This window comes from Epinephelus fuscoguttatus, linkage group LG16 (genome assembly GCF_011397635.1).
Source record: "Epinephelus fuscoguttatus linkage group LG16, E.fuscoguttatus.final_Chr_v1".
NCBI lineage: Eukaryota > Metazoa > Chordata > Actinopteri > Perciformes > Serranidae > Epinephelus > Epinephelus fuscoguttatus.
This window is the reverse complement of record NC_064767.1, coordinates 22,358,189-22,632,290: the sequence shown is the minus strand read 5'-3', so window position 1 is coordinate 22,632,290 and position 274,102 is coordinate 22,358,189. Positions and strand designations below refer to the sequence as shown.

Sequence of the window (274,102 nt, the reverse complement as noted above, 5' to 3'; positions counted from 1 at the left end):
TGGATGCATTTCCCTCCTTTGCATTGTGTGAGTATAGAAAATGTTTTGAATGGACACGCTTGTCTTGTGTTTTGAAATATGATTCTAGTTATTGGATGTAAATGTCTTCTTCCCCTGTATGGACAATATAGAGCTGCAATGATTAGTTCATGAATCGATTAGTCAATTGAAAAGAGATTAATCGCCAACTATTTTGATAATCGATTAATCTTTTCAGTCATTTTTAATATTAAAAATGTCAAAAATGTGCTCTTTCCAGCCTCCTAAAAGTTACAATTTGCTGTTTTTCTTTGCCATTTCTTTGGGTGCTGGAATGTTGGTTGGACAAAAGCAGCAATGTCACCTTGGGCTCTGTGAAATTTTCACAATTTTTGACATTTTACAGACTAAACGATTAATCGCCAAATCGTGAAATGATTGGCAGATTAATCCATGATGAAAATAGTCATTAGTTGCAGCTCTAATGGATAAAAAGGTGCAGGATTTGATTGGCCCTTCTCCCCAGCCGACACATGACTGACCTTCAATGTTAAACTTATGTCAGTTGTTAATGTTTCAACATTAAAACAACGTTGAAACAACTTTTAATTCTAATAGTTGTACAAAGGTTAACAAAATCAACATTAAAATGTCAGAAAGATTGTTTCAACTTTGAAAACAACATTTGAAGTTTATGAAACAACACTGAATCAACATCTGTCTCAAAATCTATATTGATTTATCTTTCAAAATTAAATCATAATTCAACAGTGATTCAACCATGGTGAATGGCATTGATTTGACATTGAATAAACATTAGAATGCCAGCTGGGCTTTGTTGTTTTATAATATGTGTGTGCTACATTATGTGGTTTGACAGATTCAAATCAAAGCCATTGCATAAACAATGATACAATAAACCAGTTATCTTCATTCTTTTTTTCTGTCTTTGCATATGCAGTGATAAGAAAACTGAACTCCGTTTACCTCTACAGTACCTATCCTGTTTTTTCCAGCTCAGCACTGAAGGAAGAAGTCTCTGTGACCTGTAAAGATTTATTTCCCCCATCCTGTTTTTGCGCCTGGATCTGCCATCTAGGAAACTATTGTAGGGTGGAAACAAAAACTGTAGGAAGTCTCCCTCTCTCTCTGTCTGAATAGGATTTATGATTTAACGTGCAAAGAGGAAGTAAGTTGTTCCAGCAGCTGAATAACTTCCCCTAAAGAGAACAGCTCAGTCTAAAGGATGTGGCAGACTCGATGGAAGCAGACTGGAAATACTGACGCTCTCTTCCTCTCCAGTGTTGGGTCACTCAGTTCCTAATTGACCAGAGATCATTGTGAAGATGATAATACAGCCCTGATTATCTGCCTCAGCAAACTCTGGACAAAGACTTTCTGTTCTCACCACAAAACACCAGAACATCTCATCCCTCCTGACTGCACTCACATGTCATGGCTTTGATATATTGTGAAAAAGAGACCTGTTTAAAATGCTGAAAGAATGTATGACACTGTGTAGCTGCTGGGCATGTAATCTGTGTCAGAAATAGAGAATAGCCCAGTTCTTTAACCAGCAATGCGTTTTCACGCGTCTGCTGCCTGCTGGCCCCCATTCTCAGTGAGGTGCTTTCTGATGAATGAGCCTCTCTGCTTTTATTGATTCTCTCCTTAGCTTTGATGCTGTGGAGAGATTGCCTCTTAAAGCTACATCGAGTTATATATCTACAATTCAGTGAACAAAAGACTGAGGAATACAGTGTGTGTACAGTGTGTGTGTGTGTGTGTGTGTGTGTGTTGACAGAACAAAACAGTATTGATTTATGACCTGAACAAAAGAGGAACGTCTGAATGGAGAATTGTATCATTTTTAGTGTGATAAAACAAAACAAAAACAAATACAGGCTTTTCATACCCGCTTTTGTATCAGAAATATGCTAATTTCAGAGTGATTTATAGAGTCTGATTCACACACCCTGTTCATAGCATCAATGTGCAGCGTACGACATTATCAATGCATGAATAATACTTGTAATTATGTTTGGTTGGTGTGATGTTTGGGTGAAACGTGGGTCTATGGCTATGGTGGCGCTCTGGTGGGTGATCTGATGGTTTTCTCATCACCATAATAACGTGAGTACTCCTCCCAGAGCTCCGTCTCCATGGTCACCGCTTGCACATGACAAACACACAATAAGGAGACTTGAATGTGACTAACACACGCACCTGCACAGGCTCTAACGCTCGCTACTCCCTTTCACATTTTCTCTGACGTTGAGTGAATATAACAGTTGATCTAATTTATTACCTCATGAATAATGCATGCTGCAGTAACTGGATTGGATTGCCTTAATGTCTTCTCTTCAATCCGTGCTGGCTTTGCAAAAATCAGACTAAAAGCCACCCACATGCTCGTGTAGGTACAAATGGTTTAATTTTGAATTTGTGCATCTGCAGATCAAAGTGCTTAAAAATTAAATGTTTGAAATAAAAAATATACAAATTAGTGGAACATTTAATAAAAAAATCTAATAATCTTCATATTTTAGTTGTCTAATTACATAAATTACACATTGAACACTCCAAAATGCTCAAAAGCAATTTTAAAATGTTATTGTCAGCTAACAGTGTAGCACCAGCTCATTGCACTCAGTCAGTATGAATACAATACACATACTTTCCTTTGTGTGATATCAGGAAGGAGCTCAGTCTGAGAGCAGAGGGACATTCAGTCAGTAATCATAGGCGCAGTGTCTGAGGTGGTGTCTGGCTCTGGCTCACTGTAGCCCTCCATCTCCTCCATCTCTCTCTCCACAGGCTCCTCCCTATTTCTCAAGCTTATCAGTCTCCTTTCTTTCCACCTCCTCCTCTCCCTGTCTGTGCCTTTAGGTGCTGCTGTCTGCTCCAGCTCCAGCATGGCCTGGACGCTCTCTCCTCTCTCTCCCGGGCTGAGGCAGCGGTCTCTGGATGTTAGAGCCAGTCCCCCACCTCTCCTTCCCATTGTCATGTGGAAGAATGAGGCGGTGCTGTTTGAGGCTGTCCCTTCTGTCACACAGACAGTGGTCGGGCCTTGGTCGCTGTGGCTCTCCTGCGGCCTTTTGAGCGATTTGATCTTTGTTTTCTTGCTTAGTATGAAGTTGAAAACGGCCGTCACCAGAAGCATGATCCCTGCAAACAGAAAATATATTTGTTTCTTTCCAGAGAAGACATTTCGACATTTTACAGTAGGAAATGTCTGAATTCCATTTAGCTGCTTCAGTTTCAGGGTCCTCATATTGTACATGCTGGCTCACTGTCACACTGACATGACTTACTGGGGCACTTAAATCAAGGTTAATGTTATTAAATCTTCACAGCCCTGTCTCCCAGAATATTTTGGAATAAATCTGTCTTGAGAGAAATGTAATGCTGAAAACCTGCCTATCAAATCACAAATATGTTGATACTGAACGTATCAGCAAAAGGTTCAGTGATATATTTTGGTTGTTTTCTGCCAAAACTATCCACACTTAGTGGCAACAGCATTCTTTTTTACTCTCCTTCTTTATTAACATTTTAAATCAATCCAAAATCACAATCTTTCCCTAACCTTAAACTTTTGTTGCACAAACTAAAGACAGGAGTCTGGATGCAACCCCAAGTTCCTGCTATCAAGGTCTCTGAAGCCTTGACATGAATGCGATGCTTTGTTTCCTGAAAGAAACATTGTCTCTGAACATAATCCATGCAGCAATTACGTTGCCACAACAACATAATTAAAAAGTAGTAATTTCTAGGAGACAAGGCTGCAGCTACATGTACGTGTTTCCTATTCTGTAACAAGTGAAAATGTCTGCTGCTAAAAAGCCTCATTATGTAGCTAACGGTGCAATAAACTACTGTAATTACCAGTGTAAGCATGGCACTTGCCAGGGTTATGTTACCTGGGATAATTGCATGCCACACCAACACAGGGTGCAGGAAGCAGACCACTGACATAATGGAGTAATAGAGGAACTTATGGAAGCCTCCGATGCGAGCCATCTTCCCCCACAGCACAAACAGCTGCCAGTCTGGAGGACAGCTACAGAGAAAGAAAGATCAGGAGAAGAGGACCGAGGCAACGAGGACGGAAAAGTCACATTCTTACAATTTTAAATTCTTTTGACAGTAATTATGTGAATGCTGATATGGCAGACATATAGTATGTCACAGTATCTCTGGCAAGCTCATGAATGGTGTTCTCTTTTATCTCAGAGGTGACAAATATAACGGGGTCAAAGTTCAGTGCCAATGTTAACAAAATAGCATGTCCCGGTTGGATGCATACTGCACGCAACAGTACGTACTTTGTAAGGGCAGGTGCAGTACTTACTAAAAGTGGAAAAGTATGCAATCCAGAACACAGCTATGATAACATAAACTAATAAAACTGACAATCCATGTTCAGATTTAGGACTTTTTCACCTGCTTTGCAAACTTTATAGTTGGTTAAATCACCTTAGAGAATTTAACTTGATGTCTTTTTCCTCTCTGCAGTCATGCTATCTATGCAAAACATAGATGATGCAAATAAAGGTTGTGTACTCACGGCAGACACATGATCAGAAGCATGTCCAGGAAATAGGCCAGCTCAAACATCATGATGCCAATAGATGAAACCCTGGGAGGAGAAATGTGTTCAGAGCCAGATGATACTGATACAGTGACAGTGATGACATCAGTAAACAAATTCTCAACTAGATCTAAATATGTCATTTTATGTGTATTATGCCTAGCATTTTCTAAACTGATGCTTCAAGTGAAGAGATATCATCTTCATGTGCTGTAAAGGACTTGGCATTTGTGTTTTTTTTTTTTTTTTTTTTACTGTTTGTTGCTACAGTATAGGCCCTGTCTCAGTTGTGCGTTTTAATTGTCTGATAACCCTTCAATCCAGTCATCCAGAAAAATGCCCGCAGACTAACCATCATCAAACACTGCCCTCTCTTTAAAGAGTTATCGCTGAGTTGTGTGTTTCTCTGTGTGTGAGTGCAGCATTCATCTGCATTTGTGTGTACTGAAAGAATAAACAGTTGTGCATTTCTGGTCTCCCCTGGGAGATGTGTTCCTGCAGCTCTGTGGGAGTTTGGCTGCGAGCCACAGAGATAATACCCTCTGCACCTCGCTTCATCCCTCTGACTCCTTCCCAGCATCTCCATGCATGTGTGTGTGTATTCACTGTTTGTGTGATTATATAAGCAGGTACAGTGTTGTAATTGTCTTTACAAGCTGTAAAGTCACACATTTTTTGCCATATTAAAATCCAGGCAGTGTATTTGTAACTCGGGAATGCCACCAGTTTGGTCTCAAGAAAGCCAGTGTCAGAAGTGCTGTGGTAGGTTTAAATTCATAGTGTATTATGAGGTGTACTGCAAATACTAAGCACTTACACCAGGTAGATGCCGAGGCTGTTGAATTCTCCCTGTTGTAGGGTCTCCGCGCCCACAGCACACAGCACTGAAAAAGAAACAGGAAGATAATGTCCCTTTTTTAAATTCAGAGAGTTAATGGTGAGCAGGTTCTCTCCACCAGATGTCAGACTAAGTTCATGATTTTCTCCTTATAGTTGCATGCAGAGTTGCACCAGCAGGTCAATTGGTTTAAACCTGGGTGTTTAAATGTCACTGTTTTAATTTCCACTGCGATGCAGCTTTGTATTCTGCTGCTTCTCCTCTTCTCTCTCATTGTTTTAATGTTACTTTGTCATATTGCTTTCAAGGTAGTCTTTACTGTGTTCTTGCAGCCATGATGTTTGAAGCAGTTGTGACTAATTTGTGTCCTGGCTGAAAACCATTTCTCCCCTCGTCAGACTTTTAAGACTGACTTGAGTTGCCCTGAAGTGATCCAGCTTGAACTCATAGTCCAAGCCCCAGCGGGCAGTACTGAAATGATATTATATAGTCTACGTTATGTGAAGATTTTTGAAGAGCACTTAATGTTGGTAATTGTTGCAATAGTTTCCGTCATGGTCACAAAATGTTGATAATCGCTTACTCATGCTTGTAATTACCATATCACTGCTGGCGGCTGGGCAATTTTATATGAGTGCACTTAATACATCACAGATCCTCTGCCGGGGAATCACAACATTTTAAAAAGACTTGCCACTTGCAGGTGAAGAGGTAATCAGACGTCATGGTATGTTGATAGGCCTTCCGTGACATCTTTGGTTTATGTGTAAATTAATGTACAGATTTATTGTAAAAACTTTGTCTGCAAGATCAACCTTAGCAGGATGCTGAATCTCCTCTACAGACGTCCTTAACCTCAGTCTTCACTGTGCCAAGAGAATTTTTTCTGAAGAGAACAATAAAGTGATTTTATCTGATTTTATACTTCTGCTACCACTACATTCCTAGTATTTTAAAGGAATGGTTCAACATTTAGGGAAATACTTATTCGCTTTATTCTCAAAAATTGGATGAGCAGATTGGAATCAGTCCTCTTATCTAACTCTCTGCAAGAAACCCAAAATGTCAAACTATTTCTTTGTTGTGAAGATTCCCAAATCTGTGTGATGACACTAAAACACACTTGAACACACATGGAAAGATATAAAATCAGATGACAACAAAGTCTTTAAAACTATAAAGAAAAGCCTGTTTAGTGGATCAATCTTTTCCCTGTGAGGTATAAAAGGTGGTTGAGTGGTGATCACCACTAAACACATGGAAACAATTTCTCTGGCTTACCAGAAATTCAGAGATAGAATCTGCACCAAAGGGGAAATCGGGGGAATGCGTCTGAATAGTTTCTGGTAGTTTATAGAGTGTGAGAGGAATTAGCGCTGCATATAGACCAGCTGGGTATTAACATGTATGTGCTCCCGGCACATGTATCTGCCTACAGAACACACACAGTGGCAGACAGGCAAACACAGGCATGTAGACATGTGAACACACAGACAGAGAGACAGAGGCACATGTAGACAGACCATAAAGATACACACATACAGAGAAAGCACAGACAGCTCATATAGGTGTGAATGTATACCAGCTTGTGATCATGCAAGCCCTGTAAGCCAGCTGGATGCAGAGGCCTGGTTTTGGTGTGATTTGAGGCACATGTCTCTCAGTAAATGTTCAGTGTCTGCAGCTGTTTGGATTTAAGTGGAGGGGGTCCCATATTTTTTGATGGAAGCAGCAACCAGAGAGCTATTTCCCCCATGATGATTTAATGTGGCTGAGAAAGCTGCGTGCAATCTGTCCCTGTGTGCCTGAAGAAAACAGAGGAGGGACCGTAATACTGAGTTTATGTATGATCAAGTATATTTTCATATGCTCTACATATCATGCGAGACATGGTGTGGTGTTCTTGGAGGTCAAGAGTACAGTTGGCCAACATTACCACCTGACCTCCTAACTATTTGAGTTCATGAAATCCTTAAAGGGCCAATTCACCCTAAAGTTAAAAACAAATATTTTTTCTCGTACCTGTAGAGCTGTTTATCAGTCTAGATTGTTTTTGGTGTGAGCTTGGAGGTATTGGCCGTGGAGATGTCTGCCTTCTTTCAAATATAATGGGACTAGATGGCACTCAGCTTGTGGAGCTCAAAGCGCCAAAAAATATATCTGAAAAACTAAACAGCAATGTCTCTTGCCGGAAATCATGATGTGGTTACTCAAGATAATCCACCGACCTTGAACTATTTTCTTTCTACTGATCTGCACCCACCAACCCTATCACTGTGCAGAAGGAAGTGTGCATTGACCCATGGGTGAGACGCTCGTACTCAGCATGAGATGTAAACATTAATGGTGTAATGTTAGCTAGCTCAATAGTGCTAGGTGAGCTAGAAGCACACCTTCCTCTGCGCAGTGGTATGGTTGGTGGGTGTAGTTCTGTCGAAAGAAAATAGTTCCTACATGAAACTGCTCACAATAACATCTGTGGATTATCTTGAGTAACCGGGTCATGATTTCTGGAAAGAGACATTGCTGTTTAGTTTTTCAGATGTATTTTTTGGTGCTTTGAGCACCACAAGCTGTGTCATCTAGTTTCATTAGATTTGAGGCAAGACAGACATTACTACACCCGATATCGTCAACCCTTGGCAACTCACACCAACACAATCTAGATTGATAAATAGCACGAAAGGTAAGAGGAAAAGTATCTGTTTTTGATTTTGGGGGAAACTGTCCCTTTAAGCATTTTATAACCCCAAACATTGCCCTTATTTGTATTTTTAAAATAGCATGACTGCGGAACGTATCAGAGAGAGGACATGGAGTCTGTTATGCATCTGTTAGTGTATCCAAAGATCAAAATGATGCCCATACTGAAACAATAAGAGATACACAAGAGTCAGATTTTAATCTTGTTATAGATTTCTGTTTGCTTTTATATTCATATCTTACCTGTTGCTGTGGAAACACCAAGGATCCTGCAGGCGCACTCCACCACAATCCACCAAACACTCTCTGAGTTCCCCATGACCTCAAATACTCCACTGTATAAAAATGCAACCTTCACACTTTTCACACACTATCTGAAATAGCTGGTGGCCTTGTAGTTACTAAAGTAGCATTCTAGACGCATAGCTGTCCGTTAGCTAGATGGATGATCGTTGGTCAAAAGAAAAAGCCAAAGTTGGGTAATCCATGAGTGCCATGATGTGACGCTCAGAAAGGTTTGCGAGTCAGTGCCCCTGTTGCTCCAATAACTGCTAATCAGCCACACACACACACACACACACACACACACACACACACACGAACAATGCCACTCTCAGCTGGTTTAGCATTCCACCCTGTATGTCAAGGTGAAAACTGTTCAGCTTGGGGTCATTTGTTCAGTGAGTCACATTTACTATTAAGGCTAGTTAAACATTATTTTTTTAAAGAATTAATACAAAACTAACTTTCTCGCACACATACACATTCTTAGAATTAGCAGTAATTTGTGTGCACCCTTGAACCGCAGAGGAGATCGGTGACCCCGCTTTCCAGAATTACTTGTCCCCTACACATCTTCCTCTTGTTTTCCTCTGTGTAATTTAACTTTGTTGTGAGGATCTGTGTGATTCAGTTCCTTCAAAAGATCAGAAACATGTTTCATTTCCAAGGCCAAAGTCACACAGCATCCATTTATTAGAACACTGTGTCAACAAGTGTGAGGGTTGACGAAATAGGCTGCAGCTTGCGTCAGTAAACAAAAAGCAGTGTTAGAAATTGTCATAAACAAGTTCCACTTAGTTTGCAGTTTAATGCAACACTGACTCTAGTCTCACCATTCGATGGATGTGTGATAAAACACCACAAGAACCAACAGAGACCCTTTGACACACTTACACATGTGTAAATGTAAGCCAGCATAATCAGTTGACGCAGGTTTGGCTGAGGTGTAAGCTTGTTTGGGCACAGTAGAGGCCTACTGGAACAAGCATTAAGAGTCACGGAGCTCACGCACACACCCCCTGACTCCTCGTAGGGGCCAAAGTAAGCTACATAAATCTCCTTAAATCTCCAACAAAGACACTTTTGTGTATTTGTTCCACTTGTTTCCGGCTTAGCATCCAGGTTATTTGTGGCATTTATGGTATAGAATAAGTGAGAGTGTCTGAGCAGTGCTGCAGAAACTGCAGATGTAAGACATGTAATGACAAATGTAATATGCAATGGATAATGTACAGCAAGCGGGTCATTACTGCTAAATGAACCTCGACAGAGTGATGCTAGACCTCGAAGTGAAGCAGAGTGGTCCTGAGGAGTGTTTCAAGGGTGATGAAGGGGGTTCATTTTGCAATAATGACCTGCCTGCTGTACACTACCCTGCTAGTTACATAGCTACTTACTAAAGAAATAAATATTCTGGCACAAAATTTCGATTTAAAAATGATTTTACTGCTTCCGCTACGTGTCTATGATCAGAACTGCTTCCACAATGTTGGTCTGTTATCTATTGCAACGGTCTATTATTCATGAATAATAGACCGTAGAATGCCATAATTGACCAATTGGAATCAAGTATTCAACTAAGCCGTGTAATAATATAATTTAACGGGTATCACTTAATATGTCAACGATTTTGGTCCAGACTAAAATAGTTTAACCAATACTAGACAAATTGCCACAAAATTTTTAACAGACAGTCATGGCACCGCAGGATGAAACCTACTGACATTGGTGATCCTCAGACCTTTTATCCTGTGCCACCACGAGGTCGACATTTGTTTTTAGTGAAATGTTTCCACATCTACTGGATTGCCGTGAAATTTGGTACACACATTCATACCCCCCTCAGGATGAATTGTAGTAATTTTGGTGCTGGCTTAACTTTTGTTGGTGTCATCGTCGAGTCAAAATTTTGATTGTTTTTGACCAAATACCTGCAAAACATTCTCTGACTCACCAGTTAACACAAACATGGTGAACACCATGTTAGCATTGTCACTGCAAACACAGCAGCATTATTGATGGTTTATTATCAATTTGATTGCTTAATCATTCATTTTGGTGAATGGACTGCATTTTAATATTGGCAGATAGAGGACAAATTAAAGGAAGAACCAACATTAATTATGTAAGTATGAGTCAGGCCACCATGGGCCTCCAGAACAGCTAAAGTGCTCCTTGCCAAATCTGTGAAACTTTATTGGAAGGATGAACACCATTTCTCCACAAGGTATTCCCTCATTTATATACATTACATACGCTTCCGTAACCGGTCGCAGGGGTGCTGTAGTCTATCCCAGCTGACATTGGGCGAGAAGCAGGGTACACCCTGGACATGGTGCCAGACTATAGCAGGGCTGATACATAGAGACAGACCATCATTCACACTCACATTCACATTCACATTCACCAATCAACCTAACCTGCATGTCTTTGGATTGTGGAAGGAAGCCGGAGTATACGGAGAAAACCCATGCTGACACACAAAGAAAAAAAAACAAATGACATATAGCCTCAGAGACATTCACACACATAGCTGAATCATTTAAAATGAAAGTTTATCTTATATGATTAGGTGTTATGTTGATTTTGGTGTAGGTGATTTTCTTATAGGTTGGTTCAAAATCTTCCATAGGTGTGAAATTAGGTTGTTGTCTGGTGAATGTAAAGGCTGTAGCATTTTATTCACATCATTTTCATAATTCCCAAATGATTCAGTGAGCTCTGGTGCATGGAAGCATCTGCATTTAATGCTTTCCTTTTACTCAGGTTTTTCCTTTAATTTGTCCCCCATCTTTTGTGCTTCAGAATGTGCCTCTTATGAACCCATGTATACACACTTACACACCGATGGGGTTCAGTGTCTTGCTCAGGGACACTTCAATATATGGACAGAATGAGTCAGAGTTTAACCCACAAATCATGCAGTGGTTTCTTAACCACACATACACAATGTTCATGCCTGTACACATGCGCAATGCCGATACACATACTGTAAGAAAAAAGAAATGCAAGGAACAAACAGAACTGTTTGGCCACCCACTTCATGTGATTGAATCGATAAAAGAGAAAAAGACTCTAAAGCAATCTAAATTAAATCCTATGTATATTTAGACTGCAGTTCACGATTGAACATAAACCTGACATGCATGAGATAGGAATGTGTATGTTAACTGAGCCTAGCCACAGCAGGCTGTTTGTTTATGTTTATATGACATCCTCGGCCCCCAAAACAGCCTTATAAAAACATAATTTATGGTAATAAATCATTGTTTATTGTTAGGGGATCGCTGCTGACATTTACTGTACATTGTGAGTTTTATGGCTGTTGTCAGGATATGCCAAGGGGTGGAGTAGTTAAGTAATTGTGAGCGATTGTCATCTAGTGAGACTGTAAATCTTATGTTACAGTATAAATACAGTCTTATGTTTTCATATGATCTGTGCAGCTTTACAGACGTGCCTCCTCTTAGTGCTCAGCTTCACCCAGCCTGACCTACGACCCCTCCCCATCTTCCCAAACTTTCACTCGCCTGCTCACATGTTCTCTCACCCTGTAATCATCCCGGTGTTACGCCTCCTCACCCTCCTCATCACGGCTTCACATCCTTCTCCCCCACACTCTGTGCCCATGGGCATGAGACTGTAGAGATTAGCCATGCCTCTCTTTCTCTCAACTTTCTCCCCTCCCTGCCTTCCTCCACATTTTCTTACCCAGTCCGGCGTGGGTGTCTGGTGCCTGTCAGAACCAGTGAAAACAGCTCTAATCTTAATTACACCAGCAGCTTTATTACCCCGCTCTGTTGCTTTGCTCAGGTAATATCTCCATAATCACTTCTTGCAGGCTGTTTCATCTTGAGGCCGAGGGAGGGCCTTGAAAGATCCCTGAAAGACTAATTTCAGCAGAATACTTGAATATTTCTTAAAATATGAAGACATAAACCTAACTGGCCACACTGTGACTATTACGCCTCACTGCAGTCTGTAGGTAACGCTGGAGCCTAATTACTATATTTGCAAATGCAGGGAGCCACCTAGTGGTTAAAATGTGTTCATACATTGAAGTGACATAAGATACTCATATGCTGACACTCATCAGGAAAAAAAGACCCTCTTTTCTTGCTCTTTTTTCTCAAATATCATTTATTACAATACCAAGAGGTCAGGAGCATCCCCCAGACAGAAGAAGCGCAGACATGGGAAGGAGCAAGACAAATATGCGGTTGTGAAACAGATATGAATCATGGAGGAGTTTTTGGGAAGACAGAGAGGATGTTTAATGTCTGCCTGTTGAGTGTCTAATAGTCAGCACAGATTAAGTACATCATCACAGAGTGGTGAAGTGTATTTCTCTGTGTTCAGACCCCCCACAGATTTAACGAATAATCATAATGTTTGTGGGAAACTATATAAATGAAATCAGGTTTACATGATCATGTTGCATATTTGCTATGCTTTAAAGTCTCTGTAGCAACAACCTGGTGCAGTACTAAGGCGTGTGTAACGTTTTTAAGCACACAATTTATGCACAACTTGAAATTACAACAACTTGTTTGGCCACTTGAGGACCGCAGACAAAAGCAGTAAATACAACACTTGTCTTAAGTGCTACAGTATATCGTAAGCATCTGGACTTGCTTGAGTTGCCTATGATATGGCACTTAAGATTACCATGACCTAGATGTCCTGGATGACTGAGAATATTCACCAACACACAACACTTATTGTTTAAGTTGATATACTGTATTAAAATAATGGACGTATTCACCATAATGTCACCCATTGGTTCGTGAGCTCCTGTTTTGGCAGTCGAAAGCTTGGATTTTTGGAGCCAGAAGTGACCCAAGGTGACCATACTTGGTTAAGGCGGAGTCTCGACCCAAAAAGTTGCACTTGAACACACCGCAAAGACTACAGCTGATGAACTGGTCTGCTGTTTTTGGCCGTTGAATTGGTCAAAAAAAAAAAGCTAATGGGGGCTGATGAGTTGCAGTGGTGTGGGACACACTACACTGACAAGGATGCTCACCAGCGGCCCAGCTTTCACCAGTGGCTGACCATCAGCTTGGTGTGTCAAGGCCTTCAACATGGAGGTCTGTGAGGACTGACTCACTTTTGAAGTCAGCCTCAAGCATGATTTTTCAACCCCAGAGGTTGCCAAACCTAGCAAGTAGCTGACTATTTACGTTTGTTCAGAAAATGTCAGAACTGTTCTTCGGGTGCTGAAATAACTTTGTAAAACCCCCTCCCTTCACACCTCTCTGAAAGTCCAATACGTTCTCATCCCAACTTGTTAAATAACGTCCCCTTATCAGACCTAAATGTCAAAATATGACAGGCTAGATACCCCCCTGTGTCAGTTTAGGATGTTCTGTGAAGGCATGTCAGTTGTCTTTTGGTAAAATGGTACATGGACTGCACTTGTATAGAGCTTTTATAGTCTTCCAATCGCTCAAAGTGCTTTTACACTACATGCCACATTCACACATTCACACGCACAGTCACACACTGATGGCCGAGGCTACTATACATGGTGCCATCTGCTACTCACACACCAATGGAACAGCCATCGGGAGCAATTTGGAGTTTGGTATCTTGTTCAAGGATATTTTGACATACAGACTGGAGAAGCCGGGGTTCGAACCACCTGCTCTACATCTGAGCCACAATCACAGGAAGTGAACAGTTTCTTCTTGTAACATACAATCTGTTAAAAAAATAAACTTAGTATGCACATAAAGCACCTCGTTTTTACTTTTTTTTTTCGTTTTCAGAACAGTGAGAGTGAACCAAAACAGTTAAGTCACGGGTCAGAAAACAAAACAAAACAAAAAAATTGCTGAAAGACAGTAAAACACTGTAACATTGAGTTACGTGATGACTTTTGATTGTTTCATCACTACGAGCGACAGCTGTCACATCCATGTGGTCAGTGACCCACTTGGTATTGGCCGTCAGACTGCTAGTTTAGGCACAGTGAGCAGAAGGCGAGCAGCAGCATGGTAAGGTACTACCATGTGCTCACATATGTGCTTAATTTTGATTGGCAGAGCGTGACTGGGCTGTGAAGTGTGAGAAATCTTGATTCCCATTCACACAGGATGCAAATGAGCTGGCTAAAGACAACATGGAAACGTCCATCCAACAAATCCACATTCTCACATACCAGTATGTAAGCATGTTCTGCTGTGAGTGCTAATCTCTGGCATCTCAGTTATGAATCTGAGGCCAGCTTTACTAACGCATGGTCAAATAAATAATTACCCCCAGTCTCTCTTCCAAAGCTAATGTTAAACTGTCATGTCTTTTCTGTGTCAGGTTTTGATTTAGGCGGCGCTGAGTCAGGAGATTTACATCGTCAGCAATAAGAGAATGTGACTTTGATCTGCTGTGTGTATTCATCACATACCACTGAGGTCATCGGCTGCTTTTTGTGGTGATTATGTTGGCGGATCACTCTCTGTCCTTTCACTTTACATGACAGCATATTATGATGAGCCAAAACAGTGTTTCCTCATTTTCCCAGAAACCCGTGGCTCATGACCTCCCTCCTCCTTAATGTAAAGCCTCTCACTCTGAGGTTTGTCTTCTCACCAGCTCTCAGACAAACCTAATTAACAGAAACGACTTCACTCTTTTCTGACAAATGCCTTCGGATGAGCTGCCGAGATGAGTGAAGAATTTCTTTGCAGCCAATGAGAGGATGATAAACAGCAACCTGTCAGACCAGTCTGATGTTTATATACCAGGCCATAATCTTGAGCACTTACAGGGATGTACTGTTCTTATACATTGTCTAGCAGATGCAAGGTTAAGGAATGCAGTACAAAGTGCAAGGGCAATCCCTCTCGATTGTTCCCACAAACACACACATGTGCACACACAGTTAGATTTACTGATAGTGAACAGAAAAGAGAACTGTAAGCAATTCAGAGTTGGCCTTGGTACTGAGGGGTTCTGATATTTTTTTTCTTTAATTTTTCTTTCTGTATGAAACAACATTTCTGTCCCCTGAGTACTTATTCTGTGGTTTGTGCAAAGTTTTTAAAGATGGAGTATTTGCCCTGTAACCAAGAGGTTGCAGCACAGTCCCAGGCCCCACTGTTCCCTCCAGACTGATGGCAGCCTCCCATATGGCCCTCTTGGCCCATACTGACTTAGCTACACATGCCTTCCTCAGCGATTCAAATACGACAGAAGGAAGTGGATCTAAAATGATTTAACAATATGAATAAAACATTCAACAAAACCCACAGTCTCTTTAACATATAGCTGTGTAGCATCATCTCCTTCCTGATAATATCTGAGATGGTGCAATGTTTCATTTTAAACAGAAAGAAGGATTCATACTGTAACATAGTTCAGCATCATTTTAATGACATCCAAACCTTAGTCATAAAAAAATCTGCTCTTCATTTCTTCCTGGTTCTAACTCAGGAGTGGAAGAAAAGCTTTCATGGTAATCTGGCCTGGCTGTAAAGATTTTCTGAAGAGGTCCTCAGAGACAGAAGTCCAACTTTGAAGAACGTAGAAAAGAGAGAAGAAGAGAAGCTGAAGTTAACAATCCCAAATACACCACTGAGTGCGGTAGACTTTAAGAGCATGACAGTGGATATGGGAGGTTTTTCCTTCCTGAGGAAGTGCTGTCGTATATCATAATGTAGTGTGTGCATGTACGGTGATGGACAAAGCTAAACGCCAGGTTTTGGATGACCTCCTGTCACTGCGCATACTGAGGATCTGTTTGAAATTAAGTGGAAAATCCTGTTACTGTATCGTCCATTTGGGAGCAATAAAATACAGTCATGGTCCATATATATCATGACCAAATAAGGTAAATTTAGTAAAAATAAAGGCCACAGTTACACTGCAAAAACCCTCTTGAATAACCCAATATATAACTGGTTGCATGTGCATGTGTTTTACCTATAACACTGTGTGCACTATTACTTGCAGCCAGACCAGTTATTGAAACTTTAATTTCAATGCTACAAACATTTCTGGAGGCATCAAGGACCACAGCTTAAAGCTACTGTTACTACTTTTATTAGATTTGCTGAAACTGTCACTATATCCTCACAGCGGTGCATGAGACAGATAGTTTGTAAAAAAAAAACAACAACAACAAAAATCGTATTCCTTTGCCTTCTGTTAGTGCTCTAATGGAATTACTGCTCATGAACAAAAACAACCAATCAGTGCTGAGAAGTCTGTGATGCAGCTGTCAATCAATCTCTGCTTGTGAGCTGCGGTCACGCTGTTAAACAAGGCAGCGCTTATCAAATATGAATCAAGATTCTTTAACTACATTGCGTGTTTCTCTCCTAAAATGTTTTCAGAAACATATTTTAGTGTACTGTTGAGCTGTAAAATGAGAAACTTTGCTCCAACTGGATGGCAGCGCTCAACTATTTTCTACATGACAGCTAAACAGTACACTAAAATATGTTTCTGAAAACATTTGAGGAGAGAAATGACCAGCGCTGCCTTGTTTGACAGCTGACCGAAGTTTACAAGCAGTGATTGACATGATTGACAACTGTGTCAAAGACTCCTTGGTTCTGATTGGTTGTTTTCAGTGTGCCACAATCTGATTCTAGCTAATGCCATTAGAGGCAGTAGGAGGAGAAGGGACATCATTTCTCCATAAACTATCTGACTTAAATAATACTTTGTGGATGCAAGGACAGTTTGAGCAAACAAAAAGTTGTTTTCACAGAGTAAGGAGTTTTAAGGTTGCACACATACACTCTATGTTTGTGTGTATTTCTGTGCATGAGTGTGTGTGTGTGGATGAGTAAGACAGAAAGAATACAAATATGAGGAACATCAACCAAATTGAGGACCTCACCTTGCCCCTCCTGTCTCTTTTCTTTAAGGGTTTATTTAGAGTTCAGAGTTGAGTTTAGGGTTGAGGTTAGACATGAAAAAAAGAGTTTTGGGGGGGTTAAAGGAATGAATGTTGTTACTGAAGCTCCTCGCAGATGTGTAGTACAGATGTCAGGACATAGACCAAATAATATAGCAACTTTCTTGAGAGAGATTTGGGTTGCAGTTAACAACTTTTTTAGAAATAACATTGCACAGGCCGAAATTGCAAGTGTGTTGGTCAAAATAAATGTAATAAAATGAAGGTAAAAACCAAGGAAATCATGAATATTATGAGAGAGACGGAGACAGAGACAAAGTCTTTCCAGAAACAGTAGGATGTTGAACTTAACCATCAGGGATACAATAAACACATACAGAACACAATACAAATATAAGAAACTGGCATGCAACCCATCGATTGTTACTGTACAATGATGTTTTTATGTATGTTTGTCTATCCCCTCTGTGTGTTTGTCAAGGCTACAAATCTTGACTGAGTTTCATATCCTCTGAAGCCCACACACATGCTGATTGGTCTGCGTTGCTACATTTCTTGGCCGCTGGAAATCAGACCAAGAAAGTACAGCTCCTGTTTGACTGGTCAGCAGGGATTTGGACGGACGCATGCTTGGAAAAGTTACGGAATCCAGACAATTCTTGATGACCGTATAGTCTTCTCTGAAAGCGCATCCCCGGATCCTGTGGCTGACTTTTACAGTTGCCCAGTTCTGCCCAGAGACAGCTGGTAAATTGGATGATTAAGTTCAAGATCCAGGTCAAGAGAGTGGTATTATGTCTTATTATACGCCACATTATAAACACCATGTCATTAGTCATGCCAACTGCCCTCATACTTAATGTCAGAAGAGAACCCATCATCCTCCCAATCCCTTACATATGGCTGTGTTTTACGAGTGTGCGGTGGTCAGGGTGACGGCCATCCTTCAGCATGGTTAAATGTTTCCATGCTGCCGTGTTTTGCTAACCGCAGCTGCTTGCCCAATTGTACCAATAAGTGGAGGCCTCGATCAAGGACAGCCTGCCAGGAAGATCGCTCCGGCTGATAGTTCGCAGTTTGCATGCACATGCTTCATGCATACGTGCAAACGGATGCATTTATGCGCACATGGGTACATGTCCTGAAAGAAAGAAGGCTGATTGTTAGAATAACATCCAGAGAGCAAATTCAATGTTTTTACTCAATTTGTGAGGTAGCGGGAGCGAAGTCAAATATCATAATGAGACAGATTTGTTAACTTTATTATCAAATCAGGGTTTTTTTTTAGCAAAACTGAATAAACATCATGCGGCCAACGAACTACAGTTCAACTGAATCCTCTCAGGGTCCTCTAAATATTGGCCAACATTTTTATTCCCGCAACATGAATTTAAATAACTTCATAACAAAAGTAACTCTCTGCAGTGTTATGAGAATAGACAGATCTGATGACAGAAAATCAGAATTTGTTTATTTTGGCCTCCACAAACTTGTTGACCTAATGAGAGGGGAGCAAAGGTTTTTCTTGGTATGAATAAGAGTTGGCGTTTACGGTAATAACAGCTAAAGCATGTCCAGAGTGTGTGTGTGTATGTGTGTGTGAACACCTGTCACATACATAAATCACATATGACTCATGAGAGGACGCACAGGAAGAATGCTCCCTAATTATTCTGTTTCCATAGTTAGGTGTGTTAACACGCTATGAGTGACAACAGATGGGCTCTAAAATTGAGAAAACATTATGATCTTAGTAACAGAAAAGAGGTAAATGTAAAGTATCTTCAATCTGTGTCTAATCTATCCAAACTGCTTTTCAAAGATCCAATTCCACAAGACAAGAAAAATGCTTCTTAAGATGTTTCATGTGTCTTGATGCAGCCACTGAGCGTCACATAGAGAGGCAAAGGAAGTGGTGAATAAGGGGAACCATAAAGAGGAGAGATTAACTGGGCCATTGTGACAAGACGGATGAGAACGTGACCGCTGTCAGAGTGACATATTTTGCTCTGAAGTTGGAAAGATGTGCTGCCAGCGTGCTGGTCTCCTGTCACTCCTGCCCAACCCCTCTTTGCTCTTCTGTGAACCTGTGACCCCCGTTTGACCACACAGAAGCTCTCCATCAGCAGGGTCACGGCCGCACTTTAACCCTCTCTGCTGCTCTGGCCTCAGTGCTGGAAGACATACATGGAAGTGCAAGGATGCCCTTAACACTCAACAGTCTCCTTGTGACCCTGACATCATGGGTCATCCTCGCTCTGGCCCGTTGCTTGGGCAACAAGAGTTCATGAAAAGGGGCAATGATTTAAACAGCCAGATGACTCTAATATTGTATACTTTAATGTCAAAGCACAGGCGTGGGGAGACATGATTGGATATAGAAAAGTGGAAGAGGAAAAGATCAATTTAAGTGATTTAAGTGATTGGTGAAAGGCTAACTGCAAGGTCAATGGAATTTAATAATGCAGAGTGAAAAGTATGAAAATGCAAAGCTCTCATTTCTAGGTTTTAGTGGAAGTGGTGAATATGAGGTGCGAGATCCCAAGGGTCTCTTTCAGGCCAGGGTCATTTGTTTAAATGGAGAAACTCAGCACAGTAATAAGTCATGCATGAAATGTGTGTATAAACTTAACAAGACACAGCAACAAAACACAAGTTTAACACGTCCTTTATGCAAACGGTTACATAAATATAAAGAAACACGATTCTGTTACTGTAACAACATGAGTGTTAATGATGATAATTGTTTCCCAAGAAATCGAAATTGGGTAGGCGTTATTCACTGGGGGTTGATGACATTTCCTGAAACCGAAAGTAGATTTAGTTGGAACGAAGTAGAAAAATATAATCATTTGTTCAGCTTCAATATGAATCTGTGGCGCAACTCTTCAGTATTGAAATTATCAGCTTCTGATTAAAGCAGCTCTGGTTTTCATCCAGACAAAGAGTCATGATTTCCCAAAAATTACAAATTTCATCACCTCTGGGATCCACCTACACTCACCAAAGTCCTCACTGCCAGAAATCAAAAGGCAGTTTTTCAAGCGGCATGAACACCTGATGACTTTATAGTTTGTCCTCTTCCCAACCTGCTCTTCCAAGGGTAAGGGTTGGGGCAGGTTAGGGTGATTCAGTAGAGCCGTTAACCCTTGCATCTGCTCCACAACATGTCAACCTGACTAAAAGCTGAGAGCAATAACAGAGTACAGGCCAACAGGTATATAAAGACTCACATTCTAATTAGAGTCCATGTGTCAGCATCTTCCAGGAGTACAGTGAGATGTGCAGCCCAGTTGCCAGAAGAAAATGTTGGTATATGTTTCTGTAAACCACAAATACATTACATTTCTACATTTCACATCAGCATCTCTAAAGTGACATAGTATGAGCTGATTTAATCATCTGGAGGTGGAGGACATGGTGGATGGTCTCACACCTAAGTAAGAAGTCTTCCAAACTGCAGACTGCTTTTTGAGACCCACAAACAACAATAACACCGACAAGGGCCATTTTGCATTATGAGTAATTTTACTTCTGATACTAAAAGTAAATTGTGTTGCTATTACTTCTGTACAGGACTTCTACTTGTAAAGAAATATATATTCATAGTGTTTTATTGCTACTTTTTCTTAAGAACATTTTTTGAATACTGTCTTCTATCTGTGCATCCAACTACTTTTCAGTATGTGTATTTCATTCTGCAGTCTACACATCTATAATCATATGAATCTCTGGGTTGCAGCATAAACATAATTCAAATCTTCAATCTAAACACCAAAGATTTCCTCGAAATGCTCAGGAGAATACTTCCCATGACCTCAGGGAGATCCAGCTCGCTTCATTCAATCTCCACATACCACACTCTGCGAAAAAATTTGTCGACTAGCTGGCCGGTGATGCCTGACACTGCATCTTGTCCAGATTTCACGGTCACTTTATTTGATGGAGGTCACAGTGTGATATATACCTACAGTCCTGACCTCTCACACTGTGGCCTCTGTCGACCGCACACAATCTGTGAAAGAGTGATCCAAACATGATGTGGGATTACAGTGGGAGGTTTGCTGTCGACACATTGTGACTCAATGCTGTCGCTCTTGTGTGTGTCACGACAGGAGGCTTGGCTTTAAATTGGAATAATGCAATATATATCTTACTTCATACATTTACAATTGCAATACAAACACCACAATATATGTTCACAGTTGAATAAGCACAATGATACAGACATTATTGTTAATCATAGGCAGACCTGGAGGGGAAAAGAAAGCAAAGAGAGAACAAATGACACCTTTCACAAATTTCATCATAGTCGTATACATCATATTCAACATGTAGACACATGCATAAGGCTGAATACGCACATATAGACACACAAAGAGCCCCTCCTCTCCTCCTACACACACCAACATGTGCCAGACCTGTGCGAACTGATGCAGAGGTCATAATTTCTTGTAAAAACACATGTACTAATTGGTATATGCATCATACCATTTGTCACATGTGGGGAAAAAAAAGCAAAAAAAGCAATGATTAAAATAAACCAAGGTTTTCAGTCAGTTAAAGTTTCTGACCTGTTTTTTGTTCCAAGAGGAAAATCAGTTGTGTTATCTGTATCATTACACAAACAAATGATGCAAGCTTGAAAACGGTTCACTGTTTTACGTCAGCATTATAAACAGTGCTTGTCTTTGTTAATGCTGACATATGAGTGTTTATATTTTCTGTTGAACAAATAAAAAAATTGGTTCGTAATAGTTCTAATGGGAGTTTTGTTAAAATAGATGTTTGTTTTCTTTTGAATATACGTCAGTATAGTTTGAGTACTTACTGCAGCTGGCATGAGGGCGTGTGGAGGGGAAGTTTTGACTGAAAAGTAAAAGACAAGTGAACAGCACGAGTGCTTATGAAAAACACCTATTTAATTTTCAATCTGCTCCTGGTTTATTCATCGATGCACCGAGCAACTGTTTACACCCATGTTTTCTTTGTAAGTCTGCATGCTTGATGTAGACCATTACCCATGCTTGACAAAGACCAAATGCACAGAGAGGCAAACAATTCTCTTTTATGTGAAAAAGACCAGAATTGCTTCACAAATTGAGTCTGCGTTTGAGATGTTTCCCTGCGGACCCCATGAAACAAGCCTGACCACAGTCTAAACAAATGCCAGACAGATAAACCTGCAGTGAGCATCTCTCGCTGTCACAAATGCAACTGCAGACACACTGTACACACACAAACACATGCGTTAGCTGCACAAAAATACACAAAAACAACACACAATTGTACAAATGAGCAGCACAATGAACACAAGGAAAGTTATTAGCTGTACAACTGATCATATAATTAATTAAAACAAACCAAATGATGTATAATACAGGCATTGTGACTTTCACAGTAAATTAAAGAGACAGTAACAGTCCTCTTTTAGTTCCTGAAATAAAAGGCTAATTTCTATCTTTTATCAAAACCATATTGTATCTTTATTTACAATATTGCACTTGTTTCAAAATGTCTTTCTAAACAGTGTTACAGTGGATGGAAATAAATAATATTCATTATCTTAACCAGTATACAAATAACACTGATTACAAAATCATCATAGCATCACTGATTTTTTGGCATTTATCTCTGACATAAGTTGTTTTTCCTGTGTTAGAAAAACAGTTTAACTGTCTATATAAACAATTTTCAACTGTTTATCTGTATTGTTCAGACCACCACGTGGAGCCATGTTTATTTCCAGAGAGGCTACATCCAAAGGATCAAGGTGACACAAGTGTTTGTTGTAAACTTACTCTGGCAGAACATAGTTACATGAGAGGGATCTTACTTTTTATTTAGGAGGCTCACCATAAATCAGACATCAGGGGACTGAGCCCATTTAATCACCGCCCAGCCCTGAGCTGTAGTCGTGAGGCCGGAGTGTGATCCCAGTAGCCCGAGACTGCTGCACGTGTGTGAAAGCTGCATTTGATGGTGTTTGCCCAAAAGCACACGTTGGATTATGGCTGGAGAAAATGGCCTCGGGCTGTCTTTACAAGTCATAACTGCTGGAACACTTACCAGTGTATGTGTTTAGGGGGGCAGGGGAGGACAGGAAACCTGCCTAATCCATCAGGATCAGTCCATTAAGCCCCAGACAGATTCAATTAAAGGAAAAAATAATTACCTCTGCCACAAAAACATAACACAGCAAAAACACACAATACTGTCTCGGACACTAAACCACTCGCAGCTTGACATGCAAGCAAATATCTGAGCATGACAGAACAAACTGAAGTTTGATTGTTGTTTTCTTCTTCTTTTCTCTTTTCCTCTTCCTAAGGACCATGCGGTAGGGTCCTACATGGTGATTTTGATTTCACGGATGAAAATGTAAAGCAAGTCTCTTCGACAGAAAACAAATGCTGCCCTACGTGCTTGTTAAGTGTTGAAAATATCTTCCTCAACCTGAACTGAAGTAGAATGTTAATAGGTTTCAAATTAACATTGTTTAGTTGTCCAAACACTTCTAAGTCTTTCCACGCAGCCTCCACCAGCTGAGCAAATATGAACGATTTACCCACAGAGAGTATAAGTTTCATTTCATACAAGAGCCCTGTGGCAGACACCAACAGACAAGCCAATGCAGATAGAGTTCAAACCTTAGAAATAAAATATGTAGAGGGGGACACCTAATATATCAGGACAATAGAAACTGCCAAGTAGAGCCTCGACCACAGACATGGAACCAGCAGAAGCTCTATAATCTCTTCCAGAGGTAGCTGTCAGGGCTTCAAATCGACATTTGTTGCTTATTTTGGAGTGAGATGAGAGAGATGTGGATATGGTAACAGCCTTTCTGTCTTCAAGGTTTTGAATGTAAAGATAACTGCATTTCTTTACCAAATGTCCCGAAGACTGGAGGGTAACCACTTTTTTGCTTTATTGAAGCACTTTAAAGGAAGAACTTTACATTACACAAAAAACGCTTATTGCTGAGAGTTAGACCAGAAGATTGGTACCATTCATATATGTGAAGGTGGTATCAATCTTCTCCTCTGACTCTTTGCAAGAATGAAAATAAGCCAATTCCTCAGTCATGCGTTTTAAAATCAAACCAAATGCCAGAAAAAAAAAATGTTCGAAATAAACGTTTCTGCAAACCACAAATATATTAGACTGAATTATTCTGTAGCGGATACACTGAAACTTTACCTTTCTCAACAATGCTGTGGTGAAGGTGTGGTTAGGTTTAGGCAAAAAAAATACTTAGTTATGGTTAGGAAAAGATCATGTTTTGGCATAAAAAAATCCCACATTTGGTGGCACAAAAGCCACTGGAAAAGCAGGAACGTGGAGCACGCTCTCACTCCGAAGTCGCTGAAATCCGGTGCTTGGGAAGTGACTTGCAGCGTCAGAAACCAATGAAAAAAGAGTCATTCTTTAAAGGCATAGTGCACCCAAAAATGAAAATTCAGCCATTATCTACTCACTCATATGCCAAGGGAGGCTCAGGTGAAGTTTTAGAGTCCTCACAACACTTGCGGAGATCCACGGGGAGAGGGGGCAGCAACACAACTCCACCTAATGCAGGCTTATGGTGCCCCAGATTGAAACCTCCAAAAACACATAATTGAAACCACAAAATATCTCCATACTACTTGTCCGTAGTGATCCAAGTGTCCTGAAGCCCCGACGTAAAAGGTTGTTTGGCAAAATGTCATTTGAACTCTGTTTTAGCCTCATTGTACCCTGTAGCTTTAACTGCCTCTCCGTGTGGCATGATATGCAGCCAGTTGCCGTTATAGTTTAACGGTGCCTGGCAGCATCAGGGGAAAACGTGGCAGGACAGGGATGAAAGGTAAGGCAGCGAGAGTCTGACTGGGATAGGTTGGTGGATGGGTCCACCAACCTATCCACCACCAATATCTACTTTCACCGGAGAGAGCGGTGTTTGCATCCTGTAAGATTCCAAAGCCAAACCCTTATCTGTTTTCCTAAACCTAACCACTTCCTTTTGTGGCCTAAACCCAACCATGTGTGTTTGTTGTTGAAGGAAAAACAACGTGAATTTATAGCGTTGTACCGACATACTGTGTTTATTTTGAAAGACACTGTATGTAAACGTTAAATTTCTTGTGAAAGCCGAAGTGTATCTTGAAAGAAGAGAACTTGAAATGGTGTCCCAGAACGTCAACCACAAACGCACCTTGCACGTTGTATGTGGATGTGGAAAGTCCATGACCAAAACGTCAAAATGTGACGAGATTGAAGTGAGAATGTGTTGGAAAGGGTCAGCGATGTACTGTACACCTAGGCATGGTGGTTCAATGCCGCTAAGAAATACTGTGATGTATCAGAAAAAACACCAAGGTTCTGTGGCCCAAACGCCACAGGGAAATGCTGTAATGACTTGGTCTCTGTGGCTCAAAAGCTGCCAGGATCCTACAAGATGTGTTGGTAAAAAAAACTCACGTTTAGTGCCACAAACTCTGCTGGGAACTCTGTGAAGGGTGGCCGAGAGACAAGCGGTGTTGCTGTTTGTTGGTTTCGAACATGGTAAACCTCACCTAGGTGATGTGCAATCCATCATCCTCTTCACCTCTCAATGACAAAGTTAGGTCATATGGTGCCTTCCCAGATGATATGATATGAAGTGTGCAAATGTTATGTATTCATGGTTTGCAGAAATGTACAATGTGAACATTTTCTTCTGGTGACTAGGCTGATTAAAATTTTAACTTTTTACCCCTGAAAGAGTCGTAATTCAAATCTGATTAAGATGAATAATCATCACAGACTTCAGCAAATAGCAGACATCCCTTAATCGTCCCTTGCTCTGTTTTAAAAAGCCACAGCAGACAGTATAGCCAACAAACCGTTCAGCCATGCAGCCACGGTTCCTCTGTATCCTCTTGTGACCAGTCACACAGAGGGTCACAGAGTCAGCCCCGTTCCACAATGCAAATTCAAGTCCTTTTATCTACTTTTAACCCCTTTATAGCTGCTATAAGTGGTAAAATGTGACTGGAAGAAATGTGTTCCTCTCCCCTCCTTCCTCTGGCCTTTCTCTCATGTTATCAGGTTTTAAAAGGTCCGAGATAACGCCTTAAAGCTCAGATGCTTTCCAGAAGCCCCCTGTGGGTCCTGAGGTCTGGTCAGGCAGATTGACAGCAGGCAGCCAATTGGGGGTTACCTAGCATTGCCCTGTGCAGGCCTGGGAACAAAACATCTCTTATCAAATATCACAGCGCGACACAGACCTGCTAACCACCCTCACCTGATAACAGGGATGCAGAACAAGCAGAGGAAGAGGGTATAAAAAGGAGATGCAAGGAACAGTAAAATATGGAGAGGAAGGGGTACATCAAAGAGGGAGATTACCACAGAGGGTTTTATCTTGGTGCTTAATTCTGACCACAATTTCATTAATTACCAGGTGTTAACGATGCAAGTAAAGGCTTTCAACTGTCACCACAGCTTGTCCGATGAAACAAGCTGAATACTGCTCTTGTTTCTTAAAATGAAAACATGGCATATGGAGGCCTGCTGTGATTGTTAGGGATGTCTGGAAGGCAGACGGTTTTAATGTGTGTATGCTCACCGCAGGGTTCCTTGTAGTAAACCCTCAATATCATCACTGGCCCACACTATTACAGCCCACTTAAGATTTACACAGAAACCTTACTGATGTGACGTCCATGTAGCTCTGTACCTCAAAAAGTGTCTGTGCGTCATGAAAATTCAGAAAATATGCAGTTCTCCAGTTCTCTGCAGTTGTCACACACTAAATGCAGGAATGGCGGTTGCCTGTTTGACTGTTATTAAGTGTTATGACCAAGAAAAACAAAGGGAATGAGCTTTCTGAAAGAGGGAGAGGTTGATGGAAAAGCAATGGTTTGCTTCTCTGATTGGTCTCTGTACTTTTATTCTGCATGTCCTCTTTAATGGGATTCAAGTGAAAGCCACAGTAGCTGAATAGCCGCCACACAGACCCACAGACAGACATACAGTTCCAGTTAAAGCCAGCTCAGATTTCAACGGCCAGCCAACATCTGAACAGCAGATTATCACAGCTTCTTGACCATTATACACCTCCTGAATGGTCTTGATTCCCTGTTAATGGCATCCATGCATTTGTAAAGCAAGGAAGTGAAAGAAATGGTTGCAAAGGAAGAAAAGAGAAAACCTGATTTCACATTCACCTCCTGAAACCTTTTCACTGCGCACACAGCTCTCAGACACAAAGATGCTTTTGTCTGCGGAGTCTGGGGTTAAAAAAAAGTCCAGTTAAGGTCCAGAGACAAGGCCACTGGGAACCTCCATGACTTCTCCCACACACACTGAGACAGATACCTACACAGAAATGCTTACATTAAATGTATAAACTATTGCAAGGGCGTCGGCTTTGTTTCAAAATGGAGCGTGACACATATGTAACGAGGGGTTTAGGGGTCCTCCCTCAGGAAATTTTAAGCATCAAACACTTATTTCCTGCATTCTGGTGACTTTAATGTACCAATTTATGCCTTTTCTGCATCAATTTATGGAAGAGGTCTAGCCCTTGCCAAGGAGCTAGGGGCTAAACACCCTTTTGGTTGTGGACCCCCTGTTGAAGACCAAAGATTTATGGTGCAAATGTCTTTAACTCTGTCAAAATAAAACTCCGCTGCTAGTTTCATGTTGTTATTGGCCGGGGGGACAATTGCACATGTTCAAACTATTGAGGGAGATGTGTACCCCATACCCACCTTGAAATTTACACCTGTGAACTACTGTAAAATAGCCTGATTAAAAACTATGGTGTGTTGTATTCCAACTAACTATAACATAAAACACTAGTCCTTCACCGTTATAGCTAATCTTGTTTGGTTACATTCACCTAACACTTATCAGTAAGGGATCTTAAACTGTTAACTACAGGCCATGTCAATATTAATGTAGATAAATATGAAAAATAAAGTGTAAATGTGTTAGAGGTTTTGTGTCTGCACTAGCCTTTTCAGATTGTTTCCTAACCGTTTTCCATCCACACACACTCAAAAGCATGCGGTAAAGTCTCTTCTTTTTCCTATTCTTTTGGTTCATTTGCGGTTGGAAAATGCTGGGATGAGGCATTATCACTAACAAATGGTGAGGACCACGGCTAAACAGATTGGGCGCTGTGACAAACATAAACAGATACTCGCATTTTGCTTTGGTAAAACTCTGCTCTTCCTCTCTTTCTGTCAGCGAGTATGAAATACAGATTTATTAAATAGTGCCTGTACCTCAAGGCTAACGACAACTTTGGCAACGCTGCATGGCCGCTCTTGATCAAATCATTCATATGTGTGTTGTTGTCTCACAACAGAAGCAGCAGAATATGTCAATAGAAACAACTTTTGAAAGAAATACCCTGAAGCAACATAAAGTTATCTACATTATTTCGACATGGTCTACAACTAATTTTAATTTTAAACTTAACCGCAAACCCGAATTACAACTCTGTATTAGATTAGAATAAAACAGGTTTCATTTTCAGACCCACATCAGGATGAAAAATACAGCATTGCACCCAGATATGAGTACGCACTGAATGTTTTTTCTCTTACAAATAGACACTTTCGTGAGTCCTTTTGCAATGAGCACAGCCGTCCCCCAGCTCTGTGTGGTGAAAAGCACATGACAGCAGTGTGAAGTCATTGTTGCACGAGAAAAGTGTAGAGAAGATCGATGGGAAGAAGAGAGGAGAGGAGAAGAGAGGGGTGGAGGTAAACTTGTGAGCATGCTAAATCCTGTAAACCTCACTACAATGGTCCTATTTCGTCCCCCCCCCCCGTGAAAAATAGTCCAGTTTGGCTAAGAGTGAGCAGAACACCAAAGAAGTTAGAGCCCTTTGGAATGACCCACTGTGGGTTTGGAGAGTCACAAGCATAAATTTGATGATTTTTCATCTGTCATTTTTGTCCTCTGAAGTATAGGACAAACAGATCTCGTTTCACTACCACTTTAGAGTCATTTATTTCTGTTTTCATTCAAGAGTGGTGTAGGATCCTGCAAGTATGCACTCAATCTTGCAGCTATTTTTGCTACAGCAGTAACAAATTTGCTCCCTACGAAGGTTCAGTGGTTTCTGTTGCATTTCATTACAGTGTTTAGCAACACCTGCCTATATGAACAGAACTCTGACTCCTTGGTGTGTCAGCCAAGGCAGGTGTGTGTGTGTGTGTGTGTGTGCGTGTGTGTGTGCGTGTGTGTGTGTGTGTGTATGTGTGTGTGTGTGTGTGTGACTTGTTGGAGGTTTATGACCTTTAAAGCATAAACCCTTGGTCAGACTTGCACAGGCGGTCAGACCACATATAGAGAAAGTTGAAAAGAGCACTTGTAGTGGTTCATGTGGTTTCTTCAAAGACCACCCATAATTGGACTTCATGTATGTAGCCTAATGTATTGGCCCGAACATAAGGCGTCTTGTCCTTAAGTTACATGTCACATTGTGACATTCAGTAACACTGGTGATTCTTGGCTGCTGGATGGATGACTCGGTTCCCGGTCCTTTGGGAGATACTTTTGACTAATTTTCGGTTGAAAGTCTCAGTTTTTAACATTGTGAAACTGTTGCAGATGCACCAAAACTCCATGGTTAGGTTTGGAAAAAGAATCATGGTTTAGCTTAAAACAAGTATGTTTGTTATGAGGGTAACATACTGTATCTCATGTGAGAAATGGCATATGAAATCATTGTGACATCTGTCACATGAGACTATGTCACACTGGTAAACTAACTCAACGTTGACTTTTGGATCACATGGGACATGAACATCGGCCTTCTGGATAAAAGTCTGGTGCTTGTCTGACTCCCCTCCCACCTACCTACCCTAAGTGGACTTTCTCATGCTTTATACTATGTCACCTGACTTCCTCCTTTGCCCTCATAATAATTACTATGGCCACTAGAGGTTACTGCCTAACAAAAAAACCTTAACGTTGGTTGTAATTTCTTCTCATGAAAGTGTTGAGGAGGAAAGTCTTGGTTTGTATCAGGCACATCTTGACAATGGCTAGTGTGCTTCTCTCATTCTGCCAACACTTCCCCTGTGTGTTGCAATTTGCCAACTGTTAATTTTTGAGGATGTGCACAACCATTGTTCCAAACGGATGCAGGATACACAAGGCATCCATCATGCACCAAAGACTGCATAGTATATCTCTGGCCTGAGAGTCAGCCATGCTAGCAGCTGTAGGAAGCACAGCATATCACTGCTTTAAGCTAATAACATCAACATTGTCATTGTTTTGTGTGTAAGTATGATAACATTTGAAAATGGATCAAAATGATTTTAATTCATCCTCTGGGGAACAATGTCTGCACCAAATTTAATGGCAATCAGTCCAGTAACTCATGAGACATTTCACTCAGAACCACAATGTCTCCTTGTGGAGCTACAAGTCATTGGGATTCATCCTCTGGGGACCATGAATGTCTTTACAAGATTTATTGGCAATCACCTAATAGTTATTTCAGTTTGGACCAAAGTGGTGAACTAACCCACAGAGCAACATTGCCATGCAGCTAACAAGACAAAAACAATGTAAATGTTTCCATGCAGAAAAACTTGTCGAGCGCTGAGCAGAGACAATAAAGATTTCTCCCCTCTCCTCCTGCAGCTTTGCCTCATTGATGAAGATACTATCACATTTTATGGCAGGTGAGACCTTTTGCTCTCCTGTGAAGATCACTTTATTCTAACACACATATTTTACACCAGTAAATGGCGTGAATCCCAGAGAGGAAGCACCAATAAGATCAGAAGCTGTTGTTGAATTATGGTAACCTTAGTTTGAAGGGGGGTATATGCAGAGGATGAATTTAGAGTGGGACGGGTCTTTGACTCACTCGTCATAGTCTAAACTCCCAGAGAGAGTTAGCTCTCCTTCTCTGCTACACCTCCACGCTGTTGTGAGTTAATGAGGAACAGAGCATGGTTACAGTCACTAATCAAAGCCAGCTCTGGAAACAGACCTTTAGCTGGCTGCTCATTTCTCTCCCTCACCTCTTGTTACTTTGTCTTTCCCCTACATCATCCCTCCTCCTGTCCTCTCCACGTACCTGTCAGTGATTCTGCTTCCTGTTTTCTCCGTGCCCCTCCAGTCTTTCCCTTAATGTCCTCTGCTCATTTGTCATCCACTGTGCTCCTCAGAGAACACTGGTGACGTACGTATGTTGCCAATAGCGAGCCTACGGGAGACCTCTAGGATCACACGGCCCATTTAGAATAGCAGAGCAGAGGCAAATAACTCGAGGCCAACCAACCACCATGTCAACACACGTCGCACACATACACACACACGCATCCATGTACTTCTTTCTTTTTAAACACCCTCATTGGCATAATGCATTCCCTAGCCTCACGCCCTAACCGAAACCATCACAACTAAATGCCTAACCCCAACCCCCACCATAACCCTTATTCTAATCTGAACCTTAAAATCAAGTCTTAACACTAACATAAGCTTTTAAAGAAGTGAGGACCAGCCAAAACGTCCTCACTTTCCAAAAGTGTCCTTGCTATGTTGGTTAAAAACTTGTTGTGGTCCTCACTATGTAGCAAGTATACACACACACACACACACACACACACACACATTTACAATTTCCAAACTTTTCAACTTAGTTTCCATACAACAAAGCAATATTTTAATGCCCCATGAAATACATTTTTATGACTTTGAAATCCATGTTTATTTTTGTGTCTGTGTGTGTTTGTATGAATATGCACGTGTTAGTGTGTGTCGGTGCACATGCGAGTGGGTCTATATGCACATAATCCCCTTCATGTTCATTTATGCCGTGGTGAAAAATCACCCTCTGTGTCCCAGCTGGGGAATTACTTCAAAGGCGCCATGCAGGATGAATAGCATGTAACAATATCTCGTATTTGTTCATGTGAAACAGGACAAGATACTCTGTCTTCGCTTCTCTGCTGGTGCTGTTTCCTCGCTCTGATTAATAGGCCTTTGATTGCAGCTACAGACCTGTGCCCAAGTGCACCATAGCTGCATGGCCGCCTACGATCATAGCCTGCTAAGTTACAAAGAGGGCACATAAAAGTGACAGTCACGTTAAGCCGCTCTATCATTCTGACTGACAGCTGTAGCTTTAACTCTCTCTTTAAATGCTCCTTAAGTGTTTTATGTAGTGACCTGGGCATGGAAAAGCAGTAAAGAGACGGCAGCTGTGGTGTTACGGCTCAGTGGAGGACTGAGAATAGAAAGACCTGGGGGGTTGTCCTAAAAAGGGGGTGGTGGGGTGGCAAAGGCAAAGGGGCAAGATGTGGCTAAATTGGGGGAAAGTGCTTTCTGTACAATTACGCCATGTTTTCACGATAACTGATCAGTCTAAGAAACATGATACGTCCAGTGCACTTAGCAAATTCATGCACCAGAGACTGGACGCTGTAATGATGGCTCCATGTTAAGCTTTTACTGCAATTATTTTCAGGCTAGACAATATGCAGGTTTGGCTGGATTTTCAACACACATCAGCAGAAGTATGTTTTCTTTTTCTCAGCAAATATCATTTTTCTCAGCCTTTCTCATTAGCCTTTGATGAGTCTCTGATATGAACTCCAAAATGAAAACACATCTCTCTGAGAGCCTGAGCATGAGCCTAGTAGATGGCTTTATACTGTCACAGGAACATTAGAATACTGATAAATTAAATTAACTGGATGTTTTAACGGCTTGGGACAGTTCATATATTATTATGATTGTATTACTGAATATTAACTGCTCGTTATTTCTGCCAGAAATAAGAGGGGAAAAAAACTGTGGATAGAGAACTGACGCCTTATCAGTTCAATCTAAAGGTCCAATATATTGGCAGAAATGGAATATAATATAATGTTTTCATTAGTATATAATCACCTGAAAACAAGAATCTTTGTGTCTTCATTACCTTAGATTGAGCCGTTTATATCTACATGGGGAACAGGTCCTCGTCCATGGAGATGGTTGCACCACTATGTTTCTACAGTCACCAAGAATGGACAAACCAAACACTGGTTTTGATTTTGTTACATGAAACTGCTTTACTTAGCAATCATCAGGTCTGTCTGCTTTGCACCTCTGTGGATTCAGAGAATAAAGGTGACCACACATTAGCAGGTGCTGGGCTTGTGGCGATGTGCTGAACAGCAAAGGAGAAACACTGGTTTGTAATGTGCAATTGCTTTATTCAGGGTTTTTACTGTTTTGGAAATAAAGAGACCTCTGTGGATAATTTGTCTCTCAGTAAAAACCTCCTGAACAATGAACACCGAAGGAATTCTAACCAGGAGAAGTTTCAGCTGGTTGCAATCTGCAGTCCTCGCTGTTGATGCCACTAAATCCCCCTAAATGTAGACTGCTACTTTCAAGTGCTACAATTACTCAGGAGCATTTACATTAAAAAGACAGTTACCTATATCTCTGAAACAAATCAGTTCTATATTCAATGATAATTCCATCAGGCAGCAGGGTTGTTTTTTGCTGTGGCTCAACCTAAACTAGACACACTACATAGTGATTTATGTCTGAGTGGCTTTCAGCTGTTTCTGGCACTTCCTCACCTGCTTTCAGCATCTCTTACAGCACTCCAAAACGTGGCCACATACCAGCTTGATGACAGACAGAATCAGTGTAGTGGATAACACTTGTGCTGTCTGACACACAGGAATGAATGAATAATGAAATATTAACAGCCTCCATGTGCCTTTGGAGCTTTTTATCACACAAATGGATCAGGTTTAAGGGATAGCCAAAAACATCAACTGTGTGAGGACGCTCTGACTAATGTAAGAGCCAACGAGGCTAAAAGAAATAGGAAAAAGAAAGGGGGGGGGGGGCATAAATGGAGAGGGATTGTGTGTCAGAGCCTTTGTCAAGGATTAAACATGTGGTTGGGACTAAAGCATGAGGCATATTGTTTGTGTTGTGGTTTTCATTTCCAGTGACAAAATAAACAGCAGGAATTTTTGCTTGTGAGAAATATTGTGTTTGCATATGTGTGTCTGTCCTGGTATTTACTGTGTGTTTATGTACAGTTGCAAAATAGTAATACACACACACTCGCGGTGAAACATGTATACACACAGGTTCATGGTTCACTGCTTCCAGCTTATGCAGAATTGAGAAACTGCAAAAATAGAACAAATCCAAATCAATCTTTTACAGATCAGACTGAAATCAGGATGTTTTCTGCAAACTTCTGCTCCAATTTTTCAGTTTAATAACTTATATATCACAAATATTGTGAGAGTAGCTATCTGTGACCCATTGAAAAACCTACTGAACGGGGCTTTCGGGAAAGAACCAAGATGATATCCCACTTAGCATTCCTTCGATTTACAAAACCGTAACTGCATGACAACAGTATATCATCAGTCTTGACATCAAAAAGCCGATTCAGCAGAGTTACTATGAACTTTAATGCGTCTCTGAGCTGCTTCTGGGCTCCTCCTGGGCAACATCACAGAAGCAGCTGAAGAGTTTTTGTTCCCTTGGCCAGACAGTGCCAGGTGTCAAACTCTATAGATCCACAACCAACCTTACCAGCACCAGCAGCTGCACTTCATGTGGCTCATTCTGGCATAAACTCACAGCTGACACCATAAAAACTAGCACAAGTGTCGTTCACTTTGAATTGACTTTATGGTGCAATGTAAGTTTCTTGCCTGCAGTAATATGTTTTGTGAGCTGCATCTACAAGAAAGAGAATCTTCAGTCATGTGCAATTTGTTGCAGAAATTAAATCTGACGAAAGCATCGATGTGATGACAGTATTGTGGCACAAGGAGGATGCTGTGTGGTTCACAAACCTTTTGAAGGTTGATGAAGATGAAAACATGATGCTGATTGCATCTTAGTGAATATAAGAAAAGAGAGAGCGCTAATTATTAAGGACAGTGAGGGAAATCTGTTAACAGTGCTTGCTAGAAAGAACTGCAACAAATATGGGGACCAGAAAAATGTGAAAATGTGCCATTTTATCTGACTTGGAAGTTTTGGTAGAAGTAATAAATTAAGGCAGACAATCTTCTTGAAACCTACAAGTGATTATGAAGCCATTGTTTAGCATTGTTTCTCCTTTGATTCAACATCTATGGCTAAAGACTTTGTTGACAGGCCATTGAGGTGGTCCATATGGCGGTGTGAAGGCGCAGGGCTCGTGACTCTCTGGAGGATGTAGGGAAAAGCAGACAAAGGCTCAGCCAGCAGGCCCTCAGCCTCTCAGAGCCTCAATGGAGCTGCAGCAGATCCCCCACTGGGGCCAGTTGCCTGTACGTTCTCAAACCAAAGTCTGATCTATGGAAACTGGCCACTTCGACATAATACGTTCAGCCATCCATACTCCTGCCTCCTGGGTCACGTGCTCTCTCTTTATAGGTGAATAGTAGCTGAGGAATGTTTAACACTCTATTGGCATGTGACTCATCGACGACAGCATGAAGACTCATTTACGATTTATGCTTATTGTGGTCATTAAGTTTCTGGAAATCCTGTTTTAGATTGTAAGGCTTTTCCTGGCAGTCTATTCCAGGGTTCAGCTTCCTTAACTTGCAGGAGACTTTCACATACACCTTATCATTGCAGGTCGCTGTTCCTAATTCCGTTTCATCCTCAGCATAAATGCTCAATAGGGCTTGGACCTGGACTAGGCCTGCCTTTGAAATGGTGGTTGATGTTGTCATATGAACCAGTCAGAAACATTCAGCACCAAGTTCCTGTATTTTCGGAAAGTATTATCTCTTCATCAGGGACTTTCTGGGGGGTAAGACAATGTCGCCAGAAGTTTATTTAGACCCTGGTCCCTGTGGTTGAGATGCACTGAGTTCCTCAAAAGGTTCCTAGTTCTTGGGGAATGTCCCTGTGGTTGAAGAGGGACATTATTGAGCAGCATGATGTAAAGTGCGCTTCGTAAATATTTAGATAGAAAACAGAAAAACAGATTTATTAAAGTGTTACTATGATGAGAAAGCTTGAAGTGTGTAGATTTTGCCTGTCGGGATCTGCCTGATTTTATTTGTGTGTATGCACGTGTAAGACAGAAATATGAAAATTATAGAGCAGAATCCACTAGAAAGACAATGCCACATTCTGACATGGCTTGGAAACATAACACCAGAAGACAGCATACACAGAATGTATTCGAATTTTTTTGTATAACCTACTCTGTATCACATTAGCTTTACTGACCATTTTCTTCCTCTAATTGCTTTGACAACACAATTGAATTTAAATGTGGTGCCAATAAAACAGAAAAACAAAAGTGTAAAAAAAAGGTGAAATCGAAAGAAAGACGGATAACACAACAACAATAAAAAAAAGTCGATCAAACTTGGCAGCCGTAAATGTTCTCACGGTTGTCAAAGTTCTTGAAAAACCCCTCAGGACACCTGCTATGCCTTTGGACCATCAGAGAACAACCTGACGTGATTTACGGTTGCAGTCAAAAAAGCACTTACCATGTTCTTTGAGAGTACAGTTAGAAATGACTCATGCAGAGAGCAGGAGATGGACCCCTGGAGTGAAGACCTCCGAGACACACAGATGGGCCACAGAACACCACCAACTCTTGTCAGGTCAGACATATATACTGCACAGGTGTAAGAAGAGCAGGTAGCATTAATGTCCAGTACTCTAAATCCCCCATAACGCATCATGCAAACACACATGTTCATCACAAAACTATTACCATCTGACCCTAAAACCCCCTAAAATGTGTGCGTGGGTGTCAACGCTTTCTTCCAGTTTCTGTTTTATGGAAGATAAACCATTTATATAAACAATTCCCTGTGGGAAAAGAGCTGAGTGTTATTTTCGGGAAGATGCAGACCCTGAACTTGTTAATGCAAGAAAGAGTGAAACAATTGGGCAAGAGGATGTGCTGCCAAGTCTGCTTATGTAACCTTACTACTACAGTCCATTCACCTCGGCAGAAGAAAGTAAATCTCTTGGATGTGGCAGAAATGTTGAAATATCTGGATGTGCTTTGACTTCTCTCCCATGATATGTCACAGATTGGCCCCTATTTATGACTTTCGTGTGTGCGTGTGTGTGTGTGTGTGTGTGTGTGTGTGTGTGTGTATGTTCAAGACAAATTACTTCCATTTGTATTTGTGCTTGCGTAAACCACACTGCACACGGTTGGTGTTTGTGCAGGCTCACACAGGTTTGGGAAGTAGCAGAGCAGCAAGTGTAAAGTGTGTATTGTAATGACATGTCAGGTATCCTGTGTGAGGGCGAGCAGGTTGGTGAGCTGTTGTGATCGGGGCACTTTGATGTGAGACCCTCTGATGTCACCTTTCACTCCAAGCTGAGAGAACCTTACTCAAATACTCTGGCTTTCATAATGCGCTCTTTTTACTCTCTGCTTGTTCTGTCTTTTTATTTCTCTCTCTGTCTCTCTGTCTCTCTGTCACACACACGCACACACACACACACACACACACACACACACACATGAAGTTAGCCTTTGTGGCTTGTGAGATAAGTCAATATGTGTCCTTTCAGCTGTCAGCTGATTCCGCCCTGTGCATCTCCTCTTGACTGTCTGGTCTCCATGGCATCATCTATAACGACTGTTTGAGATCCAAAACACAGACAGTCTGCACAGTCTGACAGTCTGTGTGGAGCAAAACGGCCCTGACAGACGCAAAATGATAAACATGCATAGATTTACATATAAGTAAGCACAAGCAAGAGGCTGTGAAAACACTTTGCAGTCATTATTTTCTTACATTCAATACTTAATATAGATATTTCCCACAGGATTTGCTCTTTGCTTATGATGAAGGCTCGACGCAGTAAATCACAAGCTTAAAACACTGTTATTCACCTTGAGCTGGCCTTTTCTATTCCTTGCTCATTTTCATGATAAAGTGTGTTGTCAGCAGATGGTTTGCTTTCCCACAGCTGTGTGATGAGAGGATATGTCTCTAATAAATGGAAAAGAAAGAATAGAAAATACAAAACCAGCCACTTATTCATGTTATTCATGTTTCTGTGAGAAGGAAAATGACAAAATACATCTTCAGTCTGTGTGTATAAGCTTTTTGTTTGCAGAGTAATGGATTTCCGGATATATTTATACTGTGGAGTTGCATTTAGTTCAGTTGTGTGTATTTGGATTAAACATGTCTGTTTAAGTAGTTCAGGTATTAAAGCATTAAAGTAGCAGTGTGTGATCAGAGCAAGAGACAAGGCTCATTTATGTTATCATCTCAAAGCTCTAAGAATACACCTCAAATACACACACACGCCAAAAATACACATTTACTCACACATGCACACTTACCCACTGGGGTGTTTTCTCTGTAAGATGAAAGCCAAATGTCTGGCAACTGACTTCACATCTGCATCCCGTTAAACACGCTAATAATACCAAACACAACAGAAAGTGTGTGTGTATGAGCACATACAAACAGATCTGACATTTTTAGCGGGTTGTATATAGTGAATTGTTTAGGGAGTCACTAACACTGAGAGTAGTGCTACTCCTTTCCAAACACAAGCTGGGAGGTGTGTGTGTGCGTTGTTTCTATACCCCTCCTGTCTATTTATTAAAACCATCAATGTAACACAAAACTTTTCGCTCAACTGAACCCTCTCCAGTTACACTTTTTGGCTTTTAATTAATTTGGGCCAATGAAGTCCCCGAGAAGACAAACCGTGACTAAAAACAAACACGTGCGCAAAATTGTCCCCTGTTTCTTTTCGTAGCCTCAGTAACAGCTAGAAGGAGCTGAGGAGAGTGTATCAAGTGTTTGCCTGGTGGGCACATTTTGTGTTTCTTATTAGATGACTAAACGGGAACCAAATTAACTTCTTATGAAGTTTGCAGAGCATGCCAAAAAATCTTCCATAACACACTACTGCTAAATTACAGAGTGTAATCTGACTTTTTAAATGTTGGGTTAAAGGAGGAGGTAGTTGTGTGTGTGCGTGTGGTGGGGGGTCGTGATGCGTCTCTATTGAGCTCCGTGCGTAATTTGGCTGTCAACCCTGATCATCCCACTGACACAGAAAACGATATACAAAATAAAAGCATAAAAAACAAACCTAAAAGCATAAAACAAACATTGTGAGTTCTCAATCACTTACATATTGCGAAATGGCTATTTTTTTAGAAATACAAATCTTACTTTATTGGTTCGTTTGTAATTTGGTACATGATATCACTTGTTAAATAGTCGTTGAAAAGAAGCATGTGCCCTTTATCGCTTTTATTTTGCTACCCATGACCGGAAGTATCTAGGTTTTTTCTTGCTGGCTTGACACTGGTGCGCAATTTAATACTCCGGCGCGGTCCCGTCTGTCACAGATTCTCTGGCCTTTCTCAGAGCAGGATCAAAAGATCTTTGTGGCATTATCGTACAATGGATATGAAGCTGCTGGCAGTCGTGGCTGCGCTCATGGTGGTGACATATATGCCTCCAGCACAAGGTATGAAACTATTTTGTGGTTTACTGTGTGTTGTTGATTCAGTTTAACTAGAATTTTTTTAATTCCCTGCAGCGATCTGTGTAAAATTGAGTAATTATCTGCAAGTTATAAGAGCTTTTTAATTGCCAGGATGCATCATATTGTTATCTAGAAAGTTTCATTTTAAAAGTGCATCAGGAGAGAAGAATGTTTAAATAAGCGTCTTTCCATTCCACAATTAGCCTATCTTTTCGCAATATAATACATAATAGTAGACCGCAGATATAACCCTGGTAAATGCTTGCATTTATTATGTCATGTTTATACTAATCATTCCTGAAATGTCATAGTTAAGTCTAATTTTTCACAACAAATCTAATTAAACTGAAATAATTTCAAGTGCAAAATTCCAATTACATACAATTAACGTGCAAATGTTGCCTAAATTAAGTGCCACCCTCTTAATTCTTATAAAAAATATAATTTTCATTGCACAAATGTAGTTTATTGGATGCATGGGCTTGATTTGGAGTTGGGGAAAACATTTCCGCCGTGCGTAAAGCACCAACAGGCAACACATGTGGCTCCAGCAGTAGACATTCCCAGTCGGATCACCGTTCAGAGTGTGTATTTGTTCTGCTCTTTTGTTTTCGTTTAATTACGCCCAAATGAGGCAGCTATAAGACAAAGCCACAGCTAGTCTACATGGCGACATCAGTCACCCAACTTGAAGGTGTTGCGCCCTTTATCATGGTAATACCGCGGGATCATGTGTAAAAAATAATTAGCATAGAGTTTAATCTATAGCGGTGTTTCTCACCATCTGTTTGTGTGACCTCAGTTTCCCTTTTTAAAAAGCAATTATTTTGTTTTGCTCATGTCCTTATTTATTCTGAGTGCACTTCCACCTTAAGATAATAACTCCATGCATTTTTTCAACACTGCTGGAAGCCTGATTAACTCTGAGTTATGTCATGTAGCTTTCATGATAAAAAAGCAAACACAGTCCTATTTATTTTTCCTCATTTATCTACTGCAAAAATCTTCTGAAAGCTGAGGCTGTAATGGAAAGTAGCTATGCACATCCATCATGAAGTTTAAGGACCACACAGTACACGTGTGTATGACTGAAAGAGCTTAGTGTTGGTGGGTGTAGAAGTCCTGATGTAAATGTCTCCAACCTCTGTGTGTGTTCTGTGGGACAAGCAAGAAAAACATGTAAAGCTTAAACATGAAATCTTGATTTAATGTTGGTAATTTTTTGCTCCATCCTCCTGCAACCCTGCAAAAGATGAATGATATTGGAGGATGTACAGTACACTGCATAGGCGTTTTGCAGATTTCAGAAGCTTTAGCTGCTTTGCATGCTGCTTTAACTTGTTGAACTGTCAAAGAGGATGTTATACATGGATTTATGAGTTTCCCATCATTTTCAGCTCATTTGACTGTTATGATGATGTTTAATTTTCTTTATATTCAAAAAATATATCTAGCAGCACCCCAGCTTCCACAGGAGATCAACACCTTTATCTAATCTTTTTTTTTATTGCTCTTTTTAAACATGCATTGCTGGGTTGGTAAGTGATACTCATCTCTCCTTCTCTTCCTCAGCAAAGCCCATCAGTCTGGTGGAGAGATGCCACTGCCGCTCAACAGTCAACAGCCTCCCTCGAAGCTACATCAGGGAGCTCAGATTCATCCACACGCCCAACTGCCCCTTCCAAGTGATGTGAGTATTCTCTTTTTCAGTGCACACCCTCACAACCTCAGAGAATCACATGTTTTCCACCCTGTCCTTAAAACGTCAGACAGGTTTCCTCCTTGTTGGACATTTCTCACCATCAATCTCAGAGAGGTGGCAGGCCAGAGAAAAGAGTTGTGCATGCGTGTGTACACACACGCCCCTCTGCCACTCGCTTTCACACACATGCACAGAAAAGCATTTACCACAGGCCTCGCTGACGCATCCACAGGAAATGCTCCAGTTGAGTATGAGTGAACGTGAAAGCAAGGTGGAAATTGGATGCAGTTTTGTTTTCGACAGGAAAGCAATAATTGTGGGTTTTGTAAATGGGTTTGCTTCTCATTTGCTTGTCACGCAGCAGTTCCTCCTTGTGCTGCGCGTACAACCTTTTGGGTTTGATCTCATTCATTCTTACGGCCTCGTGTGGAGTGAATTTACGAGTTAAAGTGAGGAGAAACACAAGCACGGTGCAGTTGGTTACAATAGACAGGAAAACTTCAGGAACAATTAAATGCAGGGGAATTATAATTGGCAGGTTCAAAAAAATCCACAACAGGAAGAGAGAAAAACAGATTTCTGTTACATAAAAACAGGACGTGCGCGCCAAAGGAGGCATGATCTCCCACATAGAGACATATGATCCAGTCTTGACCCATTCTGTAAATAACCACAAGGTTATGCTGGATTTAGAACGTAGCCACATGTTGACGGATTGACTGCTCCACTCTTATGTACTCAAATTTTTACGACACATTAATTAGGCAGTTCAGTCAAGGGTGAAACACAAAACTCAACTTTGGGCTGCATGAATGCACATGTTCTTAAGCTGTAGCAGCATAACATATGAGGCTGATTGGTCACCACTGTGAAAAAGCGACAAAGCCGTGTTAATTCATTCTGTTTAATGAGAATGTGTGAAGACACCTGATGTCACTGGCTTTGCATAATTCAAGCTTTCATCTTCAACTGAGGCATAACTGACACGTGCTGAAATCTCCCTTTTTCTATCAGTGCCAAGCTGAAGACAAACAAAGAGGTGTGTGTGAACCCGGAGATCCGGTGGCTGCAGCAGTACCTGAAGAATGCCATTAACAAGTAAGCTGCATCAAATCAGACTGATTTTGGTTGTGGATTGTGTGTTTGCTGCAATATGTGGGTCTGTCAGCTGCTGTCAGTTGTCAAACTTTAACAAATAACTCATTGGCAGCACCATAAAATCAGTTCCACACTATTGAAATTGAAAGTAGGGAGGCAAAAGGCCCATTTGGACATCGATCAATGGACTATTGTGAAAGTGATAGCTTTTAATTGCTCAATTTATACTGGAGCGCAAACTTGAGACATGCTGAAACATGACAAAGTGCGAGTACAAACTGTTTCTACTTTCACACACAAACTGCGGGTTTGATGTCAGATACAACACAAACTTCAAAACCATGTTTAATCTGCTCTAACAAGACCGTTGTTATGGGTTAATCCCTGGTCATTACTGTTTATGCAAGACACAGTTTTAATGTGTTTTCAGCTCAGTATGGGTTTAATATAATAGAAGTGCTTTCTGGTCACTTAATGTGACTTTAATGCAATAAACATGCATAGTTTGTCTCAGACTGAGAGGGCTAAAAATCACTGCCAACATCAACTGTCTGCTTCCTGCCCAGAAGAAGGAGACACTTCTCTGAAAAACGTTGGTACCATAGAGTTTGTAGAAGGGATCAAGTTGCCATCCTGAACTCTGTGCAGTCATATGCTACTAAGGATGAAGCACCCCTGTAGAGGTTGCATGAAACAAACTCTTCTGCACTATGGAGACGGATAAAGAGTTTGGGGATGCAAAAGAAAAGTGAATTTCTTTTCTTTCCCCATGAAGAAAACTAAATAGGATGTTGATGCTCCATCCTGTGACATACACACTCAATACCCTCCCACACCCCAGCAGACTGTCTGTCTCGAGCATGACTGCAGAGCTCTTGACTCGTCAAGGTGTGAACGGTCCTCTGCATAACAAAACATCCCAATGTAAAGAGTAGACAGCGGTCGTTTAAAATGGATCAGACCTAATGTGTTTCCAATTACACATAGAGGGACAAACCTATTTACAATGTGTCTAAAGACACACCATTGTAAGTCATGCATTATGCTACTCTTTAGTCAAGTAAATGAGACCGTGATTACTGTTTTCACCAGTTGAAATGTGGCTCAGTATTTACAGAATGTTATTCCAATGTCAATAATTAAACTGCCCACCCAAGTTCAAGTGTTTATCTTGGTAATATACAGTACGTGCAGGGGTATGTGTTTATCACTCTGTAGCTGCTGCAAATTAATGATCTGCAAAAATTACATCTTTAGATGAACGATGACAGGGTTATGTTTCTCATTTACTAGCAATGAAGTCAAAAATTACAAAACAATTTTCTTGGAAAGAAAAACTCAACCTGTCAACAAGTAATTGACTCAAAGGTTTGGAGTCAGAGATTTCCAACTGACTTATGGGCTTAAAGGGGGCTGATTAACCAGCTGAAACTGAACGCAGGATTAATTCAAGTTGTTAAGTTCTTGATTAGAGGTCAAAAAACATTTTGGCCCAGTAAAGTTGAAGCAGCTGTTTTTGTTTTTGCTGAGAATGCTGGGACCAAATGTGTCCTGAATTTGGCACCTTCTCTTTATAATCCTGACATCTAATCATGGCTGAACAAATACTCATTCATTTTCAACATGGTGTTAACTAGTTATGTCTTCACAGCCAAATGTTTGTCCAAATGAACGTAAATTTTGGTGGGAAAATGTTGTGGTATAAAACTCACAATGAATTTGCTTTTTTCCCACCAGGATGAAGAAATCCAAACAGAGCAACTAAAATCTCCTGCAGATATCCCCCTGAGCCATCACTGAGGGTTTGAACCATCACAGTTATGTAACATGTGATATGAGATCATCTGGTATGTTGAACAGCACTTATCCCGGCCGCCACGCTGCGGCCTTTTGCATGGAATGAATCTACAACTCTTCACCGTGAACACCAGCTCACCAGCCCTGTCGCAGTCTTCACCGTCACCGCTCTCATCACTTATAGAGATGTAGACGTTATTAGTGCAAAGTGCAATTATATCTGTGAGTGTATGTTTTTCTAACTATAATGTATATACTTTTTTTTGTTAATGGACATCAACAGTAAAGAGCTATTTTTGGAGATTCTCTCGTCCCTCTGGCCTCTCTGTCATTTAGGAGAAAGGATCGACCCCGGGGTCAAAGTGTTTAAGGGGGGATGTAGGTCAGCGAGTGGATTTTCTTCACAACAAACAGGAGTTAACATCCCACTTGCGAGTCGCAGAGTTGTGTTTTCTGCTAAGACAGCAGAATACAGATTCATTACATCTAATCCCAATCATGGGATCTGCATATCCTCACCATCTCTGATTTTAAATTGTATAAAATGAACAACAGTGTGTCGCCTCTCCTCTCAAAAACGAGCCGAGTCGCAGACTTTGCCAGGTCGTAACTCATGTTTCAAGTTAATTGGCACCGTGGAATTTCAATGGCTGCCAGCTACCCCCAGACTGAATATAAGATGTATAAAAGATCCTAGTAAAAATGGCTATTACAATGTTTTTGTGATGGAAATTAGGATGCCAGAAGAGCTCGAGCATTTCCTGAGCTGTTCTGTGGCTGTGATTATGCGACCGTGTGTTACCAAACATGCCTGCTTTTTTCCGTTCGTAGAGAAAAAGCTGAACATCTGGATACCAAACTGTTTTAATTGAGCGACCAATGAGACGAAATTTACTGGAATCATAAAGCTGTGACACTTAGCAAGAGATGTTAGGAACTAAATGGTGGCACTCACAAATTACAGTTAGATGTCTTTTCGAACTGAAAAAAAGAACTTATGTCAGCGGGATTTTGATTAAAATAAACCCGTAGTATGAATGTCCATTTCAATGAAGGGTGTATTGCAGTTTGTTACCACACTATGTTAAACTGAGAGCCACAGTAGAAAATGTAGAAGTAGTATTACTGACAATAAATAGATGTACATAGATGGGACTACCTACAACTGTCATGCAGATAGCAATGCACTTTATATCTGATGTATTTTAACGACATTTACTATTACTCACTAAGTCTGATCATTAAATTCTGTCTTTTGCCTTTTCTATATTAATCATGCTGTTTCCATTCTGTTATCTCTGATCATTGAATGTGTAACTGCATTTAACGCCTGGGAAATCTCTCCACCTATCCATTTAAATCTCCTTGTTACGTGTAAAATTAATATTATACAAATGTTTTATTTTTGTACTCTTGTATGCATTTATATATTAAATCTAAGCATTTAAATGAAGGAACTGTACTCTCACAATTGGGTCATCCAGCCAGTGTTTTATTGTGAAGCTGGTCAGTAAAAAAGGAAATCTTTAAAATGTTATGGTTATTATTTTTAATATATGCTTTCCTCAACATGTTACAAGCCTTTATCATCGTAAATATGCAGCCACAGATGCACATGTACACACGGTTCAGTTGAGTGACTCTTTGTATTTGGTGTAAATCAAGGTTTTCCAGAGCCAACACACACAGCTGCTGTAATCTTACTGTATGAGCAGGTCAGAAGGTCTGTCTAAAGACTTTGATGTATGAACATGTGTTTAGCTTTACTCACAAGGGCAAATAAAAGGCAGGGACAATGATTCTGCCTGTTATTTAACTATTAACTCAACAAGCGACCATTAGGAAAACATTAGGGCTAAAAGGGATGAACTTTTCACTTCCCTCTGAGGGCATTATGTGAGGCGGAGCACAGTAGTTTCTGTGATGAGAGTGGTCGGCTGATTGAAACATCAGGGAGAGATAAAGGCGTGTGAGTGGCAGTCCTCGACCCTTTTCGCTGTGTTTGCTGATTAGCTTTGAACTCCAGTTAAAGCGGGATTAAAGCGGAATCAGCAGCACTGCTTGTGTGAGATAAAGCTATAAAGATAAAGATAAAGTGTGATTTAGCTCTGGTGTGCAAATTCGGAGTGGAAATTACTAAGATTAAATCACTGTATGGACTGACTGTGTTAACCTGATATCACTGCAGGCATCAGCAGGTAGCGACAAGTATTTTCCTCCCGTGCAATGTGAAGATTGGGCAGCTTGTCTCATGTGACATTTTTATCACACAGAGGACACATCCTCATATGAGTGTGAACTATTTGTACTCTGAGTAAACCATTTGTGCACTGAGCATATTTCAATTAAACTTAAAATTGCTCACAAGTCATTTGCCTTTAATCATCAATATTTTATCATGTACTTATCAGTGTGATCTCACAGATATATTTGAAATGACGACTTCTGAACACTGCATTATGTGGTTATGGTGCGTATTGTAAGCACCAATACTGCTTGGTTAGGTTTAGAAAGAGACTGTTTTTGATTATAATAATGTGCTTTGTTACATATGGGATGTAAGAACGCCATTAATGTATGTCACGTGCATGACATAACTACATAAAGAATGTCAAGTTACAAGAAGTCAACTGACTTTTAGTTTCACAAGGGAAACAAGCAACAGTCTCCCAGGTGAATGTTGGGTGTTTCTTTCATCCATCCGAAACCACCCATCCTGACCCCCTCCCTATGTGGACTTTCTTGCTCTTGGAGTCATAATATTAACCATGTCGTTGAACCTGGGGATTTCTGTCGTTGAATTTCTGGGAAGGATCCTCCTCGACTTTCCAGTGGCATTGTTTCCATGGTGCCGCATGTAATTTCAACACAATATGTGCCACCACTACATAAAGTAGTGTTCAGAGGTCATGGTCGTTTCACATAGTTCTATAAGACCAGGTTAGTAATTATCTACATTGTCATTGCTCTGTGTGGGTTGTTCAAAAACATACAAGTGTGACATGTCCTCTAATGAAAAGCAGTTGTTTGTTATAGTTAAGTCAATGTGTTCTTGGGATCACTGCCAACATCCACCAGTTAAACCATGCAGGGACTGTAACTGGTGCCATGAAGCCTGAGGTGTAGTTTAAGTTGTGTTTTATGTGCATATTACATTTACCTGTAAAAGGAAAACGTGGGGTAAAAATGCAAGAAATGTCTGAAAACATTACACTGCTTATAAGATTAGCTCATTCATGTAAAATGTGTCTGAGAATCACAACAGCTCATTTAAATATATAGAGAGAACAAAGTGTAGATTAAACAAGAGGCCTTGGAAAGTAAATGAGGTGTGTAAAAGCACTAATGGCGCTGCACTTCAAGTTTACTGGAGTGTAACAGAACAACATGATTAAATGAATTATTAGCACATATACATGACAGATCTTCCTCAGTGTCATGTTGGTACTTGAGGCAAGCTGGGCACTGAGCCTAAATCAACACACCACACATCTGCTCCCCTAAAGTGTTTCACATATTCATCACCAAACCTAAGAGAACTAAATGGCTGTGACTCACTGTCCCTCTGGAGGAGAAGAAAATCCCTGAAAGAGCAACTTTTAGTTCAAGAACTGAGTTTAAAAGGTTGATTCAGGTCTGTGTTTTGTGATATTGTGAAATATTCAGAAAAAAAAAAATTAAACCAGAAGGCTACTCAGCACCTTGGTATGAACTGTACAGCCAGCGCTGGACTGATTCATTCAGAGGCCGGGGAATGTACAAAACACAAGAGGACATATGAAAATCATATGCAGCATCGCCTTCAAAACCCTGCTGGGGTTTGGAGTTCAACCACAATGTCAGACAAAAAACTGACACCTTGACAGATGAATAAAGAATTGTCATGTGAAATGCAAAAAGTGACATCGAAATAAGGGACGCGCAGGACGTATGTGCTCATTTAACTTACAGTATGTTCCCTCCATCTTTAGCTGTAAGGGCTCCCAGATGTGCAGCCAGTGAAACTCCACTTAGTGGTTATTCATCATGAAATGCTGATCATGAAAATATGATTTTTTTGTGTCTCTGTGTGCATACACGTGTGCATGAGAAGGTAACAGGGGTCATGTAAAGCCACTTCAAGAAGGTCCCAGCGGACATTCCTCTCCCCGGTCAGGCCAGTTTTTAATAAAAACTACAAGGTGGTAAAGTTAACCTAGGGTCAGTTTTAATGTTAGTCAGTGTGTATATGTGTGTGTGTATCAGTGAGTATGTACACATGTGTGATGTCACTTCCTAACTCTGCTCCAAGACTATTAACTTGGCTCAGTACCTCCAGCCATGCTGGCAGCTGAACACAGCAATTTAAAGGCCCATATAGTTTGTCACCACCCGCAATGTCAAGGGATCATGAAAATTGCCCTGCGGAGCATTTTAGGTGGTCAAAACGCAGACACTCCTTTGTCAGTGTGGTTTTGACCACAGAGGAGTAAAATCTTACAAAACAACAATAATCTCCTTGATGGAAATGAAAACTATCAGGTCTGTTACTGAGCAGTTGTGATCTGAAATTTTGGAATTGTTTGAACTGGCAGGGTGACGATGTGAGTGCACACAGATCTGGTGTTCCTCAGTGCTTTGTGATCCACTGGAGGTCTGATTATATTTGCTTGTGAACCATGAGAATGCTCTCTGGTTTGTATGTCTTACTTGGCCGAGGTGGGACCAAGCCAGCATTTTGCAAGCCACATGTTAGTATCAAGTCTTTGCATTCAAGTCCTGAGTCAAGACAAGCTTTCCTGAGTGAAGTCCAAACACAACACTGACAAGTACGAAGTCCTAAATTTTGAGTTTCAAGTCTTAAACAAGTCATAATTCCCTATTCACAGAATGAATGCTTTTTAAAATTTGTACTTATATGTTAAAAGGTTTTGTTGGAAGTTGTTGTGCGTCTGCCTGTAATTTTAAATACTGCAATTCATTTTTCAACCACCAATCACAGTTTTTGTCATTATCTTCGGTATCAGTTTTTCCAATTGCACTCAGTAACGTAACTAAGCTCTTCATGGTTCTCTCCTGCAACTCAGCTGGATGCTGTTGGATTGGTTCAACCAAAGTGGATCATGTGGGGAATTAAGTGTCACCTTGCTTGGAATGAATAGCTTTAATGTTTGTTGATTCAAGAAATAAAGGGAAATGAATTGATTTGCGGCAAACTTTTTAAATAATATACTTCTTAATCTTTGGGCTTTGGAGAAGGTATCAAGTATTTCAAGTCAAAAGGCTTAAGTCCATGTGAAGTCACAAATCATTGGTGTTAGAATCCTCTTGAGTTGTTAGTCTTTTTTGATTTTGTCAGATCAAGTCTAAAGTCATCAAGTCATGTGACTCATGTCCACACCTTTGTTATCTGGTCGAATGTGCATCCACACTTGAGAAAAAGCATGTTTATTGTTGTGGTAAACTCTCTGACATCCATGTATCTTTTTAAAGCTTACTGATAACAGGGAATGGACTAGTTTTGCATCCACTTTTAATCCCCTAAAGGAAAACTTTACATCTTCTGTTTTGCCCTCTCAGCAATTAGCTCTGAGCACAGGGTCAGCTACTGCAGGGCAGACACTTGGTTGTCATGTGGGATTGATCTTCAGTTTTTCCGGTCGAAGGGTTGTCCCAATTTCCTTGGCACCCAGCTTTAGACTGTGAAGCGAGTCAAGAAAATAAAGATGGGAAAAAAGATGGTTTGAAATGTGCGTGTGTGTGTGTGTGTGTGTGTGTGTGTGTGTGTGTGTGTGTGTGTGTGTGTGTGTGTGTGTATCCACAGCTCCTGCTCTCCGTCAACCACAGCTCCCCTCTTGCTGCTTATTTACCCCCCTGTCCCGGACCAGGCCACTGCCCTGGGGCATCGTGTGGACCAAAATCACACTCCCCAGGGGAGACATTAGCAGAGTCGTAGCTGTTCTTGTATCAGATGACCTGTAGCACATTTCCACGAGTGCACACTCTCGCTTCGAAAAATCCCAAGTAATGATTTGCAAATGACTTGTTGATTGTGTGAAGGGGGGCACTGAGTGTTGTTAATTGCCTTAACACTGCCAGTGACCCGCCAGAACATTAATCACAATTATGACAAAATTACTCAGCCGATTGTCTCGGAAGAGTTAGTCACTGCGACGGATGTTGAAAGTGACCAACATGCAGTGTGTAATAACAGCGGCATGCGTGTGTCTGTTTGAGAGTGAATGGGAGGCTAATAGAGGGGCCCATATGAGCGGTTAAAATAGCCCTCCTGCAGTCTCTCTACCTTTCATGTGCTAATTTTGCCAAGGTTATGAGTCCCAACACCATCCATCTTCACACAGATGTTTACATGGACATAGGGGCCCTCATCCACACGATAATACCAGCTATGGTCCAAATTCCTTTAGTGTGATTCTGTTTTCAAGCTCAGGAGAACTGCAGCAGACTCTGGATCTTAGGTATGGCTGAGACACAAAGGAGTCACACTCTCAGGGGACAGTAGGAGGCCTCGGTCTGTGGGGCCCAGAGAAGCTGAAACTCCACCATCTTTAAACCTCACCCGCATATCACACACTGTTTCCCTTCATCTCTGTTCCTCTCAGGATTATCACCCACATCCTAATTGGTTGATCCACCCGGGTGTCCCCATGAAGGCTGTGTTTAATGTCTCCCCATATGTAGCTCTGAGTGCCATGTGACACCCAAAGAGAGGGAAAAAAGACCTTCCATTAAGGATGTGACTAACCATAAGAAGAAAGAGACAATTACACCATTATCTGGAGATGAAACTGATATACTGTACTCGCCTCATCTCCAGTACCACAGAGTGTGTTTTTTTTTTTACCATGAGGCCGATCACTATAGAGACCCTTCTGTGGTGCTGCAGCGTGACTCAGTGCCTGAGCACACTGTCCAGATGCGACTGACATGGAGGTCTGATGCCTAATACCATCCACAAACATTGTTCATCCTCAAACATTTAAACAAAGCGTAGAAACGGTCATTTCACCCACAATACATCTGAGTAGCATTTTAATGTAACTGATACACAAATATTTGGGATTGTGTGTTTTTGATCAGGTAGTTAGTCATGTTGCTTTGACCTTATTTCAAATTTGACAAAGATTTTAATCTTAAAAGAACTTAACCATGTGAAAAGTACATTTTCCCAACATAGTGCTATGGTACAGGCACAAATTCAATTTACACAAAACCTATGGTATTATAAAGAAAGCTCAGTATGTAATCCAAAAGACATGATTCTCTGGTGAATATATTTGACCTGTGCATGTGTAGATTGGCAACGTATCCATATACAGCAGTTTGTATGACATCCTACAAATTAGTGCCCCACGAATGATATTAAGTACTTAACATAAAGTTACGTAGGTTAGGTTTAGAAACATGGTGACAACGTACCTTAAAATGAGTCACAGTTTACTCACAGTTTACACAGTTCCTAACACAGGTCTCCTGGGTAAAGTCCTGTGTTTTGTGACCCATCCACCACCCCAGCCTGGCTCCTTGGGGACCACTTCCTTCTTTACTCCTATTAGCGCATTGGTCACGTGATCGCAGCCTTCCCAGATATGTAGGTTATACACACATTACTGGTTCATGATTATATTGGATATGTACAAATTTTGGGGCATTACTTTCCCTAAGAAAGCATACGCCCAGTGCATTAGAACAGCCTGAGATTGGACTAAATCAGGTGTGGCCAGACTTCTTTGATTGTGGGCCATATACATAAAATTATCACGGACCAAACAACAGTAAATGCATAGTTTTCAACCACTTACATGGCAAGAAAATCAGTGTTTCTGGACCAGAAAAGCCAATTTGCCAGAGACCATTCACTTTCTTATTATGCAACACTACTAAACAGTTTATGGTTAGACATTACAGTAGTTTAATGGTGAGTCCACATATTACATTTCAGGTCTGCTGCCATGGTTACTGAGGTAAATGTTTTTCATTTCTTTTTAGATGACCGCAACATCTTGTTTAAATTAGGCTGTACAATGTACATACAGTGCTGCCTGTTTTTAAATTGCCCTCAGCAAATTTTTAAAAATAAACTTGAATATGGCTTTAGCATATTTCTAATACACCGCACTGTACATAATTTGGCCAGCCCTGGTCCAAATAAAGGTTTGTTTTGGCGAGATTTTAAATATGTGATTTATCTGTCATATCTATCATAAAATGATCCTTTAATATGACAAGTGTGGTTAGTTATGACCATGAAAATTATTTTCTGAGAGGAGAAAGGCAGCTTTTAATATATTTAACAGTTGTGAAGAAACAATAAATCCAACCTTAAGTACTGATAAGAGGACATCAGTAAATAATAGAGCATAATATTTACATTTCACAACTTTCTTCACAGTACATCTATGCCAGAAGTTCAGTATTTCTATTGCCATTTACATCTCATGCCTTGCCAGTGCTTATCCTCGCCCACTCTGGCTGAAGGACCAGAGGTGCAACATCCAAACATGATCTCACATCAAATGGATCCCAGCTCCAGCTTCTCTCTGGTGTTTCACAATGTGCCCTGGAGTGCCCTCCGCTCAGTTTGTCGGAAATCCAATTACACCAAGGAAGTGAAGTAAAGCTGTGAAGCTGAAGTCATGAGCACTGAGGACTGTTTAAACACCATCCACCTTGCAGTCTGCCCGGTGCATTTGTTTCCCTCCATCTGGCCAACTTAACAAAGCCTTCCTGGAATCCCATCTATTGTTACAGGAGAGTGCAACCTCGCAGACAAACCAGTTGTCTGCTGCAGTTTACATAAAACACATCAAAGCCACTAGAACAAAGGCTTTCTAATACTCAGACTGAAAGGAATTCTCTATCAATCTGGTATGAATTGTGCAATACATAAAGGAGGTCTTGTAAGTCAGCCGTTTACAGTTGGCTCCAGTACAGAGGAATAGTGTTTGGCTACTGCCTGTTAATAGCAGAATAAAAAAATTACTGTCATGACCATAACAAATTTAATTTTGTCCAATCACAAAAATAAAACAAACAAACTGAACCGAGAACATAACCTCCCTGGTGGAGGTTAATAGAAGGGCACTTGGAGAGCGCCACCTTCGCCAAGGCCAAATGCCCTATCTTACAATGTTAACAAACGCGAAAAAAAATTGTTTATTTCTGTTCTGTGGTTCAGTTCCACTTCAAAATGTAATGGTTTCTTTCTTGGCCTAGGCTACACCCTTTATCCAAGTTTCATGAAAGTTTTGCCAATAGTTTTTCCGTAATCCTGCTGAAAGACAGACAGACAAACAAACTGAGGCGAAAACATAACCTCCTCGGCTTAGGTAATAATATTCCACTGGGCGTCTTTGTGACAAGTCCAGGTTGTACAGCTCATGAAAACTGCGTCCAAGTTTAGTTGAGAGTCTGAACTTTAATATTACAACACTGCCGTGCAGGCCAGCGAAAAGAAGCTGGATACGACAGAGACTAATCTGCTATGGCTCTTGTCTTAAAGAGGCTGCAGAGGAGTGTTTTTCTTCCTTTGGCCTCTTTATAGAAAGCTCACAAATCAGCCTGCAGTTTTTCACTGTTTCTACGGGACTAATCTTAAATGTACGGAACATCACTGCCTCCTCAAAATAAATATTTCCATTTTTGTCCCCATGTATCAAGATTGTGTACATTGGCACAGAGACCAAACAAAAACCATACATGCAGTGATACCAAAAAAAGAGGAAAGAAACAAGCTGGGAGATAATGCAAAACCCATAAAATGAAAAATCTGTGACATCTGACAGCTGCAGCTGGAGCTTTGCTAACAAGCAACAGACACTTGACACATTTAGAGCTGAAAAAAATCCTCTCTTGGACTTTAATAATTAGTTAAGAGACTATTAATATAGATATAACCAAGACTATGTCACTACAACAATTGGTTTGGATACACTTAATCAGTTTTAACTTGAAGTTTAAAGGAGCTACAGTTCTCTTTGTCTAGAGGTTACTTTCTGGTTTGTGTGTTTGTGTCTCTTACTCACACATGGTTTGAATTAATGCTGGTTCTCTAAATACTTTATTCAGCATGAAATATGCTGGAAAGGTAGTTTAGGTTAAATGCAACAATATTTTTTATCACTCAAGGCACTTCTCATTGTATTTACACAGTTTTGGTTTCCTTTGTCCTGGTTTTGAGATGATTGTCTCTGAGATTTCTCTGTTCCAGTCGAATGGAATCTATTTTGTGGTGATTACGGCACTGAGAAATAATGTTAGAAAAATTCAGCAGCAGCATGTCTTCCAGAATTAGTGTTTCTGTTACTCTGAATGATCCACAAAGCACAGTAGGAGAAGTTTTCAATGGGCGAACTTTCTACCAAGGAAAAAGGTCCCATAAAAATATTATTGTTTTAAAATAAATAAAATGTAACAAAGCACAGCGGGGGAACATAGGTCACATAAAATTATTGTTTTGTTATAAATGAAAATTAATTTTTGATTGATTTGAACCAAACCTCGAAGGGTAAATTTCGATCTTCAGCTTCCATAAAGTGGTTCACATATAACAGTCATAAAGTCTGTTTTAATGCTGGCATCAGATAACCCTCGTAGATCATAGTGCTTTTGTTTTTACTACATTTACTCCCCCACACACACTCACGCAGTGACCCCATGTTTTCTAGCCTGAAACTTGAACATAGCTGACAAAGCAGCCAACATGTGAATCCCATTCAGTGAATCCTGACTCTCTGTAACTGAAGATGTCTCTGCACCTGCAACATAAGGTTGAATTGTGATGTTTCTGTTCCCTCTCAAACTCAAACTGTCACATGTATTTAAAATGAGCTGCACTGTCCTTTCTTTAGTGTCCTTTTCTCTACAAACCACAGCTGAAGAAGCCACAGTGGTGCTGAGTGTTTCATGTGATGTGAGCCTGGAGTGTTGGCCTAATTTGGAGACTCAGTTGCAAAAATTGCACAGTAGACGCAAAGTACAAGTGGTGGGACCCAAGATCTAAACAACTGAAGAACCTCTGGAGAAATACCAAAATATTTCACAGCATGTAACAATTTTACTCATGAGTCACAGAGCACTTTGCTGTTGTTCACACTAGTCTCTTACAGGAATAGTTTTACATAGTTTAACAGGAATCATCAGTGCGCGACATCCACACGAAAATATCATAACTTCAGCAGTGACTTTTGGTTTCCCAAGTGTTACGCCCCACCCTTAGGCGGTCCTATGGGGTTAACAAAACTCCATCACTGACCCAATAATAACCACATAAACACCTTTAAAACAATCAAATCCATGGGATTTATTTCAATGAAAACAAGCAGACAAGACAACAAAAATCCTATGGTGAGAGGCAGCAGGACCAGCAGTCCACACCAAGGAACACAAACTGTAGTGGTCTTGGTGAAAGTCCTGTTTTCTTTAACCCATCCAGTCCAACTCCCTCCTGCTCTACATGGACTTTCTTACATCCATCCTAAGCTGACTTTCTTACTCTATACTATGTCCATTGCTCTTATCATCAAGGACTGCTGTGGATGGGTTTACATATGTGTCAGCTGAAAGCCTGGTGTGTCTCATAAAGACGCCAAATGGTGCCTTTGGCTTTGATATCAGCGTCAGTATTTGATGCCCTGGTAATGAGAACAAGCTGGAAGTTACTAGTTCTGGCCCAAAAAAATGTCAGACACATTACCTCCTATAAAACTTGTAATTTTTGCACTTCAGTTTTTGTACAGAGTTAATAAAAGATACAGTCTTAACTAGTGAGCTCAAAGGGGCTTAGTCAGAGGATTTTGCTACCTTTGGACACAGCAGTGGCATAAGGTAGTTACCACGGGCCCCAGGGCATGCTATTGTGATGGGCCCTAGTGTACACTAGTTACTAAGGTGCACACACACACACCACTGGCAACTGTTTATAAAAACGCCAAAGGAATTTAATTAAGGGCGCTTTGCTGCTTTTTCCCTCCTGTTCATTTCTCTCTTTTCCTTTCTCACTGCTGCTTTTATGTTTAAAAGGCATGACTGCTTGCTGGACTGCTTGCTGCTCAGCTTGTCAGTCTTGACAGATTTTGCACCTAAAATAGCTATTGTATTGTATCGTCACATAATCAAATTGAGACTAGACGTTAGGCAACATCAACATCATCAACATGCATGTGTTGTTCTGAGGTGGCAATCTGAATCATTCGCAAGGGCCCCTGCCAATCCCATGGACCCCAGTGCAACTGCACTGCCTGTGTGTCTATATTTATGCCCCCCGGACATGGCCCTGCCAGCTGTTTTGCCCTGTTTCCAGCCTTTATATTAAGCTAAGCTAATTGGCTTCTGACTCTAGCTTCTACGCAGATCATTGCTATAAATACATTTTGCAAATGACAGAAAACAACATTTCTTGTTGAGCTAAATCTGCAGCTTCCCTCTGTCCAAGTGAAGCAATGTCCTGTTTGTATCTCTGTCAAAACTACCACCATGCTTCTGCAAACTCACTGCCCGCTTTCCAAGGTCATTTACAAAAACAATCATGCCAGCAATGACAATCTTCTTTCCTGACATACACACATACACCCACATGCATGCTAACAGAGACCTCCCACCATCAGATGGTCTGTAGTTTTCACAGTTGTGTACAAATCTCTCTGTTCTCGCAGAGCAGTAGGAGTTCCATTGAGCCTTGTAAAAAGCACTGCTGTGACATACATCTCTGCACCCGTGTTTGATGGTTAGCTCAATACACAATCGCTCATCTGAGCCACCGACCCCCCCTGTAGGGTTTTTATTACTTGCATCCAACCATCAAGAGTTAATAAGAAAATGTCTGTTGTCAATATGCCATGAATGAAATTTCAAACACAATAACCCTGACACAACAGAGAAAGCTGTGGTTAATATTTATCAAAACATAACTGAAAACAAAAGAGCCAAAAGCGACAAAAACTCTTTTTATGTGCATATAAAAAAATGAGCTGACAGATTTTATTGCATATCTTTGTCGCCACCCCTGTCCTGCAAAGTTAAAGAGCATAGCTGCTGAGAAAAGATGGGTTCATTTACAATGTGGATCAGGGCAGCTCATCACATGATTCACATGCTCGTCCTTCACACAAGAATCACCTCCAACATTTTTTAATGGATATAAAAGAACATTGAGTTCTCAGGCGAAACATACCTCCTTTAACATTAATGTTAAAAGACATTGAAAAGATGTCAGTGTCAGTAATGAAAACAGAGAAAACCAGCCTAATAATTTAAAGATGTAGGGCAGAAGTATGTGAGACGTGGAGGAAGGCAAGGAGCGAGCATCTGTCCTTCTTTTCATCATATATGACAGACAGAATTAGACTTTAAAGGAAAGAGAGAATAAATGAGAGAAAAGAGGAAAAAGAATCAGGGAATGAAACAATGCAGCCGACAGACTTAGAGCTACAAGGACAGTGACAGAGAAGAAGAATCATGCTTCCTTTTCCTACACAGTATATGGAAAATACAGTGTAACTAATGGTGTGTGCATGTGTGTGTGTGTGTGTGTCAGAGAGCGATGAGTGGCTGCATTGTGTGTAATTTCCTCTGGGGTGAAAGAGCATCTCACACCTTCTCAGGTCTGTTAATTTCACTCCAGAGATTGAAGCAGTTATTGCAGTCCCATTCAGTAATTACACTGCGGTCCAGAAAAATGCTTAAGGTTACATCCACGTTATTCTGCCCGTCCAGCCCCTGGGATGGACCTGAAAATTGCTCTCAGCGCTATTTCTTACAAACTCATTACTCAGGCTCTCAGTGTACATACGGTAGTGCTTATGAATGTGAAACCAATTCCAATTGGTGTTGCACAAACAGGAACTGTAAACAGACCAAATCCACAAGTTTACCTAAATTCTGATGGCTCATCAGGGACATGTGTCTGATTGCACCACTAAGACTGATTTTGTCTGGATTCTTTTTGCTCATAAATCTTTTTAGCTCTGGAAAAAAAAGTTGTATTAGTAGACCCGTGTGAAAGCCAATACAAGTCTTACTGTTATGGATTTTTTCCCAGCACTTTGTGCCCAGTAAAGCATGGCATTTCTCACATAGCTTAGAGAAAGTCATCAGAGTTCTCAGGCTGGTGCATTTTGAAAATGTTTGTTGCTGATTTAGAGATAAAAATGCACAATAATTAGCATGTTGTGTCTCAAACTACATGGAGAGGCCTATGTCTATAGATATCCTAGCAGCTCTGTGAGGCTGCAGGCACAGAGATGCTTTGAGCTAAATGCTAACGTCAGCATGCAGACATGCTCAAAACAACAATGCTAATATGCTGATGTTTAGCAGGTATACTGTTTGTTATGTTCACCATCTTAGTGTTAGCACGTTAACATTTGGCACTAGACACACAGCCCTGTCGCCACAATGATAAAACACAACTTTATTGTCAGTTTGCACTGAAATTCATTTTGCAGACAGGAGCTCAAGAAGTTCACACACAGATAGACATACAATTACACAAACAGCACATACCCACAAAATACATCGTATAATATCCTCACATTCAGATCTTAATTAGTAGTACACTTTTGGTTTAGCAACAGGATAGACTGATCTATATATGATTTTTTCAGCCCGTTGCAAATAGTTAGTATTTTCCATTTAAAACATGCAAGGGGTCAGCAGAAATTATGTTTGCAAGTCTGAGCATGCTCTTTTTGCGAGTTGCCTGTAAGAAGTGTGTCACAGGCTGACCAATAATCTTAGTGCAAAAATGTTGCTGTTGTTAATTCCTGCTTACCATAGAAATATCACATCTGTATGTTTAATAAGTATCATATCAATGTTTCAAAAGTGATGGAGTTAAGATTACACAAGCTGAGTTTCTCACCAGGAGGAGGAGGGGATGGTGGATGGCGTGACACAGCAGCAGACCACTGATCAAGGTCAACAAACAACAAAAAAGGGTAATTTTTAACAACATGTCGGGACATTTCCAGCCTTGTTTGCCGCAGCCAAACTGGTATTTTTAGCAACATGATGTTTTCCTAACCCCTACCCAAGTATTTTTTGTGCCTGAACCTAACTATGCATCAACCATAGTCACAACTGAAACTAAAACTGAAAATTGAAACATTAAGAAACGCAAAGTTTCAATATATCCACCACATATGAAAAGTACAAATGTAACATATCCATGGTTTGCACTTATAATGCCTACATTTGTTCTGCTGACTGGGTTGAAACACAAAGTACAGCAGGGGCTGAGGGGAATGTTAAAATTTGTGCAAGTATTTGGTCATAAACCAAGGTGCTGGATGAACTTTGCCTGCATGATGGAAAGAGATGAAGAGGCTAGGGTGCACCAAAGCTTTTTTTTTTATTCATACTGATGCAAACATGTATGCGTGTAATACATTTCACGGTAATCAATCCAACAGTTGTGGGGATATTTCACTTAAAATAGCAGGTGTGAACATCATGTTGGCGTGTGAGGAAAATTCAGAGGATCACCAAAGTCACTACTAGGATTCATCCTCTGGACCAGAGAGGACTGACAGATGAGCACTGCCATTATAGAGCAGCGTGCATGGCTGAAAATAAGATGCAGCCATCTTATTTCCGTATTCATATGTAAATATTAGGATTCTATCAAACAACATGAACATGTATACATAAGCAAAGGAAATGAGGATCATATGTGTGACTAAGGATACTTTCATCACAGAACATTACTATAGAGTAAATGTTTACAGAAACACAAATGGTGTAATTGGCTCTCAGGCAAATTTTATCAGGGATGCTCCTCAAACTGAATTCCAGCTACTTTCTGTTTGGTCTTCTGCTCAAGATGATTAGATTGCAAAATATTTTTAGTATGACCTCTATCTTTTACACGAACAAATGTAGTTTCTGAAATACAGTACTTGGGAAATTTAGCCGTATCAGAAATGTAGATACAGTGTGTTATCATGTTCAAAATTGATGCGGATAAGAGATGCTGTGAATGAAAACATTGTCAGTGTTACTGGAAATTGAGAGCAGTGTTAAAGGATGAGTATTTGGCAGACTTTTTCAGAATTGTCCTTGTTTCATTTTGTGCTGGAAATACCCAGCACCCATCCACCCACCACCCACACACACAGCAGTGGGCCAGTAGACAACCACAGACCATGAGATCTGGAAATGTTTCACTGTTTGGTTTGCACTGATGCTTCAAAATGATGCAGCTGCTACTCAAACCTGCCACCACAGGCACTGAGGATTAAGGCACACCGTGAAAAAGGAATGCATTTACACCACAGTCAGCATGAAAACAAAAGTCTTGGAGGAAGTGCAAGTGAAAGACTGAACTGCAGAGGCTTACGCCCAAGGGATAGGAACCTGTTTAGGTTTCTCATGTTCTGGGAAAATATTTGTACCTCCACCAGAGAGGTTATGTTTTTGTTTCACTTAATCAGTTTGTCGGCATTGATCAGCAGATATCTCTTACACCTACAAACAGATTTACATTATGTTTTGCCAACTGAATATTGCAGGTCTGTTGACACAACATAATATTTTGTCAACAGAACTGAATATTAGCAGAAAAATCAATTAGTTTTTTGTGGTGAGATCTTTAGAAAATTAGCAATTATTAGTCGTAATTATGAAACAGACAGATATTTATATTACGTGACCGAAGTTGTATACTTATTATGTGATGGTGCCTGAGCTGAGCCGGTGCCTTGCACTGAAGAATTCTGTGAGATGAGGGTTGAAATCTAGATAGATAGATAGATAGATATCATTAGTGACGTCTTTAGGCATAAAAGCATATTGAGCTCAATGGCTAACACTGAGCTCCATATTCCTCAACACACACCAGTGTTGATTTCATTATAAAAACTTAAAAAAATGTATGTAAAATGGCAACCATATTCTGCAGTTGAAAGAGATATAAAAAATGAATCCCTGAAAACATAACTATAGCCATATTTATCTGGGGACCAGTAATAATTCGTAACAATGGTAGAGGTCATCTGTGCTCCCAATCCTGAGCGAATCTGTCATGTCCGTAACTGGTCACCAATTACCTACCATGTTTTACCAAACAAAGAAGTCATATGATAATATTAATTCTCAGTGCAAGTTTTTTTGTTGTTGTTTTCTCCACATCTTTTTTCTGCTCAAATCTATCTGATGAGTCTCCAATCTCCAAAGATGATGAGATGGATGACATGTGACAATGTGTGCCAGAATAATTTCTGTTTATTTGAGAAAGAAGAAAGAAAAAAAGGGTTAACACTGTGCACCAGTAAGTAAAATGACTGTGTGCATCATATCTGAGGGATAATATCTGTAAATTTGAGTAAGATACAGACTTCTTGTATCTCATGTGAATGTACCCACACAAAATACAGGGGGGTGTAATTTCGAAATCACATGAGCTCCCTCGGTAAAACAAGTCCTATGCAAATAGGAATATATGACTAAAGGTATTACATATTTCCATTCTTTCAAAATGGACAAAGTAGCGTATAGTACAGGTTTATGGACAAAATTTCTCTGTAATCCCATAGACAATTAGACAAGTAGCAGCAACAAAACAGCTGGGACAAACCATGAATGCATTCAGACCAGAGCACCAGCATTTATAAAAATGTAGGCTGATGTTAACTGATAATGTTAAGGACTGTGGATGTTTAAATTATATTATCGTTACTTTTATTTGACTGTCTTTTCAGGACCTTGGTTTGAATAAGTGTAGGATTAATGTGATGTTAGGCTGTTAGACTGTTCACCAAAGGCTGTGATGCATGTTCACTATGGACCTAGATGTTCACTAAAGGAATACTGTTGCATTAATTGCCATCAGATGTTTTCATTGCTTGTCTCAAGCTTCATTCAGACAGTGAGACTCAAACTAAATGAAAATCAGGTGCCAAAATTGATGCTGACAGATCTCTGAAACATATATGTTCCTGCTCCGCAAATGACCTGCACAACTTCAAAGTGTAACATGCTGTCGCCCATTAAAGCCACATTACAAAGCCACATGTCCATATGTGTTGTATTGTGCTAACTCCTCATGTAGTCTGTGATATCTGCAGTTATGACTGTGGAGAACACGGGAACAGGACTCACCGTTCCTCCAGAGGAATGAGCTCTCGGGGGGAAGCGCGGTATCTGTTAAAACAGATATTGAGTTTGTTATTTTAGCTCCGGGTGGGAGAGAGGATCTGTTTTTAGATGCACCCGCGGGGCTGCTGGGGTGGATGTTTATTTGTCTTTCTCAATGACAGAAGCTGTTATCAGTCACTAAAGTCTCATTCTTGAAGAATCACCAGCAGTCACTGATCATAACTCAATTGAACATCACCTGCAGATGGTGGTCAGTCACTGATGCTGATGAAACAAATATGAACTGTGATCATATCAAGACAACCAGTAAACACCTATGAGAAGTGATAACTACCAGTCACAGTGGATCACATGGCACTGCGGGAGCTATGGTTTGACCAACAATACTTTTGAAGGTCAATTTCATAACTGTGCCAGTTAAAATAACACTTAACATACATCATCTTGCTCCTTAAGGAAAATCTGAAGCATTTAGATCACACAAAAATGCTCCACTTAGACTAAATTTAATTTGCTTGATGTGTCGACAGCTCATGCATGCAGAGTGACCGACCACTCCGGAGGAAGGGAAACTAGATTTGCATTGAAAATAGATTTCATTGCAGGGTTTGGGAACTGTTTAAAAAAAGCATGTAGCTGTGGTCTGAGACTTATATTGGCAGGGTCCTGCTACATCTGGTTTTTAGAAGATGATTTCAGCTCAATAAATTGCAGAATCAATATATTGTGGGATATGGGGTGCTAGTGAAACCCATCATAAAAAGTAAAGAGTTGTGTCATGATAACAAATGAATTGCCAGAATAAATGTTGGCATTGTCCGTTTCTGCGAATCACTGATATATTTATACTTTACTATGTTTATGTTTCTTTATGTTTCAACAACACTATAGTTCATGTGTGGTTATGTTTAGGCACAAAAAACACTTGGTTATGGTTAGGAAAAGATTACGTTTTGACTTAAAACACTTGGTTTTGGTGCCAAAATCATGGCTGACAATGATGCCAATGTGTCGCTAAAACACAATGAGGAGAGGTCTACAGCTTGGTAGCCATCTTGCCTAGGTGTCACACCATCCACCATTCCTTCAACCTCCTGGTGACAAAGTCAGCTCATATCAAGTGTGGATATGATATGTAGCCTACTTAACCTACGATGGCAACGTATCTGTGGTTTGCAGAAACACACATTGCCAAAATTTTCCTCTGACAACTGGACTGCATGGTACATTGCAAACTTATTAGCATTATGCCTGGCTTGTTATAATGAACACAAACACTACTTGAACCTTGAGGCTGGTACAAGCTGTTTACATTAGAGAGGATGTTTAGATGTTTAGTCTCAGGACCATCAGCCCCTTCGGGGAAACCTGGCAAAGCAGGACCCTGAAAACCCCACTGACCTCTAACCTCTCAGAGGGGCTCTGAAATCACAGACACTTGTGCATTCAAGCAAAAAAGATAGACTTTATATATTTGAAGAGAGAAAAAGAGAAGAAGGGAAGCTGAGAAGGAGACGCAGCAGGAGCCCGAGGGAGAGGGCATTGGAGGGGAAGAGGGAGCAAGACAGGAAGGCACAATGTGGCCTTCAGTGAGTGTTAAGGATAATAAAACAGGGTTTAAGAGGGTTTCAAAGCTGTTGGTGGATAACAGCAGGACAAATGAGAGGGCCTTTCTAACAGCAGCACTTGACTGACCCCAGCTGAGTCAACAACATTGCCACGAGAAATCTGAATACCTGGAGGGGAGGGGAGCGAGAGGAGGTTGTTGCTGCCCCACAAGTGTGAAAATTCCTCATTATAGATAACGTTAATCCTTTAAGAGGGAGGTATTAATGAGAAGACACTGTCACTGATGCCATTTCATATATTATCCTTATCTATGTTTATTATACATGAATGTGAGCGATGATTTAACAGTGATATGTCAGTGATGCTATATTTTAATTTGAGAGATCATGATGTAGTTTTTGTATCCCACATTTCAGAGTACCGACACTTTTAAAATGGTGCTGAAGTTTTTCTTAAAGGGAGCGTGTCAGACTATTTTTGGCTGAAAGCAGTAACTTTCTGAAGTCTCAGGCACATTACCCACCATAAAGTGGTGAATTGTTATTTTTACACTTTGGTTTTTGTGCAGATTAGACAAACCGTGTTAATTTCAGAGCCTGTGAGGTCCTGGTAGGCAGGCCAGTCATTTCCCCTGTTTTCAAGTCTTTGTGCTAAGCTAAGCTAACTGGCTGCTGTAGCCTCGTGGTGCATTCAATTGCACTGGGAAGCTGGAATTTCTGAGATCCCTGTCAGAAATTTCAACTAGAATGCCCCCTGGAGTCGGATTTCCAACTCGAAGTTGAAGAGTCCTCACTGATCCCAACCTCAAAATCCAAAATGGCTGCTCAGTGCATCAACAGTAGTGAAAGCTGCAGTGATTTACTGTTTATTAGCACTTCTGTCTCATTTGTGCCCCATTAAATACAGCCTTGATCCATCTTTGGACATGTTGCAACGGTGTTTATATGCTCAGAATACAGCATAATGCATTGTTATCAACTGGTATTGCTAGCTATGGCTAACCTAGTATTGCTAACAGCATCTTGGTTTTCTGACTTGGTGTACTGGAATGCAATCAACTTGGGTGTGACATCATGCAACCTCTGACTTATAAGAGGTAAATGTAATGCAGAATTATCTTTAACAGACAGCTGTGAGGGCCTTCTCATCTAACTCTCTGCCAGAAAGCAAATAAGTGCCGGCTATTTTCTAAAAAGCTGAACTATTCTTTAAAAAGTTTTGATTCAAACTGCGTTCTACTGAAGAAATACGTTTTTCAGAGGATAACATGCTTATCCCACACAGTCTTTTTTTCCCAGGCCTAATTGCACTCTATCCCAAATGGCAAATTTCCAACTTATTTGACATGTCACTAATTCAGCATTAGCATTTTTTATTATGACATGTTTTCGGGTGTGGTTTTTCAATGGGCATCAAGCAGTGGCAGTGTTTCCCTTGTGGGAGGAAGTTGATGTTGGACGACACCATGAAGTCTTTGTGCCAGCTCTCTGAAGCAATGCGCCAGTAGGGGATTGCTTTCTGTTATTAACTGACAAACACAATGAAAAGGATGTGTTAGATCATACTGTACAAAAACACAAAGTAGAAATGAAACATCTGTGTTTCATTTCTCTGGGAGCCAAAAAGTGGTTATCTTTACTAAAATGTTTTGCATCCAAACAACAGATGTTAGTAATGTTAAATCAGCTGCTTTTTACTGGTGATGGTCAGTTAAGCACATTTCCATGTGAAGCAAAGCATCCGAGCTGATGAGCAGGTGAGACCTCACACAGTTATGTTGATGCAGGGCAACTGTGAGTAACACAGATCAAGTAATGATAATAAATGTTTTCTGAAAGTGGGCTGCATGAGCACTGACTTAATGGAATTGGTAGCCATTTATTTATTAATTTATTGTATGATTGCTACCTAACTGAGCTACAAATAGAAACGTGCTTGAAGTATTCCTTATTTGAGGCAGTTTGTTTGAACACTCTGGCATGTGCCCTCTATGAAGACATAGAAAACAACAACAAATGACATTGACAGAGTACTCTCAAACTGTGCCATCCTTCTTGAATATCAGATTCTCTGTTTGCAGATGTTGAAGGCATCAACAAGAGGATATAGAAAAATAAATAAAGCAACACAGCCTCCCTACAAAGCCCCCCCCCCCCCCTCCCGCAATGCTTCGTTTTTTGATGACAGCGCCTTTGACTCTTGCTGTGTGACTACAGACTTTTTAAATCTTTTAACAAAAAGAACATGATCTGTTGGGAACAGCAAGGAAACATCTGTGACTTGAGTTTTTAGGCTGACACAACTGTTATCATTAATTATTTAGATAAAAGGGTTCATATGATCAAGAGGAAAATACTGACAAATTGTTAAAAAATTAGAAATTGAGCTAAATAAAATACAATTTTATAAACTCACATGTTAAATGAACATTGTCCTGAGTCATTTTAATTGATGTACCAACATTTTATAACATAAACAAACTTAATGGTAATTGAAGATTATGCTGAATAAGTATCCAGTCATTTTTAGGTGAGGTGAAGGGTGATTTCTGTTTCTAATTCTGAACCTGATTCTTTATAATTTGTATCAGTGTTGATGAAACCAAACTTGTACGACTTAAGGATGGTTACCAAAATAGCCAAAAGTTTAACTATTGTCGTCAAGCATCAGCCTAGAGGAATTGATGCATTCTGTATGTGTGTGTGTAGCTGTCTGTCCGCAGCAAATCTCACACACTACTGGACCCAACAGCCTAATATTTTTGGTATTCATTCATGACTGTATGCTCAAGGACCTCTCGTGGTTGCCGGGATTTACAATTATTTTAAAAAGATCTGTTTGATTGACTGCTGACACCTGACTCCTCTCAACCAGCCGATAGGGGCCAAAAGTGATCAACAAAGTCACATAGCGAGAAGCATTTCCAGCAATCAGTTAGACTGAAAATAAGCCATACCTTGTCTGTTGCAGGCCACATTTTGGCTTTTGTCCTGGCTCAAAAACTGACAACCGAAGCAAAATTTGGTCTCTTATGAACCCGAGCATCTGCATCTGATATGTTTTGATCCACTTAAGTTAGGCAATATACCATGGATGTATAAACAACTGGATAGAGTTGTAGAGGGTCCCTGGTTATTCCTGTGAAAGTTGCTCAGTGGCCTGAGGAGCCATAGCAGTTAAACTTCCAGGGTGTAAAATTGCCCGGATATTAGGCATCACTGGAGCCATAGAGCTAGCACAGTAGGGACTTCCCTTGGCCGAGCATCTAACCTCCCATTCAGCTCTCTTCTAACCTGTTTGGGAATAAAGTGATTTAATAATGCCAGACTTTCGAAATATTGTCTGATTCAATGGATCAAATCCAGATAGTGAAACGAATTATTTTGTGGGGTTTGTGCCCTTTGAAATAAGAAATATCCACTGCAGACATCTCTTACAATGTGAGTCTATGTGGGGAAAAAAACTTTTTGGGCCCAGTTACATCACAGGAGGGACTCAGAAGTTGTAATTCCACGGTTTAACCACCATGCCAAATTGGCTTCAAAACCCGGTGCTGTTCCTGGGGGCTTAAACAATTCAAGATAAATAAATCCCTGTTTTTGTTTATCCTAACCGCCATCTTGACTGTAAGGGAGCTGGGAGTGACAAGAGTGAAATTTAGGTCTTCATTGTTTGGGAGAGGAGAGGGAGTTGGAAAGGGTTTTATTGGACAATACATCCATCTCCATATAGCCAGTCTACTCTGGTTACACCTCGATAATGTAACCTGCATGTTGTCTCCCCTTCATACCACTCTCATGCATACGTGCAGGACACACAGTCTTACCTGCACTCCCTGCTCCCCAGCCACATGCCCCCAGAAACACCTGGTGGAGACCTGCATTAAGTGCACTTTTCTAGTTTTCGGATTGTGTCCAAAACTATTTTAGTTCTTGGCTTCACTCTCACTTTAAGCTTGACGAGCTTGTTCCTCTCTGTTTCCTTCTATGGAAGTCTGCACTCTCGTTTACATCCACCTGACAGTGCAGGGAACATTTGGATGACATGAGACCATTTATTTGTAATGAAATAAGCTGACTTTGCTGAATGAAAATGCCTAGAACATTTCCTCTTCTCAGTATCACCCTCACTGTTTCCTTTTATCAAATTCACATCAGCAGGTAAACCACAGTGATTGAGACCAGGAGGTCTGTAAAGTTCATCACTGTGGGCTATCCGAATATCTGCCATGATAGAAATATCAAAGAAAATGCATTAAAGATGAAGGAAGTGTTACCTTCAATACCAAAGCTACGTTTCACAAAAAGCAAAAACAGTTTCCCAATGTATCAAAACACAAAACACAAGTCATTAGTCATTCAGTTCCTGAAGGATTGAAATGCAGCAGAAATCTTGCCAACATCTTCCAATAATCACTTTGTTTACAGTTTATGAAGACGTGTTGCATTCTTCCTTTGGGCCCAAATTTCCTGTTTTTCGAGACACCATGTATGGCTGTCCTCGGCGAGGAGTTCCCCTACATGTCCACTCTGAACAGACCCCAGGTCATCACAAACATGTGGCAAGATAACAAGATCTCCATTTAACCTGGATCATTGCTCCCCTCAGGATATTACACAGCGAGGCAAACCTCGCTCTAGACAATAAAAAAAAGCCCTGACAGGAAACACAATGCCCTGTGCTGAAAAGTGACAATAAAAATGGACTGACCTTAAGCACTCGCCACTAAACTTAGACTTCAGTCGAATAGTGAGTGGGTGCTGGAGTCGTGGAGTCTGACATGAGAAAGTTCAGCACTCTCTTAAAAACTGAGATTAAAGATAACTAAGATGACAGAAAACAACTAAATAACATCATTAATCTCAACAGAGGCAAAAAATAATGATTCCTTACAGAACAATAAACAAGCAGGGTTCTTCTGATGATGAACAATGGAGGAGCTTACATGTGACCCTAAGGCTCTTGTTGACGTCAAGTTAAAAGAGAAGACTGATACCACTCTCTGTGTGTTAAAGGCATGTGTGGGATTTTCCTAAAAAAAAAACAATGTATAAGCTTTTACAGCAAAAGTATTCCCTCTCAGTCATCACTTATTTCCCACTTGGGGCTCTGTTTAAATGATCTATATCACATGGTTTGAAGTGCATAGCGCAAGTGCATTTAGGGTGTGCTCAACTCCACTTTTGGTAGTTAAACAGCGTATAATGTGAATGCAAAGTCAAGCAAAAAGGGCAAAGGGGTTGTATTTAGTCCCTTATTTAATCACAAGGGTGTTTTGGGCATAACATGAATTCAGTACACTGCCAGATTTTCGGCGAATGTTGGGCCATTTTGCCGGCAAGTTGCGAGCGTTTAGACACACAGAGCCGGATTGGTGAGTTGATCCAAGGTGCCCATATTGGCGGGACCTTTTGGTTTAAACAGACCGAGGCGGCCCTCCACAACGGGAGGGGCTGTTGATGACTTGTGGGAGGAGCTGTTGATGACGCCGCACGTGCGACCCAATGGCGATGGATAAACAGGAAACGGTTGATAGCAGGAATGAGCAGCTAGTACTAGTAGCAAGAGGGAAACACAAACCTGACAGACACTGTAAAGATGAGCAACTGGGGAGACAAAGAACTGCGCACCCTCCTTGTCCTCGCAAACAAAGAGGCCATTAATTGTCAAATAACGGGGACGGTGAAGGACCGGCCAACTTATGAGAGAATCGCTGAAGGATTAACTAGCCGCGGCTTCCCTTGGATCAAGGCTGTTTACGTCACATGCTGAGCTACATTGCCCCGAAAAAGACGCTTTCTGTATCAAAAGTAGGCAAGCGGCATTTCGCTGCACTCCCCAATTTTGTTTTTATACTGCCAATGCTGAAAAAAGACTGATTGGGCTTCCTGCAAATTTGCACAATTCCTGTCTAAAAAGGGCTATAGCGTCATCTCCCATATTCCTTCCTGCTATTTACATGGCATATTCGGTAAACTGGAGAGGCTAGCAGTTTTCTGTTGAGAGTAATGCAGTAAGAGCAGTAATGTCACTGCACAAATACTATCTCACTACCTCACACAAGGTATGCTAATATTAGTTATTTTCTTTGCTTAAATTATTGTTAGGTCAAGGTGAGGTCACTCTATAAGCCTTTCAGGTTTCTAACCTCACCTGCACATTTCCTTATCTTCCTCTCTACCAAGAGAGATATGTAAATGTATTTGTTTTGTTTTATATTTATCTGTGCAAATAAATAAATACACAAAGGTCATGCGGGGTGTCGGTGGCTTAGTGGATAGAGCTGGCGCCCCATGTACAAGGCTGTTGCTGCAGCGATCTGGGTTCGAGTCCAGCCCATGGCCCTTTGCTGCATGTCATCCTCTTTCTCTCTCTCTCTCCCCCTTTCACACTTTAAGACCGACACACCCATAGGCACACAGATGGGTGCAAGGACATTTGCTACTTACACAATGTGGGTGCTGGCTGTGAAAATTACTGTGGCTGCTGAGGTGGTCAGTTTATGTATCGAAACAGACATTACTGATGAGTATTAAGTAATGTCATAGAACACTTTCTTTAGTCTGACACACACATGATGAACACACACATATATTAGCATACACACGCTCAGATTAACCCCTCTGATCCAGCTCTAAAATTTACACAATCTTACAGCAATCTTATTTACACATAAATGTAAAGATGAAACAATAATGAATGACAAAAATCCAGTTTACAATCAAATACAGACTGCCACAAGTCTACATGTAAATCAACATCATATTCATTTTTGTCAAGAGTCAGCACTCAGAGATAGCCTAAATATCTTATGCAGACAAAGACAGGTGTGCAGAGCCATGCACGTACACACTTGAGACAAGCACACTGAGATCAAAAGTCAGTGGGAGTCAGCAACCAACATCGTTTAGCTCATTTCGAGTACAAGTTTTGAGAAAAAAATGCAGTTATATGATTCAGGTTTTTATTCAGAAAAATATCATACTCCAAAAGTCACCCAGGCCGCAGCGCCCTGGGTCCCCAGCTTCTGCAGTCAATGAGCTGCCCACTTTTTCAATTAATCCTTCTCTGTTACAGGAAGCCAACAGAGCTGAGTGAAAGGATCCAGGAAGGAAGGACAGTTGTGGGTAAAGAGAGGAAGGGGACATGGCTGGCAGCAGCAGGGAACTGTATTTTCCATGGTTGGATCACTTCTTTGTATTTAAGTGTGAACTGGCGGTACAGAGGATGTGGTGGAAGAAAGAGGATGCACAAAGACACAATAAGATGGAGAAGAATAGTAGGCATTTAATGGTTTCTATATTTGTTCATTCCCTTTCTCTCCTCCAGGTCTGAATGCTCCCTACTGACCTGTAAAACACAGAAATCATTTATTTCTCCTCACTGACACGACTCCTCTGCTGATATGTCGGCCCAGAGCTGATATCAGATTGGGTTGCAGGGCGGCTAATAGACTCTTGGCTCTCAGGCATGGCACTTTATCTATTCCAGAGTTGGCCTTTCACTTTCCCAGCAATACCGCTCATTTATCTGGATACGTCTTTGGTGTATATACATAAATCTGCTGTGCTGAAGTCATGTGCAAACCTGGCAAGAGGTGTGCAGTTGCCTCAGTCTCTTCAATAAAGGGTCATGTGATGGTCACAACCTCAACTCCTCTCAATCTTAAAACAGCAGCAGACTGATCCAATGTACTTTTTATGCATTGATGAGACACATAACATTTGTAATGAGAGCCTGGTGTGCAGTAGATATGCCAAGTCTCTGTCGAAAGTCTAGAAACCACAACTAGCATGCCAGAGGAAGGACTTCATAAGAAACTGAGAGAAAATACTCATTAACAACCCAAGTAAGTCACCACTGAGCTGGGATTTGATGTTCTGTGAAAAAGGATTTGGAGTAGCACTTCATGTATTCTTCTACGCGCTGGGTTGTTTAACAAGATTGGTCATTGCCTCCCACACATGATATCTTTGTTCAGCTGGAAATACTTCTGACTGCTCGATTAAAAATGGGTCTCAGAAGACGTCAGCATGTTTGATTTGGTCCACTAAAGAAATCAGATAATCTTGTTCTTGCATTTTGTTTCCCTGGTCAGTTTTTTCATCAGATCGCTCTAACAGCAGATTAAAAAATGGATTAATCACATACAATTATATATGTTTTAGAGATTAAATTGAAGGTATCTGGAATCCATTATTTTAAACTCGAGCTGCGTGCTCCAAGTGTGAAGAGTGATGCAGTTTCTCTGCTTTTCAGTCCACTGGGAACAGCCAGGAAGCCGGTTAGACCTTCCTGTTATCGCCCTGAGTGCAGCCACTGCTACAGTACATACCCTGTAGTTCTGTTTGCTCCTGGCTGCGTGGCGTGCACTGTGTTTCTAATCATACTGAGTGAGGACAGGGGCCAAGCCAATAGGGATAAAGGATAAGTGTGGCACAAGGGCGGGAGCAGCAGAATGAGCGGTTAACAAAGCTTTTGGCTAATTTATGACTCCCAGTGCAGAGCAGATGGGGGCCTGGTCGCAGCTCCTCGACCATGAGGGGCGCCCTGCCGGGGCTCAACACCCTGTGATCCTACCCTGGAGTAAATCAACCGCTCAAAACTCTGACTGCCCAAGCAGCCTATCATCCCCGTACCACACTCCATAGGTCTGTGGTAAATCAGCCGGGTGTCAAAGAGAGGCAGAGGCAGACGGAGGGAGTGGTGGACAAAGGGTTCCCTTGGGGCCAAGGTCCCGAGACACACAAAGCCCTCTGCCTCTTATCAGTGTGTGGCTTTAGTTGAGTTTTCTTCGGCAGACACACTGGCAGACATAAAAATGTACTGCACGCCCACAGATCATTTTACAACTGGACAATGAAATTAAAATACCAGTTTCTACTAGATTAAAATAATCATGACATCTGACATTCTTCATGTCCAATAACTGTCTGTCTTTTTGTCTAATCGCAGGGTTTGTGGTTTGATCCCCAGCTCCTTCAGTCCACATGTTCTTGAGAAAGACACTGAATTTCAAATTGCATCTACCAAATAAATGTAATGTTATATATTGCTCTTGTTATTGCTTAAGTGTGCATCCCCTGTTATCCCTTGAATTCTGATCTGGTGAAACCCATTAAAGCCACAGTGTGTAGAAATTTCTTCCATGTAACGTTGAAATCATATATTGCATTTAAATGGTAGCTGCTGTGTACCAAAAAGCGATGACAACATTGATGAAACCATGTCATCTGATACTTCATGGAGTATTCATTCAGGCTCCTACACAGACACAAGCGATGTGAGCTGACAAACCCCCTCCTCACCATACTGGCTGTGTTTATAACGTAGGACTGTTGGGGCGGCTGTAAATCTAAACAAACCAATCACATCTTGTCTTTTGACAACTGACATGTGGCTCAACCTCACACACCTCATCCCTCACCTCACATCACTGCACCGCTGACAGCGGCTAACAGCTGTTAGCAGCCAGCGACGCTAACAGTGCTGGCCTGTGATTGTATTACCTTTAGCAGCAAAACACCTCTTGCTCCTCTCCTTTGGCTTCTCAGTCACACAGTGCTGGCCTGGCGCTCAACGAAAACGTATGTCCCTTGCTGGTGGGTGTATTCTCAAGATGGCGAAACGTTATGGAGCCCCCCCAGCTGACTACGTCTCCTTTTACGAGAATAAGTCAGATTATTGGTGGAGGTAATAGTGCACCAATGATTACATATTTATGAATGCAGACATCAATTTTTGCCAATAAACAACTGAAAATGTTACGCAGTGTCCCTTTAAATATGATTAAACAAACACACATGCATGATCTTCACTGTTTTACAACAATAAACAAGATCGGGCCATCTTATGTAGCTCATAAAGAGTGAGTATTTGGGCATGTTTTCACCAAACAGCATCATCAACAACTAAATTTTCAACTGAGAGCTTTGTCCACGCTGCAGCAGCTGCGGGTTCAACTACGGCCCTTTGCTGCATGTCATTCTTCCTTCTTTCTCCCCCTTTTGCACTAAAACAACTGTTCTATCAATTAAAGGCAAAAAAGCTGTAAAAATAACTTAAAAAATTCAAGTGAACTGCATGAAAGCTCCCTAAACGTGTTGGTAAAATAAAAGACAAATGTTTGGCAGCGGGATACTCAAAATGTATTAGCTGTAAAATACCACATTCCTGTGAAATGGCCATTTTTTTCTGTAAGTGATTTATTTATGTCGTCGGCAACATCCTTTTACTTACCCACTTTACTTGACACCATCATTAAACACTGCAGGGGTTCAACCTTCTGTACATCATGTAAGTGTAGAGTTGGCAAGAAGTGTTGAGTTGCTTCCTGTTCCCAGAACATCCAAAGTATTTCTCAATATTCTGACAGGAAGAGAGAGTTTTGAACTTAGATCTTGACATAACCTTTAACACCCGGCTTTGTGTTACTCGCTGACTCTCTCGGCCTTGACCCTCTTGTCTAAACTTTGATTCACTCTATAAATCATAATCTTTTCATCCTCTTCCCTGAAATAAGCTTTGACACACCAGATTTTAAATAACAAGTTTATCTCTCCGCATTATTGTCTGTCCCCTTTTGAGCCTTAGTATGATTACTTAAGCAATTTATTTCAGCACGTCATCACCACTGATTCCTTCTCTACTACTTGAGTTTACTGCAAATCTGTGATATGCCCATAAAGCTAATTGCCCAGTGGGCAAGGTCCCTGGTGTGCAGAGGTCCCCTGGTTAAAGTTTTGTGTGTTCAGCGCACATTTCCGAAGATGGTACACATGTTTCTAATTATATGGAAAGAACAAACACACAACAAACAATAGAGCTGTTCAAATGTTCTCTAAAGATCTAACCCATGTGGGCCAAAAAAGCATCAAACCTATATAGCTCTACAGGGTAGCGGCACAGAGAAATGTGAGGAATCTGACTCTGACTGCTAGCGTTGAAAGGCATGGAAAATCACTGCTTACAGCCAAATAAGTCAGAGAAACTGAGCACTATTGCATTTGACATTTGGAAACATTTTAGCTGTGGCAGTGAATAAGTGAATATTATAGGTCCAAACTCGGATGATGGAAGTTGTCAGTATTCATTTACCTTGAGTCTTGATTTTTGTGTGGTTTAAGGGAAAGCCCTTCACACACTTCTACAATTTATTGTCAGAATGAAGATATCAAACAGTGTAACAACAGAAAAAGGCCTCTAGAGAAGTGGGATGAGAGGTGGAGAGGGAGAGGATGATAACTTCACTGTGTTTGCAGACAAACATCGGAGGGAAGCACAGCAAGTGGTCATACACCAGTTTGAGTGTGATTACACACACACAAACACACTCACACTCACACATTCAAACACACAAAACTGGAAACATGTTTGAGTACTACGTTGATTCCCTTACAGAATGAAACTTCTTTTTTTTTTTTTAGTTCTTCAGTTTTGTCAGTGTTTAATTCCGTTTTTCAGTTCAGTTTTTGTTTCAGATAGTTTCCAGAGTTTGCTTGTTACAGTTATTTATTTATTAATTAATTCAATAATATGGGTGGTATACTACAGAAGCCCTAAGAGGCCATGTGAATTTTTATTTATTTATTTATATGTATTTATTCTTAACAATATAGGTTTTATACTACGGAAGTGATTTTTTAAAATGTATTTATTTATTTATTTATTTGGGTGTATACTACAGAGGCGAATGTGAATTTTTATTTATTAATATATTTATTTATTTTTGTGGGCAATCCTGGCCAAAACCTAGGTTTAAGCATATATTATCTCCCAGTCATTTCTACATCTAGGGGATATTATCTCCTACATAGGAGAATTTGTTTACATAAGAGATAGTAACTCCCAGAAAAATATCTCCTACATAGGAGATAATAGGAGATAGGAGATATCTGTATCTTGTCTGAGCCTGCAGTTTTACCTGAATTTAATTTTATTCTATTATTTTTCACATCCATTTTTTTTATCATCTTTTCCCCTTTTTTGTCACAGATGTTTTGATTCTTCAGTTTAGTTTTGGTGAACTATCATAACCTTGATCCAGAGTGCATCTATCGTCATCTTGGCAACTGCATATTTAGTGTTCTAACAATTTATGAACCAACACTGGAAAACAGATCCCATTAAAAGTGGAAAAAAAAACTGGGACTTTGGATGGAAAGTCACCAATGTCGCCATTTGTACATCTGTTGCACTGTATTCTCTTTGCCTGTGTCAGCTCGTGTTTCAGGCTGTGCTCTGTGTCAAGGCACTGCTGCCACTGTGTATCTCCCAAACAGTCCTGATCCCATTGTTGTGGTCTACAGCTATCACTGGCTGGAGTCCTCCAAGCCACATCTTAGAAAAGACTATATTTATCACTGGAGGCTGGCTCTCACACACTGAAACACAAACACACACACACATAAACACGCATGTGCACATACAGTAAACTGAATCCACATTGTGGTTCTGGTGGTTTCATGTGACGTGTCACTGTACCACACAGGCCTCGTCCTGATTCTGTCTGATGGGGTTTGTTCAAGCTGTGTTTGAGGGCTGCTAAATACACAGTTCTGTGTGAACCCAGTAATGTGTCGACAAAACCTGACCTGGAGGAGGTAGATGTGTGAAAAACAAGCTCCATCCTGGTCAACACCGGGTTGCACGCAGGTGTTTTCCTGTGCACTCTAAGAATCGCTTTAAAACCTTTTATAGAAGGATAACGATTAAAACTCATTTCCTTGCCCTCCACATTTTGGACGGTCCACCTCGGAAGCTAATTTACGTCAAGATGTTTATACGAGCACAGTAGTAAACGGTTGCTGTGTGGTTATGTGCGCACAAACGTACATAAACACACACCTGCTGCTGAGTGAAATCACAAACAGATGCATTACGCATCTACTAGCATGTCAGAGGTCTCGTGCACCCGGATGAGAACCCAGCCCACCCCTAATTACTATCAGATACACACACACAAATCACACACACACAGCCGTATACTAAATGGGACAGGGGGAGCACATGGGAGACATTAGCACTGTCACTATGGCCACACACATGTAAATTACAACATGGCTTGAATTTACATAATATAGACATAATGGTGCTTTACTCATGTTAATTTATTAACCAGTCTGCGGCTTATGAAAAACTTCTTGTCTCTTCCCACTTAAACCCTGAAGGCTTTCACTCAACCCAATATAAAAACCAAGTGTTCTACTTAACTGCACAGAATTGCAGACATCACAGGTAGAGATGCAATGATTAAACAATGTGTTTACTATTACATGTGGCAGCAGGGTATACAGTACCCCCTCCTCTCTGCGGCCCATAACGTATGCATGCATGTTTGCATACCCACAATACTGTATTCCACAAAGTCATGCATTCCCTCTCCAGCTTTCCATCTAATTATATATTTGGAAAAAACACATTTTTGCATGTGAAAAGAAGTTCCTTGAGAATGTGACACCCGACGAAAGTGTCAAAGTGCCATAATAAGCTGGTTTATGACACTAAAGGTCACTAGCAGCAGTTCTATAAAAGTAGTTAAATGTTGAAGCCTCTTGCTGCAAGGGTGTGGTGCACCAATCAGCAGGCTCATGCACTGCAAGTGGCACTAAACACAAGACAAACATTTTTTTTTCCTCCAATAGAAAAACACCCAAACTACTATCAGTGCAACAGTAAAAATTAAATGACATCACCAAACCTCAACAGGTGAACTCCCACTGCACCAATCGCTCACATGACCCGAGACCAACACCAGCTGCAGCACTAAAAAAGGAAAAACTATTTTTAATCTACTAAAACACAGGTAGAACAGTGTAAAGTAAACAGCAACCAACACTTAACCTGTGAATTGAAAACAGCTTATGGTAATTTCAGTCTAACCACAGGCAAAAACAATTTAATATTAATAAGACACTCATACCTTTCCACTGCTGCTAGACCTGGACTGTTATGATCCGTTACAAAAGAAACAATAAGTTGTTGGCGAACCACATTTTGTAATTCAATCATTTTGTAATGAAAAAAATCCAACAAATTTAATATTTCAAAAACAAGAAGAAAACCCCAGCTCAATAACAACTTTCTTTAATTTGCTTGTGTGTGAACTGTGAGGGAAACAAAATGCCCGTCAGCGGTGGAATTTTACTGGAGTGGAGTTAAAAGCCAGAAAAACATCAAATCCATGCAACTGCTCTGAAAAGAATCAAATTGCATGTCTAAATTTTGAGGCGGAAAATGACCACATAAGAAATACTTATGTTTCACTTTTCACTGGGGCACACACCACAAAACACAGGAGATTTCAGAACAGAAAAAAATAGTTGCAATGTTTAAAATGTATAAGTGCAAGGATGAGGTCCAAATGAGATTCAACAGTGCTGTTAACAAGGGCAGAATAGAGCCTGAAGACCATCCTCAAACAATTTATCATAATTCATTTCAGTAACAAGGCGAATCATGTTTTGAGAAACATCCAAGACCTAATAAGTAACTGGCACATCTGAGGCGAAAAAAAGAACAACCCTGTCGTAGACCATGGATGTAAGAAATAAAACTCCTCTCTTACAAAATTCCTAGTAAAATGATTTCATCCTTGAGACATTTGTCATGTTCAAGGCATCTGCTGAAGGCCACTCAGACTAAAACACCCTTTATCATAACATGGAGATAATGGATAATAAAACAACTTCCCACTCCATCACCACACAGAGAAGTCTACAGCATGTACCTGTGGACGTGTGCTACTATGTCTTGTGTTACCTCACTTCCCCCTCTATGCACATAAACACTCAGCCTGTTGTAGGTCCATAACTCTACAGAAAGTCTCTGAAAAGAACCCACCACGCTTTGCACATGCTAACTAAACACATCATGTTCTCTCTTTAAATCTCGCTCCACTTGTTATTCCACTGTCAGGATGCTAAGCAGCACAGAGCAGCAGTGTTAACATCACACCACGGCACCCACTGTGATTTGCAATCTGCCCTCCTACACCCCGTAAATCTACTCACCCCTTGCATACAAAGAAGCAGGATTTGTCTCATATGAGCGCGTGAATGCCTGCTCACACATTAAGTTAAGATGAACAGCTTTGCCACCCACTAAATCCCGTGAACCTGGTGTGGTCCAACAACTACTTTTCTTTAAATTATGATGTGCAGAAAACACAGCCTTATACATGCATATTATCTCCTCCTCCTCTCCTGTGATAAAAGTTGTCAAGAATTGCTTGAATAAGCAAAAGATGGAGGGCGAAGACAGACGAGAGGTTTACATTCCTCTCTGCAGCTCAACCTCACAGTCACAACATCATGTGAATGTATCAGTTTATTTCCCACCATAGGTGATTCGTCAACAGCTTGATATAGTTTATTTGACTTATTTTAACTCCTATCTGTGGGCCTTTGTATCTGCTCGCCAGACCAAAACCAACAAAGAAAACATTGTGTGTGTTGGCTACCTGATCAGAGCTCTGCACACTGCGGGTTTTGATTAAACCATAGTCAGGGCCTACTTTTTACAGTGACACACTTTCCTTTTAGTTCAGTACTTTTTAAATTCGAATCCTCTTCAGTGTCTCCGGAGACATTACACTGAAGGTGACCCACATTTACTAGTTAAGCAAATAAAATAGACCAGTGTCTCCATCTTCCTACACTTTCTGAGCCAAGACTGACAGCAGTATCTGCCCCAATATAGATATGTCTGCTTATACAAATAGCAGTGTTTGGAAAAATTGCCGGCCTTTGCTCAGGCACAGCAGTGCAAGATGGGGGAGATATTTTAATTAAGCCCTTCGTTTATTGTTGCAAGACACTGGAAACAAACTTCCTCTGAGATGCAAAGAGTTGGCACTGCTAATGTTTGTGACATCCATGAAGTGCTGGCTTTCCTGTCTGAACCAAACTCCATTAAAAAGGGATTCATGTCTTGCTGTGGAATAGACGCTTTTTGAAGTGGCTTATTGGATGTTGCCATTATGCAAGGTCTGGCTAGACTGCACACTGATTGCAACATAGAAACTCTCTTGCTCCCTCTTTAACACATAACATCTAAGTGGTTCCCCAACTGATTATGCAAAACACAAACACACAGTGTTGGGGAAACAACATTAAAAGCTAGTTTGCCAATGTACTAAAATGTAGTTAAACCACAATCAAATTACAAAATGGGAAGTGATTATAATGACATCCTGACTTCTCATATTGTCATGGGTAGAACTGAACTGGCACTGAATAAAGCGTAGGTGTTTGATTTAGGAATGAGAGCAGGCCAGTCCTCACCTAGGCAGCACAGGGATGTGTTTAAAGAACAGAGTAAGGGGGGATTGTTAGGGTGGAATAAGGAAAATGCTAAACTTTAAGGGAAATTCATAGTATTCAATTAGACATATAGGTTGCAAACCAGAGGTGGCTTTAGTGAAATTGCTGGTGACTGTCATTAAATGATAACCATGGCCAGTGAGCTGTGGCATTGTGCCACACTGCATGAAAAAAAAAAGAAAACCACATCGTGAGAATAACATGAATATGTAGTTTGTAATTAACTACAAAAAACTACAAGTCCCAAAGTACGTATCTCCTGAAAAAGCTCCTGAGATTTGAATGTGGTGTAACTGCAGCCCGACTACTGCAAATTGTAGCCAAACTAGTGATTGAACTACTCCCTTACACTGCAAACACAGTAGGTTACATGCAAGGGCATAGGTTCACATATGGACAGTGTATGTCCCTATCAATATTTTGGGAGGACATACTTGTCCCTACCAATAACTGAGCAAACTACTTTCCATTATTGTCATTCTAACAGTTCTGTGCACAAAATAACGGGACAAATGGCATCTGTTATTGATTCACTTGGGAAAGTGCATTTTATACTTGAATGCAGAATGATCACATATGATATCTGATCAGTAGTATTTTCAGTAAGTATCAGTATCCCACCTCTGATGAAGAGCAACGCAGTGCTGCTTAAACTTTGCCTCATCCAGAGAGAGTCCCAAACAGGGTTCTGTGTCTTTCAGACGGTTTGAAAGGAATACTGCCAAAGCTGCAGACCAATAACACAATGCACCGTGGACTATGGGGCATTACAACTTTTTCTTAAATAGCCTACTGTAACTGAATTCTCAACTTCTCAGAGCACAGATATGTGGGATGTGTTTTGTGCAGAAAGTTTTGAACATGATGCTGAAATATATATTTGAACAATACAGAAAGCCTTACTGCATCATATTCCATTATAGCCTAGTATTGAATTGCCACCTATCACCTGAATGTTGTGATTTCCTTTCCATAAATGAAGACATTTGGTGCATAACACTTCACCAGAATGCAGGAAATGGAGTGTGTGACGCTGAGAGGACCCCAGCTTCATGTGTTCCTACCAATGTTTGAAAGAAACCTATGCCTTTGGTTACATGTCAAATTGTTCCTGTGGACTGGAGGGTGGCTCAGTGAGCTCCTCTAGTCTCCACTGAAATAAGTGGTGTTATGGCGCCACCTAGAGGACCAGAGCAGTGTGCAGCTATGCACCAGCAGAGGGCGCTGTCCAACAAGGTAGCCATTGATCAAACAGCACAAAGCCTTCTCGGGCACCGGAAACCAGGAAGCTTTCACAGCAACATGACATAAACCAAGGCAGTTGTGTTGTGTAACTGCACGTTTTGTAAGTAATGTCTGTCAATATCTCTTCTACTCACGGTTTAATATACCAGACAGCCAACAACGTAGTAGCGTTAACTTCGTCGTGTGAATGTGTATTTGTTGGTGTTTTAACTGATACCGACTCGCTGCCGGTTGCCAACACAGCTGATGATGTTCGGCTCACTGTTAGCTTAGCATGCTAGCCTAGCCACGTAAACAATGGACAGCTGTGGGAGACTTTAAATGTCCCCAATTCACCTTTATGTGAATGTTATAACGGTTTGCCTTACTTCATGTAGTATATTCTTCATATAGACCAGGGATTATAAATATTAATTTCCCCTTTCTAAACCTAAGTTAACTCTTACAGGATAATTAGCTTGAGGTCATATAACCGTTAAGGTAACGACATAGTTAAATTAGTTTAACAGTGAACGAGATTTCTTTGGATTCAGTATTAAGATAACCCACAACAATTAAAGTACAGCCAGGGTTTAGAAGAGACATACATCAGCTGATTGACATTTGAATGACACACTTGACTGACTCTGTTTACAGCTGTATCGCTATGCCTGTAGACGGTTCAGAGGACCAGGTGCCCTCCTCTCTCTCCAGCCCTGCCAGTGCTGCCCTCACCCCGGGAGGGTCTGAGGAAGATGGGGCCACAGGGGGCTCAGCTGTCAACTCTTTCCCTGATAACAGTCAGGGCTCCGAGGCTGCTTCGGCCTATCCTGTCAACACTGGACCTGGGGAGGGCAGCAGTGGTAAGCAATGCAATTCTTGCCCCAAAAGAGACTCATGCTGAACTTCATGAAAAGGTTTGAGCTGTCAAACTGATTCCTGATTAACATAACATTGTATTGTTGTCCATGGTGTGGTGCAGGTGGTAAGAGGTCTGGAGCCTTGCTGCAGATTGACCGACAGCGTATCCAAGCAGCATCTGCCAGTTCTGGGGCTGATGAACTCCAGGGCCTTGGTGTGGCTGTGTATGACCAGGACGTCCTTGAGCAAGGTGTCTTGCAGCAAGTGGACGAGGCAATCCAGGAGGCCAGTCATGCTGCTGCTAAAGCAGAGGCAGAGAAAGAGTACCAGTCTGTGCTCGATGATGTCAGGTAAAGGACAATAACTGCATTAATATAAAGCCCTAAGATGGTTTCCCTTTTAGCAAATATGTGTGCTGTGTTGGAGTATTCCTTTAAATGTCTTACAATTTAAGACTACACAGTCTGAATGATATAAGTATCATTTAGTTTTGTGTTTGATAAAATGTTAAAATCATACTGAGATGCGTGTTTTTCTTTTGGCTTTAAAAATAATTTTTGCTTAGTAGCGGGACTTACCAGTTGTAGCACTTTTGACTTCTGATCAGATGCCAATTAATCATTAAGCTCTGATAAAGAAACTATAAAACAAAGCATATAAAGTTTAACAAGCACATTCAAATCTACAGTATCTTCACAAATGTCTTTTGATTTCAAAATAACAACAAACCTTGAAGGGGTTGATTGATCTTCCTTTTTTTTGTGGTTTGTGTTTCAGGTCCGTCACAGCATCTCTGAAACAAATAAACAAGATTATTGAGCAGCTGTCTCCCTATGCTGCCTCCAGCAAAGATATCAGTAGGAAGATTGAATCTGTCAAACGACAGAAAGAAAATAAGGTAAAATGCTAAATATGACAAACTTTTTGATTAAACTTGTAGATTTACATGATAATGTCACATTAACATAACATTGATAGTTACTGTTGAAATGATGACAACACCTTTTAATTCAGGAGAAACAGCTGAAGAAAGTCAAAGCCAAACAAAAGCGACTTCAGGCCATTCTGGGAGGAGAGGATGTTGCAAGGGTGGAGGCTGAGCTTCTGGCAGAGGGTGATGATGAAGAGGAAGGTAAGGTGTCTTTTAACCTGTGACTCCCTTCAGTGTACATACAGAAAGCAGTTTCCACTCATTAATGAGGGGATTTAATACGTAAAGTCACATGAGGCGTAAATGTGGCGGTCCCCTGCTTTTTATAGATGATGTGAAACCAGGGTCATGTTCATCACTGCCCAAAGTGTAACAAAACAAAGCAGAAATGGAAACAATGCAAAGCATTCATACCAGTTGCAGTTACGGTGGCCAAGAAGGCTATTCTGTGGCATTTCTTATTTAAGGAATTGTCAGAGATGATTGTAAGCAAAGGCTTGAATAAATATCGGGTGTTTAAAAATAAACTCTACAGTGCCGTGATGACTGACGATGTTCATATATGTTATATCTTCAGCAGATATCACCCTGACACACCCACCAATTTATATGTCAAACATTTTGAAAGATGAGCTGTAATTGGAAGACTGTCACAAATTTGTGCAAAAATATTTTTTCACTTAACTCTCCTTGGGTGTTTTTCTTGCAACAGCTGCTGGCTCCTCATCAATGGGTGTGTCAGAAGTGACAACCAGTACACCTACTGTCTAGGAGACCCATAATATACAACACTAATCTCTCCCAAACAGCTGTCAATAGACATTTGACATTTGTGTAATATTGTCTAAAAAAAGGACACAGAACTGCATTAATTTGTTACTGTAATAATTTTTACTCACACTTTGCTTCATGATGTCTAACACATAACCAGTTCTGTTTGACACGGACATTATGCTGTGTTTTGGTAGAGCTGAACATGTACTGCATAGAAACCAACTCGACAACAAACATGGTTGTGGCTATGTAGCTGAAAAGCAGTTTTGCAGCCAAATGCCATTCAGTGCTGATTTAACCTTCTTAAGAAAATTCCTGATCAGTTCATTGTTCATCAAACAAATGTTGATATAGCTGCACACATGAAGTAAACTCCACACTGTGGAGTTTTCGTGTAAACAAAAGCAGTTAGGTTTTACATGTAGTGTTTTTTTTTTAACAAAGTGTATTGTGTGCATTCTTAAGGCCTAATAAATGTGATCATTATATTTCCTTCCTTTCAGCTCAAACACTTGAAACAAAAAACAAAACAAAAAAAGACAAAAAAAAAAGTCTGTTCAAACTTGATTGCACATATGCGTCTTCATACACGTGTGTGCACAAGACACAAACAAAACAGGGACCTGCTGATAAAAGCACCGCTCCATAATGCTGCTAGTGGTTATCTCAACAGTTCTAACCCTGCCTGATGTGTGTGTTGTACCAGAAGCCGGGCCGTCCACACTGGGCAGCATGCTCATGCCCGCTCAGGAGACTGAATGGGAGGAGTTAATCCGGAAAGGTCACATGACTCCTTTTGGAACCCGAATCCCGCAGAAGGAGGAAAAAAAGGAGCCTCGAAAAGTTATGCTTGCTGAGAACTCTGCCTTCGACCTGTACTTGGCGGACCAGGCCAAGATTGCTACTGAGAGGAAGAGACTCCCTCTTCTTAAGAAGAAGATGAGCTCCGGACTCAGCCCTGGTGTAGAGGCCAGGGGGAAAACCAACAAAAAAGTTTCCTCTTCCAAGGATAAAAAAATGAAGAAGCGTATGCGAAAACTCCAGATAACTGCTCTAAAGGCCCATCCTAAGGCTCGGCCCAAGATTGAGCCACAGCTCCCTAAGCCAAAGAAGAAGTGTCACATTGAGGGAGAGGAGACGGACAGCGAGGAGTCAGAATACCTGCCCAGTGACGAAGGCATAGATCCTGACCAGGAGGAAAGAGAAGCCATGGAGGAGGGCTTTGGGGAGGATGATGATGAGGAATATGAGTTGAAACCATACAAGCAAAAAAGTGAGAAGAAAGCGAGGAAGAAAATAAAGAAAAGAGAGGAGAGCGAGGAAGAATACTACCCTGAGAGTTCAGATGGAGAGGAGGGCGTGAAGGGCAAAAACAAGAAAAACAAAGATGACGGAGATGTGAAATACTACAGACAGAGAATAAGGTATGATCATCTACTTCCTGCTGTAAACTTATATAAATGATTGGTTATGTTGCCCCCCAGTTTTGTTATTTATTTACAGTCTGTGAACAGTAGATTTTTTCTTGGAGTTATGGTTGGATGCAAAGGTGCCGAAAGTTTTCATCAGCAAGTCTTCTTCTAAAGAGAATGCATACATCGGCGCCTGTAAATGACATGCTCAACAAACACCAGATTTAGCCTTTAACTTTGCATCACATTTGCAATGGCAGTGGTGCAAATGTGCTATTGTTATTCCCTTTAGTTAAGGAGAAAAGCAGTCGCTTTCTGCTGGCTCCATAGTGCAGAAGGAGAGTTAATCCCAGATGAGATTGGCAGCTGTTTCTTGACTAAGCAAATTCACTCCCTGCTCTTCTTCTCTCTCTGCTCTCACACTGGCCTAATTATCCTCCTGCACATGGTTTTATACACTCACTCACTCTAATGCTCAAATTAATGGAAGAGCAGCCCTAATGAGATTTCATATTTATAGCTGCCAAATAAATTGTGTTGGCATGTGTCCTTTTTCTACACTACAGTGATTGAATGTCAATTCAACAGCATAGACACAGCATGGATGGTGAGGCTAGCTTATATGAGGAATGATATTATTAGAGCAGGCGGTATTTGTAGTTGGGTGGGGGGGTTGGAGTGGGGGCAGAAAAGTGTAATTAACTGAACCAATGCTTAGTCTTGACTTAATTAGAGAGTGTGGTCTCCCAGGCCCAGCTAAAGGACCAGTTTCATGGCAGGGTGACAGGACCAGGCCCAAATGAAGATGGATTCTTATCCTCTCCACCTCACACCTTTCTGGGGAACTCGCACTACTAATTGTCTGTATCAATCTTCATTTGCTGCGCGACGACTGTGCCTCTAACTGCCCTCTCTCCTGCACCATTAAAATTGTTCTCCTTTACATTTCCCTTTTTGCTGTAGATGTTTCACTGCTCAAGGGAAATACCCACAACTCAAAACATTTGCTATCCATACACCTTTGTAGGCAAGTCTTAAAATAAATCAGTGGGTGCAAGAAGTGCAAATGGCATATCCATACATTCGGTATACCTGCTCACCCTGTTTCTGGGTTCGAGCTGTGGGGTACACAGGTCACTAGTCTATCACAGAGCTAATGCCAGAGACAGATCCATCATGAAACTGAATTCATTTGAAATATCTCTCACTTTATCAAGCTTGGATTACCAAATAATGTCAATGTTCGCACGTATAGCACAATGTCAATCACTTGAAGTTAAGACTAAAATATTGTCACTCAACGCTGAAGAACTGACAGCGAACGATGTCAGCTTGAAGATGAGGCAGGTCTTTGTTCTTTGACTTCTCCTTCAGCGAGTTGTGTTCACTAGTATTGACTGAAGTCCACCCAAGAGCTTCACAGTAAAATAGAGAACCATTTTTTAACCGCTGGTTTTACTCTATTATTATGTACTCATTCTCCCGCCAGGAGGTGGAAGCGACAGCGTCTTCGAGAAAGAGAGGAGAAGAGAGAAAGAGGCGAGTTTACAGACGACAGTGATGAAGAATTTGATGAAGGCTTCAAAGTGCCTGGTTTCCTCTGGAAAAAACTTTACAAGTAAGTTCAATGTCCAACATTGGGAATTATCTAATATCCTCACTGTCGGTCACAGATGTTTATAACTGCCAATTAACAAAGTGATAGGATGTGACTAATAGCTAAACAGTTTGTGTATGAAAAATATCTGTGTACTTTCTCTGGTGTCTTGGTCTATGACGCACCCTCTGCTTCCAGGAACCTTTGCCCAGAAATGTAATGATTAATCAGAGATTATTTGATCAAGACATTATAAAAGTGAGTCACTTAATGCTGCTATAGCTCAAAAGCTTTCATTAGAAAGTCATTTGTTGTTTCAAAAGACTTTTAAGCTTTAACTAGCAGGGACTGACACTTACTGGCAAGCATAATTGTACCAGATTTCAATTGAAATACAGCGTAAATACCAGACCACCCTGTCATGTGAGCACTTCAGTGTCCACAGTTGCCATCATGCACAGGTGTTGTTAGTTTTTACATATGTGTATATCACATCGTCAGGTACCAGCAGACAGGTGTGCGGTGGATGTGGGAACTCCACTGTCAGCAGGCAGGTGGCATCCTGGGAGATGAGATGGGATTGGGCAAAACCATCCAGATCATCAGCTTCCTGGCTGGACTGAGCTACAGCAAACTGAGGACGAGAGGATCCAACTACAGGTAAACACACACACACACACACACACACACACACACACACACACACACACACACACACACAACAACAACAACAACAAACTGTGACCAGAGACTGTGTGTCTGTATGGTATGAATATTTGATTAGGGGGATTTCTGCTTGAGAGTGTTCATCTGAATTATTAAACATGTTTCAATTATCAGACTCTTCACTTTCTTACTGCAGACATCAGAGAAAACACTGACACTCTGTTTGTGTGTGTGTTTGCGTGCTTGAGAGAGAGAGTGTGTTAGAGTAAAGTGAGCATTTTCATGAACTCTTATAATGAATTTCAGACTCATGAGCAGCAGTGTCACAACAAATCAACCGTGGAAAATGTGACGCAGTGGAAGTGATAATCTGGTTTTACTGCACAAACGACACACATGCATTTAGGAGGTGGATGGTCAATACTCTGTCTACTATAGACGCCCACAAATTGATTGCTTGCAAACTCAATTATGGCCAAGTATCAATAGCTTCCACCAGGCAGAGGTTCATACCAGCCCATTAGTGTATCTTTATGCGTGCGTGTGTGCGTCTGTGTTTGACAAAGCACTTGTAAATCTTCACAAAGAAGCTGAGCGTGTGTCCATGCACCTTCTTAGATTCATTCACAGAGAGTTTATGGGGCAGTGGAGGTAAATGTACATTATTGTACACAGGCACTCGGCTCTCTCTGTTTACCTTATTCTTGAATGCATGACACATTTGACACATCCATGACACATTTGACAATGTTCCAAAATTTGGTGTAGAAATGATGACTTTAATTTGCTAATGAAATTTGCTGAGGTTATCCAAATTTAAATGAACCCTGAATTCCCTTGTTACCTATCTTTATCACAGGTTTGCAGTTAAACACCTCTGTACTGTGTGTTTGGTTGTAGGTATGTTGGTCTGGGTCCGACAGTCATCGTGTGCCCGGCCACAGTCATGCACCAGTGGGTAAAGGAGTTCCACACCTGGTGGCCTCCTTTCAGAGTGGCTGTTCTGCATGAAACCGGCTCGTTCACCAGCAACAAGGTAATTATGTGTTCGTGTGTGTTTGATTTTCATATTCCTAATTTAGTTAGAAAGTTTTCTACAGGGTCTATTTTTCCTCTGGGGGGCACTAGAGGTCTGTTTATGCAGCATTATCTCCTAACCTTCTCCCCTCTTCACCTCTCTCCTCAAACCATATTAAAGTAGATGCCCTACTTCGACACTCAAGCTACCAGAGATGGTAAGGAATTGCACTGACAAAAACCTGTACTGATCATGTTTTTTTGTCCTCTGTTGCAGCAAAAGCTTATTCCAGAGATAGCGGCGTGTCATGGGATCTTGATAACCTCATATTCAGCTGTGAGGAATATGCAAGACATCTTGCAGCGCTATGATTGGCACTATATTATACTGGATGAGGGCCATAAGATCAGGAATCCAAATGCTGGAGTTACCACTGCCTGCAAACAGGTATTGTTTCAAACACAGACACATTCATGAGCACACACATTTGTACCACAACACTTAGAGCATGCAAACAGTAACGACCTTTACATGTAAATACATTTAAAGTTGAAAAAGTAATACATGCCTTTTCATCTGTGTCAGTTATCAAGGTTCCTCCCTTTCCACACTCCTACCATTAGAATATGTCGTTTACACCATTTATACTTAGAACAATAATAAGTATGCTAGGACATCATTAGGAATATATATAACATACATTCTTTCCTCCTCCTCTCTAGTTTCGCACTCCCCACAGGTTCATCCTGTCAGGCTCTCCCATGCAGAACAACTTGAAGGAGCTGTGGTCTCTGTTTGACTTTGTCTTCCCCGGTAAACTGGGGACATTACCCGTCTTTATGGAGCAGTTCTCTGTGCCGATCACCATGGGAGGATACAGTAACGCCTCGCCTGTACAGGTACTGGAACACACGCAAATGCACAGTCAGGATTTGTTAGGCTCTGCATCTCATTTTTGAACGACAAAGACTAGTTGTATGATAAATCCATTAAGAAATGTCCCCCTATTTTAGACTTGGGACACATTTTTAGAAGTTAAGAGCAAAGCAGAAGCAGGTGCAAAGACTGAGCATGAAGTTGTCATTGTGCTTTATCTTGTACTTTGGGTTTTATAATTCTATAATTGATCATTTTCATTTCAAATTAAAACAAAGTAGATTAACAATGTTTAAAAAATAGAATAGGATAACACAAAAGGTTATAATGCTTATTTCATTTATGGATTGAAGTTAATGAAAAGAGAAGACAAGGATGCATAGCATACATACAACAACCCGATAAGCAAACCTATAACTGTAGCATAGTGAGGGAGTGATGGAGGGCTAAAGTGTCACTTGACAGCACTAGCAACACACACACATGTAGGCCCAATTTTGGAGAGCTAGATGGAGGCAAGTCAGAAGGAGAGATTGTAGAGCAACAGAGCCATTAAGTGCAGAGCAGGATAATGTAGGTCCATGCAAAGGAACTTCAGTACATCCCTAGTGTGTGTGAGAGAGAGGGAAGGGCTAAAGTGGAGAGCCAGTGAGCTAAATTGTAGCCCTTTGTCATTAGTGCTCAATCGTTAATAACCCACTGACTGTATGGATTTAATTATTTAAGCTGGCTATTGATGCTTCTTCCGCTGTCGATAATAAAAACCTTTACTAATTATTAATGTTATTAAATGGTCAGAGAGGGCTAAGCTCTGCTGCCTTATCCTCCTCTCGAAATTCTCAGAACAGCAGATCAGGCCCTCGGCTGATGTTCATGTGCATGCACAACTAGATGTATGTAAGAACATATACAGAATGGGGTGGGGCTGGATGTGGATGCAGGATCCATTACTGAAGCATGCGTTTGCATCCCCATGTGAATCCACTCAGCAGCTTGTGCAGAGATCACTGGATCATCTGCTGCCCTGCTCTTCTTCTTTTCCACTCTGACCTCCATTGAGCCTTAAATCTCTCCATGATATTGTCCCCTCCGGCTTTGCCGAGGGTGTCTTTGATCCCTCTGCGGACCCCCACTGAGTTAATGTTTAAAAGGCTAAATGGCCTTTAGCACTGACTCTGGATGAGGTGTAGCAGGGCATTTTGCAGCGGGGCTTGTAGTGCAGGGTGGGACCGAAGCTCCCCCTCCGCTTCCAATGGAGCTGGCGAGTAGTACTGATGAAAGAAGAGGGCTCTGTCCCTCGAGACCAACAGCACTCTGATCAATGCTTAATGGCTCGTGCTACTGAAAGGGACAGCAACACAAGGGAGGTGATGAGAGAGCGCTAAAACAACAATCATGCCTCAGGAAACATCCACAGTGACAGGTGGGATCGTGGATGCGGTTGCTTGACACTCTGTTACTATTGTTTTAAAGCAGTTTGTTTGTGTTGTTTTTCAGGTCCAAACAGCATTTAAGTGCGCATGCGTGCTGAGAGACACTATAAATCCTTACCTGCTCAGAAGAATGAAAGCAGACGTCAAGGCCAACCTCTCCTTACCTGACAAAAATGAACAGGTATTCATCATACTAAGACATTTGACCCTGTTCTGTCTAAGTATTGAACAGCCTCTCACGCCTGCTTCTCTTAACTGGGGAGGTGTTTATCTGATTGGATGTGACTGTATGTGCCACGTCTAAGGAGTATTTGATGAATGTGCATGGCCCTTGTCAGGTGAAGCCAGCTAATAAAGTCCTGGTAAAGTAAAAGGAGCAGGTATTCATTAAGGTGGCTGGTCCCTGGTCTGTCCATGCGGCTGACGCTGGTTGACTCCTCAGTCCACTTCAGCTCATTAAGTCAGTCCCTGGGGACAGCAGTGGCTCCAAAAACACGTTGCTTCCCTCTAATTTCTCTTCACACACACTGCACTTCATCAAGGGGCTTTAAAGCAGATGTTCACTGCTTAGTACACACTCTTACACTTGTCTGTGTGTGTGTGTTTTTGTATGTTTGTGTGTGTGTGTAGGTTCTGTTTTGCAGATTAACAGAGGACCAGCGGCAGGTTTATCAGACCTTCCTAGATTCCAAAGAGGTCTACCAGATACTTAACGGGGACATGCAGGTAAGCCTCCCTTTCATAGTTGAAGTGGGTTCACGGTGTTTGTTTTATGCTTCCTCCATTTGGGCTCTTTGCGTTGACCCACGCTACATTATGAGGAAAAGAAGAGCAAAACTCTCAGTCAAGGAGAAGACTTCCAGGAACCGGACTTGCCTTATTCATTATTTAACCTCCTAATTGATGAATATCAGTTCACCTCTCTCACTCACAGGCATTTGTGTGTATTTTTATGCACTCCTTTACACTTAAAGAACAACACCTTGAAGTAGCATCGGTGGAATTAAATGTAAATTTTGTTAAACCCCTAATAGCTTGACTTTAGTATTCTTTAAGATGCTCTCTTTAAGGAAGCTGTGCAGTGTCTTCTCACATTAGCTAGACCCTTGAGAGAGAGACTCGACCATTTATCACCACTGACCAAATGGACGTGGTTGGAGAGCCAGGGGTGACCACAGCAGATTGTGCGCGCGTACACACACAAACACACACACACACACACATGCTCTTATAGACATATTCAGTGGTCACTCTTGGTCCATTAACCACCATTACTAATGCAGTGACCATTGGGCCTTCATCAAGAAACACGGCCTTTATTGTCCGTAAATAAATTATGTAACTAATTCTTGTAGACTAAAGTAAATTTGTTTATTTGTTTAAAGGGGCACCGCTGTAAAATGCTGTAAATATACCAAGCTTTGTGTTTTTTTTTACCAGGTTTGTCACCTGGCACCAACTCTTCGTTCATGAAACTAACGGTATTTAAAAATGTTCCTTTTTTGTGCTGTTTAGGTGTTCTCTGGTTTGATAGCTCTACGCAAGATCTGTAACCACCCCGACCTTTTCTCGGGCGGCCCTCGGATACTGAGGGGAATCCCAGAGGACCAGCTAACTAAGGAGGAACACTTTGGCTATTGGAAACGCTCGGGCAAGCTGATCGTGGTGGAGTCTCTGCTGCGACTCTGGTTCAAACAGGGCCACAGAGTCCTGCTCTTCACTCAGTCAAGACAGGTGAGGAACAAGTTGTTCTGGCTTTTTTGTTTGCCCATCAATCCCTTTGCTAAAATAGCTGTTAATATGTAGACTGTTTCAAACCTGACAACATAAACAAAGTCCCTTTGTATTTTCTATTGGAGTGTTTGTTAAGGCAGCAGCTGACAGCAAGTAAACAGGGACAAATGCTGTTGTCCAAGCAACAGATAGCAATGAAATGGATATTTTTTGAGAATGGCTTGTATAGCTTCTTTACAGTCGCGTAACTGTAATTACCCACAAAATTCAGATGGGGGACAGGAACTGATGAATCTATATACTGTGTGAACTAGATATACAGGAAAGGGACTACATAAAAGGTCTGGATGACCTCGTCTTCTAGACCTCCTGACGTTACTAACATTACACAGTGAGCCGATGAAATGTACAAGAGTCAAGTAGACTGTAACTAAATAGTGTGCCACAACTGAAACAACTGCTCTCTTTTTGGCTGGTTTAGTAATTGCTTGAGTATACCTGTCTTTTATATCTTAACCTGTGCATGGATGCACTGCTGTCAGACTAATGTTACAAGCTAATGTTAGCTAACTTTTCTGTGCTATTTTCTACCTAACGGATCAACCGTTTCCAGTGGTCCGGTGAAATGCTGTTAAAAATCTGGGTTGTGGCTAAAAACACGGGGAAGTTGTCACAGTACATTGTAACAGCATCTCACTCGAGGCATGTTTAACACAACACTTCATGTTTATGTTTGAGATTAGTTTACTCTGCTCCTCTAGACCGAAGATGGGGGTTTTTGAACGTCATCTGCCGCTGTTTTTCAGTGACATGTTTTTTCCTTCTCCCCTTTACCCCTACTATTTTTTGGAATCAAAGTAGCCTTTGTTTTTCCCCAGTTTAATCGGTAGGAACAGCCATAAAGAGCACAAATCATAGGCATTTGTGCAGTGTTGGTGGTCCTTGCCTCCAGTTGCCTACCCACTATTTGGACAGCACACCTGTGTCTGACATCATATGCAAAAAAGCTATAAATGCACTCTGATTAATTTTTGTTTAGGCTACACATGCCATTTCTTTCCTGCTTTAAATTGGGGCTGGGCAATATATCAATATTAAATAGACTGCGTGATATGAGACTAGATATTGTATTAGATTTTGTACACCATTATATCGTTACTGCTGTTCCTGCTTTTAAAACCTGCATTAAAGTGATGTCATTTACTGAACTTAGCGGACTGTTCTAGCTGCTTTGCTGTTTTGCCTTTACTTATTTAGTTTTAATATCCACATTACTGTTGTGTAAATATTTGGTGGAAGCACAAATAGTAAACTAAATATATTCACAGTATTGATAAAAGTATTTGGTCAGAAATATTGTAATTACTGATTTTCACCCACTCCTACTTCAAATTAATATCCTAAATTGTCATGCCACTTGTAAATGTTGTCTCTTTATTTGCTGCTGGCTAGCGGTGTGTGTGTGTGTGTGTGTGTGTATATGTGTGTGAGAGAGAGAGAGAGAGAGAGAGAGAGAGAGAGAGAGAGTGTGTATGTAAGCGAGGCCCCAGCTGTTGTAGTCAATACCAATGAGATTATACCTCAGAGGGAACCTGAGACCCTCCCTGTCGGTATCTCTGTCCATGTAATATTAATCTCTCTAATCCTTTTAGAGATAATCCAACCCTCAGCCCTTCTTTTTCTCTTTATGTTTCTCTCCTCGTCTGCCTTTTTCCTCACTGTCTCTTTGGCGTCTTTATCTCCTCTCCAGATGTTGGACATCTTGGAGGTATTCACGATGGAGAATAACTACTCATACCTGAAAATGGACGGCACTACCACAATAGCTTCCCGACAGCCCCTCATCGCTCGCTACAACGAGGTAAGGATTATTCATCCCTAATGGCTCTAAGTGTTTCCCATGAAAATCCTGTCCTGAGGGACGGGATGCTTCAGTTGAACCCTGCGCACCCTGAGGTGGAAACGCTAATTGATGACAATCTGTTGTTCGGAATGTGTGTGTGCTCAGATTACCAGTAACGAAAGTCAAGTTTAGATTAAGCTGTTTGATTCTCTTTAAATAGGCTTTAGTTTAAGAGAACAGGATGTTATGGCCTCAGAATTATCTAATGTAATTTGTTTATATGATTATACCCCAAGTTTAAAATGCGGACAAGATGTTTGTTAATCACTGACATTATTTTCTTACAGGACAAATCCATTTTTATCTTCTTGTTGACCACTAAAGTTGGAGGTCTGGGAGTCAATCTGACTGGAGCCAATAGAGTCATCATCTATGACCCAGACTGGAACCCCAGTACTGACACACAGGTTAGACAGATACACACACTCAGTAGTACAAATAAAACATTTAGACCGCGCATTATTTCTCAGGGGAGTTATTATTCTACATGTGTTATTTGCATCTTTAAATTACCTACATTTCCAGTTGCAGCTTTTCCTGCGTCTCCCTATTTTTTCCTTGTGTACTTTAAGTCTAAAAACCTTGACTGTGTGTTTCAGATTATTTACTTAATCATTAATTTGAATATATTGTGTTTTTTATAGGCTCGGGAGCGAGCATGGAGAATCGGTCAGACGCAGCAAGTGACAGTCTACAGACTGCTGACTGCAGGGACCATTGAGGAGAAAATCTACCACAGGTCAGATTGCTGTTTTTCTTTTTACGTTCAGCCCGAAGCACTTCACACACACACGCAATATTCAATCACAGAACTCAATTAAAAAGAGGTTTTAAAAAAAACAAACTGGCTTTTGTGTTTTCTTTAACGCAGTCTCGCATTTTAGTTATCTTTCACATGTTCGTGAATAGTGGTAATGACATGACTAATTGCTCACATCACTGCTGTATTACTACCTGCACTATCCCAGTTCTCAGTAATTGAAAAGCTTTCCTGCATTATTAAATGGCCAATCTAGGACTTCTAAACTGTTGCTCTGTTTGGCTTGGGTCTGCAAAGTGCTCTAAAAAAGCAAGTTGGAAGAACTGCGGGGATTCTATTTTGATACATACAGTAGTGCGGTTAACTAATTTTCTCATCCATCAGCCAGACTACTCTGTGGTGACAGATGATCGGGGGTTGCCTGCTGAGGTAAAATAACAAATTACACACGCATATCTAATTCTGTATTTTGTAATTCAGGCAAATCTTCAAACAGTTTCTGACCAACCGCGTTCTGAAGGACCCCAAACAAAGACGGTTCTTCAAGTCGAATGACATTTATGAGCTCTTCACTCTGGCTGACCCCGATGGAGCTCAGGGAACAGAGACCAGTGCCATATTTGCAGGTCTGCACATTTTTCTTGTTTGTCTTTTATTTTGAAATGTTTTATTGTCCAATTATTAAATTATCTGAATCTCTTTTAAAGATAAGTTTCTAATAATTGACCTAACGGGTTCTGATTGTCATACAGGTACAGGCTCTGATGTCAAGGCACCTAAGAAGCTTCAGAGGCCAAGGCCATCACACACGGTAAACCATAGCAGCAATAAACACAAACACTCCTCGGCAAACCAGAATGAAACCGGTGCAGACAGCCGACAGTCTGCAGCAAACATTCCTACATTAAGAGATGGAAACACTTCTCAGCGCAGTAAAAACTCTCCGGGTAAACCAAATGGCCTGACAGACAGTCAAAGCACCGACCGAAATGGTCTGGATGCAGAGCCAAATATTTCAGCAAATACACAGCGTACAGGACAAAATAACAGAGACTGGGACGCAGCCAAGCCAGCAGTTAAAAACTCAAACTCATCCAGTTCTCACCAACACACAGACAAAGACTCTGCCCTGACAAGCCCACAGAAACACAGGGAAAAGAGGAAGCACTGTGACTCAGCTGACTCGGACAAACACAAACATAAGAGGCATAAACACTCCAAAGATTCTCGGTTTGAAGGCCATCGCATCTCTCATTTGGTGAAGAAAAAGACCTATGAGAAAGCGGAGGATGAAGATGAGGCACAGAAGAAATCAGACGATTACGTTTTGGCAAAGCTCTTCAAAAAATCTGGTAGGCTTTTTGTGCATAAACCCCCTCAGCCTTGTCAGACATAGCTTATTTGGAAATTCTTGCAAAACAATAAACTGCTTTGTTGACTCTTTTTTTCTTCAGGTATCCACAGTGTGATGCAGCATGACACCATCATGGAGTCCTCTAACCCTGACTATGTTCTAGTGGAGGCAGAAGCTAATAGGGTGGCTAAAGATGCCCTGAAAGCACTTAAGGTTTCTCGCCAGCAGTGTAGGCTGGTCTTAAATAGACCCCCTCCTCCACCTGCAAGGTACACAGTCTCACTGACACACTTAGGTTTGTTTAGAGCTCCACCTATGTGAACCAAACATCTCAGTCTATCCCTTGTCCGCTCTTTCAGGAAACGGTTTGGACAAAAGAATAATTCTCTCCTGGTTGCACCTTCTGTTCAATCTGCCGCCAATCCAGGCAAATGCAAGGTAACAGCAGTGTTATTATGAACAAATAGATGGTTTGGCATTTGTTAAGAATTTGTGATGAAATTTTGTGTCATCTGCTTCTCTCTTTAGGATGCTGCTATTGTAAAGAAGTCTGTGTCAAAGAAGCCTGGTTCGGGCGCTCATTTCAGCGGAGAAGGGATGGAAGGTGACTCAGCCTCCGCCCCACTCTCCTCCTCCTCCCTGCTGGCCAAGATGAAAGCCCGGAATCACCTCAGCATGCCCTCCAGCCAGAGAGAAGACACAGAAGAAGAGGAGGACAGCTCCGGGGCTCCAGTAAGGAGCTCCCCCCCGGCTCCGCCCACGGAGCATGACGAGCTGTTGGTGGATGTGCGCAACTTCATAGCCTTCCAGGCCAATGTGGACGGACAGGCTACCACCCAGGAAGTGCTGGAGTATTTCAAACCAAGACTGACTGAGAGTCAGGCGCCTGTTTTCAGAGAGCTGCTCAGGAGCATCTGTGACTTCCAGAGGACGTCTGGTCAGGAGGGCATGTGGAGACTGAAGGAGAGCTTCCGCTGAGTGAAAGCGGAACAAAGACTTAACTGTATGCAGATTTTAATACTTGTCAGTTATGAGTCTGTCGAGATTAAGCCAACAACTTCTTATTGTTTACTTGTCTTTCTTTATTCTTAGTTTATTCTGTCAAATTGAGATATCTGTCTGACAAAAATACATCAGAGATAGACGGTAGATTGCATCAGCTATTGAAAGCCCATACTGTAGGAATGCCATTTTAGCAGATAAACTCATATTATTATCAGTTAAAGAAGTCTAAGTCTGTCGCACTGTTTGTTTGAGATTTGGGCTTGTCCACGTGTTGTTGCTTCTGTCCTGTTGATTGATCGTCCCTGGTTATACTTGAATTCACTGGTTTTGTATTGGCCAGAAAGTTAAAACTGTATAACCCCGAGTAATGACTTACTCTGAGATGTGTTTTATGCTTTCAGTTTGTCTCACTTGTCACATTTCTATGAAATTTAATAGGGGAGTAAGTGTGTCATTTTGTAAATATGACCAAATCACCACCGGGTTTGGTGGGTTTTGTGATGACTGACTTTTCTTAAACTGTGACCTACCTCTGATTATTTGTGGAAAAAATGGCAAAAAGCAGTAATTTAGCTGCTTTGTTTTATATAAATAAAAGAATATTGATGCTGTCTTGCATTAATTGTAAGAAATAAACCTCTTAAGCTGATTGTTTTTTTCCTAGTTTGGTTATTTAAACAGGATTAAAGGAAGATTTATTGAATTAATCCGAGACAATGTAAAAAATGATATTTTAAAGGAGATGATCAGTAATGGTAGATACTGACATTTGAATTTAATTTGTTTTTTGCAGTTTTATTTGCCTGTGAAGGTTTGGTGCTGACCAGGGTCCTGAAATGAAATCTGGTACATAAACGTAGAAATCATCTAAACATGGGAGCCCAAAATCTGCCAAACCTGTTTAAAGTTAACTTGTAAAAGTGTTTCTAACCGAGGAAGATGAGTGTGATTTCATTAAGTCACTTAAGCAACCATCAGAGGATGGAGGGGAAAGCCGCTGACAGGAAGCAGACAAACACACACACACACACACACACACTTCAGGCCTGCACTCTTGTCAGAGTTGTCTAGACCAAATATTGGGATAAAGTTATCAACCGTTATTTGATTTCAATTTTCTCCACGCACCTCGCCGAGGTCATAATAACAACTTTATTTTCAGTGGTGCATAAATTAATTACGCGCATTTAATAACTAAAATATCATTATATTCCCCCTTTAATAACATAAACGCTGCACGCCAGGGAAACCCTTAATAGCGCGGGGCCCTGTAACTGGCCATTATCCGCCTGTAATGATATTACAGAACCAATTACGCGCCATTAGAAGGGATTTTCTGCACTTTATGTGGTTTAGTCCAATCCCGCACTCCTCTTCTAAATTTCAGCTGCTTCTCGAAGCCTCATTTTGCCTCCACCTCAGAGACGCATGGCGTCTGCGCTCTGCCGTCCCAGATGCGCTTTAAAACTAATTGAAAGGGTCCCGCAGCAGATCATTTATCTGAGGAAGCGAAATAAATCGCAGGACCCCTTGCTGTGAACAAAATCAAAAATTTGGCCTTGTGAGTGTTCTACATGCGCAACCCCTTGTAAAGTGGACCCCCTAACACACCCTGACGAGCAATTAACCCACCCGACAGTCAATCTAAAACCCAAAAGCAGTCATCCTCCTTTTTTTAATATATGAAAGAACCAAATAAAAAGTGCAGCGGGTATGTGTGCATGTTTATGGTTAGGGAATATGCTTGACTCTGGAATAACAATCACTTGTGATGAATTTTTTTGGCACCAGAGCAGAGCTGCCGTTTGCCACCCTGGGTACATCTCCCCTCTCTGCCTTTCTCTCTGTCTTTCTCTGACACACACACACACACACACACACACACACACACACACACACACACCAGGGGTTGGGGGTGAGAGAGACAAAGCCGTGATAATCCGATTAGGACCAATTAGGCGTGAGATTCTGCGACACTAGCTGAAAGCCTTAACACTCTGTAGACAGTTATACAGTTATAGAGACATCTGGACACTCCCAGAGAGAGAGACAGTGTGTGTGTGTGTGTGTGTGTGTGTGTGTGTGTGTGTGTGTGTGTGTGGCAGAGAGAAAGAGAGAGGGGGGGGGGAGAGAGCGAGTGTGGACACTCCCAGACAGAGAGTCAGAGAGTCAGTGGAAGTGCAGCAGCCACTTCTCTCCAGAGCGGGAAGTCACTCACATCAGCATCCTCACTGCAGGTAGGATGCTCTCTCACATCAACTTTGAATCTTCCTAAGTCTCGCACGGCTCCGCCTTTCCTCAGGACCATTTAACGTGTTAATTTTTCCATCACAGATCTGAATCGCACACGGTGTAGAGGCTTTGGGCTGAAACTTTTGTCTCTGTTCCAGGTTCGCAGCTCGGAGACGCGCCAGGATGTTCTACTTTCACTGTCCGCCTCAGCTGGACGGAGAGTGCTGTCGCTCCAACACATGTAAGTTTCCTCTCTTGTGTGTTTACAGCATTGTTTTCACCTGATTTCATTCAGCTGTGAGTTATTTTTGATATGTTCTTAAAGCCAGAGTGTGAAAAGTTTTTGTGACACTCACGCTGCGCACTTGCGCGCAGAGTGTGTGTTGTTGTTGGAGGACCGAGAATATAGGCCTGAACTGTTTTCTTTTTTTTATGATCATTATTAATTAATAATGAAAATGACACATGCTTATAAAAGAGAACGTTATTTTTATGCAGTTATGAATAAAAAGATTTAAACCCGCAGTTCGTGATCGCCTTAACAAGACGATAAAAACAGATATTTTCCATGTTTCAAAACTGAGTTGGCTGCATTATGCATCTCCATCAACATCTAAACGAGCGATTTATTTCTCTTACACACAAATTCAAAGGTGGATTTAAAGGGTTAAGTCTGATTTTCCCTCTGCTATGTCAGTCTGCTGGCTGTTTTGGTGAAAAGCGCTGGTGGTTTGGCCCCGGGGCAGAGGGGGCGTTTTGTCCCGGGCACAGATGTTGGGTGTCATGGCTCTTAGTCCGTCATGGTTCCCCTCAGACACCCAACATCAATGTTTCATGCAACTAATGGAAATACAAAATGTGCCAGAGATCTTGTCTGCTTTGGCCAAAAATTATAGTTTGTTTCTGCGTTTCCTTTTTTAAGATGTAAGCTTTCCTTTTATAAAACGCATTTAATGAACTAAATTAAACACAAATATTAAATTTATCTAATTTTATTGAGTGACTGAATTCTCTCTAATAAACTTTTTTTTTTTTACAGTGAATTCAAGCGGCTTTGGGAACCACGCCCCGGCTGATTTTGATGATGGATTTCTACGTAGAAAACAGCGCAGAAACAGAACAACATTTACTTTGCAACAGGTAATTATTTTCCAGGACAAAAATATCAATTATATGAAATAAAACTGAGCTTCACTTAAAGAGAAACAGATAGGGCTACTAAACTAAAACCAGATAAAGAATAAAACACTTTGCAAAGTTTTCAAAATGAAGGACTTGAGTGCTTTTATCACAGACACAAAAATAAAACTTTTATAATTGGTCTGATGCGATATCGACCTATAAGAAGAAAAAATCAACATTGCTTCACACATATGAAAATAAATATGCAAGAATTTCCTATCTGTCCTTTTGAAGATCATGCGTGGGCATAACTGTAAATTGCCCTCTCTTTGCAGGCAATTAGATGTTAGGCTAATATGTAAGATTATTTTCGTCTTTTTACAGCTGATAGTCTGTTATCTCTGTCAGTGTACAAGCGAGGGGGTTTTTAACCAGCATATCTGATGATAATATAAAGGAAGAGAAAGAAAGAGAAGCCTGAATAAACAGATACAAATAAATAGATCAATAGAAAATAAACTTATTAAAACTCAATCTTGTGTTTTGTGTCCGTGCAGTTGGAGGCACTGGAGGCCGTCTTCGCCCAGACTCACTACCCGGACGTGTTCACCCGGGAGGAGCTGGCCATGAAGATCAACCTGACCGAGGCCAGGGTGCAGGTAGGCTGCAGCAGCGTAATGTGTCCTGGGCACGTTTGACCATGCAAGAGAGGGTAAATTAAGCCACTCTGTCATTCCGGCGATGCACTTTAATAACATCAACATAATGGTGAATATTAGATTAGCTTGATTAATCGGTCATTCATAATTAACCAGCGATAATGTTCCTCACTAATTTGTCCGCGTCTCAAAGGTAGGAATACATCATCCATGCAGATCCTTTCCCAGTTACGCAGACAGAAAACAGTGTGTGCTTTAAAAAAAGAGGGCAAAGCCTGCAGCCTCCAAAACTCTCCTTCTCTCTCTCTCTCTCTCTCTGCCATACACACACACTTTAAAGTACAAACACACACCAAAAAAACCACACACACGCACCTTAAATTTGGCAATTTATATTCCGGTCCTGCCCTGCACATATGCGCGGTTATAAACTTGGCCAGATGTAATTAAGTTATGTGTCCTGTATGTAATTTCCTGCATTCCAGATTTGCTTTTGGGTTTTGTTGTGCGCACAGATCTAATTGTGGGAAATATAATAGTTTGCCTTTTGTTCCCCAGGGTCATCTTACTATCGCTTAAACCCAATGGCGGGGTTGATAATGGAATCCAGCGCTGTAAATTAGGGATTGTAAACAAATTATTCCCCTCCTAATCCGATTACCACATTCCTATTATTAAATCTGAACATGAATCCACCGCAGTATGCAGGGATATTAAACTTACATTATTATTAGAAAATAAATTTCCTTTCTGTTGTAGTGTTATTGCCCCCCTTTTTGTAAAGTGTCAATGGGCCTCCCCCGCATTAAGAGCACGCTGCAAATTGAGATTAATGGAGCAATTATAGCCCATTCAGAGACGGGTGTGTGTGTGGGGGGGGCGCGACTTCTAGCTGGAAGGTGCAGGGGTGAGATAAGTCCATTGGTTGTATTGTTGTCCTGCCACCAAAATGTTGTCCTTTCTTTATGCCGAATGAATGCAAGTGTTTTGTTTGGCTGTTGACATCATTTATACCTCCGCTACAATAGGAGGGATGCAGAGCACATGCACACCGACTCTAACCTCCATTCACACATCATGATTAATGCCTGCTAGAACCAAGTCCTAATCGAATCTGATGTTGTCAAACAATCACTAAATAGGGAAATAAACGACTTCATCATAGCTGCCTCTCTCTCGGGCAGCACAACTGTCAGTGGGAAGTCATTAAAATATGATAATGAAAAATTGCTCAATTAAATGTTGTTATAGGCAGTGACCTTCATTCGATTAAGATACCAGAACTTGGCTATATGTTCTCAGCTGTGTGGATGGTGAAGTTTTGGGGATAAGTATAGGGACTGTGGGAAATTAGAGCGCTCATGTGACACATTCAAACACCTCTTGATGTACAAGACAAATCAAAGCAAACAGAGCATTTAGGAAAATGTCACATGAATGCTTTAAGTTTGCATTTGTCTGTCTGTGAAAAGAAGATATTAAGAACTTGGTTAGAATCAATTTAGCATGGGTATAAAGCTAAATTCAATAAATAAAATAAATGGATGCCAACTGCTAATGTGTCAGGAAATGCAGCCATTTTCCAGCTTTAATTGGTGATTTAATTTAATTGTCTTCTCGTTCTTTTTTTTTTTTAATGCAGGTTTGGTTTCAGAACCGCAGAGCAAAGTGGAGGAAGACGGAGCGAGGGAGCGCAGACCCTGAAGGAGGGAAAGAGCAGATGAGTGACGGCACTCCTCCATCTCGCAGCATCAACTCTCAGTCCCCAGTGGACCACAGCAGGAAGCAGAAAGAACCACTGGAGATGCAACAGAGGTGAGAAAAGACAGATGATTTGTTGTAGCTTTTATTGTAGGGAAACAGTTTCCTAATGGTGGCAGAAAGGTTGCTGGTCCAGATTTGCAGACTGGTGGATGATTGAAATGAATAAGAGGCAATATCCTTTCCGTCGATAACTGCCACCACAAAACTCTGACAGCCATCCAGATCATTTCTGTAGATTACACAGCAGCCTTAATAAACTCTTCCAATTAGGTTGATTATGAAACAATCAAAGCCACAGAGAAAAGCAGCTCTGCAGTGCGCATTGTTGTTAGAAAAGTTGAGCATACTTCCAGCAGAAATGCAGGATTAGTAGAACAATTTGTCACTCAAAATCTGTTTTCTCTAGTATCAACAGGACAGTGGGTCCAAGTGGTCCGTTCTTCCCATCATGTATACCAGGCACACTCCTCAACTCTGCCACCTACGCCCAGGCCCTCTCGCAGGTCGCCACACTGAAAGGTAAATATGATTCTCATTTCCTGGCAAATAGAGATGGTAATGATGATGATGTGATGATGAAAATGTGATTTCTAGTAGTCTTCAACACATCTCCTACTGTGGTTATCTTTCAGGTAATGGCTTGTGCTCCTGCTGTGTCTCTGACCCCATGGGCTTGTCCTTCCTGCCGCCCTACGGTTGTCAGGGCAACCGCACAGCCAGCGTGGCCGCCCTGCGCATGAAGGCCCGCGAGCACTCGGAGGCCGTGCTGCAGTCTGCCAACCTGCTCGGCGCGGCGACAGGGCCCGGCTCTGGCGTGGGAGTCCTGTCTGGAGTCGGCATGGGCGCAGCTGGGGTGGCGAGGCCCGCGGTGGGCTCTGCCATTGAGGTGCCTGTCACCGTAGGGAGAGGGGGGGACACCTCCAGTCCCAGCCCGGCTGCCAAGGTCTCAGTCCTGGGAAGCAGTCCTGACAAAAACCCTCACTGCTCCAAGGAATCACTGGAGAAAAAGTGAAGCGCTGGACTTAAACGTGGACGTACTGATACTCTAAATCTGTGTGATCGTGCCTGTTATTACTCTACTCTGGTCCTACGAACAACCAAGCACAACTACTGACTGACTCCAGAAACAGCCTGGGAAAGACTTTACTGATATCACAGTGTGTGGATGCAAACATTGAAATATTTATTTGACAGTAAATTATTATTGTTTGTGAGAAATGCTGAATATTTGGGGCCTTGTTATCCCCATAGAAGCACAAGTGTGGTTTTGGATCTATATCTGTCGTCACGCACTCTTGGACTCTATTTGATGGACTAATATAGATACAACATGTGTGCAACTAAAACCTATTTGATAATGTGAATTTAAGTAATCCTGATACAGTTCCTCTCATTTTCATAAAGAGGACGGATGCTTACATTGTGAATGTTAATGCATGTAAACTGTAAGTGTAGAACTGATGGCAGGACAGTGAGGATTTGGGCGGATTTTGGCAATATAATGTTTATGCCATCAGCTCATTAACGGGCTCAAACAATCTCTCATTCTTTTGATTTTTAAAGTGAAAGTGCACTTTAATAATAATCAGCCATTTTCAGTGTAAATGTGTACATGTGCCAGAATACAGTATGCTCACGTAGGCTGAGGCAGACCCAGTGACAGAGCGGTGGTTGTCCCCTCCACTCTGTTAGCACATCTGTGGCGCCAGCAGACAGGGAACACACCAGTCCTGTTGTGACATGTTCTTTAAAACAATTAAAGATGTAGTCGCTCATGTTCCTCTCCTGTTGCCTCGCGCTCCAGCCATCTGTTGTGATACATTATTTATCAGTTTCCCTTAAAGCCGGGAGAGGAGAGCAATCGTGACTCTTATTATTTATTTACTTTTAGGAGCGCTCACCCTCTTCCTTCCTCTCTTCCTCTCTGTGAGCATTTTTTAATAAACCCCATTAAACATGATATATGCTATTTATTAATGTTGGATTTACATTTTGAAAAAATATCATCTCTCATCACCTCAGGGCTCTTCACACAGTAGTTTATCACAGGCAATACATGTGTTGATTTATTATTCCTAAATATCTCTTCACCAGGATGACTCTTGAATAAAGGATCAGCTGATCAGATTGCGAATACTTAACCGCAGAGCACACAACCAGTAGTTGGGCTGATTCAATTTGCGTCCTTGAGGATTTTCAGGAAATTACTTTTGATAGTCAATAACACAATTAAGTAAACTACACACACATTATCATGAATAATTGATAAGAAATTATGTATTACCATGAAGTACTGGTTCAATAATTGATGAGGCGACACCCTGGTGACATGGAAGAGGGAGATAATGTCAGAAGTCGTGCCAGGTTGTACACAGAGTATAGAGCACTCACGTCCTCTTTTTTTTTTCTTTTTATTTTTTTTAACACCATTATGTGTGCATGTTGTAAGTACCCTGCAAATATTCCAATAAAGTGACGCTTTCACTCACTGTGAGTCACCTTCTTGTGACATTTACACTTTTTAAGATTTGATTTTTTTTTTTATTGGAACACTATATTTCCCTATGAGAAAACAACACACACCACCCATACAAATAAATTCATGCTTTTGAAACAGAAATGACAAAATGCAGTTAAAATAAAGGTTCAAAATCAGAACCTATTATGGTTTATTTTTATATATTTGGTATTATAATATTATATAGCAGGTACTCTGTTGTATCTATTCATGGCACAAATAATATTACCAAAAACATCATGTCCTAATATAATGATTTTCTTTAAGAGAGCTCCAGAGCACAGATGTTAAGCCCCCTGACATGGCAGCTAATGATAACACAATATCCTTATACAAATCAGCTCTTTTTCCGAAAATGTACCAATATGTACAACACAATCCAGCCAACTCATACAAAAGACGTGAAAAACACATTCAATCTCTCCAAAATTGAATACAGTAGTTGTGGAATTTAATCATTAGCCAAAACAAAGGATGCTGAAGTTATAATGACTCCGATCATCATTAAGTTCTGCATGGTGCCCATAATTCACTGCTTTAATATTTCATAAACAAGTCAAGTTGGTGTTGACATTCAGCTGTGCATGTGGCATCATTGATAATTTTCTGTCACCTAAAAAAAGTCCCGAGGCGGTTTTGTGGAGCATTGTTATATCAAATTAGCTGGAGAGCGGCCAGAAAAGCAGACAAACATGGTGAATATGGGGGACAGCAGTTGAACTCTGTTCTTACAGTGCAGTTAATGGGCTTCTTTTGTTGCAGTAATGAAATATTTTTGCAGGGATGTGGGGAAATATGTCCTGAAACAGGGAGACGTTGTGCACATGCACCCATCCACAGACAATATAAGGCACACAGAAAGAGACAGTGTGCTTAAGAAAGACTGGCACATACATACAATTCTTTTGCTTGACATTGGGTGCAGCACCTAAAATTTTTACTATTCAAGGACCCAGCTTCCAAAATCAGACATACGGTGCATTCAGGGCCGGTCCACTGAGGGGCCAAAAACACCCCACTACTGTATCATCTCTGCTTTTCATTCCTGCAACAGACCTGATCAATAACCCAATCAATTAGAATCAATTAAGCTCGTTTCTGAATGGAGATAATACAAACAAAGCATATCTTAATGCAGCAAGTAATGTGCCTGTCTGCTGTCTGCCACATAACCACAGCTCCGCTCCTCCTTACTCAGCACAGGGAAGAGCATCCTCAGCGTTTGTGATCAATGCTTACAGTCCTCAGTTGCTCCACAATGAAACTATTTGTTGAAGTAAAGTTGGAGAGTTTCACTGTGCAAAAGAAAACAAAAGATATATATCAAACATCACAGACCAAAATGGGACTGGACGTCTGTTCTCAGTTTGTCCACTAGAGGGACTGAGTGAGCAGGGAACTTGTCCAGACTCCACAGCAGCCTTCATTTCAAACTTCAGTGGGGAAACTGAGCATTTTAGATAAACACACACAGTCATTTTTGCTGAGGGACGTTCTTGTAAATTGAATTTTACTAATCAAAACAATTTTTTCAACAAGTGCTGAGTATGAAGGCCCAAAAGTAAGAAGCAAAACAAGATGAGATAGCAGAAAGTTGCAAATTCTGGATGAGAATTTTTCAGATATGTGAAACTGATTATCTTGGTAGTTTTATGGATGTAACTGACTGACATGGAGTTCAGGGTGGAGAGATAAATGGTGGATGAGATAGACTCTTTTCACACCAGACATTTTGACTTGTCAAGCAAAGCAGCTTTATGGCTCCATTCCATGAAGTCTTAGTAAGCCAATGTCAATGAGTGAGTGTGCACAGTAAGCATCATAGAACTGGCTCACCTAAATGGGATGGGGCTATTGTTACTGTTATTAATTCCACCTGTGCTTTTCCTGCCTCCACAAGTCAAAATGTGTGATGTAGGTGGATGTGGCAGTGCGGGACCTAGCACAATTGGTGTCCTTGGTGAGCTTCCCCTGTTGCCCCCCCCCCCCCAAAAAAAAAGACCATACAACAAGGGTTAGGTTTAGGGCTAGGGTTAGCTCCCCACAACCCTTTGCCAGGATAAGCGGCTATGGATAATGAATGAATGAATTAGGCCTATTATCATTATCATTTTTATTATTATATCTTCTATATTAATTGTATTTATTACTAAGAAGAACAAGAGCTTCATGAGAAATCAAAACAAATAAACAACATAGCTACAAACAATGATAATGAACAATAAACAATAAGAGAATACTGTATGTCCTAATTAGCAAATTTCATCTTCTTGTTTTTGTACTGCACCCTGGAAGGCTTTTTGTTTTCTCTTTAATGCTCTCCACATACACTCCATTTCTCTCATGTTCAATTTTTTTGAATGTCAAAAAAATAAAAATAAAAAATGCCTATGTCACTTATGGGAAGATCTGCCACAGGGATTGTTTAGAGGGGAGGAAAGAGATTAGGTAAAAAGGGTAAAAAGGGATTACTTCAGCCTTTCCCGAAGTTTAGTGAGCTGCATGCAAAACCATCTGTGTGTATGTGTGTGTGTGTGTGTGTGTGTGTGTGTAGGCATACATGGAGGAGTGCGTCTCCATTAGGGCCCATGTGTGTGTGTCCATCATCCCGCCAGACCAGCCCTGCACCCGCCAAGAATCCCAGGAAACTATCTGCTACAGCAATCTCCTATTATAGCAGCGGGCTGTCGGAGGGGAGGGAGAATCAGGGGTGAAAGGGGGAGGTACAGTTCCTCCCCTTCCTCTGCCTTATGGCCTTTTCAGCTGGGGGGTGAGTGAGGCTGTAGCGAGGGAGATTAGACTTCCATAGTTGAGTGTGAAATCCACAAACATCTCTGATGTGTGCCATTGAATAAAAAAACCTTTAACCTTAAATGAAAACACTTCTTAAAAATGAAAACTAAATCTGCTGAAACCTGTCTGTCATATGGTCTCATGGTCAATAGAAGGCTATATTTGAGTCTATGGTGATGATAGCAGGTGGTGACCAGAAGCCACTTGTTGACACTCCATATAGTACTTGGCAGTTCTGTTCAACGAAGAGGGTGGCACTCTAGCGTGAGGCAAATGAGCTATTTATATCTCCCAGAGGGGCACCCAAACTACATTCCCGCCTCCACCCAACACCCACAATAATAACACACCTTTAGGATATTAGGTTTTTCTCCTGGTTTTGACCCCACAACCTCCTCAGCCAGTTTTAACACTTTGTGACTATTAACTCTCACTGCTAATGGTCGACAGTTAGCCGTCCAGATTTATAAATAGTTGAGAGGCTGTTTGTTTCATCCGTGTGACACTCGACACCAAAGGATCTCACAGATCTGCATGCGAGCTCAAGCCCTCATTCTGTCCCCCCATGGTGGACACTCTCTCTGGGACAACTCCTCTATTTCTGTCTGGTCACCAGCCCCAAGCCCCGCTGCCCGCCTCTGGTCAGATGCTCAAAGACCTGACTGTGGACTACATAGAGGTTTTTGCTTTGGATTGTTGTCAATAGGAAGAGTCAGAGGTGCCAGAGAGGGCTTGTGTGAGGTGAGAGGGCAGGATCAGATCAGCACGGCCTTTTTGGGGAGCGTTTTACGATAAGGCCCATGTTATGGATTATAAAACTGGAAGGTAAGACAACAGCTCACTCTACATTCTTGTTCATGCTGAAGAAGGGACACTTTAAGAATGATATAGAATAAAAACCTCAGAAACAAGAGATATACTTAACCTTTCACACATCCATGCACTGTCATTTTTTAGTGAATTTAAGTGTAAGAGTGGACATTTTCATGTAGATAAATGAAAACGTATGAAAAAAAATCTCTGCTTTAAATACACATTCACTCACTAAAGGTATTGACTAGCAGAATTTTATTTTATTCCACTGACAGTTGCTGACATTTATAAACATTTAGTCATACCCCCTCTGCTCTCAGATTTGACACATTTGCTGCCGGTCAGTCTTGGTTTGGGCCACAGTGCCTCTGAAAATGAGGCCTCTTTGGTGTCAGGTTTTAGAGTTGGAGGCCCGTCACTGGACAAAAATAAACCTGTCACATGCAAGAATTAACAGAAATCACCCTGACAGTTTGACATGAGATTAGTGCTGCAGAAAAGGACTCAAATTAGGGTCAGTTACTCTTAACCGTGCATGAGTTTTGAATGCTACTTTCTGATGTTTGAAGATTCTTGTCTTTTGAACATTTTCTTAGGATGCTGAAAGTGAATGTTATCATAAAAGGCATGCCCTTACCTAAGTTGCTGTTTTGTTTCAGGAGAAAGGTGTTGCATGACATTTTTAAACTTCCTTTAATTTCTGCACCAGTTTCACGTGATAGTGATTTATCCAAGCAGTACAGAGGTGCGGTGTGTAACTGTTATGTAGATTCATATGACATGGACAGCCTCCAGGTCAGAAGATATTAATGAACTACTGGATATTTTGAGCAAGGTGACGGCTGCCCGGCAGCTGCAGTTAATTTAACCAGAAAATACCCATGACATCACCTTGTTGCATTTAAATGTGCAAACTTTTTATTTAAAAGCACAACGGAGGGAGTGTGTGATGAGAAGGCTATAAGAGGGCCCTAGGTTGGATGAAAGAACATTTTATTACTGAGATGTTGAGCAGTATTTTTAATCACAAGTTTTATTTTTTAAGTATGTTTTGCATTGTATCATTTTTACATTTTAAATCCAGTTTATTACAAATGTAGTTTTGAAGGCTCTCCATGAGCTATACGCAGCAGCCAGCTTACTGGTGATGAGTGAGAGAAACAAGGCTAGGAGAAGCTATGACGTCAACAGATACACACATGTCACAGCACTCACCCATGACCTTTTCTGTATCAGATTTACAGACCAGAAAACACAGATTTTATTTATGAAAAAAAAGATTTGCACAAAAAAGACCTTATTATTTAACTCTGCTATTTGTTTTATGCTTTATATACTTTTTATTTTATACATTGGTCATTTTGGTAATGACAATGTATTTAAAGGTCCAGTGTGTATAATTTAGGGGCAGAAATATAATATAATAAGCATGTTTTCTTTAGTGTACAATCACCAGAAAATAAGAACTGTGTTTTCAGTCCCTCAGAATGAGCCATTTATATCAGGTGGGTCCTCTTCCTCAGACACCACCATGTTTCTACATTAGCCCAGGTTGAACTAATCAAACACTGTCTCTACACAGCGCCATTCACATTTTCGTCCGCCACCGAAGTTCTCCTATACACACTTGGCATGCAGGAGAAGTTTCAGTTGGCTGCAATCTGCAACTTCAGACACTAGATGCCACTAAATCCCACACACTAGACCTTTAAACACAGTTGGCTTTTACTAATTTAAATGTCACACTGGAACATTTACGATGAGAGATTATGTACTTATACCGGCAATAAACTTTCTAATTTTACCTCTGAAATCTCAATTTAGCTGTGCTTCTACGTAAGGATATTTAAACTGCTTTTCACCTGCTGTCTGTACTGTAGTAAAACCAAAGGGGTTTCACCACAAGATTAGTTTTCAATGTAATGTGTCAGTTTACTGGTCATCACCAGACTTACTGACTCTTCTGTTCAAAAGAGAAACAACTTGGTGGAAGTCGAACCTGCTGGTCTGACTTGTCTAACTTCCTATTATTATTAACACTTTGATAATGTGACATTTTGTGTTCGTTACTTAAAAACTCTGATTACGGTTAAACCAATGTCAATTGTGTCCATGAGTGTGTGTGCGTGTGTGTCTGTGTGTGTGGTCATCTAAGTTGGTACCGATGCGCCCTGCTTTCCCAAAATAACTCACGTGAGGCTGTCTTTGCTGTGCCTAGCAACAGTGTAGTTTTATTCACAACATGTCTCTGAAGGTCATAGTGACTGAGTAGAAGGATTTGCAGAGCTGTTTTAAGAACCACATACAGTACATTGTTGCTTAATGCAAAGGGAAAAAAGCTTCTTATCAAGGCCAACTATCATAAAATAAGTACAACACCAAATGAGTTACAGGTTTTTAAATGATCTCACATCAGAGCAAGGCCTTTGATCAAGGTTGAAATACATCACACACATCATGCAAACACTATTATAAAGCTCTTTATTTTAAGATGAATGGTTGTGTGAGTGCATGTTCAGGTCCAGGCTAATTCTCCTTTCTTTTCTCCTGCAGGAAAAGAAGAAATTCCAGGATATTTTTGGACAGAGGCCAACTAAAAGGCGCCATGTCTTAGGAGCTACTTGCTGTAGAAGATCCTGACTGAGGGCCCCAAACTCTGGGTCCTGTAGCTCCAGCAGCAGACAGTGTATAATTTTGAGGTCTGGGATTGCATGAATGACTGAACAACTGAGCACAGTGCTCTTTGCTAGCCATCCTGCATCATGACATCAGTTGAGAAGCGCCGCTCAGGCCGAAAGAGTGGCGGACATCGAAAGCACAGTGATGGAGGCTACAGTGACACCTCCAGCGGTGGGTCCTTTCTGGATGAGACTGACCGTGAGGTCAGCAGTCTGACAGATCGAGCATTCAGGAGTCTCTGCATTGGAGATGAGGCTGTTTACAATGACTCAGACCTGGGTTCATCTTCTCCCTGCATCCAGAGAGACAGACAGCTGGCCTTTGGCCAGAGTGGCATGGACAGAGACAGAGAGGACAGGGAGAGGGAGGAACTTAAGAGAGCAGCACATGAGAGCTTCAGTCTCAGGATGCAGCAGTACGGACAGGACTGGATCCATGGAGGAATGTATGGGGCTGAGATCCAGAGAGATCCACAGTGGGAGGTTTATGGGGAAAGGACACAGGGGAGGGTTTCTGCCACATTCCAGCACTCCTTTGTGGAAACCTCTCAAAATGAGGCATCTCTGAGGGAAGAACAGCTGTCCTTCCTCAGCAATGGAGCCACAGAGTTGAGTTCACAGCAACGCAGAAGCCGCTCCAGAGTTTCCTCTCTGATCAGAGCTTTTAACTCAGAGGGACAAAGGGATGGAGCAGGGATGGATGGTAAACTCAGAGAGTGGAATGATGAACCAAGCTGGGACAAATCAGCTCTGATGAGTATCCAAAGGGAACTTTCTGAGTTCTCTACATCTTACCAGCAGAACTTTAACAGTGGTCATTTCCCCCCAGCTGGCCCATTCTCATCTCAAGACACCAACTTCTACTCCTCTGAAGTAGCAGCAGTGGCTCACATGAATTCTGCATCTTCCTTTATGAGATCTTCCCACAGTAAACACAGCATGTCCGCGCAGGTCAACTGTAACTCTAACTTCTTTATTCACAGTGAGTTTAGTCCCTTCAAGGTATGGAGGGACCATAACCGGTTTCCCTTTCACAGAGGAGAAGTCTCAGGGTTTATGCACTGTTCAGAGTTCCCTAAATGGTATGAGACACCAATGTACAGGGAGCTTTCACTGGAGGCCCAACCACAGGCTCCCTATAGGTTTGATGAGAGGGGCATCAGACACCAAAGGAATAACTTGGCCCCTGCGGTCCCTCCCTCTCTTCCGCGCCCCACCTCAACATCCACAATGCTGCAGAGAGCTGCAGCCGTGGAGAAGCGCTGTGAGTCAGAATTAACAGGACATTACCCCCACAGGAAGCGGACGCAGAGCTTGGGATCTAACAGGCTCCAATCTCAACGGCCATCAACTGCATCACCTTCCAGCGACATGTCTCGACGTGTCCAGGACACCATCAGCTCCGTCAAAGCCCTCCAGCAAAAACTCAAAATGATGACAGAGCAAGGTATCACAACAGGGATGGTAGAAAATCAACAAGGAGTGTTTTGTAGCAATGATAATTTTATTCCCTTTGGCAACAATGCAGAAACAGTGGCACCGAATGTTGTCAGCAATAACACAAGCACAACTCCCTTCAGCATCAGCCAGTTGCTCACACCGTTAGTCCATCCACAACAGGAAGTAGAGACATCAGAGGTCCGGCAGTATGCAGCCTCCCCTCAACCTGTAGAACATGCTCCAGTGCGAGCAGAAAGCAGGGGAGCCACTCCTGATGTCAGGATGTCAAACTACAAATCCAGAGCCACAAGCCTACTCTTCAATCTCAAAGACAATAGGAAAAGAGTGAAAAGCACCTACAGTCCTACTAAATTTAAAGGCTTGGAAACACTGGAGAAGAACAAGCAGCCGTCTATCCAGGAGCCAAGAGACACTGTAATAGACATCCCTGACTTTCCAGATCCAGACTTTCAGTTTCCCCAGGTGGAGGAATTCAACAGGGCAAATGTGGCTTCGCATCAGTATGTGAACCAGTATCAAAGCCCTGGATTGGCACTTACAGCACCAAATTCTTATCCTGCACATGTAGGCCAATATTCAGAATACCCTTCAAGTGATTACCAGACAACTCACATGCAAAGTGAGATGGTTCATCAACCTGGGTTCACTGGCTTCATACCTGAAAATTATGCTGGCAATCAGCTGGCTAATGGACAGAACCTCCATGAAGACTTATCGTCATTTACTCCCTATAAGCAAGGCATGATCAATAATGCAGAGACTCTGGGAGGAGATGCATACTGGCTTAAACCGTCTTACACAGTGGCAGAAACACAGCGGCTAAATGCTGACAACAATCAACCTAGAGAATATTTAATAAGTAAGGCAAATGCTGAGCAACATTTTAATGAAACAGTGGGAAGGGAATTCACAAAGGTGGATAGATATCAGCAGCTCAAAGACAACAAACATGATTACAGTAATTTGTCCTCACAGGATAGGTGGAGACAGACTAACAGCCAAGACACAGAAAATCTCAGTCTGAAAGCAGCTGTCTCTCCATGGAAACAAGAGATAACAGCCTTAGCGGAAAAAGACCAACATGCACAGGCTTACCAAAGAGCAGCTATGATAAAGGAGGAACTAAATTTACAGAGAGACAAATACAGAGGGGGAAATCAGCAAAGTATAAATACAGAGCTTGAGAAAATAGAGTCAAGGGAGAGTTTTGGAGTTGGAACATCTTCTCATAAAACAGCTGGGGTGGTCAATCCCAACATGTCAAACCAAATCCCACAATATCCTCCATTTAGTAATGACGCTACAGACAATCCAGCATATTATGGACAACAGCAACCTGGAGCTTTTCAGGACAAACATGTCCTTCAACAGTATTACGGACTCAATAAGGAAAATGAAATGAAAGATAATTATTTGACACAGAACTATAACAGATATACTGATCAAGAGTACAGAAATCAACACATGTTGTACTCTAATAAAGACAAAAGTATGATCACACAAGAAACAAGCCAGAGAAAACAACATACGCCGATTCCAAAGATGTGTGAAACACAAAGTCTGCAACCAGTAGAAGTTAAACCACTGTTTGAACATAATATGCAGAAAAGTTCATTATCCAACCCTGATAATACGTCTGGTCCCTCACTGGCAAATCAGGTAAAAGACAGACAGTCTGCTGAGGTCATGGCCAGAACTGAACCAGCCATGGCAGAGCATATAAAAGCACAACACGCCCAAGCAGAGCTGGCAAAGGGTCAGCACTGGGCTCAAGTGGAGCAGCCCAAAGCAGAGTCGGCTAGGTTAATTTTAGCAGGGCAGACTGGCTCAGAGAAAGTCAAACCAGAACAGGCCAAAGAAGAACTAACAGAGCACGAGAGAGTAAACCAGGCCGAAGCAGAACACATTAAAGAGGAGAAAATAAAAGAAGAACGGACAGAAAAGTCCACAGAAAAACAACTAGAATGTGCCAGAGAGGAAGAGACACAGGCAAAGCAAATCAGAGAACAGAGAGTAACAGAAGAGCAAAGAAACAATACAGAGGAAATGGGAGCCAAGCACTTGAAAGAGGAGCAGGGTGAGCAGGTCAAAGCAGAACAAGCTGCAGACAAGAGGCCAAAAGAAGAAAACATAAAAACTAAACAGGCAAAGACTGAGCAAGCTGGGCAGGCAAGAACAGGGCAAGTTAAAACCGAACAGGCAAGAAGAGAAGGGATCAAAGCGGAGCAAATTGAGGAAGAACAGGTTCGTGCAGAACAAGTTGAAAGGGAGAGGATGGAGGCCGAACAAATCGGAACAGAAAAGGTTAAAGCAGAACAGGCTGAAGCAGAGCGCAGAAAAGCAGAACAAGCAAAATTAGAGAAGATACAAGAGCAACAAACTAAAGCAGAACAGGAGAAAGCTAAGATACTAGAGGTGGGAAAGGTCAAAGCAAACCACATTCAGGCCGAGCATGTTAAACAAGAGAAAGCTGAGAAAGATTCAATTCATGCAGGTCGAGTAAATGAAGAGCAAATATCAGCACTGCTGAGTAAAGCCAAAGAGAGACAGGCAGAGCAAGCAAAGTGGGAACAAACCAAATTGCAGTTAGCTAAAGGACAGCTAACAAAAACAGAGAACATGCTGGACAGGGCAGCTAAACCTGCAGCAAAACTCACAATGACACAACAGGTCAAAAGTGAGCCAGATAAAGTTGAGAGAGTCAAGACAGAGTTAGCTAAAGCTAAAGCAGAATTGGCTAAAATAAAGGAGAAAATGAAAGGAGAGCAAAAAGACAAAATCAGAAATATAGTTCTCACAAAAGAGAATGCGAGTAAGACAGATGTTCCTTCAAAGGTAAATGCCAATAAAAATGAAGCGCACAAAGATCAAGACCAGGCAAAGCAAATCCATCAACAGAGGGAAGAATCAGTTGTTAGCAGGCAAAGTATAGATCAAGCTAACAGAGGGGCTGATGATTATGAGCGTATTAGAGAGAAATATGGTTTTATTGATACAACTTCGCCAAAAGGAAACAAAGCATCAGCTGCAGGAAATGTTTCGTCAAATGATGGCAGTGAAACACCAGCTTTATCTCTAGATAAAGTTGAGACAATGAATAATGAAAAATCAAAAGATAAATCTAGTCTTACAAGCAAATCTGCAATAACTAACACAGAAAATAAGGAGGAAGTAGACAACTTTAAATTCAGTGAAGTGACAGAAAGTCAGTATGTTTACAGTGAATCATTAAAAGAATTCAAATTGTCCAGTGGTAATGATTTATCTACCAATGTAGATAAAAGAGCAAATAGTGACCCTGTCACTGACAAACTGAAGGATGACAGGGTTGAAAAGTTGGAAAAACATGACCCTCTGAAACACACTGATGTGACACAGCAAAGGGACTCTGATTTGCCCAAATCTATCTCCCTTGAAAGAAAACCCAAGTCAACTGAGCACAGCGTAGGTCCAGGTAAAGAGCAGCATTTTACTCCTCCCAAAGCATTGTCCCATAAAGAGAGAGCACAGACCAAGCAGGAGATTCTGACTTCCAAGATTAAAGCTCATGCTGAAAAAGAGATTTCAGCTATTAAAGAAAAGGGCTTTGCTGTTCGAGATGGGATTATGTCCAAAAATTCCACCAAGATGTTAGCAGGTAGTCAGAGCAGTAATATCCGACAAAGGCCACCATCACAGGAAGTGTCTAAAAAGCATGAAAGCACAATGTCAAGTAATATAACACCAAAGCACCAGACAGAGCCTTCAGGAATACAGATGGAACCAGTCAAGTCTGTCATACCTCCCAGTTCTGCTACAATACCAGTCAAGTCTGTAGCAACCACAACTCAGTTAGTAGATCATCCACAGAAGCAAGTTCCCAAAGAACCAATGAAGAGCAATGACAAGGTGCCAAAACCACCCGCAGAAACAAAACAGACAGGAAGTCATACAATGAGCTCAGACGAAATGGCAGGAAATCAAAAGAAACAGAATCAATCTGGAATTAAGTCGCCAATACAAAGTAAAGAGAAGGCAACCAAGAACATGCAAGACAAACAGGAAGCAAATCATGTTGAAAACTCTGGAAAGCAGAAAGAGGGACTTAAAGACAATCCTGCTGTAAACACTGACCATCTCAACAAAAGGAAAGAGGCTCCATCACAAGCTACAGCTCTGGACAAAGCTGAAAGCTCCAAACAAATGTCAACAGAAAAGGGTGCAAGTAAAGATGACACAGTTCACGAGGAGTCAGCACCTTCACTAAATCTGGTCTTAAGTCAGAATGATACCCCAGTGGATGATGACAGCTTGCAAATCACAGGAATAATGGTAACTGTACGAGAAAGAAAGACATCTGTCAACACTGGTTGGGGGAATAACAGCACTCAAGAACAAATGAATGCAAAAGAGAAGGAGTGCAGTAACTCAGAGCCAGATAAACATCATCCCAGCTCAGGCTTGGATGTAAGTAAAGTAAATATGTCTTCAAGGGAAGCTGGCATCATACAGCCAAAGGATATGGCTGTGCAGAACACTCATTCTACAGTGAAGGAAGATCAAACTGAAGGTGGTGTGAATGATCCTCCTGAAAACATACAAGAAACGTCAACACCAGAGGCAACACAGAACAATGTGTCTGAAAATGTCACTGTCAAAAGGACTGATCTCCAGCAGGGGAGTTTTTCTGTAAATGCAAGACCCCAAAGGGTAACACAACTCCAAGAGCCACTGGCTGAAAAAGGTGTGCCCCCCACAGTCACTGTACCTGCTAAAAATAAAGTGTTGGCTGAAACTCAACCCCTTCTCTACAAAGAGGACATAATAGAATGTGAAACGAAAGACTGCTCAAACGAAACACCAAAAGAAATCCCAGCAAATGGCATAAAGACAGATGAAGTAAAGACCACTACCAAAGAGAAAAACCCACAAACAAGACCAGCAGCAGAAACCAATGAGAACTTTATGGCCAAAGTGGTGAACACAGCAATCAACGACATGAATAATCCAAACAGAGCTGATGCTAGAACTCTGATAAAACATGACATCCAGCCGTCAGTGAAAGAAGATATGTCAACAGTCATAAATCCATCCAATAGCAGGAACACAAATGACAAGAGTGCACCCCTAGTGGAAGAAAAGAGATGTGATTTAAGACCACCAAAGCCATTTGATACACCCAGTCCATCTACCCATATAACTGAGAATGAAAACACAGATGAATCTCCAAAACATCAGTATAACGAAACACACAGTGGAGAAAATGATCCAGTGGAAGGTGAGGTGCATATAGGTGGCATTGCCATCAGAGTTGTGCCAGCAGTGACAGAGAAGGATGACCTGAAGATGGCGGGAAAACATCATGTCACCACTGTCCCTTCTGATGTAGCTGCAGCAAATGAACCTAAACAAGTTGCATCACCTAGTCATGAAGAAAAGGTGAGCACTTTAAACAATGAAGACAGAAGCAAAGATCTCACTTCATCCAGCTGGGAGAAGGCGATGAAAGACAGTTTGGAAGACAACTTGGGGGCGCAAGGCATGTTGTCCAGTGTGAGAAATCTGTCAGATTCACTGAAAACCAGCAGTCAACAGAGCAGCATGAGTGCAACCAGTGAGAACACTCAAGCTGAAAATAGAAAGCCTGAAAAAGTAACTAAAAGCAGGAAATCAGTGGATGAATCGAAGATACGACCAATGGAGGGAGACTACTTTCAAGTGCAAGGGGTAGAAGAAACAATTGATGAACCATCCAATTGTACAAATGTAGGTGATAAGTCAGATGCTGTTTCAAAGGAAAGGGAACTTCCAGGATTACTACCAAACAAGGCAGCTATCAGTAATGAATCATGCACTGTGGGAAAAAATGAAGTCTTTATTTTGGATGAAAGTATAAGGAAAACACTGGAATCAGGCTCAGTAGGCGTTCAAGAAGAGAACATGAAAAGGAAAAACAGGGAAACAGATGATAATCTGGCTTCAAAACAGAGCGATGGTCCCACTGAGAGACAGAGTAATAAAAATGAGAAGACGGAGGCAGGTCAAGCTATTCTTATCAGAAAACATCACACAGAGAACCATTCCAGTTTATCAGCAAGGGAAAGACAGAAAGACCGGAATTTACACCCGACAAGAGAAAATACAGTTAAAGAAAAAGATGAAGTTAAACCAAAACCCAAAGAAAGGGTATCCACAATACCTGAGATATCAGCTATTGCAGACTATGCCAGGTTAAAAGTAATTGTTTCAGAAGATGAGGCAAACACAATTCAGGAATTCCCACCCAACAAAAAGGAGGGATTCTTTCCACTAATACAGACTCGTCATAGCAGACGTCCAGTATTCACTGTTGACCCACCAGACCTCTCTGTGAAAGAGAAAAGTTTGCCAACTAAGACAGAGGTCAGCTCCAAAGTGAACAAAGAGCCCAAGCCCTTAGTATTTCCTATTACAGACAAAGAACACCAGCGGACGGGGATGTTCAAACTGGGAGACAAAGAAAGACAAGAGAAAATGCTGTTAGATGCCAAAGCCAATGAAGGTGTATTAGACACTGGGGCAAAACATGCACAACATGTCAAAGAAAGACACAAGTCACCAACAAATCATCTTAAGACCCAGAGACGTGAAGAGCAAGTGTTTCAAACTGATACCCACAAAGTTTGTCAGGTAGAACAAAGTATTCATCAGCCAAACAATCCTCCCCTGCAAGCAACAACTTCATCTTCTGCAGTCAACACGCCAAGAGGCACTTCTGTGACACAACACCTAAAGCCACTTGATAACTCCAATCCACATGAAAAACTCGTGGGGCAAGTGAGTAACACAGAGGAGAGCACAGCAACTAAGAATGAAGAAACAGGAGTAAAACAGCAGCATAGAGCAAAGCAGGTGGAGAAAAAACAAGTTTCTAAGATAGAAGAGGAGAAAAGAGCAGAGGATCTGAGAGTAAAACAGATGATAGAGGAGAGGAGAGCTTCCCTGGCTGAAGAAGAGAGGAGAGCTGCTCAGAGAGAGGAAGAGAGGAGAGCAAAAGAGCGGGAGGCCATTGCTATTAAGATCAAGGAGAGGCGGGAAAAACAGAAAGAAGCAGAAAGAAGAGCAGAGGAAGAAAGAGCTGCTCAAAAAGAAGAGGAGATGAGAGCAAAGCAAAGAGAACAAGAAAGGAGAATGAAAGAAACCGAGGAGAAGAAGAGAATAAAGATTGAGGAGGAGTGTAGAGCAAAACTGAGAGAGGAAGAGGAGCGGATAAAAGTGAATGAAGAAAGGAAGAGGGTGAAACAGCGAGAGCAGGAGAGAGCTGCACAAGAGGAGCAGCAGAGGAAAGCTGCACAAGAGGAGCAGCAGAGGAAAGCTGCACAAGAGGAGCAACAGAGAAGAGCTGCACAAGAGGAGCAACAGAGGAGGGTTGCACAAGAGGAGCAACAGAGAAGAGCTGCACAAGAGGAGCAGAAGAGAGTTGCACAAGAGGAGCAACAGAGAAGAGCTGCACAAGAGGAGCAACAGAGGAAAGCTGCACAAGAGGAGCAACAGAGGAGGGTTGCACAAGAGGAGCAACAGAGGAGGGTTGCACAAGAGGAGCAACAGAGAAGATCTGCACAAGAGGAGCAGAAGAGAGTTGCACAAGAGGAGCAGCAGAGAAGAGCTGCACAAGAGGAGCAACAGAGGAAAGCTGCACAAGAGGAGCAACAGAGGAGAGCTGCACAAGAGGAGCAGAGGAGATCTGCGCAAGAGGAGCAGCAGAGTAAAGCTGAACAAGAGGAGCAGCAGAGGAGAGCTGCGCAAGAGGAGCATCAGAGGAGAGTTGCCCAGGAGGAGGAGCAGAAGAGAGCTGCACAAGAGGAGCAGAAGAGGAGAGCTGCACAAGAGGAGCAACAGAGGAGAGTTGCACAGGAGGAACAACAAAGGAGAGCTGCACAAGAGGAGCAGAAGAGGAGAGCAGCACAAGAGGAACAACAAAGGAGAGCTGCACAAGAGCAGCAGAGGAGAGCTGCACAAGAGGAACAGCAAAGAATAGCAGCACAGGCAGAGCAACAAAGGAGAGCAGCACAAGAGGAGAAACAGAGGAGAGCTGCTCAAGAGGAGAAGCAACGGAGAGCTCAAGGGGAGCAGCAAAGGAGAGCTGCTAAGGAGGAGAAGCAAAGCAGGGCAGCTCTGACTGAGGAACAAAGGCAAGCTGCTCTGATTGAGGTGCAAAGGCGTGCTAAACAGATAGAAGAGAAGATCCTTGCTGATGTTGAGGAGAAAAAGAAGCAGAGAGAGGAGGAGAAAGCTGCTCAAAGTTCAGAGAGGGAAATGATCAGAAAGATCCAGGAGCAAAAGATTGAAGAGCAGAGACAGAGAAAGGAACGGATAAAAACTCAGAAGGAGGAGGAGGAGAGGAGAGCTGCTGAAAAAGAAAAGACAATTCTAAAACAGCTAGAAGAAAAACAAGTCAAAGAGGAGAGGAACATACTCCTAGAGAAGAACAAGGCAGCACTTAAAGCGGAGGAGAAGAGAGTGGCACGAGAACAAATGTTAGCTCAAAGAGAGGATGAGATCAGGGCAAAAAAGAGAGAAGAGGAAAAGTTAGCAATTCACAGAGAAAAGGAGAAAGCCATTCAGTTGGAAGAGCAAAAACGAGCAGCACAGGGGACAGATGCTCTCCAGTACTATGCCATCACCTCGACAGAATCAGAGAGGAAACCCAGAGAGAGACAGCTATGTTCCCCTTTACCCTCCCAACAAAGACACAATCCATCAGGGCCTGGATCAACTGAAGACTCGGGACCCTACACGAGGACTCATCGGCCACATGCCCCAGCATCTCCAGCTCCATCTCTGCCCCGCTCCAACACCTCCTCTCCTGCTCTGGGAGTCAAGCCCTCAATGTTCAGGGTGAAGGATAACACCTTCAGAGGTTCCTCTTTCACCAAATCAGTCAAACCACGCTTCCACAAGAACTTTGGAGAGGATTTCCGGGTTGGTTCACCCATGGACAGGGGGTCTGAGAGAGGAGAGGAGGAGCAAGAGATAATGAGACGCAGCGCTGGAACTCCTGTGTATCCTGACACAGGGCTGAATAGACTTGCTGCTATCAAAGAGTCCTCTACGTTTCAGCCAACATACTCATCACAGGATAACTTGGCCCCTCTCCCGCAGCACAGGCCTTACTCCAGGAGGAGCATTGTTTTTGATGAAGATGACTCCCGCTCTGTCATCAGCAACATGTCGGAGGATGTGGAGAGTTTTGCCACCAGTGCAGCAGACCTGGCAGATGTACGAGGCGTGTATGATTATGACAGGCCAGAATCAGCCTGTAGCTTCAGCAGTGATGTCTCCCGTTCTTTGGGCAAGCCTCCAACTGTTCCTCCAAAAAGTGAGAAAGCCCTGCGCAGAGCTCAGAGGCTGACTACTCGGAGAATCAGAAAAGAGTTATCCAAAACTGCTGCAGACAGCCCTGCTGGAGTTGAGAAATCTCCTCAAGAAGGCTCCAGTATTCCTTCCTCCTCCACTGAGGTACGCTCCTCTAGCCGCCAAGCTGTGGCTTCCCCCCATTTTTCCTCACCTGTCTCCCTCGCTCATGCTCCAACATTGGGGTCTAGCTTGCCTTCATCACACACAGAGCACCAATCTTCTCACAGCTCTTTCTATGCTTCCCCTCACGCCACTGGCCCTATCTCACTTGCAGTTGCTTCACCTCATGCTACTGCTCCTGTTTCCCTCCCTGTTGCCCCGGCTAATGCTGCTGGCCCTGCTTCCCACGCTGCTGCACCTAAAACAGTTGCTCATATTCCCTCTTCTCCCACTCTCCATCATGCCAACCACCCAGCTCCAGTGACACAGTACCATGTAGAGACAAGCTATCCCCAGGCCTACCCACTGACCCAGCGTAAGGTGCTGCAGGACCTCGGCTCTGGTCAGTATTTCGTGGTGGACGTGCCAGTTCAAGTGAAAACAAAGACTTTCTTTGACCCAGAGACGGGAAAGTATGTTCAGCTGAATGTACGCGAGTCCGGCCAGAGCACCTCCCGACCCCAGCCACAGCAGACGTACCCACAACCTCAGCTCCAACCCCACATGCAGGTCAAGCTTCAGCAACAATCCCAGGCATCTCCAGCTGGCAAGCCCCTTGTTCTTTATCAAGGCAACCATGGCTATCCCCAAGGCTACCAACCTCCTGCTATCAACTCTGTGCCCCACCACAGGTCATCAGCCCCAGTGACTCCCCACCAGGACCAACAGCCTGTCAGGGAGAGCCACATCTACGGATATCCAGCACCTGAAACGGGACAGAACTCTGAAGTGCATCGCTACAGCCCAGAGAAGACTCCATACATGGACACAGTTAACGATAAGGACAAAACATATAACAGAGTTTACAACACACATGGCACATATGAGTCGTTCCCAGAGTGTGACACAAACAGCCAGCTTGCAGGAAGCTCCATTTATGAAAATGAAAGCTCAGCCCACTCACGATATCAGTCCCGTGATATAATAACCATGGGTGAACTGGAGGACTTTATGGAGGTGTCTGACTGGTGAGACTGGTAGCTTTTACTCAAACGGGGTTGATGTTCTAACACAGACAAGTAGCCAAATAAAGTGTTTGATAAAATAAAGATACCCATAAGCACAGTATGAATGGATGATGATATGCAGTATTTTAAGTGTTTGTAAATGAGAATAGTCTCAGAATGTTTTTGGTTTGTAGTTTTAAAAAGCCCCACTGAGATGCTGTTAAATTACTGCTGTTGATTTTGAAGATTAACTGTTGAGCTATTTTTTTGTGTGTGTGTTACGGAGAAGTTCACCATTCCATTTGACTTTTGAATGTGAGAAGCTAAGGTATGTTTCTTGTGTATACAGTATGATCAGTATCCCGCTGCCTCCTAAACCTAGAAATATGTTATTATACAAATGGCAACAGTGTGTCTGTAGTGTTTAGTAGTTTAGAGAAACACTGGTTTCTACTATGAACACTGGCAGGCCTGCTTAAGTTTTCATTCTTTTTTCTTTTTGGAGAAATCCTTCTTTTGGCATTTTGTGATGCATGAAATATTGTTAAACCCACAGCGTCAATCAAATATCTGCAGATGGTGTAAAGCATAGTTTGTGTATTCAACCACTGTGTCAAAGTGAAAACATGGTGATGTGATCATTGCTGTTTTTAAGGTTTAATTTCATACGTAGTCCATTTTTAAAGTTGGAAGTTTGTGAGAATGTTTCTGTGTTGCTGTGATTCAGAATTGTGTGACATGGACTTCTTCAGGCAAAAAAACACACTTTGTTCAATCAGCCAAATAATTTCTCACCACGATGACTGTCTTTAAACATCACACTGTAAAGGTTATAAATAAATAAAAAAGGAAATATAAAAGACTGCTGCCCCAGGTTGATTTCATTTTACTACTCAGAGGGCTGTAATAACAATATAATATTACTGCCACTGTCATCCTGTTCCCACTCTTGAAATGTACCCTGGGTCTGAATGACTCAAAATGAAGAGTCTTTTTACTGAGTGCATAAGGCAATTACAAAGTGTTATTGAAAGAGCACAGTTATATGTCCTGAGAGAGTTAATGAACACAAAAGAGAAAATAACATTTTGTTAATGACATTTGTGTGCATGTCTTTGTCTAGTGCAGCTTTGGGATCCAATGATAGGAATAATGGTATGAAAGTGTCTTTGCTTTGATTTGCCTTGATTCACCAATACAGATATAACATACACGGTCTGCCTTCATATACTCATCAGTTCATTGTAAATATTGTTGATCCCCTGAGAAGCAGTAACCTGCTTTGACCACTGCAGGGCAGAGGAGAGCGATTCCTCTACTGGAGCAAAGACTTGAACTTGAGACTTATGTAAAGGAAAACTTGAGGGGAAACCCCAAATAAAAGATCTAGTTTAGAAGTCATAATGTTTCTCACACCAACTATAATTTTGGCACTTTTACACATGATCCTTAATTGTTACAACTTTCACAACAGCTTGCAATTACTATCTTTTCAAAACAAATGATTTTGTCAAGGTTAGAGTAGATGTAACCACCGTTTCAACCCAGCACGTCCGTTTTCTGAAGAATCCAGGCTTTTCCAGAGAATCCTACATACAACCTGAAGGGTTAAATCTGTTGTGTAAATCCATTTGGCTTTGGCAGAGCTCGAAGCGCCAGCAGAAGCCCTGCCTCAGCAGTTTAGCCTGCCCAATAAAGCAGCAGGCTTCATACCACTGGGACAGTCTGACAACCACAGCCAGAGACAAGCCCATGCCACTCTGTCCAGCAGCCAGACAGGGAGAGGTCCCACACACACACACACGCAACACATGCAAACATAAATGCATGTACGCATGCATGCAGACAAAAACATCACATTTATGAACATCAACACTTGAAAGTTTATTGAAAGACGTCAGATGAGGAGTACCCCAGGACTCTGAGAGTAACTTGGGTGATGGAAATGTATGTTCAGCGCTTTGCTGTGTATGCTCCTTCAAATGACACACAATGTGACAGGCGCACGCAGACGCACACACACAAACCACGAGACCTGACCATCGCTTTCGAGTTCTGGGGCTTTGGGCTTCAGTCCAAGACTCTTCACAGGAACACAGGAAATGACATTTCCTACGTTTTGCAGGACACACAGAGAAAAAGAGAGAGCTAGGGAGAGACAGTCAGAGAGAAAGAGAAACAGAGAGAGAGAGAGAGAGGGAGAGTACTGCGAGAGTGAGTGGGAGTTTCTAAGTGGGAACAGAGCATTTACTGTTTCATATTACACAGAAAAGAGGAGAAAGAGGAGAAGAGTTAATGGTGGGTAAGGGCTCTGGTGGGTTGTCCAGTCAGGCTCTGTTTTGAATGTAGCTGCTTGTGTAAGTGCTGTGCAGTTGTCTGGGTTTATGGATTCGCTGACTGTGGAAAATGTACTTCTCTATAGTGGTCCTTGTCCTGACTAAGGCTCTGGTCACAGGTAAGTTCACCTTGTTTACAACAATATAAACCAGTGAGAAAGCGAGCAAGCAGGCAAGAAAGAAGGAGAGTGTGTCAAAAGGAGTAATTTGATTGATCATCTAACATGCACCACTGTGAAACCATGCATTTTGAGTTTATTATGGAGTGTGAAAATAATGTCAAACATACAGGAAAGACACCTCCTAATAGTCGCTGTCTTGAAAATGACCAAAAGTTGCAAGTGCATTAAGTTATATTACATTATTGGCAATATTGACGTTGCTTTTGCAAACTGGGCGACTATGGCTTTGTTTAAAATTACACCAGCTGTAGAGTTAAGAAAGTTTGTTCCCTGTGATTAGAGAAAACCTCAGTATATTTTGCATTCTACAAACTGCCATACAGTGGACCTACAACTCATATTTCCTGCCCTATAATCTTTTGGTTATGTTGAGATTTGTGTTTGGCTTGAGTCACTGTCGCTGCTTTTGTTGTCACATTAAATAGTGTAGGACAGACCCTGAGGGAGACACAGCAACAAAACAAAACAACAAAAAAAGAAGACAGCACTGGGGCCCAGATGGTCCCTGTTATCTTGTCGTGTTTCTCCTTGCCTGTTTCGGGCTGTACCGTACTGAAGATGAATGTTTCCCACCTGTAGATTCTCCTTGCCTGTCTGATCACACATATTGTGTCCAGACCCAATGTCTCTCCTAAACAGGCTTGACCCAGCTGGCAGTCGAATAAAAGTACCTCCAGGGAAGTAAAAATGGGGCACACAGACTATGTTTTCTGATTCTCAGTCCTCTTAGGTTTCTAGCTGTTGCAGACTGAATTCCCCTTCAGTGATGAAATGACATATATAAGTAGAACCAGTGATAGTTTGAGCTATAACACCATAAATCCAAGCAGCCACTGTGGGTGTGCACATAAACGTACTTTGTCTAAATGCTACAATTATGTTTAATTGGCAGGAAATCAAACATCTTGCAAAAATGAACTCAGACTTTCTCCCATGTGGGGCTCATTAGCAGCTCTAGTTAATTACTAATTTAACTGCAGGGAGGGGTCACACAAGCTACCAGATCACAGAGTGTCCTTATGTTTGGAAAAGCAAATGTTTTATGGTTTGGTTTCATTTAATTCTGCCATAAAACAGAACATGGATAACATACAAAAATGTTAACAACACAACAAGAACACATATGTGCTGTGTTTGCAAAAACCAAAATTCAACATAACCAAAAATGACTGCACTAACCACTTGTTCTTCTTATGTCTTTTGTCAACAGAGGTATGTCATGGCCTGAATGTGACAGTGACCCCTGGGCCTGTTGTCATGGTAACACAGAAAGACAACTTGACGCTCTCCTGCCTGGTATCTCAGAGGAAGAGGAGCGGCAGTGTCCTCATCCTACGCTGGTTCTTTTCTCCTCTTGCTGCTCCGACTCTGGCGCCTCCTCCCTCCCCTCCATCCCCCTCCCCTCCTGCACTGGAGCCCCCTCAGTTTCTCATTGCAAAGATTGGCATCAAGAAAATGAAGATGTATGGGAACTACACTCGTCGCTTCCCCCAGATGAAGTTCCGTCTGTATGAGGAAACGGAGGGAGAGGTGTACCGGCTGCGGATTCTCAATATGACGGGGACTGACCAGGGTTTCTACACCTGCAGAGTTCAAGAGATTCGCAAACACAGAAACACATGGAGGGCATCGTCCAATGGCACCAGCACCACACAAGTGACAGGTAATTAAAGATGGCCTTCTCTCAATTTCACATTTGTTTGTTGACAGGGCCGGGCTGGATTATCAGATAATGAGCCCCTGGGCACAGGCATGCAAAAGGCCCCCCATATCTCCTATATTGGAGTACATACACTGTATAGTTGTTAATCTTCTTTTTGTGTCACTGTTTTGCATCTCTTTGTTGTCATAATGCATCTTTTTTGTGGTTTTGTGTCTCTCTTAAGTAATTTTGAGTCTTATTTGGTTGTTTTGTGTCTCTTTGTGGTTGTTTTGCCCCTTTTTGTAGTGATGTTGTGTCTCTCTGCAGCTCCTTTGCATTGCTTTGTGGTCATTTTGAATCCCCCCTTGGTCAGCATGTGGTAATTTAAGTGAAATTTTGCAGATTAGGGGCAGGAGGTCCCCCTTACACATTGGGCCCCTGGGCCTGTGCCCTGTAGGCTTGCTCAGTAATTCTTCCATGGGTCCAGGCCCCAATTTTGGCTGACTGCGGGTTAAAGTGCTGTTTTTCTTTATTTGCTTTTTCAAATTAAGCATGTTAGCCGAGTGGCCAGGAGTTTGAGACCCTTTCTCTCTCTCTCTCTCTGTGTGTTCTTGAACAAAATGTTAAAGCGTTAGGGTGGTGTCCCCTGATATAAGGCAAGCCAGAGGTGAATTAGGCTGTGAAACAAAATAAAGTATTGCACAATTTCTTGCACAATAGGGAGTCAGATTGCATTAACTTCTTCACCTTTTCCAGATCAAATGTGAGGGAATTTATTTAACAACAATTTAACCTCCTCTTGGTTGAAGCAGGTGGTTTAAAAAAAACAAACAAACAAATCTATCTCTCATGACCACTTGGCAAAACAGTAAAACTGTGCATTGTGTTGTCACTATTTGGCCTTTGACATGAAATGAACAAAGTCTTTTACTTTTTTACTTTTTTTCATACCTTTGTGCAACCCTGGTAACTGACAAAAGAGGATTAAACGCAAAGGGGACTTCTGGTGTAATTACCCTGAAAATGTTTTCCATGGAATATTCCTTTCCGAGGAATTCCCTTACAGCCGCACAAACTCAGTTGAGACATGCTGTCCATGTTATCTGGCAATGGAAATGACCAAACGAAGGAGGAGCAACAGTTTTTATTAAAGGACAAAGGCCAGATAGAAATGTGTAGCATGTATTTTCTGACTCTAGCTGCGCTTTGCTGTAAGTGGTGCCTGTATGTGTGTTTGAGTGTGACCCCAATCCTCTGGCATTTCCATCTCAAAACAATGAGCTCACACAGCCAAACCACACTTAACAATATCACTCTCTGTGTATGAGTGTGAGGAGTAAAAAGGAGAGTGCTGCTGAGCTGGCTACGTACATTCAAAAACTCTGAAATACATGACGTCAGCATTCTGGGTTTACTTTTATGCAAGCCTCAGGAGAAAATTCACTGGAGAACTCAGCTGCGGTGGAACTTATTTAATCGGTGCTAATATGTAACAAACAACTTGAACAAATCAGGTTAGGAACTAATTTAAATGACATGCAGTAATAAATATTTCTTTTGCAGTACGATCCTTAATCTGATTTAACTTTTTAACAATTGATCTGCAGGGAAGATGTCTGTCTCTGTGGGATGCACTGGATAAAGGGGTTCAATAGAAAGTTTAGATGCTGATGTACTGTGCTACAAGTGCGACGACACCTGACACAGTTGCACAGTTTACCTTTCACTAATTTTATGCCGGAAAACCATCAAGGCTTGAATCAGACGGAGCCATCAGACAACGCCCTGCCCTATATTCAGGGCAATGTCCCACTAAGGAAGCCACACAACCTCAGGCATCTCCGACATGCATTGACCACAGAACCAGAAACACAAGAGCTGACATTATAAGGGTAAACAAAGAGAAAACGAGAGAGTTGTAACTGTAATCCAGGGAACCCCTCAGTCTGCAGATTTCAGTCTGCAGGGCAAAGGCCACACCCCACTCAGATCATTTTATTCAGAAGATTTTGCACGGAGAGAAGATGGTTTGTCTTCTCTTCTCTAAATCTCAACTTCAGATCTTCAGACATCATGGTTGAGTGAATTCTGCTGCTTTCCTAAACTGGAAAAAGGGGCAGACAGTCTGCACGGTTAAATTAAAGTAAATCTTTTTAAGCCCTGCTTTCTGACTTCAGGTCTCTAACCCTGCTGGTTTTAACAGATGGTTCATGTTTCAGCGTCCTGATTCTGGCCACAGTCCGAACACACGTTGGTCTTGCAGTCGTTATACCAACCTCTTTGGACTTATTTCCCTTCTGCATGCACCTTGGAAGAAGGTGAAGTTGTGGTAGAACCCCCCACCCTGCGTCCTGTCTTCACAGCTGGACTGATGGGGGAAAGCAGATGATTTTAAATCCATACCTTATGTTTTCAGCTTTTCATGAATACATGTGCAGTATACATTTTGTGCACAAACTTGAGCTTGTATACACACATCTGTAGAGAGTGTTTAACAGCTCCCAGCCCTGTTAACCCCAGGCTGCATGAACCCATCAGATGTGAGGCTTAGCATGTGGTTAACCACAGTGTAAAGGTCACATATGTGGTTTACTTGCATTGACTGTTAATTGCTCACATTGTCAAGAGATGCCTGTTGGATGTAGCCTGTCACCTCGTCAGATGAGTTTCAACTACAGTGTGTCTACTCTAGAAGTCTGTCATTACTTTTAATTTAGTGGTAAGAAGTGTGGGTGGACAAAATAACAGGGACACCATACAATTTAATCCAGTCCAATGAAACAGCATAGATTGGCCCTTTGTAATTACAATAGCAGTGAATTAGCAAGTGTCAAACAAATGTATGTTAAAGATTTAGAAAAAACAGCCTTAAAGCCTCACTGTTACGTCTATAATCAAACTATTTTTTTGAGTCTTGTTTCTTGGACTGTGTACGTTCTCTAGAGAAAAAATACTGTGTAAAGATGTAATCCATTAGAGCTCTATTTTGAAAAATACATGTCATGCTGTGTTATAAAACTGACCACCTTCATCTGCTACAGTTTTTCATGTTCACTGGCAACACAAAGCCATCATGTTGCTCCCTGACATTAATTAACGTGATATTCAGACTGAGCGGCCGAGACCACATGTGACAATTTTTGCAGGCAGTTCAGCGGTCTGGAAACAGGCTAGAAGTCAATTAGAGTTAATATCTTATCATTTCTTATTAATATGTTTATCAACCGGTGTTTAAAAGACATATTAAAAACTCATTATGGGGAGCAGAGACTAAGTAATTTATGTACATAGCCTCTGTTCACTCTCCTCAACCTCTTGCTAAATACCCCTGACCTACACACAACCCATCATTCATTGACACACACTGACAACAACTTCCTTATTCCTTCTCTTTTCACACTAATAAGCTCACAAAGGAAATTTCAACATGAAACGATTGTGAAGCAACCAACAAAAGGAAGTGGAGATGCAAAGCAGTGGGATGGGGAACCCCCCGAACACGGTCCAAGAACAGCAATACAACCGGGCCTCTGTGTGTGCGCGTGTGTTTGTGGTGTGTGTGTGTGTGTGTGTGTGTGTGTGTGTGTGTGTGTGTGTGGTGGGTTTGGCTGATGCTGCTGCAGAATCTCCCTTCATGAGAGCAGTTTTGATATTTCTGGAAACCACTGAGGCTGTCTGCTGCGTTGGGTCTTTGCCCTCAGACAACAGCAATTTATAAAGATTCTCAGTCTGGGCAGTTTTCTACCCTCAACTTACTATTTCTGCTGACTTTTTTTACATTTTTTTCCAGTGCACTTCACTCCTGATGATGGTAGCAGTGCAGGACTGTGGCGTTTATTTGCAGGTACAGTTTCCATCTCCTCTGTTTTCACTTCACCATACAAGTCTTACTTTGATAATGCCACCATTCTGATGCTTTTTCCTGTTTGTTTTATAGATGTGTATCTGTGCGCTGTGCTGATTTGCTCACTCGGCCTGCTCTCCATCTTCCTGTTCACTCTGGTTCTCATCGGCCAGTACTTTCACAGAAGACACAGGCTCAAAGGTAAAAGCATCATTGGTTGTCCTACAGTAACTTCACACTTAAAACTTTATATTTCAGTTTTCCTGTTCAAAACATAACCAGACGACTTTGCTGTTAAGTCAACATAATTTTTCTTCTGCTACTTCCTCCACAGCGAGTTACCTGCTGGTCAAGTGTCCAGAAAGCAGGTAAAGATCTTTAATGTATTTAATTATTTTAATAATAAAACTAGTGTCGAAAAACTATGGGGGTGACTGAAATCATGACCTTGAAGGATATGGCCTTGAACTTGACTGAGACAATATTTGGGCCAGCATATCTATCTAATTCATCATAAAAAAAAGCACATAAGCTCATTCACTATAAGTTTGTACAGAAATTTCCCACCATTCGATCTCGTAAAAATAAAGCTCATTGATAGTTGAAACTTAAACGTTGTCAGGATACTGTTGTCACATACCTTCATGTTTTATGGGAATGCCCTTCTATATCTAATCTCTGGTCTAATGTGGCCAAGTGCCTTGAAAATATCCTGGAATTCCCATTTCCTAAACAGTCCACATTGCTTTCATTCAACTCTGACTCCGACCTCAATGTAACACCCTGTTAGCCCTCTGAAAAGTCATATTTGCAGGTTTAACTGCCGCCGAGAAGACCATAATACACTCACGGCCCTCCCCTGAGCCTCCATCGATAAAAGAATGACTGAATTATTTTAAGGATATTGCTCTCATAGAATGATCATCAGTTGTACTTCATAATGCGCAGGCAAGTATGGTAGACAGAGGTGAGAGATACCCTCGTTGGTTCTCTTTTAAACCCACATTTTCTTACACGTGTCACCTACACCCTTTTCTTCTTTTTTCCTTTTCTAAAATTTGTTTATTTATGTATTTATTTATTTGCATGACAATGCTGATGTCTATATAGTTTGTGTTAATTGCCGTTTGTATATGCAAGGTGGTAGGTTTTGTTTCAACAAAGGGGAAAACACATATGAAACAGGGGGGTTAAGGGTCCTCCACCAGAAAATTTGGAGTATCAAAGTATCAAACACTTAATTTCCTGCCCTCTGATAATTTTTAATGCACCAATACATGCCTTTTCTGCATCAGTTTATGGTGTTAATGTCTTTACTTTTGTCAAAATAAATGTCCTCTGCTACTGTGGACAAATGCACAGTCTAAATATTGAGGGGGATGTGTCACCTGCATCAACCTAGATACTATATACAGCTGTGTATATGCAAGAATCCGTATCTTAAATGACTTGTGTACAAAAATTTTCATGTGACAAATTCAAAACAAAAGATGACAATAAAGCTAGTGGTGAAACAATTAAATGGTTAGTCAGTCAGCTGACATAAAATCAATCAATACTTTTGATAACTGAATCTTTAAAGATTCACATGCTGGTTGTCCTTCTCAGAAGTGAGTATTTGCTGCTTTGCTCAGTTTTATATCATTTTCAGTTAAAATCATTTGGTTATGGATTGCTGATTGAAAAAAAACAAGCTATTTTCAATACACTATATTATCAATTGATAAATTGCAGAAATGATCAAAAGATTAACTGATAATCTAAATTACCATTGGGTGCAGCTGTAATTAAAACTTTAAAAACTCTCCTCTGTTCCCTGCAGCTCGGGAGAAACTGTCACCAGCTCCAGCAGCTCCTCCAGTTCCTCCCCACGAGCCCAAAGGAAAGACACAAGACAGAAAACTGACCGGCGCGCAATAATAACACCACCTAAACTACCCGAGGAGCCACCGCCACACATACCAGCCAAAGGTAACGTGACACATTGAGGGCAGGATGTAACCTCTGGGAGAAATTAAATCCTTCAGTGGATCTCACCTTTTTGGCTTGTGACCTTTTAAAACAAAGTCTACTTGTGACCCCACATCACAGGTTATGGCCTCAGTGTGGACATGACTTATGAGCAGTTTAACCAAAATAGTACCCTCATGTAAAAGATTTTCATAGGCCTGGAGAGGTTAAAGTATCCAGTGGCCAATTTATTGGGCTGTTATCTCACACAGTGAACTTTATTCTGACTTGAAACATCAAATATTTTTCCACAGTCTAATCTATTTTGTCAGGGGCAGACAGAGTGGCAGTCCTTGTCTTTGCTCTCAAGTTTCAAACACACTGGAGTCATCAGAATCGCAGGGGGGGCGGAGAGAGGCTCCAGCCCCAAGAATAGGAGTTAGTGGGTAAAGAAAACAGTAAATGAAGGTGTCCAGCAAGCACAAAAGCAGAAAATGATATCTCCGGCCTGATTCAATTTCCAGGACAAAAACAGCACAGCGTGAAAGAGACTGTGAGACTACAGAGTGAAACTTTATACTGTATTTGGGTTAGATCCTGCTGAGTGTATTGTCTGAGGTCAAATCAACACTGATGCTGAAAATGATGTATCAATCTCTTCCGTGGGTTTAATATGAAGTGGTTGTGAGGGACGATTACTTCCTTCGACCACAGTCATGTTTGTGAGTTCATTCCTCTTGGCTGTTGTTCCCAGTCAGTTAAGGTTGTGTCTGCTTTTCAGTGCCTGTTGCTGCAAAGAGACCTCAGAAGCCCAGAAGGTTAAAGACTCAACTCAGGAGCTCTGCCCCTGTGAGTGCCCTCATTCTCACCCATCATACAAACACCTCTGTCCACTTCTCCTACATTTATGAAAACACATGCACTTAATATATCTGTTAAAATGTATTTATTAACATTCTCAAAAGGTGTTTTTTTTCAAGCACAGAGTTGTTATTGAGATACATGCAAGAGGGAATTTGTTTCACGACTGCATGATTGTCTACAGGAGTTTATTGCCGTCTCTTCATTCAGTTATGAGCTTGATAATTCTATTTAGCTTTATTGCTTCTCAAACACAATTATTTATTTAGAGTGCTCCATTGGTTTTATATCTACAATAAAAATGTCAAACAAGTACATACAGAAGAAAACTACTCAAACTAAGGATCATCAGTATTTCTACTGGCGCCATTCTTGCGATTGTGTCGTGAGAGGAAGCTCTGGAGATGTGAGTGCTTCTTTTGCACGAACATGCTGATTAGATTAGCGCAACTAGGAGGATCTGAGGATGTTGGATAGGACTCCTATTGTAGAAAATGTTTGCAGAGTAAACTGGATGTTCCAAAAGGTTCTGTAAACACATACTTTCTGCAGCTGAACTGCACTTAGGGCATGTTTACCGTGGAAAGCAGAGTAGTACTACTGTTTGCTGAAAAAGATTAAACGCAGGCGGGATGCATTTGCTCCCGATACACAGAGATATCTGTGCTCACTGTACATTTTTATACATAGAGCATATTTCCTCTTCTGCCTTATCTCTGGGTTAAATTCCTTCAAGTTTCTCCCGTTCTTTCCCTCCCTCCTTCAGCCTCGAGTACCACAGGATGATAGTCTGACATATGCAGAACTGGAGCTGGTCAGACCGAGGCTAGAGCCCCCAGCCACCACCAGCCCTGACCCCACTCCCTCCAGCCCAGACACTGTGTACGCTCAGATCCTCTTCCAGGAAAAACAGCTGTAAACACAGCAGCTCTGGACACATGGATGTCATGGTACCTCCCGGTGAGGGCAACTGAACTAAGTGGCAACCAAAGGACTATATTTATGAACTATCAGTATGGCATTTAGCATTTGTTTTTTGGCTGTAAGTACGCTACAGCTGTCGGTAAATGAGGGTTTTGTTTCCTCAGCGCAGTTCCATTCCAGCACAGCAGTTTTTGGGTCTTATAATTCTGTTGTTTTGTTTGTTGGCATCGCCGGCCTGTGAGCCAGATGTTTATAAGAACGCTCTTACTGTTAACTATTCTGTATAAACTCAGGAGACTGTGTGGAAAGAAACTGTTGTCCAGGCTCTCTTACTGCAGTATCGTAAGGCACTCTAACATTCTTCAACTGCATTTATACTTACAGTACTAATACACCAAATAATAAATATATGCCCGGGTCTGACTGTCTTTGAGTCATATAAATGTTCTTCAAAGCGGAGAGGACTGCATTTGTCAGAGCTGTCTGGGGTCACAAGAAAAATCTGTTTTACACAACAAAAGATGAAACCAGCACATTATTACAAACAGCTGCAGTGGTTTCAGTGGTACTGGTAGAGGGATTTGGTTACTTTTGAACAGAGCTAGACTAGTTGTTTCCCCCTGTCTCCAGTCTTTATGCTAAGATAAGCTAACCAGCTGCAGGTTGTAGCCAAGAGGCAATGTCCAGGGCTGAAAAATAAGGCCAACACGGAAGCGCCAAAAACTTTTGCGCCCCTAATGGCCACTTGAGTGTGGCTCCAAAAAGGGAGTCAGTCCCCAGTTCTGGTGCCAAACTTTACAGCAGAAATAAACATGTTTACAGCCTGGTACAAAAACAGTTTGATCTCTGAAGCTAATTTCCTCCTTCATGACAAATTAAGGGGCTTAATTTCTATATAAACCAACCTTTTAAATTCATTAAGGCATAACAAAGGGCGTGGCTGCTTTGAGTGACAGGCTGTCTGTGGACATTGTCTTAGGGCTCTAAGTCACATCTGTCCTCGCTCCTCCACAGATCCAGCCACTCATCTAAATATGGTCACTTCTGGCTCCAAAAATCCAACAAGGCAATGGCCAAAACTCCAAACTTGAGGCTTTAAAACGGGAGTCCACAAACCAATGAAATGATGTCACGTGGGATATGTCCATTTTTTAAATTTAGTCCATGGTTGTAGCTTCATATTTTCCAGACAGGCTTGAAAGTGCCATCAATCTCTCATCTAACTCTCGCTAAGTAAGCAAATAAGCCTGTTTCTCAAAATATAATTATTGCTTCATATCTACCCTAAGAAAGGTCTGCTGTAATGTCGCTGTTTAGACCAGATTTAGCTTTTCTAACAAGAACATACAAAAAAGCGACAGAACAGTGAGACTTCTGTTTCTGCTTTCAAAGTCCAATCAACACGGCACAGGCATAAACAGCAAATATGAATCCTGGAAGCAGCACACATTATGCTCAAGTACCCAAGAAAGGTGAAGGGTGCGGGCCATTTTGTGAAGGTCAGTGTGTGAAAAATGGGATGAAGATAGAGGTGCATGGAGAAAGAGAATGATGCACATCCACACACCCTTCTCTCTGTGAGTGGGAGAGATGGAGAGAGAGAGAGAGACCATCATCCCCCACAGTTCAGACTCACTGACTAGGATGAACCCGCTAATGACTACATTTATTCAAATTAGACTAATTGTAATCATGGTTAATAATTAGCTTTACAGTGCATTATAATTGGGTTAGGCTACAAGATGGTTCTGCCTAGGTGCAATAATTTATTTGATTTAATTATTCTGAGGAACCCAGTGGTTTGACATTTCATATCATAAAACCAGCGGTGTAGAGAGAATGGAGATGGCCGTTAGCTTTAGAGAAGGTCATTGCTCGCTCTCTGGGAAAATTATGAGGACTATTTTCCACTCTATTAAGCTACTCCACTTAGCACAATTAGCCACACACACAAAGGTTAAAGAGAGAGACCTCTTCCTTTATGATAGAGAGGAGTGGTGCATGTGCATGAGAGAACAAGCAGGAAAAGCAGACACAGAAAGAGAGCATGTCTCCACAATCTTGGCAATCTAACATCTTTTTAAAAGCTAGCTTATTTATCGGAATATCAGTGCATGGATACAAGACAGTCAGCATTGCATTTTTCCATTGATTAGATTAAGATCAATGTTTAGAAGGGGTTAAATTTCATAACGTCTCTCTACAAATGGGTCAGATATACCCAGGAGTGTGTTGTCAGGGCCCTACAGTGATTACACAGAGATTGAACAGTTTGATGAGGCTAAAAAGGCATTTGTCCTCAGTTAACCATAAACACACACAAAAAGCTGTGACAAGCAGAAAGGATACCTCAACAAGGCCCAGACACATTTAACATCACCCACAACACACACACATTTGACATGGTCACAGTAAACTTGAGGAGGATAACGGTCCAACAAATGGCAAAGCAACCAAATGTTCAACTACTCATAAATACCACATTACAAAGGAGATTGAAAACACATTGTGTAAAACAACAAAGATAGCTCAGTGAATGATTCACAACCAGCAAAACATCCGGAATTGTTCATACCACAGAGATGTACCAAAGCAAAACACTGTGACCCTCATAGCACAATATGCTGACGTCTGCACGCTGTGCTTTTTATGATCATGGATGTTGTGCAGCTTGTGAGAAATGAACGGCTCCAGCTCTGCAATACTATTAAAGAGCCGCGTTCGCACAGTTTCCCCCGCTTTCAGTTTGAAGCTACCTAGTTTAAACACAAGCTTCTGCTGTGGCCCCTTGTTAGCTATGCTGGAGCAGCAAGGGTCAGTTTAAAAGATTGTTTTGAGGCAAGTATTTAGATGCTTGTTTTCCCCATCACATTCCTGAGGCAAAAATTACCCAGCAGTTCTGGGGAATTTCAGCCAGTGTTCTCCTGGTTTCACCTTTATGAATCCCAGATGAAAGTAGAAAAGTACACTCAGTTGAGTGCAGATTTCTGCCAGGCGGCCCCCCCTGAGCTGTTCGTGGTCACTCTGGACAATTCTTTTAATTCCATCAGAAGCAGCGCAGTATGTTTCAGAAGCATCCAGACGCTAATAAAAATACACACCTTGTCTGATTTTCACAGAGCTGCAGTGCGTTGTACAAAGCAGATCGATTTCTCCTACTAACAGGCACTGTATTTAAAATATAAAGTCTATCATGTAATTATGAGAATGAAGAGAATAAATGCTGTTAATAATCTAACACAGCCACGAATCTTTGATCCCTGTCATTCATAACTGGACTGCTAACGACTGCTTACTTTGTCTGTAGGCTACAGCACAAGTAGGAAATAACAACAATAAACAGTTAAAACAAAGAAACCATTTAACTACACAGCCTGCTTACTTACTTGAGGTAAAAGAATAGATATTATAAAAGAAAGAGTGACTAAATCAACAAAACCTGCAAGTCTACAAAATCAAGCAGGCAAAACGCTCTGCTTCTGAAATGCTCCTGGTGTGGTATGACGCTGTGTGGTGGACGAACAAACCCACTGCTTGACCACTGAGAACTGCGGCTGGTGCAATGGTCCCTCCTGGCTCCATTATAATCACCATGGCGGCAAACACAACAACAACAACAACAAAAAAAACGTGATTTATTCATCTCCTAACGTGCCTAGTGGATCACATCAGGTATAGAATTAATCTCCAGAAGCTCTGACTCAAAATGAGACCAAACTTTTCTATACATGTCAGTTTTTGAGCTGTGACGAAGGCCAAAATGTAGCCTGCAACAGAAGGTAAGGCTTGTTGTATTTAGCAAGATGATTTCTGGAAATCTTTTGGCCCCTACCTGCTGCTTAAGAGGAGCAAGAAGTCAGCAGTTAATGACAGTATAAAATAATTTTTTAAAAAAAGAGGATTTTTTAATAAAAAATGATGAATCACCACATCCACAAGAAATCCTTGAGCATATAGTCATACACATGCACACAAAATATTAGGCTAATTGGCTCAGTAGTTTGCTAGATCAGCTGCAGACACACAAAACACATAACACACATGCACACACACGACCGCACACATTATAATGCAATAAAATAAAATCCCTGCCACCCAAGATTTTAGTCTTCAAAAAAAAATCCAAATCACAGACACTCAGGAGAAGATTTTTACAAATAACTCTCAATAGTTTTATTCAAAGTCGTTGAAATTCAGTATTTACAATGTAACATACAGAATTAAATATCTATGTAGGAGATAGAATAATCTATATTGCCTGAAGCTTGAATGTACCAAATATTGTAACAGTTTGCCCTTAATGCACACACACACCTGATCTGAAATACATCAGGTGTCAATGCTCAGCTGGTGTCAGACCTGAGACACTGATGGATTTTCTGTGTCAGAGTCTCTCTGGGGGGATAAGGGCTGTGTGGAAATGATGGCTGGAGGCACGATTGTGTTTAAAGTCTGCCATTTCTCATTCACACGTCCAGGTGAAAACTCTGCCCCAGGCATCGCCCGCCAACAGAGTAGCATGGCTCCTACACAGAACACAGTGTGTTTAGGTTATATGAAAATCAATCAGTGAAGCTATAAAGCACAATATAATACATATATGATGTGAGTCAGTCAGCTCACCCACTCTGACTCACATATATGATGTGAGTCAGAGTGGGTGAGCTGATTTCCAATCAGTTAGTTCCACAAGTATATTAGTTATAAAATAGAATTAAATGTTTATCTTAAGAACAATTAGTTAATTGTAGTGTGCAAATGTAAACTCAGTCCCTCCTCTCTGTGCTGTGAGCAGGTGCATTGTATTTACTGTACCTGGACATGGCCAGCGCTGTGATGGCCGGATTATTCTTGCTGCGGCGTTGCGACACAGCCTGGCTTCTGTCCAGCTCTTGACACAATACCAGATGTCTCTTCCAACCTTTAACCTCGCATGAGCTGCTCACTGTGGATACATCACAAGAGTACATCAACCCCCATTTATTACTAAATCACAGGGCAGGTGTCCAGCCTGTCTGTAACCCTGACCCAGTGCTCCCCACAGAAAATGAAAATGTGCATTAACGCAGTGTTTATCTGCGGTCAGCAGGCCGTTAAAGGGAGAAAAATCCCTTGAATATAAATGCTTCAGTGTTACGTAAAGACTCGTCTCAATGTAATTTGCCAGGCATAATACTCCTATGAGGTGACGCGAGGCTGTAACCAACGTATGCCAAATTGGATCTGGGTATTATTGCTTTCTAAATTATACACGCACACACACGTCAGCAGAATTACTCATCAGTGTTTACTGCCTCTATGTTTAATAACTTTATAACAACATAATTCCTGCTAGCCCTAATGCTAGTGAGGGATGGGGTAAGCATTACAAGCTCTCATCTGGAAACAACACTGTCTAGCTCCGAGATGAGCGGTTAAAAATAATCATCTCACACTTAAGGATTTATCTAATTAGATAGCGATGGGTTTTTCTTTTTGAAACACAAAACACAAGAATCATTTCTTTTGGTGCAGCTGCATCTTAGTCAGACTCACAGTTTTGCTACTGTCAGCCACTCCCATCATCCGTGTTGTTAGAAATACAATACCTATATGCATATCCCATCCTACTGCCAGTAACATTACCGTCTCTCTCAGCTCGGTCTTGCCCTGGGGACACAGGCTCTTCTGGAGGGCCAGGTAATTGTGTTCTGGTGTACTCTGTCTTCCATATCTGTATGAGAGACACATAACGAGTAGCAAAATCAGACATAATTCAACATAATAACAAACACACTCACATAAGCACCAGCGTGCGCGCACACAACCCATAACTCAAGGTAATAATAAAGTAATAATACCATTTGTGTGTGTGTGTGTGTGTGTGTGTGTGTGTGTGTGTGTGTGCTGTGCATGTGGCACGGGCACCCACTCCCAAGTGAAGCCCAATTTAGAGTTTGCAGCTTTGATTGCAGAGAGGCAGTATGTGCTTATATTAATCCTACACAACAACAGTGACACACACAACCCATATGTTGTTATTAATACCTTGATGGACATCTAAGCTGCTACCTGCGAGGCTAATACCAAAGTAATGACTGCCATATTTGAATACAGTATACTGTATAAAACCAAAGCCTCCCGCTGATCAACAACAAAGATGATCAACAAAGAGCTGCCGGAACAGCGACTTTACGGACCGACATTTAAATTCAATTTACTGGCACCAAAAGCTAAATGACCTATTACTGATTAACACTTTATACAGGAGTATCAAATAGATAATTAGGAGATAAAAAATATATTCTAAATTCACATTTTTTTTTACAGATGTAACCACAGAGATTTATCTTAATTTATGGGAACAGTCAACATATTTTGCAGCTAATACTGCACATTGAATTTTTTCCCAGATAGGGCAGTTTCTGAAGATTGTGGAGATGACTACACTCAGAATAAACGTTTATTTAAAAAAAACAAAAAACAAAACAAAACAAAAAAAAAAAACGAATTTAAAGGTCCAGTGTGTATGACTTAGGAGGATATATCGGCAGAAATGGAATATAATATAATAAGTATGTTTTCCTCAGAGTATAATCACCTGAAAATAAGAATTAGTTGTGTTTTCGTTACCTTATAATGCACCACCATGTTTCTACAGTAGTCTGGTAAAGACAAACCATTTGTGTTTTTGTATCAGCCACCGTAGTTAAAGGCCCCTCCGCATCAAGAACGTCAGCAAAAAACAGACTTTTACAAGTTTAAATCACCGGGTCTGTTTGTTTTGGAGGGGAAGAGACCTGTGCGGTATAAACCTCCTGGACTTCTGGATCTTAATTTATCAGAGAAGTGGGTGCTGGGCTACTGGCAAGTCTGCAACATGCCAAACATTGTAGGATAAACAGTAATTTGTAATGTGTAAGTGTTTTTATTGGTTTTAATCACCTGGTTTATTTCTTTTGGAGAGGAGGAGACCTCTGTGAAAAATTTGGGTCATGGTAAAACATTCACGAACAATAGACACAGAAGGTTTTTAGTCTAATTACTTCATGATTTGGTGCTCCTGTTTCGAGATGATTTGGTCATGCCACACATTCACTCTCATACACACATTATTACACGCATAAAAAAAAACTCACCCGTATGATGCCGTCTGCACAGCCCGTGACAATTACATTCCTGGCATCCCACTGGTCTCGCTGTGTGAAGCTGACACACAGGATGTCTGCCCGAGGCCCGCAGGAAGTGTCAGTGCAGGTCAGCAGCTGACCCTTCATGGTCCACAGGTAGAGCAGAGGTCCCGCACATGACGCAATCTCGCCCTTGGACAGAGTAACATGATGTTGACGCCCATGTGTGGCAAAGATACACACAAAGCACAAAAAAGGCAAAACACACACAAAGAGGATATGCATGCTGTCAGCAGTGAGAGTCCTCTCTTCCTCATGCTGTGAGCTGAATTATGGGGAACAACATGACGACAGCGAGCCAGAAATGACACAGACAGAAAGAAAGTGAGATTTTGAAAGTAGAGAAGGTACAGAATTACAAAGAAGGAAACAAAGAAGGTGGACTTACAGTAAGTTCATTGACAGCCAGTGCAGAGACACTGTTCGTGTGTCCTGTTAACTGGGTGACGTAGCTGAGCTCCTCCATATCCCACAGGATACAGGTGAGGTCACGGGAGCCACTCACTATCATGCTGTGGACCTCGGACACAGCTAGGCACGTCACTGAATCTGTGTGGCCGTATAACGGCTGTGAAGAAAATTTGGACCAGTGTTATTGTGTGTTTATGTGTGAGCAATTACATTATGGATGTTATTGTTAAATCTCTGTTGCAAACAGACATGCAGACAAACCTGTCGGAGCTTCATGTGAGTGAGTTTTTCCTTGCTGACAGCTACATCCCACACACACACCACAGTGCTGGTTCCTGCAGTGACGATGGTTGCTGGGTTGGGACAGGCAGCGCACAACGTCTCCCCCCAGTCACACAAACTCTCACATACAGCAAAGGTCTGGTGACGGACATTCATAAGTAAACAATTATTACTTTGTGTATATGATGGACTGAGTTTATGGATATGCTTTAGCAGTTTAGCATATTTAATGCTTTCATAAGATCATAATGTAGACTCATAGTTGTAAAGGGAATTTTGATGGTAGTTTAAATACTATCTTTTAATGTGTTAGATTATTTTAATATTCATTTTTCACTTTAAAGGCCGGAAACCCAAAAAAAGAAGTCTAAAACTTGTGATGTCATCAAGAGTAAAGTCTGGAGCGACAACATCTTTCACAGTTGATCTTTCTGACTCCTGTGTATTCTGTAATGGTGCCACAAATACAATTATACATTTATTTTATGAATACATTCATGTTAAATTCTTCTGGATCAATCCAGAGCATGTTTTTGATATAGGGGCGGCACTGTGAGGCAGTGGTTAGCACTGTTGCCTCACAGCAAGAGGGTTCCAGGTTTGAATCCACCGGCCAGCCCGGACCCCCCATGTGCACAGTCTGCATGTTGTCCCCATGTCAACATTGGTTTTCACTGGGTTCTCCGGCTTCCTCCAACAGTCGAAAAACATGCACGTTAGGTTAACTGGTGACTCTAAATTGCCCGAGGCGTGAATCTGAGCGTGAATGGTTGTCTGTCTCTATGTGTCAGCCCTGTCCAGGGTGTACCCTGCCTCCTGCCCAGTGTCAGCTGGGATAGGCTCCAGCAAACCCGCAACCCATGTTTTCCTAAGTATGGGCAGAATGATCTGGACAGAGGTCGTGTTTTTTTATTTTAAATCTCCTCATTTTATAAGGTCAGTCTTATATCCTAATGGTCTGTAAATTGTCTGAAAGGAATCACAATATTCACCACTTCAAGCATGAAATGAAACAGTTCTTTGAAACACTAAATGAGAAAAACATCTTTCCAAGTTCATTGTCTCTGGTGTTTTCCAGGACTTTATACTTGATGACATCATAATTTTGAGTTTCAGCACTCCAGTTTTGGATTTGGGAGTTGTTCATGTTAATTAATATTGTTGGACTGTCTTAGACCATTGGAATAATGTGTATGAATTCTGGAAATGGGCCTGAAAAAAAAGGCCATACAAAACAGAATCCAAGACATCGCTGTGATATCAGATACACAGAGTGTGTAGGGCAAGAGATGGCATTGCCAGGCATGGGAAGTACAGGGTTTTAAATAGTTGTCAAGAAATCAGTTGACACAGCAAACACAGCGGTGTGTGGCACTATGAAGTGGGTGAAAGCTTGGCAGATCATAAGGATCGCCTCATTGTTTTGATTGAGCGTGACTAGTGATGTAAGAGCCAGCTGATACTGATTAGCTGACTCAGTGTGTGGCTCGACCCACATCCAGTTAGACGCTTCACATGCATGTGACTGAATTGGGAAAATTCAGTTTCTATAAGTGTGTGTAACACTGATACTGAGCACTACCTAATTAATAAAAAGGAGTGAAATGTGTATTGTTTAAGTTTTATTAATTTATCAATCCAATTCTTTATTCTAAAAACAAACCCATACTTTGTGGACCTGCATAGGATTTGCAGTTGTCTCACTGCAGATTGATTCATGCATCTGGTTGGAGCTGGAAGGTTGTGCAGCAAACAAACAATGTAAATCTGATCTACTGTACAGAGTGACATACATACCTTTTCTGTGGAATAGTTTCCAAAGGCACAGCTGTTGTCAGGGAAGCCCCAGCTGAAGAAGCAGCACAGCAGAGGTGACAAGAGGAGACGGTTTCTCTCCAGGACTATGACCTCTTTTTCCAGACACAGTATCTGACCTACGGGGCCCCTCGGCAGCTCTGCAGGAAGTTTTACAGTGTTACTGAGAGCGGGGCATCATCAGGAAGAAGTTGTGTAAGAAAGTAAGAGGGAGTTTTTTTTTTAAATTGTCTGTGAAACCATAAAAAAGTTATGATGTAAAAGCGAGAGAAAGTGACCTCATTCTGCCTTTTGTGTACCTGAATAAACTCGCCCAGCCAAATAAAGGTAATGGCTCTTCAGAAACATCACATTAAAGAGTTTGGTAGCTCAGTAAACTTGTAAAGAATTTCATTAAATTGACCACAGAAAACTGGGCAATTAAAACAGCTATTCCCAGGTTAAAACAAGCCAAGGCTCCGTCCTGGGGGGACACCTGCATCCTGGACAGCACAAGTTGTCCGTGTGTGTGTGTGTGTGTGTGTGTGTGTGTGTGTGTGTGTGTGTGTGTGTGTGTGAGGGTGAGGCAGCGAGAGAGAGGGGCTGTAATTGTGCCTGTAATTGACCTATTCATGAAGGAACAGGCAGAAATCATTATATCCTATCGTCCCTTCTGCTTCTAAAATCCCCAGAAAGAGGTTGTGTCTGCACCAGTCTTAGCATTCCTCCTCCTATTCATCTCTATCTGCTTATTGATCAGATCAGACACTCTAAGATTTAATATGAAATGTAATATGCAGGAATCTCTCCCTGAGCATTCGCAGATTCATCTCCTCTCCCTCAGTGGGCCTGTAGGGATATTCAGATTATTAAGTAGGGCTCAGCGGAAGAGTCATCTCCATATTGTAGCTCTAACAGATAGCTCTTTCTACTCCATACTGTAAATTAATCTATGGACATTCTCGCTCTGTTTCAACATACCCCTGAGACCTAGCCACATCTTGTATATAATAATTGACACCAAATGGTGTGAAACAATATAAAGGGGGAACAATAAAAAAGGTGACAAAATGCAGATGACTATTACGTGTATGGATGAATTTAGTTTACTCAGCAGAAAATATATATGTTTATTTAGTTATTTGGAAATATCTGTTGTAAGGCTATACTATGATTTGCTTTATTTTTATACCTTCATATAAGGAATAGTCACTTTGGATGAGAGTATGCTAAATATATAGTCAGCAGCTGATTAGCTTAGCTCAGCATAAAGACTGGAAGTAGGTGGACACAGCTAGCCTGCCTTTGTCCATAAGGTTAAAAAAAAAAAAAGCTCACGAATTAACATGCTGTAACTCACTTGTTTAATGTGTACAAAAAGAAAAATGGGTTCATATTTAGTGTTTGAATCTTTCCTTTTAACTTTTGGAATGAAAGCAAAAAAAAAGCGTATTCCCAAAATGGTGAACGATTCCTTAAAGGGACAGTCCACCCCAAAATCGAAAGTACACTTTTTCTGTCTAACGTATGAGTTGCCAAGTGTTGGAGATATCGTTTGTAGAGATCTCTGCTTCTCTTGAATATAATGGAACTAGATGGTACTCAGCTTGTGGTGCTCAAAGCGCCAAAAATATATTTAAAAAACTCAGCAGCAATGTCTCTTTCCAGAAATCATGACCCAGTTACTCAAGCTAATCCACAGACCTTGTTGTGAGCAGTTTCATGAAGGAACTATCTGCATTCTTCTGAACTACACCCACCAACCATGTCACCACGCAGAAGTAAGACTGCATCTTCTAACCTAGCACCACTGAGCTGGCTAACGTTACACCTCTGCTGAGGAGGACACAATTAATGTTTACATATCCCACTATTATGAGCACTAGCCTCTCATCAATAAATAGATGCACACTTTATCCGTGTGATTATATGGTTGGTTGGTGTAGTTCTGTAGAAAGAAAAAAGTTCCTATGTGAAACATCTAACAAGGTCTGTGGATTATCTTGAGTAACCAGGTTATGTTTTCTGGAAAGGTGGTCTCGATGGCTGTTTCATCAGTGTGCGGGTGTGTTTAAGATGAGTAGCAGGTGGCATCTTGTGTGGTAGCCTTGGCCACCAGTGTGTGAATGGGTGAATGTGACATGAAGTGTTACAGCGCTTTGAGTGACTGGAAAACTAGAAAGGTGGCGTACAAGTGCAGGTCCATTTACCATTAATATTGCTGTTGAGTTTTTCAAATATATTGTCATGGCATTTAGAGCACCACAAGCCAAATATCATCTTCTTCTCTTCTTCCATCATAATACAGAAGGCAGACATCTGTGTGGCTGATATCTCCGAATCTTGACAACTCACACCAAAACAAGTTAGATTGGGAAATAGCACTACAGCTAATAGGAAAATTATGAATTTCTGTTTTTGAGGTGAACTGTTTCTTAAAAATGAAGTTCTTATTTGCTGTCTGAGCTCCTCTTTTATTGTGTAGTTGTACCTCTGAATGGCTGCACGGTGGTCTTCACTTTGTCCAGTTTGAAGAAAAATGGAGTCGGATGAGCTGGTGATGATCCTTCCTTCTTAGTTCCACTGCGAGGCGGATGTGGCTTGGTGAAGAGCTATGGGAAAGACAAAGAGAATTCACAAGCAAAGATTATTTTCCAAAACAATATAATGCACTTCCATGAAATTATATACTTTTTGCACTTCCCCACTTAGCTCACTCTTTCTACCTGTTTGGGAACCTGGCCAAAGTTGCTGACGTATCCCAAGATTGTGCTCTTGATGAGGGGGTCCTTAGCATCCTGGTGGCCTCTGTTAGCGTAGAAGTAAGGGTGGAACGTGTTCACACTCTCTACAGCAGCAGGGCCTTGTTGCCGATACCCGAAAATCAGGTCGATCCACAGGTGGAGGTTGGCACTCACATAGTCACTTTCCAAAGCCTAAGGGAGACAGAAGATTGTAGCATAAACTACGACCACCTCGTCAAGTAATATTACAAAACTACTCTACATATACTGTGCAGTCTGAAAATACAGCACTGTGCAGTGCTCATTGTTATTACAGTGGGACCAAAACCATCAGTCAAACTGTAAATATGAGAGTTTAGAAACACAGGAAACTTCTACAGGAATGCACAACCAATCAAATTACCCAGGTACCGTATGATTTCTTCCAAAAGTCAATTTAGAGAACTAGAAGAGCAGGAAGCTGCACAGCTGTGTTATGAGCATATCTTCATGTTTGAATTAAAGAATGATTTGGGTAGAATTAGCCGGAGATTGGTTTTGAAGAGTTAATAAGGAAAAGTGGGCATTATGACCAGCATGTGTATCCTTGCCCAATCTTAATAAACCCATCCCAGAACAACAGAAACCTGGAAAAAAAAACATCATAACAAGGATATATTGTCCTGAGTTAATTTGTCTATGGAAGAGAAAAAAAACAATCTTCTAAAGTCACTAATTTTATGAGAATGGTGGGCAATATGAGTAGTTCAGTAGATTACAGAGTGATAACCATCATAGATGCCCCAGGAATGGGAAAAGGGAGGGTCACACTGAAGAAATCAGACCAACAGAGAAAAAAAAGAACAGAGATATACAATAACCCCACACAGGGAAAAGAGAGAACATATTCAGCCCATAAACAGCTGGCAGAAATAATGGCATTATGAAAAATAGAGTCTTGTTCCTGCCCTGAATGATGTTAAATAGGCTTGTTGTCCTTCACTGTCTGTCATCTAAACTTCAGATACATGCCTTGCCATAGATTTTATTGATAAGAACAACAACTGGTCATTATATTAAAAAACAGTCAGTACTAAAAGACGTTAACTGAACCAGACTCACTGAGACGAGATGGCCTTTAGAGAACATAATGAATGGCTGTTGTGAATAAGATCTGTCTCTTATACTGTGGCAGAAAGAATGAAGACAAACAGACTGACTGCAACCAACACTATTACAGTGCGAGGATTACAGCAGATACTTGTTTGAGATACTAAAACAGTGCATCTTCTGTGTATATACATCAGCTGGTATTGGCAAACATTATTAGGTCTCATGGGAAAAGTTGCTGAATGTAATAGGCCAGACCGGCTGATTGCAACAGACAAGCCTGGTAAGGTCGGGGGTCACTGACCTCTCGATGGATTCTAATGAACTCTTGCGGGTCACCTTTCGCCCATGGAGGCAGCTCCACATCTCCCAGAGCGGTACCATCCTCCATACAACCTATAGAGATATGGATATACAGGACATACAGCATGCTGGGTCACATCACACATCACTGTGTTTCATCCTTAAAAGGATTTTAAAGACACCCTGTGGAGTTTCTTTTTTGCCACTGGTGACACTATGGAGCAATGTTTTGATTTGTGGTTCCCTGTTTTGTTTGTCATTTGTGTGCCCAACAGGCACCTGAGTAATTCAATCAACACCCCACTACCTGATGTAAACAATGCAGGTTCACACTCAAATGTTTTCTGTAAAAGGAAATGCATTGCAACGAGCAGCAGCAACTGCTGGGGCTGAAAAATGAAGTCAACACACAAGTGCCACTTGAGGCTGGCTCCAAAAGAGAGTCAATCCTTATAGACATTCATGTTGAAATGCCCAACTTGACAGCAGAAATAAACAGTCTGGCTCAAAAAACAGTTTTGGTCTCTGTAGCTAATTTAACCGTTCATAACAAATGTATAATGGGATCATTTTATATAACTCACTCGTTGAAATTTTATTAAGGCTTATGACTATGCATAAGTAGGGGAGTGGCTGCTTTGAGAGGCAGGCTAGCGATGGACTGCGGACCCCTCCACAGCTCCAGCTTTTCGTCTGAATATGGTAACTTCTATCTCCAAAAATCAAAGATGGCAATGGTCAAAATGCCAAACTTGACGCTTCAAAACAGGAGTCCACAAGCCAAAAGGTGAAGTCACAGTGTCTCCTTTTTTTTTTTTTTAAGTCTATGAATTCCACACATTTGTTAGGGTTCTACAATAAACACAATGTGTTTTGGTAATTTAAAAAACACAGAATATTTCTGTGTATTTTGTGATTTTTTTATAAGGAAACTCAACCGTGTTCCTTTAAAGAATAAGGCTATTGTATCATTTATTGCCACCACATTACTTTCAAAGAACAAAACCAAAATAAATTGATTGTGCCAGCAAATATTGACTATGTAGCCAGAGGAAAATATAGCTTGTTCCTTTGTGCATCACACCTCTATTGTTGTCCAAAAACTATTAAAAACACATCAGTGAGTCACACTATTGCACTGGGTGATTTGTTCCCTTGTTGCAATAAACATCAGGTTTTAAAGATTTATGTCTTCTGGAAACAAATGGACCTGAGATTTAAAGCTACAGACAGGGAAGGGCAGGGAAGTCGGACAGTGCTGAGAGATAAATTAAAGCATTGTTGGTTTGGGTCTTTTGATGGGATTTGTTGACAATAAGAAACTAACAATAGTGCTTGTACAAGGCAAATATCTTCATATTTTCATAGTCAGACAGATAGACAGATTCATAGTCATTCATTTAGCTACACAGAGGATAATCTTTAAGCTGACCCAGCTGGATGTGGTTGGAGTTGAGCAGGAAGTCCGGCAGGTAGAAGAACTCTGGGATCAGCTCTCTGACGTCCCCTGTGTTGTCTCTGGAGGCCGACTCCCACTCCTTCTTTACACTGTAAAACATCCGCTCTGCAATATCAAACCCTCCCTGCGGGGACGAGAGAAGCAGCACTGTCACACCCCTCGGCAAACCATTCAACCAAACTTTGTACCAGGCATTATTAATACAGTAGTCTGCTCGATTCAGTGCAGTGAACCACATATTATATTCTTCATTGTGTTATGTAAGCAGGAAATATTTGCTACTATTTGAAGGAAGCTTTTCATCTTTCTGTAAAATTCCATAATCTATGATGGAAATCTCACGAGAGGGAATGTAATTTAGAGTAAAACAATTACCTCAATGAATGAAAATAACATATATACTGGTAAACTCGGTTAGAGACATAAATCCAGTTATGGATATTACCACACGCCCGTTATTCGCTTCAGAAGACAAAAAGGCACTGTAATTCACCAGACTAACATCTTTATTGCTTTATTTTGACTATCAAATATGCATGCCTTTTCATTATAATCAATTGGACGCTGGATTGTAAATTGGTAACATGTGTGGCTATTTGCATTGGCTTCTTTTGGATGCTTTCTGTAATTATTTGCATATATATTGAAATTTCCCTATAATCTGCTTTCATACCAAAAACAGCATTGAAACAGGATCTGGAGTGCTGAAAATAGCTCCTATTAGAGTCAGATTATTAGCAAGATAATGTTTGAGAGTAAAAATGATGAATGTCGATGGGCATCTGGAGCAGTGGGTTTGCAGGGCCTGTGGGTTAGTGGAAACAGACTGATACACAACAAACTGAACTTCCATTTCTTTAGAAAAATCCACACCACACCTGCAGCGATCAGCAGGGGTTACACTCAGAATCTGACCGACATTATAATTTTATACATTTATCATTTACTGTAAAGTGTCTCTGTGTAATTTATATGCATGTATTCATGTGTGTGAGACTCCAATCTGCTAGATAAGCCTTGTATTTGAGCCACTAAGATGTGGTTAGCACTGAAATCTTGTGCTGCAGATTTGTGGTTTAGATTTTCTTTGATGCATCAACACACAATTTCATTATCTGATTAAAGGCTATGGATTTGAAAACGCTTCATCCTGTTTGCTATCACTGCAACTTACTGTATTCATCTCTATCATTCTGCTTTAATGACTGACCTTCTGATGTCCTGATAAGACATTTACTGTGATATGGTGACATCAGAATGAGTAGTTATACAGCCTAACTGTTTAGTATTATCAAGGGTGTGGGGTTTGTATCAATATTGGAGGGGACACATATGAAACTGAGGGTTTGGGAATTCCTCCCCAGGTAATTTTGAGCATCAAACACTTGATTTTTTTTAATGCATAAATGTTTTCAATGTCTTTAATTTCATCAAAATAAAAGTCCTCTGCTACTACTTTCATGTTGTTATTGGGAGGGCCAAATGAAAGCTTTTAATAGTGAGGGGGACGTGTCACTGGCGAAATCTACACACATGGGTATTATACTTTTGCTTTTGTGATAGATACATTTAATGTCATGGTACAAACCATTAGAAAGGGCTCACCTTGAAAAAATCTTCCATTTTGATGCTGTGCTATTCTGAACTTAAGATTTTTTTTGTGGAAATTGGTCAATAACAGCAGCCTGAGGAATTGAAATATCGCCTTAAAAAGAGATTTGGAGCCTTCACTGTTCGGACCTCCTTTGTGCCTTGCAGTGAAGTATTTTTTGTCTAACAACTGAATGTTTCTATGGCACATTTTTCCTCCCAGCGTCCTCAATGTGGGCCATCGAATTTTATCTGATACCAGCTCATTCATTCATTCATAAGAGCATAAAAATGACCAACAATAACCAACCTGCAGTGTCTGGAAGGTGTGTGAAAAAGGCTCCATCCTGACAAGGAAAGAGGCGACGATGATGGCTGAGGAGTAGTGAGTACAGTAGTGACACTGTGTTGACAAATCTCCTGTAGAGAAAAAATGTTTTAATAAAAAGTACAGTGACCAGCAAAAAAGAAGAATTAAAAGTAAAGAGCTGAATACATTTACCTTCACCCTCAATGTTCTCAACTTCTTCATATCTTTGGATGAACATCTGTCTCCTTTTTTCTGTCTGAGCTCCCATTGGCTTAGACAGGTCACGGAAGGTCGCAGGATTTGACAGATCGAGTGTCTATCAAGGACAGGGATTAATCAAACCACGTTTATCACCTACAATATGGATTTTAAAGAAAAAGATGTCCCTGTGTGGGGGCTTACATCTGACTGGTAGTCAGCTAAGACCCAGGGGAAGACTGGATACTGCATCAGGTCATTGTATGTCCTCCCAGCGATGGTGTTCAGATGCATCAGATACTCAAAGTTGCTTATTTCCCCTCTCTGGAGGACAGAGAAGAGTAATATGAAGTAGATAACCACCTTTCACAACACAGGAATATAGTTAAAATCAACACTTTGGCAGTTTGCATTGATATCAAAGGAGAAAGAAGCTAATCTGAAAACAACTCTGACAAATGGTTGTGTTTATTACATTACCTGCCATTTAACAAGGGCTGCCTTTTCAACCACAGGAGTCTTCCTAAAGCACAATAAAAAAAAAACAAACTTGAATTAGCATCAGAGTCTGATCGCTGAGCAGTGCCTACCAGCACAAAGTTCTTTGCTTGCTCTGTTGCCTAGCAACCCATGTTGAAATGTAGCACAGCAGAGATCTTAAGCAGCAAAGCAGAGGTAAGTGAGTGTGTACATAGCTGTAGGAGCCGTTATGGGACCGAGGTGAGCTACAGTTTGTAGCATAAATAGTGAGTGTAGATGTGGAGGATGTAGCACATGTTGCCATCTGTAGGTTGTGTGGAAATTTACTTTGAGTAAAACTGTAACTTGTCTGACTGACTCCAACAGCAGAGTGAGACATCTAAACGAGGAAGTAATGTTTTCTTTGTGCAGTGTTTTGAAAAGACATGATGAAGTTAATGATTACTGGTTAAACAAGGAACACCTGTCTTTCGAATTTTTGTCACATAGCGGTTCGCTGATGTCCAAGAAAAATGTAAAGACTTCCTGCTTCATAGCTAAGACAAACACTTTCTCCTCCAGCTGTTTTTTCATTTAGTCGGTGTTAGGTGTTTGTTCAAAGACTGTTGTAAGGTCATCTTTTACCAGGACATTCAAACAGACTTTAAAGTCTTGTTTTAACAATGTGCTAAGTACAAAAACTGCTCAATTAAAATACCTAGTTTTCAATAAATCTACAAGATTGTGTTTGGGTAAACATATAAACATTTACACTAAACAGCAACGTTGCTGAACATTTGTTTTCACATATTTTAGTCATGTTTCACCTATCTAAACTAGTTTAATCTAAATTAGGAAAGCATTCAACTGCTCCTGAAATCTCTTTTCCCTCTGTGGCCAGTAACATGGCAATAAAGTCCTGGCGCCAAGCACCCCAGTTGCTTAGTAACGACATTAAACAAGGAACCTTGACTTTCCCTGTTTGGTGTAGGGAGGCTTGGGAAATGCTGATATACACAAGCGGTGCATTCCTGATCTTTCCTCTGGATTTGGCGCTAGGATTACCAAGTATTATCAGAACAACTTGTACATGCTGACTACATCAGAAATGTTTTAAAGAGTTTTTATGCTTTGTTGCTGTGCTATAACGTTATGACTTCACCAAAGGAGAGTTTTTTGTTACAAGGGCAAGAGGCTTCGAGCTGAATGGCTGGTTCACAGGAGCTAAAACTGTTGGTGTGTTTTTAAAACTGAAGACAATCTCATCAATCAATTAACATCAACTCAGGAAAAAAGGAAATAAAAAATGGTGAGTACATATATTTTCATTTCTGTTAAAAATACAAACAAGAACCCAGCAGGATACCCACTGAAAAATGAAATAATGATGCAAACAGTAACTGGGTTCAGAGAACAAGGGGCTACTTGAAGTGTATCCAATAACTCCTCCCCTCGTCCAATAACTCCTGACCAAATTATTTTGTAAAACTACACTAAATCAATCATTGCATTTGGCCCAGTATGTGTTATCTAATTGCAGGCAATAATTTCATGCAATAGTTTTCTATAGGAGGTTATAATGGGAACAAGCACCAGTGGATAACCTCTCTCATCCTGAGGATGATGAATGAGGCGAGAGAGGGCCTTGGGGTGTAACACAGACACAAACAGACACACACCTTGCTCTTTTAGACAGGGAGGGGAGAAGAGCGGAGCCCTCATCACACTCCCAACACTCCCCAACTATCATTTATCAAAGTCCTGATTTGACTCTTTGTGCACGTGCACATGTACTGTATTTCAGTACATTCATGTCTGTCAATACACTTGCATGTGAATGTACCGAACACACACACAGACACACACACACACCTTCCTTGCCTGAAAAGAGCCAAACAGCTCAATCAGTTGAATGGTGAGGGAGCATCAGCACTCATTTGTTTTTGCTGTATTACCCAGTGTCGCCTCTCTCCTATTGTTCCCCTGCATTAGCCTTAATTAGAGAGTCGTGCTCTTAAATACCCCCATGGGCAACACTGGGTGAGCACGCACTAGTGCAGACATAACACTGCAGACACACGCACGTGCACTCACAGAGACACACACACACACACACACACACACACACACACAGCTCAAGCTCTCATACTTCAGAGAGCATGCTTTCCCTCCTGCCCCGGGCCATACATAAGCCCTTGTATCTGAATAAATCACATCAGCCTTACACACACATACTTACACGTAAACATACACACAACACATTTATTTGCTATAGTACTGCGTGTTGGTGTAGATTAGATAAATTATTAGAAATCAGCCTCTTGGGGGCAAAAGTGACACTGATCTGAAATTTTAAATTGTGCCATTCAGTAATTCTCTGTGTTGCAGTACCATGCCCAAGGGGAAGGGAGCCAAAGGGACAAAGCTGACCCTCAAGATTGCCAAAAAGGCAATACGGATGACCCCAGATGGACGGCGCCGACTCACCCTTAGTAACATGGGGATAACCATCTTCCCAAAGTGTCTCCTAAAACTGACCAATGTGGACGAGCTGGATCTTAGCCGCAACCTGATACAGAAACTCCCAGATAACATCGGCAACTTTGCGTCACTCAGATGGCTGGATCTACACAGCAACAAGCTGGAGTCTCTGCCCGAATCCATTGGCAACCTGGTGGGACTGACCTACCTCAACCTCTCAAACAACAGGCTAATCTCTGCAGGTTTGCCCTCCACACTGGGTCTTCTCACCAGCCTCAAGAGTCTCAATCTGGGGATGAACCAGCTGGACACCCTGCCCTCCACTATGATGGCTCTGGATAGTCTCCAAGAGTTAGGTCTGTTTGATAACCTCTTCATCAGTCTACCAGAGTTCCTGAAAGTCCTGCGCAACCTCACCAAGCTGAACATCACACGAAATCCTCTATCGTATGTTCAGGGGGATGTCGAGGGGATGCAGCAGGGAAAATCAAAAGCAGAGGAAGATGGCTATTTGGTCCATGAAAGTAGCCTGTGTAGGACATGCCTCAAGAGATGTAAAGAGCAGAGGGAAAGGCCTACAAGAGGAGGAGGAGGAGGAGAGGGAGGTGGTGACAGATTTGAGGAAAAAAGGATAAGGACTTATCAAGGCCTGATGGCGCCAAACTCAGTGGCTATAGTCAGTCAAGATGTGTGGAGAGTAAGGAAGGTGGAACACAAGCTAATCAAATGACCAAACAAAGCCACAAAAGTCATCTTAACTACAGAACAAATAGAATGAATGCCACTTTTAGGCGGCTCTAAAACTTTAATAATATCTGCATAATACATTACTGTATGTCCACGCAGCTATTTCCTTGATGTATTTTGTCTCAGTTGGTGAAACAAAAAGAGTAATTACTCATAACTGTTGCTCTTGGATGACTGTGCATAAAAAGTGGCCCACAATAAAAGATTTTTCAAATCCTGACTGATGTTGAAAATGTGAGACCCTTTACATAACGACACATAATAATAAATTTACCCCTTTGTTCTTATAGTGTGTGGACAGCTATGATTTGGCCAAAACAGCACACCACACACTGACAGATTCCTTTCACCCACAGCCACAGTCCCTACTCTCAAAACGTGAAATTTCGCAAATCTCTCACAATCAAACATTATTGCAAGAGATTTGTTCTGGGTTGAATCTCATTTCATATTGTATTATAGCCGTCTGAGACCTAGGGCACCGATAGTTCACTTGATAGAGAGTGAGCCTTAGCAGGAGTCCTTTGCAGGAGTCTTTAGCAGCGGCCCAGCTCAGAGTCTGACCTGTGGCCCTTTGCTGTTATGTTGTCCCCTCTCTATCTCCCCCACTTAATGTCTATCTATCATATCTAATAAAGGCAAAAGCCAAAATAATTATTAAAAAAATATATATAAATATTAAATACTGAACATGTTGAATATTTGCAATTTGAAATTAGTGTGCCCAGGATGAACTACGGAGAAGATTGGGTGATGTAGAAAACACTCTTAAAGGTCTGGTGTGTAAATTTAAGGAGATTTAGTGGCTTGAAGTGGTAAGGATTGCAGATTGCAACCAGCTGAAACTTCTCCCAATTAGAATTCCTTCAGTGTTAATTGTTCAGGAGGTTTTTACTGGGAGCTGAATTACCCAGTAATTGTTCAAAAGGTCTCTTCCTCTCCAAAACAAGTGGACCAGGTGATTTAAACCAGTATAAACACTGAATAAAGCAGTTTCACGTTAAAGAAATCTGTGTTTTGTCATGGAGGGGCTGCTAACTATGGCGTCTGATGCAAAAACGCAAACGGCCATATCTTGAGGCAATGTTTGGTTTGTCCGTTCTGGGCTACTGTAGAGACACGCCAATCTCCATGGACAAGGACCCACTCCCTATGTAAATAGAAACATCTCATTCTAAGGTAACGAAAACACAATGGTTCTCGTTTTTTGGTGATTATACACCAAAGAAAACATACTTATTGCATAATATTTCTTTCTGCCAAGACAGCTCTTTATCATATCTCACACTAGAAGAAAAATCATCTTTAGGACCGTCAAAAAAATGGGGCTTTACTAACGTTTGTCAGGAGAGGGGAACTGAGCCCAAAATCGGCTCCATTCTAGCGTAGCGTATGACACTTACCTGGCATTAGCAATGACCTCAGCAACCCCTCTGCCTTTTAATGCTGACACTACCGAACACAACCTGCAGGGAGAAAGAGAGAGGAAAAAGCAAGAATCAGAGTCATCATAAAGCTGAAAATAAAAATGCATTGTTTAACATTTAGTCTGTTTAAATGTGGTACCTTTTATATGCAGAGACATGGTCTTTATTCAAGAATACCAGAAAGGCTGAGAGTCCGTTTTTCATGAAGACCTCGATAGCATTGTCCTGATAGAAACAGAAAGACACAACTACTTGAAAACAACTGCAAGAGCAACTAAAATGCACATGCAGGTGCTCAAAGACAAACATTTACATCCAATGTGAATGTATTCCAACTAAAGCCTGTGTAGACACAATCTAAATGTCAGATGCATGTTATTTCAAGGCTTCTGTGGGAGCATTAGGGTGTCTGACCTCTAAAAGGAAACGCATGAAGCGGGCATCCTTGATGTCCTCATAGGCCCAGCGTCTGCAGCGGGCTGGTGGCAGCTCTTTGCTCAGCGTGGTGGACATAAAGGAATCCCTCACACTGTCAGAGAAAAAAAGGGACACAGGGGATGACAAATGACTGACCGGGGCAACTGAGAAGCTAATGTATGCTCATTACGTTTTGCTGTAACTGCAGTGCACACGACTGTGCGGCACACACAGCTGTACCTGCTGGGGTGGTGTTTCCTGCAGCAAACATCTCCACCAGGACTCAGAGTGAATCCCTCACACAAGAGCAGGCTCTCCTTCCCAAACAACAGCACCCCCTCCGTCACTCTGAGGCCACTCACTGTCACTACACACATCTTAGCCTTTACCTACAGAGACAGAGAGAGAGATACATTAAGCCCCTTGTGAGCGGCGCCATACACATCAGCACTCCTCTCTCCCGGGACATGACATGGCAGCCACGCAGGCACTTCAGGCTTGACTTGATTGATCATTTTAATCACATATTCTAATCATTATTAAAAAGACACAGTTGAACACTTCATTATCAGAGCTGATTGATGGGGAGCGGTGTGACTGTGTGTTTCATCCTGCGCCAAAGTGGACCCACATGCTGCTTTCAGCGCCGGTTGTACCTAATGCTAACTGCATTGTGATAATGTGTGGCTAATTCTATTGTCTCCCCTCATTTCACAGTGAGTGTGTGCACCTGGCCGTCTCCCTGTGTTGGCCCCTCCGCAGGCCCTCTGGGACACGGCGCCCAAAAACCATATGGGGCCCCCCAACATACCCGCAGGCCCCTCACAATTTATACTAATCAAATCAGATTCCCTACCCCCAGACACAGAGTCACACACTTGGTGGAGGAGGAGGAAGCATTGCCTGGCCATTATTAGGAGAATTAATCACTGCCAAACACACAATGGGAAACCTGCTAAGTGATCAGAGCCTCTTGTATGAATGGACACATAGAGCAACGCTATGATGGATAATATCACTTGTCACGTGAAAGCATTTAAGAAGGTGAGTCTCAGCTACATGGCACAGAAATCTTGCATTGAGCTATATCATGGTCAGATTTTATGGCAGTATTCCACCAGTGAATACAAACTGGCATCAGGCTGACTGTCCCTAACAATGACTAGATTTCAGAAAAAAAAACACATTTATTGTTATCAAAGATTAAATACATAACAATAAACTTGTTTCCTTATCTTCTTACTGTGCACTGGACAGATATGCGTTATCAGTCTGCGGGTGATTTAGCTGATGATGGGAAGAAGGAGAGAAAAGGAGGACTTTTATTGACTGAGAGCCTAATGTCAGACCATTGATTTCTCCCCACACACATTACTGTCATAATCACACTATTGGCGCTGGCAAGCTAATTATGAGTGGGTCTCCCTTTGTGTGTTTCTGCGTGTGTGTGTTAGTCCGATGAGTGTGTGTGTGTGCATTTTTCAGAGCTAATGACTGTGTTCATTTGACAGGAAGCTCAGCAGGACTCACACACTGAACCACTGCAAGACAACAGGACACACTTGCACACATCACACACTTACTAAGCGGATGTAAGACAGCTTGCATCACCTCCTACTGTTTTTATTAATACTTCTGTCAGAAACATTAAAAGCCGCGGCTGGTTGCCGGAGTGATGAGAGTCCCTGTCAACATGTGCCTTGGTTTCTAACTCGCTGGAAGAATGAGAAGAGCTGAGCTGGGCCTCGACATTAAAACATTACACTAATGAGGAAAGATGAAATTCTGATAGCAGCGCTGGGCTATTGGAATCCCTTAGTCTACATCAGATAATTATGATTGTGAATATTAGCAGGGTGAGAAGGAGGCATGTTGTTTTTAACCCAGCATACCAACACACCGTCCTGCACTACAGTACCTCCTCTCCGGGGCGCAGCTCCTGCAGGATGATGCGTATGTCGTGGCAGTCGCGTGTGTGGGAGCAGGGGTCGGGGGTGATGGGGTCAGGTGCACCCTCGGTGACAGCAGTTGTCTCATTCAGGACAGGGAAGAACGTCAGATGCTCACAGTCCTTTCCTCCCTCCTCTTCATCCTCTTTTGCCTCTGCTCCGACTTCACACAGGATCTTTGGCTCTGTTACATTGGAGACAAATTTTCCTACTGATCTTACATCCAACACCCACATATACACCGTTTTACACCATATGAGCTCAAGTTTCATTCAGGATTCTTGGAACTTTGGTGATATCTAACAAACCAGCCCGTGTTTCCACCTGTTTGAGCTGAACCATTGTAATCAAGGATGTGTCGTCAATGGAGGCCGCTGCACAATGCACAATATGAGTAAACAGCAGTAGTAAGATGGCAGATCACATTCTACCTGTGAGCTTTTGCCCTGTTATTACAGATATTTGCTTTTATCAAAACAAGTGTGGACCAACTAATAATGATGAGAAGACATAGAACAGTATTACGTGCAAGACTCCGTCCTCTCTTTCTAACCTGTGGAATATGACACACCCACTGATGTCATCACGGTTCACACTTTGGGTCAAGGAAAACCTGCTATTTTTTTGGTTCCAGCTGGGAACCAACTTCTGAGGTTGCGAACCAATTCATCTGTCGGTCGAAATGCTCCAAACTGTTCATAATTAGGTGCAGGAATCGGAATGAAACCTGTTCCATGTTGGTGGAAAAGGGGTTATAGACCTGTTTTTTTTGTAATCTAACCCTGAGGTTTACCCTGATTTTCTCAAGGAAAAAGGTAATGGAATTTTTCCATTGAGTTTTGGATAACTGCAGAAAATAAGCTCTGTGGCAAACAAAAGTTTATGACAGTGATTCCCAACTAGTCCAGCCACGGGGTGCAGATTTCTCATATTTGTTCAAGGTCCACACAGTTTAATGGACTCATCGTCATACTTGCTTTTGGCCAAGTCATTGGGTTAGCTTGTTGTCTCTGTCATATAGCTGTCCGTTAGTCACATACTCTATAGCAGGAAATGGTACTTCACTTCCAGAAATTCACTGTACTTGTACAAAATACGTTTTTACAATATTGACATGTTTGCGAGTCACTTGTGGTCGATTCAGAATGGACTCAGGACCCACCGAGGGTACACTGGTTTATAGTCCTACAAGTTTTATTCAGCAAGATAAGCCTCACAGATGAACGCCAATTTTATGATTTCTGAAGCCTAAATGTAATAACCAGAAGTAAAGAGCTAGCATTAGACTAACGAACTATACTACAGTCGCACCACTTCAGCATCGCCATGACAAAGCAGTGTGATGATGTTCTGTCGTGTAATTTAGCCATTTGTTAGTAACAGCCTTTTTTAAAGACATCTAAAAGCTTGTGTTAACCACAGACCTTATTTCAGGCATCTAACCAAAAACTAATTAAAAAAACCCACTGATATTGAGATGAGGGAACCGGAAGGACAAAAATGCTAACTCATTTAAATATTTCAGGACTCATTCCTGCAGATCTCTATTCTGGCAAAAGTACAATTTAAGAAATGATCAGAAACACTGTTCTATACCTGCGTCACTTTCTGTTCTTGTTTTGTTCTCCTCAGACATGCCAGTCCTTAAACCCAGACACAGCGTTCCCAGCACCTGTTGTAACAACATAAAGCATTATTAAAGTTGAACACTAAATAGGACCCTGCTCCACAGATCCAACTCTAACTTAAGAGGCTATACCCGTTTGGATCGTCTCAGAGCCTTCCTGCGGATGCGTGATCTAGTCCTGTTGGGTCCTTCAGCAGCATCTTGCACCCAGTCTCGGCTGATCAGCACCCCAGGGCCGGGTCCGAACACAGCTCTCTCCCTCAGCAGCTCGGCCTCCACATGCAGCCACTTGGAGCTCACACGCTCCCACTCGCTGGCTCTTAACTGGGACGCAGAAACAGGCCCGGGCAGGGGGAATAGATGAGACCGAGATAAACATTATTACAGATCCAATTTTGGCTTTTTAATTACATTTATTTCAGGCCTTTCACGGTCACATTTCTGTCAAACCTGTAAGTGGTTTGTCCTCATATTCTCAAACATGCCGTGGCCCCTCTGCCGATGTGACTCCATGTAGGACAGAAACTCCTGCAACAAAAGGAGAGTAACCTGATGGGTGCAAATGAAAAGAGCAGGCGGCACAATCGCTCTTCCTCTAGCTCATATTGTAAACACACAACACACATCATGTTCACAGAGATTGTATATTCATAATGGTATTGTTGTTTCCTCATGCAATTACAATGCATTCATACAATTACATCTGTTCTAAATTGCATTCACTGGGCAAAATAAGCTAGTGGCTACAGTCTTACAATAACCCTGTCTGGAAATGTAATCATTTGTTGGTGTGATCTAATTAACATAAACATTAATATCACTGAGCCACGCCACAGTCAAGGGCAAGGCTAGTGTGTGTGCGCCTTTACTGTGTGTGAGTGTGTGTCGATTAAAAGAGAAAAGGAAAGAAAAAATAGAAAAACCCAAAACAGAGCCGTGTTGACACTGCAGGATGCTCATGTTCAGCAGACACACTGGGATCATATTCTGACTGTTAACTGCTTCATTAAGCCCATCATCACAGCAGTGCTCGCTGAGAGACTAGTGAAACAACATGTGTCCATCCTCACAGCTGACCCAGGAAAGCCATTTAATTGACTGAATGAACATGCAGTAACTCTTTATATCTAGTCTTATTTACAGATGCTAATTCTGTGTTTTGCGCAATAACCCCATTAATGCAATAATTGATTTCAAGTACAATAAAAAAAACACAACTACTTCTGTAATACAAGAGATGCAAAATTTCTGCATTATTTCAGAATAAACCCATGCGTAAAAGTTGACAACAAACTTTGACAAGCCCTCTGGAGAATGAAAACTGTTTCTCTAAATGACTGACTGCCTATCCAAATGAGAAGTTGTGCAGCGAAAGAAATAAAGGAGTAATTTGAGGGGAGATTATAGAAATATTACAGACAAAAAAGAGTGTAATAATGAAGTTTGCGAACTAGAGCCGTGTTGCGACAGATAAACAGCAAGTCGGCGTCATCATCTCCTAATTTCATTCCTTCATTTGGACAAACATAAGTAATATATAGCATTAATTACCCTATTTAGCAGATAGGAACCTCATTGGCTTTTTAAATGCTGCATTAAATACATAACTCATCTCTTCCCTCTGCAATTAACATCAGAACATCACACTCATTTCCATTTTAATGACTTCCCAACAATACGCCACCTTTGATGATAAGGCAACATAATGTCAACTTCATTCTGGGCTGGCAGTGAATGTGTAATGAACTTAACGTGATCATTAGTGCTGTTAATTATCTTTCTAATATGAGGACACAGATATGATTATGGAAACTGCATTCGCTGATGAAATAAATCTCTAGAAGAATTGCACTGAAGCTTGACTGAGGACACAGTCTGACTATCAGTCTCTGTATTCTCATTCATTACCTACAGTCGGCTTTAAAACTCTTTTTTTGGTTTCATAAAAGTAGTTATCTGAGACTTGGAAACTATGCTCTGTAGAAATGCATTACTATGGATCCAGTGACTGAGAAGAGACTCCCCATAAGCTCATGACTTGCCAGCTAAAGGTCATAAGTTGATGATCCAGAAATTAATTAATGACTCACTTGTTTCTTCATGAAGATGAATGGGCAGTGAACGGACTGGCTGACCACTACTGATGATTTGAATATCATTTTTCGAACGCTCACTGCATGCTGCAACCTACTCAGAGCGAAGTGGTGCAACACACGGCAGAGTGGGAGAAGCCAAACATCCCTCCCTCTTCTTCCCTGCCTCTCAGACGGAAAAAACAATTCATCACCCTCTCTGATAGCCTGTCAAAGACTGATATGATAAAGAATAACATCAAATGAATAATGTTTTCATCAGATTGGTACCACTATAATTGCCAACCCGATTTCTGTCGGCAAGCGGAGCGCACAAACAAGAACACACACTCTTTGTGGGGGTGAGACAGACACACAGACGCGGTAATTTCATGCCTGTGTGCCTGAGTAATATGTCCCCGCTCCCTGCTCCAGATGGCTCGACGTCTTAAGCGTTGTGGGGGAACTAATGATGTGGGCCACGTGTTTCGGGGGGAAAAACAACAATAAACGCGTCTTTAACCTTCAGCAGCAAACAGTGTGTTGTAGTGAGTGTTTCCATGGATAGGCCTAACAGATATCAATTACTATGCCCACTCAGGGGCAATCAGCTGTGATAATCCAAATCCATTTAAAGAAATAATCAAACACCCCCACAGGGCTGGACGGCCCACAGCACAAACACAGCAGTGACTTTGGGATGAGTTTTTGGGCACAGCGCTCTGGGATGCTGGGGCATCTGGGAAAAGGTAACAACCCCACACTCCTCAAAGGGGACTGCAGTCACAAGCGTACAAATTTGTCTATCCTGTCCCAGAAAAACAAACATTAAGGGAACGTGAGTGTGTATTTACCTCTACTGTTCCTGACTCTTTGCTTGGTCTGCCCAAAGCTGAGCGAACAGCATTACTGATCATATCAAACTTCTTCGGAGAGCCACAGGCTAACTTCTTCCTCTGAGACTCTGACAAGGCAAACAAAATTTTAGAACACACAGCTAACATTCAGGCATCTTCTTCTCCTGCAGTTATTAGCATGTGAGAGCTAACCTATGTGCAGCAGCCAGGTTTTGTGTGCCGTCTCCTCCCACAGAGGGCTGATGTCAGTCATGCTGACAGGCCCTGTCTCCGCTGTGGGGCTCGCTGAGATCTCTATCTTATAGGTTTCTTCAAGTGTGTGCTGCCTCTCCGTCATGACCTTTGACCAGCAGGCCTCCGCTAAGGACACTAGCTCTTTGTCATCTGGAACACAGACACACATTTGAACTCTCTAGTGACCCAGTAAACCTCCACAGACTTCGGTAAAAATATCAGCTAAAGTGATTAATGTAAATAAACCCTCACATACTAGCCCACATACCTTTGGTAACGTCTGCTCCATTGCTGAGGCTTGCAGAATGTTTGTTTCTTGGAGCAAACTGAGGGGATGAACCTTTCCTGGGGGCCGCTTTTTGGGCCCCACATCCAAAACCTTCAGGATAGCTACAAAAAATAGTGTAATTGCTTAAATTACAGATAAATCCTGGTTTCAACATGTTTGTGTGTGTGTTGTGGTTTCACAATTACCTGCCCGATCGTATCAGTAACAGACAATGAAGAAAGCATGTGATGAAGTTCACGTTTGAGTTGTAAGTTGCCATGACAACATCCCAGCGTTCCATGATAGCCTGTAACGTCCTGACAACTCCATCCTTTTCTTCTTGGGAGCGTCTTGGTTGAGACAGGAGATAAAGCAGGGCTTTATTGGTGCACGAGTAGAGGGCCGACACCATCCTCTCTTTTTGAGTCTGGCCCTTCTCCAGAGCCTGGAAGTGTACAGGAGTGCATCAGTTAGTGTAAAACTGGAATAAATGAGCGACCTGTGGGCAGTTTTTTTATTCATCTCCTACCCTGACAATTAAAAGATTATTTTTAGCTTCAGTTCAGTGTTGTAGTGCTCAAGAACAATCTGTAGAGCGCTCTTTGAAGGTCTTTTTACTCTGTCTTGTCTCTGTCTCAGACAAAGACGACTCAGGATTTTATTACAAAACCAGAAATGCAGGGATATCACTAAATTGCCTGTGCAATAAAGATGTGTTGATGATTTCAGCTCCTTACCATTTGTATTTGTTCTCTCTCTCCCCATGCATAAAGTTTACCTCTGCAATGCCTTCTCATTATTTTATCAAGACATTTCTTATGGTACACTAAGACAGACAGTATGGTGAATGAAAAGGAATCTTAATTTGTTTTCTGTGGCTGTTTTTATCAAAATGTGAATCTTTCAGATCAATTTGAGGAGCGCCTGCGGTTTCACGTGTTCCACATTTTATTGTGTGTCATACAGTTGGGACTCATACTGGTCTGGTCTTACTCTCAGCTCGACCTTGCTTTTCTTTGGTCTTGGTTTTGTCTTAACCCCTTAAAGTCTTGCTCTGGTCTCGATCTTGATACACTCTTGGTTTTGATGTGGTGGTCATGACTACAAGACTGCTTCAATTTACAGAAATCGGAGGTTTTTGAATTTCAATATTAATGGTGAAACTACTTTTTTCCTATTTTAAATATCTATATTAGGTGTGTGTGTATGTTAGTTTGTGTACATGTCTCTCTGTGTGTTCATCTCACCACCACAATCTGATCTGCGAGGAAGTTGAGCAAACTCTCAGAGTCTCCCATGAACGTTCCGCCGTAAAGTTTCTGCAGCAGAGTCTTACTGAAGAGCACCACATTCTCCATCAGCGTGCCCATCTGTCCCTCAGGCGTCTGACCCTTGCAGTCTGAGTGATCAAATAAAAAGGTGTACATTCAGGTGAGATTCATTTATTCATTTACTTTTTAAAATTATTTTTATTTACTTATTTATTTTGCATCCGCACTATCTGGCTTGTTTGAGCTATGAGTAATTCTACCTTGCATGCTGAGATGAGTATTGTTTTCCTCTTCGTTGCTGAGCATGTGGATGATGTCCATGATCAACTCCAGCAGCTCAGTCTGGAAACTCTGTCTCTGCTCCAGTGACGCACCGTCAGGGGAAAACTGTGACATGTAAGCATTTTATTAGTTAAAGAGAAAAACATGATTCAAACTGATAAACAACAAATGGATGGATATTTTGATACGTGGCTGCTCTTACTTCTATTATGCTTGACAGTGAGGGGAACACCTTGTCTGATGTTGTCTCAAGTGTAAGTGTTGGTGCTGGTGTGTGTGCATGCAGGTTAAGATTGTGCAGCTGGAAACACCTTAACAAAAATCTGTGGATCTGTGGGCCTACTGCTGTTCTCTCCCTCCTAGTGGTGAATCATATTATAGACAGTACCCTGACGCTGCCTTTTTTGGTAGCTGAGCAAAGAGTGGCACCTTCTGGAGAAACGAGAGTTTTGCACTATTATAGAATACTGAAGAGCCTTTTATCAGAGGAAATGCATTTGGGCAATATTGTGTATGTGTTGCATGTAAGCCTACATATGAGTGTGATCTGTAAAATAACAAAATGCAGTAAATAATTTTTTATCTTTATGCATGTGTGTGCATTCACCTCCAGCAGCAGAACGAGAGGATGTGTGTTGGTGCTGGCAGACACATTAAGAAGACTGTCCATCAGCAGAATACGGATGAAGTCGCACACCGGCTTCCTGTTCGGATGACCCTTGAATGTGTCCTCACCTTCACTCGTTACGCAAGGCTCAACCCCGCCCTGACAGAAGTGAACAAACCAGTGAATGAGACCAGAGATATGAGAAATGTTACAGTTTTATAAATAAAAAGTAACACACAAACCTCTGAAACATCCACAGGGTACACAACTCCAGCGAGTGTGTGAAGGAACTCTGGTGAGACCCACAGTGGGTCTCTGGGCCGGAGGTTATGGAGAAGACAAAGGAACTGCATCACACTTGATGGGAGCCGCAACTCCCATGATGCATCAGTGCCAGACATGTGCTTTGCTGGAGGAACAGGCTGTTGAAAAATAGACATTATAATAGGCGTTATGCATTGTCAATTTGTTGTGACAAATACTGAGTATGTAAAGTGATTGTGTCCTTACCTGAGTGATGATGACTTTGACTAATTCCAGCAGTATAGTTGCAGCTTCGACACAGAGCTGCTGAGCAGGAGACTCTGCTTGGCTGTCAATCAGTGACTGCAGGACATCATCCACATGCACCTGTAGACAGCAACATGATGAGAGCACTGTGACAGGGATGATGACGGAGATGATTTACAAGATGAATAATCACCCACCTTTCCCTTTGCAGAGTAACTGGCCTTCTTCTCCAGCAGCAGAGCAGCCACGGCTTCAAATACCTGAGGCAGGTGAGTGTGTCTGATCAGCAGCCCCTGCAGAACATCAAAGCCTGGACACGTGGTGCTGAGGCACTCGTAAGACCAGGAATGGGCTCGAAGGTTGTCTGATGAGGAGGTAAGAAATCAAAAAGAGAGGTTGATTTTAGATGAAAGTAAAAGACTCATAATATCCTAATAACTTTTAAGTTATAATCTTGAAGATCTCCATTTCATTCTCTTTGGCAGCACCTATGGCGATAAGCGGAAATTTCACTGCGTGATTGTCGGCAGACTAAAAGGCTGGAAACCAGGCTGGTGAATTTATTTCTATCAGCTCGTTTTATGAGACCTGCAGCTGGCGAGATGAAAGAATTACCACAGCATAGATAGGGTGTGTGTGTGCATGTGTGAGAGAGTGGATTATTAATGACTGTGCACTGCTTGTGATTTTTCCCAGGAATGTTGCCCCAGACAGCCAGTGTGTATTACTGTAAATGTAAGGGCATTCATAAGTGGACCATCGGCTCAGTCACCATTGTGTTACCTAATTCGGCGACAGACGTTTATTTTAATCAAAATATTCAAGATTATTACTTTTAATCTTAAATAACTGTAATTTTAAAATGTTCAATATGTCTAATATCAGTATCACATCACTAAAACTATCATTTTAATTTCAGTCATGAACAAGTTTATGTATGCAAATCATGATGTTAACTGCTAACTGTTTTTCATTGCACTAAACTGCATGTAGATGTCAAACAAAAACCCCAAATATTTCCTAAAAATTAAAAAGTACTTAATCACTTATATAATCACTTTATCTGGCCTAATAAATGTTCACATTACATCTGTGTATCAAAATAACTTCATATAGTCCCAATATAATGTCAATGAAACAGGCAAAATAACTACATTGAATTAAATCCTTGTTCCAATGTGTGAAAATATTCAACTTAATGTACCCAAGACAGCAAATGGCTCCTCCATGCCCTCTATGAGTGTCACTGGGATTACCCCCTCTCTGAAGCTGCGCTGCTGACTGGGACTCGACAGAAAGTGTGTGAGCAGGATGAGACCCAGTCTCAAGGTGGAGGGGTGAAGGTGGGGCTGAAGGAAGAGCAGGAACCAGTCACTGCCCAGGGCATCGAATATGGCCTTCTGCCTGCTAGTGGGGAATAAGAACAGGACAGACTCATTTAGTAAACTAGTTATGGCACATGAAATACTGTGGAAATATGTTTTCATTCCAGTTTTGGTTCAGCTAAGTAGTAACAGATGCCACTCACTCGTTTATTAGAAGGCTGTCTGAGTCGAGGATTTCGCAAACAGAGAGCAACAGCTGGTTGCGGATCCAAATGAGGCTGGCTGGATCAGAGCTCTGAGCTACAGAGCAGATAAGACAACTGTGGGTTAGCACGGGTAACAACTCGTGTCATTCACGAGACATGTCATGTGCTGCAAAAGATATGGCTGTGTGTTAAATGGTATACCTGGCGTATCCTGTGAAAGATCACTGTCAAATGTCTCACTGCCTTCTTTCATGTCACTGAGAGGAGGGAGTGTGTAGACCAGGAACAGCCCAAGTCTGACCAAATAAAAGGACATATTTTTCCTAAAAGCATTCCTAAAAACTTAACTGATGTCATATATCTATGTGGAAACTATACTCCATGACTGTACCTGCTTATGTCCAGAGGGGTGAACTGAGCTTTTAGGAGTGATGTGATGACACAAGCAATGATTTTAACCTTCTGAACAGTCACCGCAGGATCAGAAAGCTCAAACAGCAGTTTTGGTAGCAGGCCCATACTGTGCATGACCGCTGCATTCCTGCTGTCACTGCTGAGAACACAGAGAGAGAAACAGAGAGAGCATTAATATCAATCACAATCTGTTCCCACGGACAGAAAATCTAATTCAACAATCCATGCACACGTTCAGTCATGCTCTTCTCTTCAGCCTCTGTGACTGATTCTCTTGAACGCTCCCTCGACTATTTCAGTCGTACACTTCTGTGATATTGATGACAGGCTGCTGCAGATGTTGACAGAGCAGCCGATAAAGTCTGTCGTCAGTCCTGAACAAGACCCCCTTTGTTGTGTAATCTCGCTCGTTGGCCATGTGAGTTAATAATGAATTGGACTAAAACGACATGTCTGGTCACACGCTGATAGCTGTGGAAATTACCTCGAGGAGGTCAGGATTTCAGCAAAGTGGTTCAGAACTGAAAGGTCCAGATTGTCTGATGTGTTCTGCCACACCTGAAAACACAGAGAGCAACACAATGTTTACAATTTGCCTCCAAATACACTTCAAGAAATACTTTAGCTCACAAAGGATTGTTGTGTATCAATTACTCACCCCGCGTTACGCTGAATTTCTAAAGAAAAATTTTCTCACATTCTTCCATGGTGAACAAAGATTCCACAAACTGAGTAAAATCTTGATGAATTGAAGTCATTGAGGGCCGCGTTCAACAGCAGTAAAACAATATCAAAACATCTGTTTACAAGTTCTCACACAACTCGTGCAGTTTAATCCAAGTCTGATTTATCTAGTTGTATGCTCAGTGCTTCCCAAACACATTCATTTAAAAAAAAAATGTGAGTATTTAAGAAACTTGAGCAAAACAGTGCAGGCACACTCTCATTTCTGCGTCAGATTGATTATGTGGAAGTGTTTTAAATAGTAATGTTGTAGTAAAAACGCATGTGTTTGGGAAGTACTGAGCATACGACTGTGTAAATGAGGCTTGGATTATATTGAACAAGTTATGTAAGATTTGTAGTGTAAATGTATGTTTTGATATAGTTCTGTTGTTTTCGTGACTTCAACTTGTCATGAATTTTCTTTGAATTTGTTGGATTCTTCGTTCACCAGAGGCATGTGAAAAAAGTTTTCTTTATCATTTCAACAGGGTGGGTAATTAACATACAAACGTTAATGTTTTTGTGTGATGTATTCTTTTAAAAACTTTCCAAATAAATACCAGGTGGACAAAAAAATGATCTACTGAATTTCTATGCTACAATTTGGATGTTTACCTCCAGGTCACACAGCAGGGCCTGAAAAGCCAGTGTGTTCTGTAGGCAACCCGACCCGCAGCACAACTCCACTGACTTCGACAGATACAGAACCAACTGAAAGGTTCTGTAGCTGACCAGATTGTGCTTCATCTTCAGCAGGAAAGCTAGCAGCTACAAGGAGAGCAAATTATATAAGGACAGGTCACAACAGTAAGGCAGCAGATTTTGATGTTTGTGTAGCAACTCTAGTGATTTTACAAGGTCAAACACACCTTGTATCCGTTGATGCGGTTCATTTCCTGCTGCATGGCAGAGTTGGTCTCCAGCACAGAGAGAAGAACTTTGACAGCTGCATACAGAGAGCTATCATCTGGCGCCATTGCAACTAAACTGAGAACAACTGCAGGCCCACCGATGTACAGGAAGCCATTGGATGCACTTCTGGGGGTGAATGTACGCACACCTTACAGGACAAGAGTCATGAGCTTACCAATGTGCCTGCTGGAATCGACCAAAGCACAAAAACTATGTAAAAATAATACTTTATTCACCAAAATGTCCAACCAGGGCTGCTCCTATGGTGCGAGCCGTACCGCTCAGGTGCTGGCTGATGTTTCGAGCCAAGAACACAGGGGTGAATTGATCCCGAGATGTTATCCCCATCTGTAATTACACACAAGGATTGCTACTCTGTATCAAAACAACAAACACATAGGTTCAGCATAAACTGCTCTTACCTCTTTAGCAATCAGTCTGCAGTCCACCTCATTGTAATCCCCTCTTATCTGCACCACAGTTGTTAGTGTAGAAATTGCTGGGTTGATGCCAAATGAGATCCTCTCCTCAGGAACCAGCCTGAGAGGGACAGACTCAGCATCTGGATCATGACCTGGACACAAACAGAGAGGTGAGACAATGCAAGTAGGTAAAGCAGAACTGCCTTACAAAAGTCAAATGTAATGTTCAACCATAATCATCACTATCTATTAAGAAAACTGCAAGTAATTGGTGTATTAATTACAAAATATTTCTTTCAACACTGACCTCACATAACACATAAGCATAGTTGTTCTGCATCAGTATATAAAGTCCCTGTATCAAAGCAAATTTCTTGTTTTGCAGAGAAAATCATGCATGCATGCATGAGCTCCGTGACAATACGATTTACTGCATGCCATGGCATGTTGGGAGGACAAAATGACAGAAGAAAAAGCTAACCAAAACACTGACTGATCAAAGCTACATTCCAAGACATCTAGAAACAACCTCATTCTTGGGTCATACTCAAACCATGACAAAATATATTTACAGATTGGGTGCTCTTATCCAGGATGACTTACTGTAAGTAAATGAAATACATACTGTAGAAATTCTGTGGAATTCTTGCACAAGATCTTGACCCACCTGTGTTGCACAGAGCCAGGAAGTTGCCCTGGTAGGCAGTGCCTTGTGTGTATATGACACCCACAGCTTCAGAGCTCAAAGCTTCCTCAAACAGGTACGATGGACCCACTCGCCACACTAGAGCAGCATGTTCCTTCCAGAGAGGCGGTGTTCCTATCAGACCGTACACATCGATCACAGCTGCAGGGTCCATGGAGACGTACTGACCAGGGAACGGCTGAATGTACTTCATCTGACAGAGAATGCAGAGGCTATGATGCATGAATATATAAACGCCACATTAGACTTAAAATCCTATTTATCATCAACTCCTCAGTTTCCCTCCTCCTGTCATACCTTTCCTGTCCCCACCGCCTTGCCGTTGAAGTAGGCTGAAGCCAGACAGCTCTTCTTCACGTCCTTGGCCATGACCACAGCCAGGTGGTGCCACTGACCCGGGACCAGCATGCTGGAACAGCGGAATCTCAGTGATGTGGCTAAAGAAGAAGGAGTGCACACTTCTGGCTCCATCATATCTGTTTAACAAACATGGAGGAAAACATCCAGTCACTCTCTGCAGTATAAACTCATGGTGTAATGCTTTGTGCAGTCGCACTTTAAACACAACTGATAAGAAGTAGCTGACACTTTTGACAGCTAGAAAAAAAAACTACTCGGCTAAACAAACTCACCCACAGTCTTCAACCAGTTCTGCCAGTCATTGTTATGTAAAGTTCACAAAGGGCAAATATTGACCAAACTTTTATTGCTCTCACCCAGGTACGTAAATGCTTCCTCCTCTGTGGAGATGACCAGACAGCCATCATATGCTGATAAGGTAACAGACAGACAGATGTATTGTTGTTCAGTCCGGGACATGTGGCGGACCACTGACAGTAGACGGATTGGGTGGGAATCACAGGCTGAGCTGAACCGGTTGATCTGGAACCAGCAGGAAAATGAGAGACCAGCTGTAGGGGGGAAACCCCGGCAGTCTAGAACATGAGATAAAGATGATGAGATATTTTATTCAGCTTTATTTACAAATGTGTGAGCATCAAATATCTAAACTCATCGTTTACCTCCTCCGATTCCACCTGTTGCGATTGAATCAGCGGTGACTCCTTTCACCGTGGCCAGAGACGGCAGGAACAGGCAGCTGCAAAGCATATTGTCACATCATCATTTCTGCAGCACAAACAGTATTAAAGTTGCAACGATTAACCCATTAGTTGACAACTAATTGCCAACTAAATTGATGATTGATTCGTCGGTTTGAGGAAATTTTTAAGAGAAAAGGTCAAAAATCTCTGATTCCAGCTTCTTAAATGTGACAGTTTTCTGTTTCTTTCCTCCTCTATGAAAGTAAACTGAATATATTAAGGTTTTGGATGAAACAAGACATTTGAGGACGTCATCTTGACCTTAGGAAACACACATTTTCACCTTTTTCTGACATTTTATAAATCAAACAACTATCAACTAATTGGAAAAAATAATCGACTGTGTAACCGACAATGAAAATAATCCTTAGTTGCAGTCCTATATGTTACATAATTAAGTTCCATCTCGTCTAGTCTTGATACTGCAGGGCTACACAGAGACCCAGGAAAACAAGGACTCACCCATATCCACTCTCACTCATGTTGAACTCTACAAAGGCTGGCGAAGACGAGACTCTGTGCGGCCTGAAAGTGCGTGGTGATGTCATAGAAACCAGACTGATGATCTGGTGGACAGGTATTGCTGTACCAACTGAGGATTCACTGCGAGCCGAAGACTGTAACAAGCTGAAGGCCCGCTTCAGTGTCTTTACCGAAGATCCCGATGAGGCATCTGTCTCTGTACTGTGACCTGGTGTAGACAACACAACCAAAATCCAATGTGTGACCTCGTTCATGTCTGGAAGACCAAATTAAACCTCAAGAGGACTGAAACTAACAAGCATCAGTAAAGAACAAATATAGAAACAATACTAAAAGTCCATACCATTTGAAACAGGACCTTTGATCAGAGGGGGACATTCTAGTTGTGATTGCATGGCTGTCTTCTCTGCCAAGCACATGAGAGGGTCCCCTAAACACAGGAATGCTCTGAGAGGGGGAAAAAAAGTAAAAAACACAGAACAGAAAAATTGTAGCACAAATATTTAAAGTTAAAAGTCTTTTCATCTTCAGTGCAATAAAGAAACGCACGTGTACCTCAAAGACTGCGTATGTTTTACCTGAAATCTGAGTGTGAGATGGCCTGCGAGGAGAGCTTCTCCAGGATACGAGTAACAGGTAGATGTAACGGGTGGTTTGGAGCCATCAACATGCTCCGACAGTGGACTAGGAGTGTAGAGACCAGCCCTCCCTCGCACACTATCTGGCGGTTTCGCTCAGATTTAACCATGGCCTGGATGTGGTGCGCCAGTGAGAACTGGACCTCCATTGAGAGCTAGAAAAAAGGGAAAGAAATGTGTCTCATATTACTCATGTATTAACTACTGTGTAACAGTAGGGAGTGTAACATGTTCAGCATAGAAAGGTACCTGTGGGTCCTTGGGAGTAAACACAGAAGGAAGGAGAGTCATAATAACGCGGATTGCTCCTGGATGAAGAATAATATGGTCGCTGGTGAACCTACTGTAAGCAAAGGGATAAACAAAAACATATACTTTGGAGATCAAATATAGACCCCATTCATTCACCACAGTTTAGATATGAATGCAGTAACTCCACCCACAGTACCACTTCTGTGCCTAGAGGCAGACATTTGCACCCTGTGGGCCAGATGCTTGATATTGTTTAAGTGAAAATCTCCAAATCCTGCTTCACATACTATATAAATTAAGGGAAGTACTTCATTTTGTCAAACTGGAAAGAATTAAATGCATGATACAGGGCTACCTGAGAACATTTTGCAAGCTATGGGACCCCTTTTTTGAGTACATACAAGAGCTGGACTCCCCAAATATTCCTAAATGACCAATATATAATATATTTCTATATTTTATTAATTACTTTTATGTCCTTAGTCTTGGTTTTGTATCATTTCTACCTTACTTACTTCTTGCACCTTTACTTTATATTGTATTGACCAGATGTTATTGTGTTGTCCATCTGGTCTCTTTAAAAAAAAAATCAATAAACACATTGTGGGGAAAAAGGTATGAATGGAGAGGAAATTCTTCTGATAGGAATATGGTTTCCACCACCTCGAAGTGTTTAGAAATATCCACCTGTACTGAGACTCTGAGCAGACTGTGGAAATGCTGGGTGCTGTGGTTCTGGATCTTCCCGATGTGTCCTCCAGAGACTGTGGGCCTGATCCCAAGTGGACAGCAGAGGACCCTGAATACACTTTCTCTTTATCTCTGTCACACCCATCCTTGGGCTCTTGTCCTAAGTTTAACTCCAAAGAAGAGTAGGTCCCTGTGGCAAACTGGTCGAGATAGGAGAGCAGCCTTATACAAGTCCGAAGAGTTACAGGCAGATTGGGTTGTGACGTGGTGAAGGGAGAGGAGGGTGCTTTAGGGGCCTCTGCTAACTCAACAAACTGGTGGAAAGTCTTCCCAGGAGACTGGTTGTCCTCTGCGGTCTTGAGACAGGAGCCCTCCTCTCCATCGAACATGTCCGTCTCTGGGCCTTCTGTGTGGAAACAGCCCAGCTGGAGCAGAGCCTCTGCCAGCCTTTCATAAAAACCACCAGTCTCAAAATGGTGTGCATTCACTGTGTGAAGATGCACAGCCAAGGCCAGAATGTGGAGAGTGAGGAGGAGGAGGTCCAGCAGCGGTTGGTGCCCAAGGGACTTCCATAGTTCTCCCTGAGGAGGGTCAGACAGAGCTCCCTCCATGTCGATCACCAGAGACAGCAGCCCTGTGAAGCCTCCTACTCTCCTGAAGGCGTCCCAGCTGTTGGGGCTCTCCAGCACCTTCAACATGGACTGAAATGTAGAAGTGAGGGGTCAGGCAGACAGTAAGCATGTGGAATCACCAAACACATGTAAGTCTAATCACACATATGACAAAGCAGATTCTTAGTAAGATTATATTTTGATAGACACTAAGCTTTGCTTGGAGTCGCAGTGTTTAAAAGCATCTCCCTAGTCAATTAAAACAATGTCATGAAAAATAGATGAAACGTACAGATATATCATAAATCATTTCTGGTAACTAGTTTTTGGAGGTGAACAAAATCACATTAACTTTATTCAATTTGGAGACCTAATCCATCAGGTAGGTAATGTGTGAGGCAGAACGCAGAGGGAAATGTGATTAACTGAAACTGGAGTAATCACAATGGCTCTTAACACTTGCCAACCCAGGTCGTACCCAATCTGATTGCCACCTGCTTTAACCATGTTAGTACAAAGAACACACACACTTGCACGTGCGCACACACACACCCACACCCACACACAAAGCTTCTGCATGCATTCACAAACAATCACAAGTGTACACGCACACTGAACACACACAATATCTGCAAGTAAGTGCTCCTCTAGCTGCCATCTATAAAAACGGACACATACAGTGGGTGTGTAACTTAGTTAGACTTAATCAGATCTCTGTCCCATTCACTGATCTGATAGAGGTGGTAATCTTCAGAGTGCCACAGCACAAGGCTGCTGGCCTAATCGAATCGTTCCAGAGTTAACAGCTAAACCTGTTTTAGCAAATCAATCTGCATTTGTCTATAATGTAATCAGGGTCCCACATGCTAAGAAAATAAATTCACTAGCTTATTATGTTTTAAGTGCATTACAATTTGTTATGATTTGATGGAGAGTGGAGGCTACGTTTTCTTCGGCTGATATCACCGCATATCACAGTGTTTCTGCATCTGTGTGTGTGTGCTGTTGTCTGTGCCTGTGGGAGTGTGTAAAATGTAAGTACCTGCAAAAGATCCCGCTTCAAACCAAGTTCCTGCTGTGTAGAGGAGCAGAGGGCTCCTATGGCGGTGCTCATAAACTCCTCAGGATTAATTTCAGCTAGCTGCTCCAAAATGCTCAGAGTGGGACCTCGATACTGATCCTCATCCAAGAAGATTTTTATGTAGGGAACCATACCAAGGTCTCGCACTGAAACTGTAACACACGTGCAACAATGAGGTGTAAAACAGCAGTTTATAGCCTTAAACAAATAAAGACTGCAGTTGGTGAAAGAGTAAGAAATTCAATTTTAAAAAATTGACATGAAAAGAAGTGAATGTGTATACCTGTGTTTTTAATTGAACGCAAAGTTAGGGTCGACACAACTTGAAGCATACAGGTAGTGAGCAGTCTCTCACTGTCCTCCACACTTGGCAGCTGCTGGGGATCTAAGGAGCACGACAACTTAAGATGCAAATTACAGAGTAAAGGTACAAGATTGAAATTTGGCTTCTGATCTATACTTGCAGGCCCAAAGCACAAAGGTCTGCAACAGTTTCATTTCAAAATGACTCATTTTGAAATTTAAAGCACTGAGTCATGACTGAATGTGCTGCTCAATGCTGTATTTAGCAGTTGTATAATCATGATTACATCAGAGGTTGAGGAAATCAATATGTTGGTTCATACTTTTTTGAAGGGAAGAGACAACTCCAGCCTTCCTGAGGATTTTAGCTCTCCGGCGAAGTTCGTTGAGCAGCAGCTCCAGCAGGCCCAAGTCACTCAGCACCTCAGATAGCATGCCACTGTGCACTGTCAACCTGCAGTGCAGAGAAAATAGACCTGATTCAGCCTACACGGAGGACGCACAAAGCACTGCTGTTCTAGCAGTTGTCACCTGTGGCGTTTGTCATTACTTTTGAAAAAAAAAAACCAAAATGCCAACTTGATCCTGTCTTACCTGTTCTGTGTGCATCTGATAAGATTAACCAAGCTGTTGTAACAACATTTGGAGAAGGGCATATTTCTAACTACTTATTATTTAAAGACTGCCTCCACTCAAAAATGTGTTTTTCTTATGCTTCTGTGCCCTACAATGACTGACTTGTATCTGTTAGATTTGTCACTAGGGAGGTGTTTTTAACATTCCTCAACTGAAGGGGGTGAAATTTCCTCAAATCTGAGACTGAAATGTACGCCAGGCAAACTAAATTAGGTGTGTCACTAATACAAAAGCTAATCGCTGTCTAATACAGGAAACACAAATCCACAGGGGAACAGACTTCAATACAAAAAACAGTAAAGAAACTTGAAACTTCCAGCGCAGAGAAGACTGTCGCAACAGAGAGCAGAGTCACATAGTGAAAGTTTTGACAGCAAATGTGGTAGATTGTGCAGTTTTTGGATGTAAACCCTGAAGCTTCCTTCCTCAATCTACCAAAAGTGAACCATCATAGCAGATATTATTGTTTGTTTCGCAACCATTAAGGCTGTGTCTCATCTGAGTCTGTCTGGCTCAAACATGAATGGCTGAATCTTAATGTTTCCTCTAATGCTAACACTTGACATTTTGATGTACGCTGCTCTGTCACCACTCAACCTGGTGCAGGCAGCAATGGAAAAAAGCAGAAAGCAAAACTTACTGCAAGCAGCAGTGTTGGGCAGGGTGGAGGCCAGATCCAGAATATCTCAGTGAGGGAGAAAGAGTGGATCTGCCTTCAGCCCCTTTTCAGGGGTTTTTAAATTTCTTTATGTGGGAAAACCCACTTCAAACAAAATACTAACCACAGCAGAGTATTTTCACATACTTTGAAAACATATCTAGAAGGGGACTTGAAAATGTATCTTTATAAATTTGCTGTGAATTGAGAAGGAAACCTGAACAATCCTGAGTAATATGTGTATCAACTTGCACCTGCTCACCTGTGAAAACACTTGAGCGCCACCACTGCAAACTCTACCCCCGCCACTCTTCCAGCTAGTGTCCCAGCCCAGCTCTGCTTCAGCACACCCAGCAGTGCCCGCAAGGTCTCATGGGGGATGTAGTTCAGCTTAAATATCACCTGTAACACAACATTTAATCAGACCTTGAATGCATGTTGTATCAAAGAAAAAGTTTGCACAAGGCCAGCGTTAAAAGTACGTACCATCTCTAGCAGTGAGAAGAACAGTTTTTGGACGGGTCTTGGCTTACAACACACACACGCAGCCAGCTGGGCCATCGACTGGACAGTCCACTCCAACAGGAAGAAATTGGCTGGATCCCTCTCCCATATCGTCTGCACGGTTCGAAGAAGCTGGCAGCACAGCAGAGAATCCTGAGAACGCAGCAAGGAGGCCTGCAGCAGGTGGAAGGCAGGCAGGTTTTTAACTGCTGAACCTGGAGACGGAGAAAAAGTGTCAGCACACTTAACTTGTCAAAGGAAGTTTCAGCCCTTTAAAATGAGTCATATTGAAAAGAATATAGTATGCATGTTTGTTGAACTGGGAGACAATGTATTTGTGTAACAGTCTATGACATACTACAAAACAATATCAGCCTGAGGTCAATTTAGCCAAAAGATGTTTTAAAATTTAAAGCTCAATTTATCAGATTTTGCTCTAGCAAGGTCAGACAGTCAATTTCATAGGAAAAGGAAAACCAATAAATTATAAACAACCTTTAACACAGATCAGAGGCTGAATCCCATAAGCCAATCGAGTTATGCATACATAGATAGATTGAAAACAAACAACACAACATGCATGAAGGCAAAAGAAAAGCAGCATAATCTGCCTTGATAGAGTTTGTTTGCTGCATTGTCAAAACATTTAGAGGTGGTCCTAGATGTGAGAGTAAAAACACGCTTGTGTTTGTTGTGAATAAATATATACCTGGTTAGTAATAGGATTCATTTTCACACTTAATCAAAATTGCATCAGAACCAAATAAGATCAGCACAAAACAGTCCCTGGTCCCTCTGCTGGAAAGAGATCTACTCCTTGATGTGATGGATGGGTGCTGAGTGTGTGTGTCTGTGTGTATAATTGGATGGGTGTGTGTGTGTTTATTATGGACACTCTATTTATGAGTGTTGGATGGAGGTGTGTGTGCATCTATGATAGATGGCTGGTTGCTGTAGGCCAGTGGTGAATGGATGTGGAGCATCTTAACAGAGTTAGAGGGGAAGCCTCCACTTCATCATCCCAGACATAATCACCTCAGCTTCCTGTTAACCTGAGGGGTGTTGTGCACTGCAGCGGGGTAGCAGTGGGGGAATGGGGAGTCAGGGTGTGTGGGAAATCAGGGAAAAGGGAGTGGAGCAGTTCGGGCGGGTTATATGAGGGCAAAAGTGCAAAGGAGGGATGAACTGTGTGGTCATTTGGGGGGCCTATTCCCCTCGCTAAACTTATCTTTGCTGAGCCATGCATGTGGTGATAATTAGATAGTTTGGAGTATGAATTTGGAGGGGATATTTCAGAGTGTATCCTCATGGTACAATTAACTGTTGAGAGATAATTAGGGAGGGGTGGTCAGTGAGGAGCTGACCTACCTTTGGTGAGTGGTGGGTCAAACTTAAAGGCTGGAGGCTGGGGGTTTGTGACACAAAGAGCTACTTTCAGCTCAGTTTTGCCAAGCAGGGTGAAAGACGCAATGAGAGCTAGCAACTCCTCCACAGGCTGGAACTGATCCACAGGAATGCCGTCCTCACAGCTTGTGATGGTATCATGATGAGAGGCAAAAAAGGGGTAAAGTTACATGAATAACAGAGATCTAAAAGCAGACAAATTACATTTTGATAAATAATGACTCCCTTTGAAGGGGCTGTATATTCACATCATTAAATTCCACTTAATTTCAAAGAATGTCTTTTTATTCTTGCCCTTAAAAAGACCATGAGGACAAAAATCTAATTCTTTTGATGCCTTTTCATTTCTTTAATCAAGTACATCATTTCTAAGCATACTCTTTGATTCATGTGATTCTTCTTCCGTTCATGTCCTTTAATCTCACCGTTTCAGGATGTTCTCAAAGGCCTTGTAGCCGTTGTTGGTGTCAAACTCCACGAAGAGGGCTGGGTTGAGAGGATAGGTGTCTCTGATGAAGCTGAACACAGCAACGGCCACCTCAGCTAGCAGCTGTCCTGAGACATCAGCACTGATGTGCAAAAGGTTCTGGATGCAGATGCGCACACAGTTCTTGCCTTATAAGGAAAAGACAGTGTTCTTGGTTAGTGAAGTAGAATGTGTCCGCACACTCAAAGTTTTATGTATGCTCTCAATGAAGTATTGCTTCAAGAACACTCCTCTAAAGACTTTTCACTCTCATCCTCAACATTGTATGCCTCCGCCAACTAGTTAAGATGCAGTTTACATCCATGTGTGTTCGGACTCATAGTAAATGGTGGTGGTTAAGGAATTTAATAAAATGTATAAAGTGTAATCACTTCATAATTCTATCCAACTTTTATAATTAGACTATGAATTCTTGAGTTATGGCTACAAATGTGTTTTCTGAGGTCACAGTGACCTTTGACCATCAAACTCTGATGAGCTATTTGTTAAGTCCAATTGGAAGTTTGTGCCAAATTTGAAGAAACCCCCCTCAAAGTGTACCTGACAATCACATTCACAAGAATGGAACAGACAGACAACCCAAAAACATAATGCCTCTGGCTATAGCTGTCACTGGCACAGAGGCATAAAAAAATCATGCTGGAAATACTGATAATTTCTTGGTGTCCAGAACAAATCAAAGTAAACTTGTGTGTACCGGAACATTTAAGTGAATCATCCGTGCTGAAAGAGGCATCATGTGACATACTTGCAGTATGTCTATCTGCTGGAATGTATGCTTCTGTGTCTCTGTGTAATCAACCCATTACTGGAATAAAGATGTCTGTCTGTCTGCAGAAATAACTTCCCCTAATAAAATCTAATTATCCATTTTCTGTGCAGCCCATTTTCTGTTGTATTTAACTTTACGTGTTGGAATATTGTCTATTCTAACGAGAAATCAGAACAATGAAATGACTATGAGATACAGAGAAATGTTACTCATCCCATTAGTTTTGAGTTACCTCACCTTGCAAGCATGGGACAGTGTTGCTTGTTGCTACAGCAGAGATCGCCTTGAGGACACGAGAGGCCTGGTGTCTCCATGTGGCGCTGGTCTGGTCCCATAGTGATGTGAGGCCAATGATAAGACACTGCAGCTCCTGAGTTTCCACCAGGCTCTCCACATTGACTGGCTGCCTACAGAGCTGTAGGAGCACCTGGAAACAAGCATAAGGAAGAAGTTTAGAGTGAGACCAAAATACAATGAAAAAGGCAAGTAGAGCTTGCATGATGACGAGCAGACAAAGGGTAAACCAAAGCATAAAATGAGGCCATAGTCTCAACTGACCTGCGTTAGTGGCTCCTGAAAGGTCTCCTCTATGGCCACGTTCTCCTTTTGTGCTGGAAGGCACACTAGCAGGTACAGACATTTCACCAAAGCAGCAGGGAGCCCTGGGTTTATGCAGGACAATATATCCTACAAACACACACACACACACACACACACACACACACACACACACACACACACACATCAGTGTTTTTCATTTAAAAATGACATGAATCTAGAAAAGCATTTTTTTATGACAGCCAGACTATCACAGGACTGACACACAGAGACAGACAACCACTCACGCTCACAATCACACCTACGGGCAATTTAGAGCCACTAATTAACCTAATCTGCATGTCTATGGACTGCGGAAGAAGCCGGAGTAAAGAAAAAGAGAAGCAGAGAAAACCCACGCTGACACGGAGAGAACATGAAAACTCAAACCTGGAACCCTCTTGCTGTGATTCAACAATACTAACCACTGGTGATTATCAATATCACAAATATAACGTGGTATTTTCCAACATCCTACGGCAGTCAAGGACTTCACATACACAAGGGTAAGTTCCCCACGAATGAGTGACTCCCATTAAATATAGAGAGGCTGTCGATTTTACAACTTTGACCTTGACTTCAAAACTTAATCCTCACTCACTGAGCTGTCTGCTGTCAGCAGCAGCAGAGACTTTAACAGCAGCCATCCTTTATTGTTTTTCGCTTCACAGTTTGTTTCCTTCGTATCATGCCTTTGGAAGAATCGCACCACCTCGCCACGAGCTTGCTCTGAAAACAGAAAAAAAAAGCCGAAGTCAACAAGAGAACAACACTGTCAACATACTGTAGCTGCTTCTTTTCAGCATTTACTGTCACAGAAATCAGTACAAATCTTAATTCACATCTCAGTCAAGTGCACCAGAGTTCACATAGAAAGCAAAGTGTATGCCTAAATAGAATTAGGGCGGATAGTGCACGTATGAAAGTTTCATTTCTCTTTTCAGGAAGTTCATTTACATTCTGTTTCTTTTTTGGCATGTGTAAATTTATGTGCTATGCAAGTGTTCCTGGAAAATGATTTTAATATGACAGTGGTGCACCCCTAAAAAGACCAACTGAGCCTTAAAACAAGAAAGAAAAGTCCCACTTATTAAACCTAAACCCAAACCAGAGCTGCATCAAAAACCAGAAGCATCTACTTCCCTAAAAAAAAAAACTTTCTCCTTTATACCTCCAGAAAAATAAATATACCCGACAAGGCATCCAAACCTCAAGAAAGGAACTACATATTGCTTGTTTCCACATTTTTGTGAACAGATTGCATGTGCTTCAGTGTTCTGTTTTCAGTAACCTGACACGAGTAACATTTTTAAAAAACTACTGGAACAGCACCCTGAAAATGCAGAAGTAGATAGAGGAGGTAGAAAGTCCCACCACCTGAGAAAAAAATATCTTTTGCAGTATTCGCAGTGATATGAGCAGTTGTTCATACCTGCAGGCCTTTCTGTCAGTCTGTCGTGGATGTCATGGATGACAGTATCGGCGGTGAGAGCTGCAAGACCCTTCATGTTCAGATCTTCAAGTCTTCCACCATCCTCACAGACCTGGGATCAGAGAGGAGAGTCCATCAGATTAAGATACTGCCTGTAGTGATATACTGACAAAACAAAACGTGATGATGTACTGCAAAGGGCATTTGTGAGTGAAAATGGTGTCTGAACGTGTTTGTAATATGAATTTTAAACAGTTTTGGAATGGAAATACTGGCACAAAATAACATGCTGTGCTCATTTGTTGCAATGTACTGTACGTACTCTTGTAGTACATACTTGCTTTACTATATATAAACAATATAACCATACCATAGGTGAAAATATACTGCTTTGAGTTCACTACACTATAAATAATAGAAGCCAGCGCATACTGTCTGCTCTTTCCAGTTCCATAAGAGGATATCGCATTTCACTGAGTTTGCTGTTCTTAAGTGAGGCCCTACATTCTGTTCAAATCTCTGGTCATGAGGCTTATACATACACCAGCACCACACACAAACCAAAGAGTGATTATGTCTGCAGCTTTGAGCCCGATCAATGGCGTTACACACACAGATCAGTGACGGAATTTACACCGAGTGTGCACGGGTCAAAATAGTGCAGAGTTTTTTTCCTTTCATAACTGTGATGCAATTCAGGCACTGAGAATGAGAAATTCCTCTTCTTCCACTTAATCAAATCGATGCCCGAAGTGGCGAATCTGAAGCGCTTTTGTATTTCATGTGACAGTTCAGTAAACTGTATTGTTTTACTAGGAAACCACACACACATTCATTCAAAGGACAGTGATGCAGCTGAGGGCCAAACATCTGACTGCCGACTCATGTTGTTTCATTCAAGTGGTCTGAAGCAGTTTTGGAAACCACAGAGTCTTGAGGTATCCATTTAACCTTTTTTCATGGATGGGTATTAATTCAGACTGTGGCTCCACTTTAAATTATCCTGTCGTGATCCATTAAAGAAGTAGTTCGCTGCTGGAAACATGGTCTTTTCACAATGCTGGGTTGTCTATGCAGGAGAAAGATGGTAATACTTTTAAAACTGGTGCTACATGACCACAGAAAACAGAGGAAAAAGGGGTGTGGAACCTTTTGCTCAAGAGGTAGAAAACCTACAATTACCAGAATGCATTGTGCCGCATCGGACCAATAAACACTCCCGCTGCTGCCATATTGCGTCCAAAAGCGATATGGCCGCCAGCTGGTAACAAACGATCTCTTATTACAGTTAAACAGTTAGCCAAAATATGTTTCTAAAAAAAATGGCCAAAAAACAGACTGTATTTGATCAGTGCTGCTTAGTTTTACCGTCTAATCTCAGTTTTTCAGCCTTTTTTTTCCCCACAATACAGGAAACAGTATGGCACCCACTCCCTCTTCATAAACTCTCAGCTAAACAGCACACTAAAACATGCTTATGAGAACATTTTAGGGCACAAACAGGCAATACAGTAACAGAATCGTGGTTTATATTTGACTAGCACTGCCAAGTTTTGCAGTTTAATTTGAGTTTGGTCTTCCCCCCTCTCTCTCGATCCACTTCTATACACTTTGTATCCATGGTGGCGGCAGGCGTACAAAAATGAGGAAGTACAATCTGTAGCTTGAGCCACAGTCTTAGAGCCAGCGAAAATCCCGAAACTCAACATCCAGCACATTTTTATTGGCAAGTGAGCAGGGAGATCTGGTCACTGCAAGATGGAGGGAAGTTCCATAGTTCATTTACATACACTACCTGCGTTATTATGATACAAAGCATGCTGAAAATCGGCAAAGTATCCCTTTAATGATTCCCAAGTTGATGGTCTCCATTTATTTGATGGAAGATATTTACAATAGAAAAGCTTTAACCAAAATACTGATTAATAAACTGCTAATGTAAGTCTGAAAATGATGAACAGATGAATAAGATGACCAGAGATAAATACCGTCGGAACATATTCTTGTCCCAGTGGTCCATACCTGTATGTAGAGAGGCAGGACTTTGATGAGATGCTCCTCTCTCTGCTCCAAAGGAACATGGTCAGTCCTGTGGTCTGGGCTCGAGCATGCATGAACTCCCAGTGCTTGGAGTTGTTCTCTGAGCACTTGTGAGAGTTGAGGGTTCCCACAAGAGCCCTCCACTTTCTCCACCTTCAACTCCAGAGAGACAGATAACTCCCCTGAAGCACTCAGCTCTCCAGTTTCCTTATTGATCCTTTCCCCTTTAGCAAGCTGGTCCTGGAGGGTAAAAAAAAAGAGCCAGAAGTGAGAAATCCTCAGATTGTTCCATCTTTTTATAGATACTCTGAGTTTACATAACATCCCAAATACTGTTTAATCACATTTCCTAAGATTGCCTCACTTCCTCAAACAAATTTATCCAAGCCCTCCTCCGTTAAGCCACACAGCACACTGTCTGCATTGAGAAATCATCAGATAGAAGAGCAGACCACAGGCCGTCATGTGCCATTTTATTAACTGGTTACCAACCCCTGTGAGTGATCTGAGCAGTTTAACTCATGCCCAATTTTCAGTAATCAGAAGCACATAACAGAAGGAAATGTTAAAAGCTTTTCAAACTGTAAATCCACCATTGCAACAGGTTACCATTGATGGTTTACACCTTTTGTTCGTATTCCTTCCTCTTCTCCTGTGCAATACTTACTCAACAGTAATTGTGAAGCACTTTGAGAATACCAAATCAGTCCTCGCACTTATAAGTGAAAGTATGTGACAACCGGAGGTGCACATATGCAAAACATAGTGACCTTTTGTCCTGACAAAATCAAAACCCCAGTGTGTTCTGTCCCTTTCAGTCTTGCAAATATTGCAAACGTTATGCATCATGTGAAATAAAATTCCTCTACCTCCTTCACACAGTAGGCTACTAATAAGTGTCACACTGCTTCAAGCACACATTACTGTACGACTGAGGCTTTGACTAGTACATTGTTTCCTCATTACAGTGGCATTATTTTTGGCACTTTCTGTTTGTGTCACACATTCGTGGTGAACAGTGAGGGGCATTGGAAGAGGCGGATTGCTAAACTGATAAGCCAGAGCCAGTTGAATCAGTTATGATGGTAAGTGACGGGAAAGGCTGCTCACATTCCTTAGAAATTCTTATACAATACTTTGATGTTTTCTCATGTGAGTGTGCTGTGTGCAGTGTGTGAGATAGCAAGAAGGCGCAAGGGCACACAAAGTCATTCTTTACTTGTGAAATGCAAGCAACACATACCTCACCCCTCTGCTGACAGTGACATACAATGAAGTATGTTAAAGTGAAATTCTGCCACATTTACACAGAAGAATTATTCGAATTATTCATGCAACACACAGTTTAGTCCTCTTACCTGTACTTGTGTGAGAGCCATCTGGGATTTTCCAAACTAAGAGGAAGCTGTCATCTGTGCTGTGTTATTCCAACTGAGTAAGTGGTCTGTCTCCGTTCCCATGTCATGAGGAGTGACAAGTGGAGACCTGCTAAGATATGACTAGCACCCACTGTGCCGACCCTCTCTGTACAACTACCCACCCCTCACTAATCTGCATCAGGCAGGCTGAACTTTGAACAAGCAGAGCAACTCAAATCAGCTGGCCCAGGTCATGTGCCTTCTTACTTCCTTAGAGAAGCAGAAGTGAAAAACTGTTGTTTAGCTGGTTGGATGAGGCCCTCCCACAACGGCTCAAAGAAGAGTCCCTTTGCTTTTTATAGACGTGTCATGTTGGACTGGAATAATATGAATCACAGTGACACGATCCCATGATTAACCAAAGAAGCTGGCAAACACGACATGTAATAACAGGTTTAGGTGGAGAGAGAGAGAGGTTTTGACTTGTCGGTGAAATGATTAAGAACAAATTGTGTTTGTGCTTGTCTGCTGAAAATAACTAGAAAGACAGGCAGTTTTACTGCGTCTAAGAAGTAAACAAACCTTTCACAGAATCAGGAAACAAACTGATTTGGTTAGTATGTAATGAAAAACCGATCAATTTAGTGGAAATATATTTAGTTGATTTTTTTTAAATTGTTTTCTGTTTTTTACATTTGGTACAGGTATTAGGCCTTCAGTCATAAAGAGTGGGTGAGTGTTGTTAAAATGCCTGTGGAGTGTAACCAGTGGTGTAGTAGTAGTTGATGAGGTGGGGTATTATGAGGTAGATGGTAGGTTTCAGAGGAAAAGTAGGTAAACTCCTATGTCTTCCAATGGCTTTCGGCTGATAGGTGGGTATACTGTAAATGGCCAGAAGGAAGAGGTAGGTATACCCAGTATGACATCCAGTACACCACTAAGTGTAAATGCAATGAAACTGGAAAACTACTGCTTGTTTCATTGATTAGAGTCACTGGTTTGTACTGGTAACAGAACCATCAAAGCAGTGCTAACATAATTTAGCTAAACAGCGCCATCTTGTGGATTTTAATGATATAGAAATGTGACAACAGCCAGATACTGAGAGACAAAAATGTTCCAGAAACAGACAACCTTAAAACATTTCAGCAGGAAAAGTAGAGGTGTAACCAGTGACATAGATGATGCAGCCATGCTAGTTGTTAAGGGACTGTTCATTAATTGTTAGGGTGGAGGGATGGTGCCAAATTGGGGAGGCATGTCAAATTATGTTTAAGCACTGGGGAGGGACTTGTGTTTTTTATTTTGACTTTGGGGAGGGCCATACAACTTTAAATGGTTGTATATTTTTTATTTATTTTAAAAGGCCTCTGAACCAGAAATCTACTGGCGGGCTTTAAAGGCATGTTTTATTTAAGAATCAACAGAGTTGCACAATTTATATCATAGCTAGATACCGTAAAAACAGAAATTATTGTCCTTGAACGCCTTGCACATGATGTAGTCTTCCATTTTAAAAGCTAAATTCTCCATGTTTAAAATTTTGCCAAAAATAAAAAATAAACTGTTTGCACTAACCACAAAAAAAGCCAAAAAAAAACATTAAATTCTTCACTCCTGCATGCATGGCAATGGCAAAAAAAAAATACAACTAGGTCTACAAAAACTACAGGATTTTGTTTCAAACTTTTAACTTTCAAACTTCAGAGGGTAGGCTACGTTTTAAAATCTAATCACCTCCACTGTGCCAGGTGACTGATATTTCCATTGTTGTGTACAGTTTTTCAATCCCGTAATTGCTCTTTGCAGTCGCTCAAATAGGCTGCCTACATTTGGTGTGAATATGAAAAAATATAGTTAGTTGTGGTGGAGGGAGGGTCGTGCATTTTTTCCCTGTCAATCAGGACAGTTTAAAGAAAACTATTTGTAGCTTAGGAGAGGGTCAAGGTCAAACCTGAGCCACCCCCCTCCCCTGATAAGTTAAGCACAGTCCCTAACTGGATTTCCTGTGTTTGTATAGTGCATGTTATCTCAGTGGCTTATTTGGGCACTGAAATTGAACACAGCTATCATTCATCTTCACATAGCATGAAATATCAAAATGTCCACAAAGAAAAGAGACTGTCGAATTAAATAACAAGTAAACACAAGTTTCTGTAACGTTACACCTTCTGTTTCACCTTTACCTCCACCAGGAAACATCATCACCTGAAGTCAAACAACTCACGAGCTCCATGGCACGTTAACCCAATTGTCAAGCCACTTTATTCCCTCTGCATGTGCAGGCCTGCTCGGTGTTGCCTGGAGCTGATAACGTCACTATGGTGCTCTCATTGTTTCCGCAGTGTCAACTAACTTTATAAGCTGACAGCACGTGCAGTGGATACAGTGACGTTTATCCCGCGCGAGCCACAACAGCTCCCATTTCAGAGGTCTTCATGAATAAATGTTTTTTAAATCCCTACCCCTTATTTTTCTGACTGTATGATGACACACCGCTAATTCATTTCTAAGGTGTTACCTTATTTATAGGCACCACGTGTTTTGTTGACGCGAGTTGCATCAGTGGTCATGTGATCCACCGCAGCCAATCAGGTGTCCAGGGCGTGGTCTGCCTCCTCAATCAGTTTAGCACAATGAAAGCTGCCCGTTACTCTGCAGCGAAAGATGATCCCCCGTCTCACCTTACATTATGATGTTGTAGCGCTTCGTCCGGGGAGGTGATTTTTGTTTCCGCTGCAGTTTGTGTCGGTGGGAGTGACAGCAGGCAGGCTGCAGCTGTGCACCCATCATCATGCATCCGATGCCTGTGTGCGCCGTCAGCGGTGGAGACATATTTGACTGTATACAGAGAGGAAATATTGAACAGTGTATACAGTTCGTGCAAAATGACCGATCAGTTCTCAAGCAGAAAGGTAAGGTGGAATAAGATGCAATAAGAATATTGATCTGGTCAGTGTTGCGCTTTTATTTGCAGCATATTTGTGAAACCACAGGTCACCACTTCCTGACTGCATGCACAGTTTTGAGCCTCTAACTGTCAGTGATGCTATTTCCTGTTTTTCTCAGTTAAAGCCAGAAAACTGCTGATGGATATTGGTCTCCAAGTGAACAAACCTGTTACATACAACATGTCATATATGTGTAATTCACACTTTGCCTTATGGAATCTGTCTAAGTTATAATGTGCACATAGTTTTCCAGTTTGACATTATGTTGTTCTCAAAGGACCAATTTACACTTTATGGTGCTCCAGTGTCTCCTGTGATTTTGTTACAATGCCAAAGGGAAACCGAACCCCGCTGCAGCTCCTCTGGCACAGATCGAGATGGACAGATCCTGTGACAACACAGCACAAAGTCACATTGTGCCAAAGGGAACCCTAACCCCAGCTCCAGAGAGTTTGAGCGAGCAACAGGCTGACAGACCGTGCATTTACGTCAGGCTTATATTGTCACAGAAACTGCAGATCTGACTGTGATGTGCGTGTGTTTGTCTTCACACAGGCTGGGGTGGCTTCAGCCCGCTCCACTATGCTGCCCTCCATGGGAACCGCGGCCTGGTTGACCTTTTCCTCACTAATGGAGCTGACCCAAACCTGACGTGTGATGCGGGACAGACAGCCTTTCATTTTGCCTGCAGGTGAGCAGTTGGTGTATATTTAGGTCTCCAACATGCCTGGATTCTTGAGGTGACAATGCCAAGATGTGAGGATGATTCATTTTGCTCTGCGCTTCATCTTGTGTGATAACAGTTTGTGTTTTTCCCATCAGGCAGGGGAACATCTATATCATACACCAGATGATGCAGTATGGAGCTGATTTGCGCCTCATAGACCTGCAGCAGAAAACATCGCTGCATCATGCAGTCAGTGGGGGCAGCATGTGAGTGGAGGAACACATCACAAATGTAGTTCAAGATTATTTGTCCCCAGGGCAATTTGTCTTAGAGTTAAAGGTTGCCACATAAAAATAGTGCATAGTGCAGGAACAGACATAAAATGCAGCATAAAGTACAAACATACATTGCATTCATACATGTCTAATGCACATCCTCCTTATGTCCTGGGTTCAGGAGACTCACTGACAGAGGGATGAAAGTTGTTTTTGTCTTGTATTTGTTTGGCTGCACAGTCACACCTAATATACAACGCATGCACTAACTGTTAGTTATCTTTGCCAGTGTTGCAGTGCACTATTTGTGGGAGACAGGAATGTTCCGGTTCACAGATACAGATATGTACCAGGTGACACCGCTTCACCTGGCTGCATCCACAGGCAACACAGAGGTGGTCCGGTATTTGCTCAGAGACCAGGTATGATACAGTCTTTATTCTCACTCACTTACTTACTGACTCGCTCCAGTTGGCCTACAGTAGGATTAAACTTTATCTTTAAATTTTAAATCTACATTAAAATGTTTTTGATGTTAATACTGAGTCTAATGAAGAGGATTTGAAAGTGTACCTATTGCTGCTGCACCGACTGAGAATTAACAAGCAACAGTGTACTGCAACTTAACTTTTAGCTGCATGTAGCTCTTTTAGCCCACTGTTTTGGGTCATAATCCCACACATTTACAATATGGTCACTATTATTAACCGCTCAAAAACTGTAGGAAGCCATTTTCAGCAAATAAGCTCAGTGCACACCCAGCACAACATTTACAGTTACAAGATTTACATCCGTACTTGGGCAAAAGATCAGTTAAATCTTATCATGCTCAGTGCAGATGTGACCGGCTTGTGGTGTACAGCTGCTTCAAGATGTTGTTTTTTTTTTTTTGTTTTTTTTTGTTTCAGAGATGTGCTGTGGATGCAGCCGACCAGCAGGGAGCGACAGCGCTTCACGTTGCAGCAGAGAGGGGTGGCGTGGAGGTGTGCTGGACACTGCTGCAGAGAACAGGGTGCGGGATGCTCTATGTGAAGAACCACAGCGGCCTCACACCACTGGACCTCAGCAAACAGGGGAAAACATTTAGGTGATTCTGCTGTGTTTAGAAATCTCTGGAAAAAAACCCTGACTAGTAGAGCACTGCATGGAGACAGTCACACCCCTCAGTACCTATAGATATCCAGTATGTTCGCATTTCATGATTACTTTTGTCTCTTGGGATCCTGATGCTGATTAAAACATTGCTATACTGTGTGTTTTTCTCCAGACATCAGCAACTCACCAAGCTACTGAGTCGGTACATTAATGAGCCTATACACCACAAGCCCAGAGAGTCTCATGGTGAATATTACTCTGAAGTTATGATCATTCATATAGGGATGAAAACAAGGGTAATGATTATGATGATGACAATGGCGATGATCATAACGGAGCTGTAACAAATGCTGAGTGTGCATTTATGTGTTGAGATTCTCACACATCTTTGTGTGTTTGTCTTTTTCTCTAGTTTTGTATTACTGGACACTGTTTTTTCCGACCCTGAGTGGGGCTGCCATCCTGCTCATAGCAGCCATGTTAGGAGGCTATGGGGGGCTAACCTGTGGTTTGCTCTTCCCCTGGCTGGCCAGAAGCATCTTTACGCAGTACCACCGCATGACCACATATCAAAGGTTGTATAAAAAATGTTGTACATGTGAAATATTTATTAGTAAGTCAGCATATTTCACTGTTTGTTAAATCTCATCTGTCTTCCTCTCAGGTTACCTAACCCAGTCTACTTGGGAACCCTCATAGCAGGTTTGTTCCACTCTCTGCTCTGCTTCTATGGGAAAATAATGCCTAATATCCTTCACGAATGTAGCACACGTTAAGTCTAATGCCCATGCATGCTTATCATCTGGCTTTTTTTGCCCTGTTAGCAGTATGGCATAAGAACCTCAGTGTTGGTTGGTCACTCTGGTTAGGAGAATAATATCTCAACCAAAGGCCATATTTTGAGGTGTAGTGATATATCAATATTAACGTGAACGTGATATTTAAAAATGAAATATCGATAGAATTAAATATACACATGTGATAATATTGTGTGAATAATTAATCACCTATTAAATAATTTCCGTTTCTTTCTATTCTTGCTTTGTCTCCCTCCACCAGCGCCATCTGGTTGCCTTTTCACTATCCATTAATAAGATAAGGTGTTTTAAAAGTAATGTTGGGTTTTCAGGAAATGACCTCTGATTAGTCCTTAGAGGTTGTTTCCCTTTGACCTTTCCTCCAATGTAACCAATTTCCACTTGTACTCCATGAATATCAGACTTTAAAGGGCATAGTGCAGTGACATTTGGTAAGCACATTAATGCGCCCTTAAGAATACATTAGTATTTTGGACTCACCTCAAGCTTTCTTATGAACATTTTCAACTGGCCAGTGCTCTCCTATTTGTCCTGCTCACTCAGACATACACAGTAAAGGCAAGTGTACTCTAAGATTCAGTATATTAAATGACAAGGGTTCATCCTTAACCTTTTGAATGTGTGTGGCCAACCAGTGCTCTGGTCCAGGTGTCCATGGTCCATTTCTCCCTAGTGCTCGGTTTGTTCTGTAAGGTTCTGACTCAGGACCCTGGGACACTGCACAGAGCAGATGCAGACCCTCGGTTCTCCTGTATTGCTGACCTGGTGGAGAACAACCAGAGCCCTCACAGGTTCTGTCCATACTGTGAGGTAAGTCATTTATACTAGTGTTTGGCATACCCCCATGTCTACCTAATGTATCTTGTTATCTATCTGGTTATAAGTTTCTGAATCTAGATAAATGTAAGTACAGCCCTTCTCCTCTCGGTGCATCCCTATGGTCCTCCCCTTCAAAATCTCACATGTCACAATGAATGTGATAATTTCATGTGTAATTAATTCTCTGCCAGTTGATTTTCATCTAATAGTGAAATTAAAAGCAGTAATGCAAATGCAGTAGATCTCTGAAAGGTAGAAAATAAAACACAGAACCCATGGTATGCTTCTAAAGAAGCTGATGGTAAAGTTAAAGCCACAGTAGGTAATTTTTCTAACAAAAAAAAAAAACTTTTACATTTGCTGAAGCATTACTATATTCTGATAGTAGTACATGAGACTGATCCTCTGTGAAAAAAACAAATTCCTCTTAATGCTCAATCTGCAAGAATTCACTGAGCCTGAATGAAAACAACCAATCAGAGCCAGAAGGAGTCTCTAATGCAGTGTCAGTAACTGGTTGTGCACACACTGCACTGCCAACAATAGCGTAGGCAACCAAAAGCTTGCTTACACTGTCACTATAGCCCCATCTCCACTGAACACTTTCGGTGGATGGTACCTTTGGAAACAAAAGTAACCTTTCAGACATACAGTACAGGCCAAAAGTTTGGACACACCTTCTCATTCAATGCGTTTTCTTTATTTTCATGACTATTTACACTGTAGATTCTCACTGAAGGCATCAAAACTATGAATGAACACATGTGGAGTTATGTACTTAACAAAAAAAGGTGAAATAACTGAAAACATGTTTTATATTCTAGTTTCTTCAAAATAGCCACCCTTTGCTCTGATTACTGCTTTGCACACTCTTGGCATTCTCTCCATGAGCTTCAAGAGGTAGTCACCTGAAATGGTTTCCACTTCACAGGTGTGCCTTATCAGGGTTAATTAGTGGAATTTCTTGCTTTATCAATGGGGTTGGGACCATCAGTTGTGTTGTGCAGAAGTCAGGTTAATACACAGCCGACAGCCCTATTGGACAACTGTTAAAATTCATATTATGGCAAGAACCAATCAGCTAACTAAAGAAAAACCAGTGGCCATCATTACTTTAAGAAATGAAGGTCAGTCAGTCCGGAAAATTGCAAAAATTTTAAATGTGTCCCCAAGTGAGTCGCAAAACCATCAAGCGCTACATGAAACTGGCACACATGAGGACCGACCCAGGAAAGGAAGACCAAGAGTTACCTCTGCTTCTGAGGATAAGTTCATCCGAGTCACCAGCCTCAGAAATCGCAAGTTAACAGCAGCTCAGATCAGAGACCAGATGAATGCCACACAGAGTTCTAGCAGCAGACCCATCTCTAGAACAACTGTTAAGAGGAGACTGCGCGAATCAGGCCTTCATGGTCAAATAGCTGCTAGGAAACCACTGCTAAGGAGAGCAACAAGCAGAAGAGATTTGTTTGGGCCAAGAAACACAAGGAATGGACATTAGACCAGTGGAAATCTGTGCTTTGGTCTGATGAGTCCAAATTTGAGATCTTTGGTTCCAACCGCCGTGTCTTTGTGAGACGCAGAAAAGGTGAGCGGATGGATTCCACATGCCTGGTTCCCACTGTGAAGCATGGAGGAGGAGGTGTGATGGTGTGGGGGTGTTTTGCTGGTGACACTGTTGGGGATTTATTCAAAATTGAAGGCACACTGAACCAGCATGGCTACCACAGCATCCTGCAGCGACATGCCATCCCATCCGGTTTGCGTTTAGTTGGACGATCATTTATTTTCAACAGGACAATGACCCCAAACACACCTCCAGGCTGTGAAGGGCTATTTGACCAAGAAGGAGAATGATGGAGTGCTGCGGCAGATGACCTGGCCTCCACAGTCACCGGACCTGAACCCAATCGAGATGGTTTGGGGTGAGCTGGACCGCAGAGTGAAGGCAAAGGGGCCAACAAGTGCTAAACACCTCTGAGAACTCCTTCAAGACTGTTGGAAAACCATTTCAGGTGACTACCTCTTGAAGCTCATGGAGAGAATGCCAAGAGTGTGCAAAGCAGTAATCAGAGCAAAGGGTGGCTATTTTGAAGAAACTAGAATATAAAACATGTTTTCAGTTATTTCACCTTTTTTTGTTAAGTACATAACTCCACATGTGTTCATTCATAGTTTTGATGCCTTCAGTGAGAATCTACAATGTAAATAGTCATGAAAATAAAGAAAACGCATTGAATGAGAAGGTGTGTCCAAACTTTTGGCCTGTACTGTAGTACCTACAGTATACCGTTTCCACTGCAAACAGTACCCTTTAATGTGGGCGGGGTTGTTGTCACTCACTCCTCCGTCCAGCGCTCACTGTATTTCCTCATCTCCAGTGACACACAGTGAAGTCTGCACCTTGTTTATCGTCCACAGAACAAGATTGCACACCAACATTTCCAGAACAATATTAAACAGGTTGCAGTGAGAGTCTCTCTCCATGGGATATTTTAAAATAGTGGATTTGTGCATTAATCCTTCTCAGGCAAGCTCAGGGGTTTAGTATTGCGGGACTCCACAGGAGCGATGCTCTGTGATGCTGTTTTTTTCTGCAAGTGAGGATTAGAATAAATTCAGTTCACATAATCCAGTCAAAATTAAAATACATAAACACTTGAAAATCCACTCATTAGTAAAAGGGTATGTCATCTGAGAGAGACAATTCAGTCGCTTCACAGGCACATCTGACTCTGCCTTCTGATCTGACAGTGTGTTGCTTTTCTCCAAGTCATTGAGCTCCGCTGATGAAACACTGACAAACCTGGATGTGTGCTCAGATGGATTCAGCTTCTCCTCTCCCTCATCTTCCTCTGATGACCATTCATAGTTCAATTCAAAACTTATTTTAGGAAATAAATCCATATTTTTGGCTGTTTGACAGTGGATGAATTAATTAGCCTACAACGCAACTGCTGACCTAACTGACACTAACTGTCAGTTTTGATTTGATTGTTGATTGCAGTCAGCTGTGAGGCGGAGTGGTACATACACAGTGAAATAACCGCGATGTTGTACTCCAATACCATCACGGTTTTACTGTCTCTCGACCAATCAGATTGCAGGGCCGGAACTAACTGTTGTATAATAAAAATTTAAATGATGGTCAAAGTTGTCACATTGGTTTTTAAGGTGTGTTGATGGATTCAGGTCATCAACTCATGCACTGAGTTACGTTACAAGTTACCATTCCATCGTAAACGTTGCCGGCAGTCAGCCCAGTAAAGTTACCTACTGAACCTTTAAAGATGCACATTTTCTCGTTGATGGGCTACATCAAATAACAAGAATGTTGCTCTTCTCCCCACCCTGTCTTTGCTTTCCTCGTAGTTGTTTCAGCCCGACTACACAAAACACTGCAAGTTATGTGACGTGTGCATTAAAGACTATGACCACCACTGCCTTTTCCTCAACCGGTGTGTCGGCCGGGGTAACCACCGCCTCTTCCTCCTCTTCATTCTCTCCATGGTGATTGCCCACATTCTTTTTGTTTTCACGGCAGCAAATTCCTTGTATGACAAGATGTCTGCGGGCAGTCACAGCTTGTCATTGTGGCTCACGTTGTTGGGGGAGGAGTTCTGGGTCGTGGTCATGATGGTTATGAATGCGTTGACACTACTTTGGGAGGTTTGGCTACTGACCGAGCAGTTTGATGCCGTTGCAACGGGAACGACCACCTACTTCAGACAGTGTGAGAGCTCAGTGCGACAGAGGTCACTAATACAGCGATGGGTTATCGTGCTGTCGTTTCTGCTGGAGGGTCGCAGACGGGTTGGCAGCATACAAACAAGAGAGGACAAAACTGCCATAGACATTTAAAACTGTCTTGTGTCCGGCTGTTGTTTCATCGCTCACTTCCTTCCCAGTTTACAGAGTCTTTGGTGTGCACTCAACCTTGTGATAATGTCTTTAGATTCAATAACTCTCTAATGCCATATAACATGTTGTACTTGAATGTAGAATTTGGTGATATCTCAATATTCTATTTTAATATACAGTAGGCTGTAGTGTTGATTCGTCAGCAGTGGCTAGCAGGATAACTACCACTAAGAGTTTAAATGTTCAACTAGTTTTTAGAGACCTCACTGAATACTTTTAAGATAAAAATGTTCTAATAATTAACTTGTTGGTTTACATTGTTCTGTGTTAAGTGTTGGATATTTCCAAAACTGTGTTTTAGCAGGGAATGCCTCCGAGTGAAAGCTTACATTCCTATCTGTTTTTATATTCCACATCAGCATGCTTTTTTTAACGCCATTGTTCTGAATAAAAGTGTCATGATGTAAAGCATTGCTCAAAGCTGTGAAGATTTGTGTACCCATGTAACATTAGCATTAGTATGATAATGGTTAAGAGCAGGCGCACTGCAAGACTTTGTTCCTAACATAATGACATTACCTCTCCGACCTGCTCCCAGTCATTCGGGCCATGGCACTTCCTCTGCTCTCACTAATGAGACATGCTCTTTTCATGCCTTCAATTAAACAGACTCATTTCCTTTGTGTCCCTCAGGACCATATTTCTCGATTATAGATGATGTTCCCCACACCCCTCAGAGGCTGGTGTGTCTGGACTATGTGAGCGGCTACATCACATGGTATTATTTAGTGTCTACTGAACTGCCTGTCATGCATATGGAGTGGTGTGAGTGCTTTTACTGTACTTCTCCATCTCTGGGTCAGTGTTATTGTATTTAATGGCTGCCACTTGTCGATATTTAAATATATTTTAAGATGTACTAATGTATTTTATCTGTGGTTACGTAAGTTTTTTTTTTTCTTTTTTTGTTTCCAGGATGATACCTCATGTGTGCCGTAATGTTTTTTATGCTGTAGGAAAAATATGCTTAATAAAAAACATCACAGAAATCTGCCATTTAAGAAGACTGAATAGAGACTCTCTTTTTATCTAACTGTACAGTGGAAGACAAAGAACTGAGATACTTAACAGCATTTTAGTGACATCTAGCAGTGAGGTTGCTTATTGCAATCAACTGAATTCCCCTCTGCACACCCCTCCCTTTTCAAAACTACGGTGGCCTACAGGTAGCGTGAAAACACAAAAGGCCCTCTCCAGAGCCAGTGTTTGGTTTGTCTACTCTGAGCTAACGTGCAAAATGGCAGGTTGAACGGAGGAGGACCTGCTCCGTATGTAGATATAAACGGCTCATTCTGAGGTAATGAAGACACAACTATTCTTCACACTGGACTTTTAAAGGTCCAGCATGTAGGACTTGTAGGATCTATTGTCAGGAATGGAACATAATATTCATAATTATGTTTGGATTACTTGAAACTAAGATTTGTTTTCGTCACCTTAGAATGAGCCATTTATATCCATATATGGAGTGGGGCCTCTTCTGGAGTCGGCTATGTTGTTTCCACAGTGGCCCAGAATTGACAAATCAAACACTGGTTATAGATAGAGTCATTCGAGTTTTTGTGTCAGCCACCATAGTTCTCCGAAAAGTTTTGCACACGGGAGAAATTTCAGTTCTGCAACCTCATTGCCAGGCCAGCCACTAGGAAATATGAACAAGGCATGGCAAATCAAATGTACTTATACTGCACATTTCAGCAACAAAGCATTTCAAAGTACTTCACATAAAACATCAAAAGCATCAAGACAAGATGCAAAAGAAATGCATCGTAAAAGGACTTTTGAAAGCAATTCATTACAGAACAGGGGGACTAAATTTTCAAAATTCAGCCACACCCACACCAGTGGTGCGTAGACTTTTGCATGGATGCCCCTGGGCCTTGGGCCGGGGTCATCTGTGCCCTTTGACCCCTCCTAACGACGGGCCTGCCTATTGCAAGATGCCACTAGATCCTACACACTGTACCTTTGATGCTGTCGTTGGTGAATGTGGAGCCAGTTTTAGATACTTTGTAAACTACTGGATAGATGTGTAATATAGTACTGTGTCATGTCATATGATAAAAAGTAAGTGTAATAAACATAGTCTGTCTGTCTCTAAAATGTAGTTGACTAGAAGTGTAAAGTAGCATAAAATTGAAATACTCAAGTCCATATGTGTTAAAATCATGCTTGAGTACTAGAGTAAATGTCTGTAGATACTTTCCATCACTGACTGTGTAGCTGGAGAGAGACTGGCATTGAAAGGCTTTTTAAATTCAAAGCTTGTGCCCTTCCCTCTTAATTTACATAGTCGGATCACTAACAGCCAGAGCATTGATTTTTACTCCGTTGTGAGTGGGAAAAATGTACAGTAAAAAAAGCTGAGGGAGAAACCCATAATATTTTTTACATAGAAGTCAGCAGTTTTCACTTCTCCATCAGGGCAGCTCACTTCCTTAGAAAGAGACAGACTTAAAAAAAATTCAAAAGAGGAGGACAGCAGGAGAGCATCGCATAGCTGTGTTTTATTTCTGTGTAAAGTCGCTTCTATCACAGCAGCTGCTTGGGACTGTTTGATGCGTTCTTATGCAGCACAGAGAGTCAGGCTCCAGACTCAGAGTCGTCTGGTCTGCCCATCTGAGATGACATGGCAAGTAATACTCGCATGACTGTCTTTATTTCCTTCCTTCTATCAGAGTCTGTTCACATCAGCATTCTTCAGGCTCGCGTCATTGCTGTGTTACTGATGGCAGCTATAGTAGTTCCTTCTCTTTGGGTATGTGAATGTCATTTGATTTGGTTCTTGGTGATTATCAATTAAGCAGAGGATTGAGGTTTCAGTATTGCCATTGTTTAGACTCGGAGTGTGCTTGTGTGTGTGCCTGTGTGTGTGTGTGTGTGTGTGTGTGTGTGTTGTGGCTCTAGAGATGGCCCCAGTGCAGAGGGACACACTGTGCAGACAGGTTCACTGTCATGAGATCATCCAGGACTCCTCTCGCCAGTGACAAACCAAAGGAATTGGCAGGTAAAGCTCTGTCTTTTTATGTGTTAGAGCAATGATCATTGTATCAAGAAAGGTGATGACCTATTGTGTTGTGTACTGGCATGATATCAGAGTTTTACTACACGATTAGCATGGCCAAAAGAGTTCACAATAATGATATTATCGCAGTATTTCTTGAAATTTGGGGAAAAAAGAAGGAATAATTCTATCAGTCAAAGTCAAATTTAGCTCTGTTTATTGTGTATTTTGTCCCTTTTAGGGGAATTAATTACTTGTACACTCTAAATATGAGTGTAGGGAGAAGGGGAGAGAGGATGTAACCATAAATGAACAAAAGCATGAAAATTACATTTAATGGATCATGAAAAGGCAACCATATGATGCTGATGGAGGGAGACAAACCGAGAACAGACAGAAACAGAAATGATTTAGGAGACTATGGATTATTTTTCACACAATATTATCATATGTGTATTATTAACACAACATCAATATTTCATTTTTAAACATTGTGGTTATTGTCAACTTTGGTATCTCGCAACACCCTTTCATAGAGTCCAACTTCCTGGCTATCTGAGCTCTCATATAAAGTTAAGCTCTAATTTTAGGGTATTTATCCGGCCCCACACCATTTCTCTACCATATCTAGGAGTCAGGGTAGTTTTGAAAATATAAAGAATTAAATCCCCATAGTTATGCCTCTACTGTCACTCCTTTATAAAGCCTTTATTAGAGCAGTGTATGGCAGGAACCTTTTGTCATTGATTGTTACGTGTGAGCGAAGTAGGTTATTTTTCCCTATGAGAAAGCTCAGTCAGCAGTGTCCCTGTACTGCATTTTACTCTCATCCAGCATTTATCTGCTTTATCACACCCAACACAACCCAACCAGGCTGAATAGAAACAAGAACATCACACCCTTAAGTGTTGTGGCTTTCATCCTACAGATTGCTGAGTGACTGAGCGATGTGGCATTTCCCCTCGGACTATAAATCCTGAGCCTGAATGACTCGGGTTACTCAATATGAGCGCTGTGCAGTGGAGTTTCGTCAGTTTTTCACACGTGTCCATCCAAATGTATTATACATCTGCAATGGCTTATAGGTGCAGACAATATGTGCTCTGCATCAAACATTTAATGGCCAGGATGGTGTCAGTTAAATCAAATGTATTGATCTGAGGTTGTACTTCAGGTACAGAGGAGACCATAATCAAATCTCCATGAGCAAACAGCTGGAGGGACTGTGAAGACTGTGGAGCGATGCAGGAGCCAATGTAAAGAAATGGGTGACAAGACAGAGGACACACAGCCAGACATATTTATAGACGGTGAGAAACTGATACTGAGAGTGTGCAGCAGGAGGCAGAGAGACAGACAGGAGAGGAGAGGGGAGAGAGAGGGAGTGGGCAGGGCTCTAGGTATGTGAGAACAACAGCACGCCGGGCCAGTGGGACGGACAGGGGGAGTGAGACGAAAGAAAGGAGGGGAGGCAGAGGAGAGTGTGTGGTTAAGTGCTTGTAAGTGTGCGTGTGTGAAATCAGACAGAGACAGTGTCCAAGTGCTAGACAGTGAGCCGGGGAGAGAGATGCTCGGAGAGGATGAGGAGTAACAGGGCGAGGCAGCAGCGAGAGCCTCTGAGTGTGTGTGTGTGTGTGTTTGAGGAATAGTGTGTGAACAGAGGGATGCAGTCATGTCTCTGTGAGAGGGAGCAGCACAGCAACGGTAACCATGCTGAGCCCCAAGATAAAACAGGCACGCCGGGGTAAGCGCACTCCCCTTTCTTCCATCCCTTCATCTCTTTTCTGCCTTTCCATGCTCTCTTGCTTCTTTCTCTCTGCAGCCTTCTCTCTTTTTCTCTCTTTTTCTCTCGCTGTCTCTGCAGAGCTCCATTTGTCCTGCTGTCTTTGCAATAATGTAACATCAATATTGTTGTCAGTGCTTTCATTGATAATGACATCAAAAAGGGGGGAACAGCGCCATGTTAGTAGCACCGGTGTCATTCTGCATCCCTGTGACAATCAGCAATGACCTGAGTTTTCTTGCATGATCTCAAGTGTTGAGGCTTTATCTTCGTGTCCAATGCTCATTGAGAGTTAACAGGCTCTACTACGGAGTGATGTAATCCCTCATGTCTCCTGATTATACTCTCCTCATTCCTGGAAGATTTGATCCTGGTGGAGATACTGTGGGTTGTAGTGAACATGGCTGCTGGTAGGATAATCCACCCTCCAACAATGGCCGGCATCCTGACATGTTCACACCTGAGCACATGACCACATCTCTATTTGCTCAGGGTTTATTGGGTTAGTTCTGGGTTGGCGTGGTTTTGACAGGTGACTCTAGATCAGAGGTGGCGAAAGGAATGCAGGGCTCTCCGCTCCTGTAAATCACAACAGCTGACTGTCAAACATAGTTCCTCTAACGCCGGGTAAAACCCACTTGTGACCAGTGAAGTCGGGACGCCGCACATACATGCCTCTCACATGACTGCGTGAAGATGAATAAGGAAGCTGTAAATCACAGGAACAACCCCTGGCACTGCAGATCATCATGATGCGGAGTATAAATACTTCTCGTAGCAGGTGGTTGCTATAGACAACCGACACACACTGTGTCAGGTGACCTGGGGAGTTGTGACAGTTGCCAGCTTATCTCAAAGAAATAGATTAGTATTGGGTTATAGGGAAGATTATCCACAAAATTGCTGTTACAGTGGCATTTCCACCCTGACAGGAGAGTGTCTTTCACATCTTTGTATGAAAATGGACATCCCAGAGTAATGTATTGGCTAGCAGCAGCTCCAAGAATCCTTCCTTGTGTGTATGTGTGTTTAGGCACGTTGTTGTTTTATTTCTCACCTGGCAGCCGTCTTATTCTAATCCAGCAGTAAAAGTAAGGCCATAAAAGATGATGGGAAGGAGAGGTGCCTCGTCCTTCTCCTTGAGCACAGTTGGAGAGTGCAGTAGCCACTTCACTTTGCTTGCCACGTTTTGTGCGCTTGCCATCTCTCATTTGCTGTAATGGTATTCTCCTTTGATTAGATTCCCAGCCCTGCTCTCCTCTGACCCTTTTATGCAGCATCATACAGCATCACAGAGCTGGATCTGCACTCAGAAGCCGAGATATTGGAGCAGAATCCTAAAGTAGTTAAGTGGTGTAGGGACTTACAGGAAGTTATTGGTAAAACTCGGATGTGGTTGAGGCTTCTGTCATTATCCGTGTGGCTGGATAACTGCCAATATGAGGACCTGTGAATGAATAATACAGTGCTTTTGTCAAGAAATGATTATGTTGAGACACCATAGGCGCAAAATTACCATTAAGACTTCATGACATTTTATAATTTCTTAAAGATTTTACTAATGAGACTTTGTCCAATCTGAAGGTTTGATGCTGCACCATATTCATCCGAAAATATAAACATGATCTCATTTATATGATAATAAAAAAAAAGCCCATGAATAAGTATCTGATTATGAATGATCAATGATAAATCATACTGATATTAGCTAATAATTTAATTCTTAATATGAAGTAAATTGCAGAATTTAATATCTAAAAGTTTTACTAGTGGTGATGGAAAGGACCTTAGTGCATGTAGTCAAGTACAGTACAAACTTGTAGTGTACAGTAGGTTATTATGTCCAAGTCATTGTGTTTTAAATGTTGTACATCACTACATTTCAGATGGAAAAACTGCTTTTTACTCCTTTTCATTTGACAGCTATAACTACTTTACAGATTAATATTGTAAATGTGATGCACTCTGTTAGATTAAATTACCCAACAGTAAATAATGTGGTTAAAATTTGCTCCACTGCGACCAAACATAACAGCCAAATGCTACAGTAATGCATCGTTAATAATTAATGTGGTTATGATGTAATGTAACACTGACTGGGGCCATTTTCATACTGTACATAACAAGTGCTGGAATATTACTAAGTACACATTTGAGGTACTGTTCTGTACTGTATGCCTCTACCACAGTACAGTTCAGAGGGTAATATTGTACTTCTTACTCTACTAGATTCATTTTACAACTTTATTCACTACTTTCTTCATAGATTAAGATATTGCATTCAAAATATATGATCAGTTTATAAAACATTATGCACTGTTATAGATTAATCTACCCAAAAGCACACATGATGGTGAAAATTAGCTCCACGTCACCCGACTACAACAGTAATAAATAGTTCCTACATGAAACTGCTCACAACAAATTTTGATGATTATTTTGAGTAACCAGGTCATGATTTCTGGAAAGAGACATTGATGTTGAGTTTTTCAGATGTGTTTCTTGGCGCTTTGAGCACCACAAGCCGAGTGCCATCTACAGTAATTCCATTATATTCAAGAGAAGGCAGACATCTCTACAGCTGATATCTCCAACACTCAGACACTTACACCACACAATCTAGACTGATAAATAGCACTACAGGTGAGAGGAAAATATGCATTTTTTATTTTTGGGTGAACTGTCCCTTAAAATACATTCTCTTGTCTTCTCTTGTCACATATTTTGATATTTTACTAATCTAAAATTTTGAATGCAGAGCTTTTACCTGTAATTTTCAAAGTGTGGCATTATACGGATTGTAAGTACAAGATCTGAATACTTCTTCCAACACTGATTATCACAAATAATGTCATAGTTTATTATGTTATTAAATATGAGGTGATGCACTTTGAATAACATTATTTCCTGAAAGGGCAACACTTTGATACGTGTACACTAACAGTTCTTTGCTGACAGTAGATTTAAAAAAACAAAGCGGTTCCTCTTTGAGATTTCCTGCCTCTTTTTGTACGAGACACGGCCATGTCCGCTGTATTTATAGCTCCTGCTCTGCCTGCTCCTGCTGTCAGCGTACAGTTTTGTTAATGACTGCTTCACGTGGTCTCTGGTCTTGTCCCTTCCCAGCAATCATGACTCTGCAAATGAAGGACATCCAGAAAGGGGAGAAATGAAAAGAGGAGTCCAGACAGAGAGCTGATAAGCGAGAGAGAAAGAGAGGAAGCAGGAGAGAGATTTCAGTCCAGGCCCTTGCAGATACCTTCACTGCTGTCCTCAGCAGAAAGCAAGATGCAATTAACAGGAAAAAAAGATGCCATTGATTTCTCTCTCCTCTCCATCTGCCGTCTGTTTATCTCTCTCCCTCTGTCTCCCTCTCCCTGACTCCCCAGAGATCACTCTACTGTCACTGTTTTTGCTCTATACCTTTGGCATACCTATGCTAATATACTATAATCCAGGCTTGTAATCGGTCCGTAGCAGTTAAAACACAACCTGGTCCAAAGCAAAACTCTTCTCTGCACTGCAATGAAATTAGAAATGATAAATGCCCTCATTAATATCTGAAGCACATAATAAAATGTAATGGAATAGAGAGATAGATTTCATGTTAAAGCAGGATGTCTGCGCTGCAAAATGGAGGACATGCCTTGGTAGATTGACTTAAGAGGAAATCTGGATGCATGGTCAAGCCTGTGGGCTTAGCTGAACCCAAGAGAGACTTCTGTGAATAATGATTCAGGATCGTCTGTGGGTGAATTTTTAGAATAATGGCAAAACAACATAGACAGAAAATCCTAAAATAACATGAATCCTCTGTCTTCATGTAACTGTATGCCTTTATCTCACTCTGTCTTTCTTTTATTCTTATGCTCATGTAGCACGGTCCAAGAGCATGGTGCTCGGAGAGTTGTCTCGGGTCTCCAGGCCCTGCTCTCCTCTGGATCAGGAGAAAGCACTGAAGGCAGGCTGGCTGAAGAGACAGCGGAGTATCATGAAAAACTGGCAGCTGCGATGGTTTGTCCTGAGGACCGAAGCTCTGTATTTCTACAAGGACCAGGATGAAACTAAGGCACAGGTGACGCTCACAGAATAACACATGTACAAGACAGTTACCAGATGTCACCTGGTGCCCCAGGAGGCTGCACTGCTGTGTGCTCGGATTAATTCTGGTTGGAAGCCTGATACATATTCAAGCTTCATGAATTTGTCTGGTTAGTGTTTTCCCTCCGGGCCAGTCGATCCATTGTGCTATCCAACTGTGTAAACGGCTTATTGATTCCTTTAAATCAGGCAGTAAAATACATGTTGTAGCCCTCTAGTAAAATGTAGCACTTCTCTGCATTATGTGACAGTGACTTTTAAAGCTACATGCTGTTATCTTTTTTTTTTTTTTGAAGGAAAACCCACAAAATTATCATTTGTATATGAATTACTTACCTCGGGTTACACTGAGGACAATGTTTTTCTCACAAGCCTCTAAGGTAAACAAGGAATCCAAAAATGGAGAAAATGATTGAAATTCGGGTTGGATCGGGACAACAAAGCTATATCCAAACACACGTTAACAAACTCTCACATTTAAGCATCAGTCTCACATGGAAAAGTAACCCACCTGGGCAAGTGTGTGTGTTTTAACTCCAATAATGGAATTTACGAGCAGAATACTCATGCAGTAATGTTTTAAATCGCAAGGTTTTGGCGTAAATGCATGGGTTTGGGAAGTACTCAGCATACAATTGGATAAATGAGACTTGAATTATACTGCACAAATTGTACAAGAGTTTGTAAACAGATTTTTTAATATAGTTTTGCTGTTGTTAATTGTGGCCCCCATTCACTCTAATTCATCAAGAATTTTCTCTATATTTTGATTCTTCGTTCACCATGGAGGAATGCGAGTAAAACAAAGTTTTCCTCATGAATTTTAAGATAACATGAGGTGAGTAACTGATATACAAATGATCATTTTGTGGGTGGAGTGTTCCTTTAAGACAACCCCATACTCTCCATTAATGTTATAGTGTGTTGTTATTGCCCTGACACACACCGATAATGTGGTAACTAGCTGCCCTGTGGTTCTGCTGTAAGCACTTAGTAGATGACCTTTGAGCCTATCTATGCTGGAAGGATCAGAAATGCACAGTACAGGAAGCTCCACAGGGATAAATAGATGAAGAGATGTTTCCCTGAGTCATCCCTCCCTCCATCATCATTACCTCTCTCTGTTGGACAGATGCCCAGAGCTCAGTGTACTCAGAACTCTATAATGTTTAACATGCACTACACGTCCAAGTCCAGAACCACTAATTGATTTCTTGTTTGGCCCTTGAATACCGTTAGTACAGGTGTTTTCCTCATGCCTGGCCGCCTGTCAGTCTGTCTTTCTATCTGTCTGTCTCACACCTTCCTCTCCTTTCTCCCGCAGGGTTGTATTCCTCTTCAGGGCAGTCAGGTCAATGAGCTGCCTGCCAATCAGGATGAGCCTGGTCGTCACCCGTTTGAAATCGTTCCAGGTGAGTTGGCACAGACGACTTGGTGTGCAAGGAAGCGAGTCAGTAAGTAAGGCTTGTTCAAGTGATGCTGAGCCATCTGTTTATTACTAAGTGTCATCCAAGACAAGATTTTTTTAAAAGCTATGTGTTAGACTAAATCCTGAGGTGATGAAGCACATCTGATATAACTTCTCACCAGTACCAAAACTTATAATGTTGTTTTGCAAAAAAGACATCAAGATTAAAGCTGGAGTCTGACTAAGAGTGCCACAGAGGGTGATGAAACCCAAATCATCAACATCAGTGCATATACCACAACCACTAGAACGTTAACCTGATACCAGGTTTGCTGTTAATCCAAAATGGCATCTCTCTATGTTGCTTGAAATTATGATCATACCATACACACAGCAGGTAATTTCCACTGCGTAAACCTCGCCGCCACAGAATCAAAGTGATGGATGGAAAACAGAAGTAAACCAATAGCTACATATGAGTCACAGGCCGCAACGCATGCATGAAATATGCAGAACAGCAGAAAGGATGTGATTTCCACGGTCGTGTGTCCGAGGGTACAACAACGGCTTCATTCATTCCTGCTGTTGACAGCGTGGGGTTGGCATGATTACAGTCTGAACAGTGGACAGTATGTACAGTAGAGAGATCAGAAGAAGAAAGAAGGAAAGAAAGAAAGAAAGAAAGAAAGAAAGAAAGAAAGAAAGAAAGAAAGAAGTTGGAAGACATGATACAGTTTGCTTAGTTACTTGCTGTGATGGTAGTGTCTGTATGAATCTCATGGACTAGCATCTTGGGTTGTATCAGCATAGGTTCACGTGCAAGCACCCGGTCTTCGTAAGGGTCACCACTGCTCAGTTCTACTGAGGCCAGAAGTTCAACATGGGTGATTACTGCAGCAGGTTGAGTAACATCCTGAGAATTTATCCTGGGGATGTTTCCATTAATGATTGTAGTAAGTACATTTTTTAAACTTTGATCATCAATGAGGGGGATGTATTATAGAAATACTGTAACGCCACAAGTCTCCCCCTGCGACTCTCTGTGTTGCCCGGATTAACAGGGTCTTTGTGTATTGTATCAAAGGTCCTGTAGAGAAAAAAAAAATTCATTGAAACACCGTGCACAAAAACACTTGTGACATTTTCACCTATCATGTCTGACAACACTGGTATGTCATCTCTCTCTCTCTGTTCTGCTGCATTGTCTCAGCTTTTGGTGGAGCATAAAAAGTAAAGTAAGCTCTTCCTCACTGAATGTACAGCACATTACCTGTGTTTAGAATACATGAATGTCAGCAGATTTAGCAGCTACTGCAGGGCTGTGTCGGGCCAAATGGAACACACTGCATCATTATCACATGTGTTCTCTGCTGTGGGTGTAAACAGTTAGGCTGCAGCAGTTTAGTGTTTTTAATTATGCATGTGGCCTTTCTGTGTTTTTGTATGTTTATGCATCTTCAAGGACCATTTTAGTGTTTACAGATTAACTCATTTACTATGTAGACAGGGGGCTACCTGAGTCAATATTATATTGATAATTCAGGCAGCACATTTTAAACGTATTGCAGCTCTGCAATTCTGCAGTTTGATATTGATCTGTGATTACTTTTTAAATAATGAACTATGCAGAATTGTTGACTAACACATGCGGTGATGTGCAATGATCTGGAACATGAATGTTTTCCTCATCCCAGGCAGCTGCTGGTTTCAAATCATCTCACAGCAGCATTAAACTCAATTTTGATGGTCGTGAAAAAAGATAAGATGCTTATTCTGATATACTACCCTCAGTTCACCATAAGGCCGTTACCATACAATAAAATGGAGACCAATGGCTGCTTGTAAATTAAGAAAAACCCATTCAGAATCTAAAAGACAACACTGTGCTTTGGAAAATGGTTAGCAGTCATGCAAACGATGTGTGGTTTGTAGCAAATGAGGTAAAACATGCAAACACACCAGTATGGTCTCATAACAGTTGCTGAGGAAAAGGTCCTGGACAGAAAGACAAAAGAGGCATGGTGCATTTGCTGGTGTCCACAGGGAACACTACGCTTTCTGGGTCATTTCTCTCACACACAACACACTATGCACCACAATGCAGGACGTAGTAATGAATGCAGGTACTGATAGCAACCCCTACCAAACCCACTCGCAAAAATCTGTGTCTTTTGGATTGCATTTATAGGAAGGATTTCATCACTAAGAACATTTTTATGAATGGTGGCTTTGCTGCTTTTATCTCCATCTGTAACTGAGTAATGCTTCCACCTCTTCAAAAGCAAGCGATTAAAAAGTCACTGAAAGGGAGAGAATTTCACAAAGTGTAATCAAAGCTAAACTGAACTAAACTAGAATGTCAAACTAAAATGTCAAAGCGGGTGGTATCAAGCTGTGTGCAGCCAGAGGAAGGAGAGGCAGGGAGGCAGAGCTGCATGGCTGCCTCTTTGTACTTTACAGGGGTGCTGGAGCTAATAAGGTTGTATTGGAAATACTGAGAGTTCTAGTTGGTAAAAGCGACTTCTTCGCAGATGATACAGTTTGTGTGATCAGCAAAGTGTATTTAAAAGTGATATCTGCTCTATGAGTGTATTCACATATTTGAAGCACAGTGGCTTTGAGGTGTGTTAGTCATTTTGTCCTATTGATCCAGGAAGTAATGAAATATGTTTGTGTTTTCAGGGGGAGCTGGAGAAAAGGATCGAACAGGCATAAGCCACGAATCATTCCTGCTGATGGCCAACTCTCAGAGTGACATGGAGGAGTGGGTCAGAGCTATACGTAGAGTCATATGGGCTCCGCTTGGAGGAGGTGTGATTATTAAACATTCACGCAAACACAACAAAAATTAAGCAAATATATTATTAATGCTTTAAAGAGGGGACGTAAACTTCTTGGGTACACACAAGGAAACATTTTGTGCTACTAATGACCTGATTTAATTTTCTGTATGGCTGCAGGTGTCTTTGGGCAGCACCTAGAGGAGACAATGTTATACGAGGCCCAGTGTGGCCATCAGCGGCTGGTCCCTGTGTTGGTCGAACAGTGCGTGTGTTTCATACGCGAACATGGGCTCCAAGAGGAGGGTCTTTTCAGGGCCCCTGGACAGACCAATCATGTTCGAGAGCTGCAGGATGCATTTGACCGTGGCGAGAAGCCAGTATTTGACAGGTGATGCAATGGGAGGGGGCATTTTATCTACAATAGCATGCCAAGCAATCATCTGTTCATAACTGTATGTCTACTCTCTGTTTCTTACAGTACCACAGATGTCCACACAGTGGCATCGCTACTAAAGCTGTACATACGGGAGCTGCCGGAGCCTATAATCCCATTCTCCAAATACACACAGTTTCTCTCCTGTGCTCCACTTCTTACCAAGGACAAAGCAATGGTAATTACATGTCTGCTTAACATTTAACTTGTGTATTTCCTGTTCCTATTGCCTTGACAATAAACATGTCTTGTTTTTCTTCAAGGGTATTGTAGAGCTTGGCAAACAGGTGAAATCCCTTCCTCAGGTCAACTACAACCTCCTCACATACATCTGCAAGTAAGTCATCACCGCCCTGTTTTCTGCTGTATATTTCAGTAGTTGCTGAGCCCACAGATATGACTGTGATGGGGTTTTTTGTTACTGCTATGTCACATTCACTGTTTGATGACTGAGGATTTGTCGGCCTGTCACACAAGAGAAATAACGTTCATTACACCCACACCCTCGTCATCAGGGGAAGTGACATCACATTGATTGACTCTGAGTGTGTATAATTGCATGTCTTCTCTGCCTTCTGCATCTATTTAAATATCATCAGCTGAACCCACACACCAGCCAGAATCATGACTCAGTCCTCCTTTTCATTAGTTTGAATTTTACTAGACAGGAACAGAACGAGGGATGATTTTACACAAGTTCTGCTTTTGCTACTTTCTTGTCAGGTTTCTGGATGAGGTTCAATCTCACTCCAATGAGAATAAGATGAGTGTTCAGAATCTGGCTACTGTGTTTGGACCCAATATCCTTCGACCCAGAGTTGAGGATCCAGTAACCATGATGGAGGGTTGGTGACAATGTCAACATATGTTAGTGAGACAGGCCACCCCAAAATAAAATATATATTATATATTTTTATCCTCTTACCTGCTATTTATTAATCTAGTTTTGGTTTCAGTTGAAGATATCAGCCATAGAGATGTCTTCCTTCTCTTGAATACAATGGAACTAGATGGCACTCTGCTTGAGGTGCTCAAAGCACCAAAAAAAAATACATTTGAAAAACTCAATAGCAATGTCTCTTTACAGAAATTATAACCTGGTTACTTCATATAGCCCACAGATTGTGTTGTGAGCAGTTTAATGTAGGAACTATTTCCTGTCTACTGATCAATCCTGTCAACTGTTTCACCTTGCAGAAAAAAGCATGCATCTACTGCTAGACTAGCTAGCACCACTGAGCTAGCTAACATTACAGCTCAGCTGAAGAGGATGGCATTAATATTTATATCTTGCGCTGTTTCGAGCCTCTCATCCATAAGTAGATCCACACTTCCCTCTGTGAAGTGATATGGTGGGCAGTTGTAGTTCCATAGAAAGAAAATAGATCTGCATCTGTGGATTATGTTGAGTAACCACGTCATAATTTCTGGAATGAGACATTGCTGTTGAGTTTGTTTTAATGTATTTTTTTTGGCACTTTAACTACCACAAGCTGAGTGCCATCTGGTTTCAATATATTCAAGAGACAGCAGACTTCTCTACGGCTGATGTCTACAACACTCAGACACTCAAACCAAAACAATCTAGACTGATAAATAGCACGTAAGAGGAGAGGAAAAATATGTATTTCTGATTTGGGGTCAATTGTCTCCTTGACCTGCAGACTATATTTGCTTTCCAATATAGTTCAATGTACAATGCCATGAAACATTTCAGGCAGGTAAATACTTATGTGTATATGTCTTCCACAGGAAGTTCACAGGTGCAGCACCTCATGACTGTGCTGATCAGTGAGCACGCCCGACTTTACCAACGGGAGGAGCCAGAAACTGAGGCCAATATTCCTCCTCCGCAGCAGCTGAGCCCTATTCAGCGGTGCAAAGTGGAATGGGTCTCACAGGAAGACACTGACACCCCACCTTCCTCAGGTACAGGCTCCAAAACCCCCAAAGAAGAGCCCCAACCTTCCACCCCTTCTTCCGACAGTAAGCTGATTGCACCAAGCCCTGTTACACCCTCGGAGAAAGTTGAGGATGGTCAGATTGAAGGGAAGGGCAAAGGTCAGTCAGAAGTGGATGGAAAAGCAGATAGCAAAACTGAAGGGAAAGGTGGAAGTGAAGTAGCTGTTAGCCCCAGTAAACAGTCTAAAGCCCTGCCCTCCTGGAGGTGCTCCTTCAAAGGCAGTACAGCATCTGGGGGGCCCAGGGGAAAAATAGGGGGGTCGGCAGGTGATGTGTCGGCAACTGGTGGAAGTAACTGGTTGATGAACGGCTTGTCGTCCCTCCGAGTTCACAGGCGTACAACCTCATCTGGTGAAAGACTTAAAGACTCTAATCTAAAGGATTCAACCCTTTCCCTTAAAGAGACCACTCTTAAGGACACACAGAGAGACTCTGATGACGACTCCTCTCAAATGCCTCTGTCTCATAGAGCCCTCCTCCAATCCCACAGACTGTCTGCCTATGACAATGTTGCCCCATCTAGTCTAAGCCTGCCTGCTGACACCTCCTCCATCTGGACGTCCTTTGAGATCTCGCTGGCAGAGCCAGAGGGAACCGACAAGGCAGTAAAATTAGAGCAGGGTCAAGAGAAACCCACAGAGGCCAGGGACAGTACAAGTACTCTGGATCAAAGTGCAAGCGGTGCTGAGGATGATCTCACAGGAACAAATGAAGGTCTCTCCAACATGCTGACTGAGCTCAAGCAGGAGCTGAAGAAGCAGAGGATGAGCTACGAAACCTGCATTCGCAAGTAAGTATGAGTCACTCATCATTTCCTGTCAAATCACTCATTGAAATCACCACAAGTTGTTATTTATAACCTCCTCTTTTCTTTTTTGAGGTTGGAGGAATCCTGTTCTAAGTACCAGTTCCAGGTAAACCGCCTTGAGGAGGAGCTGGACCAGGAGAAGAAGAAGTTCCACATGCTGGAGATCCGACTCAGGAACTCGGAGCGGGCGCATCAAGACGCAGAGAACCGAAACGTTCTCCTCCAGAAAGAGATGGAGGAGTTCTTCAAAACCCTCGGAGATCTGACCACAGGAGGAACACAGACCAACTAGACCAGACCAACCTGCCTTCATCTGGTCCATCAGAGGAGGAGGAGCTTGAATACTGGGAAGACCAGCCAGCCCCAAAGCTTTTAAGACCAAATACCTCTAGTGCAGTACTACTTGCCATCGTGTCCTCTTTAGTACAGCCGTCTTGTGCCTACACTGACCAGTGCCGGTGCCAAACGAGAATTCCTCTGGACCAAGCAAGCATTTTACCATTCCTTACCATGTTACATCATAGGTCATGTAGCTGATTATTTATTGACTAAATTCCTCTTTAAGAAAGCAGCAAAAGCCTTATTGATGATATGAGATATAGTTTTCCCATACACACCCTGTTCAGTCCCCCTTAAAACTCATAGTCTTGAAAAAAATGTTGACTTGACAGGAAAAAAAGAACAATGAGACATTAAAATTCAACTCTTTTATTTGCTGGAGTTGAAGGTAGACAGTTTCCATTTCTGATGTATATAATTGGTCTGTTAGTGAGGCAATTTCAGATCCTAAGGCTAAACTTCACACAACTGGCTTGATCAAATCACACCACAACAGGTTTAACTCTTTGCTGCCAGTGTTCGCTGTCAAACCATCAGAAGACTGCAGCATCACCCCAGTAGAGCTGAATGGCTTTCCCGTCTTTCCTCTAAATATACCTGCACTAAAACCAGATGTGCTCAGAGAAAACTCATGCGTAGTCTATTCTATCGTTTCTATTTTTGAGGAGATGGGAGGAGAGGAAAACGACTAAAAGAGGAAGCCACAACAGTCAGTTGAGGCGTGGCCCAGAGAGGGTCAGGATATGCGTCACAATCTCCAAAGTGCATTCTGGGAGCTGATGCTGGGGGGGGGGGGGGGGGGGGTGTAACTGCCTGGAGTGCCCAACCATGAAAAGGGCAAAGGGACAGGTTGGGAATTTGAGCCATCAAATACATCCAAAGGTTACCATGGCAGGTAGCAAATGCCTGTTTCCTGACTCTCAGAAAACATACATACATCTACAGTAAAATGTACAGATCAATCACTGACTATACTAATCTATGAATTATATTGCACAGAAAACAAAAAAAATGAAACAAAATGCATATAAATAGTAATTCTGAATGAAATGTACATTACATACAATAGACGCCTCCTAGCTTGAAATAAATAAATAAATAATGCAAATACAATTAAAAAATGGATCTTCTTTTTCGCATTTCTTTCAAATAATGTGTGCCATGATACTGTATCTTCAAAAAATGTGTGTTTGAGTGTGTGTGCACGTGTGAGGTAGAACTCAGAAAGACGCACCACAGGAGAGAGGAGCATCTGCAACGGAGAGGACTGAAAATCACTGAACTGAGTAAGGGCACTTAAATTAAACATGTTAAATATCAGACAGCTGTGAATAACGTCTGAATGAACCTGACAAAAGGGTAAAGTGACTAATTTAGACTTAGTCTCTGGTGACAGTCCCCACATACAGAACTCATTCTAGCCAGTGGAGTGGCCTCTATGAAATTGTTACAGCGCTAACAGTAATCACTGGCTCCTCACGTCTCAGTTCTCTTACATTCACCCTGTTCTTCCTCATCCAACAGACCATCGCCTACAAATTACAGCTAAGTAACTAAAGTTAAAATACAGTCAGTTTACAGTATGCTATAGTAAAAAAGAAAGTCAGTGTCAGGGCAACAGACCATTTGACTGCTTGTCAAGATGCACACAATCAGAGGTGACGTAATACTAAGAAACTTGGATACACCAAGGGACGCTTTCTACAAGAAAGATGATATCAAAATAAAATCATTTTCAATTGGATCCAAGATGAAGTGCGCTAAAAGTCTACAGTTAAAAAGAGTTGGCGTAGAGTCATTCAAATGTCCCAAAAACAATACAAAAATGCCAAATGAACAATTCAAAAAATATACTCAACATAATATTGCAGTGCCGACAGTGTGGTATTCCACTGTGTAGCAGTAGCTAAAAAAACAGCAATGTGTAAAGTACACTCAAATCCCTCTCTTTCATAACATACATCACAGATTCACATCAAAACATACTCTGATTCTTTGCAGCAAAAATACAGTAATAATGATACATTTTCAAACCACAATCATTTACAGCAGTAGAGGGGGGAGGGGAAATAAAAACAAACTGTACATTAAAAGCGCGGCTCTACAAACTAACATGAGAAGTTCGGTTGGCCTTAAACCCCTCTCCCATCACACACACACTGATGAGGAAAGGTTTGCTTTTTGTGTGCCGGCGTGTGTGTATTGTATGTGTGCGTTATCTGCAGCAGGCCAGCGCACCCAGAGAGGTGTGGCTGTCCAAGCTGCTGTCTGTTTCAGAGGTCATGGTGGGGTCACTGCTCGGGTCAGTGGGCTCTGTGGACATGGACGAGACATCGTTGGCCGAAGAGGAGGAGGACGTGGGCTGAGGGGGGCTGTCGATCACTGCTGCACCTGTGCTGCGAAAAACACACGTCAACGCATAGGTTTCATTCAAATACACAGATACTGCCTGGGTTAGCTGCTGAGTCAGTGCCTTAAAACAATAGTTGGCATTTTTTAAAGGCACTACCTTTTCTCAACTGTGGAACTTTCATATCTTTACACATTTCTCTCTTTCGGTGCATTCAGTTTCCCTCTACAAAATGTCTTCCTCTGAATACTCTGGTTCACAATGGTATTCTCTTGTTTCCACTGTGAAGGCATTTCGCCATCCCTGTCATAAAGACTCATTTTTTTTTAATTTTCTTGTATGTGTTGTCTCCTCAATAAACCGCTGAAAGTCTGACTCATACAGCTGACCTACTGTGTCACACAGTCTGCGGCACAGTTATGCTTATGCGCAGGAATATGGAAGTTCTGTGGTTGAGAAAATGTAGCGCCAAAGGAAAAGGCTGTCTGGCAGAGGAAAGAAGTGAAAATATTCTCAATATAGCTTCAACTTAGACTGATATTGATTTTTTTTTTTTTTTTTTGGTGGCTAAAATAAGTTTTTCTGCTTCCCCCCATCCATAGCAGTACATAGCTCAGCTTGTGTGTCACAACTCCTGCGTGTTTCTCCAAACTGGGGGCATGCCAGCTGCCATCTACTGCAAGTAATACACTGACTATAGATAAGTGCCCCACTTAAAAAAAATCTGAACCATCCCTTTAAACTTTAAACTTTCAGATTTGGTCATTTTCAGATCAAAAGATGTCTAGTTAAAACAGCTTTATTCTGAAATTATTAAAACATAATCCAAAAGGTTTCAACTGCACTCTTACAATAATTCTACTTCATAAAACATTTTATCTTTGTTCTCATGTCTCATTATGACCCTAATACACTGCTTACATTGCTTAAAATGACATATTAAAACCACATTTTTCCCAGATTTAACCTACTGTAGATGTCTTCCTTAAACGTCATATTAGGGCTGCACAATATGAGGAAAATATATGATATGCAAAAACACTGTTGAATATCAATATAACGATATCACTTGCTATATAAAAACAGGTATTAAAGTGCAATCAGTTCTTGACTCAGACTTGCACATTACTTGTGCTTGTGCCACATCATCTCCAAAATATTGCTAGATGGTGGATGTGCTATTTCACTTCCTGTCTGGCATTCACACTTTGATCTGTACTCAGCTTGTCACACTTTCCTCCTGTAGGACAGCAGCACTAGTCTAAAAAAATCTCACTGGCATGCATGCAGATCCTGCCCAATAAAAAAATGCCTTACAGCAAGGGTTCTGTCTGATTGGCCAGAGAGTTAACAGCATTGTACATATCAGACAAAACAGTATTTTAATACCTTGTTACTATATTCAAACTCTTTCCCAATGTGTTTAAAGTGCCAGTTGATATCGAAATGACAATAAAAAAGACAATTGTGCAGCCCTAAATCATACATGCATATATGAAGTATTCAGTGAATATTGTATAAAATACAACGGATTAGCAGTTTAGCTTTTCCGTTCGCCTTCTCCTTGTCTTCTTTATTTTCAATTTAGTTTCTTGTTTTAAATTATTTTATTTCCATGTTCTTTCTTCACATTCTGTCTCGATACTTACATATGTCCTTTTATGTTTATGTTTTGTAAATCAGTAAAATCTGTGCATCTGTTTTACATTTTTGTATTTGTTAGTTCATCCACATTGTCTAAATGTGTTTGCACTGAATGGTGAATAAAGGGATTAAAAAAAAAATAAACATTAGCAGTTTTACATTATTCAGTCATATGACACTGTATGATTATGTGTCAGATCTCGTCAAACAAAACCTTGTGATGTTTTTCATAAATACCCATCATGTGTCTTCACAAGTGCCTTCCCCCCTCTTCTTATCTCCCTGAGTTATAATGATTACTCACCTAAAGGAGGCGGCTGTCCTCTTATCACTCCATTTCTTGTCCACTCCTCCCATTCACTCACTTCCTTATAAATTAGCCCTTCAAGTGGAAGAAGAGAAGACAGTTAAGTCAGGCAGAAGATACAGAGAGAAACCACCGATGCATGTATCTTGGTATGCGATGCACTTTTTCTGTACAGTCAGAGTGTATTGCATACTGTACAGTCCAAACAGCATCGTGTTTCTAACTTGGACGGGCTGAGCTGGTGTGACCCTTCTAAAAATGAGTGAGGGGTCATTATCACCTGGCAGGGGTTAGGATGAGCTCATCCTGCTGCACAACTGAAAGTGATATTTACACACAATCTGAAGTCCTCCCATGCTCCTCCGAATCAGGTTGCCCACAGTGGAAAACACTAACTGGGAGGCTTTAAAAGGGGATTTCAAGTAAACGCAATGCACCCTCTGGCAGCTACAGTGGAGACACAGAGCTCCTCAGGCAACAATGTCTGTTACCGATGGTCTGCGTATTTACACATTCACTGGCTGCCCCGCTGGATTTCTTTAGACATGGTTTATTTTTGTGCTTTCCATGAATAGAAAATAATCATGTCATCACCGGTGAACTGCTAATCATAGACTCTGACCAGCTGACCAGTTCTATTTCAGTGTAAACACAGATTTGCACAAAATTAGATTAGATGCTAAATTAAACAGCTGTTTAACTTCTTGATCTTTAAGGTGTAGTTTTTTAAAGTGGTAAAACAATATGGACATCGAACTAAATTTAAAAATAAATGCATTTTCTCAGACTATTCACTTAATATTACTAAATGAAACTACTTAGGAAACTGCTGTGCTGCCTCAGGACCCAGAGGATAGATAATACACTGAAACCTAAAAGCAAAGTGTTGCGTGTGCTGTTGAGAATCTTAGAATGCTGTCTAACCTTTCCACTCTTCCACGGTATGCTCCCTCTCATCCAGCTGTTTGTCCAGGACCTTCGGAGGCGGCTGAGAAAGAGAAAATGGCTTGAATGGCACACTGGTGGTCCAAGAACGATGCCAACTTTCCACTTCAAGTGATGTAATTAAAATCTAATGTGACCCATTTAAGAATCATGCGCTGCGATCAGCGATCCACTTACAGCTTCCACTTCGGCCGGGTCGTACCAAACGTTTATGTAGGGGTGCTGCAGGGCCTCGTCTACAGAGATGCGCTTGGAGGCATCAATCACCAACATCTTGGATAAGAGATCTCTTGCTTGGCTCGCTGAGGGGAGAGACAACTGATAGATAAGATGCTCGGCTATTAATCACAAGTCTACAGATGTGGTTTGATAAGGGAATTCTGTATGATATGACAGCACACCCAAACACTACCTTTCAGTTTGTTGTGGTCAGAGTCGGCAGGGAAGAGCACGTCTGGGAAGAGCTTCTCAAAGCTGTACCCGGCATAGCGTGGCCTGTTTTCTACATATGTTCTTACTGACTGGTTCAGCTTCATTAGAAAGTCCTGAGATGGAGTGCCTAGCTGCTCGATTACCTTGTTCCACTGGTCGATGTCTGAAGTGTAAATGTTAAGGAAACACACACTATTCATTCCCACACACACATACGGTAACACACCATGAGGGCAGAGAGACATTTAACTTTATTCAGAGGTGCACACTCCAATAGCTCTACTTACGTATTCCACACACACGCACATACTGAGATCATATCATCTATCATGATGATGCCTCTCACTCCCTTTCTGCGCAGCTAATGCATAACTATTACACATAATCTCTGTAACTACTGCCCTTCACTGTCTGGTTTGGCTTGACATTCTCACAATAGGTGGGTGCAGCAGAGCGATTATGGAGTTCATGTTGTCGGGTGGAAAATATAAAAATGGATAGCAAAGTGACAGAGGGGAACTCTCAGAACGGTGCTGGATCTCTTCACGCAGAATGAAGTGATGACACAGTGATCAATCGATGATGGGGAAGGATACGATCAGTGCCGGGGAACAACACGCTTCCCCTGATCATCTCGGCCACTATGCATCCCACAGACCATACATCCACTGGAGGTGGACGTTTAGATGACAGGGAGGTGGACGTGCAAACACAATGGTGAGATGAAAAAAAAAAAAACAAAAGCACAAACAAAGTGAGAAGAATGTAGGCAGAATGACAGTGGTGTGATGATGTGTGGAATGAAAATGAAGAACATGCAGCATCAGCCAGATATATGAGAGACAGAGAGAGCAATGCAGCCAGCAGATAAAAATGAAAACTGACATCATTACTGCCCATGACAGCCAGAAAGCTTCACATAAAGCATGTTACACTGGGGGTTTTTAAGAAACCCCCACAGCCTGGCACACAATACTGCATTCAAGCAAACAATCGACCAGGGAAAAATCGGACAGTCTGCACAGCATGAAGCACAAACACTTCACAAAGACTGTTAAGATTAACAGCGTGAGGGAGAATTTTAAAAAGACCCAAGGATACAGTCCCTTCCTGGGAAGAGGATTTTATGGCGAACCATTTCCGCCAGTATGCAGCCCACAGACCATATGTCCACTAGCGAAGTGGAACAAAGCCGACAAAAGGTGAGAGGAATGCACAACAACAGGTTAGTTACACGGAGGAGGCCAGTTAGCGAGCAGTTTCTTACAACAAAGTCTCATCATGTGCAGAAGCACCATGCGGCTTACACAGTGTTAACAGCAAGATTTATCTTCAGGTCCCTGTATATAGCTTATAATAGATCTAACACAAATGTCGGGAAACAGTGTATGGTGCTATACAGTTTAACACTAAAATTACCAAGGGTTGACAGATAGAGTGTATAGATAATTACTAACCATTGGCTTGGTAGCCCATTCCCAGGATAACCTCAGGTGCTCTGTAGTAGCGTGTAACCACATATGGTGTCATCAGGAGGCCCGTGGCAGCTGTTCGAGCCAAGCCAAAGTCCAAAATCTTCAGTGTACAATCTGACTTCACAACTATGTTACTGGGCTTGAGGTCCTAAAGGGGAACACAAACCAAAATGTTATTTTTTTTAAATGTTAATTTTGTCAGTAAGACCCAATGACATAAATTTCTCTTTAAAAGTACACTATGCAGGAATTTAAAGTCCATTATTTGTGGACAGTATCATCACCAAAATGAAAGAGAGGGCAAACCCCAGATTAACTCTCATTTTGAGCTTTCTCCTTGCCATATTTGCATTTTTCGGGCGCTGGGTCCCTAACTTTCGTAGCTTCCTCATGGATGAAGGCTTCTCAAGGTCACTACCTTTTTATAAAGTCCCGATTTCATCTGCACACTGTGCCGAGGAATGACCCAAACACAGCAATATAAGAAGAAACCAGAATTACCACCCTGTGGTTGTATGTCTCTGTGAACTAGTCAAGTTACAGTTTACTTTAATGTCTGTGAAAACATGGATGCTTCACACACATCAGTTCAGACCAAATGTCTCCCCTTCTGTTCCTGAGATATGACACTGAGTAATAGCCAGAGCCAAGTGTTTTTGCAGAGTATTATTAAGTAAAAGTGAAGTTGACCATAGACCTTTTGGATATAAAATGTTATCTCGTCATCATTTTATCTTAGTACATGTTTGTGAGAAATTAGTAGCATATGAATTACTGAGTTACGGCCAAAAACATGAAGTCACAGTGACTTTGGCCTTTGACCTCTGACCACCAAATTTTATCTGTTTGATTCTTGAGACCAAGTGGACGTGTGTGCCAAATTTCAAGGTCTTCTTGAGATATCACATTCACAAAAATGAGACAGATGCAAAGTCACGGTGACCTTGACCTTTAAGCTATGACCACCAAAATGTAATCAGTTCATTGTTGAGTCAAGTGGACATTTGTGCCAAATTTGAAGAAATTCCCTCAAGGCATTCTTGAGATATGGCGTTCACAAGAATGGGACAGATGTGTATAAATGAAATCACGTAGATGGACGGACACACGTGAAAACTTAATGCCTCTGGCTACAGCTATCCCTGCAGCAGAGGCATAAATACAGGCAGATAGCAGAGCCTCTGCAGATAAATACACCTTCACACACTTATAGTGGGTCATAAGTGATGATTGAGAGGAACTACTTCGGTAGGAAAATCCTACATAGTGTACTTTTAATGTCGTCAAGTAAGCATGAAGGAGGCAAACACCATCTAACACCAGTCTGAGACAAAATGGACTCCACATTACATCTTGACCAGCAGCACTGTTCAAACAGTAGTCGCTTTTTGTTTGTTTTTGCGCTCACAGTATTGACTCCACGTCACACAATAACAGTGTACTAAATTATCCATTGAGACTAAAATCCAGCTGACAGCCCGCAGCAGCTATTTTTTTAAAGACTACTTTTTGTCTATGTCACGATTCTCTGCAGTACAAATTGCTTATTGAGGTGCTTTGTTTGAGAATAGCAAAGCATTTTAAGTTTACAGATTTCAGATGAATCAGGCAGTGGCATTTAACAATATTGATTTTTGGGGGGTTTGCTGCTTCTTCGTTCTAACGAGGAATAATGTCTTGTTGAAGATGTAACATTCCCTTAAAAGGCCTTTGCTTAAAAGAATACGTCACTCCCCAAAATGAGCATTTGTGTACCAATTATCCCCCTTGTGTGAGGAAAACTTTTTTCTCGCAAGCATCCAGGAAACAAAGAATCCAAAAACTGAAAAAATTCTTGTTATTATTTGACTTTGGTCATTGCAAACTAACCTTTTAAACACCAAAGTCACACAATAACAGCAGTAGACCAGCAGCTCCCGTGTTCAGCCATCTAAATTTACTGTTTTTATCAAGGGAGTCGGGCTTTGAAGGCAGCATAGACAAGTTTCACCTTTAGTTTAGTTCTGTGTTAATAAAGGGCTGTCTGTTTGGGAAGTACTGAGCATACGACTACATAAATTAGTTGTGTGAGAGTTTGTAAATGGACGCTTTAATATAGTTTTGCTGTTGTTAAATGTAGACCCCTATAACTTAAATTCATCAAGAATTTTCTGTTTTTGGATTCTTCGTTCTATGCAGGCATGCAAAAAAAAAAACCCTGACTCTTCTTAACATATTAAACATAACACAGGGTGAGTAACTAAAAGGGAAAATGGTCATTTGAGGGGCGAAGTATTCCTTTAATATTTTTAAGTAGCAGTTATCGAGTTACTATCAGCGATTAAAAACTTTATTGCCATAATATCATTTGTCGTGACAGCCACACCGGGCTGCATGTTTCTAATGCTACTGCAGTTTTCACCTGTCACAGTCTCTCTGGAATTATAAATTACAGCCCATGCACACACTTTACACCTGCTTGATCAGTGTGGGAAAATAATATTCAAGATGTAGGTCAGAGGTCAGCTTCAGAAGAGCCGCTAAAAATTAATTACCTAGCTCAAGGACATTTCATTAAGGATTTGGATTTCGCAGTCAAAGAACTGACATAAATGTTAATATTTTCCCATCAATATCTTTTTATAGATGTTTTATATCTCCAATATATTTTCAAGAGAGTTTGTTGGTAATTAAAATACTATATTCATCATCTAATATTGTGCCAGTTGACCATTTGCCCTTACACTTTAGTGTCAGGTGTCACAGAGGGTTTAACGGTTCCTCTTCAGTACACTGGCCTGGCATTACCCTGTGCAGTCGCGGCCAGCTGCTTACCCTGTGAATGATGCCGGCAGCATGGAGGTGTTTGATACCACACAGCATCTGATAGAGCAGATAGGACAGCCTCTCGTGGTCAAGCTCCATCTGAATGACCTGGCACAGGTTGGCATCCATCAGCTCCATCACCAAGTATCTGACGGAGCAGGAACAAGTGGACGAAAAAGCATTTTAGCAAACACACAAGAGGGAGTATTATGATTTCATAAATGTACATCCACACTTCACATGTAGTTACTTACACATCTTGGAATTCTTCTAATGATTTTTGTGGTGTGAATACATTTAATAGGCCGATGATCTGCGGGTATAAAATGATAGGCATCAGAATTATGTTGGCATGTCGTTTACACGTCACATCAAAGCTCAATTTGAGTCACACACACGTTTAAGAATACAAACGCCATTAACATTCTGCCATTCTAAAATGCCACATCACCCACTGCTCATGTGACTGAAATATATTTGCATACTTACATTTTTGTGATTGACACATTTCATTAGGACTAGCTCTCGGAAGGCCCTCTTGGCATGGGTTTGATTTTGAAACGGCCGACTCAGCTTCTTGATGGCAACATTTCGTTCAAGGATTTGGTCGTAAGCAGAGCTGAGGAAGAGAGTCATTTCAAAATATGGTCACAAATGTAGCTTAATAAGTATGAGACATTACAGATTAGGGATGTGTCACCTCAGTAGTCTAAACTCCTCTGCTTTTGTTATCAGAAAAAAATACAGTTTTTATGGATTTATACTGTAATGTCTTTGAATGAAATATTCTTTCCTTGTCATGAAATTTCTGGTGACGTATTGGAATCAGTGACCCATATTTCAGCAAGAAGCCGTTTCAACACTCACCAGACGATTCCCTGTGCTCCTGAGCCGATGGGTCTTAGATTCTGGTATCGCTTCAGTACTGTGAACGTCGAGTCCCCAACGTCTATGCTGTAGAACTCTCTTTCTCTCTTGTTTTTGTTCATGGTGAAATCTTCAATTACTGCTCTCTGTGCATCCAAAAATGTCCTCTGTGTAAACAAAGACGGGCACACGTTTAAATATTTTGTAGTGCCAGGACTAGACACCACAGATACCAGCAGACCGGCCAAAAGTTATGAAGCCAAATGAAAATCCCTGCTCCCCAGAAAGCAGATTAGGAGTAAAGGAGAAAAGACACTGCTGAATTTTACACTTGAGGCAAGCACTGCGGTTCCTTATCTCAGCAACCCAGCAAACACACCAGGATGGAAGATTTGATATCATCAGCAGTGGTGGCAGAACAGCAGGCCATGGCGAGGTCTACTCCATCATATGAAACCTGACGCTCACACTGACTCTGTCACACTGGAAAACCAAGCCCGGTGATAATTCCTGTGAGTTTGGAGCCCAGCCCAGGACTCCAGCCCAGTTCTACAAGCGGGTCTTCCACAGGCACATGTTAACTGGGTCAAGTTGCACCAAGCGGCTGTGAGCCCAGATAAGACTCAACACCGAGACGCCAATTTGTGTGCATGATGTTCCGGAACATGTTTCATTAGAACAAAACCACCTCAAATCTAAAAAAGGCGAACATCGGCTTCCTCTCCCGTCCCTCAATTCTTATATAAGCAACATAATCACCCTCCCCGCTCTTCCACTCTGCCGACACACTGTCCATATGAGGGATATAATTGCCAGAATAAAATGAGTCAGCTCTCCTTCTGTTCCTCCAACGTCACAAAGACGTACATAACATCCACCTCCCTCACAACATGAAAATAGACTTGCCGCCTCTTTTTATATTTCAGACAGGGAAGACAATTATGCTTGTCTCAGTTATGAATGGCATTGCAGTGTGTGAGCGGTGCTGTCGGTGGTATATTCAGTTATCTCTTGCTCTGAGGTAAGGTCATTATAGCAATAATGGCAATCCATGAGGATAATTAGGGTCAAGTCGGTGCAGGGAGAGATTCACAGTCTGATTTGATCCCCTAAACTCCCATTTAGTCACACACAGTGTTAATATTACTGCTCCCACTGTGAAATAACTAGTATTGATGCTCACAACTACATGCTGCATTGACAAATACCTCTGAAATCAATGGCACGCTATTAGATTGCAGTTATGTGTCGGCTGCAGTATTTACAGGGAATGCAGCAGCGGCCACATCAGTAGTCTCAGCAGCACCTAAAAGGTCTGGACCTCGTGGATGGATTTGAAGGCAGGGAGCAGTAACACATCTAGATGTCCTGTGAATCCTGCAAAAGCAGAAATTTTAGCGGGGGTCATTCCTTGAGCGCACTGCCCTCTAATGACTTAACCTCTGTTTTCTCTAAACAAGCTGCTTCAGCGTAATGATTTAATGAACGGCTTCTGAAGCACATACTTAAAGGACAGATCATTTCCTAGCAACGGCAGATAACACATATTATACTAAGATAACACAAAAACACTGTGTCCACATATTCAGACAACACACAAATATATGGTGTAGCTCCTTGTGTATAACACCTCATACCATAAAACACACATTAAAATGAGCTAACACACACTACTAATATAAACACGCTGAACAGTAATACTGTATATTGTTTCCATGGGTGGAATACCATTGCATGTTCTCAAGCAGATGAGAAAAATGCAATCTCAGCCATACACATGCATGGGTGTAGATTTCGGGGGGTGCAAGGGACATGTTCCCCTCAATATTTAGAACATGTGCATTTGTGTACCCAAATAAAAACATGAAAAAATACATTTACAGCAGAAATTGATGCAGAAAAGCCATAAATTGGTGCATAGTAATTCACCAGAATGCAGGAACATAAGTGTTTGATGCTCAGATTTGCTGTCAGAGGACCCCTAAACCCCCCTAAGCCTACACCCCTGCACATATGCATTATAATCTCCTTTACACCTCATGGATAAGACACCTTCTGCCACATTATGTCCTCATATATGCCCAATCCTAAACTGACCTTTTCCCTACTCCATACATTCAAACTGTCAGCAGGATGGAGACAGACAGAGACACAGAAGACCTTCCTCCATCTCTCAGGCTCAGATTGACAGCAGAGACTGAGTGGAAGACCACCATCGACCCGTTATTTATTTTAACTCCATGTCAGCGTGTTAACCTTGGCCACACGACCCCTCGTCTTGTCTTGCCGAAACCAAAGGCAGCTGGCTGACTGTAAAGACGCGCTGCATCAGAGCAGATCCGTGCATGCTCGCTGAAATCGTAGCCACAATACGCCGGACACAACAGGAGAAGACATTATAGCAGCGATCATGACAGCCGTATCGTAATATGACAGGGCCTGTTTGTGAAACACAGTGCGCAGTCGGTGTGGATACGAGCCGCTGCCGCTATCTATGAGCGATCTATACGCCATGTAAGGACGTATCGCTTTGTAACGACAAGAACAGGGAGTGTTTCGGTGAGTAACACACGGAGGTACATTTTAACACCCTTTAACAATAGTCTAGTCGGTAAAGCAGTATGCACATAGCGACATACGACCCTCCCCCACGGCCAAACAATAAGCACGTCTGAGGAGCAGAGGTGCGAATCCTCATCTTACCTCTGTCATCAAATGAACCTATCGATCCCCCCGCGGTCCGATCGGCGGCGAAATGTTCCGCACTATTTGTTTATGCCGCCGGTGAAGGATGATTTATTCCGTTGTGCGGCTTAAAAATACATGACCTCACCAAATTCACTTGCCTACGTTTCCATCTGGCTACTACTGACAGGGCCAGGACGCGCAGTGCGCACGGGGCATGCGTCCCAGCAGTACGTCACTCATCCACAGAGACACACCCACCACTTCACCACCTCCTCCATCTATCCATCCTTCCGCCTGTCCATCTACAGACATGGGGGCGAATTAAAGGAAAAAAGCTGAATAAAAGAGTGGAGGAAGAATTCAGATGCGGATGCGTCTGTGCACCGGATCTCACTGAATGGTTTGGTGAGTATGAAAACTACATGAATAAAACACTGTGGCGTTTACAGTCATAAACCCAGCTGAACACCTATGGAGGATTTTTATTTACCAATGTGTAAAACAATGCTCTCCACCTTTATCAATATAATAAGACCAACTGACTTAATGCAAACCATCTCCAAATCTATTTAATTATGCCTGTTATTGTCTCTGATGGTGTGTCCTTTAGTTATGCGTGTTTGTTTTTCTCATACCAGCTGTACTCAGGCCTATTTTGCAAAAAGATCTTGATCTGTCTTTCTATCTATCTATCTATCTATCTATCTATCTATCTATCTATCTATCTATCTATCTATCTATCTATGTACATACATAAACTGGCCCACTTCCGTTTAAAACATGATGAATTAGATGTTATTTAATACTCTTTATGTCCATACTCCGTACTACATGACAGACAGTCCAACAGCACATTACAAGTTCTGTTAAATGAAAAGGGCATTTCCAATATTGCTGTAATGAAGAGTGGAATACAAGACTACATTATTTTCTTGCTTTATATTTCATAAAATGTCTTTTTCTGGTGACAATAAAGAGTATGCTAAAAGGAAGTGCCAGGCTGAATGGTTTATGGACCACTGCAGGTGAAAACGTCATTCACATTTTTTTTCTGTAACTAACACTTAATGCTTTGAAAACTGATGCCCACGTCGCCCCACAAACTGTCCTTACTGCAAAGTCCTTCACGGCGGTAAATGGAAGGACAGTCTAATGTCCACATAAAGGGCATACAGTGAAACACAGCTTCAAGCAGAAGAGTCAATGGTTAAATTAATCTTTCCTCTTCAGGTCTACTTAAATTAGGCCAGTAGGTTGGTGTACATGAGTATTTGAATGCCTTTTAGAATTTGGAAACAAATAGTCTTGGCGTTAGAAACCTGTTTTTATGACTGACAGGTCTTCTGTATATTTGTGGACTAACAGATGATCTGAGTTATCACTGTCTTCTGAAGAGGTTTCTTACATCAGGACCGTTTTAATCAGGCTTTGATCACTTGGTGAACAGACAAAATACCATGCATAAATCTTGAGTGGTATTAAAGGGGAACTCCACCTAAAGTAAGAATTCCAACATGTTATATCCATGGCCAGGAAAGCTCCATCAATACTTTACAATACATTAGCTACTCTCAAAGCCAAAAACAAGAGAAGTAGGGATGCATGATATTGGATTTTTTGCCGATATCCAATGCCGATATGTAACATCTTATTTGGCCGATGACTGATACAGATATCAATATATCCACTTTTTTACCTAATTTTAATGATCAAGTTTCTTCTGTAGAGGAATTATTATTATATTGTAGTGACGCCCACATTTCCCAGCATGCTGGACTGAGTAGTTTGTAGTTGCTGTTAAGTTTGCTGTATTCTGTTCCATTATGCAAATGTCATCTTTTGTTATTGTCTATGATTTGCCTGTTCAGAGCATGATGGTTTATGCTAGTTAATGTCACTTGTGTGTTAATTTGTACATGCACCATTAGCGAGAATGCTAGCTTTTTTTCATGACCCCAGCTATTTTTCCCCTCTGATTTGAGACTCTATTTTGCAACAGCTGACAATAAAATGTGACAGTGGTTGGAGCTACACTGTGTTCTCTGTGATATGGAAGTAGCATGCATGCACATTTTTATTGTGATTGCCCACCGGCACATGAAGACATGAAATATAATACTTTCCAATGCATATATCATATATTCATTGTACAAAATAAGAAAAAACATGTTGGCCAATTCTGTTCATTTTAAAGCCGATATCAGCCAATACCAATTACATACTGATATTATCATGCATCCCTGAAAAGAAGTAAGTCTTAAACTTGTTATGTGGCTCTACAGACAAGACTGATTTTTTGGACCAACACAAAGTTTGTTTTCTTTTTTAGACCAGAATGAGCTTTATTCTATTGTAGTGTTGTCAGATCTGAAACAGAAAATGTACCCATATAGTCAGTGTCATCTAGAACATCTTTCTCAATTCATCATCTACAGAGCAGCTTCATACATTATATCCAATGACATGACAAATTTGAGTTCTAGCACTCTAGTTTTTGGATTTGGAAGAGAGTTATTCATCTTTACACATGTTTTTGGACTGTCTTAGACCATAGGAATAACATGTATGACTTTTGAAAATGGGTGTAGTTCCCCTTTAACAGTCCCATGTCCTTACAAAGAAGGTAAGTAAGTAAATAAGTTAGTAAGTTAGTTAGTCAGCTGGTTAGTTTGTGTTCATGCAGGATCCAATGGGCACGTAGGCCAGGTTTTGTCTGTTTCTATGGTAAACAGTGATGCTGCAGTGATCATACACACCTATACAACAACTGAAGGATATTATTTGCATGATCACTGTCATCAGACAATAGGTATCTTCTGTCAGCCCGTGGATCTTATCTCCTTTCCACATGAAACTGTGGGATCATTTGTGGACTATGACATACACAGGCTCTGCAGGAGTCTGTAGCATAGTATTCAGGGTACCGCCTGGAGTTCATGCATCAGTTTCTACACACTACAACAACGGCTGTATGCACGGAGCCATGCTCTGCGAAGGCATGTGACTGAGTAAGGACATTAGGTAAAATTACGTTAACTTAGCGCTGAGTAGTTTAAATTCTCCCTGCACCCACCTGACAGCCCGGGATGCTTGTTATTTATCCTTGTCCCTGCGCAGATACCCCGGGGCCTGCAGAGACAAGCTGCGCGCAATAAGCGGCATGGATACACGTCCCAGCACCGACTCCCCCTGCAACACACGGCTACTACGGTTTCTTACCCCTTGTTCGAAGAGAGCCCGCAGTGTTATGATCATCGTGGGGGAGCAGCCCGACAGCAGCAGGCTACAATCCACTCGTCTGGCCGAGGTCGTTCGTCTTTTCCAGGCTTCTCTGTAGTGCACCTACCGCCGGGGATCCACCGCACCTTTGGGCGTCAGACGGATTTAGTTAAATCGGTGTAGCTGATCTCACGCCACCCGCTATTGGTGGCTCTGACCTGTCGCTGTCAAACCGCGAGGCTAATCCAATTATGTGTTTAAAGGCGAGACGCTAAGAATAGCCCCAATTACAGCAAAAAACTTTTCAGATCTTCAGCGTGGTGCTGGTGGAGATAGAGCAAATGAATGGGGCACCATGTATAGTTAATGTCATTGATGAATTACCTGCCAGAGCCGAGCAGCGTTTTCCGAGAGGACGTCAAAACAGCAATGCGATGATCACAAGGATTATTTTGGATCCGCGGTGGCAGCACTGAAGATAATACAAAGGATCAGACCGCTGACATAGGTTACATATGGTACCAGGTAATGTGGAGCTATTCTGTATCATCTCCCTCCTTCCTACAGTGCTGCTGTTTGACACTTTGCTGAAATGATGTGCTTGTCTTCATGTTTACAGACATTTCTTCTCAGATTTCACATGTAAAGTCATTCACTTTAGGCACCAGCCCTTGATATACATCCACAGGGCTGTAATGAGATTTACCTTTAAGAGTAATGCATAGTATAGCCTTCATATTCAGGCCTGTGACGACAAAATCATCTCGGTGAAAGGTGTTGTTTGGCTGCTTATGCTGTGGCTACATAACCAGGACTCTGAGCACTGTAGGTGCACACTATCATACTTTGTCATGGCACATAAGCGTGGGAATTCATTGTCAGTGTAGTGAGAAAGAAGGCTGTAAGAGACCTAGATCCTGAAGAGGCATATTGTCCCAAATTCCCAAGGATACAGTACAGCTTCTCCTCTGTCTGTGTCCACATCATGTGGGTGTCTGCTTAATGGATCACAGGGGTGGTTTGTATGTAACAGGATAATAGTCGTTGACTGCATTTCAGTCCAAACATAATCAATAGGAGAATAAAGATGCCTTTACACCCAGGAGGAAAAAAACTGTGTGAGCTGGACATGTTATCAGATTATTAGATACTAAAGGAGCTGGATTTGGACAGCAAAACATATCCTGCAATTGCAGAAGAGAGATCTTCAGATGCAGATGCTGTAATAGGATGCAAAAGTTTGATGTTAATGTGGAGAGAGGGCAGGAGAGGTCACACATGGTCTCGACAGTCAACATGGTTCAGGTAAAAGCCATGTTGTTATATGCAAAGCACAGTTTCTTTATGTTTTCCCCCCAGAAATCTAGCAATACATGACAATGGTGTTCATTTAAGTAGCAAGCAATAGCCAGGTTGCTGTGTTGGTCCCTGCAGCAGTCACAACAGTAGCTTTACACCTGTAGACAGACCACTTTGAGGGAGTACAGCTGTGAAAGTTTGTGCTCTACAGTGGACGGGTGGGTGCACCTGGCAGGGTTCCTACTTTCCTCTTCAATCCCTTCATCATAACGACAAACCGGCATGCAGGGATGCAGTCGGATTATTTTATACTTCTCTTCAATACTATAGTTTAAACACTGATTTAAATGACCTTGTGCATTTTTTAGGTGACCTTGTGACGTCACGGTTGCATTGGTGTTTTTGTTTTTAGCCACACGTTTAATCTTGTGCAACTTTCCTCGAATTCAGTCGACAGTGGGTGTCACAAGCCGAGGATAAATTCAGTTTAAGTGCGGGATAATCAGGCCTAGAGTAATTGGGTTGGTTTGTGTTAGTGGAGGCATGTTGCTTCGTTCAGTGCACTGTGTGGTTAGCTGTGTGAGTAGCCTTTTGTGTCACTGCTCTGAAACATTTACAGGAAAAAAATGTTACTATGCATCAATAATGATTTGATTTTTTTAAAATTTGTTTGAGAAGATGCAGTTAAACCTGGAAGAAAGCAGCATTTCAGTTTTTACTTACAGTATATTCTCATGTCAACACTTTCTCTGAGGTTGGGCGTGCAGTAAAAGCTTTCTCAGACTTTTTAAACATCAGTGTGTTGCAGTGATTTCTGCCCTTTGGGACAGATACAAATGGAAATATTCGTGCTAGTTTTTACTGGAATCTTCCAAAATGATGGCACTTTCAGGTCAAGTCTAATCGGGTGTTCTGATCCACCCAGACTTAAAGCAATGTACAATTTATTTAAAAATAAGGCACTTTCTTGGAATGCATTGATACTTAACTGTGTAGTTTATTCAGTTTTAATGTATCTACCTCATCTAATGTGTGTCTAAAGAGAAAAGAAAGAACTAAATCCATAATGTAGTCAAAATAATATGAATTATACATTTTATATAATTGATGCATGAAATGACTGTGAGTAATGTTCAAAGTGAGAAAGCATCTTTGTATTTCCTACAGCATCCCCTGTCTGTCTGTCTGCCTGGTTTCTACCACATTCTCAGCTGTATATAGTTGTAGTAATACCGACACAGCAGGTGACAACAAACTAACATGGCATCATGATGACACAGTTGCTTTGGTGCCAGAAACACAGCTCCCTCAGAACAGCCCTCTGGTCAGAAGAAAGCCTATTAGGAAATGGGGAGGGGCAGAAACAGAGCGAGAAGCAGTGAGTCTAATGGAGTAAGATAATCTAATCGCAGTCCAGTGCAGAGAACTGTCTTTTTCCTCAGATCTATCTCTCATAACTGTCTCTGAAGACAAAATACTGGTGACAGGCTTTGACAACCACAGTAATACCCTCACGGAGGGATGTGAAGGCGAATGTGCAGTGAGGGTGGTGGGAGAAGAATTCAGAGGATAACTAGCTTGACAGTCAGCAAAGAAAATCATCCTACTAATGCAGTTTATAGTTTTAATGAGTGTTGAAAGACATATAAGATATTCAGATGTAGATGTTTGATTTGAATACAGAGCAAAAGCCAGAAAAATGAAACCTCTCTTTAGAATGACCTTGAACAAAAGCTCTAACAAGTGTTTCTGGTTTGTACGTGTGTGTTTTCTATGTATGTGTGTGTGCACATCCTCAGGTGCGTGCTTGGAATGTGTGCAGGATGAGCAGCACATTTGTTACATTAGCTGAAGTACTGGAGGCACGAGGGGGACCTCTGCTGGAGGAAGAGGTCTGGTCCCTGCTGCTGGGCACTGCAGAGTCTTTAGTGGATGTCTCTTATGAGGGTAAAGCATTTTAGATAACCTCCTCTATTGTAGGTGCACATTCATCCTGTCTTAATGCTATCACCATACTGTTATGTGCCTGCAGTGTACATGTAACAAATACGTGAATGTATCCTGCAGTATTTCTGTTTCACTCTGACTTTACTATAGAAATGTATCAGCAGCAGCATCATCATACATATTACTGACTTCCCACTTTTTTTTTCAGGTCACAACAATATGTGTAACATCATAAGCCCCACCTCCTTGCTGCTGTCAGCCACTGGTACCTTAGCATTTAAGAATTGTGGCCTATCAGATGAGGTATCCACCTTCACTGCTCCAGAGATGCTGCAGGGCCGTGCCAGCTCAACCAAACCTGCCATAGAGAGGGTCAGTGCATACATCCTCAGACCTGTCCTAACAGCTATACATGGACATTGATGGCAGAACACTGAATAGTATTAGTTCATTTTGCCCTTTTTAAAAATATATATTATCTGTAACTTTAAACTCTGCAGTCATTTCCTCATGTGTCTCTTTCCTTGGAGTGTAAAATCTCAGGATGTCAAGAGTTGAAGGACGACTGAGGTGCCAGCACGCCATCTAGTGGCTGAGCAAAGGAACAACTGCTCTGAAGTTTGCACTTAAAGCCCTGATTTATTAACATTGAGCTGAAAAGACTCTGAAGTAACTCATAAATAAACAAATTAAGTTTAGGGCATAAGTAATCTGACTTAATAAATGCTTCATATCCCCTATCACAATGTGTCTTATGGTAGTGTTTGAAAGCAGCAGGAATTGTCACTCCCTGCATAGTACAAAACAACATGCTGTATCCTCAGCCATTATGTAAATCAAAACCATTGTTGCTTTTATTTAGTCTGTTCAAAGAGTATTTTACATGATTGACATATTAAAGGAGCTCAATATGATATTCAGAGTATTAAAATAGCAGCAAACAACCATTTGTTATGAAAGAAGAAGAAGAAAACAGTGGAGTGATGGAATCCTGAGCAGAGACTGAAGTTGCTGTAGTTAGATGGTTTAAACGTGCGTGCATTTAAGTGCATGTGACTCTTGTGTGTGTATCCCAATGGCTAGCTAAACACTGCCATTCTACCCTGCACTCATACGGTAGTTACAATTGATATTGGGGTGGCGTTGTTGCAGAAGAGTACCGCCGGCCCTGCAGTTCAACCACAGTCAGCTCTGTTGTCACTGTTAGCACTGTTAGCTGCTAGCCGCCAGCACAGCCACCTCCATGTTGAGAGCTGTGTACAGACAACCTACGTTCTAAATATCATGCAGAGCTCCTTTAAATTATGCTTAGATTGTTTGTTTAGAAATTCTTAAGACAACCTCTGTAAATTATTTGAAAGAAGAAAAAAGTGAAGACATATTATTAATTAAGTTTTTCATCATAATTTGATTATTGTGTCCTATGTCCATTCCCTTTCATTTTATCAGATGATATATAATTTAGCATATGGCTGTCTTGCTCGACCCCAAGGTGTTGTGTGTCAGCTTAGTCATGCATTTTAAATCCCAAATCCCACATGTAGTTTGTATAATTTCTGTTTATGCAATGGTAATGATTGACGCTCAGTTAGGTGGTTTAGTTATGGTGAGATTTGGTTGGTAAGTCCAACCCATCTTGTCATTAACCATTTCATTTTGTTGCACAGATGCTGGTGTATTCACTGGGTATGACTCTCTACTGGTCAGTTGATTTTCACCTACCTCAAAATCAGGTGGGAGCCTCTGATACAATGCTGTCATTTTTGATTCAGTATCATCACACTCTCGCACCGCAGCTATTGTAATGACTTTCCACTCTCATCACTCAGCCAGTCCAGTTGAGTGACCATCTAAACAGCCTCCTGCTCAGCATGTGTGAGGACCTGGCCCACCGCAGGGTGACCCTCAACTCCATCCTGGAGGCCTGTGAATCTCAGCATAAAGCCACCATCCTGCCATTGCCCACTAAAGTGATCCAACAGCTGGTGGAGGAGGTTTTTCATGAATCAGTGAGTCTAGATATATATCTACAGCATGTACCTGTCTGTAAGCTTCTTAGCTTCTCTGCAGGCCATTTCATTGTACATGTGTCACAATTTTTAAAGCACAATCTGCATACTGACCGTGGTAGGGGTTTCTTTTCCTCCAGATGGATCATGGCTCTCTGCCAGACAGTCACGTCCCTTTGAGTGGCAGGAGCCAGATGATAAGAGAGAGACTTCATGGTGAGCATACATGTTAGAGTCCTGATAAACTAGAGTCTTATTAAACAAGCTGGGCTATAAATACAGCCAAACCATCACATAACAGAGGATAAAGCAGACATGAAATCTTGCTGAACATCAGCATGAAATAAACAGGAAAAAGGGCCTTTGACAAACATGCAGATCTTGTATTAATGACCTATGCATCAGTAAAGCGATACTTCAGATTTTTTGAAGTTTTGAAGTCTGGTGGCTTTGACAAGAGTATAGATGGGGAACTGAAGCCGTTGACAGCTTTCCTGTCAGAATGGGCTGTCTTACAAAAATTTAAAGAACTAAAAATACTCTCAATATGACACACATTGAAACTGATACTGATTTTTTTAGGTGGGACTTTTTTGGGTGGCTATAATATGTTTTGTTGCTGAACCATCAACAGCAGTACATTGCTTAGTGTCCATGTTGGACTCCGGCCTGCTTCTCCAAATGGGCGGCGTGCCGACTGACATCTGCTGTATGCGATACACTGACTATGACTGAATCCCCCGTACAAACCCACTTCAAAAAATCAGAACTGTGTCTTAAGTTTTAAATGCAGCTGATTTAAAATGTCTGGGATTTTGTGGCAAAAATAAAATATGTGTTTTGTAGGGGAGTATCATATTGCTCCTATTCATTTTGACATCATAAATCAAGCTGACCTTTGACCCTATGTGAACATATTTACAGTGTGTATTTTCAGTCATTGCTATTTTGACTCAAGATGGTACACAGGCCCACAAGATTAAAAGGATTTATTTTATACAACTTATTGATTTTTTTCCCTCTAACAGTGCAGTCTGCAGGAGAAAACGCTGAGTTGAAATATCAAAGATAAAGAAAATACAATAATGTAATAATCCCACAAGACCAGCCCCGCACCCCATCCCCACACAACAACGAAATATACACACACTGATACACAGAAATCCAACTAGGCTATATGTCTACACAGATGCATATGTCATACATATCCTGTCATCAACCCACAAAGACTGAAATATTTCCATGCAGCTCCTAAACAAGACCAGCATTTATCAAAGACGTGGTTTCCTTTTATGATTGAACATATTTTTTTCTGATGCCGTGTATGAGCAAATTTCTTTAAGCCACATGGAGATGGGGGAGGATCTGCACTTTTCTATAAATAAACAATACATTCATTACCAGCAGTCATGGCCACTTTGATAAACCACACCTTGTTTTTTTTCTGGGAAGAGGAATGTCAGATCTGTCGCTTTTTAAAGCTAGTTTAGGTTAAAAGGGAATCTCAAACCCAGTAACCTTTTTAAGAATCTCCAATATTGAACCCCATTAATGTTTAATTTATTACATTTCCAGAACATGTGAGTGATTACTTGTCTCAGTTTTGCATCTACAGCAAAGATCTGAAATGGATTCATTTATCTTATGGAGTCTTTGTGGTGTAAAATAGGTTCTGTGGATAAACAGGATTAAAATCTTAACCTAAAGCAAACCCCCGGATTAGGCTCCAGTGAGAGCCAATAATCAAATACAGAGCGTGGATGCTTTCAGGCTAAACCCTCCGCTAGCCTCATTTCTGTCCCAACGTCTCAGAGTCTCCTGGGAGCCCAGAGCAGAGACGGACAGGAATCATACATTGCTGTCATCTTTCATTTCTTACCTGGTTGACAGGAAAGAGAGGGCCACATTCAGACTTCAGCGAAGGCAGTCCTGAAGGGAGAAGATACTCAACGGACTCAGACTCAAAGTCAGGTATTGAAAAAGAAGTCATATGGTAGAAAGCAGGAATTCTGACCTACTGTCAAAATCCTTAACATTGGTGTGCAGATGCAGAATTCATCACTAGCTTTTCTTTAATGTGTTTTCCAGCAGTGAGATGCCTGTTGTGACAAAGCAAGTGCTCTTTTATGTCTGTTTTATAGGGAGTTTACCTCAGAGACCGTGGAGACAAAGACCGAGGAGCTCTCCCACACCGTTGTATCAATCTTCTTTAGACAGGTATGAGCTATATGAATGCATGCACACACATCATCACCACTAATACTGCAGTCAGGAAAAAGATTCTTCAACTATTAGACCTAGCTTTGCATGCTTGTCAACACAAATAAATCCTCCTCCTTTCGTGCTCCTTCATTGTCTGCAGTGACTTTGAGAGGGACATGACATTGTCTCGGAGTTTGACTTTTCCAACTTGTCCGCACAACTATTACACAACCTGTCCTTCCCCGCTCCCTCTCTCTCTCCCTCAGACTCCCTCGTGGGGTCCGTCACAGGGACAGCAACTGCAGTTGGCTTGGTAGGAGCCCCCTCCACGACATCTCTCCCAAGACATCCGGCAGGTCTCACAGTCCTTCCATTACCTTCAGTGAGTCCTCGCTCAGCCTGAGCCAGAGGAAGGCTAAGGTAAGATCGGGGATTTTTAAAAATGTATGTTTAGTGGCATAAATGCAAGGGAAATGTTTTGTAGAACATTAGCTAAAGGTGTGTGTTGTGTATCTGTACTACGAGCAGCTTTGCCACAGTATCATGGAGAGGGTGGTATACAGTATTTAGTTGAGAGCACACAGCAGAGCGTTTAAAGAAGCACCAAAGTCAGTTGGATGTGTTGCTGCTTAAAGAGTTTATTGTTTTATCAGGCTTTGGGTCCTGAATTTGTCAGAATGCCAGACGAACAGCACATCGTTCTCGAGCTTCCAGGATCTATTGTGGTAAGTTCTTTCCATCTCATCTGCTTCGGCTCAGCGTAAATGTAAGCTGCTGTGTTTTCACTCTATTTGAATTTGTCTTTTCTTGCATGCTAAACTTTGTCTGTTTGCATATTGGCATGCACAGTATTTGTATATTTACGTGCATGCATGTGAGCATGTCTGTCTGTTTTTATGTCCGTGTGTGTGTGTGTGTGTGTGTGTGTGTGTGTGTGTGTGTTTGTGTGTGTCTGCCACAGTCCAGGAAGGGCCGTTCATGTTCATCTCAGAGAGAAGTGACTATAGTGCTGCCTAACGGACAGTACGTGGTGGTTCGTTGTGACATTAAGTCCAAAGGGAGAGATGTGTTCGACATGGTGGTGGCTCACGCAAACTTGGTGGAACACTTCTACTTTGGCCTTGCCTTTTTAGACGGTAAGAGTGACATGTAATATGGGGCCTAACCTATCAGGATGCACTGATTTTAAATCACATTGCAGCATCCAAAATATAAATTGATTTCAAAATATTAATAGTCCAACTTGTGATTTTACACCCTTGCTTTTCTTTCTCATTCTGCAGATGATGAATATTTCTTTTTGGACCATGAAACAAAAATCTCCAAAGTTGCGCCTGACAGTTGGAAAAAAGGGCAGACGTTATCCTTTTTGGTGTTTCTTCGAGTCAAATTTTTTGTTGATGATATGTCCTTCATTTTGTAAGTACAGTGCTGGTGTTTGAATGTCCAGTGTGTAGATTTTGGGGTCCTCTATGGGCAGAAATGTTGTGAATATAATATTCATATCTATGATTTTATTAGTATGTAAACACCTGGGGCTGTATTCATAAACTGAGAATACTCTCAGAGAGCTTAGGAGCGATTTAGGAAAGTTCTCTGAGCAACTCTGAGCGAGGAAGGGACAGAAACCTGTATCTTAGTGAGGAGGTGTAGTTGACCGTGTTGCTAGGTTTGACGTATTTTTTTACCAAATGTGATTGGTTGTCACAGACACACCCTTTAGTGAGCCTGTAAGATGTGGACACCCAGTGGAAATGAAATGAACTGCTGACTGTGAAAGTGTTGTCATTGTTAGTGTGATCACTCAGCTGATGGAAGGTTGAGACAGACACAAGTCATCACTGCTGCACTGTTGCATTTTTCCAGTTTTTCAAATATCTTAGTATTGCGATCATTTTATTTCTGGCGTTATGACATTATTGAGTTAGGTGGGGAAATATGTGCATACTCCTAATGAGATCGACCACAAATTTATCCCTGCACGATCTAATATGTGGCATTTATTTATTCATTTACTCACTGTCATGCAGAGTTGGAGAATATTTATCATACCTCTGTCTTTCCACCATTTTCTCCTCTAAATGAAAAACTCTTAAACCTCTTAAAAGTCCTCCTGCCTGCTCCTAACAGTTTTTCACCTTAGGCACTCTTTTGAGGACTAAGATGAGAATAACTTTTATCTTTACAAGGACCTAGTCTTAACTTTAAGGGGAAATTCTAAGAAAACGTCACAGTTCTAAGAATTTTCTTAGAATTTCATCACTACTGAAACTTTTAGCACTAGGAAGCTTTGTGAATACGGCCCCTGAAATTAAGAATTGATGTGTTTTCGTAACCTTAGAATGAGCCGTTTATGTCTTCATCTGAAGAGAGTTTCCTCCCATGTACTCTGGGAGCACTGGGTCTAGATTGGGTCATTCACATTTCCTCTCAGCCTCTGTAGTTCTACACATTTGACACACAGGAAAGTTTCAGTTCCGCAACTTCAGCATTAGATGTCACTAAATCCTACACACCGCAGCTTTACCTGATATGTAGAAAATTCATTTACAGTATTACATTGTTTAAAAAAGCGTAACTTAATGTTTTTGTCTCCTAGGCACAGACTGACCCGTCACCAGTACTACTTACAGCTGCGTAAGGATATCTTGGAGGACAGGCTATACTGTAATGAAGAGACAGGCTTGTTTCTGGCTGCTCTTGCTCTGCAGGCTGAGTTTGGGGATTACATGCCAGAGGTACCTAGGGCAAAATGAAAAATATTCACCTTACGTCTGTAGATACCAGCATCATCTCTCAGTGTGTTATAGCAGTTGGTTCTATTGTGTGTCTTTTCAGCTGTACGGTAAAAATTACTACCAGCCAGAGCATTATGTGTCTAAGAGGATGCTAGAGAAGCTGGCCCTGCCCAACGTCAAGGAGGAGTTGCCAAGACTACATGCAAGTCATGCCCAGATGTTGCCCGAAGAGGCAGAAACAGAGTATCTTAAGGTATCCAGACTACCAGTTTATCCACTCACACATGTTTAATGATACTGTCCCACTTCTTTTAAGTCTAAATGACTGTTAAAATAAATGGCTACAATTTAAACTGTAAAATGATGTCCCACTCAGATTGCCCAGCAGTTATCAGAGTATGGGGTCATGTTCCACCGTGTGGGGAGAGAGAAAAGGCCAGTTGTGGGAGAGCTGGTTTTTGGGGTCTGTTCCAAAGGAATCATTGTGTACGAGATGAAGAACCACCTCCGCACTGTCACCAGACGCTTCCTCTGGAGGGAGACCGACACCATATCCACTGGGGTAAAGTGCCATTCAGTCAGATTTTGCTAAATGAGGTATCACTTTGTGCAGATTATTTTGTTACAAAGCTCAGGGTAAATGAACATTAACTTCTGTCTGCCTTTTAGCGGCGTAAGCTGATCATAGAGTGTGGAGGGCCCAGCGGGAAAAAGCACACTTTTGTAACAGAGAGCTCAAAAATAGCACAGTACCTCTTGAACCTCTGCTCGGCACAGCACAAGTTTCACAGTGAGATGACGTCACGACAGCTAAACCACACCATGATACCAGGTGGGCATGTTTTAGTGATAATGTAGAGTTAATACTTTGTCAGAATGCCAGACGAACACTGATGCCCATTAAAAGAAAGCTCACAAAGGTTTTAGTCAAACAGGATAGAGAATAAATATCACATCTGTTTCTCCAGATGAAAACATGGATGTCTATCGGGGTCGTAATTTGAACCTGAAGCGGATGTCCTGCTCAGAGGGCATGCTGAACCACGTCGGTTTAGCACCCGGTCAGCCAGACTCCCTCTCCAAGTCCTGTGACAACCTGACTGCCAAACTGGAGGCGAGGCTGCGCCAGCAGAGGGAGATGAGGAGGGAGATGAGCAGAGAACTGAACAAGGAGCTCACTGAAACAGGAGACCCCAGGGACATGAAAGAGCAACAGTGCTGGAGGTAGTCTGTGATGCTATTAACATATTCATCATACAAAATCACAGTCTATGTTAACATCAAGGAAACAGCTATGTAATGCGACTGTGCACATGTGTTGTAGCACTCCAGAGCCGATTCCCAGAATGATGTCCAGTGTGTCGCTACAGAAGCAGGACTCAGACGCCTCTTCCTCCATACGAGGTGAATATGCCTACTTTTTTGTGAACACACACAGAGGGGTGACAAATTAAAGAAGAAATCAACATCTTTATGGTATATAATTGGATAATTGCTCTTCTGTTGGCCTTATATACAGTTAATGAAGACCACATTTACTCGGGGAGCCTTGATTTGCAGTCAGAGCAACCCAGATTATTATGACATGGATTTTGATGTAGCAGAAACTCCACTTAAGCATAGTATAACACAAATAGTTTTCAAGATTAGTGATGCTATTTATGCCAAACTCTTACCCTACCTATGTTATGTATCTTCAAAATAGTAACATTAGACAAATTTTGCCTCTTTTTAAGAGGCAGCATCATCCTCAACATTTGTTATGTTATGATTTCAGAATGATGAAGACAGTCGGAGAACAAATAGATGCAAAAAATAGGATGTTTGCTGTTTTGTGTTTACACAGCCCCTGAGTATAGTCACCATGAGCCTCCTGGGTAGCTTTAATCATCCATGGCGTAGAAGATATTTGGAATTTTGATATTTATGGTACTGTCGAGAGCACTGTCTGACATGTTGCTCAAAAATCTTCCATTGGTATTCAGATGTCTTGACTGTGAAGGCCCAAACATATGATTCACATTTTCATACTCTGCATCTGCATTTGTTTTGTCTCTCTACCCATTTATGGAGGCTTTTTCTTTAATTTGTCACCTGTCTGTATGGTCAGATTTGGATGGCATTGTGGCTCACTGGTTAAAACTATAGTGTAAAGAAGTTAGAATATTTTCCCTGTGTTTTGGAGGCTCCACAGTCCAAAAACGTGTCACTGGGAAAATACCCATATGTGTGAATGTGTTTTCCTGTTTATGTGACCTAACCCTTTGCTAGACTTCTGACCTGTCCCCTGTGATCTTGAACATAATAACCAGGTATTTATAAATAAGTGGCCCATTTAACTGATGTGCTTTGCAGTTGATACACCAACCAGGACCCCACCAGAGAGAGAGATAGTCTGCGTGACCCTAAAGAAAGATCCCAAACTGGGCTTCGGTGAGTTTATTAAGGCAGGCTTAGCTGTGAACTCAATGTAAAATTAATGAGCACGGATCTGATTGTTTACAGGAGACTTTTGCCTTCACTTCCTTCTCTGGTCCTGTTTCAGGCTTTGTGATAGTGGGCGAGGACAATACGGGTAAACTTGACCTTGGGATCTTTATTGCTTCCATTGTGCCTGACGGGCCTGCGGACAAAGATGGACGAATCAAACCTGGTACGAAGTACCAACAATGGAAACTGGAAACATAGACGCTGGCTTCAACATGAAACATGACATTGCTGGAGACAAAATTGGGCTGCGAAACCTATGACAAGGATTATGTGATGATTACTTTATTTTCTCCAGGTGGACGTCTCATCTCTCTAAACAAGACGAGTTTGGAAGGAGTGACATTCAGTGATGCTGCTGCCATCTTACAGAGCAGCCCTGATGAGGTGGAGCTCATTGTGTCCCAGCCTAAACGTAAGATCTGCTTAATGCTTTCTTCTCTACATGCACAGTCTCAGATTCAGCCTATATGCATACTGAGATGCATTATCCCACCTGGCTGTTTTCCTATCAGAGTCTCTGAAGGACAGCAAGAGCTCCTTGAGTCAAAGCACTCTGGGTTTGGCATTGGAGAGGAGCTTTGGGTCGCAGACCACGCTGAGCGGCATTGAGTACCGTCCTGTCGTGGAGGAGCTGGAGGAGGCCATCAATCTGTCCAACATGGCAACCCCAAAACAGAGCAGGAGGCTTCACATTCCTGTTGTGCGAATACATGACGCTCAGGTTAGAGATAAGGGTTTTTGTTGTCATGATCATGAGGTCAAAGCTGATAAAAGAGTTCAACCAGTGCTAACTGTCAAATGGATTAAGTGCTCTGATTAATGTGATAAAGAATCTCAAACAGTTTTTACCTCTTTGTTCCTCTGTTTCAGGATGCATGTTCCAGATCCCCATCTGTCATCAGTTTGAAAACTGAGGAGCGGTTTGTGGTAGAGCTGAAGAAAAGCAATGGTAGTCTTGGCATCAGTGTTGCTGTGAGTGAATTGCTTTCCTTTGGTTACACAGCATTACCTCATGCACTCAGTTGCCAGATTATTAGGCACACCAAGCTAAAGGCTAATGCAGTCTAAAATAAGAGTCCTGGAATAAATCCGATAAATGTAACAAGCTACGGTGCACAGTAACTCTATGCTGAGTCAGTGTACGTTTCCAAGGTTATCTGAGGCCCGAGACATTGACTCATTACTTGTCTCTCTTGCCAAAAGGGAGGAATGAACACCAATGTTAGATATGGAGGCATCTACATCAAGAGTCTGGTGCTCGGAGGAGCTGCAGAGCAGGATGGACGGATTCAGATTGGTAATCTTTTTATTTGTCATTTCGATATGTGGTCAGGTGGCTGCCAAAAACACAAAATGTTCAATAAAGGTTATGTTTACTCAACTTCTGATTAAGTAGTGACTAGTCTCGAAGTTTTTTCTTTTGAAGTGGTTTATTTTGAATGACAAATTTACTATTCCCTTTGCATAATCATCAAAAGATATGATGAAAAAATTGTGAAATACGTCACCCTTTTTGTTAGCTTGGGGGAGATTGTCAACTTCCTTAAACTAAATACTAAATAACTGAATGTGTATTGAACCAGGCTTCATAAGATAAAAGCTCTAAAACTTGTATGGATGTGAGTTTTCCACTGAGGCCACCGTGCTGTGTCTCTGTCTGTCTCTGCTTGGTTCACGCTTCAGTGAGCAGGAACGACTTTTAGATTTGTTGACATGCCCGTCAACCACTTGTACACACACAAACACACACACACACACATACACTCGAACCGTTTATGTATTGATGTTGCTAATGATGATGAGATTTGTGTTTGTGCATATGACAGGTGACAGACTGCTGGAGGTTGATGGGTCCAACCTGAGGGGAGTGACTCACCATCAAGCTGTCGAGTGCCTGAAGAAGACTGGGGAGGTATACACACACACACACACACACACACACACACACACACACACACACAGGCACACACACACACACACTCACACATGCACGCAAACACATGCAATCATGGGCATGCAATAAAACAAAATGACACACAAACATGCTTTCCCTTTTGCTAATATGATTGCATTTGTAACATATGTGTATATTCAGTGTCAGCGTTACTAGTCCAGAGTTCAGGTCCTATTTTCTATCCCAGCTGAACCATAAAAGGGTGGCAGATCACACAGTCTTATTATTAGGTTGTAAGAACATGTTGGTACCTTAAGATACTTTGACCTTATCAAGAGTAATCTAGAGAAACATTTGCAATGCACTGTATTCAAGGCTGAATATAAATATGATCTGGAAGAAGCACAGTAGCTGATGATAATGTACTTTATACAACTTAAAGTATGAACCACTGTACAAATAAAGGGTTGTATCTGCATCTGTTTCCCATAGGTGGTGAGCCTGCTGTTGGAAAGGGAGCCCACAGTAATCCTGGAGCCCAGACCTGACTCACCCTGCCCCCTCTTAGCCCACATTTCATCACATACACAGTCCCCCAGGACTGAAGTCTCCATGGAAACGACCTTGAGTGGTCGAGCCAAGGACTACAGCTTTGTGACTGATGGTGAGAGGCGAGAGGAAGGGGCACATAATGCTCACATAGGAGGAGAAAAAAAAAGATAGACAGTGTCAGGCACACACACACTTACACACATGGCCCAGAGGTGACTGTGAGTCATCTGACAGCTACATTGTGGTTGCTGTCAGAGTCATCCAGGGCTGACGCTCCCTCAGTCCCTCGAGACAGCGTGCACTGAAACCTTGAAGCTGCCTGTTCACTGCCTGGGCTTAGTTAAAGGAACAGTTCCTCATCTCTACAAAGCCCTCTTTTCTTCACTGGAAATGGTGAAAGAAATATGAGGCTTAATGTGAAAAAAGGATTGTCTGCTTGATCCGATTTTGTTACTGGAGAAGAATAAATACTTATCACAGGAAGATATGTATGCTGGGGGGATTGATAAACCCTTTTTTATCACCCTGTCCCAAATTGTAGCCCACACTATTACAGATTAAAGATTACGCAACACACATTAACGCTCCAAGATTCCCCTCCGTCTGTTCTCGTTCCTAGAAAACACGCTTGAAGTGGTGCTGAGGAAGAGTTTGTCTGGCCTCGGCTTCAGCTTTAACATCTCGCAGCTGCACTCAGGACCAGACCGTGGCAGCGTGGTCCGCATCAAACGTCTTTTCCCAGGTCAACCGGCGCTAGAAAGTGGCCTGCTGCGAGAGGGAGACGTCATACTGTCTGTCAACAGGGAGCCTGTAAAGGACCTCTCCTACCAGGTAGGGTTTGGGGTATTTAAAAGAGCAGTGTCTCGGATTTAGTGGCATCTAGTGGTGTTAGTAGTTATAGATTGCAACCAGCTGAAACCTCTCTCGTGTGTCCAGCATGAACTCCCGGTTAGGATTCTTGCAGCGTTCGTTGTTCAGGAGGTTTTTATCAGACCGAAACCTTTATCTTAGTGAGGAGGTGTAGTTGATCCCATTGCTAGGTATGATGCATTCATTTCACAGATGTGATTGGTTGTCACACACACGCCCTTTTGTGATCCTGTAAGGTGTGGACACCCAGTGGAAATGAAATGCACTGCTGACTGTGAAAGTGTTGTCATTGTTAGTGTGATCACTGCTGATGGAAGGTAGAGACAGACCCAAGTCATCACTGCTGCACTGATGCATTTTTCCAGTTTTTCAAATATCTTAGTGTTGTGATCACTTTATTTCTCGTGTTATAGCGTTATTTTATTGGATGGGAAATGTGTGCATATCCCTACTGAGATTGACCACAAATATTATCCCTGCACAATCTAATCTGTAGCATATCATTTACTCACTGTCGTCCAGTGTTTGGAGAATATTTGTCCAACCTCTTTGTCTTCCTGCCATTTTTTCTCTGCTTAAGAAACGTTTAACCCTCTTAAAAGTCCTCCTCTTTACTCCTAACTGTTTTTCACCTTATGAGCTCTTTTAAGGTCTATGATGCCCTGAGAATAACTTATCTTTACAAGGACCTAGTCTTAACTTTAAGGGTAAAATTCTACAAAACTGAATAAAGCAGTTTCACATTAACAATCAGTGTTTTTGAGACGTTCGGCTCGTTGCGAGGGGGCTGCTAACTGCAGTGGCCAATATTAAAACTTGAATGGCGCTGTCTAGAGCCAGCGTCTGTCCGTTCTTAGCTGCTGTAGAAACATGGCAGTGCACCATGGCAGACCCGCTCCCTATGTAGATATAAACGGCTCTTTCTAAGGTAAGGGAAACACAACAATTCTTATTTTCAGGTGATTATAAACTTACGAAAACATACTTATCATATCATATTCCATTTCTGACAATATATCCCCTTAAATCCTAAAAACTGGACCTTCAAAATGATCATTAATCCTATCCTTAATTTAAAACCAGCAGATTTCCACATTCATAAACAGAGCTTGCTTGGTGCTTATAGGTGTTAGTGGTTTTGTTGTGGTTGTAATTTTGCTTGATCTTTTTTCCAATATTAAATTGAGACTAAAAAGTGAGTGCAATGTGGTTAAAAATGTCAAAGAATATAAAGGTTTACAAAGTGCTAACTACGGCCTAAAAAGTGTTCAAACTCTTCACAAACAGCAGCACAGTAGGTGATTTCTGAATTGTGAATGGGCTGGTGAGTGTAAGAGCAGCACCAGTGGCTTTGCCCTTTCTTAAGATCTCAGCCACGTCATTGCTGCACTAATCCTTTAATACCACCAAAAATAGCAAGCTGGTTGTGTCATGGTGTTTGATGTGTCATTTAATCTTTTGTGTACTGCCAGGGAGTTACAATGACCTTTTTCTTCTGGTGTTGTTTCAGAGGGTTTTGTTCCTGCTGCGTGGAGCTCCATCTGAAGTTCATCTGCTGATCTGCCGGCCAAGTCCTGGAGTGCTGTATGATGCAGATGACAACACACTGGTAAGCTCACTTGCATGCAAGTAAAGGCACATTTAAAAAGAAACAGTCACCTACGTTTGACCCAGTAATCCTGACTGACCTCATTTCTAACTCTGTAGAGTCCTGCATCCTTCCGTGAGGTTCGATCTCGGTCCCTGGATATCAGACTAGGAGAAGACTACAGCCAGCTCCTTAAGTTTCAGTATGATTCCAAAATATCTGCCCAGAAGCAGCCCCCCACCCATGAGGAAGATCTAACAAACACAGCCGAGAAAAGCCCAGAACCTCCTCCAGCTCCAGCACTCCCGGACCCCCAGGAGAGTCCGGAGAGGGAAGCGCAGGCCAACCAGACACTCCCATCTCCTCCTCGCTCACCCCCGTCGCCCACCTCACCTACATCACCTCCGTCACCAGTCTCGCCGGCCTCACCTGCCTCTCCAGCATCAGCTGGCACACCTGCCTGTGGCTCTCCTACGGCTCCAGCAGAGTCACTACCAACCACTGCGAACCCAGAGGAACAACAGGAAGTAGAAGGAAAGAAGAGCAAGGAAGGGGAAGAGGAGGTCGTAACGACACCGAGCTCAACTGTGATGCTCATGGATGCCTGTCCTAAGCCTGGTTCAAACTCTGTATATGCAAGGTAATATATTAAAAGTGTTACATATTACATTACAGCAAATTTAAATCCTACATTCTTGAGATAGAATCGTATTGTATGTGCTGTATATACATTATGTAATGTCTGTTTATCTGTAGTGGAGTCAGAGAGGAGGCAGATGGAAGTGTGACCTACTGCCTGATGGGAAATGGACTGACTATCATGGCAGATGAAGAGTACCTGACCATCAGCTCCACACTGGAGCCTCCTCACAGCCTTCCCTCCAGTCTGCCCAGTCACACTCCAGCAACCAACCTCCCAGGCCTCCACTCTCAAACCTCCAACAGCTCCTCTAGTCTCAGCTCTCAGAATCCAAGCCTCGGCCCCCACGTCCCCACTACTACCATCACGCCTCTCGGTTTATCGTCTGACACTCCAACCACTTGCTCCCTGGCCCACCCATCCCTGCCGCTCACAACCCAGCCACCGAAAGCCAAGCACCACCCGATCCAGCAGGGGCTTCTCCCAAGTCACTACAAAGCCATGGCCAAGAACAGTAGGCCTTTGGTGCCTCCACCCCAGCCTCCTCCTCCGCCAGTGACCCCCATCACAGCCCAGGTCGTGCCCTCTGTGCCTCCCTGTGCCAGTCCACCTGCCCTGACGCTGTCACCCACAGTGCTGCCCCCTGCTGCCCAGAGCCACACACCGCTGAGGGAAGAACCAGAGAAGAAAGAAAGGGAATACAAGGATGATGATGATGACGAGGATGAAGAGGATGAGGAGGAGAGTCGAAGAAAGGTACATTCAGGATGTTTTGTGTTCTTGGCTCCTTTTACTTTCATCAAAAAATACTTTTTTACTCCCGTAAATTATTATCCCAGCAGAAAACATTTCCATAAAGTTTGGTGAAAATATTCAGGGTTTGGCTCAATGAACCAGTTACCAAAGTTAGCTGGTTACTACTAGATACTACACTTTGCGTACATTTTGCACATCAAAAAAATCTATTTAAAATATTTATCAGGACATTTCCTTTGTCTTTTTTACATGCAACATGTTTATTGACACACCACTAACAATTCATTATTGAACAGGGTTCCATAACATGTCTTATTTCAGACTGGTAGAAAGAAAATAATACAAAATACACATTTAGGAGTTTATATTAGTTCAGATTTCTGTTTTAGAAATGTATGCAAAAAGCTCATACTTAGTTAGATAATGCATTACGTGATAATTTAAACAAAACACTTTAAATTTAGTGAAACAAATAATTAATCAACTGGGGAAGTTTCATTGTGACATTTAGTTATAACCTTTACCCTAATCACCTGTAGAGTTTTATTTTTTATCTAAAAAATGTAATGAATTTTACAATACATATCTCTAAGGTCCATTTTTTCAAAATTAATTTTTTATTCTCATTTTCTGAGTCAGAAATCTCCACGTCAGTAGCACTTACATACACCAAACCTTCCAATTTAGTTCCTATCTCTATTCTGAATGTTTTTATCGAGTGGTTTGCTCATATATCATTTTATATAACATTTTATTCCTAAAAATATGGTGAAAATTGATTTTTTTGTATGACTGTCGACAGTATCATAATGATAAAAAGAGATATACAAAATTCCATCTTTGAAAACCTTTGACTCTAATATGTCAACAGATTAAAAAATAATTTTGAACCTGGTTTTATCCAGTGTTCAGATTTTTGTTCTGGAAATTTATGCAAATTAGCACAGATTTAATTAGATAATATGTTATTTGCATATTTAAACATAACATTCCAGAATAGTTGTAAGACAAAAAATAATTGTTCAGTGTTAGTAATGAACTGGGTAAGTTTGATTGCGATATCTATTAGTTAAAAGTTTTACTCTATTAAACTGTAGTGCCTCCCCTAAAATATGTTTCACCATTGTTATACCATAGTTAGTGATCTTACACTCTCTTGCTCTTTCTAGAGTGTTATGACGAAGTGTTTAGGTTTAAACATGAAGTGATGAAAATGATGCATTGGTGTTAAAATTATTTGGAGAATTTCTGTAGCTGTTCAAAAGATAAAAGATCATTGCTTCTTTCCTGTCAGGCATTTGTTAAAGAGTTTGAGCTGACAGTGGTCCTGACCAAGTCCAGGAGTGGAAGCTTTGGGTTCACCATCTCTCGAAGCAAGCTTGACAACTGCTACTACATACAGGAAATACTGGACAACCCAGCCAAGGCAGACGGACGACTCAGGGCCGGAGACAGGCTCATCACAGTGCGCACAAACACACACATCTGGTTACATTTCTGCACGTTTTTAAACGTTCGTTAGAGTATGTGCTGTAAGGGATTCGTTCTTTGTCATTTGTTTCTAGGTAAATGGACATGATGTTACCAGTGTGGCAGATGATGTTGCCATGACAATTCTCAGGTCATCCCCGAGACGATTGAATATGACCCTGGGGAGGGCAGTTACCAACCTGGTGGCCCCGCCTTCCTGTGACAGCCTGCCTGATGTAGTTCTCTACAAGACAGCTTCAGGACAGCTGGGTACACATTTTAAAGACACACATACATCACCATTATTATCTGATCGTATCTAATATATGTGTGTGTGTGCTCTCCAGGTATAAAGCTGACAGGAGGCATTGGCAGCAAATGGCAGGGCATCTACTGTCTGGAGGTGGTGCCAGGCTCCCCAGCCAGCGAGGAGGGCAGCGTCCAACCCAATGACAAGATCCTCTACATCTGTGGCAGGTGCACCCTGGGAATGTCCCTGGAGGATGCAGTGAAAGCCTGTGAGATCGCCCCTCGTAAAGTTAAGCTCAAAATCATCAGGTAGGTGCCATCATAGGCTTGAAAGATAGACACTGAAATAGGTTTGTCTCTTTGAATGACTTTACTGTTTGTCTGTCACAGAGAAGACCAGCCGGTGACCCCCAAGGCGAAGTGGAACGGTAAGGGCCTCTGAAGGATTTATGGGATGGTTCACCTGCTTGAGTTAACACAAGGACCATAAACAGGGGGGGGGTTAGGTTATTATATGCACTGATGGATTGCTTAGAAACCAGATATGTTTGTGCTCAACTGACAATGATGAGAAGTTCAATCATTACCAGAAAGTGTTCTGAGTTCTGGGAAGACACGTAATTAGTGATATTTTTTTTTTTTTTTTTTAGATTGAGCATGTGTTACATAAAATAATTATATACATTTATAAACAAGTTTTTCTCTTGTAGGTCTGTTTGACTGGAAAAAGGACAGGAAGTTCTTCGCTCGTTTCGAAGAGCCCGTCTCTCCAGAGAAAGTCTCTCCTACTGAAGATGGTAAGTTTCTTCTCCTCCGGACTCTCGCATGTTCTTTCAGCGCCATAACTGGTTCCCTTTCACCGTTTTGCTTGTTGCGCCTTTGTCTGCGTGAAGCCGGAGCTCGGTGCTGAAAGATAGTTCTCTTTGCAGCTCCGTGTGTGTGTGTGTCCGTGTGTGTGTGTGTGATCTGAATGCTGACAGACAGATCCTGGGCTCTCACAGCAGGATTAATAATTAGCAAGCCTCAGGCCCTCCACTGGTGTATTGGACTGCAGGGCTGTAGCCATCGTACACACACACTCACACACACAGTGCCATACAGCCAGTGGTCCACAGGGCAGGTAGCTCAGTTGCCTGGTGACGGTGTATGCAGCAGTAAGGGACAGTGGAGAGGGTCAGTCTGAAAAGATCAGCCTTGTTCACCTGTCATAGAAGAGACGTACCAATCAACACTTCTCTTTCAAAATGGCCGAAGAGGTGGGAGGTTGGTGTGTTTTTTTCTGCGTGTCTGTTTCGGAAATTTCATTGGCTGAAAATGGCTGCATGGATGGAAATTGGTACAGAAGGGAAGCTTAGTGCCGAACTCCAGACGTTTCCTCTTATTTAGCTTGCACATCGCTTTTAAAGGCTTGATCAATATTAATTGAGGATATAATTTGTTATGCAATAACTGGAGTTGTTGTGTCTGCAGTGGCTGCTGATTCACTGATGACTCTTCTCGTTTTTTCAGTTGAAGCTGTGTGTAGGACCGGTGGAAATTTCAGATGTCTCTCTATCGCACAAGAACATGATGTAAGTTTCCAAACATAATATTCATCTTTGTCCAAAAGCTATTTGTTTCTCGTGTACCCCTTTATTTTTATCGCCTCTTGCTCGCTCTGTGTATTCTTTCTCTTTACCTGCACATCTTTTGAAGTGTTGAAACACACACTGTAACTTGAGTCTACTGTGTGTCAATCTGCGAATGCATTCTCTCCTGGGGGTCACTGTCTGCATGTGTGTATATCTGTCAGGCTTTTTTTTTTTTTTTTTTTTACACCTGATTCATGCTTTAACAATAGAGAGGCATTTTTTTCCTGCAGAACACAAAGTTTTCCTGTAATACGCTGGAGTAAAACTGACAGAAACTGACCTCAAAGTTTCTCTCTTGCCCTTTTCTCCTCTTGTCCCTTTAGAGTTGCATCATGCAGGTGGAGTTCACAAAACCAGACGGAGGAGGCCTTGGCTTTGCTTTGATCGGGGGAACCAATGGCAGCATGCTCAGAGTGAAGGAAATCTGCTCTGGTGGAGTAGCTGAGCAGGACGGTCGGCTCAGAGTGGGAGATATTCTATTAGAGGTGACAACCTATCACACATCTATGACATCTTGACTGTTTTATTATAACCTTCATGGGGGGAAAAAACCTAATCCTCACTGTGTGTACTCTAGGTAAACGGTGTGATCGTGTCCGGGCTCAGCCACAGTAAGGTGGTGGATATCCTGCGTAAAGCTGAGGGCACTGTACAGCTCACCATCTGCAGAGACATCCTGCCCCTGACCTACTCCGAGTCACCTACACTGCCCAACATGTCTGCTCAGACTGAGGCTATTTTAGCCGAGCAGCCAGCTCCGGTGTCCAGCCCTGATGCCTGCTCCTCACCTGACGTCATGCTGAATAAGCCGGTTGAACGCCCCCCTGGTACAACTGTCTTTCCTTTGACAATGCATTTTTTGAAGGATAACAGTATTGAAATACAGGGCTGTGCATGTGCTATTAATATTACTTGAAACTTGGCAAAAGGGTTGACATATTTTAAGTTTTGATCTGATTAATCACCAAACAATTACCCTATGAAGATATAAACATCTCATTCTGAGGTAATAAATATACCACCATTTTTATTTCCAGGTGATTATACACTAAAGAAAACATACGTATCATATTGTATTTAATTCCTGCCAATATATCTCCCTAAATCCTACACACTGGACCTTTAAATGCATTCAAAGACTTTGCATTTTGACCTACAACTGGCTTATAAAGACTTGGACTCAGGAACGGCCCTTACTAAATATATGTGTCTTTCTATCTTTGTCTCAGAGGCAACTTCGGATCCTGTGGTCAATCCAGCTGGCGTGTGCATCACCTCACCGCCTCCTCCACCACGGCGATTGACTGTTGTAACAGATGACACTGCGATACAGGTAACATGCACACTAAAAAGCATACATACACAAGTACATGATGTAAACTTCTGTCAACTTACCCCTCCTTACCTCTTTACTAACCTCTACTACTAACATCTTGCTCCTTCTGTCTGTTGCATCCTCTGGCTGTCTGTCTGTGGAACAGGAGAGCTGTAACAGCACCCCATCTCATCAAGCTTGCTGCCCATCCCTCAATGTCACTGACATGTTGCATGGAGCTACTGACAGGTAGTAACTTCCCAAACTACTCTCCTCTTTTATTGTCTACTTATATCCTCCCTCTTCCTCCCTTCTCCACCTCCTTCTCCTGCTGCTTCTTCTTTTGTTTTGGTCTGCTGGAATTCCAGTGTTGTGGCCACAAGGAGGCAGCAGAGAGTAATAAATAAAACACCACCCTGGGAGAAGTGTTGTTGCTTAAGGGCCGTGAACCCCAGTGAGACAAAATTAGTTTAACAGTTAGGAAGTGTTTAGTTTTATTCTCTGTAGCCTCGGAACAAGAAGTACGGTAGAAAATATTTTAGCCTTTTGTCTATACTGTATTTTAGGTGGAAAAGTCGCAGGGAAAGGAAGCTCAGCCTTGCATGATTTCAGCCGCTCCTACCGAAGAGTAAAAATGGTCTGGTCTCACCCCTGCCCCCTGACTCCCCCAGGAAACAAATTGTGACCAAACTTTTGGACCAGTCCTGCAAAGACATCCGGAAAACCCAGTCAGACGGCTGGAGCAGCGAAGAGGAAGATGACGTATTTGAGGCCACCAGTTGGGAAATGACCTCACCCCAAACAGGTGTCTATTCCTTTACCTCTATGCTGATGTGTCAGAAGGAAAATTGCATCCATACTGAGCCATACTAGCTACTCTTATCCTCTTCTCTTGTTTCCTCAGGCCCACCTATAGTGTCAGAGGAGGAACTGACCAGTTTAGCTCTTATTAGTCCCTCTAAGACCAGCCAATACTCAGGCTCCAGGGTCAAAGCTCTCATCCAGATTCTGCAGCATCAACTCGACCAGCAGGAACTGGTCAAAGAGTTCATGGTGTGTATGTGTTGTGGACAAAATAGTTAGTTCATAGTTGTAAAACTGCCTTCAAGGTATGGCAGGTAACTTTTATAAAAATAAGTTTTTGTCGTATTTGCTGAAACTGTCACTATATCCAGACAGCAGTACACGAGACAGTGAAAAAAATCGTGTTTCTCTGCCTTGTAGTGTTTCTTTTAAGATATTTTTTGGGGCACTTTAGCCTTTAATTGATAGGACAGACAAGTGTGAAGGGGGGAGAGAGCCAGCCTTGTATTTGGGGCGCCTGCTCTATCCACTAAGCCACTGACGCCCCCCTTGTAGTGTTCCTAATGGTATGTGCAAGAATCCATCACCCATTTAGAAACACACCTTATTTGCTTTTTAGTTTACAATTTATTGTAAAAAATAAAAATCAGTCGGTGAAAAGGAAAATATGAAAGATATAAACAACCAATACATTCACAGTATAATAACGATACAGGAAAAAAAGGAAAAAAATTAATAACTAAATCGTTAAAAAAATATGTGGGCTAACTAATATCTCATAACTGTACACATTTTTATACATTGAATACAATGACAGCATCGTTGCATTCTCCCATCCTCTATAAGCCACCTTTCCTCAAGCACATCCTCCCTATTCCTTATTTTGTGAGTCACTTTCTCCATGAACTTTACCTCTTCAATCATACTTTTCCATTTTATTACATCTGGTGGGTCAGCTTTTTTTATCTGTTTTAATGCTGTCATTCTCAAGATTCTGAATAGGTATTTTTCTTCTTGACTAAGAGTAGCTGGAGGTTTTCCCAAAAAGATATGCTCTATTTTTAAATACAGAGGTTTTGAATATGTAGCTATTTAATACTTTACACAGAAACATATTTTAGTGTACTGTTTAGCTGTAAAATGAGAACGTTTGCTTCAGCCGGTGGGCGGTGTTTGGTTTTGGCTTGACTGTTTTTAACATGACAGTAGGGTCACAAACTTTCACATTTTACAGCTAAGCAGCGCTGCCTAGTTTGACAGTTGACCACAGTTTACGAGCAGTGACTGACATGATTGACAACTGCGTTAGAGACTCTCTAACACAGCTGATTGGTTGTTTTCATTCAGCCGCGGTGGATCTTTCACATGCCATAAGAAGCACTACGAGATGGAGGAGCAACATGATTTTTTTTTTTTTACAGATTATCTGTCTCATGCACTGCAGTCTGGATGTAGTGACACTTTCAGCAAATATGACTAAAAGTTATTTTAATAAAAGTTATCATTGACAGCTCTAACATATGGTAAAATTACATGTTGACCAGTTAATGTGCCATTTAACTGTTTACCACATTGATCCTGCAATAAGAACTGTACAGAGGAGTTTATTATAATTTACTACACTTTGACACACTGAGAGAAAATTAGCGGTGTAGACAGATACACACATCCATACTGTGATTATTAAAACACTGCAGTTTTAGACTATTTTTATGGACAGACATACAATAATCCAGCTGCACTATTTTAAGTGTTACCATTTTCTTTTTGTTACTATGCTCGTGTTGGTGATTTCAGGCTCTGGAGCATCTGAAGCCCTCTGACAACTGCCTGGTTGGAAAAGCCCCTGAGAACAGAGATAAGAACCGCTACAGAGACATCCTACCCTGTAAGTCTGAGAGAGGACTTGTGTAAACTTTTACTTTCTCCTGGCCGAATCTCAACTTTTACTTTCTCCATTTGTTCAAACCCATGCGCTTCATTTTATGTTCCCCTATTGGAGTTTTTTATTGGCGAGCAAAAGCTTGTAAAAACCTGGATACTCACAGACTTGGCATTTACAGGAGAGCCTGTTTGTTAGCACTTTTCTTAGCTGCTGACTGTAAGGACTTTAGTGAAAGGAGTGGAGAAGATGTTTGTTTACAGCATTTTAGTGATGTCTGCGCAACAAATCATTCCCTACATTAGCATCAGTAATTCACTGGAGCCGCACTTATAATCTCCTTGGAGTCAGCCAAGTATGTGATGATGAAGAAGGTGTCATTTGTTACCAACCTTGTAATTATCTGGGATTTATATTTTTAATAAAGGAAGCTACGTCAGGAGAAAATAATATTAGAGGATGTATTAATAATATGAACTTCAGGGGATGAATACAGAGAGACAGGATGAAAAAGAGATGTGTGTGTGTGTGTGTGTGTGTGTGTGTGTGTGTGTGTGTGTGCGTGCACGCACCCTGGGGTGTGATGCTGGCTCTGTGGTTAACACTGATGATACTGAAGAATGTGAAAAAGCTGTAAAATAGACACACTCAAGTACACACATACAGAAGTGTTTACTTCTCTAGCCCTCAGTGTGTCAGGATGAAAAGGGTCAGAGTTAAAATAAATGAGCATGATGAAAAGGATAGTGACCCCCAGCTGGTTGCTGCCACACCTCACCAATGCCTTGTTGCTGGTTGTGCAAAGGTCCCGAAAAAGACGATCATGTTTTTGACCAATCTGACCCTTTGCTTGTAGCCTTTAACTATTTTATTTAGAAAGTCTGGTTTCCAGTCTGTGGCTTTTTTGACCTCACGAGCAGGAGGTGGGGGACCAACCCAGAAAACATTCCTGACTGCCTTCGGTCTATCACCCCTCTCATCACCGACAAACTTCTTCACAGCGCTGGTTTGTTGAGCCCGACTCCAGACCTCAGAGCTGTTTACTTGGCTTTATTTACTGTACACTTAGATTGCATGCTTTTGGCAGAACAACAAGGTAGCAGTGTTTGTTGTTTATGATCAAGGCATGAATGGATTTATCCAGCACCTAGAAAACGTAAGGAATGTCTGCATGTGGTCTTTGTTGGAGGACGCTGCTGTAATTAGTTCATTTCAGTTATGAATTAAAGCAGTGATGCATGCACACACACAGAAAGTTTAGGTATTTCCTCTCTTTTTTTTCCTACATAGACGATGAAACCCGTGTTGCCATTGGAGACAACCAGGACTACATCAACGCCAGCTACATCCGCATGCAAGTAGGCGATGAACAGTTCTTCTACATCTCCTGTCAGGGCCCTCTGCCTTCCACAGTGCCAGCCTTCTGGCAGATGATCTGGGAGAACAAATCCGACGTCATTGCCATGATGACTCAGGAAGTAGAACGGGGAAGGATCAAATGTCACAAGTACTGGCCAGAGAGGCTGAGCGTGCCTCTGGACACCGGCAGGTACCAGCTTCACCTGGAGAACCAGCAGTACCTGGAGCACTTCCACATCAAGATCATCCGCATGGTGGAGGCAGAGGTAAGAGATTTGTGTCTTCCTATAAAGGCATTAATATTGTGGTTTACTGGAACAATTCTTAAACTTATTGTTGTTGCAGACCGGTGAGACCCATTTCGTCCGTCACCTGAAGTTCACACACTGGCCTGACCACGGAGTGCCCAAAAGCTCAGAGCAGCTGGTTCGTTTCATCCGCTACCTGAGGGCGGTGCACCACAAGGGACCAGTCACTGTGCACTGCAGCGCCGGCATCGGACGTACAGGAGTTTTCATCTGCACTGACGTTATCCTCAGCCTCATCGAGAACGATTTGCCTGTAAGCGGAAGACATTTTGTTTGGTTTGCTAATTAGTTCACCATATTTTTGTATTTTTAGCCATGCTAGTGGCATGTTGGTCAGCTGGTCCACCACTTTGGTCCAGACTGAAATATCTCAGCAAATATCAGATGGATGATGTTTTGCACATTTGACTTTTATGGTCCTCATAGGATGGATCCTACTAACTTAGTTAATTCTCTGACTTTTCTTCTTGAGCCAGAGGCAGGCTGACATTTTTGCTTTTTAGTGAAATGTGTCAACTGTCTCTATTTTATGGATTGTCATGGATTTTAGTACAAATATTTGCTTTCCCCACAGACTGATTTGTAATTACTTTTGTGATTTTTTTTTTTTTTTGTCTAGTGCAAATTCCTAAAAAGCTAATGGCATTCCCTTCAGCCTCAACTGTACTTTGTGTTTTGTGATTGTCTGCATGCATACAGGAATATATTTTCAGTGAGAAGCACCGCACAACATAAATGTATGCACATGATTACTGGAAAACTGCTCAGACGTACTTACATCGGTGGTTCCATCAGCTGTTAGTCCAAAGAATGTGCACTCCCTCACCTCAGACACAATTTTTCTCTGGACTGCATGTGCCAAAACTTCTAATATTTTGGACGTCCAATTGTTTCTGCGCGCAAGCCACTCATGATTTTCATCAGCTCCATTTTTAGCTGCCATAAAAATCGATCCCAATTTCTACGCCCTCACAGTAGATATCCCTTGTGTCCAAGGAATTTTATGGATATAAAAAGCAGATCCGAAACTGTCCTGACAATTTTCTGGTTTCTCTCAGTCTGTTCAGCCTGTCTGCACTATTGATTAGCTCCTGCTATAGCAAATCTGTCCCCAAGTTTAGCTGACCCTGACCCTTGCTCTTTGACCTGACATGATGACATTGCCACTTCAGATTGGACAAAATAATTCAATTTGCACATTTTAAACACCTTTTTTTAAATATTTTTTTAAGACACTGTAGCTATGCTGTTCAAAATTTAAAGCAAATTTTCAGATAGCCCATGAGTTACAGTAAAATGGCCAGCCACTTACAGACTGTGTTGTTCCACCCCTTGTCAATAGCAGGTGATGATGATTTATAAATGTGAACAGGCTAAAAGTAAGACAATGAACATGGTAAACGTTATACCTCCTAAACATAAGTACATCAGCATCGTCAATGTTAGCATGCTGCCATTAACAATTAGCTTAAAGCACCACTGTGTCTGAGTACAGCCTCACAGAGCCGCTAGCAGACTGCAGACTCTTTGTTATTGATATTAGAAATAATCTATTCACACATATGTTGTAGTTGTGCCTCACAACCTTCTGTCTCTGTCTTCAGATTAACGTGAGCGACGTCGTAAAAGAGATGAGACTTCAGCGGCATGGGATGATTCAAACCAAGGTCAGTGCCAACAGAAGGGTTAAAGTTCAAAGGTCAAGCTTTTAAAAAATGACCGTTCCCGAAAAGCTAGACGTGCCCTTTGTCTCTCTCATTTCAGGAACAGTACTTCTTCTGCTACAAAGTCTGGTTGGAGGTTTTACAGGCCATTTTACAGCTTCACGGCAACCAGTGGCAACCGGAAAGTCCCCGAGACCACAAAGTAGTTTGAATGTTTCCACCTCCGGTTCACCTACCTGTAAAGCACAGACTGTGTTTGAGTAACCATGTGCGGTCTATCACAGCATTGACTGGTGATACCTTTTTCTTTGGCTGTAGTTAGTTGAGTTAGCTATAATAAGAAACCTGTTCTCCGTTTTGATACTTTGTGTTGAGGAGGCCTATTGTTTAGTTACTTCAACTTTAATGTTTTTTGTTCTTGTATGTGCTCTCGGTGCTGTGATATGTTTAATTTAGGTCACTGAGGTTGTTTTGCCTTTTCAGGCTTAGTGATTTGCCTTCTGTCTCTAGCAACTTTTTTTAAATTTTGTGTCACTATTTGAATGTATCTCATTTGTTTTTCTCCATGTCCTTTAATTTGCAAATGGCATTTATTTTTCACAGTCATGTTGCATGGGATTTAAAATCTGGTAATATTCACATCTTTTATCAGGCAGTCAGTAATGTCATCGAAGTGCACAAGTGAACATATGATCATCATACCAAAGGGAGTATCTGTTTGTAACCTTGATGAGTAGCATTTGATTAAGCATTGTGTTACTATCATTTCATTAAGTGCATTTGTACCCTGGAGAAAAGGGCATTAGCAAAGGAACACCATTGATTTTTCAGTTCATCATCTACAGAAATGAAAAGAATCAAGTGCCTTGGAATGACTCACACCTCTTGCTCCACATTGACCCCGAGCCACTTGTCACAAGCAGTCGGGGACGGAGAGCAAGAAACTGATTTGAGAGCAGCCGGCGGTGGTTAGATTGAACGTGCAGCATTCAGTCTGTTTGTAGTCTGAGGTGAATGTTTGGTTGATCCAAACCAGAGGAGGATTACATCTCACCTTTTAGTTCCATTGTAACGTAGAAACAATGTGAAGTTTGCACACCGCCTGTCAACCTTTTTTTGTTTGTGGGCCCATTTTATACAAAACACGATCACTATGAAAGTCTTACTACGCATAATCACAACTTGCACATCTTGATACAGATAAAGAATGGTTCAGCATAACAAATGTTTGGATGAATTCATAAATTTTCAATTCACTCTTTTAATAAAATTTGGATGAGGCCATAACACTAAATATACAGACTTTTTGTAGAATGTACAAAACTGATTTGAATGTCATTTAAATAATTCGTTCATGAGCTTTTCGGTGTAATTTGTTATGTGGCAACATCCTTTATCTGTATTCCATAGCTATTTTAATACAAACTCAGCCAAAAATGCAAAAAATATTATGAGGTTTACAAACTTTCCATTTTGCCACTTTAGATGTATATGATGTACAAAGCAACAGAGCTGCATCTCCAAGTCACAGGTCAAAGATGATTTATAGCTACTGGTTTGAACCTCAACCTTTGGATGTAACTGCTTGTAAGCTTTATTCTTTTAGCTGCTATCTCACACACCAGCTCTCTTATTGCATGCAGACTCTTAAAGTACAGCAGTCTGAGCGTGGAGTTTGGCTGAATGACTTGAACATGATCAAAATGTGGAATGTAACAAAGCAATACTCTCCGAACGAGGGGAGATCAGAATGTCAACCTCTTACCCGATAACATCTTCCAAACTGTTTTGGAGCATGTCGGTAAGACACATGCAGTACTGTACCTTTGCCATGTGGATGGCTACGCAGAGCCATCAGCCTCTGTAGTGTGTATGCAACATCTTTTCATCAATGCTGGTCAGTCAGTTTCCAGTGATAGGTAACCCTCTGTTATGTGCAAGTTCATGTTCTCTTTGAGATCCTGTTGATATGTTTTCTCCCTCAGATCTTGGACAAAAAATATTCTTGAAAGAACAAACAAAAGCACATTTTGCATTCATCTGTGAAAATGCATCTTGTACAGTCAAGCAAGTGCTTATGCAATAGCATTGTGAAATGTAATAACCCTTAATTGCACAACTGCTTATTTATGCTGAATTAATATCTTGTCACTGTACCAGCCACTATGTAACCAATATCTGAGAACAATGTAATACCTCTCTCTTTAATTAAAAACTATTCTGAAACTTGTTTGCATGTTATACGGCACGTTTTGCCCCCTGACTCTGAACACAACATAACTCTACTTGAACAACGGAGCAAGAGCAGCAGAGCGGGTTTTCCCTGACGGCACACACAGAACAGAGAGCCGGAGGCGGCCCTAAATCTAATTCCACTGAGCCCCCTCTCCACTTTTACTGCAGGGTATACTCCCTCTCGGGTTTTACTGCAGGGTAAATAAGCTGGTCTCACAGGGGTCTTTGTGACAGCATGGAAACCCCTGGAAACACACTGCACGCTCCGCACACATATAAACCTGATGCTGGGGGAAGCCACGGCTGCAGATTTACTCCCTCACCTTCTCTCTCTCTCTCTCTCTCTGTCTGCTCCCACTGCCCTTGGGCACTATCTCTATAAGCGCCCCCCTCACACACAAACCCCGAGTCACCCACCCTCCTCTTTCTCCTTGCTCCCCAACTCAGACCTTGTTATTGCTGTAAGTTATGGCAGGAACGACAGCAACTCGGTTATTCAAGGGCCATTCCCATTTACGGTTGTATCATTATATTAAGCAGTTGTCCTTTGAATTTCAAACCACAAGACCAGGGAAGAATTACTGACAGGCTCTACAACTCAGTGGTGATACTGAAAAGAAGGAAGAGTGATAACTGAATATCTGAGCTGATAACAGCAGTGTTAGCAGCATCCAAGCAAGGACCAGAGTAGAATATCTTCTATACAGTAAGGCCTGACAACAGCCTGAGGAGGATGTCAAGAGATGGGAACAAAGTTGGTGGTAAAGTCATTAACAGGAGGCCGCTCAGTCAGAGAGTGTGATTTAAAGGCCTGAGGAACGTGTAGAAATGAGCTCATATGCTCTCAGTAAATCCTCCTGCTCTCTGCTGGGCTCACAGTGCAACACAGACACAAGCCTGTTTTCTTATTCACTGTACTGATTAAAAATAGCACACAAATTATGTGCTGCTGCAAACTACCTCCACACACACACACACACACACACACACACACACACACACACACATACACACATACCCTCCACCCCCTTCTAATGTTGATCCCATCCTCCTTCACTGTCAGATTTCACCTTGAAGTCTTAGTAAGACTTTAAGAATGATCCTGTGTTTTGTGTGTGACTGATGCAGCAAAAACCACTTGAACCTTAATGTTTTGTTTCATTTCACACAGCACAACACTTTCACACACATACATATTGAATATCTTTTTGTTTCAACACCTAACTGAAGCTGCAGCTTACACAGGGTGAAATAGACACGTCCAAACATTTTATGGCTGAAACATTGCACACACACTTTGGGATCCTGACTAGAATTTAAGATAAAAGTTCTGTGGGTTAAGATAAGGTCTGGGTGCACACCATACATTTATCATAATGATTCCCCTGAGAGGTCTTTTAGGTTTGAAGAGGTTAAGTATGATCCCCCCTCCCTGACGGCAGCTAAGCTCAAGAGGGCTGAGAATTATTACCCTACAGGATGCTTGCAAAACAGGCCCCGTCATAGGCCATTTAGATTCTCAGAAAAACACAGGGATAAATTCCAGCTTGGGTTATCTGATAAAGCAGCAAGATTAAACTAGAGTTGATAAAAGAGAACCATCAGAGACCAGAGAGCATTCATGGAGGCTGATGATAAGGTTGGCTACAGTAAGGGTTGGTGTTGAGCAGCACAGTTGCCAGAATGAAATGTTAGCATTGTATGTTTCTGTGAACGACGGATATGTTACATGTGTATGTTTTATATGTATCAAATCAACATTTCTAAAGTGATCAAATTACATCTATATGAGCTGAGTTTCTCATCACGAGGAGGAAGGGATGGTGGATGATGTGAGTTTTACGTCAAGCAGCAGACAACAGCAGACCACTGTTGAAGACTAACAAACAACGATTTTTATTTTCAGTGAGACATAAGATAATTGCCAGCCATATTTTTGGTGACAAAAGCTTATATTTTTTAACCAGAAATTGGGACATTTTGTATCACATTTATGGCAACAAAACCGGGCACTTTTTGACAACACATCACGACATTCCCAGTCGTGTTTGTGGCAACAAAAGCAGACATGTTTTTAAAAGATATCGGGACATTTCCAGTCATGCTTAACGCAACAAAACCAGGTATTTTCTATAGACAGTCAGGATATTTTCAGGCAAGTTTGTGGTGACACGATATTTTTTTTACAAGAATTCGGGACTTTTCCAGTCATGTTAATGGCAGCAAAAGTGGGTACTTTTTGATAACATGTCAAAACATTTCCAACCATTTTTGTGGTATCAAAACTGGGTATTTTCTAAAGAAGTTCAGAACATTTTCGGGTGAGTTTGTGGCGTTTAAAATCGGGTAATTTCTAACAAGAGTTTGGGACATTTCCAGCCATGTTTGTAGGGACAAAAGCAGGTATTTTAAACCAAAGCATAATGCTTTCTTAACCCTAACCAAGTGGTTTTTGAACCTAAACCTAATAAATAAAAGATAAAACATAAAACTAAAAACTGAAATGTAAAGAAACGTGAAGTTTCAACATATCTGCTACTGAATGTACAAATGTAACAAATCTGTGGTACAATGCCAACATTTATTCTGGCAATTTTGTTGCTCTGAGAGGGCCTCACAATTGAGAAATACTTTATTAACATATCCTTCCAGTAAAGCAGATGTTATATTGGTAACACAGTTTCACATGTTAGAAATGTATCATCACATGTGAAAAGGTTTTCTTGAGGGATGATAACTTGACATGTAATACATGAAACTCTTCACGTGAAATAGTATTTCATGTATCCCACTGGGTTTTGCATCATTCATCTGTTTTAAATCCGTATATCTGAGGAAAATATCTGACTCTTTAGCTGCTAACTGATTCACTTTGTCCACCAGCTAGTTGGTTACCGTGTCTGCCTTCTGTTTGGTGCTGAAAAGGTGGCGCGCAATCAGTTTTCAGAGCTCTTTTTCTGAAAACAGCTGCCTGCTGCTGCCAAAAGTGATGCTATAACAGTGGTGAGAGTGAATCAACCCAGTGAAAGAGCCCAAAGCACTCCTCAAGGATTCCCCATCCTCCAGATACTTACTGTATGACACTACGGGAACTGAACTGAACTCTGTCTATATTCCAAAATGTGGTATTTGATTGAGTTTCAAGCAGTAAAATAAATGAGCATTAATGTGTTTTTCTGAGTTGTTGTGCCCTTTGTAAGTCGACCCCACCGGCTCCTCTGTGATGACAGCCCACTGACAGAGACACAGAGAGCCATTCATCCCCTCTCTGAGCAGAATGTCACTTTTGTGGCTTTCCAGACTTTCAGAAACCACAGACATGTCAAAGGAGGCCGATTATGATTACGGTCTCCTCTTGTATGTTCACTTGTAATTATCTTAAGTTGGTTATGTAAAGGGTTAGCTGGGCTCGCCATTGGGTTTTCTGTGGTGAGCTGCGAGTGGGGTTTGGAATTACATCCAGCGGTGCTTTGTGAAAAGGACTGAATTTTCAGAGACTGTTATAACGAGTGATTTTGTGTCATTTTCTGGTCTGTTCTATTGTGTCTGGTTAAAATACAACACGAGACAATCTAACCACCGCATCATGACACGTTACAGCTTGTTCTGTAATCGTTTTGTTTTAGAAGTCCATATGTCAGTCATGTATTCAGTAAGTAAATCCAGCAGTGGATTTTCCAAAGGCCACACAGACAGATCTTTTGTGTCAAAGAGTCAAGTTTGTGTTCACTTTATTTGCTAAGAGACGAGTTGTTGAGTTCTGTAGATCTTTGCAAATCTCATTGCAACAAGAGACTGGCCAGGAGGGCAGGACTGGCCAGGAGGGCAGGATAAAAACTGTTTTACATCAACTAATACAAGACAGACAACATGATCAGGCTAAAAGACTGTCACATATGATGTAAATGATACCTCAGAATTTGCTTTTACTCCAATAGCAAGTGATGCCAGAGCCATAATGACCAATGACAACGCTAATACTTGTCAAGACCTTGTTTTATGTAAGCTCAGACAGACATCACCCTAAGTGCTAGCTGACTGTAGTGTAATATTCAGGTCCTGATAATGTTAGGATGCAGCAAATAGATGCTGAACATAGCGGAGCATGTTTCTCTATAATAAGATGTCAGCCTGCCGTTGATTTATTTTTAATCACGCAGCTGCATCAGAGGCAAATAGCAACCGAGCTATTTATTTATCCCTCTCAAAGGCCGGAGAAGTTGAACAATATTGTATTTTGGGTGTTTGGTTTGGTTGTGTGCTCTGGAGTCCATCGACAGAACTCAGGAAAAGCCTTTTTCCACGGCCATAATTCGCTGTAATTATCATGTGACCTCTCCAAGCAGCCAGAGTAAATGAGCACCTGTCAGCGGGCATAAACTTTGGTTTTGCTGATGCTCTGTACAGGAGGGAACAACGGTATGTGACACACAACTACTTTGGTAACCAGAAACAAATAATAAATTCAAAATCTGCTAAACATAGGATGAATGAGGTGCTCATGTGCTTAATCCTATTTTAACCGTCTCTTGAGGTTAACTGTTATAAACAGTTTGTCATGTGATAGGGATCTGTGATTAAATGGAGGACGGACAGCAGTACAGAAATTGCAGAGTGCAGCAGAAGGCCCCCTTTGTGAACTGAATGGTCTGTGTCACTGAGTGGCAAGGACGATCTTCTCTTTGTCAAACTCCCTCCTAAATCATGCGCCACATCAGAGCAAGGTTGATTAACACCTGCTTTCAATTAAGTGACTTTCTCATCAAGCTCTGGTTGGAAACAGGAAAAAAAAGCCTCACGCCTCGTCACGTCGAAGATGTTCCTGAATTAGAAAGCTATTAAATCAGAGGAGCAGACGCACGCCGTTGCGAGGGGTGTCGTTTATCTTCATTTGAGCAGGCCCTCCATGATCATCTCCACAGGGGCGGCTAATTGAAAAAGGGCTTCAGAAATGCGATTGTTAGCAGCGATAATAATTTATTACTCTCAGCTTGTGGAGTCCTGGGAGTCATTTGTATTCATTAGTGTAAATTCAAATTATGTTTGCGATTAAAATGTGACTTTGACAGGCAGAGGGGCTTCAGACGGGGACAGGCACTGATGAGACCTTTGCTCCGGGTCACTGCCTCCCACATTCGCCTCCTACTAAGTACGCGGCAGAGAAGCCTTCTTTGCCTCACCACCATCAATCTGTGTCTGATTCAAGTTGAGACGTTAGCCTTGATGGCCTCTACTTAGGCGTGTGTGTATGCTCTGAGCACACTCAGTAAGCAAATGAACCTACCTTCTGAAAGACAACACCAATCAGATGCAGGGTAAGACGTGGGTGCTCCCCAGTAAAGAGTCATTTTTCTCCTTTCTCTTCTATTTAGCCGGTGGTCGCTGTTATCAGCAGGAGCGCAGGTTATTATTTGTCATGCCTGACTAATATTGACCAAGCTTTTCTCTAAATGTCAGGCGGTGATTTCTTTGACATCCAAGAGATGGCAGTTAAGTAGGTCAGTGTCACTGTGATGAACATCAACCATGGCGGGTCACTGACTGGGCTGCTCCTCCACTTGCCCGCCTGTCACAAACCACTGAGCCAGAGGAGGCAAAGGAGCTGAGTGCTCCTTTATTGAAGCCCGGTAAATTACTCCAATACAGGCTGTCACCACGTAAAGTGAGGAACTTTATCAGATGTACACTGCCAAAGGTCATATTTTATTGACCTGACAGGTCGCTGGCGGGGACCTGCTGGAAAGGGTGACAAGGCTGGAGCAAAGGATGATGGTTAAGGGCTGTTTGTGTTGGATATGAAAATGTCAAACATGGCAGTTTGGAGGAGAGAGAGGCTTAGATTTTTCAATGGTTTTTTTTCTTTCTGTTTTTATGAACACAAGCGACATGCAAATATTCTATGTTAGTAAAAGCTTAGTCCCCATTTGGTGCAGATATTTAAACACATGGGAATGAAACATTGCCTTGGACATATTGTTAAGAAATATATTAAAAAAATGCTATGCTATAAAACCACACACCACTGTCCAAAATAAATAGTAGCAAATGTAGACTTTATCATGAATAAAGACATCAAATTGTAATTGTGAAATTGCCGTTATTATTACTACTGGTTCTAGTATTAAGTGCTCTGCACCTCTTCCCCCCTCACCCACCCACCCGTCCATCCACCCCCTCCCTGATTAAATAGGTGATTACAGCCCTGGCTGTGTCCAAAACCATTTCCTATTCACTATGCACTACATTTATTGTTAATTATTGTAATAAGTATACCTGTTTTGAGAGTAATTCAACCAGTCGAAAGGACAGTTTTATGGTGTGCATGACACTGAATCCAGAAGTGCATTGCCTTTTACCGATGTGAAGATTTCAATTGTCCAACACCTGTCACAGATGATGACAATGAGCCATACATTACCATCCTTCCAATTTAATGCACTCTACTGAATCAACTATTGACTGTGTGTTACTTAAGGCAAAGTGAGTGATTTCAAACAATGTCTGCCTTATCAAATTTCACTGTGACACAGGGCACACATCTCCCTCAATATTTACAACATGTACATTTGCCCCCCTCAATAAAAACATGAAAGTAGCAATGGACTTTTATTTTGACAAACTTAAAGACATTTAAACCATAAATTGATGCAGAAAAATCACAAATTGTTGGGGGAAAAAAAGACAGAATGCAGAAAATTAAGTTTTCAGTGCTCAAAAATTTCAAGCAGAGGGCACCCAAGCCCCCTGTTCATATGCACATCCCTGTTTCTGTGTTAACCTCTTTGTCATATATGCTACTTTACCCGCCTCATATAATCAGAGCCATTCATGGCTGTATGATCATTTCCAGTTGGTGGGGATACCAGTAGATGGAGCTAAGAGTCCTGACTCATTACATTACAATACCTTTTCTGACTCCCCTGAGACCTTTGTTTGAGGTAAAAAAGCATTCCTCACAAACAAATAGCAGTATTCATCAAAAAATCTTCAAGAAGCTGTAATGATGTTGTAAGTTTTTCAATGAATCCTTAAAGAGCTGTGTGTGTTAAGGGGTGTCAGATCAGCCTACGCACACAACAACCCACTATGATTCATCATTACTGTGAGACATCCTCAGCCGACATGGGGCCTACAGAGGGGCATCCATCCCCCTTCCTAAAGCTCTGCAGCATGAAAACAGATTTCCCCTCTCAATTACGCATGAATCACACACTTTAAACGTCATACATTTCTATGCAAACACGGGAAACATGCAAACACACACACACACACAACTGTATACCTGTGGAAAATCCCAGAGTTTCCTTCTGACCCTGGTCCACACTTGACACGGGGGACAGGAGCACCAGCTTACATCAATGGAGCTTTTCTCTTAGGTGGAGGGAAACCTCATACACACACACACACACACACAAACACACATGCACGCAGCATGCACGGGAACACACTCACAGGGCAACCCCCTCACATACTCCCACGCTCCAGCCCTCTGTAAATGTCAGACCGTGGGAGAGAGGGTTTATCTTGGAGCGGTATGGTATTTTTACACCTTTCATTACTGCTTGTCTCACACACACACCCACACACACATGCACGCACACACACACAGAGGTCTTCCAACACTGCCCACCAATGAAGGGCAAACCTTGGCCTTGGTGTGCTACCTTGCTGTGCATAACACAAAATACAAAAACACTTGAACATTTATGCTCTGAGACATCCTTTCATGTCTCTGCAAAGTTTAACTAAATGTCAAGATCAGAGCCAGAGTCTGTAATGATGGGTAACACTACTTAAAGGTGAAAAAGAGTTTCATGTCACGAGGCTTTTATTTGAATCATAGTACTTGAATTCATTTCATTATGACTTTATGTGTTTAAATAGTTTTTATTTTCCACCTGGGGTTGTTATTGCACAGTGTTGCTCCACATTTTTGCGTGTTTGTCATCTGTTATCGGTGTCTGAACAGCTTCTCTCTGCTTGAACCATTAGTGAGCTCCACTGGGGACTCCCTGACTTCCTCTGTGTTAAACAAACACCTTATCTAGATGCACTCCTGGAGGCGAGTGTATTTTGTGAATAGATGGCCTTTACTCCACTGAAAGGTTTTGTTTTCATTGTCTGACATAGAAATGGTAATGTGAATATTTGTATCTCCTCAGCGCCACCTTTTTCTTTCTGTTATGCCCTCTCCTTCTTAGGCTCGATGTAGAAAATGGTAACTTGATCAAGATGCCCACTGTAGATATGTCAGGTCCTTCACTGTACCACCGGGAAAATACGGAGCTTATTTGCTCCATTCTAGTAGATCTGATATGAAATGGTTTGTTTGGTTGCAAGCACTCACATTCAAACTGATGATATCACAGTCTGTGTGTTGCCTGATATTCAAAGATTGAGATGGAGATCTTAAAATATGGACGCTGTCCAAAACCCAGTCAGTTTAAACAAACAGAAACACAGTTTCCTAACTGTAGACAGTCAGGATACATGTTTGATATAATTCAAGTCATGTCAATTTTATTTGTATCGCAGGACTCTTTTCATACAGTGGCAGGTCTAGCACTATACCCTTTAATTTTACAGAGAGTCAGCAATTCCCCCAGGAGGAAGCACTTGACAACTGTGGTGAGAAAAAACTTCCTTTTAACAGGCAGAAACCTCGAACAGAATCAAGCTGTAGCTGAGCAGAGAGACAAGCACAGCACCAACAACAGTAGCCATAATAACTAACTATAATGATACCAGAAATGTATATTATAGTATATGTATAACATTATCTGTATAAAATAAGTAGTTTATGATAGTATGTATAAAGAAGAAGAAGGAGGAGAAACTGGACCGGCAGGACCATGGCAGCGGGCACAACCACAATCCAGGGAAAGCAGAAAGACTCCAGGGAAGAAGCCAAGTTACTAACATGCATAAATGTGTGCAGAAGCAGAGCAGAAGAGAGGAGCTCAGTGTATCAAGGGAAACATTAAACTGGTAAAGCAGTGTTATTATTTTTAATGGGTGGCCAATGATTTACCTGTGCAAACGTACCTTTTACAGCTGTTTCTTTGCAGAGTCTGCAGCTACTGTAACAATTCATATTGATGCAGCTATACTCATACTAATGCTGAGACTAAATAAAATACAAAAAACTAAAAAAAAATTGTGAATTTGTGTATTAGGGGATTTACTATCAAATTTACTATCTTCCCCAGAGCGTAAGCCACATCACATCCAAATTTGACATCCAAATTTTCATTGGCCTGTCACTGCTCATAAGAACTGTGACTTGTGATTTTCAGTGATTGTGGCAAGGTAAAACTCCTTCTGAGAGGTAAAACCCTGCTGCTGTTCCAGGCCACGGGACATGATCATCATCCATTCACTAGATCCTGACACAGCATTTGATGAGTTCAGATACCTGCTCCTGCCAATGGGTTTCCAAAGACCTTAATCAGCATCGCACTGTCTAGTCCTGAGAATGGAAACACACTTACAATTAATGCAGTGTTGGTGGATTTAAATCCTTCTTATAAACTGTAATCAGTCTGAAGTGTTATCTGAGGAAATTTTAAGAACGTCAGTGTTTATGTTGTGTCTGTGTGTGTGTGCCTGTAACTTCCTGGAGGCACCACTGGGGAGGTGACACCCTTTGATGTCCATAAATGATCTGAGAGGAGGTAAAAGGAGTCAGAGGTATTGTCCCTGTCTATAAGATTTTGGTGCTCAGGGTACAATTTGGAGATAAAAGAGTTTATTTTTCTGTACCTCACAAGTTCAGCCTCAGGGATCAAACTCCAGACCTGCTCCTGACAAGTGATGGTGTAACAAAGTCCTCCGGTGTCAGGAGACTCTATAGGGAGGAG

General features: G+C 41.6%; 12 protein-coding genes across 31 annotated transcripts; 9 read left to right on the top strand and 3 right to left on the bottom strand.

The window, feature by feature from the left end:
- Positions 1–778: 778 nt before the first annotated feature.
- tmem72 (transmembrane protein 72) lies at positions 779–8,665 on the bottom strand. The gene is made up of 5 exons (XM_049600454.1): positions 8,358–8,665; positions 5,391–5,457; positions 4,550–4,621; positions 3,903–4,042; positions 779–3,147 (listed from the first exon to the last, which is right to left on the bottom strand). Exons 1-5 carry the CDS (start codon positions 8,431–8,433, stop codon positions 2,708–2,710), a joined length of 795 nt encoding a protein of 264 aa, XP_049456411.1. The 5' UTR covers positions 8,434–8,665; the 3' UTR covers positions 779–2,707.
- Positions 8,666–39,583: 30,918 nt separating this feature from the next.
- Positions 39,584–46,699, top strand: cxcl12a (chemokine (C-X-C motif) ligand 12a (stromal cell-derived factor 1)). Its single transcript, XM_049600748.1, has 4 exons — positions 39,584–39,717; positions 41,308–41,425; positions 42,452–42,535; positions 44,273–46,699. Exons 1-4 carry the CDS (start codon positions 39,651–39,653, stop codon positions 44,298–44,300), a joined length of 297 nt encoding a protein of 98 aa, XP_049456705.1. The 5' UTR covers positions 39,584–39,650; the 3' UTR covers positions 44,301–46,699.
- Positions 46,700–81,594: 34,895 nt separating this feature from the next.
- ercc6 (excision repair cross-complementation group 6) lies at positions 81,595–98,513 on the top strand. 2 transcript variants are annotated; one of them, XM_049599579.1, is made up of 22 exons: positions 81,595–81,661; positions 82,198–82,403; positions 82,523–82,751; positions 83,179–83,299; positions 83,416–83,533; positions 84,816–85,530; positions 87,008–87,136; positions 87,617–87,775; positions 88,682–88,817; positions 89,076–89,246; positions 89,522–89,698; positions 91,173–91,289; positions 91,739–91,834; positions 92,624–92,842; positions 94,593–94,703; positions 95,033–95,152; positions 95,390–95,484; positions 95,986–96,131; positions 96,258–96,857; positions 96,960–97,128; positions 97,219–97,297; positions 97,388–98,513. In XM_049599579.1, exons 2-22 carry the CDS (start codon positions 82,208–82,210, stop codon positions 97,835–97,837), a joined length of 4,353 nt encoding a protein of 1,450 aa, XP_049455536.1. In that variant the 5' UTR covers positions 81,595–81,661; positions 82,198–82,207; the 3' UTR covers positions 97,838–98,513. The 2 variants fall into 2 exon arrangements, with proteins under 2 accessions (XP_049455536.1, XP_049455535.1); XM_049599578.1 differs by having other exon boundaries at positions 84,813–85,530.
- Positions 98,514–98,570: 57 nt separating this feature from the next.
- Positions 98,571–106,085, top strand: drgx (dorsal root ganglia homeobox). The gene is made up of 6 exons (XM_049599580.1): positions 98,571–100,337; positions 101,136–101,236; positions 101,776–101,877; positions 103,520–103,692; positions 104,048–104,160; positions 104,274–106,085. Exons 1-6 carry the CDS (start codon positions 100,280–100,282, stop codon positions 104,651–104,653), a joined length of 927 nt encoding a protein of 308 aa, XP_049455537.1. The 5' UTR covers positions 98,571–100,279; the 3' UTR covers positions 104,654–106,085.
- Positions 106,086–109,334: 3,249 nt separating this feature from the next.
- Positions 109,335–125,247, top strand: LOC125903002 (uncharacterized). Of its 4 annotated transcripts, none has more exons than XM_049599577.1 (3): positions 109,335–109,777; positions 112,319–123,381; positions 123,695–123,830. In XM_049599577.1, the coding sequence occupies exons 2-3, from the start codon at positions 112,528–112,530 to the stop codon at positions 123,701–123,703; spliced, it is 10,863 nt and encodes a 3,620-aa protein (XP_049455534.1). In that variant the 5' UTR covers positions 109,335–109,777; positions 112,319–112,527; the 3' UTR covers positions 123,704–123,830. The 4 variants fall into 4 exon arrangements, with proteins under 4 accessions (XP_049455534.1, XP_049455533.1, XP_049455531.1 ...); XM_049599576.1 differs by having other exon boundaries at positions 109,336–109,777; positions 112,319–116,073; positions 116,104–125,247; XM_049599574.1 differs by having other exon boundaries at positions 109,336–109,777; positions 112,319–125,247.
- A 1,250-nt stretch (positions 125,248–126,497) lies between these two features.
- vstm4a (V-set and transmembrane domain containing 4a) lies at positions 126,498–136,764 on the top strand. The gene is made up of 8 exons (XM_049599573.1): positions 126,498–126,840; positions 128,114–128,566; positions 132,336–132,389; positions 132,483–132,590; positions 132,724–132,757; positions 134,212–134,360; positions 135,121–135,188; positions 135,967–136,764. Exons 1-8 carry the CDS (start codon positions 126,792–126,794, stop codon positions 136,117–136,119), a joined length of 1,068 nt encoding a protein of 355 aa, XP_049455530.1. The 5' UTR covers positions 126,498–126,791; the 3' UTR covers positions 136,120–136,764.
- A 3,508-nt stretch (positions 136,765–140,272) lies between these two features.
- Positions 140,273–189,911, bottom strand: wdfy4 (WDFY family member 4). 3 transcript variants are annotated; one of them, XM_049600212.1, is made up of 64 exons: positions 188,442–189,911; positions 187,066–187,323; positions 185,044–185,155; positions 184,213–184,340; positions 183,573–183,701; positions 183,252–183,441; positions 182,181–182,370; positions 181,720–181,880; positions 180,334–180,566; positions 180,110–180,249; positions 178,877–179,007; positions 178,534–178,635; positions 178,212–178,402; positions 176,556–177,259; positions 175,866–175,959; positions 175,557–175,771; positions 175,322–175,425; positions 174,958–175,186; positions 174,415–174,491; positions 174,109–174,327; positions 173,690–173,868; positions 173,354–173,585; positions 172,687–172,838; positions 172,501–172,612; positions 172,222–172,412; positions 171,968–172,120; positions 171,111–171,184; positions 170,604–170,765; positions 170,414–170,508; positions 170,210–170,306; positions 169,886–170,085; positions 168,879–169,045; positions 168,682–168,801; positions 168,414–168,593; positions 168,172–168,330; positions 167,543–167,669; positions 167,259–167,410; positions 166,218–166,456; positions 166,012–166,133; positions 165,702–165,893; positions 165,507–165,616; positions 163,031–163,108; positions 162,713–162,904; positions 162,550–162,625; positions 160,923–161,137; positions 159,245–159,393; positions 159,002–159,116; positions 158,727–158,812; positions 158,564–158,626; positions 153,954–153,996; positions 153,678–153,797; positions 153,468–153,591; positions 153,276–153,385; positions 151,349–151,499; positions 149,918–150,009; positions 148,507–148,716; positions 148,272–148,392; positions 145,784–145,941; positions 143,966–144,124; positions 143,682–143,861; positions 143,243–143,425; positions 141,750–141,837; positions 140,940–141,069; positions 140,273–140,650 (listed from the first exon to the last, which is right to left on the bottom strand). In XM_049600212.1, exons 1-64 carry the CDS (start codon positions 188,460–188,462, stop codon positions 140,587–140,589), a joined length of 9,750 nt encoding a protein of 3,249 aa, XP_049456169.1. In that variant the 5' UTR covers positions 188,463–189,911; the 3' UTR covers positions 140,273–140,586. The 3 variants fall into 3 exon arrangements, with proteins under 3 accessions (XP_049456169.1, XP_049456168.1, XP_049456167.1); XM_049600211.1 differs by having other exon boundaries at positions 169,886–170,088; positions 175,866–175,956; positions 188,442–189,910; XM_049600210.1 differs by having other exon boundaries at positions 169,886–170,088; positions 188,442–189,909.
- lrrc18a (leucine rich repeat containing 18a) lies at positions 154,102–157,801 on the top strand. Of its 2 annotated transcripts, XM_049600214.1 has the most exons (3): positions 154,102–154,148; positions 155,119–155,241; positions 156,321–157,801. In XM_049600214.1, exon 3 carries the CDS (start codon positions 156,325–156,327, stop codon positions 157,141–157,143), a length of 819 nt encoding a protein of 272 aa, XP_049456171.1. In that variant the 5' UTR covers positions 154,102–154,148; positions 155,119–155,241; positions 156,321–156,324; the 3' UTR covers positions 157,144–157,801. The 2 variants fall into 2 exon arrangements, with proteins under 2 accessions (XP_049456171.1, XP_049456170.1); XM_049600213.1 differs by lacking the exon at positions 154,102–154,148 and having other exon boundaries at positions 154,825–155,241.
- A 1,120-nt stretch (positions 189,912–191,031) lies between the features above and the next one.
- On the top strand, positions 191,032–199,976 carry si:ch211-223a10.1 (putative ZDHHC-type palmitoyltransferase 6). The gene is made up of 10 exons (XM_049601001.1): positions 191,032–191,356; positions 191,948–192,083; positions 192,215–192,325; positions 192,624–192,756; positions 193,243–193,421; positions 193,602–193,675; positions 193,842–194,004; positions 194,094–194,176; positions 194,867–195,057; positions 198,439–199,976. Exons 1-10 carry the CDS (start codon positions 191,236–191,238, stop codon positions 198,925–198,927), a joined length of 1,680 nt encoding a protein of 559 aa, XP_049456958.1. The 5' UTR covers positions 191,032–191,235; the 3' UTR covers positions 198,928–199,976.
- A 1,467-nt stretch (positions 199,977–201,443) lies between these two features.
- arhgap22 (Rho GTPase activating protein 22) lies at positions 201,444–215,576 on the top strand. 4 transcript variants are annotated; one of them, XM_049599596.1, is made up of 11 exons: positions 201,444–201,619; positions 201,895–201,994; positions 207,653–207,849; positions 209,200–209,287; positions 211,966–212,094; positions 212,244–212,454; positions 212,545–212,677; positions 212,763–212,836; positions 213,223–213,344; positions 214,252–215,251; positions 215,342–215,576. In XM_049599596.1, the coding sequence occupies exons 1-11, from the start codon at positions 201,617–201,619 to the stop codon at positions 215,559–215,561; spliced, it is 2,277 nt and encodes a 758-aa protein (XP_049455553.1). In that variant the 5' UTR covers positions 201,444–201,616; the 3' UTR covers positions 215,562–215,576. The 4 variants fall into 4 exon arrangements, with proteins under 4 accessions (XP_049455553.1, XP_049455552.1, XP_049455554.1 ...); XM_049599595.1 differs by lacking the exon at positions 201,444–201,619 and adding an exon at positions 201,701–201,745; XM_049599597.1 differs by lacking the exon at positions 201,444–201,619 and adding an exon at positions 203,166–203,301 and having other exon boundaries at positions 201,889–201,994.
- A 1,573-nt stretch (positions 215,577–217,149) lies between these two features.
- mapk8a (mitogen-activated protein kinase 8a) lies at positions 217,150–232,440 on the bottom strand. Of its 6 annotated transcripts, none has more exons than XM_049599601.1 (12): positions 232,341–232,440; positions 226,434–226,600; positions 226,056–226,185; positions 225,821–225,879; positions 225,576–225,714; positions 222,744–222,909; positions 221,883–221,954; positions 221,267–221,449; positions 221,032–221,156; positions 220,834–220,897; positions 219,907–219,984; positions 217,150–217,999 (listed from the first exon to the last, which is right to left on the bottom strand). In XM_049599601.1, the coding sequence occupies exons 1-12, from the start codon at positions 232,374–232,376 to the stop codon at positions 217,824–217,826; spliced, it is 1,395 nt and encodes a 464-aa protein (XP_049455558.1). In that variant the 5' UTR covers positions 232,377–232,440; the 3' UTR covers positions 217,150–217,823. The 6 variants fall into 6 exon arrangements, with proteins under 6 accessions (XP_049455558.1, XP_049455559.1, XP_049455560.1 ...); XM_049599602.1 differs by lacking the exon at positions 232,341–232,440 and adding an exon at positions 229,137–229,334; XM_049599603.1 differs by lacking the exon at positions 232,341–232,440 and adding an exon at positions 227,699–227,804.
- A 295-nt stretch (positions 232,441–232,735) lies between these two features.
- Positions 232,736–264,202, top strand: ptpn20 (protein tyrosine phosphatase non-receptor type 20). 5 transcript variants are annotated; one of them, XM_049599590.1, is made up of 47 exons: positions 232,736–232,865; positions 235,439–235,586; positions 235,795–235,958; positions 237,254–237,319; positions 237,416–237,595; positions 237,736–237,811; positions 239,486–239,566; positions 239,737–239,812; positions 240,064–240,217; positions 240,451–240,522; positions 240,759–240,933; positions 241,081–241,216; positions 242,397–242,535; positions 242,636–242,788; positions 242,912–243,097; positions 243,205–243,367; positions 243,504–243,759; positions 243,860–243,939; positions 244,891–244,968; positions 245,081–245,188; positions 245,321–245,437; positions 245,538–245,746; positions 245,896–245,997; positions 246,229–246,322; positions 246,852–246,937; positions 247,412–247,583; positions 248,091–248,302; positions 249,852–249,950; positions 250,049–250,569; positions 250,686–251,325; positions 252,620–252,790; positions 252,891–253,065; positions 253,143–253,353; positions 253,435–253,472; positions 253,755–253,841; positions 254,554–254,615; positions 254,999–255,160; positions 255,253–255,502; positions 255,905–256,008; positions 256,157–256,239; positions 256,662–256,795; positions 256,895–257,043; positions 258,592–258,682; positions 259,967–260,301; positions 260,381–260,596; positions 261,948–262,010; positions 262,108–264,202. In XM_049599590.1, the coding sequence occupies exons 2-47, from the start codon at positions 235,463–235,465 to the stop codon at positions 262,216–262,218; spliced, it is 7,161 nt and encodes a 2,386-aa protein (XP_049455547.1). In that variant the 5' UTR covers positions 232,736–232,865; positions 235,439–235,462; the 3' UTR covers positions 262,219–264,202. The 5 variants fall into 5 exon arrangements, with proteins under 5 accessions (XP_049455547.1, XP_049455546.1, XP_049455548.1 ...); XM_049599589.1 differs by having other exon boundaries at positions 237,718–237,811; XM_049599591.1 differs by lacking the exons at positions 256,157–256,239; positions 258,592–258,682; positions 259,967–260,301; ... (1 more) ...; positions 261,948–262,010; positions 262,108–264,202 and having other exon boundaries at positions 237,718–237,811; positions 256,895–257,030.
- Positions 264,203–274,102: the final 9,900 nt, after the last annotated feature.

Coding starts and splice junctions, on each gene's coding strand:
- tmem72 (XM_049600454.1), bottom strand. CDS start 8,433: ATGGGGAACTCAGAGAGTGTTTGGTGGATTGTGGTGGAGTGCGCCTGC. Junction 5,458..8,357: donor TGGTGTTTCCACAGCAACAG/GTAAGATATGAA, acceptor TTTCTTTTTCAG/TGCTGTGTGCTGTGGGCGCG. Junction 4,622..5,390: donor AGCCTCGGCATCTACCTGGT/GTAAGTGCTTAG, acceptor TTCTCCTCCCAG/GGTTTCATCTATTGGCATCA.
- cxcl12a (XM_049600748.1), top strand. CDS start 39,651: ATGGATATGAAGCTGCTGGCAGTCGTGGCTGCGCTCATGGTGGTGACA. Junction 41,426..42,451: donor AACTGCCCCTTCCAAGTGAT/GTGAGTATTCTC, acceptor TTTTTCTATCAG/TGCCAAGCTGAAGACAAACA. Junction 42,536..44,272: donor CTGAAGAATGCCATTAACAA/GTAAGCTGCATC, acceptor TTTTCCCACCAG/GATGAAGAAATCCAAACAGA.
- ercc6 (XM_049599578.1), top strand. CDS start 82,208: ATGCCTGTAGACGGTTCAGAGGACCAGGTGCCCTCCTCTCTCTCCAGC. Junction 82,404..82,522: donor ACCTGGGGAGGGCAGCAGTG/GTAAGCAATGCA, acceptor GGTGTGGTGCAG/GTGGTAAGAGGTCTGGAGCC. Junction 96,858..96,959: donor AAAGCTCTTCAAAAAATCTG/GTAGGCTTTTTG, acceptor TTTTTTCTTCAG/GTATCCACAGTGTGATGCAG.
- drgx (XM_049599580.1), top strand. CDS start 100,280: ATGTTCTACTTTCACTGTCCGCCTCAGCTGGACGGAGAGTGCTGTCGC. Junction 101,878..103,519: donor TGACCGAGGCCAGGGTGCAG/GTAGGCTGCAGC, acceptor TTTTTAATGCAG/GTTTGGTTTCAGAACCGCAG. Junction 104,161..104,273: donor GCAGGTCGCCACACTGAAAG/GTAAATATGATT, acceptor GTTATCTTTCAG/GTAATGGCTTGTGCTCCTGC.
- LOC125903002 (XM_049599574.1), top strand. CDS start 112,528: ATGACATCAGTTGAGAAGCGCCGCTCAGGCCGAAAGAGTGGCGGACAT.
- vstm4a (XM_049599573.1), top strand. CDS start 126,792: ATGTACTTCTCTATAGTGGTCCTTGTCCTGACTAAGGCTCTGGTCACA. Junction 132,591..132,723: donor CAGAAGACACAGGCTCAAAG/GTAAAAGCATCA, acceptor CTTCCTCCACAG/CGAGTTACCTGCTGGTCAAG. Junction 132,758..134,211: donor GTCAAGTGTCCAGAAAGCAG/GTAAAGATCTTT, acceptor TGTTCCCTGCAG/CTCGGGAGAAACTGTCACCA.
- lrrc18a (XM_049600214.1), top strand. CDS start 156,325: ATGCCCAAGGGGAAGGGAGCCAAAGGGACAAAGCTGACCCTCAAGATT.
- wdfy4 (XM_049600210.1), bottom strand. CDS start 188,462: ATGGCTCTCACACAAGTACAG. Junction 153,592..153,677: donor TAGCTGACTACCAGTCAGAT/GTAAGCCCCCAC, acceptor TGTCCTTGATAG/ACACTCGATCTGTCAAATCC. Junction 153,386..153,467: donor TGAGAACATTGAGGGTGAAG/GTAAATGTATTC, acceptor TTTTCTCTACAG/GAGATTTGTCAACACAGTGT.
- si:ch211-223a10.1 (XM_049601001.1), top strand. CDS start 191,236: ATGCATCCGATGCCTGTGTGCGCCGTCAGCGGTGGAGACATATTTGAC. Junction 192,757..193,242: donor GGTATTTGCTCAGAGACCAG/GTATGATACAGT, acceptor TTTTTGTTTCAG/AGATGTGCTGTGGATGCAGC. Junction 194,177..194,866: donor CTATGGGAAAATAATGCCTA/ATATCCTTCACG, acceptor AACCTTTTGAAT/GTGTGTGGCCAACCAGTGCT.
- arhgap22 (XM_049599595.1), top strand. CDS start 201,716: ATGGCAGCTATAGTAGTTCCTTCTCTTTGG. Junction 201,746..201,894: donor TAGTAGTTCCTTCTCTTTGG/GTATGTGAATGT, acceptor TTGTGGCTCTAG/AGATGGCCCCAGTGCAGAGG. Junction 209,288..211,965: donor CCCGTTTGAAATCGTTCCAG/GTGAGTTGGCAC, acceptor TTGTGTTTTCAG/GGGGAGCTGGAGAAAAGGAT.
- mapk8a (XM_049599600.1), bottom strand. CDS start 226,863: ATGGCCTGCTGTTCTGCCACCACTGCTGATGATATCAAATCTTCCATC. Junction 225,880..226,055: donor AATGTGTCAATCACAAAAAT/GTAAGTATGCAA, acceptor TTATACCCGCAG/ATCATCGGCCTATTAAATGT. Junction 221,450..222,387: donor CCTCTTCCCAGGAAGGGACT/GTATCCTTGGGT, acceptor TTTACACTTCAG/ACATCGACCAGTGGAACAAG.
- ptpn20 (XM_049599589.1), top strand. CDS start 235,463: ATGAGCAGCACATTTGTTACATTAGCTGAAGTACTGGAGGCACGAGGG. Junction 242,536..242,635: donor TTGGGGATTACATGCCAGAG/GTACCTAGGGCA, acceptor GTGTCTTTTCAG/CTGTACGGTAAAAATTACTA. Junction 257,044..258,591: donor AACTGGTCAAAGAGTTCATG/GTGTGTATGTGT, acceptor TGGTGATTTCAG/GCTCTGGAGCATCTGAAGCC.